At 38.8% G+C, this 236,361-nt stretch overlaps 5 protein-coding genes across 8 annotated transcripts; all 5 read left to right on the top strand.

Annotated features, from left to right (window-relative positions):
• Nucleotides 1–14,835: 14,835 nt before the first annotated feature.
• stxbp5l (syntaxin binding protein 5L) lies at nucleotides 14,836–175,809 on the top strand. Of its 3 annotated transcripts, XM_067603187.1 has the most exons (29): nucleotides 14,836–15,789; nucleotides 36,454–36,551; nucleotides 92,949–93,030; nucleotides 103,520–103,620; nucleotides 109,220–109,354; nucleotides 114,964–115,027; nucleotides 117,835–117,918; nucleotides 121,987–122,110; nucleotides 126,995–127,070; nucleotides 127,592–127,746; nucleotides 128,927–128,999; nucleotides 129,822–129,969; nucleotides 130,482–130,549; nucleotides 131,604–131,644; nucleotides 132,805–133,019; nucleotides 133,429–133,604; nucleotides 134,589–134,714; nucleotides 137,488–137,639; nucleotides 142,000–142,065; nucleotides 148,952–149,056; nucleotides 152,900–152,953; nucleotides 156,001–156,180; nucleotides 166,191–166,292; nucleotides 167,536–167,775; nucleotides 169,826–170,189; nucleotides 171,005–171,170; nucleotides 171,872–171,983; nucleotides 172,194–172,414; nucleotides 172,885–175,809. In XM_067603187.1, exons 1-29 carry the CDS (start codon nucleotides 15,622–15,624, stop codon nucleotides 172,924–172,926), a joined length of 3,738 nt encoding a protein of 1,245 aa, XP_067459288.1. In that variant the 5' UTR covers nucleotides 14,836–15,621; the 3' UTR covers nucleotides 172,927–175,809. The 3 variants fall into 3 exon arrangements, with proteins under 3 accessions (XP_067459288.1, XP_067459286.1, XP_067459287.1); XM_067603185.1 differs by lacking the exons at nucleotides 148,952–149,056; nucleotides 166,191–166,292; XM_067603186.1 differs by lacking the exons at nucleotides 148,952–149,056; nucleotides 152,900–152,953; nucleotides 166,191–166,292.
• Nucleotides 175,810–176,904: 1,095 nt separating this feature from the next.
• poglut2 (protein O-glucosyltransferase 2) lies at nucleotides 176,905–187,870 on the top strand. Of its 2 annotated transcripts, none has more exons than XM_067603182.1 (10): nucleotides 176,905–176,962; nucleotides 180,411–180,616; nucleotides 180,828–181,033; nucleotides 182,088–182,165; nucleotides 182,337–182,509; nucleotides 183,647–183,884; nucleotides 184,641–184,850; nucleotides 185,107–185,196; nucleotides 185,472–185,576; nucleotides 187,460–187,870. In XM_067603182.1, the coding sequence occupies exons 2-10, from the start codon at nucleotides 180,535–180,537 to the stop codon at nucleotides 187,475–187,477; spliced, it is 1,200 nt and encodes a 399-aa protein (XP_067459283.1). In that variant the 5' UTR covers nucleotides 176,905–176,962; nucleotides 180,411–180,534; the 3' UTR covers nucleotides 187,478–187,870. The 2 variants fall into 2 exon arrangements, with proteins under 2 accessions (XP_067459283.1, XP_067459282.1); XM_067603181.1 differs by having other exon boundaries at nucleotides 176,909–177,428.
• A 614-nt stretch (nucleotides 187,871–188,484) lies between these two features.
• On the top strand, nucleotides 188,485–190,843 carry tex30 (testis expressed 30). The gene is made up of 5 exons (XM_067603184.1): nucleotides 188,485–188,607; nucleotides 189,444–189,680; nucleotides 189,805–189,856; nucleotides 190,098–190,312; nucleotides 190,606–190,843. Exons 1-5 carry the CDS (start codon nucleotides 188,590–188,592, stop codon nucleotides 190,765–190,767), a joined length of 684 nt encoding a protein of 227 aa, XP_067459285.1. The 5' UTR covers nucleotides 188,485–188,589; the 3' UTR covers nucleotides 190,768–190,843.
• A 760-nt stretch (nucleotides 190,844–191,603) lies between these two features.
• Nucleotides 191,604–194,781, top strand: nepro (nucleolus and neural progenitor protein). The gene is made up of 9 exons (XM_067603180.1): nucleotides 191,604–191,731; nucleotides 191,935–192,089; nucleotides 192,264–192,352; nucleotides 192,510–192,638; nucleotides 192,825–192,902; nucleotides 193,108–193,409; nucleotides 193,493–193,551; nucleotides 193,654–193,850; nucleotides 193,947–194,781. Exons 1-9 carry the CDS (start codon nucleotides 191,647–191,649, stop codon nucleotides 194,284–194,286), a joined length of 1,434 nt encoding a protein of 477 aa, XP_067459281.1. The 5' UTR covers nucleotides 191,604–191,646; the 3' UTR covers nucleotides 194,287–194,781.
• Nucleotides 194,782–201,066: 6,285 nt separating this feature from the next.
• ralba (v-ral simian leukemia viral oncogene homolog Ba (ras related)) lies at nucleotides 201,067–217,400 on the top strand. Its single transcript, XM_067603179.1, has 5 exons — nucleotides 201,067–201,210; nucleotides 214,865–215,056; nucleotides 215,543–215,751; nucleotides 216,167–216,344; nucleotides 216,547–217,400. Exons 2-5 carry the CDS (start codon nucleotides 214,943–214,945, stop codon nucleotides 216,667–216,669), a joined length of 624 nt encoding a protein of 207 aa, XP_067459280.1. The 5' UTR covers nucleotides 201,067–201,210; nucleotides 214,865–214,942; the 3' UTR covers nucleotides 216,670–217,400.
• Nucleotides 217,401–236,361: the final 18,961 nt, after the last annotated feature.

Below are 236,361 nucleotides of genomic sequence, written 5' to 3'. Positions count from 1 at the left end.
CTTCTGTTTTACTCAAAAAGGGACCAAAATGTACTAAATGAACATCATGCTGTATTGAAGATTTGAAACTAGCGATTGAGACCATAAACTCATTAGGAAACAGTTTACTGAGGTCATAAATCAAGTGAGAAGTAGGGTCATTTTCTCATAGACTTCCATACAAACGGACTTCTTTTTGGAGCTAGTGGAGTCTCCCCCTGATGGCCGTTAGAGAGAATACAGGTTTAAGGCACTTCTGCATTGGCTTCACTCTTCAGGCTGGGAGCTACTTTTCAAATTAAGTCAGACAAGGGTGTTGTCTCTCCCATTTCTCTCGCACATCAAAGAAATTGTAATTGAATTATATATTGTATAGTGTATATTATGTATATGTGGCACCTCCATGTTGTCCTCATTGTTTTCCCTTATCATCTGCTCACTTCAGTGTAGCCTGCTGTAAGTAATGGATTATTTAACAATGTTCAGTTCCACTTTTTATCCACCAGCTCTTATGTCATCTTTGGTGTTGCGGGTTGAAGCCAGCCTCCTACAGTTCATAGTATGTGTCAAGTCTCTCCTCCATCGAAGCTGGTTGGCAACGTTCAAATAGAAGAAGAAGCAATGCTTTTCATTAAACAGTAATAATTCAATGAATATGAAATGGTATTTTTTCGTGCAAGGAAGCTTGCTGTAATTCAGATGGGACACAAAATTAATGCATGCCCAATCAGCTGATTGTCGGTTTTATCCAACCAAACACCAGCCAGTGCTACACTTTGCAAGAGCAAATACCGTAATGCACACAGTTGCAACCAGAGGTGTTGCAATGTCTGCGTTTATTGACTTGGATGTGTTGGTAAACTGGCTATAAGCCATCACAGCAGGAAGCTGGCCTGAGCAGTATTTTTCCAGTAGAAGGCTACATACCTATTATATCTTTTTCAATTGACAGAACTGCAAGTCTGCAACATGTCACTATGTTGTTTTTGCACTACTTCAGCTTTTGCTGAATGAATGTTTTTTTTGGGGGGGAGAGCAGGGTAGGGGCTCTCTGTTTTTGTTACTCCAGCCTTCCCTTGTAAGATTTGGTATACAAAAAGGTGATCAAAAAGTTACATCAAAAAGACGGCTTACATATGCACCATGGGTCATAGCCTACAGGTGTCTTTTACTGTATGCAGAGAGCAACAATCCACTCTCTGTATCACAGCTTTATTTTTGTAAAACAAGTGACTAATGTCTGTTTTGAAAAACACGTCTTACCAGCTATTGCTAATTGAACGTCTCTAATAAAGAGCACATATATACTGTATATGTATGTTCATTAGCCTGCAGTCGCTCCTTTATTCTGCATCATAAAAGCAAATGTGTCAAATAAGAGTATAATATGATGCATGTTCAACATCACACACTGCCAGTTGTTCTTCTGATCACTGAAATGAAATATGTTGACTGAGGCTGTTGACAGTTTGGAACCAATATAATCAGTTCTGCATGTGTGTTTGCTTGAGTCCACAAACTGATCTGGGTTCACACTTTATCATCCGCTCTCACATGTGATGCCGGTCAGCTGATTAGACATTAATTGGATGATTGGGCAACTGCTGATTCTTAATTATATCCTGTTAGGACTTTAATATATATGTCGCTAGCAATACATATCTCTCATGTGACTTTTTTTGTTTCCTTTTCCATGTGTGGTGCCACACTGGCTTCACACCTCCTCCTCCGCCCACCCTCAAGCCCTACGGGAAAAGTCCCATGAGCCTGTGGTGTTGACGTCACTTACTCATCAAGCCAACGGTTGTCCAACAGAGGGACTTGTTTCTATGCCACCAAATAAAAGCCTTGTCTCTGTCTCCTGGCAAAATGAAAGTTTCAGGCCCCTCAGGAAACCAACTATTCATTAAAGTGTGACTCATTCTCATCTCTATAGTGCGTTCACATGAACCCGTTGCTGCTGAATGTTTGTCTCACTCCATTAAAAATTGTACCAGAGCATGATTTGATACTGTCTTTACTCGACTTAATGGAAAGATGATTCACCAATCAAGTCAAAACACCCAGTCGTTCATCTGTGTTCACAAAAAGGATGAGTAATAATATGAGAATATCAGGAATGGTTTTGCTCTCAGTAATTTAAATGTCTTATCTTGACTTCAATTTGCTGCTTTTCTCTGAATAAAATCATTCTATTCTAATTACAGGTAAATGTAGGGTCTCTTCCTTTTATCAAACTGATTTAATGCAGACAAGCTGAAATGACTTTTATAAAGTTTAGCACTTCCTGGGAACATTACAATAATCTTGCCAGGCTTATCTCCATAAATGAGGACATACGTCAAATATCTCAGTGATCATAAGCTTTTGATCAACCTCTCTATATGACGACCAACAGCAGATTATTATTTTTAGATCATATTTTTAGATTACATTTAAAGGGGTCACTTGACATTTACAAATGATGATGCACATGATGATGCACAAGCACAGGCCTGTAGACTCTGCAGGCAAAATTTCTCGCACCATTTATACTTTTTTTTTTGTTTGACTTCATCCTCCTCTCAGACACAACTCATGCACTGTCATAGAAAATCATTGACAGGTCTTTTAATAGAATGGCATTAGACAAAAATGAAATAAAATGTATTCAACTTTTATGGGGCTTTTTAAGGTTTCTTTACATCAATTAGAATGTAAATACAATCAAGAAAATCAAAGTTTTCAGTCTTAATTCTACTGTATCTCATGTTGTAAATTGTCACATCACATCCCAAATGTGACACAACAGTGTTAACAACCTCATGCATTTCAAGAATAAAACATAAACTGCTAAGGAGGTCAGGATGCACAGACATAATGAACTCCTGTAATCCGGCATCTCTTATCGAGTTATAACGGACTAGTCTGGAGTGTGTGAAAGGTGTGTGTGGTTATTCGTAGCAGCCCAGTGACATCTGCACACACTAATGAAGGTAAACACAGTTAATGACCGTGCGTAATGGCACTGCGCTCTGGCGCAGCACTTCTCAAATCAGAAGCTGCAGATTTCTCAACGTATCTGTCCTGCTGCCTTCAGATGCTGCAGGGATTTCATGAATCGAAGGAGAAATATGCAGCTGTGGACAACATATAGGGTAAGAATAACTGAACCAGTTTCAACCTCACAGGGTCTTCATCATTTCAGCGTTTCCATCCTGATGAAGACCCTGTGAGGTCAAAACAGCTCTGTGTTTTAACCACCATACCTGACTAATTAAAGGCTTTTAATATATGTATCTCCTCTCTTTGCTCTGTGTAAGAGTAGCTGATGATAGTTTTTTTTTTTTTTCTATTATCAGAAATATAAAGTAGTTCAAGTACCTTTTTCTATAAATTAACCAGGCTTGTCATGTTGTATAATGACAAAGGGAAAGCCATGAAACAAGTACCTCAAAATGGTAAACTGTACTACTACAAGTAACGGCCTGTACAGCATGTGTATGCAGCCTTTATTAGGAATTATATTATAAGTCTGTCTGACTTGTTCAAATGAATGAAAAACAGGTGAGGTTATATTTATACTAGCTGATCATTTTCAGGCACTTTTATTATTTGACATAATAATGTTTTAGTTTTTGTCAGTGGAATTTCAGACATCAAGCCCAAAGAACACTTCCACTACAATCTGTTAATATGTAAAGTTAAAAGGTGATTCTTACGGAGGGAAACAGCCAGATATGCTGTCTCAGAAGATTACATTTTTCAGCAGTGTCCCTTCCTTTGCCCTGAAAATGTGTCATGAACTTGACTCTGTGTCACATAACAGATTCCTTAACTGATTTATACAGGTATGTTTGAGAAGTGACACGGTAATATGTTGTCTTGGTGACAAAGGATCAAGATCACAGCTGGTTACTGCCTCCTCACTGTGTCCGCTACCAGCTCTTGCAGGTCATAGTCTACTTCTGGAGCTGTAGTCAAGGTCACAAATGATGTAAAGATCTGATCTTTAATCCATACACCAACATAAAAACAGGCCTCTGTGAAAAGAAAATGTGATAAATTGAAGAAGATAAATAGTTTGACAATAAAAGTGAGAAATAAATACAATACCAGACATCCTGTACATATATTTTTCTATAAATAAACCAGGGTTTTTGTGTTATACAACTGAAGAATGAGGAGACACTTTCTGCCACAGAGAGAAGTAAAAACACCTGATATAAAAGATTTAATACAATTTAGAAATCCAATATAAATCAACTACTGCTTTAACTTATACTAGATGGCTAAATAAGAACTTGGGGTTGTGGTGGTGCTTTGTTGTGTGGATGCAGCCGATAAATAATTAAGGTCTAAGAATGTCTTAAAATGCATCAGTTTTCTACTTCTCTGACCTAAAAAGCATTTAAAAGTAAAGGATTAGAGGAATACAACGGGGATGCTAAAAACTACTCAGCTCTGTAGCCACTGACTCTAAATTTCATCTCATGGTCTTCTCATGAATGTAAATAATCTTGCTTTTAATTTGACAAGCTTACATTAGTGATTTCTAGTTGACATTGTGAGTGTATGTGATGTGCTATTGTGTGTAGATTTGTATTTTGTATTGTGTGTCTTGTGTGTGTTTTTGCTTGTACTGTTTGTTATTGTGCTGTTATATGTTTTAATTGTGACCTGCCTGAGGGACTGCAGATGAAAATTTTCTATAAGCAAACTCTGGTACAGTACGTCAAATGGTAACATTTATGTTTAACACTGTGCATGAACCCAATAAGTACATAAATAATAATATTCCTCAGCAGACAAAGCAGGAACTGATGACTGGCAGATCAATGGATCATGTGAACTATTATGGCAACATCCCTGCATACAGCATAATCAGATTTACCAATAACACTTTCAAAACATCATCTAGTAAAAAAAAAAAAAAAAAAAAGAACCATTATTAGATTTTTGTCACCAAACTAGCAGCTGAAAATGAACCAATGGCCAGAATGGTCCTCTAATTTGATGTCATGACTTCCAAAATGATCCCATAATTATTCCCCTTAGGTATATCTGAGACCACTCTAACACAGATAAATGATGTTTACCACCACAGAATATGCAGCTTTTTGAGAGACACTTTCCAGAGTGGATACATGTGAAAATAGTGGGCTCACATTGTCCTTAGGATTGGAAAAAATGTGCAATTCATGCATAAAATTAATTTTGTTTGATCATCTTATGCACGGACTGTCCTTTCACAACCTTTCCGAGACACCGTCAAGTGCTTCAACAGTGAGAATCCAACATCCTCTTTTCTCCAAATTGCCCTTGATAACACAATAGTCTGCAGATATTTTACTTGACACAGTTTTATGTTTATGGTGTCAGATAAATGCACAAAAACAAAACAAAGATTTGCTCAAAGGACTCAATGCTGCAGCCTGAAATTACAGTTAGCAGGTGGCATCGCAGACGTGCAGTCAATTTAGAATTTGCAGTCCTTTTAACAACAAAAAGAGAGAAACATCAATGAGATCTCTGGTGGTGTTTTATTGGCTACACTCAAACACAAAATAAGACATCACACAAGCAACTGAAAGCAACAGAACAAGGGACCTTTACTATGACAACCAAATGAAGTAACCTAAGTAAACAAAGTTAAAAAAAAAATATGTATGTATGTATCTAGTTCTCTGTACTAATTACCAGATAAGAGAACAACGCTGACATATAAACAGGGTTTTCAGTATTAGCTGGCCTAGTTCAAAATATGGCCTTGAAACCTTGAAGCGGTGAAATTATCTTTCCTGTAGTGTTGCTATGGAGCTTCCTGAGTTAATGATGTGCAAAAACATGCAGAGGCCCAAATTATTAAAAAAAAAATATGGATACATGAAATTACCGATTTTTTTTTATCAGCATCATTAATCTCCTAATATATGTAAAACTACATATGTGATAACAAGTAATCATTGCCACAAAATAATAAAATTTTGGTGGTGAAATAAAGATCTGTTGCTTTGATAGCTGTGATGATGTTTTGTTGTCTTCGTAAACATGCCATACATGTGCTTTATTGATCCATCCAGTAAAGGGTGAATGGATCAATACCAATAAATACCAGTACCACTACAACATAGCACAATATCCATAAATCATTCTCTGTGATTGCATCTGTAGTTGTGCTTTGTGCAGTTTTCCTCCCAATAAAATATTTGATTATTGAATAGTCTATAGATTCATATTTATAATATTGATGCTGTAACCCACACAGTTATTGTTTGTTTGACCAAACTGTTTGTTTACTGTTCGCAAGGTAAATGCCCTGATTTTCACTCATTTCAGTGGATAGTTATCACAAGGAAGCGCCGTTGGGCGTTTGGACTCATCGTCCTTGGACTCATCGTGACTCTCACTATCTCTTCCACTAAAGGTTTATGTTTGCTTGGGGGTGATGAGTATAACTGCTCCTTACTAGACACATACCGTCTTCACTCTGCACCCTCTCTAAGAGCAATATCAAGTAAGGTTTTATCAGCTTTGAAATACGAAATAAATCTCTACTCCAAAGTAAAAAAGCAAAGTGGTCATTTCTTGTCTTCGTCTTTTGGACAGTAATGAATCCCGAAGATCAGGCAGGCATTTACCAGCTCATTTATATGGAAATGAACAGTCCCTGAAGGATCAGCCCCGCCTCTCATGCCCTCACTTCCTCTACCTTGACTCAATTACCAGTGTTCCTATGGACAGGAATGAATTCTTAATTGGAAATTGATTAAAAAACAACTTTTTGTGGCCTCAATTTGTGTCTCTGTGCCTGTGCACTTTTAGAAAATCACCCAGCAGGTATTAATTGGGCCAAAGTGACTTAACAGAATAGTGGGTGGTCTGAGTCACTGTAAATCAGCTCATTTGGACGGAGATGGGGGGGAGTGGGGAGGGGGTTGCACTGAGGGTGTCCATGTGGTGTGGAAGTAATTATGAAAGTTAAAGCTGGAATGTAACTGAATGAGAATATAGGTTTATATTTGTGTGTTTCAAAACTAGTCAAAATCTTTTTTTTTTTTCTAAAAGAAAGGTACACAGTACATGATACATGCTGGATATTTTTCATTTTCTATTCATAACTTCTGTATCATATAGGCTTCCCCTTCTACTGGGCTCTATGGGTTTGCCCACTCAGAGCAGTGTACTAAAATTGTATGCAGCTTGTAGTACGATGCAGCAGTCAGCCCTAATTCTGTCTCCACCACTGACACCTTGAACACCGATGATTGAATAAAATCAGATATGAATGAATGAATCTAAAAATATGCGTAAACAAAATGCACAAAGAAATTCAAATAAAATTAGAAAATGAACAAAGGAAATGAAAATTTTCATTTGGGATTTCATTTCTCAAAAAACTTAACATACAATATTCAGGACTGTCCTTGAATCAGAGTTCTTTCTTTCCTTCCTATCACAGTTTGTTTTTTGTTGGTGTCCATTTTCCTTGAACTGCATTCAGATTGTGAAAACATCAGTGCCACAAACCTTATTATTTTTACCACTAAGTCTCAAACACAGAACAGAGAGCAGACACCAGCTTGCTTTTTCTACCTAGGTATGCACTGTTCTCTATATCTGTTCAATTTATTAATTGCTTGTTGGTAAAACTCTCCGCAAGCAATGTGAATAACTGTTGGCTGCCTTCCATTGAGCCAGTCTAATAAAAGAGAAGTTACTGTTTTTAATCCTTAAATTCAGATATAGAAAAACAAAGACAATATTATAGGTGTACATATCCCCATGTAGCCCCAAGAGGTGAGATGAGATCAAATATCTTCACATCAAAGATGACACTATAAACCGTCATAACATCCTAACATTTGGGAATTTTTGAGATTTAGTCAATAAGGAGACAACATCAAAACATCCTGGTAGAAGTGGATGAAGTTTGATGAAGTGGACTGTTTGGTTTCTTTATCTTGGGATTAGACTATTGTCTATAGTGTTTTGGAGTTACCAGAGCATCTGATACTGAGCTATGTGCATTTTTGAGACCAGCATGTTTACTCAAGTTCTGCTTTTACCATTTTGAGGCCACATTGCCTTACATGATTATTTTATGCTGCTTTATTCTTCCACTCCAGCACATTAGTGTGAAAAATTATCTGAACTTTGTAGTTACTAGTTTTTCTATAGATTAAGATTTTACATGCAAAACATATTATGAGCTTATAAATATGATAAACTACAAAACAGTATATGAAGTCGTTTGACTTTAGCATGACCCGAAAAACATTAAAATGCTGCACACAGGTTAAGACATAAATAATTTAAAGCCCCAGTCTGTGATCCAAATGTAAACCAAAGGTCAGCCCTGCCCACCATCAAAAATTCAAAACACAGGACTGGAATCTGCTATCAGTCCCTAACTGATTGGCAGGTCTTTTAACGCAGAGATGAACAACAATTTTTTTTGCATGAGTATTGTCAGGAAAACAGGACTTTTCTCATGAAGCCAAATTAGAGGCAGTAGTCTGTGTGATTAAAAAGGTCGCGAGTAGTTGATGATATTTATGCTACCTGAAATCTTCCCTTCATCTTCACATTAGATCCTCCCCTTTCTGACTGAGCATGTATATGGAACACAGAGATGTCGGTTTTGACCTCTATTTCACCCTCCAGATGGGGATTTTTCACCACCTTACATGGCATGGCGGGCTACCTGTTATGCCTTGCAAACAGCTAAATAAAAAAGACAGTAGAGGTTAAAGTGGTTGGGGACCAGACTAACAGCCTACAGTCACAATAGCGGCTCTGTGAGGCTGTACTTGAACACAGCGTTGAGCGTTTTGAGGAATATGCTAATGTCAACATGCTAAAATGCTCACTATGATAATGCTAGCATGGTGATGTTTAACAGGTGTGATTTTTACCATGTTCATCATCTTAGTTTAGCATATTAGCATGCTAACATTTGCTAACCATCACTAAACGCAAAATATAGCTGAGGCTGATGAGAATGATTTTACAGGCATTTGGTCATGAAGCAAAGTTTTGTACACAATTTGACCTGATGATTGCATTAGATGAAAAGTCATTGGATCACCAATGTTATTACAATTAATCCTAAATCATGAGGTATCTATTTGTATGTGGTGTCATTTGTGAGTTTCTGGTGATATGTACAGAGAAAGTGATGTGGTGTCCCACTTATTGGTAAAATTATTTCACCACTACCCCTCACCACTCTCTTTTTGCAGCTAGGGCTCCTCCGCTGAGGAATTTTTGTCTCTCTAGGATGCTGAGCCTTCTGGGTTTTTCTTTTTTGGATTACAAATACTGGCTAGTACGGAAGAGGATTAGGGCCATGTGAAAAATTTATTTAAGTTAAAGTCATAATTATTAGTTATTCCTCTCACACATGCAATGTATGCGCATGCTGACGGTCAGCTGGCTGTCAGCTATGAGTTTTCTGCGTTCAAATTTTAACAGAACATGTGAGGCAATGGTAGGCTAAGTGTTTATTGATGCTAACTCTTTGAGTTTACCTTGATGCGTCAGGGGCCCAAAGGGTTTTAGGCAACATCATCTATAATCAACTGACAACTTTAATCAATAGTCATTTCACCACAGTATATATGTGTATGTGTGTATGTGTGCACAAATTCCTAACAAACTAAAATAATTTGGAAAGACTTCTAGTGGCATCTATTCTTAAAAATGAATCAACTTTGATCAGCAAATCATCTCTGAGATGAAGCTGACTGAACAAAGGGGGATGTATTTCCCACTATGACAAAGGTCAAGCATGGAACCATTGTTCAAACTTGCCAGTAAATGCTGTTAATTATCGTAATGGCTTTTAAAATGTCAAGATTGTTCTTGATTGCAGCACCACATCTTTTTGCAAAAGAAAAGAACAGGGAACAGTATAGGAGACATTTCATAACTGAAAAGTGGCGATTAAACTATGACAATTGAAGTAATTGCACAGTGACTACATTAGTGGCCTTGAGTAATACCCATCATCTCCTTTACTAAATATACCTGTTTTTATTTGTTATGTTTTTTCTCTTACATAAAAGCTACAGATTATATCTGGCCAAAATTTAGCTAGCAGCCTATTTACCATGTACCCTCCAAAGTAAAGCTAATTTTGCATATGTGTGTGTTGAACACCATTGTCTTTGAACACAATATCAAGCTCACTGTCTGCCCTTTTGTCTATTCACTGTGGCTTGAGGTGTTGTCAACAGTACACAGAGACAAACACAAACACTACCTCCACCTCTTTGTATCTCTTCAACGCAAAATATTAAGTGGTAATGATGGGATTGCTTTTGAGGGTAGCTTAGTGTTGCGTTAAATGGACAGCTCTGAACATGTTATGTGAAAAGACCCCCAAGGCTGAGTCCTTGTGTATCGAAGAATGAGTCAGAAACATATCTAATGGGCTGGTTCCCTTGTCATTTCAACAGTTCCCCTGCACCTGCAGAGAATACTGCACACAAGTCGGACATATCAGAAACCAAATATTCAGAAAATTTTGTTTTTTAAGTAAGTGTTTTTTGTGCACTCTCTCAGCTCTATTTAACTTCTGTAAACCTTGCATGTTGTGCAGTAGTCACAGAATTGTGCAAGGACACTCTTTGATGATGCGAGCATTGAAGCTTTTCTAGCATTAAAATCAATTCTTTTTCTTATAAAATGTAACTCAATCAGGATTTAAGTGACTGCAAGATGTTTAAATTCTACATTAAATTATCATTTCAACCTGATGCACCAGCATGTCCACAGCTACACAGAACCAGTGAGAACTGATGCTGCCACTGCTGTCAGTTTGGGTTTTTGGTAGCTCATTATACAAGATTTCGTCCAAGAATTCTTTGGAAGTTTGGTGCACTGAGCTGGCAAAGAACTCAGGTCAAAAAAAAAAGAAATTGTCTGTCATTGATTACTGTATGTCTATTGCATCTATGCAGTTAATGTAATACAACTTAGGATGTTAAAAGGACCACACTAATGATTTTGCATGTTTTAGTCCATTTTCACCTCTTCATCAAGGTGAAACAGTGTTATCATCTCTGTCTTACTTCACAACTAGACCACTTTTTAGGGTTGTTAAGAAGGCTGGCAACTGACATGGAGATCACATACAGCACCCCCCTCAAGTACCCTCTGACAGCATGCATACAAGCATGACAGGAGCCAATAAGCTCCTTCAAGTGGTTAATTGTTACAGTACATTGGCTCATTTACTTTGTCTGCTAATTCACTCCAGAGAGTTTGATGTATATGTTTGGGTGTATTCCTGGCTGTACAAGAGGTTATGTGTGTAAGTGAATATGTAAGTGTGCTTTGTATATTTTGTGTCTTCATTTTAAATATAAGAGGTGTAAGTGTTTAGTGTTTTAATATGTGTAACTTGACTTGCTAGACTAGATGGCAATATACGACTTAGCAGATTGCCATGTGGTCAGTTAACTGTATTTAGAACATATTAGTTTTAATTTTAACTATGCATTAACATATATTGTTGTCTTATTGTTTATTTCCTAGTGTGAGAATCTCCTATGGTGGTGGAATTAATAAGTTAATACTTTTCCTACAAGCTATCCGTTGGCTGTCCACTTAAAGGACCAGTGTGTAGGATTTAGTGGCGTCTAGCAGTGAGGGTGCAGATAGCACCAAACTAAACACCCTTCCCCTCCAAGTGTTTAGGAGAACCTACAGTGGCTGCGAAACTCACAAAAACATGAAAAGCCCTCTCTAGAGACAGTGTTTGGTTTGTCTGTTCTGGGCTACTGTAGAAACATGGCGATGCAACATGGCCGGGCTCCATGGAAGGGGACATGTTCCCTGTGTAGATATAAAGGGCTCATTCTAAGGTGACAAAAATGCAGTGATTCTTAATTCAGGTGATTATACACTAATTAAAACATACGAATATTATATTCCATTTCTGCCAAGTCAGTTCTGCTAAATCACTAAATTCTACACACTGTACCTTTAACTTCCTTTTGAGACTAATTATATTAGTATGTTGTACTGATGCCCTGTAGACAAAGTTTAATGGGACATTCAGTTTAACTGACCGTGAATTCTGTTTTATATTATAGTTCATTATTGTGAGATTTCTGTCATTCTCTGTTCTTCTAGAAAGAAAAACATTTACCAAGTGTAAACCTGTACAGCCTTCAAGAACAAGAAACCTTTGGAGGCGTTTGCTAGTGTGTACTGACAGATACACCACAGTGATTACAAACTCCACAACCGGTGATACTTATTAAGAGATCGCAAGTACCATCACAAGGCTTAAACAGGGACTTTTTCTACACAATCTCTAACCATCACATTTTTAAAGATCCATATTCACACATGTGACTTGGTGTCTTTTTTATCTATACTTTGCTTCTATTTGCCCAGCATGGACGTATCCATTAGCGCACTAACATGACCGCACTCTCTGGGCGAGCAAAGAGAACCTCTGTAGAGTTTCATAATTATGTTTGAAAATTGCACTATTTAGTCTAAATGGAGCTATGACATGCTATGAATGTGAAAGTAATTTAATTTGCTTTGTTTTAGCAGAAAATTAAAGTACCCCCCACCATGCCTTGCACTTGCAGTGCCTTTGCCATTTTATGTGTGTGAACTGGATCTCATGTTGATCTTTACTGACACTTCTTAGAGAATCTTGTAGGAAATATTTTAAATGCATTGTATATATGAATATCTCTGGCTTTTTTAAAAAAATAAAATGATAGCTTTATTACTGTTAATTTTTCTGTTAATGTAATTTTTCTACTTCCTCACAGCAACCAATGTCGAGAGGAAGACCCACGTAACACTTGAGAGGATCTTGAAGCCAGTACATTTCGTGGGTTGTGTGTGTATGTTTGTCAGCACTCTGGATAGCACTCATGACACAAACCACAAAGTGTTGTCCGTATATCATTTTATCTTAGATTGGAGAATAGGACAGACCGACCACGTGTGCTGTGCTCTGACTCCATAACACCAAGTATTGCCAGGGGGCAGATGCTGGTGACGTAAGTGCTTATGCAATATCACTGGTCCTGAACATTAAAATTAGGTAATTATCGTTTCTTTTTATTGTAAATGCTTAGAATTTTTGTTCTGCACAGTCTGCTTTATTTATTTATGTATTTATTTATTTAATTGAACATTATATTATTTTCATCTGTATGGCAGTTGCCTGCTGGCACTGCTCTGGTAAGTCTTCTTATTGGTGCATTCAGGGATACTCTGACATTTGAGACTCGAGTCAGTTGCAATCAAAAATGTTGTACACAGTTTTCCTATTTGTATTTTCTGACAATATGGCTCATTATTGCTTTTTCAACAATAAATACAATAATAAATTAGGGGTGACAAAGCGCTCATTCTGAAGGACTGCTATTCTCAATCCAAGTCTCAGCTAAGTGATCTGCATAATGTTTTTAAGTGAAGAGAAACAAATGGCTGCCTAGAAGGTAGAAAAACAATCTTATCACTTATCACATACTTTGTCAAATGGTCTGTGGTAACGTAAAGCATGTTCAATTTGTAGTTAATGGACTCAGACATGCAAAACCACTGCTATGGGTTTTTTTTAATGCATTGTGTGAATATCAATCAAAATGTCTGAAATGTTTTAAACCAGCAGTATTAGACTGCACTGGCTTCAGTCTCCTGATTGTCTGTCATTGTAATCATATACAGAAGCACTACCCCAGACTATTCCACTCAAAAGGCAAATTCAGTTAGTGGTTATTCACACCCATCAGTCAATAGTTGCAGTTAAAGCTGTCAGTTGCTTCCCAATATTCTACTCCATGATTTCTTTTTACTACTCCAAACAAGCAGGAAATCTACATCAACTTTTTTGAAACATAAGTGTTTTGGTACCTCAATGATTGGTCCAATAGTCAAATATCATCTGTGGATACCCGTGAGACCTAAATGAACTTACACATCTCAGTGGATTTGTGACTGACAAGTAGATTGTAGCACCTTTAAACACAGTAGTTATAAGGTGCTTTACAAATGAGAGGAAAGATGAAAAGTGCATATCCGTGGATACAACACAGAAGCATATGTGTATAATATGAAAATATTAAGTTGGGATTTTAGTAAGATTCTGCCGATATCACATGCAAGTGGTCTTCTGGATGCTTTTACAGTAGGGAAGCGTTTTTCAAGGCTGTTCTTTAGTCAAGGAGGCTTTAAAACTAGACCTTGGAACAGTCAAGCATCCCTGCTGTTACAGCCTGAAGGTCCTGACAGCAATGTGAGGCGTCGATAGCTGTGTTAAATTCAAAGGGTCTGACCATGTGATGCCTTGTCAGTTCACAATAAAATATTAAAATCCAGTGAAGAAAGGCTGTACAGCATGGTGTGGGATCAGCAGCTTGCATTTAAAGGAATAGTTCAGATTTTCTCTGGTAGTGATATTGATGCATTTGTCTCATATGGATCCTGTTGATGGAGACTTCAAACTAGCAGCAAATGGAGCCAGTTGACAAAAACCACAAGACAGCACTCAGAAAAAAGCTTTAACCATGTAGCTTATTTTTTCAGTGTTTCATTCTCCTCTCAGACCTGTCTTTACCAAGACTCTGTTTTGTTTGATGGGAGGATGAATGATGAATGAATTTTTGGGTCAAAATTTTGAGGTGAAATGTTCTTTTATTGCCGTTTCCCAGGTTATTTTTCCTCATCACTATCTATCTTTGATTTAGCGCTTTCACCCAATCATGGATGAGGGAGGGCGGGGAGGAGAGAGAGAGAGAGAGAGAAAAAGAGAGAGAGAGAGAGAGGGCTGGTGGAGGGGGGCGGGGCTGGCTTGCTGTGGTTTTTCAGCACCGCGGACAGCTCCCGTCTCCTGTCTCCGGACTGCAGGGAACAGACGCTGAAACAAAGCTGGAAGATATAAAAAGCGACTCACATCCATCCGTAGATTAACCTCCAGTTCACACCGTCAAGCCAACAGCATCTGTTTTTTCCCGCCTTCATCTCCTCGATGTTTGAGTTGTCTCGTTTTCCGGCCTCAAACCGCGTTTAACTGCATTGCCTCTGCGTCTCCAGTCTATTTCCCCCTCCTTCTCTTCCTGTTACTGGTAATCACAGTGCTGTGAAAGTGCTTTTTTGGGGGGGAAGTGGATTGACCTGCTCGAAGTTCTTTTGATATTTTTTTTTTACCCCACTTCTGTGTGTTTTAACAGCGCTGCTCGGCCCCCTGATTATGTTTAGGTTTGTTTTTTTTCTCCAAGCCCGGGACTGGATGTTACTTTAGGATGCAAAAGCAAGATGAAGTTGAGTAGTTTCTGTAGCCGTCGGTGCTCTGATATGAGATAGGCGACCTGCATCTGCAACATTGACTGTAATCCTCAGGTCAGAGTGGCTTAGACGCATTCATTTTTGTGGACAACAGTCAGAGTGCAAGATGAGGTGCCTCTGTGACTTTTTAAATTGCACTTAAGAGAGAGAAAGAGAGAGTGGGTTGTATAGCCTGCTTCTGCTGCAGGAACAGACGATTTATTTCTTTAGCTGCCTAAACGAGTTGGGTTCTTGTATCTGAGAGGAGACTGGGAACTCTGGGAAAAGAAGAGCGCAGAGTGGTCCTCTCTTCCTCTCTATCCCTAACCTTAAAATATACAAACGCACGATACAAAAATGAAGAAGTTTCGGAAGGTGTTGGACGGTTTGACCACCTCCTCTCCGGGAGGGACTATCGGATCTCCATCGTGCGGGAGCGCGGCCGGGACTCCCACCGCGGCGCCAACTCCCAAAGAAATCGACGTCCAAGAGACGCTAGTGTCGGAAAACTTTCAGCTGTGTAAGGTGAGTAGATAGCGAGGTTTATTCTGTTGTAGGCCGCCAACATCAAACAAAGGACCGAGGTCCAATCTGTCAGTGTAGCACCTTGGATTTTGGCTTCCTCACATCTTTATCCACATAAGTGATGAACTGAAAACAAAGCGGTGTCTACAGGCGCTGATATATGGGCATCAATGAAGTGGGGAGGAATCGTAAAAGTTGCATCTGGAGTGAGTTCAGCTGCTGCGCTAGATTCGGTGGCCTGCTTTTCTCTGTTTGTGTTGAAAGTTCAGCCCCACGGGAAGCTCCTCGTTTCTAATTCTCCTGAGAATTAAGGCAAATTTTGACAAAACAGGAGAGAGAGACACTGACAGACAACCGCTTCTGGTTCTTATCAGCCGTAGTAGCTTTTTGTTTTAGGGCCTTAACGCCAAATAGCTGCGGTTATGTCCATTAGTCACCCATTGTTCATCTGCATAAAGCACAGCCCCCGCGGACATGTGTGCACAGCTGGCATGTGTGTGAGTGTGTGTGTGTGTGCGCAGTTTTGGGTACACTCCAGCTCCCACCAGTATGTGCAGTATAGCCACAGTATATGCGCCCCGTCATCAGCATGCTGTAGCCTACAGGCTGCAGTATCCTACACATGTGATATAAACAACCCAGAGGAAGTCAATGAATAGCAGCCTCCACGTTGCATCAGCAAGCAGGCACGAATGGTGTAGGAGCGATGACATAACTGGTGTCCCTCCCTTGCATGAAAAGTGCACAGCAAGCCAGCGAAGGGACCCTGCAGTAGGCTACTGTCCTGGCTGATGTGCTTTTCACTGGGAAGGAGTGAGAATGAGGGAGGGATGTGGATGGGTGGTGGGGGTGGAGGGGTGAGGGGGGTTTGGGGAGGGGGGGTGAGGGGTGTATTTATAGCAAGAGTCTCTTCCGCCCATTGCAGCCCTTTTTCTGGATGCATTTTGGAGCTGACTGCAGCGATTATTCCTCACCCTTAAAGAAACGGGGTGCATTTTGGATATGGCTGTGAATAATTCATTGAGAACCCAAGAGAAACTGGGTTGTTTGCGGAGCTATATTATTGAGTGACACTGGTGGAGGGAGGGAGTTTGTCTTTTTTATTTCTATAGAGGAAACAAGGGGGAAGAAGGAGAAGGGGGGAGGAGGAGGAAGATGAGGGAGGTTGATTCACAAGCTGAAAAGGATGCTGCAGAGCACCCTCGGCAGACAGACAGGGAGGAGAAAGTGCTGGAAAAGAACAGCATGATTGCCTGGTCCCATGCAGGAAGCTGCTCCTCCTCCGCGTGTGGCTTAATCTATGGTTGTTATTAAAGACACTGAATTGATTGAACCTCTCCTGAAAAAGACACCACCACCACATTTCTTAATTGTTTTTATTGAGTCTGTGCAGGTGTAGGTTGCATGTCTGTATCTGTGTGTGGAAGAGAGTGAGACAGTCACAGAGGAAGCAATCATATGTGTTCATCCCTTTTCTTAGCCCAGACAGAGTTTAAAGTGGGATGAAGAGGTTGTTTGTGTGACTCATCAACTATGTTGTCAGACTTTGTCCATTGTCTCCATCAGATATCTATTGTCCTCTGCTGAGAGTTTGATTTGGACTATGATCTCCCTGACAACCCTATGCTTAACAACAATACTGACTATATGTAGCTTTAAAAACATGCTAAAAACTATGAAACCCCATCTGACAGTAAAAGTTGAATGAATTCAATTTTTTATCGATGAGAAAGTGAGCGAGCAGAAGAAGCCTCCTGTGTTATTGTCTCTCTCGTCATCTAACGAGGATGCAGCTTTCTCATTTTAATCTGTGCAGAGAGTTGGATGTGGACGTGCGCACACACACAGACCTTGAGAACCATGTAATGAATAAAAATGTGTCTCCCATGACCTTTTTGCTAATTCATTGAGCTACGAAAAATGAGCAAGCCGCACATAGCAGAAAGTTGTTTTGTTTTACTGTTTGTTCCCATCCAGGTTGAAAGGATATTTTTGTAAATGATTAGAGGTGTTGGATGAATGGTAAACAAAGAAAATTACATGTGTTTCATCAGCTGGATTCATGCGATTAAGTGTGTTTCCTGAATGTACTGTCAATGAAAACAAACGGAAAAAACAGCAGACAGAGATACATGGCAGTCATATAAACATTTCCATTCACTGCCCCAAATATTTTTAAATAGGATCTTCTCTTTCTAATGGGGATATAAATCTGTTTGCTGGTGCAGTATGTGTGGGAGGGCCTTGGCTAACATCTCAAACTTAGTCATGACTTCTGTCCTCACTGTGCAGTGTGGGAAGATATTATAACTCATTTTGTTTGAATTAGATTTTATGTGTTTATAGTGCATAGGAAGGTGCTGTTTCCACTGGCTGGTGGGGTGAAAGAAGGTTTTAGTGAAATGTGCCTCAGACTGAAGGAGTAAAAGAGGGAAATGTGAGGGACCCAGGTGGCTGAGAGTCTCATTGAATCTATAGACTCATTTCTGTTTACAGCAAAGGGAGAGACAGATGGTGGGGAAGGGAAGATGAGGGTGGAAGCATTACATGAATGCAGTGTCTGAGGCTTTTCTTACGGATATTTGACAAACTTGGGGGTCAAACTTGCCTGTTCACTTAATTTTGTTTTACACCTGATGATGGTCATGATTAAAGACTAATTTCTTGCATCTTTATTTGTTTAATCGCATCACGTTGTTATATTTATTTTATATGTCTGGAAGAGGTAGAACTGCACTGCAGTGAACTTAATTGAACTGAGGTGAACTGTATTGAGTTGAATAAAATAAATTGAACTGAATTATACAATAACGAGGTATTGATGAGAATGATAAATCATCATGATTTGTAACCTCACCTCACCAACCCTATTATAGCTGTTATCGTATAGTATATGTAGATATGTATTCATCTGTAGGAAACAAAGAATAGTTATTGCTGCACATTGGTGCAATTCTCTTCCTCAGTCAGTTTTTTCTCCTGACTATCACAATGCTGCATTGGTGTTACGGAAGTAAAGAGAAGCACAGAAGGAGGGCAGAAGGCTAAATTATGGCTGAGACTTGCCCTTTTCCCAAAGTACACAGAGAGCATTCAGGGTTATGGACTAGAAACAGCAACCTCCTTTTGGCTATCACCCAACAGATTCCTCAAATTGACCTACTAATATGTTACCATGTGTTGAGTAAGTTTAAAGGGGCCATATTATGCACATTTCCATGTCTATATTTTAAATCTGGGGCTCTACTGGAATATCTTTGCATGATTTACAGTTTAAAAACGTCTTATTTATCTTATACTGGCCCTTTTTGCAGCCCCTCAGTTCAGCCTCAGTCTGAAACAGGCTGTTTTAGCTCCTGTTTCTTTAAGGCCCCCCTCCCGATGAGCCTACTCTGTTCTGTTGGCCAGATCTTGGAAGCTGGCCTTCAGCAGAGCTCCGGATGTTATGTAAACAAACAGTAGTAGTAGTAGGAGCATTTTGCTTATTTTTTCCGTTCTTTACTTGTAATATAAACTTCTCAAATACATCTGTACATGTTTGAGCCCGAATCGGATCCAAAAATGTGAGTAGACAATGAAAACAGCATTGTGGAACAACCTTAGCAACAAAGGCTACGTAACGGATGGCCTTAGTTTGATGGAGATGTAGAAGTAACATTGTATTGGGCTTTTGACTTGAGGGCAGCACCTTCACATAGGTTCATGTCAAATTTCAGATACAGTGTACCCACAGTATCTGGAGATAACAGAAAAACACAAAAACTTGTGGCAATTATGTAGGTGAAAACATTTTGACAGTGAGAGGTCAGAAGGAATGACTAGACTTGTCCAAGCTGATAAGAAGGCCCTGATATGCAAATCATAGCTCAGAACAAAAATTATCTCTGAATTAAAAACTTGTCAAACCTTGAAGAGGGTAGGCTAATTCAGCACATGACCATTTGGGGTTTTCTTCCTGCTAGCTAAGAACGACTAACATGATCACCAATACTGGATAACTGAACAGTGAACAAACATCTCACAATTCAACAAAACATGATTTCTGTTGCCACATGCTAATGGATCAGGATCTGAATTTGGCATAAACAGCTTGAATCATGGATCCGTTCTGTCACGCGTGAGTATTACCAGCTGCTGCTGCTGGTGTAATATGTTTTCTTGGTGCACTTCATACCAGAGGTGATTCATTTCAGTGCCACACATACAGTATGTAAACATTTTTGCTAACAAGGCGCATCCCATCATGCCCTATCTTGAATGGATACTCCCAGCACTCATTTCAGCATTTCAGTGTGAAGGAACATGACAGTAACATTACCTAGTTGGCCCACACAAACTCAGATGTCAACCTAGAAGAAGAGAGGTGAAACAGGAAGTGCGTAGCATGATTTCCCTTCAAACAATCCATACCCATCATTAATTCAGGGTTTTCTGAAGGTAAAATCGAGTCCTATAAAGGAAAGACAAAATAACATTCAAGAATTTCCTTCGGGATTAATGAAGTTCTGTCTTATCTTATCTTATCTTATCTTATCTTATCTTATCTTATCTTATCTTATCTTATCTTATCTTATCTTATTCAATTGTTTTGGTTGTTTTGTCCTTTCTTTTCACAACAAGGTGGTCCTAAGGACAGGTTTGAAAATTCTTAACAAAATAGAAATAAAAGAAGAAACATGGGGAGTAAATTCAAAAGAGTCAGTGAATATGAATGTGGGCCAGCCATTGTCCTCAAAATAAAAAAGCAAAAAAAAAAAATAAAAGCTGCTCAGTGGCCAGCTGATCAGACTGTGGTTGTACTGGGCAGCTTTCAAGTATGAATGTTTGTAACTGTGTGAATGTGATCAGGGTGTTCCTGCAAAAGAGAGGCTTCCAAGCAGTGAAACGTCTCTGAATAAATACGTTTAAAATACTGATGTGTTACTGTTTTTTTTTAATTAAAAAACAAAAATAGCGTCCTCTACAAGCTTCACAATTATAAAGTAATAGGGCTACTGCATTAAATCATAAAATGCTGTACACAGCCTATATATCTTAAAATAGAAGCTCTTCACAGTTGGTAAAAATCACTAACAGATACTAACCTTTGCCAGTTTCTCTCATAATGACTGTCATCTGTATTCTGTGAAGTCTTTACCTCAACTGACTTCATTCATATTGCATGTGACACTTCTTTTTTTTACCGCGTCACCTTTCTCAAGTGGATCACCGACAATAGAATTTCAATCAATGAAAAGTGATTTTTTCCATTTTCATTAAGTCCCAGTTATGGCTGTGAAGAACAAGGCTCCAACTTAATTCATTTGAATTTCTGAATGCTTTCAGCCACAGATAAATGTAAGCTGTAAGCTGAAAAAATATAAAATGTGTTTCATCAGTCTGTCAGATGAGCACATACTTAAATGTGTTTAAATGTGTTTAATTGATTCAGAAGTAAATCTAATCATTGTCATTTAGGTGTGTATGATCTATGACTACATCTCATCGTTCTAGCACTGTAATCTGTTGAACAAGATCACTTCCAGAGGTGATCTGGCCTCCATGGCTACAAGTAAACTACAGTAAGTAACCTAGTCTTCAAGTCAAAGGCAGCTGCACTTAAAGTACATCAAACATCCACCCCAAACCTATCCCTAAAAGGTTTTCCAGTGCTATAACAACATCAAGCTACTTCCACCTTTGCCTCTGGAAAAAAAAAAGAACAGTCATTATTTGCTCGACCAAAATAGGTCACTCATTAGGAAAACATAAACAGACTGTATCGTTTTTCTGGTGAGGTCATTCTCAGATCTCTGCCAACTACAAAAATCATATCTGAACTCAATTAGATTTCAAGAGTTTTAATATTTGTGGATCTGGAGCTTGTTAATAGGTGCACTACTGGGACATCTTGACCCCATTAACATTTCTAATCTTCTTAAATAAATGATTCATCTCAAAAACCTCAAATTTTGCTGATTAAGCACCACCAAAATCATATTTCAAATTAGATTTTATGTTTTAGAAGAATGTAGTTTATTTGTGCCACATTTAAACATGAATGATGAATTTTCCTGAAAATATTTTAGATTCTGTTGAGCTGATGTTGATCCTTTTCAGTATGTTTAACAGGTCATAACAATCTAATGTAGACTTGTTACTGATGATTTTCAGTCATGTTATTGATATAGCTCTAAGGATGGCAATGCCAGTCCACTTTGGTCCTGACTGCTTAGATGGGTTGCCATGAAATTTGGTATAGACATTTTTAGTGCCAAGAAGAAGAAATCTACTCACTTTTTACTCCTGACTTTCCCTGTTGCTCCACCAGCAAGTAAAACTTTTCCTTTATCCTGTGAAATATTTCAACATCTCCTTGGACTGGCAAAAATGATGTGGATCCTTTTTACTCCGGTGATGCCCTGAGTTTTCATCTAGTGCTACTATGAGATTGACATTTGTGGTAGTGAGTTGAAATATCTCAGCAAATACTAAATGGATTGCCCTGAGATTTCATACACACCTTCATACCTAATAATAATTTTTGTGATCCCTTAACTTTTCATTTAGCACCATCATATGGTCAAAATTTAAATTTGTCCAGTGCATTAGTTCATGACAAAATACTTGCAAAACTAATGACATTGCCATCAGCCTCAGAAGTACTTTGTTAGCATGCTAACAAGCTTAGCTAAGATGGTAAACATGCATTATACCCGCTAAACATCAACATGCTAGCATTGTTATTGTGAGCATGTTAGCATGCTAATCTTATCCTCATTTAGTACAGCCTCAGAGTTGCTAGCATGGCTGTACTCTTAGTCTTTTTATAGTTAATGAGACCCAGTAGGCCCGAATAACATGGTAATTTTTGAACTGAATAATTTAACCTAAGTAAGATCATGCGCATCCACAAAGAACTACACACTCATAATGTTAGTTAGTTAGTTTGTCTTGTCATAAATGCGTCTATTTTGTACACAAGTGAATGTATCTCATTGAGGGAGGTGCTAATTAGTTATTTATATGACGTAATATTTTAACCAATGCTAGTCTACCCAGCACTTTCTATACTGTACACAGTACAGTATATTGATTCCTGTAGACTTGTTACCATGATGAACGTCAGCATATATATTGCTGTGCTGTTAATTCAAGTTTGCTCCTCAGTGTCAGACACTGGGGGGGAGTAAATACTGAAATTGTCAGCAGCATACTATTAATCATTACTAAAATGGTTTTTATGTAGTACAACAATTCAGAAGATTAGGTGCAAAGAAAATTGTTAGATACATGGCTGAAGTTCAAAGGTTAGAAGTTTCCGCCCTTCTGCCCCCCGTGTCTTTCCTCTGACAGCATGATCTGTGGGCTTGTAAAGATGACATCACCTCATTCCCTCAGCAGCGACCCCACAAGCTCGCCATGGGTGTGATGACTCAGTGGGTTGACTTCCAGCTAGTCTCACATTACCATGTGTCGGCTGCTTGTCAGAAGCCTCAGTGTGGGATCAATTAAGGAGGAGTTGATGTCAGACTGAGAAGAGAAGATGGGGAAAATAGGAGAGGAGAGACGTTCAGCAAAGTGTATATAAGTGACACAGAGGAGGGCGGATTTTCAAGAAGCAGTGTGTGTTTAGAGTGCAGCATTCATCCTAACAGAAAAAATAATCAATATAATATAATTAATATAATAATATAATAAATGTAAACTTAAAATGTATCTTTTTATACTTATGGACAAGCATCAGTAAAAAGCATTATTGGGAACAACAGCAAGGTCACTGAGGTAAAATCTGTATGATATGAAGATCCTGTAGAAACATTAATTATTGTATTGTATTCTACATTATTGTGTGTACATGTGTGTTTGAGAGAGAGAGAGAGAGAGAGAGGAAGAGAAATAGCCTCCGCTTGATTTTGTGTGGGTTTTTTAAAATGCTTTGTGCATTCAGTCTGTAGGTGATGGCAGACTGCCTGCCTCACCTCATGCTGTGCAAATACGTATAATCGAGTGAGCTTTTCAAACAGCCCTTCATTTCGCTTCAATTCACTCTCATGAAGTCTGTTTTCATTTTGCAGTGCTTGATCTACCACTGCAGTAATTCCTCTTTTGTGTGATGTGTGGCTACTAGTGAGTACAAAATTCTGGTTTAATTTAGTTGTATTTCTATAAAAGAAAACCGTTAAACCTTGATTTCTTATGGTGACGACTTTACCATTCAAGTTGTTACTAGGGATGATATGAAGGAAAACCACTCTAGACAACTATCGTGGCGCCACTTTGTCCTGAAAGGCCCCATCCACAATGCTTTCTTTGTTTGCTTTTAATATCATCATTGCATGTGTTTCCGGGCTACATCAATCCTCAATTATCTTAAATCCACAGTTAATCTACAGATCAATTTTGTAATGACTGCTCATAAAAGGCAATAAATGCTTAAAAATGTCAGAGATGTGCTGCAAATTGTCCTCATAAGTAAAACACACAGCTGAGAAAAAATTCTGTGGTTGATCCATCCTTTATCCAACATGTGGCCACTTGTAGAGAAACATCAATTACAGACATTTATTGGCCTTTCTTTATACTTTTTTATTTACAAGTGTGTGAGAAAGTATGAGCAAAAATAACACAAACATAATGATTTAGTGCATTAGAGAGCAGCTGACACTGCTGAGCTGAAACTTTATAATGGAAAACAATCCACTTTGTTCGCTTTAAACTGACATTTGGTGTCTGCCCTGCCTCCCTGAGTGGTTAGTGGATCCTCCTGTTCTTAAGTGCTACTCTCAAGCACTTGAAAAACCTCATCTACTTGATGTCTCCCTAAAAGTGAGAGATATTTATCGAGGCAACAGAGAAAACATTTTGGTTATTACACTCCATTAATGTGAAGCATCTTCGTTAAGCGTACGCCCATATGAAGATAGGAGATAGGACAGGGTTCCCCCAGAGTCGTCCGGGGGAACGCAGGCAGAGAGATCATTGATCAGGTGTAGTGACGTCGGAATAGTGAATGTAGGGATTTTGACAGCGTGAGAAAGTAGAAGTGATGGGGAAAAATAGAGCAGGAGGAAATAGTGACATTCTTTCAAAGAGGAATAAAGGTGGAACCTGAGGGAAGAGATCTTCCTTACTGAACTTTTGCCAAAAAATCATAATAAAAACATTGCTTGTTTGGAGATTCAAGGTTGCATTTTCTCTTCATCATTAAGTCACAAAGTACCTAAAAAATGTATTCAATAAGTAAAAGACAGTATACTCCAGAAGGAATTTATTTCTTCTGTTTCAGTATAACATTTCATTATAATAATACAAAAATAACCTTAAAATGTTTATCTGTATAGGTAGAATAAGTACAGATGATGGGCAGTAGCTGCTATTATGTGGGCAGTAACCATAATTGTGTTTTATTTTGCATAAATTCAGCTTGCCTGTAGTGATATGAGGCAACATATTAAAGGGTTTAATTTTAACATAGGAATGTTTTCTGCATGGAACTCACTCATTTTTCCCCATTGTTTTAAAAAATAAAATTCAGGTGAAACAATATTTTCTTAAATTGAAGCTCTAGATGTATTTTCTAGTAGGAGTAAAATCTATGATGCAATACTGTACATATTTGGTGTAATTGATATCTTAAGTGAAGAGTAAATGAAAAGTAGCTAACTCTGGTGCAATATATAAAATATCAAATGATAACATTTAGATTTAATGTTGTGGTTATTATATCATGGTTATTTACAAATTAAATAAATAAATATTACAATATTACAAGAGATTCAAATGTGGAGGCACCTTGTGTTAACATTCTTTCCCCGTGATGAAGTTTTCCTCGACTGGAAAAGAAAATGTATCTTTTACTCATGAATCACATGCTAATCACGCAAGCTAACCACATTAGCTCGCAGCCTAAAACTGTGTTCAGACAGAACACAAAGCACATTTTCACATCGCATTACTGGCTCGAGTTTGACTGCAAAATACATTATTATACATTAGCTGTAAGCTAGCTAGCAACTGAATGCACCGACTGTGTTTGTGGTAAGTTTTTCGCTCGCGACGCACAAAAATTCGTTTTGTGTTCTGTCTGAACACAGCATAATAATGATCACATCTAAAACACTGTTACAAAAACTCAGGTATCTATTCAAACCATTCAAGTAAAACACACAGCTGAGAAAAGAACTTCTCACCATCTTCTGTTGTTGCTCCATCCTTTAGTCTTTGTCCATCATGTGGTAACATGAAACATCCATTTAAGACATTTATTGCCCTTTCTTTGTACTTTCTATGTATTACTGTGTGATTATATGAGCAAAAATAACACAAACACAATTATTTTAGTGCATGAGAAAAAAAGAAATTGAAATATTAAGATACATACCTAAAAACTGTTTTAAAAATCAACCATGTGTGAATGTGGGTTCCTCTCTAGCAGGGCATGTAACTGGTCATAAAGGGACTGACTGAGTAACATGTTAGATTTCAGTGTCGTGGGTAATAACACGTGACTAGTTTGTCTACTCCTACTTTTCCCATCAAGCCTAAGGCACGATGCTGATGCCATGACTGATTCACTGACATGCCTGCTGCTGTGGTTAAAAGGTTAAACCACATATATATAGTATATACACACATGGCTGGTTTCTGACCCCAGTGCTGCATGAAAGCAACATGAAGCCCCAGCGTACAATCACAACTATCACCTCCTCCACACAGACACGCACACAAACAGAGAAGATTGCATGGCACTAAGAGAAATTATGCTTAAATAGCTGTTAAGCCCACGCTTTCATCTGAAGAAACACATGCTTAACATTTTTATCACATTTGGCCCTTAAGGGGTTTGTATTAAATGCTGCCAGATAAAAAGCAACTGTATGCTGCTCTTATCTGTGCAGTGTTTTGAAGGGTCGAAGTGTGTCTGTGTGGTTATGTGTGCATAATCATCCCAAAACACTTCAGACTAACATAAATCATAAATGCATAAATGCAGACAGACAAAGGAAAACATAAGTACATACATAGATACATACAAGTGTCTCTCATCAACTTCCTCTGGCCACACACACACACACACACAACCCTGGGTAGTCTGCAGCTCTCATACAAATTAGCCCACTACAGTCGGCAGGGAGGGAAGCTTATCCAGGCTCATTCATTCGCTTTCATACTTCTCAGCTCTCACACTGTATTCTCACCCTGTGCACATTTGTTTACTGTTCTGTGTGTGTGTGTGTGTGTGTGTGTGTGTGTGTGTGTGTGTGTGTGTATGTGTGTGTATAGCGCTTATTAGATCAGCCTCAGCCTCAGTGATGAATGAAAGTTCCCTCATCCTTTGGCTTCCAGCATGATAAAGAATCACGCTCGGGAAACCTTGAATCACTTTATTCATGGCACAAGACATTGGAAAAAAGACTCTTGGGGATAGTTTTTAATATCAAAAGGTGATCGCTTGCCCGCTACAACGTACCTCAGTGGAAAATGTACTGCCAATTATAGCCTGCGTTTGGCATAAAGTGTTTTTGTTTTCATTTTTGGTGCCAAGCAATCCCTCCTGTGGTGGTTTTGCGCTAGACTTTGCAAAGATCGCCTGTCAATTACGCTGCGGGTGTTTTTTCTGTCGATTAAGTGAGTTCCTTGAGCTGGCATGCATTATTGTATCATAGTGGTTCTCACTGCTCTTTAAACTACTCAGTATAGGCAAACAGCAAATGTATATCCCATTACTTCCTGTCTGCCTTAGTATTTCATATTAACAATAACAACAAACACAACAGTAAGTGTTTAGAACAGAAAAAAAGCTGTCTAGGTAGAGTCTTTAGCTTCTGAATTTGATCTGTCTGGAGAACTAGATGGTTGGGGTCATTCATGTGTGATTGAAATTATAGTTATATGTTATGTTATAACATAGATGTTGAAAGGTGCAACCAAAAGGATTGTCCTAGCAGGCTGACAACACATTGCTTTTATTGATTTTTTTCTGCAGTTGTGGAATTATACGCCTATTGGATTTAGTTGAATGCTGATTTTTTTTTTTTTTTTTGCTTCTGCTTTCAAGGACCAAAGAAAAAAAAAAGACTTTAGAGGTTTATCTGATGGGTGTCCAAACAATAAACAATAAACCTTTGGTGAGGAAATAAAGGCAAGAGTGTGAAGGGAAATGAATGGGATCATGCTGTGTTGTATAACCAATGTGTGTTTCAACTTTTATTCCACACACACAGAAACCGCTGATCTCCTCTTGCACTCCTCCCTCCTAGCGTCTCCTACCAACATTCAGATATGGGTTTTTTTTTTTTTTTATTTTGGGCTGCTCCCGACTAGATCAAAGGAATTTTAGAGCAACCTCAAAATATCTCCCTTCAAACACTGGTGGGTGAAGTCATGTGTATCTCCGTTTGTTTGATGGGTGCTCTGACTCTGTAAAGTCTTTGTAAATTATAATGGATGATTGTGACAGGAATCCTCTACTTTTTTCTGCACTGCTGTGTCTCATCCTGACATGTAGCCTGAAGGGACAGGTGGTAAAACACCTGGGTAATACAGGTGCACACAAATATACAAACACACTGACAAACGACAGTATATGTACAATATATTCATAAAGTGATGCAAGGAGACAAGAGCTTTGCATGACTGTACAAACAATCGTAAATTCATTGTAGTTCAAAGATCTTTACTAGGTCCCTTTTGGGACTACATGTGCCTTTAAAAGGTCTTACAAAAAGACAAAAAAATCCATTTATGTTAAAATGTCCAATACAGTTAAAAACCTGTATCTACCCACAAGGTTTTACTATTCAAATTCAAGTCAACTTGGTCAACTTAACTTTTTTGTTCCCTTTTATGTGAGTCTAATTGTTGTCCAGGCAAACAGTGGCCAGCTAGAATTTAGCCAACATTATGACATTATGAAGCATTGCCTTTAACAGCTGACAGATAAGAATTATTACATGACTGAAACTGTATACACTTTCAGTGAGCAAAGCAAAAGATCAGCATTTGCTATGGCACTTATACCATCCTATAATAACATATTGTACAAGTATACAGTATTCATATTTTTGCTCTGAACATTAATTGTTTCACAAATGTAGTTTTTTGTCTTTTAAATCTCAAAAGTGGCACTTGTTCTGTGTTCTAATAATTTATTTTAGATATATATGGTGTGAATATTTAACTCTAAAATATTACTAACCCTATAAAAAACAGTTTGATCTTTTTTTTGTTATATCTAACAATATAACATCAACATAAACTTACCAAAGAGAGAGGGTTCTCTTGTTTGTGCCTCCTGTCTAATTAAACATTAATGAGATGCTTTAATGATCATGTTTGTTACTTGAGACCTTTTGACTTATAAACAAACATGAAAGTACAGAAAACAAATATTATTTAGATTTGCGGGAAAGCTGCACAACATATGACTAAATAAAAACCTGCTCTAATCGTGACCTGCTCTAACATCACTGACTGCTTCAACCAACAGACAACAGTTTTCTACTCTATGTGATTGAGGGTTGATTTGTTTTAAATGATGTAGTATTACAGTTTTATTATTAATAATATTCTGGATTAAAAGAAAAAGGCTTTTAAAAACAGCTGTAATAGTTTTCTAACTATTAGAGTTGAATCAGATTTTTTATATCTTCAATAAAGATATCTGATCATGGACCAAGAATCAAAAAGTGAGAACACTGTACTTAGGAAGGCCAGAGAGTCTATAGTGTAGTATTATATGTATATAATATATATAAACACATATATTATATAAGTTTTGATATCTTGTGTACCCTGTGATCACAGGATAATTATTTACCAAACTATCTTCTTGTGATCAACAAATAAAGAATAATAATAATAAAAAAAGACGTTGACACTGTATCAATATATCTGCCAGTCACATCACTGAGTGTATTTTCATGTGTATCCTTATCCTATGATCAGGTTTTTGGAGTATCTCAGTTATGTGTTACACATTTAAACACCATATTCTGGTTTAAGAAACCTGGATAAGACCTTATCCCAGTTTTGAGAAACCTGTGTATGCTAGCTGGCGTACCCTGATAGAAACCACCACTGTGGCAAGGAAACACCTTATTCAGGTTATTGATCATTATGCGGTAGTCAGTTATACAATAAAACTATGATGGTCAGTGCAGAAATAAGACGCTGAGATGTTCAGAAAGACACACCTGCAGGCAGACAATTAGACACCTGGATACTGTGATGATCGTGTAAATGGGGATATGATAATCAGGTTTCTATTCAATGTGAACACCATATAACACCATATGGTCAAACCAAGATGTCAGGTCAGATCAGGTATGAGTGTCCGGAAATTTGCAACAGCAGATGTAATATTACTGGCTCCAGCTTTTGTGAGAAAATAAATAATTTTGTTGATGGATAAAATGTTTCTATCACCCTCCTCAACACAGAAAAGGACTTGATAGTTAGCTGAGTTAGCTTAGTGTTTGTTAACAGCTAAGAGCTAATTTAGTGTTAGGCTAAAGTTAGCTTCAAACCCAACTGCCAAGCATTTAAGGGACTGATAGCCTGAACTCAACAAAGTGTTGTAAAGGTTAGTTATCACTCCCTTTTCAACATCACTAAGACATTTAACTATATGCTCTAGTAAAGCTTGCTTTGGGTGTGTGTTGTCTTGGTTTTAGCCATTTTAGAAAGCTAACCTTACCTGAAGATACCATTAAACATCAAAAGCCTCAACATTTCAACAGTCTAACACACCTGTTATTAATTAAGAAATGTAACAGTTACCGTTTTGACAATTACCTTGTGGCAATTTTTCACCCCTTCTGTGAAAATAAGTGATGTTATTTTTAATAAATTTCAAAGTATCAAAGCTGTCTACCTGACTACCTGTATAGCTACACTGTCAATAGGCCTACTATTATCAATATAACACTGACCAAATCAAACATTAGGCATTAGGTCAGGTGTGCTATGGGCTTGTTTTAGTAAAGAGTTAGTTTATAATGTGATGATTTCAATAGTTAAAGCAACCTCTGCTTTATGTCTGTTGATTAAAGATGGTTAAATTAGAGACTGGCACAATGTGTTTAACTCAGGATATGTTGATATCACAAAATAGATAATAAGATAACATAAATTTGCCTTTGGCCCTCAACAGTATACAGTACATCTCTCTCCATCATTTCCATTTTCTTCTGCTATCCTCTGCTGTCCACACGCATACTCTCACTATGAATTATTCACTACTTGTCAGTGCTCTTGCTTTAAACCTCACCTTGCAAGTGGCCTCTTCATCCATTCCTCCTTTTATTCTTGCCCCATGTGTAAAGTGCTTCCCTTGTGATTTTGTTGTTGTGTAGATAAATGTATCCAAGCACCATCTAGGCCAGGTAATGTTTTACAGCTCACATGGAAGGTCCTGCAGTTAAGTCGTTATGTAGTACCACACGCCATATTGAAGGCTTGAAACAAATAATTAGTTATTAAGTTGGACCGGTTTTCACTCTTTGACCACCTCTTTTAACATAGTTCTGAGCTAGAGATACAGTAGTAAAACAAGGAAATTACATGTACTGTATGTAGCACCTATACCCCACTCAGCCTAAAAATTGTAGCAGGTATCAGGCAATCCTATCTACCATGGTAATAAAAAAAAACTACTGATGTAAGTAAGAAAACTTTATTTAAATTATTTAATTTTCAAAACCAGAGTTACAAGGTGCTGTACAATGCAGACAATGTATTCACACCTCTCAACCAGATCAATATGAGTTCAGGTTCATCCCACCCAAGGGTCACAAATGCTCCTGGCTACTCAGGATCAGTGATGATAGAGGCCTTCATGTGTGCAACACACCTTCATTGTTTGTTTTTAATAGTAACTTGTCATTTCCTGACTGATTGTACTATACCTTCTATAATGAAATCATTATAAAAATATAAGTATTCCCAACTTTAAACACATTTAACCAAAACAGTAGACCCTTCTTCTGTAGCTTTCTGTACCACCAAGGCCAAATCTTGGTTATGATTGGTGAAAATAATGTTATGAAGTTTAATTCTTAATTTTGGTACTTGTTCTATTTGTGCTTTTTTTTTTTTTTAACAATGTGTGTCTGGCATAGTGAAAATTTTCTTTGACAAGGCTTTTAAAAAGGATATATAACATGAAACTAGTTGCCTCAGTAGTCTGTATTAATGAATCTATATTGTTAGCAGGATGGAGGAGCAGCATATTTTCTGTGGTGGTGGTTAGAGGCTGTGATGTCAATGGCTGAAATACCGCCTGAATCTGATACTAATAGCACTTTGTTTTTATGTCTTTATAATGCATTTCCCGGATATCATTGGTGTATTTGAATATGACTTTCCTGTTGTATTTTCTGTTGTGAAATCTGAGTCTCTGTACCCACTATCTGTTCAGTAAAGATGACTTTCTTTAGAAATTACTGTTGCTGTCACCAAATACATACTGTTGTCATAATTTTCTCAGGGCCAGAAGATTTCTCCCAGAAAAATGCGTACTGTGTTTATCAACTAGTAAGTTGATAAGCTTGAATAAGTATTACTGGTAAAATACTGTTGCTAAAACATGCAGTCCACTCTTGATTGTAGAATGGTGTTTTTTTCTCCAACAAACACAGTTTGGCCAAGTACAGACACGGCTTGCAGACAGCATATTAATTAGACTACAGCCAAATAATATTTTTGCTTTTCATCAAGTCACTCATGAAATCAGTGTAAATTAGCCTCAGTTGATATAATCTTTTGCTGATGACGTTTGTAATTTTAACTGGCAAAACAATGGTAAGTGCTGTCTAAAAATGTGAAGCCTGCTACCTGAACATTTTGTACATAGTCATTGCTAATGAGAATATAAGCATTAATGTTGCCAACATTTACTGTAATCACCTAACGATAAGGGGAATTTGAATGGAGTTGATCTGTGTTTGGAGATATAGCTGCTCAATGCACAATTTGCTGGCAGTGGTAGACATGGGTGCTGCTTGCTATTTATAGAACTAGGGGTCTAGACCAGCTCTGCAGCTGAATGCTGTGTGGAGAGAGAGAGAACGGTGGGTGGCTTAAGGTGGTATCAGTCTTTGGGGCGCGGGGATGTCTGTCTTGTTATCTGAATGAACGTCAAGCTTGCACGCATAAAAGTTTGTATATTTGGACAAAAGAGAGCAACATAACAGAGAAAGAGGAAAAAGGGGAGGAGGTGGATGGAGAGCGGAGTTGATGTAATGCAGCCTCTGGCCGCCATAACGCAGGTCCTTTGCAGCAGGTCAACAGTTGCTGCACAGCTGAGTGGCTTTCTAAATGTACATCTCGGCTGCCTCATGATTCCTTTGAATTTATTTTCCCTTGTCAATTTTTCAGCTGTTACCTGGGGACTGCTCACAGTATGGGTTTGTAACCTTAGTTTGAAAACAGCTACCTCATCAGACTATCGATTTTAAATGTTGCTGACTGAATAAAATAATCTATATCAGGCACCTGCTTTTTAAGGCAATGGAAAACCACCACGACATAGAATTGACAGAAGATGGAAGTATGGGTGAACCTGGACACACACACATGAACACATGCCCTGAAAGAGGGAGAAAAATTGCTTTATGGCTTTGGCCTTAAAATATGTATGAGCTGCTCTGAGATTCACCAGAGTAAATGTGTTCTCTCTCATCCACTTCTTGGCTCTCTTGTATGTATATGTGGGGGGGGGGGGGGGGGGGGGGGGGTGGCTCTCCTGTATCCCAGCAACACTGCTTCTGAGGTGGGTCAGAGGACCTAAAAGGTCCTGGGTGGCAAGACCTGGAGGATAAATATGTGTTTGTGTGTGTCTGGCTAGATTCTTCTATGTATATGTCTATGTTTCTCTGTTATAGATGTGCATGATGATTAACTATAAGTGACTTGGTGTATGAATGTCTGTGTGTGACATTTAAGTGTCAGAATTTATTTACTGATGCATTCTATATTTGGTTGGGTTAACAAAAAAAAAATCTCATTTTGATCCGTCACAGTCAGAGATGTGTTTTTGGGTGTCGGCGTGAAACAGTATTGCCGGTATCATCTGCAGCTCTCTCCACTGCCAAAGGTTTATTGCAAAAACATTTATTCCCCGACATTAACATCTGACCTTCCTCTTTTGTCTCCTCCATGAGTGGGGGCATAGGGATGGCAAGTGATTCTTAATGACAGGGTGAAGGCGTGTGTCAGTGCCTATTCTGCAAACTAGGTCCCACCTACCTTTGAACTCTCAAATGTAGTCACTTCTGGCACCAAGTCCCACACCAACATCCTGTTTCATGCGCGAAACCCATTAAATGATGAAAGAGGATTACGATCACAAGCCCATTTAATTTTAAAATAGCTCAACTCTATAAAATATATGTGGATGTGTGTTGAAGTGTAGGTGTTGGGGTTCATGGTGCATATCTTAATGTTACAGCCCAATGCCTTCCAGATGCATTAACTGCATTATTGTGATACATATGTAGTCAGTTATAAATTTGTTCAGTGTTATTAAATTTGGATAGTTTGCATTGCAAAAAAGAGCCCTTGTGTGCAACATTGTGCCCTCTGATTGGATTTAGTTTAGTTCTGAAGCTTTTTCTTCTACTACCACTTCTCTAGAGGAAAACAGGTGACAAAATTATTGAAAATTAGAATTGACAGGAGAATGCCTGCATTTGTTGTGTTTACTCCTGAATGGTGGTGATGGAGATGGTGATGCCCCTCTTAAACTGAGGAACTGGGTATATTATGGCTTCCAGGAGAGACTGTGCTGTTATTCCCATATTAATTGTGTCTCCCCCTCTCAAAGACGGTTAGCTTTACACCCCACCTTTGAGTGTGCCTGTTCACTATAAACACTTTGCATAACCCGACATGACCCCATAACCCTTACTGTTCTTATCTCTTGCATAAAAGTTAGCAATATTATTAATTAGTGTCCATTTGTATGGAACTGTGCTGTGTATGTATTAGTCGAGTAAGAGATATATGTGCGTCTGCAGGCCAGGTACTCTTAATACTTTACAGTCTCACACACAGACACACACACACACAGAGACACACCTTTTTAGCCTAAATATAACAAATATAACATGTCATGCACTTGGATAATTTACTTACAACTGTGTAAAATGTGTAAATTAACATTTAGACCATCAAACACAGAAGAACCTGCGTACATGCACACACAGACACACACACAGACTCACATTCTGTCCTCTGGTAGCAGTGTGATTCAGTGTCCCTCCGTGTCGTTTCTCATTTTCCTCTGTCAAGTCTGATCACTGCTGACTGATTTCATTCTGTTTGTGTTTTATAACCATTTCATTTATCCACAGACTCTCATATTATCTTTCCAAATTCATGTCTGGGTATTATTAATGAAATCACAAAAGCAATGTAACAACAATTCCTGCAGCCAAAAAAGGTGTTTGTGCTGGAGATGAGGTGGGGGGTAGGGGGGGGTCTGACAACAATGGGTGTTATGAACAAACAAACCACTTATGACTTCCTGGTGCGTTCAAAACCAGAGGTTTATTGAGTTATATTAAGAATTTTACAGATGAAATCTGTTGTATTCGTCTCTGTAGCATTGTCATTTGGCTTGAAACCGAAATTTCTCATACTGCAGTTTGCTGGTAAAACAGTAATATCATTGTTGTAACATTTCCATTCAACACTGGTGATGTCCATGTCTGTACATCCCCCCTGAGCAGATTACAGAAAGTGAGGCACTGCTGGCAAATTTAACATGACTAATGGTAGACAGCTGCATTGCATGCAGGGCATCTCGGAGTGGGAGTGTGAGAGACAGTGTTGTTTTGTCTAGTCAGGCCTCGACATATGAATGTTGAGGACAGTTCATTTCAGTTCAATCCGGATGCAACATTGATAGAAGCTAGTTGCTAATTACACAGAGTGAAATCTCATTTTTTTATCAGTATGAATGTTGACCTTGTAAAGGTCTGGTATTTGAATTTCAATCAGCGTTCAGCTCATTGAAATTCTGCAGTGTCTTTAATGTGTTCTGTATTCATAAATGTTAATATGGGGCAAATACAGGTACAGTTGGAGTGTGTGGGTACATTTCTTGTTCGTAATTATCATTTTTTGTAGTAGTACCAGTAGTACTCTAAGTAATATAAGTAAAAATATAAGTGCTTTACCTCAGCTTGGATCTACAGTTTCAAACAGTAAGCATCACAAAAATATCAGACTGTCGCCATAGCAATCACACATGTGACTATGTCACAAGAAAAATGTTCTTTGAGCCTACTGTAATCCACTTTTTTTCCTGCAATGCTACAAATATCTATTAGTTAGAAAGGGTTGATTGCATATTCAAAAATACGACAATTAAGCTATTCTGACAAAATATTTGCTGACAATAAAAAAGAAACACATAATTGAATGCTTTTGAGTCATTAGTTATCTTTTCAAGGGATTTAGTTGTGTATTTTTTATTGAATTAAAGGTCACAGTTTTACAAAAATGAACATTTAGCTTTTCAAAATGTCAAAGCTTCCACCGGATTCACCACCCGGTAGAATGTCATAGGGCCAGGTAAAATCATTAAATGATAAAATCATGTAATTACCTTAATCATGATCCTAAAATGTTTTTACTTGTTGAATAAAAACATTGTTTTGTGTTTTTGTGTTGCAGACTGTTCGTCATGGTTTCCCTTACCAGCCCACTGCTTTGGCCTTTGACCCTGTGCAGAAGCTCCTGGCCGTTGGCTCCAGATCAGGCGGCGTACGGATGTATCCTTTACCCCTCATCTGCTTTCTTCCTCCCTTAGTCTGGAGACACACTAGAAAACTATACAATACATAAAATACAGTATGTATTTATGTATTTGACTGTAAACACACTACCTTGCCTTTGCCACAGTTCATTATCATAAAACAAGAGCTATACAACATAAAACGAGTCATCCAATCCATGTTTTGTTGTAGTATTTGTTTGGCAGGAATGAATTTAGTTTCAAGCTATTTCAATTTTTATAAGCATGAAATACAAAATGATATACACTTGCAATTCACATTGTAATTATATAAAAAATATTTGACATTGGCTGTTGCTGTAAGTCACTGTGTTATTCTTCTAAGTAATCCATAACCTGCGCTAGTATCAGGAGGAATCACAACATTGTTGATAGAGATACTGTATCTATTCCCAGACAAACCTGCGGCAAAACTATAGTGTGTCTTCAGGCAGAGGCCTCCTTTCCTCAGTTCCCCATCCTCCTCATCATCTCCTTATTCTCATCCATCTTTAAGCCCTGTCATTTCATGTTGCTCGGCTGTCATGTCGCAGGCTTAGAACTGTCCATCCAACAGCCCGTCCCCTGGGTCACCTGGTTATAGGGATGGGAGCAGACGTGTCAGTACGTCCCAGGTAGGAGATTACGCCCTCATAAATACCCAGAGTTCCCAGTATTCCCGTAGGTAACTAAGGGCAGAGGAAACAAACAATTATTGATGCTGAAGAAGTCACACTGCTGGGCCTGCTGGGATAGCAGAAGGACAGACACAGTGATTTCTCTGTTGAAAGAAACAGAGAAATCAAAGAAATAGTGACGGGGGAGATGTGACATTGTTTGAATATTTGAAAGAGAGGGAAAGAAATGCGGAGGATGAATGTTGAGGTAAAGGTGCACAGTGGTGTTTTATGTCACAGGGAATACTTAATGAAAAGACACAAATGTGACTTGATTACAGGATAAGCTCAGCCAAATATAGCAATTTGATATCCTTTCTCATCCCTCTCTCATAGTCCATCCCCTCCCTCTATATTTCTTTAATGAATACTGTGACTGTGAAGCAAGGCGGAGATTTCAGCTGGATTGAAGCCCTTGAGTGACTTAGCATTTGTATTGACATGCTGCACACACCTTCCTCTGCTCCCATGTGGCCTGTCACTGACTCTCTCTCTCTCTCTCAATTGCGTGCTCACACACGCACACACACACACTTCTCTACTTTCCTGTTTTTCATTCTGCCTAGCCCTCCATCGCCTTCTGTCTAGTGGACCTTTTTTTTCCCCCCTTATTTCTGCTTTTATTTATTCAATTCATCCTTCCTTTGTCCTTCACAGCCTCTCTGAATGTTCGTCCTTTTCTTCTCAGCGCTTTAAACATCTGCCTGTCATCCTCTGTCATGGTCTCTTTGGGTTTTTTTTTTTTTCTATTGCTTTTTTAATGCATTTCTGCTCACTATGTTCTTTCCTTTGCAGCTGTAATTAGTACTGTATGCAGTAGTAGCCATTGCAGGAATTTCCCATGCTCCATTTCTATTTCTATGAGTGGTGCGGTGTACAGTGGACGTCCTGCCTATTGCCTTTATTCTGCATCTACACTATGTTAGTGCTGCTCACGCAACCTACTAAGGATATTTCACCATTTCACCAGATTTTCATTTTTCTCACCAAGTCTCTACAGGATGGAGCAGCACGCAAATAAACAGCAATTTACAGTAAAGCTAGCACCCTGTCTTTTTCTCTCCTGTTTGCTGTCTGCTGTCACTGACCTGTAGTTGCTGTAGTCGCTGCTTTCTATTGTAGCAACACATCATTATTTGGCAGAAAAATATATGTTTCGCTCCTGTTAAGAAATCTGTATTGATTTCTGGGGGTTCAAAGTTAAGCATTCAGATGATAGTATTGATCGACTGTGTGGGACTGCGGTTATGTGGGCTCCTAGTGGGAGGTGCCTATTTCCAGACTGCCTGCTTGTACAGGCATGTGTCTGGGTGTGTCTGTGTGTGGTGTGTAGACATGCATGTCTACATGTGTGCCTGTGTATGGACAGTAAGGGTGTGTGTATGTGTATCTGAGTCAGTGTAGGCAGAAGAGTGATCAATATATCTGAGTTTCCATGGAGCCTGGTTTCTTTGTCAGAAAACATTTTGTTCCCTTCTGTACATGTGTGTAACTGGAAAGTTAGTTACATTTTTCTCAATTGGTTTTTGTGTATAATAACCTGGATACATCATTGAATAAACATTTTCTGCAGTGATGTATCTAGTGAAGTGAGCTAGATACAACCACTCTGAAATACAATGTCTGAACTGTGTCTACATCTAGAAGGTTGATCTGTTTTCCAAGCAGACATCAGGAGTATAACCTTTAACCTCTCTTTCATGGTAGAATTAACCTGTCAATTTCATTTTTTCTACAAGGCTTTGAAAATGAGTGGATGTGGTGTTAATAAGGCTCAGCGTTTTCTCTGAAGTAAGACTTTAGTTCTCAAAGAATATAATAAGACATAAGCTTATATGATCACATTGTGTGCTGCATAAGTTTAAAGTCCCCCTTCACTCAAAAACGTGTTTTGCTTATTATTACTTCATTTGAATGTTTGACCTACATTGTGCAGAGAATGACTGTGTAGTTGAGTTTGACACGGGAAGGCTGTTTTCACATTCACCTGCTGGAGGGGGGACATTTCAGACGTGTACCTACAAGCATGATTTGTGACATCACAACTAGTTTGGAAGCTAATCATGTTGCAGTGTACAACTTACACACACTGACTGGTCTTTTCAGTGATGTAGGAAACATCTTGCATCCAGCAGTTAAACTTGAACTGAAACAATAAACAATATTTGTATTTTCATAGATTCTGGATTTTTCCATGAGGGTGAAGGACTGATGTGATGGATGAAATTGAGGAAGACTTAAAATCATCACTGATGTGCCTTTCAGGGGCAGAGAAAAATGGGCAGAAAATGAGCGAGTGAAGGAAGCAGGTGGTGAAAAAAATGAGAAGGAATACAAAGTGAGAAAGAGACAAAGGTAGCATTAGGAGATTAAGAATGGAGGAAGGTGATAGGATTGTATTGTTGAGGATGGAGACAGTGATGTGATGGCAATGACAAAGCAGAAAGTAGTTAAATATACTGTAGTGTGGGCAGAAAAGCATCTGGATGAATGCAGCTTTTATTAATTTAGAACTATTATAACTGTTAAGGTGAATGGATTTTATGGTGGCTAGTGAGCAAAATGTCTGAAATGCAGTTACACATCAACTCAAGACATGTTAGCATGATCTCTCTAAACCACAATTACACAATATCAGAAATAACTTTACCTAGTATTTGCTGTACATCAGTGAGTAGTCCAAAATCACATTTTGGGAGGGCAATTTAAAATTGCACAGTACAACACAACAGTGAGTCATCCTAGTAGCAATTTATGTATTTAACAGTTTCAACTTTAAAAATTCTACAATTGAATCTCAAGGGCTCAGTCCACAATAACAATGTGCACAAGAGCGTGCCAGAAACTTTCTGATTTATTTACTGTTATTCTGGCCAAAATAAAAACACTGCAAGACTAATCCTAAGCTTCCTGTAGTAATTGAACATTTAATTGTTGATTCTCTCACCTGAATCTTGTGCTCTGTTTATATCTATGGCCTTTCCCTCCTTCACACTCTATTCTTGTATAAATTAGTAAGCAACCACATAACCCTGTGTGGTAAACTGCAGGAGTTGTCTGTGTAGTAGTTCAATATAGCGCCATTTGCATTTCCCCAATGGCAAATTCTTCTTTTATATCGCCTCCTATCTCCAGTCATAATTTTCCAAACTTAAACCCTCCAAAGTCATCAGTAAAACTAACGGCACATGAGCATACTGAATGTTGCCACAATCTGTTGTATCGTTATGGGTTTAGGAAATGTATTGCCTGTAGTGTGTCTAAATGGCATTTATTAACCATTAGCGGCAGAGGCAGTCACAGTAGGACCGGTCCTGGTCTGGTGAATGGTGCATAGTGATGATGTCATCAGGATTGGCGCAGTGGGTTGGCAATGAGGCTCTCTGCAGTGGGCTCCTAGGACACTCCTCCCTCTGCCTGGGGCAAGATTACCAAGATATGCTGAGATTTAGTTTATTGAGAGCAAATAGAACAGAGAGAGAGCATGACAAGTGTTTGTGTGTGTGTGTGTGTGTGTGTGCATTCAGGTATTTCGTTCTCAATTTCTGCGCCAAACCTGTGTGTGTGCTTGCTGAGTCTGCATCCATGTGTCGGCTACCTGTGTCAATATTGTGTGTCTGTGCACACAAATATATATGTGTGTGTGTGTGTGTGCAGGTGTTTGTCACTTACTGTGTTGGTTTGTCTGTCGGCACAGTGAAAGTGAATGTAGTTTCAATGAACAGTTCAATAAATAGAATTGCTCAGTCTGATAGACAGTCACCTCTCATAACAAACAATCAGATCAGAGAGAGAACAAGAATAAAGAGAGACACAAGGAGAGGAATGGAAGAAGATTGTGGCAGGGAGTAAAAGGAGAGAAACAGGGTTCCTGTTGATATCAACAACTTGTTTATGACAGATTGGACAGTTAACATTGATCCAACACTATAACAGCAATACTGTAAATCATTGTTACATTCTTTTTGGGGCTACACAAGGCCTGGGTGACAGTGACAGTTCTTTATTGAATAGAATAGGATTTTACATCCATTTTCATATGATATACTGTATATTGATATTAGAAAAATATTTTCATTTAATTTCAAAAATCTTGTTGTTTTTACAGGAAAAAAGGCAAACTGTGGTTGCCAGAATAATTCTGTAAACAATACAGTAAAAATGTTAAAAACTTTACAGAACAACCTGTAACTTTTGTAATTTACAAAAAACTTACATTTTAAATGGGTAAATCCAACAGCCCTTTTTTGCTGAATTAGCATGACCATGGAGCTATTAAACTAATTCCTTCCGTAAGATTTACATGCTTATTGTCGCTTATTGTACATTGAATCCCATTCAAATTCACTGACTGTCATTGAATTGAAATTTTCTGCAAATTTTACTCAAAAGTTGTTTATAATTTAGTGAGTGAGGCTTTCTTCCCATAAGCTACCGCAGCTAACCGGAAGAAAGCCCTCTAGAAATCAAAAGACAAGTTAATTAGGGCAGTATACTCGATATTCCACATTTATCATATAGCAACAAGACAATAGAAAGAGGTTGGCCACCTAACAAATTATTGTGAGATATAGCTATCGAAAAACAAAAGCGATTTACTCTTGTTGACGCACTTCCTTTATGCTGTAAATTGAGGCTTCATTTTCCGGGAGATTGTATTCTGTGGCAGACAGCATTGCAGAATGAAAGTGACGCTTATAGGGAACCAGTCTAAAGGCTGATGGTGTCATTATTCTATATCCATTACACTGTGCAATCAACATTTACTTCATAACAACAAGTTAAAGCAAAATGGTTGTCTATTTCCAGTTTAGCAACAAAAACTCACTCATCACTATTTTTTCTAGCTATTATTTTAAAGCCACTTATAATAATAAAAAGGTATAATGACAAGTTTGTTAACTCTCAAGTCACTGCAGAAGCTAATTTAGATTTGTTTCAGTTCAGTAAAATGAAAATGTTGGATAAAGCCACACCTCTGTAGAAACTCCAGGGTTGATGCCAGCTCTGATGAGTAATGGATGTTGAAGCGATAATAGCTCCCAAACATCATGCACAGGGCAGAAACGAAGGAGGCGATGTTATGGTGCACAATGTTTTGATCCACATTCAGCATGAACCGTCTTGGAAGAATAGCAGGATTGTCCTAAAAAGAAAAAAACAGAAAAACATAATTCAAACAAAATTAAAACAAGTGACATGTGTTCCTGAAACATTTCACAAAACAATTTGATGTTTTTAAATTCTCAAGGTCAGTTAAATTGTTCACCATCAATACAGAAATCAGTGTATGTGCAGGTTTAGGGGAGAGAAATGTACGGCCTTTTAAGGCCACTTTGACTGACCTTGAGAGCTTACAGTAACAAAAAAAACATTGTGCAGCATGAATTTGTGTCCAAATGGACAGAAAAGAGAGAAAGAAAAGGAAGAGAGAACAGAGAAATACAAAAGAGAGAATGAAAGAAAGACCAAGAAAGAAAAAAAAAAGTTAGCTTACCACAGTAATGGAAGTCAAGTGAACTTCACTCCCTCCATCTGTACTTCCCCTGCCAGGCATGTGTCCTCCACATAACAGAACATCGCGTCTTCCTTCTCATCAAAGTATGACAGCAGAAGCAGCACCATCTCTTTGACGTCTTCAGAGCAACCGCTCAGCTCTCCCCTCATCACTATAAACGTTGTCACAGCCTGTAGGAACTATTTGTTCTTGTTCACACAAACAGTATTCATGTAGTTCAGGAGCTGTGTGAAAGTTTCTTAAGCCCATTTCCAGTGAGTTCCTTGAAGCAGACTGCCATGCCAAGTTCATCGAACCAAAACGGCCAATCTTCTAGGAGATATTTTATATTTTTCCCCTGGTTGACTTGTTTACACTGTGTGTAGAAAGTCAACTTAATTAAAAGTTTGACCTCCTTTGGATTTGAATCAGTTTGCTGAGACATCATCTTCAGTTTTTTTCTTCTCCTGCTGGCTCTCTGGAGTCTCTCCAAGGGGCAGGAATTTTAAATCCCAGTTAATGCACCCATAAGTGTTCCTATTTTTGGGGTCGTAGATTGCTTCACATTCTCTATCTTATTTTGCAATTGCTTGACTAGAGAGTGATACCCTGGCCCAGTCACGTCTCCCTCTATTATGTCTTGCAGAGATTTTGGATATGTTGCCACCATCTTTTTTGGCAACTTCAGTAGAGTTCCTTTTACTTATGCAAGAACTTTTCCTCATTATCTCACAAACCACAATCCAGACCATCTCTCTTCTCATTCGTGGACTCTCTCCAATGACTGCATTAGTTCCTCTGGGAACTTATGCCTTCAAGGATGCTGGAGGTCCTGGCGAGGGACCAACAGATGACCTGCTGGTTTCAGGAGTCTGGCCTGCAAAAACAGACACATACATGCAAAAGAGTTATCAGGAACTCGATGTGAATGTTTCTGTTTCCGATCTTTTATGCAGTTTACTTTGGGCACTAGTTGCATCATGTACTGCAATACTTGACTTACATCTCAGCTTCCAAGCAGCAAGGACTTTTCAGGCTTGAATTGGCCTCAATGCTGACATCAAATTGGCTTCCTCAATAAACTTAGAATCATAATATGTCTCTACCCCAAGGGATTGTAAGGTCTCTTCTAGAATATCTTTGGTCACTTCTGGGAAGATCAGGCATAACCTCAGTGATGGCGGTGCGTAGAAATGTTTGCTCCAAGTCAGTCATTTCTGGAATCAAGAAAGAATGAAAACAGTTTTCAAGATTACAAATGAAAGAAGACAAAAGTAATAAGACATTCAGTCAAGTAACACTGCATATATTTACAGATGAGAGGAACCTCCACTTTGAGTATATAACGTGAGTGAGGATTTACAATGATTTCTGTACATCTAAAAGGAAAAACTGCTGTCACTCTGATGTTTTCAAATAGTATTTTATCATTTTCACTAAGCGTACATATGCATTTTTAGTATGGTTTCTCCACCACAGTTACCAAGATCATGTTTATTTCAACAATAAATAGATATGCCTAAAACATCTGATGTCTTTCAAATAAAATTAGGCAGATGTTTTTAAAGGTTTTCAAATGCCTGGCACATCTCTTGAAGTAGCTGTTTACTTTCAGAACGCATAATCCATAATCTGATCAAGGGGCCAAATTTCAAATTGGCTAGGAGCCGATGAGCCATTGCTGGATGTTTACATTTTTCAAAATGAAAGCCCAAAATGTTATTTTCTTTTTTTTCCCCTGCTGTACCAAAATCGTACCGAACCGTGAACTTGGTGCACCGTTACACCCCTAGTACCTAATAAACTGCCAATTGAGTGTAAATAAAACTGAAAAATAATACTGTGCACTGCATTAGACACTGTATCTGTGATCCTCACTCTTAATGTCTCTGGGTGTGATATCAACACTGAGTAAATCAATAGACTCAACTAAAGATATTGCATGTTCTCCTCTATCAGCTCAAGACACTGCCAAGACTTTTGCCCTCCCAGAAATTTGACAGTGCTGAGTAATTGTGATAAGTTAGCCAATATAGACAACAGTCCTCTGCTTGTTGCTAGGTAAGAAGGCAACTGCAGTGTTACTTTTGAGGACAAATCCTCTCATCAGTAGCCACATGTTGTTCAATGACCAGCAGTAAGCAATTAGTAAACCTAATTTGGCCAATGGAGCGTGAGCGGGCAATAGGAGGAGGTCACTTTGTAAACACACAGCTACCGTTACAGTCCATAATTAATCACACAGTCTTACAGTGTGTGTGACGGAACAGCTTCACAGGGCCAGTTGGATGAACAATACCATTATATAGTCATCAAAAGCATTCATCGTTGTCACACTGTGTCATTGGCTTTGCTGACTGTGCGAGCAGGCTTGCATATATAATGAGCATTTTGCTCTCAGTTGCTCAGCTACTACAGAAGGTGGCCAGTGCCATAATCAGATGCTACCCAGATCAAGTGTAGCATGTGCTAAAGTGTATTTGCGCTCACCATGCTCTATTTACATTATCTCATTATCAACACACCTGTTGCCATGGATATGAGCACACACACTTTTATCGCAGCTAGACATGTACAGTCCTGCATTGTGACTCATTTGGTCTTGATTGAATTAGGCCTACTCGTAATAGGATTTGCAGCCTTCTACTTGTAGACTAGAGTAATGGCAGTTTTTAGTGCCTCCAAAGGTGAGCAAGCAAAAGTGCTGCTCTGGTAGTGGGACAGAAAAGCGATGAAGCAGCAATATTGAGCTATCCATAAAACATACTGCACTCATTTCTCCATGTATCTGTGTAGGGTGCATGATAATAGAAGTAATGGCTCAATACTGCAATTTACCCCTGGAATAAAGGAAAAGTACTATGAAGACGGCAGTTTGTTTTGAATCAGCATTAAGTATAGCAAAGTATATTATTGTTTGATGATATACTGCAAGTATATTATTTAATAAGATTATGGGATTAGAGGTGCAACTGATTACTATCATTATCAGTTAATCTATTGATCATTTTTTTAGCCACGCTTATTTGCTAATTGGCCGAATCCGCAAGCTGGCAACCCTGGTGTTTTAGTGGTCTTTTGGTTCCTCCTTCTTTTAATTAGTTGCCATCCTTCCTCTGGGTTCCATTAACACTGGTCTTTCTGGTTTGGTTGTATGACCACTCATTTCCTTCCTGCTGCATAATGAAACCACCTACTGTATCATTCAGAGGGGAAACCACCCAATGCCCTTATGATGATCGGCAGTTGGCCTCTGTCATTATGACAGCCTTTTATCACTTTGTGTCTTATTGCTTGTAAATTCCTAGCTGTAAAAAAAAAGAAAAAAGAAAAAGAAGCAAGCATATAGAGGGTTTCTGGTGGCTTTTATCCTGTTCTCCCTCTTTACTTCCACAGTAGCCTAGTCGGCTACTTTGCATATGCATTTTAATAAACCAATTTTTTTGTCACTCCATATTTAATCATTAGTAAGGAATATCCTGAAATATGAATATGTTCTGTTTACAATGGGCGATGCGCTGGCTTCCCATTACATTGTTAAATGCCACTCTTACAAATCATTAATGATTGTGCATATTCCCAGGGTAAGGAGGATCCTAAAGTGTGCAATTTCATTTCACGAATGGATAGTTACGTGGCTGGATTATCTGGAAGAGAGAATGCCAAATTGGTAAGTAAAGGAACAGTTGCATGGTTTCTTTTCCTCCCTGTCTTCTATTGTGGACAAGGAGCTGATAGTGTTGCGTTATATATTCGAGAGATAACTTTTGTAGGGAGAAATAAACTGAAAAAGTATTAGATATGACACGAATGCCACTTGTCAGCCTTACTGTAAAGTCAGCTGTTCCAACGTTTACTCCGGGACCCTACAGTTTCTAACCCTATCGCTAGAATAATGCATTGAAGGAGCGCACTGAGTGCCAGTGGTTCCCCAGCTCTCCTGGTCTCATAAAATCAAGGAAGTAAGAGTACCATAGCATGAGGTGTTTAACAGTTGTTTAGATTATTATTATATTATTATTATTATACTTAATCACATGCACACAGATATTTTCAGCAAAAGTGGCCCTCAAATGATCAGATATGGCCATTGGCCCATAGTTGTGCTAGGCTTGCACATACGGCTAGCCAAATTCTAACGATCATGCTTGCTATTAAGACAGCGTGCTTTCAGCAGAGCGGCAGTTATCTTCAGTCTAATGCGTTAATAATGCCACACTTTGACCTACAACCTTATCATGCTCATAATTTACAAATAAAGCTGTTTTATATAAAGTTAACTTCCACTTAAATATAAATTATCTCAGGTACACAATGACTTTACCTTGAGTTTGTGTATGGAGCATCAATGCAAAGCGATGATGTCTGTCCTGCGTGACTGGTGGAGGCTGTGTATCGGTTGACCTCTATTTTATCGTCTTCATCCTCATAGTCCTCTGTTTCCTCCTTATCCCCCTTGTTGTCATCTCTGATAGAGATGGCGAGGTAGTTGAGGAATGAAAGGTCAGCTGACTATTAATAGCATCACTGAGAATATTCTAGGAAATGCCACTGGTATATGTTTAGTCTACCTACTGCTAAATACAATGCAAAATGTAGATAATATGACGGGAGAGATTTTCAGTTAAACTACAACAGTTTAAATACCTAAAAATCAGTCAGTTGTTAAACAATAAAGTCACGTTTTTCTGTTAGTCCCTTAGAATTATAGATCAAAAGCTTTTTAGACCATTTGTGGACAATAATGAACTGAACAACGATCAACAAAGTCAACAGTCAGTGGAAGAATTATATTTTCTCCAATAATGTATAAGTGCCATCACCTAGGCTAGAGCAGGCTGTCTGACCTTTGCCTTCATCTGATGTGTAAAGACTGCTTGCTAACCTTTACAGCGCAAAGGTCACTGAAAGCTTCTATGATTACTGTACCGTGTGATTAGTGACAGTGAAAAGTCAGAGGAGGGAGTGGGAATTGGAGAGTGACAGATATGTACAGGAGTAACTGTTGGAGAATCACTGACCTGCACTGAAAGATAATCATTTATCTTGTAGTAACAGTTTATTTTAACCATTACCACCTAACCTTTATTTGCCAAAATAAAACCAGACCCTAACCGTAGAGATGGCAGTAAATGCTCTCATGACTCGTTTTTGAAACATGGGTAGATTTGCAAGACACTGACAAGCAACATACTTTGAGAAATAGGGTTGAGGAATTGTTAATAAATTGTAAATAACATAGTATTTTGTGTCTGGGAAAGGTAACAGTATTGCTGAGATGTGTTACTCATCAGCACTCTGGCTCATGAGGTTGTGCATACACACATGCACCCACACACACACACACAAACAAACAAACAAAAAAGAGTGCAGGTCTGCTTTGAACTATGCTGAGGTTTTGTGCAGAAATATCACACTAGGTCCTCCAACAGTAACGTCATACCAACTGCACTGTACCCTCCAGCGGAGAAGAGCTTGAAATGGAGGGAAATGTAAAAAGAGGCCTGTATTCATACGCTTGTGTGTGCACGTGGCCATACATATATTTCAGCCTTCAATATCCTACTATAACACGTGGATGCCTTTAGTGAGTAGCAAGTGCTAGGTGCAGAGAGAGATAGGGAGAATAAAATTATGGTATCACAGAAGCTGTCAAAGATGTATGGCTCTGTTTTCATACTGACATGGAGTGCAAAGCACTGTGCAAGGTGCAACACAAAGCACAGGTTACATTTTTTAAAACAGCTGCCATTCTCTATGTAGGCATTTGTCTTTCAGCAGGTTAACAGCAGGTCTGGGATCCATCTGCAATCTCCATATGGAATAAGGCACATTGTCAAACCACAATTATGCTATACTAGCTAAATTATAGCCAAATTTGTGTGACCAGCTCATTGTAAAAATTGTAAAAATAAAAAACAAATCGACATTATCATTAAAAATTCTAAGACAATGAAAAATTCTCTTTTCACTAACTGCCTTTGGACTGTCCATTCCCATGAATCCTTTCCTGGTGTCTACAAAAGCACTGGATTATTGTGGACAACAATGCTTAAAGGAGATGACAGTAGCGAATGTGATTGGCCATGATTGTCACCGACAGTAACACCCCCCCCCCATATAATGTATGATAATATATTCTTTCTTGTTCCTACCCATATCCAAGTGAGCTACTGGTGTGCCACGTGCCTCTGCCAACAAAAATACCAAAAGTCCACCTGCATGACCTCAGCACAATGTACAGTGTGGTTGACTGCTTATTATCCTGCAGCTTGATTTACCAAAATGGAGCTCTAAGTCACAAGATGACAACAAATGTCATTTGATTTCTCTGCCATCTCCTATGGAGTTTCTGTTATCTGTTAAATGTTTAAACAGCCTTAGTTTCAATTACAAAGTGTAGACTAGTTTCAATGTGGGTTGTATTTGTATTGTTATTTTGCAACTATGCCTTTTAATCATCGTCATTAGTATTATTTTATGTTCATGCATTTTGATTTGTTGTTTTGTCTCCACACAATCACAGTTCACACACTTATATTTTAGTGGGAAATATGCAAATGAAGCCAGGGTCTGACTGGAAGGCGGTCATGCCGTTATCATCACAAACCGCAAAGAAATTCTGTGAATGCAATTAGCTGCGCTGCCAATGCAATGGTTTATGTAATCTTTAAGTCTTTAATTAGATCAGATTACATGTCCCTTTGAATTATATGATTTGGCATGTTGAGACGTATGTTTACTCCACGTGATGGTGAGGTGGTGTGTGTATGTATTCATACTCTGCATGGTTTTGCCACTGTCTCGCCACGTGTAAACACATTATATAATGCGTAGCTCACTTCATCAGAGGCAGGGGAAAGCATAAGGAGTGGATGACTGAAAAATGAGAGGATGTTGGTGTTGGTGTGACAGATAAGAGACAAAGAGCTGCTCTGCATTCTTATCTCAGTGCCCTGTGATGTCACGTGGAAAACTGTGTGCATTGCTACACACAATGGAAGATGGGATTGTTAGATCATTGCAGTGGAATTGAAAAGTCAAGAGGTATTAAGAACGATAATGGGGTATAGCTTTTAAACTCTTCCTAGATCAGCCAGCATATTTTTAGGAGATTACTCGTTGCTTTAAGTGATGCAAATCTAGATATCACAATCATCTACACGTCTCCAGATCTCTAGCTGTGGTGCACTTTGTCCTAAAAAAGCCATTGTCTTTATTTTAGTTGTTTACTAACTCTCTATACACCTATTTCTTACTTACACAAAATGCACAATTTTGACATTTCAAGGCCAAGCCAAACCATACAGGCAAATGTTATGTTTTCTCTCAGTTTGTTGAATCAAATTTCTCCAAAACCTTTAGTTCACATATGACTGGCACCAGCATTACAATAAACTGTCCTGCTGTACTGTTAAACTGGAGTTTGCCATTTCACATATTGTACACAGTGACAAGTGCACCTCATGTCGTCTTGTTTATTTCTTCAGAAATTTTATACATTTTTCTTTAGTGAGAAAAGAATCATGATCCTCCTTTTCAACTATGCCAGGCTCTAGGGATGGCAATGTCAGTCTGTCGCTCAGTTGGTCGGTCGACCACTTTGGTCCAGACTTAAATATTTCACTGTTATGGCAGTCCCTACAGTTACTGTTACAGGGACTGCCATAAATTTTTGTACAGACATTTATGGTCCCAGAGGGTGAAGCCTGCTGCCTTTAGTGATCCTCTGACTTTATATCTAGTGCCAACAGGACGTTGACATACTTTGTTTTTTAGTGAAATAACTATTGAATGGATTGCTATGAAATTTGGTACAAGATGAATTGTAATAACTTTGGTGATCCCCTAATTCTCATCCAGCACCGCCATCAGGTCACAATTTTGATTTGTCCAATAGTATCTTTTTTTAGTACTAAATACTTGCAAAACTAATTGCATTGTCATCAGCCCTAGCTGTACTTTATGTTTATTGCTAATTAGCAAAGATTACCATGCTAATACGCTAACTTAGATGTGCTGACATTAGCATTTATCCTAAAGGAATTCTGTGTCCGTCTACAGCCTTGGCACGCTGGCAAGGCCATGTAGACTGTAGACTTATTTTCCAACAAACATGTGTCGTTGTGCCTTTCTGCTGTTTATGTGTGTGTGAGGTAGTGACAGATAATGTTAGAGAAGGATTTATTGTTCTGTGCTTTAACAATGGATTTTTTCAAAGTCTGGTTTGTCTGAATTATAGTTGGATTTGAAAAAGTCTTTTTAAAGCCATTCAGTCAACGCTTGAAATATAAATGCATTACTTTTTGGCCATAGCGCTCAATTCTACAAATTTGCTTTACTGAGCTGGAAAAGTGCCCTGGACAAAAATGTCCATAGAATATCCTTACTTTCATACATGTTCAGCAACAGTCTGTGATTAAAAACATATATACTATTTGGGTACAGTTTGATGAATGAAATGAAATTCCTCCAAACTTACATAAAAGAGGGTTGCATTTCTCAGCTACCTTTGGAGGAGCCATTAAATAGGTTAGGGCTTGTTGGCTTGTCATACGTATTGTGCAGTAACTTATACATAATGCAGACTCTGAAGAAGGGTTGGGTATCGTTTGGATTTAATAATTCTGATTCCAATTCTGCCTATCGATTCCGGTTCTTAACGATTCTCAATACAGATTCTTTGAGGGGCGGGGTCAAACGGGTTACATGCTTATTTCACAGAAAAAACTTTTATTTTCAAAAAACTTTACACAAGTAATTGTCATATTCACAATTGACTTCATACAGTTTATGGAACCTGTAAATTAATTTCATACAGTTTACTGTATTTACAGTTTGGTGTTCTTAAAAGACATATGATTCAATAATAATATTTTCTTTCTTTTTTCATTCACTGTAGTGTAACTGTAACACTGAAAACAGACAAAATGACAACTTGGCAAGTTGGCAACAGTCTAAAAACCAATTACTTTACAGTTTAGGGAGCTGCAGCCCATGTGGGTGTTGATGAGAGAGAAGTAGCACAACGTTATGTGTGGTCCACTTTACTTACAATCAAACCAAAATAACAAATTGCAACTAAACCAAATAACAAATATAAAAAAAGTCAAACCCTGGTATGGATTAGCAGGTGTAAAAACTTCCAAAATTAAAAACAGTTCTTGTTCAGAAAAATAAGCATATCTGCCTTCTCAAGGCAGTATGCACCAGCGCTCGGCACAGATTGTGTCTCCCGCAGTGACGAAAACCCGTTCACTGGGTGTGGAGGAGGCCTGGACACACAAAGGCCATGTCTGACAGTAAAGGATCATCATTCACAGGTTCCACCACCAGGCAGCAGGGTCATCAGATGTAATAATTGATACAATACCTCTGCCTGGTCTTGCATGAACATGGACCTCTGCTGTGACATCATCTTTTGTGCATCCTCATCAGCAAAAAGCTCCTCCAGTGGAGACATTTAAGGACTTTTGCAGGGAGGTGGTTGCTAAATAAATAAAGAACAGGCTTATGACTAAAAAATTGAAAACATCCATGATTAAGATTAAGAACATATCAAACGTAATTCCAGCTACCATATACTTATATTCTCCTCTTCCTCACTCGCCACACCTTCCTCATTCTTACATCTTTTCTCAGACCGCATTGTGACATCACCATCTTCTTCATGATTATGCTCTGTTGACTACAGAGAACACAATTGGAATTTAGATCAAACATTTTAATGGCTGAAGGGGAGACAGTATATATTTGTGAATGAATGACATTTCACCTGCTCAGAGTCAGTCAGCTTTCCAGCCAGTAACTTCCCCTTGATCCGGTCCCAGACAGTAGCGCAGTTGTCCATCTTTTGTTTGAAGCATGGGTCTAATGCAGTGGCCACTTCAAGGAAGTTCTTGATGTATTCCTCATTCATTTCATTATAGCCTCAGTCATTTACCTGGTACTGCTTGGACAGATTTGCCCACACTTGCTTATTAAGGTTGGATACAAATACTGTGTCTCCCTCTTTGACAGCAAAATGCATCTCAAGCTTTAGGAGAATTGGCAGGATCTGACCGCATGTGGGGTTCTTTTCAGTAGAAATGCAGAGCGTGGACTTGTACAAAACTCTCATCAGATTGATGAAGTCCTCTGCCTTCCTGAAATCTTCCTCAGTCAGCCGAGCAAGTTTGTGTGAGAGAAATGCGTTTTCTGAGTTCAAAATATTGACTAATAATGTTTTCTTTTTTTGCTATTTGAAAAGGGAGTTTACCTGTTCATCTTTAAATTCCCTACATAATATTATAACAATTCACTGTTCTCTCTTAGCTTATGCACAATTTGCATTTGTTTATATATTTATCTTCAATTTGAATTTTATATTATCCACAGTTATCATTATTCTTGCACTATTTTTACTTTTTGATCACCTTACATTTGCAACACCTGTACTGTTAATCACCTAACATTTGCATTACCTCCATTAGTACATATACTATTATAGTGATAGTTCTCTGTAATTGTTCTGGTGGCTAGACTATCACTTTACTGCTCTGTTTTTTTTATTCTTATACTCTTGTCTTTATTCTTATATTCTTGTGTGTGTTGTATAAGCTACTGGATCTTAAATTTCCCTCAGGATCAACAAAGTACCTATCTATCTATCTCTTCCCATCCCTCTCCAGATGCTTTCTCAGCCGTTGAGCCAAGCTGGCTGATTGAATTGCAGGGTATTGTTCTAGGAATCTCTTCAGCATTATGTAGAGAGAATTCCATCAAGTTCTCACGTCAAAGAATGAGTGAGTGTTGAGGCAGCTATAACACAAACAAGAAAATCACAAATACATGGAGAAATGTGATTATAATGATATGACATGCAATTTTTATATGGTAGTTACATAGTAAGACATGAGATTTATATTATATTGTGTTGTTTTACAAATGTGAATACCTGCAAAATGTGCATAGTGCAGTGCACTACTAATAAAAGAGGCATTACTTTAATTAGACACCATGCACCAGGGTCAAATGAAGGGAACTCAGCGATTCTTACTTAGGAGATCCTGCTTCTCCCGCAGAACGATCTTGGTCATGAACGACCACTTTATCCATACGATGATGCCACGGATCTTCGCCATCCACTGAGTCACTGCAGTCAATGAGTAGAGACTTTGTGCAGCTAGATTGAGTGTATGAGCAAAGCAGCCTATCTTCACACATTGCAGCTTTTTTATGGCTAAGTCCATATTGGCTGCATTATCAACTGTGGCAGCCACCACTTTGTCAAAAATCCCAAACTCTGTCAGGACGTCACTGATTTCCTCTGCCACGACAAGTCCTGTCTGGGTTGTGTAGACAGTACTTTTTGCCTCATTTTGCCCTCCACTAAATAATGTGACAGTAAGGTAGTGGTCTTGAGCAATGCTAGTCCAGCTGTCACAAGTGAGGTCAATGTAGTGGACTTCACTAAGCTTGGAGATTGTATTTGACTTTTCTATCTGGCACAAAGATGGGAGTAACCGATTTGCCAAATAGTCCCTGGTAGGTGAGGTGTACTTGAGGTTTATAGAAATGATCATATCCTTGCAAACACAACAACAAACATAACATATAATGTTACTGTTACTATAGGTCGGGAGGGTAGCTAGCTCACTTAGCTATCTTAAATCTATTCTTATCTTTGCTTACCTAAATGTTGGTGGATCAACTTCTGAGAAGGGATGCAGCCTTTTCACCACATAAGCTGTGACTTTTCTGTGGCACTCTTCAGCTTTCTCCGCTGACATCTTTCCCTTCGCTGCTAAGGTGAATGGAGTTTCACGTCGCAGGATCGGTGGCTTGTTAGCTAGAGCAGTAACTTTAGGTGGCCTACTGCTAGCAATCTGCGACTGCGTATGTACATCTATGAAATAATATATTACAGTATTTGCACAAATTTGTCACATTTTTTTGGAATTTGATCAAGTATAGCTAGTTTGTTAGTTAGTTTTCCGTCTCACTGTTAAGAATAATACAAACATTATTTAATTTTCACTTGATTGCAGAATCAAAATTAAAATTTTTTAATGATTCCTTTGGAATCAGAATTTTGGAACCAGTTCTAATTTGGAGATGGTTCTCGATGCCCAACCATACTCTGGAGGATCAAGACCTTTGATTAGGAGATATGTACTGACAGGTGTTGTCTGTCACACTTTCAGGTACATCCATATGCATACAGCAATCTCAAGTTTGGCCTTTTTACATTAGTTCTCATTAGGGATGGGTACTGTTAGGATTTTATCAATACCGATATAGATACTGATACTGTATATAAATCCTGACTTATTAATACTCTTATTGATACTTATCTCTGTAATTTGTTGCAAATAATAAATATATGACATGAATAGAAGTGAAAAGATTCAACAGTTATTTATTCAAGAACATAACAGTTAAAGGTTGCAGTATGTAAGATTTAGTGGCACCTAGCGGTGAGGTTGCAGAATACAGCCAACTGAATACCCCTTCACCTTCCAAGCGTGTAGGAGAACATACGGTGGCAGTGAAACTCGAGAAAAATGCAAAAAGCCCTCTCTAGAGCCAGTGTTTGGTTTGTCCATTCTGGGCTACTGTAGAAACATGGCGGTGCAACATGGCAGGCTCCGTGGAAGAGGACCCGCTCTCTATGTAGATATAAAGGGCTCATTCTAAGGTAACACAAACATGAGTCTTATTTTCAGGTGATTACACATTAATCAAAACATAATTAAGAATACTATATTCCATTTCTGCCAAGTCCGTTCCACTAGATGCCATTAAACTCTACACACTGCACCTTTAAATTAGAAGCGATTAAACCTGATGCTAACTGTGTCCTATGTGAGTAACTACAGACTTATTAACGATTAGGGCTACCTACTCTTCAACCAATCAGTTGGTCGATGGGGAAAAAATGCGACATTCACATAATATAGTAAACAAGACTAGTTAGCCCTCTGAGCTATTGCGTGCTAACTACAAGTGAACGGGTGATATCTTGTGTCAGCAACATTTTTGCTGACAATAGAAACAAAAAAGCCACAGTGAAACAAAAACCAGAGACTATATTGTATTAAGTTACTGTGAGCTGTAAATTCACCAATTCTAAGCAGAAGGCAGAAGATCACATCTCAGACCCTGACAAGCCCGAGCAAGATCTCTCCTCCTCTGGGCAGCTCTCCTGCTCCTGCCTCCGTCTCAGACTCACCCTGGTCAGCGGTTGTCTAATCTGCCGCCATCCTCTTCTTTTTTCCATTTTATGGCGACCAGTGTTAAGGCGCATTACAGCCCCCTATGCTAGCCATGTTAGAATTAATTAACATTACATAAATACCAATAACAGTACTGTTTGTCTAGGAACCTATCAATATTTTGGCACTGACCAGTCAGGAACAGATACCAATTTAGTACCAGTTCTCGATAGCCATCCCTAGTTCTCATGTGCAATGTTCATTATTATATAGCAATTTGCTGAGTTTAATAATTAATGTTGTGCCAGTAGCAAATTAGGGTTCAAATGTTAATGGACAAAACTTTTAGCTTTTTTAGTGCTACCATCTAGCTGATATGTGTCATTTTTGTTCCCTCAGTAATTGAACACTTTGAAATAAATACCTAAAACTATAGATGATGTTTGTCTGGCTGATCAAATTTAAGAAAAATTATTATGGTATATAATGATTTATAAGATAAGGCAATTTGGAGGGCAGTCGTATTGCATGTAATGAACACTGTTATTTTCTGAATAATGTTACATTTTTGATGGTGTGCTTCCTTAAATTGTTATAATGCTGCCACTGAATTTGATCTTTAATACATTTTTCCAATTCAATATACAGTGATTAAATACAATTTTTATAGTACCTATGGGACAAGGTCTAATGATACCTCTTTTCCTGCTGTCTTTTGCTCTCATACTGGAGCGAGTTGCCAGGATGTGGACCTGTGTGAGTCATAAATCATGTCAAATAGCAAGATCAAATGAGAGGTCAAATAGCAGTAAATGCTATTTGGCAACGTCCTGTGTTATATATGAGACAGGACATTGATGACATGATAGTGACAAGTGCACGCGTGCGCGCACACACACACACACACACACACACACACGATTTGTCTACCAGTAGAGATTTTGCCATACTGTTTGTGGCCAATACTACATATCAATAAGCAGGGATGCTATATGGAAATATTGACTTTGCAGGATTATTTCATTAATGTGATGTAGTGCTGTAGGTTTTCAGGTATTTAATTCAGTTAATTAGCCATAAAAGACATTCCCACCTGGTTATTTAAGCTATAAATAGTTTTACAATTGAATTTCCAGAAAATTTAGCTTATACATCACAATATACTGTATATTGATAATGCCATATCACATGTGTAATAACAGATAAAAATAATAATAATGATTTTATTTATATACTTTAGCACCTTTCTTACACAAAATGTAGCTCAGAGTGCTTAATAAATTAAAGACGTCTGGCCGTAGATCACTGTCTGTGTCAGTTGCTTCAGAAACTGACGTACCTGGAGCAGCATCATTGTCAAATGGAGCGTCTGACGAGACACCTGTCAGTGCCACCTCTCCAATTATTTCTTGAATTCTTAGGTCTACTTGCGAGACTGTCACGTCCTCCTGTCCTCTCCAGTAGTCATCATGGAGCGCATGGCTTAGGCAATGTGTTGTATTTGCTTCCATTTTCATGTCAAACCATTTTTGTTTAATTTCAGTTACTGTGTGTCCCTCTGCTGACACAGCATCACAAATGTTTTGCCATTGCTGGGTTGGTTTTTGTTTTTCCAGTAACACCAGTACTGACACTGGAAAATCACGTTTACTTTGTTTAAGTTTATTTAACAGTATGTTGATTTCACTACTGATGAAGTTCTTCCTTTTCTTACAGCCTTTTTTTGGTGGAATCTCTCCAATTCTTGGGCATGTGCAAAAGTATTGTAGAGAGCGTTTACCTATGCTCATAACAAACAATCAGCCACGCGCCTCCAATTTATGAGCAAGTGGGATTCATCATCCAGCACACCTGGGTAAGAGCAGATTTGGATGGTTAAGAACGTTTGGCGCATCTGGAGTTGACTTTTATTTTTTCTCTCAACAGAAAATTAAGAGAAAATAGAAGAGAATGTTGCTGAATGAGGCCAATTGTCCACCACAAAAGAACTGGAGACTCTCTGAAAGTGCACGACCTATTGTTGTGGTCACAGGCATACTTAGCATTGTGTGAGAGGAGAGTTGTTTAGAGGAGAATTGAGTCTGGCTTTGTGATGTTACTATGGAAACGTTAACACAAATATCTCATGTGGACAGCCCAGATGTACATGATCATTGTTTCATTTATCCCCTAATGCTACACTATAAAAACAAAAACAAAAAAAATACCAAATAAATATGGACTATTGGGCCCAAACAGCAGAGGTTTATTTTTCATGCACTTCAACCATTCAGTACTGTTGTCTGTCAGTACTCTTATCAAGATAATACAAAAGATTTCACAATATGTGGTCCAGAGTGTCCTTGGTGAGCACAGAAAACTGCTGTGACCAATGATCACAGCGTCACAAGGTGAGACAGTGCAGCGTAGCACATCATATCTCATTAATTCATCCTGTCTATCACCAAAACAACAGACCCTAGCCAAAGGGCTTTACCGATGCCAGCTGCCTCCCTTGTTAATTTGATTCCTCACCTCATCACGCGGGCCAGTGTGTGTGTGTGTCACCGCTGAGCTGAGCCGTTTTTTTTTCTAGACATCTGCTTGTGAAGACAAAAGGACTTTCATTGTCATTTTTCTGGTTTTCCCTCTCCATCACAAGTGTGTGTTTGTTCGTGGGATCTGGCCAAATAGACTGTAGCTGCTAGAGAAAAATATTGTTTTCTCTTCATCACGTTTCAAGGGGGAGGACTGATGAGAGGAGATAGAGATGGGAAATTATGCAGGAGTGAGGGTAGTGAGAGACTCATCGTCGGAGGAGGTAGTGGAGGCAAAAGCTGACAAACATGTAATATTAGAATAAAACACTGATTCATTTGATAGAGTTTGTCAGAGACAGTTAGTCAAAAACTGAATAACTTTCTGTTATAATTCTGTCTTTCTGACTTCTTGTAAGATGGTTAATTATATTGTTTTACTATAAGTTCCACAGGCTACTGTGGATTAGAGTTTTCTGAAACTACCCATATATTAGCATTTTTGCAGTCTGTTTCAAATCACATGGTCTGTGCGCACAATTACAGTAAAATGACAAACACATTTTAATTCCTCTCAGTCAGTGTAATGGCGATTGGACCATCTTTAGCTTCTGTAATGTGATTGTTTCCGAGTGAATACTGGTGGGGTGTAAGTTTGAGAGGGATTTGATCAAGTCACTCAGGGATTTGATTGCTTAAAAGTTCCTGTGAGCCATTGGAGAACTGCGGGGATTTTGCAGAAAACCACCTACAATACAGTTCTACACGACTATTGGCCTCCACCCACACCTCCCCCCTACCTTCGTTGTTAGATCAGGAGGAGGAGGATGATGTGGGAGACTTGAATAAATTAGACTAGAACCACGCTGTTATGGAAATGTAAGCAAAACTTTTGCCAACTGACATCCAAACACGCACACCTCCAACTCATGATATTGTTCTGCCAGCTAACATGTCCCACAAACTAATAAAAAGTTTTAAATTATGGGACATGTTAGCTGGCTGCCCCAAACCACATTTGATTGGATACGTATGACTGACACCGCTAAGGTCAGCGAATGTGGCAAAACACTTCATTTCTGAATAAAACTGTTTACAGAGTATAGTGGTCAGTGGTCAGTTACCATTTCTCCTTTTTGAAAAAAAAAAAAAAAAAGATTAGCGAGGAGCTTGCAGCTTGCAGCTTGAAGCTTGCAGATTACTAGTACAATATGACACTGATTGGTTCCTTTATCGCTCCCCAACTGTCAGTCTGCATAAAAGTGGGTCTGGTATAAGGTCGCAGAACGCCTCTGGCCAGTACATCCAATTTTAAAAATATTTGGGGCTGTGCTCTAAAGCAGATCTTAAAATAAAAGTGACACTGATAGATAACTGTCTTTCCTTTAAGCTCTTTTATATTACAGACTATATGCACTGTCCCTGTACTAATTTAATATAAGGGCTGTTTTCTGGTTGAAGAATACATGTGTGTATGTGCTGACTTATGAAGAAGTGATTTGGTGATTTAACATCAGATTCATTTTATTCCGGTGATACCTTAGAGCAGAGTGTAGATAGGCGAGAAGTTGAACACATGGCAATTGCTGCTATTTCCCTTGGCCTCCTCATCTCATGCTTGGGCCGATAGGTGGCTATTTTATCTGCTTTTCTGGCCCCTGAAAGATGATGAGAAATGATAAAAAAGGTGGATCAGGGAGAAAAAAAATTCCCAGAGACAGATAAGAGGATATTGCAGGGTCAGGCTGCGAAAGAGGGAGATGTAAAAAAGAAGCCTAACAGAGGAGGATATAAAGTGGAGCAAGAGAGCGAAACAGAAGTGTGTTTGATGCAGACAGAGAGGGTTGAAGAGCAGACAAACTGTGTTCAGAGGGAATTTTCTCTAAATGGAAATTTTTGTGGGTTGCTGTGTTGTTGACTGATTTGACTGAGGGTACGCACACACACACACATACGCCAATCAACTTCCTGTTTCTTGAGTAGGGATGGGAATTAAATTGATACTAATGCCATTGTGGATTATGCTTATTGGTCCTATTCTTTATCAATGTAGGGTGTCAGTGTCAAGTCAACTGTTTTATTATTTCCACTGTTTATCAGTGACCTTGCATTCTGATGAATATGTGAAACATAACTGGTAGATAAGATAAATGGTCCACAACCAAAACTTAACTGCATTAATTAATGAATTAATTCATCTGAAAGCATCGTACAGTCTCCTGTCTTTATGAGAATAACAAAAAGAGCGAGAGGAGTGCTCTGCTGTGTTGTTATTAACGTCATGTCTCCAGCAGGGGAGAGCAGCCTCTCTGCTGCACCGTTAGCTCCGGGGAAAGCCATCGCTATCCAAGACGCTGAACTGATGCAGCGTTTTTGAGTTGAAACAGGTTGAGCACTGAGTTATTTTCTTCTTATTTTCTACTCTCTTTTTCTCACCGCAGAGTTGTTTTAAGTTGTTTAATGCTGCAGTGTATGTTGGTCAGCTGGTCTCATTTGTTACTGCTGATCGCTGCTCCGCTCTGCTAAAGTTAATCTTTGAGAGACAGCGTAGAAAGTTCACGGTATACTTCATGTTTGTTTTGCAAATGTAATTATTAACTCATGAATTAAAAAAAAAATGCTTCCAATCGCTGCGTTTTTTGAAGATGAATTACAAGATAGCAGAAGATAACTGTAGTATGCATGCGTTGTGGACAGTCCGGAGGCTGCACTGCCCTCGCAATGGAGAGGACTTGATAAACCGGGAGGCATACAGTTCCAATGGATTAGACATCACTGATAGATTGGCTGATATCTACTGTATTTGCTCTTATGCTCTTGTTTTGCTGTTATTCTTTGCAGCTTAATCCAATGTTTCACTTTTATTTTGTTTTGTAGAATTAATTTTAATGAAAACAAATGTGGTTGAAAAGCTTTAAAAGTTAGTTTTGATTGACATTTCTATTTCACGTGTCTTAACAGCAGTATGTCATCTGTAAGGAATAAGGACGAATGTCTTGACGTCTCCAATGCTGTATCAGCAGGGCCATCTGGATCATAATGAGCTATTAGTACTACTGGACTCACTGTCATTACCATCTTGGCTGATACTCATCACAATTACCATGTAAGATGCTGTCATCCATCATCACCATCACATTGTTATCTTCCATCTTCTCTTTTGAATGTTAAATATGACTGCCTTATTGGTAAGAGGCACAACATGATAGATTTTTCCCGGGTTCTTTTCCATTTTTTTTATATCCCTATTTCTGTAATATTCTCTTTTTTTCTATGGTTTCATCTCACTTCCACTTTTGTCTTTATTCCTTCCAATGTTCCTTTCTACCTTCCTTCCTTCCCTCCCTCCTTCCTGTTCCCTTTCATTTAAATAGGATATTTGGTCTGTGGTTGTTCTAAACATTTGTAGTTTCTGGGGTGAATGAGTCATGCCTCAAAACAGCAGCGCTCTAATCTCTTCGTAATACTGCCTGCAGCTTTATAGAGAATCTATCATGCAGACAATGTTACAAGCTCGCTTGTGTTTACGTGTAGCCCTGCGCACATACAGAACATGTATTATGTGTACACTTAAGCGTGCCTGCAAGTGAGAAAAGAAGTGAGAGAGAGGTTGGCAGAGGTGTTGTAGGCTCTTTTGAAAAGGATGCACGCCTCCAAGTGTAAGCAGGCGATTGGTGTAGGTGTACATGTGAACACAAGGGTGAACGCAGAGACGCATGCAAGGAGATGAGGAGAGAAAGAGGTTGGAAAGAGAGATGGGTTCTTGGCAGCGTTGCCGAGTTGGGCTGATTTATCTTCCCACATTGTGACTCACCATTTGTCAACTATACAGTTTACATTTAAAAGCGGCTACTAAAAGACAGAGAGAGAGATAGAGAGAGATAAAGGGAGAATGGGGAAAAGAGAGCATGACAGGAAAAAAGAGAAAGGAAGCAAGAGATTTTTTTCCTTACTGCACAAATTAGCAAAGCCATTCAAACCATCACGGTAACCACCATAAAAAAATCATTTAAACCTCAGCTGTTATAAAATAATTGGCTCCTAAATACCGTATTGGCCCGAATATAAGGCAACCCTGGTTATAAGACGATCCCACTTTTCCAAAACCAACTTACATCATAGTATAGTTACATACTCACACACTCTCCTACCAGGCAAGGTAGAAGAAGTGGTCAAACCATCTGAAAGTGGTCAAAAAATATTTCCTCTGGCAGTTAGCATTTATAAGACTGCCTGTTTGTCTTTTTGAGTTACCTATCGTCTCTGGCAGGTTGACATATTTGGTTTCTACAGAGACGTCAGAAGACACTTTGGACTTCTTTTCATTCATCATGAATTTTTTTTCCTCCGTGGCAGAAAAACACATTGCTCGAGCTTTCAGAGACTCCTGCAGGTTAAACTAGTCTAACGAAACACTTTTAGTGCTGACTGACTCTAACACGCTCACTATAAACAGACTTTAAGACACTCGCTAACCTAGCAATACTAAGGCTACAAACAACTCACAATGCGACACTCCGTGTAGGAGTCGGTTTTACACCGCTACTTTATCCATTCAAAAAGAATATCTGATGTTGTGAACATGTAATTAGACCGTGAATATAAGATGACCCCACTTTTTCAGATGTATTTCCAGGGAAAAAAAACCCGTTTTGTATTCTGATCAATGTGGAAAACTTTTCGAATACATTTATTCCTGTAGTAGTCTAGTCTTTATAGCCTCAATGGTCTAAATGTGTTTCTTTATTCCAGTGTTGCCATTAAGAAGCTGACTGTGCAGCAGGAATATTGGTCGGCATACGGCAGGCACATTGTTCTTTATGTCAAGCCTGAGGGAATAACTATTGTCCCATCACTTGAGCCGCTCACTCAGTGGTGAAGTGGTGTTCAGCTTGACTCTGCGTTGGGCGTGATGTGATTGCGTTACCATGGTAATGCGGTAACCGCGGCAGCTCTGGTTGTAGCCTGCTGAAAACAAAGCCAAGGACTGCACTGTATAATTTCAGTAGAAAATGATAACTCAGTATTTTTAGTAGCAGATGATATGGTAGTTTGTGTCTAACGCAGAATGTGTTTAATCTCGGAAGCTGTCAGGGCTGGTTGAGGATATCTTGATCCCAGTATGTCTAAATCCATTTTGTGGAGTTGAACTAAATCCAGTAACGTAAAATCTTTTCAAAGAAAGCTTTATTAGGTGGTGCAAATCCCTGATAGGCTCTCGGTGTCATATGGCCTTCTTTTCAATGTGATTTTAAGAGGAAAATGTTCACACAGCTTCCACATCAGACTCTAGATCCAAGAGCAGAGAGTAAGGACTGTAGAGATAGCATAATATAACCTTGTTACACATGGTTGTTTGACGACGTGTGTGGGAAGACTGCAGTGTTTGGGTGACTGCCTCAAGCAATCACCATTATGTGAGCCAAGTAATAATGTGTCACTATTGGAAAATGTGTACAGTAAATACCTGGCAAAGATTACACTTGTATGGTTTGTAAACTTCTGTGGTTTATGATGCTGTATATGTCTAATGTACATTGAAACATGTATGTGTCTATGATTGTCTGTGTATTTATGTGCTTATATGTGAGAGGTCATTTAGGGGCATATTTCAATGTCTGTTTGGCCATGACTTTGAATAGTAATATTATGTTTTTCTATGATTAGCTGCCATGTGTTTGTGTCAGTCACACTAACACAATCATGCACTTGTTTCACATGCGCCAGGTGACTTCTCCGTTCCTCTCCACTCAGTGTCTCACATCTGACTCTTAAAAGCGCTTGATGAGCAGAGTAGAGTACTTAAAGGAAAAAATTCACTGCTGTGAATATGATGATTTCTTAAAAATAGGTCACCTGTGTAGTAGAAATGTGCAATTATTTTGGAAATGTGTGTACTATGACTGCAGAAAAATTTAGAAAAAGGCTGTAGTTTCCTCATACTGCTCTCAAGGGGGGATCCTGCAACAACTAGAATGCATTGCACGCTTCTCATCCAATCAGACTGACTGACGTTACTGACGGTGTGTTCACGGCCAGATTAGAACTAAAGACAAAGTTAGTGCAGTGTTATATGTCTTTACTGAGGCTTAATTTCATTTACAAAATGTTTTTCCTCACTGTATCTGGATATATCAAAACGGTGTGAAAGTAAACACTGCTTCTTTTACCTATATGGACGATTGAATTGTGGTCAAAGCTGAATGCAGCCGCCCGCAAGTTTCAGGTAACATTAACACAAAGTTGTTGTTGTTCTGTTCTGTATTCAGAGTTGGCAAAATCCGATATATAATATTCTATCAGAAAACAAAGTCACGTTTACCAAAGCACCATGAAGTTTGTTGCAGTGTGGAGTTTTCTGTTCTGTTCCCATTCTCTGCCCCTCACTGGGCAGGCACCGGTCGTAGCTTCATTCTATTTCATAGCTCCAGTGGTAGCTCTCTCCATGATACTCAGTTTTGTCTGATTACACAGCACGATATTCAGCCTCATAAATTGTAATACTGTAGTAGTGCCAAATCTCTGCTCCGACATTATATGATAAAGCTAGTCGTTTGTTTGTTTGTGTTTAGTGTTAATGAAACAAGGAAAAACTCAGCAGCTGTAGTTTGTCTGCATTTGGCTGCGACTGTAGCTTAGCTCTGGTGGTTGTTTCCTCTTCCAGATTCTGTTTTGTCTGATTCCATAGCACTATATTTGGCCTTATAAGTTGCAATAATAGTGCCACATCTCTGCTGCGACATATGTTAAAGCTTGTTGTTTGTTTGTGTTGGTGTTATCACGGAGAAACTCAGCAGCTTAAGTCACGCTGCGGGTGTAACATTGCTCTGGTGGTCGCTTCCTCCTCCACAATCTTCTAGATATACTGATATTTATTTAGCAGTATGATGTTTTAGTGTCTGCTTTTTTCTATCGCTAGTGTAGCATGGTAGGTGGGAGTATCTTGGGAGACCCACATTTTACAGTCTTTGAAGGCACCATTAAAGAAAATGTGGAAACGTAGTTTGTAGTCCAATGCAGATCTCTAAAGCCCACTGGACTATGCGTTTAGCGAGCCAGCAAATTTGCCAGCAAATGAGCGGGGAGCTCTGGGTGCAAGCAACATGGAGGGAAGGTAAACATTGCTCATTTGCATGTATTACCCACATTGTAGTGGTACAATGCTGGTGCCAACTGAGGGTCAGGGAGCAATTTGGCCACTATACTGAAATGTGAGAGCAGGTGTTGTGTTACAGACCCAGGTACAGACTTGATCTTCACTCAAAGGTTTATTAATAAACCCTCTCATGGTACGCAAGAAAACAACAAACCCTCCACTAGCTGATCAATTACACCGAAGCAAATACAAGGCCACTGAATTTTAATCACAGAATAAAACAGCAATGAAGAAAGTAAAACTGCACTTATGCTAATAGACATTGCTTATTGTATTGACTAAGCCGTACACAAACAACATTAGACAGGTGTGCACGCAATTCAGGGAAACAAAGACAGCATCATAACAGGGAGGCAACATTCAAGATCCAGTAATGAAAGCAAGGCAAATGCAGTTCGTATACATAATCGCCCAGATGAAAACAACATCTGACTGGACAAGCTCAGTCACTGGCTGAGCTCTTCCACCAGGTGACAAGCATTACTGACAGTGTGAGCTGTGGTGAGAGCCACAGACTGCTTCCTCACTGCTGTCTGTCCCTGGTAGTCCTGACTTGTGCAAGGACAATGCAAGCGAGGAGTTTTGACTCCTGAAGTGATTATCAATATGCACTGACATAGGCTTGGCTCATCAGTGAACCAATCATGAGAAAATTGGATCCCAGAAAGAACAGACTACTCAGAGAGAACGGCAGAATAAGCTTGTGTTTTCAGAAGGCAATGATGGTTATCTAAATTTTCATTTCATCATTCAAGGGTAGAAAACTTGAATGTACAATTTTTGTGATTCTCATGTTTGAACAACTAAGGAGTACTCTTCTGTGGGTGGAAAACAAATCAAGAAAGAAGGAAATCAGAAATTCATCAGAACAGATTAGTTTTGGTGACAAAGTTTTAGTGTTTGCTGTTTGACAGGCACGTAGGAGGCACGGTTATCTGTGAGTGTAGCTGTGCTGTAAGTAAACAGTCTCTCAGCTGGACTCTAGCTAGCCAATCAGGATGTGCCTACCGATTACGTATGTCTCACACGGTATAAAAGGCAGCGTCTCGCTGCAGTTCCCATCTTTCATACTTCAGCAACAGCGAAATCAGCTCACTGATCTTACTTTGGATGGAATCGCCACTCCAAATTCATTTCTGCCTGTCATGCCCCGGTCTCATTGCTTCCGCTGTCGGGCATCTCTTCTGCTTCGAGTTCCTTGGATGGGATCATGCAGAGAGTAGCATGATGCAGCCACCATCCTGCGTCCACTGCCAGGCTCTTCCTTCAACTCAACACTGGCAACAGTGGGTCCATTTTCGGCTGTGTGATGTCTCATTCCGCTGTGATGAGAGCAAACCAGATCTCAAGATTGATCTCTGCGGCAAAGATGAGTCCATGGCTTCATCCACGCCTCAGCTGAGACTCTCCAAGCAGCTTCACAGACGGACGATGACAACAACCTCTTGTCTGTGTCTGCAACATCGCCGACCTTTGGAAATCCACCGCTAACGGCTTCATGAAGGCTTTTACGGTTCATCCGGCTCAACCCACCTTGTTTTACCTCCTCTTCCAGATATTTGACAGTGTGTCAAAGCATCCTAGAAGGAGCCACTGAAAACAAAATCACCATTGGTTGGACTGGTTTCCTTCCTGAGAGTGCAGGGCCACACAGAGACAGGCTGTCCTGGCTTCACAGCTGGCTGCGGCAGCTAACAATCTGGGAGTGATGGGTGTTGCTGTGGTTAATAAGCCACTGGACACCCCCCTCACAGCAGAACAGGCTGATTTTCTGGGCTGCACCATCAGACAGATTAATAACCTGATTCTGGGTGTTGCTACTGCTGCATTGTGGGTGATGTCGCTTGCCACAGTGGGCTCATGTCACATGTGGCTGGGACTTAATGCCCTTCAGAGGAAGGACAGAGAAGACCTCCTGCGAGCTCTCATAGCTCTGGACTGGCTTTTCGGGTCCATTTCTTCTGTTACTTGTTTGCCAGTTGAAACAACACCCACTGCTTGCTCTAGTTCTCTGTGACACCGCAAGACAATACACTCTTGGGGGTGGACGTGTTTACTCATGCGCCATGGCCAACGAGGCTGCTTTACGCCTTTCCTCCTCTTTGTCTCATTCCCCCTCTGCTGGAGAGAGTGAGACAAAAGAGACTGTTGGTCATCCTGATAGCCCTGGACCGCCGTTCAGCACCGTGGTATGCAGAGATGACTCAGATGTTGGCAGCTCAGCCCTGGTCCATTCCCCAAATGTGGGAGGCTCTGTCCCAGGAGGCTGGCTCAATAGGTGCGCTGCCCAACCTCTCCAGGCTTGGTTCCTCAGAGGGACAGGCTGATGCGGGCTGGACTGTCTGCACAGGTGGTGCAGGCCATCCAAGAGGCGAGAGTGGGATCCACCATTGCTTGCTACAAAGCTAAGTGGTTGGGATTCCAACGCTGGTGTGAGGAAAGGAGACTGGACCCCCTGAAATGTATAGTGGGGGAGAGGTCCTCTCCTTTCTACAATATCTGGTGGAAAAGGTGCTGCCTAATGCTACTGGGTTAGGGTTAGGGTTGGTAAGTGTATGCAGCAGCTGTTTCCTCCTGTCATGAGGGTTTTGGCGACAGACCTGTCTTTGCCCACCCCCTCGTGAAACGTTTCTTATTGCAAGGGCAAGGTACTGAACCCCAAAATTGCTCCCAATGGTTGCGTCAGCACCCTGTGTGGTAGTGTGCCACCATCAGTGTGTGTGTGTGTGAATGGGTCGATATGGCTTGTGGTATAAAATGCTTTGAGTGGTCGGAAGATTAGAAAGGTACTATATAAGTGCAGTCCATTTACCATTTACCATTTACAGGGGGTTTACGGACAATGGCTGGTGATGCGTGTCTCCGACCCCAGAGGGAACTGCTGTTGGTACTTCAGGCCCTAGTGAGTGATCCCTGTGAGCTTCTGGAGTGCTCCTCTCTGAAGGCATTGTCATTCAAGACAGCTTTGCTGGTTGTGCTGACCTCAGCTAAGAGAGTGAGTGAATTGTGTGCCCTGTCGGTTAGCTGTTAGCTGCTTCATGGGGACCAACGTGGTGCTACTCTCAGACCGAACCCCTTCTTTGTTCCAAACAAAGGAGATGATATGTTGTGGCAGGGTGAACGATTCATCGGGCTGTGTGAGATAGAAAGAAGGTTACGATATTGTAACCACAGTTCTTTAAGCTCAGTCGGAGCTCTCTACCTCTGGACCCTGCTGCTCCTATGCTGTCCGCTGACATGGTTTCAGGATGGGAATGGTAGTGAGACGCTGCCTTTTATACTGTGTGAGTCACACAGAATCAGTAGGAACGTCCTGATCAGCCGACTACGTACATCCAAATTTAATAGATTTATAGAATTAGGTTGCAGACATTAATAGTCTGCAGAGGATGAATCCTAATGACTTTGTTCATTCCCTGACTTTTCATCAAGTCCCACCAACAAAGTGACACAGAATTTGGTACATTCATAGTTCCAAGATGAGGAAGTGGTGCTAATTAGCAAATTGGCATGTCAACACTAAACTAAGATGGGGACCAGAGTAAACTTGCTGCATGTTGCTAAACAGCAGCATGATAACATTGTCATTGTGAGCATGTTGCCACGCTGATATTGTTTATCTCAAAGCATCTCTATGCCTAAATACAGCCTCACAGAGCCGCTGGCTGTAGACTTGTCCTGTTATTTTCAAGGACATGTGTTCTTCACATACAATATGTTGCATGTCAAAACTGTCACAAATGCACCACAGAAGATTAAAGCACATGTAGTTTTCCTGAGTGTCCTTGATGAGCGCAGGGAATTTATTGTACATATACATTTGGTCATATAGTGTAATCATAGGGTGTAAAAATATAGGCGCACATAGTATATTTACAATGCATGTACATATATCACAGCCAATGGTCCTCAGTAGCAGGGCAGAGAATGGCCCTGACACCACAAGAGGTCAATTCAATTCAAATTAATGTCTTTTATAATTTTATTTGCTTGGCTCTGTCTGTGTCCACCCCGTTTTCTGTCAGAGCTATTTACTACTCACCATGTCAGCAGCTTTTGAACACCTGAGAGAGCTCTTATTGAGTGATTTAAAAACAGGATATACACTATTGAGTGATAAAAACAGGATATACACAGCTGTAGATGAATCCCAGACATCATGCACAGATTAAGCCTAATGCCCAGGACACAGCCCGCATGAGCCATGCGTCTCACACGCAGCTGCAGCAGCGTATCATCTAGAGAGTCAGCGTCTCGCCTATTTTTTTTATTTGACATGTGCGGTTCTCAGCAAAAATAGGCAGTGAATCTGATAATCATGTTGACATCATACCAGCAACATTACACCTTTCACTATAGTTTCAGTGTCTATATCTGTAGAATATGTCACAGACATGAAAAAAATATAGTATTTCCACTGCGGGTCAGCCTGCGTGGTGCACTCCGGTGCAGGGAGCCTCTCTGGCGGGGAACTCCAGCGCGGAGAGTCGGTGACACAGGGAGCTTATTTTCTTGACTCCTGTTCGCTTTCTGTGATATTATTCAAACCGGGACTCCTGCGTGTTGTTTTATCTGCTTCCAGACAGAGATTTGGTGGTGTTGTTTTCCTTATTTGTTGTCAGTTTCCCTCCTGACAGTTAGTTTGGAGGTTTGTTTGTCATGTGTGTTTGGCTCATTTGGGGAACTCGGTGTCATCTGGAGGGATTTTCTTCACATAGAGTGTTGACAGTGGGGGTTTAACTGGAGGAATAATCAATATAATCAATAAAAAAAAACCTGTCCTGTGTTAGGAGTGTATGTAGAAAGATAGGGCTGGCAGTAGCAGCGCCTCAGCGGCAACGCTGTCTGTGTGGACACCGCACATGTGCGAGCCGCAGCCATTCAAGCTACACACACGCACTACTCGGGTAGAGGTAGGCAGCGTGTCCCAGGCGTGAACAGAGTTGGAAGCCTATCACACTGACAGGCACAAATATACACACATACATTCTGGTAGCCTGATAAAAGACTGAATTTCCATTTTGTTGCAACATTATTCAGTCTGACTGTAACTTCTTGTAGGGAACGGACTTGATTTTGTGCACACCACTCATTAGTATCGGGTGCTCTGATGTCTTTTTCAGTCACCAGTGAGGCAGTATTACAGTTAGCAAGTGTATACATAACAGCAATGCTGTCAATACAAAAGTTTTCTGAAGTGATAATTCATGAAAAAGTGTCTTGACATACAAAAGCAAAATAACAGATGAGCTGGAGTCAATATCCACAACACACAATAAAGATTTCTGTTTGTGGGGCTGTAGCGATGCACAAACTACATAAAAAATACACAGCATGGGTCCTTAAATCTTACATACTCGCACATACACAAAATCACAAAAAAATCTTAGTGCAGTAAGAATTATAGTTGTATATTTTAATTTTAAAAGTTGCCCCGTAGACTGTTTTGAAAGGTATTAATGAAATGTACACACTGAGGCAGAAAAGTGATTATGGGTGTGTTACCTAACATTAGGTTTAAAACCTTGCTTAAGCTCTTTGTAATACCCCAGCACATCACAAAAGTGCCTGCCTAAAGTTTATTTAAGCTTATACTCGCAGTTATAAGAAATACATTTTCTGTTGTTCGTTGTTTATCACACCCCTATTCCCTCTCTTTCTCTCACATTTTTTTCTTTGCAGACAGACAGTAATGATTCATGTTTGCAAATTCCAGCTTTATTTTTCTCTATACCCTCCTCGCTCTCTCTCTCTTTCCTTTATTTTCCCCTCATCATTCTCTTACCCTCCATTTTATTGTTTGCCACAACACCTACCATTTCTCTCTCCTTCCAAATCCCCTCCATCCCTCTCCCCGTCTTTTCATTCCCCTTCATTTGATTATGTTTACGATAGCCATCATTATCTTCCCCTATCCTACCCCGACTGTCACCCCCGTTTTCTTTTTCTCCACACATTGTCTCGCCCTTGATGGGGAGGCATTGAGGCAGGCAAAGAGGCAGGCTCGGCTGGGCTATGGGTCGTAATGATGGTGCTGGCTTCTATAAAAAGCCTGCAGGCAGCTGAATCGATATCTCCTGTTGTCAAATTGCACCTTACCCAGAGAGAGTGACAGAGGATCTTGAGGTTCTACTGGCTGCTGCACTGTTTGTGAGCATTGCGTGCGTGCGTGTGTGTGTGTGTGCGTTGAATCTGTGTGATTATGAGTGTGTTTCTCGAGTGGGAATGCATGTACCCTGGCAGGCTTTCGCCACAACAGGACCTTGTATTAACTGCACTTATTCTTTGGAGCAGAAAATCTTTCTGGGCTTGTCATTTTGATCTTTGACAAACAGCTCAATCCTGCTTTTTACAGGCCTGGAACATACATACCCATGTGGCATATAATATTGAAGAGGCCTGTCAAAAGAATATAAATGTTCCTCTGTTTGTGCAATGTTCAAATAATTTAATTAGCAGAAATATCTTTTATGTACACGCTTAGCTGAACTTGTGTCGGCGGGGTAATCAGGATCCACTATTGTGACTTATGGATGCAACAATTATAGAGTTTGATGGTACAATTATAGTCTGAGGAAAAATCAGTTTCATGATTATTAGGCATTAATTTATTTCACAATACTACTGATGGATAAAATCACATAAGCATGTTTTGTTTTGAAGAGGGAGCCTAAGACACATACTTCACCAAGGATTCTGCAACAGTGAGTTGAACTGCAGCAGCACCACAAGTAGTCTTAGGCTAAATATTAATAAGAAAAATGAAAATAAATGTATAGTTGATTTCTAATATTTGAAATATAGCATAGTATTAATTAACTTTATTGATCCCCTGGGAGAAATATTACCAATGTAGGTAATAAACTGAAATGTTTTTATCATCACCTGTCATCCATGCCTATTTTGAATTCATAAATTCATTCAGTGACTTTTCTTTCGCAAGTTTAACAAATTGGAGATCCGTCTTCTTGAACAACCCCCTGGCCATTCTTTATGTATCCAAAATACTCCCACACTGACAATTAAAGGCATTTTGGTGAACACAGTGCGTCAGTGTTGGGTCCTCAGCCATTGTCAGAACACTTCTCGTCTCCTTTAGCTAAAGTCGCCCCTCTTAAGCATGAATAAGGGACTGGTTCCCGTGACAGCATGTCTAACTTTGCGTACCTGAACTTGTTGCAGGATGGCATTTTAAGCTGGTACGCCAGGTTTATTTTGGTTCTGCAGCTGAACCTCCACCTGCAGTCTGCTGGTTGGGCCTATGGACTCTTGAGTGAAAACAGAAACACTTGGTGTGGGTGAGACTTTATCCCCACTGCAGTGCCGTAGTGCTTTCCGTGGTATGAAAAGAAAAAGGTGTTTTCCCCAGGGTCAGCTTTGTTGGGAATTGTGGTCATAGAGAGTTCAGGGGAAGCAAGCCATGTCTGATCATCTGTGCCTGATAGAGCTGATTTGTTGAGGAAGTCTGTGGTGTCTGCAAATGCAAATTCTGAGACCGTGACTTATTTGATAATCAGCAACCATAAAAATAAACTTTCTTTTCCAACCCTTCCTCAGATTCAAATTCAGCTGAAGCTTGTGATTCTCTATTGGGTCAAATGAGGCCTCTTATGAGCCCACATACTGTCAAGTGTGATTTATCTATTTAATCAGTAGTGTTTATGAGGGAAAGGCCCTCACTTTTATTAGAATTTATTAGTCAAACCTTTATCAATGCTGCATTTAGGCAGACTTTACATTTTCAGCATCAGCTTTCTTTTTCCTTACCAGAAACCATTAACGCCTTTAGTTTAGACTAAAATAGATCTACTAATTACTATCTGCTATTAACACAAAACATGAGCATATGCATGCATGTGTGTGTTTGTGTGAACAATACATGTGTTTATCTCTTACCACCATAGCCTGGCATCAAAAATACAGTACAGTTTAATATGGATAGAAAGAGCAGAAAAGTACAGTGTCTTCACAAGCATGCAATGCCTTCAATGTTCAGTGGTGTGTATTCACTTGTCAGATACTGTACATTATCACGGTAATTCTGTTTGCTTATTTGCTGCTACACAGTTATTGATCTGCACTGACGGTATTCAAAGTCAAACTGCACTGACACTGTAAATTTCTCTTTCTGTTTTATTATCTATTGAGTGTGAGCTGCTCAGCAGGTGTGCATCGGATCATTAATTTTACATTAACATGCTGGATCCTCATTGGCCGTTCTATCCTTTCTAGGAAATCTTTGCAGTTGTGCAAATATTCAGCTAATTAGAAGCTTTGACTTTTTAATTATGTTTTCACTTTTGTTTATTTTTGAATGCAAGTTATTGTGTTGCAAAGCATAAGCGATGCTTTCTGAGAGAGTAAACATTGCTTATGGATATTGTGACAATATGGAAGAGGTGATTTGGTTAAACAGTCATTAACTGTTGATTAATGGGGACATTTGGAAATTAGAATCAGATAAACAGCAACCCAACACAACAACACGGCATATATTTTGTTATTGTATTCATGCATAGGAGCTGTGGCCACATGCAGCAACTGCTGTCATCATAGGTTTTGGCAGTACTGGATGGATGGAAGCATGAAAATATACAGTATCTGCGGTATGGAACTGAACTTGTCTTTGTTATCAAAACTTGAACGTGCCTTTGTATAAGAACTTTATTCTTGTGGTTCTTTAACAGATTATGATGAACAATTTACAGACTTAAAACCTGGCTTGTTTAAGTGCAGGAGAACTGGTTGGCTAATATAAAGTAAGTACACACCAACATCATTTCAGCTGTTAAATTTTCCCACCTAGTGATAACTTATTGAAACAGAATTGCAAAAGGCAAAAATAATTGAAATATGTATATATGTAGTAAATTCAAAACAAATGAACAAAATTATGATGTCACTCTTCCTACTATCAATCATACTGGCATGCATTACTGCCTGTCACAGTGTTTCTTCTCATACTATCACTTAGAGTTTGCCTACAGCAGAAATTTAAGCCCCTTTTACACAGCCTGTTCAAGGCGGGAATGCTGCGGCTTTATTCTGCTTTGCTGTTCTGCATAAAAGGTGGAGGAGTTGCTCTGCCAGTAAGCTGGCTACAAAGGTAGTCACAGAGCCCGATTGACTGCTTGTGTATTAGGGACAGCCGGCACGGTGTTACGGGGAGCTGATGCTGTTGTGTTACACGTCACGCGTGTGAATCTGAAACGCCGGCATACTATGTAAAAGCACACACGGGGGCGGCATTATGATGGCTTTGTTTGGTTCAGTGTAAAAAAGTAAAGGCAGCTTAATGACGGATCTTCTTTACTGCTATAACGCGGGATCTCTGTATAAAAGAGCCTTTAAATTCCACACATTGGGTCTGTAATCAGTCACTTGTGCCACTTTTTACACAGTTATTATGAAGACAATTTTTGCCTTAGGCTTATTCAGACTCTCTCGCTCACTGGCTAGAAAGAAACCTCAGACTAGTTCTTTTGCAGTCGTTTTCTTTGACCTGCAAGAATCTCTACACTGCAGACATGTTTCCAGCTTCTGCAGGACCAATTTTATTGCCTCAAAGCAGGTTATCTGCAGGTTAATTACTCACTGAGCTGCTCGTTAGGATGCAGCCAAGAGTGGTCAAATGGTGCAGCCTGGGTGTGTATGTGTGTGTGTGTGATTGCTTATAGCCTTTCTTGACAGTGTTGTAAAGCAGTGGCCCACATCACTGGCATCTGATGGATATTACATTTTCCTTTAATTTTATCATTTTAATGGCAACACCAAAGTCCGTAGGATTCATTTCATGGCAATCCATCTCAATGTTGTTATATTTCAGTCTGGACAAGCCGCTGACCATCCAACTCACCCACACATTGCCCAAAAAGTCAGTTCTTGTCAGTGTAAAAACATAACAACATTAATGACATTATTGTTATTATTGTTATGAAATTGAATCAAACTTAAATGTCAAGGTGTTTGGCTTTGAAAACATTAAAGCCCTCAAGATTATATGTGATATAGAAAACGATGGAAAGGAAAGTTAAACATTGAGGTACGTGCATTTTTGTATAGGTAGCTAACATTAAGTATTTATCGTTAGCTAAATGCTAGCTCACTGTGAGGATTAACATTTAGCTCGCTCAACCTTCAAAATGTAATCTTTTCATTTCTGAATAATCCAAAATTAGTTTCACTTTACAGGTGGTAAACAGTAATTTAACCACCCGTCATTTCCTTATTACATTGCATTATTACATCACATTGCATACATCACAAGTTTATTGGAATATTACATAGATTTTATCGTCATTGCAGTAATAAGTGCATATACTGAAGATACTGATCTTTTGTTTAGAGTGTGCCAGTGGATATCTGGCGTAGGCCACCAAAATAGATCCCACTGCAACCCCCCAAATGAGATTAACAACAATAACGTGTTTGCCAGAGGAACATATTTGTTCCTTTAAAACATCAATTATGGGGCTCAACTAAAATCTGAGAGAAGGGAAGAAGAGAATAGTTATCTTCTCATGAAAGATTAAACCTCCACATGGAAATCACCTAACAAAAAAACCATGCTTTGGAAAAAGTAGAGCTATAATTAGAAAGTATCCCTGGGGCTGTTGTCCTTTCTCTTCAGATGAATATCTTCCCTTTCTCTCCCTTCCTTTTTATTTAGAGATCAGAGGTAAGGGTCAGCCACAGGTCTGAAGCAGTGGACATAATAAGGTGTCTCTGATTTGTTCAAGGACACAAACAAGGACGTCTCCAGCACTGAGTGTTTGAACTCAGCTCCTCCTCCTCTGATAACGATGAAAATAATAATAATCTCTTTCAGCGATGTCGTTTTGCTGCCACAAACTTACTTTTACAAATTGCTTGCATTGACTGTGTGGGTGTTGCCAAGTTCACCTGCTGTTTTTGTTAAGTCTCGGGAAAAATGGACTATAAATCAGTTCTTTTCTCATACCAACAAAGCAGCTCTGTCAATCATGGTGAGCAATCAATGTGGTTGGCGGGGCAGAGAAAGGTTTTCAAAGGAAAAAACAACTTTTCTACATTGTGCACAGTGACAAAACGTTCATACACAGCACCACAAACGCAGAGGTTCTGGTTTAAAGTCCTGTGTGGGTTATATATTCTGAGCTTAATGTTGCCAGACTTACAATGCTTAATGACCCACATAATAACATAATAATGAGAAGCAATAATATTTAATAATAATTCTGCTTTATCACATCATATTGCGATCAAAAATGTATTTCAAGAATTAAAAATATAACATAACTTTTACTGGACAAATTGAAAAGTAGGTCATAAAAGGATTATTGCCCCCCAGGTGTTTTTGGATGAGACAGAGAGTGAGAGAGACAAACAGAGAGAGAGAGAGAACAAGAAGATTGTAATTTGAATTGTCTCTGTTTTGCAGCAGCTTGTACACAAATGTCTATTGGCTTTGTGATGTGGTTCAACAACATTTAAATTTTGGGAGAAATTCTGAATATTAATGATTGGTGGCAAATCAAGACCTCACATGTGACAGAAAATGCATTAAAACACTAGTTAAAAGACAACGAAAAGGAAGATAAAATATAAAGTAGAAAAAATGAAATGTAATAATACTATTATCATTAAACTACTACTAAAATATTAGTCATGGCAAGTAATTAAAGTTATGGTGCAGTTACAGTGCAATTATGAATATCCCCAAGTTTAATAAAGGAAATTAAAGTGCAGTTTGGGAGGTTAATCTATCAAGGGCACAAGAGAACAAGGGGATTTTTAATAATATGATTTCACTCTATAATCTCACAAAACAACTGGCACAGTAATGACTATTCAAACTAAAAAAATGTGTTTTAAAAACCAGCTGATATGTAGAGCTTACCTCTTTTTTTCCTTGCATTGGAAGAGGCTGTTGGCCGAGAGCAGATGTGCTTCAACATTTTAATCACAATGATGTGAAACAGTCAAACAGCCAATTACACGCACACATCTTTAAATTATGAGAGCCTGAGCACAGCAGATGCCTTCTCTCGCTGCTCGCATCAGACGAGACCAGTGTGAAGAGGCATGTGTGTGTGTTTGCTATAAGATGTATTCACATATTCTTTATAACAATCAGATTTTTGGTGTGATAGATTTATTTGTGACACGTGAACTGATTTAATTATGTCCGTTCATATATTCATTATATTATTGGGATATCTGGATTGTTAATTATTTAGACATTCACACATTGTTGAACAGAATCTGTCTTTTAACAATTGAAATGATCCAGCAGCAAAAACAAATAGGAGTTCTACCTGTCAGCTGCCCTCTCTCTGTTTGCTGTGAGTATTAGCTTACATGTAATACAGAGGAAAAGCTTTTCTCATGAGTGAGTACTGCTTGTCACCATGGTAGTCAAAACTAATAAGAGATGCTTCCATGCCATAGTTAATACTCTGTCCCACATGTCACAAAATAAACTTTGGGGTGTTACAGTGTGCCAGTGTGTGCGACTACACTCTGGAAATAACTGGTGGAATGTAAAGTTAGCTGACTGAGAATGGCTAACAACTTGACACCTTGTATTATCTTTGGACAAGCTTGTTATTTTGGCATCAACAATCTTGGCATTGCACACCCACTTTCTCCTTGAACATAGATTGTCTAAACAGATTAGTGACCGTATCAGCAGCTAACGGCAGCAGCTAACGGCAGCAGCTAATGTCAGTATGCCACAGCAGTGTGCATGGTTCGCCTGTAAGACCAATAAGAGAGTTTTTCAGGGAGGTGTCTTTTATTTTTCTTGCAAAACCAAAAACACAAGGGCAAAAATGGATTAAACTGTGTGTTGTGCTATGTTGTAATCTGCCAGTACTCAAACTTGGCTATCTAGCCTACTATCTACAGAAGTAACCTCCTTAGCCAAAGCGTAGCATAACCTTAGCTAAATGCTTACATGCATGCATACGTGTTATGTTACAAATATCTCTGTTTAGTACTGACACAGACTGTAATGCAGAGTGTGTGGGAGCCACTACCCACTGTTTAGCAGAGTTTACTGGCTTTGTCTTTCTCTGTATTGAATTTGGGGAAGTTTACCCAATACATTTAATTTGCTCCATCCTGCAATACATGAACAGGTGTTTATTTAAATTTCAGTTGATGAGGATGCTTACTTGCCTTGGACTTTGTTTTTTGTTATCGTGTACTGCATGCAGCAATCAAATGCATACTGAAGACCCTTTTGCATAGTTCTATTTCAAACAAGTAAGCTTTAAACATTGCATCAGTAGGAAATGCACTATGACCTACAGAGGAAAATAACGCCAATGTCTTGCTAACTGCAGCTCATAACATCTGCCAATCAGTGTTGTCATTTCATTCAGCTAATTTGGCAATTGCGGCTAAATTGAGAAGCCTACTTTTGGCTATTTTTGTCTGAAATCAGGGACTCATTTTTCAGAAATAGGTGAATATTTTCAGTGTCAAATTTTTGGTCATTATCATGTGCTCATCTGCTGTGCTCATCTGATGTGGAATATGTTGTTAGATTTGGAGTGAACTTGTTGATGCTGTCTTTATGAACCTCTGCCATTGTTAAAATTGGTCGAGTATGACCTTTTACAGTAGTCTTGACAACACAGACATGAGTGAGTATGAACAGGAAATAAACACTGGATTATCTGTGCATTTTATTTTATCTGTACAGGTTAGTAAGTTCATCGTAGAGTGCAAATGTAAAGAGTTGTATACAATATGTATTAACACAAACAGCCAGCCAGCCAGCAACCCAAACAAACACACATACGCCATAACACATGCATGCACTCCACATACACACCTTTTTCTGTATCCACTCTGCTGCGAGATGTTTATACTCAAATCTAAATTGCCCAGCTGTATCCCCACTGCTCCTCGAGCACTATGAAACACATACAAAACAATTATACACCTCCCTTTACACACATAAACATACACAGACAAGGAGAGGAAAAGAGATGGAGGCAGGGCGGCAGTAATTGTGACGAAGGATAGATTTTGAACACGGATGAGGAGAGCTAGAGAGAGGATGAGTGGATAGCGGACCAATTAAATTGAGAAACCAGGTCTCATATTGGGATCAATTCAAGAGAAAAGCACTGTGGTGTGATTTTGAAGAATTACATTGCTTTGATCAACATTCAGCCGTCTAATGTCAGCCATTTGAACCACAGCTGAGCCCAGAGTGTTGAAACCACTGCCTGTAGCAACACATGGATGTATCATCTGTAAAGCCATCCATTTTCTGTAAGATTTTTAAACCTGGTAGACACCATCTTGGGGTCAGAAAATCCAAATTTGGGTGAAGAGGAGGGTGCCTTGGTGGAGCTTAGTGTGAAATGTCTGTCAATAAAGCAAACATGAGCCAAAACAATTTTCTTTCAGGCTTGATAATGTATATCCTTAATGGAACAATGATTCTCAAAATTGCCACAGAGAAACATCTGAAAAAGAAATCCAGCCTCTCGCAGCCAGTGTAGAACTGAAACCAGAACAGAAACCGATTCTCGATTGAATGAATAGAAAAGGGGGCACAATTTTCAGTCTCTCGCTCCAGTATACTGTGTGCCAAACCATTCACTGGTGTCCTTAGTCGACTGAAATACAATATGAAACATAACTGCCAATTAAGATAAATCGTCCGTAGCTATTATAAAAAGGTGCTGCGTTAATCAATGAATTAATTAATTTGAAAGCATCTTACAGTCTCCTGCCTGTATGAAAACAGCAAAATGAGGGGAGGCGGAGGGCTCTGCTGTGTTGTTATTAACGTCATGTCTACAGCAGTGGAGAGCGGCCTCTCTGCTGCACCGTTAGCTCCGAGGAAAGCCATTGCTGTCTAAGACGGCAGTTTTTGAGGTGAAACAGACTGAGCACCAAGTTATTTTCTTCACCTCAGAGTTGGTTTAAGTTGTTTGCAACAGTGGGCATCAAGCTGGAAAGCTGACTACTACTACTATTATTATATGACTAATAATAGTAGTAGTTATTCTATTATTATTATTATTGTTATTAGTGGTTTTGCTGTGCTTCTCTGTGTCTCTCTCTCCCCTCTCCCCTCTGACTTTCTCTGTCAACTCAACCGGTCAAGGCAGATGGCCACCCACCTAGAGCCTGGTTCTGCTTGAGGTTTCTTCCTGTTAAAGGGGAGTTTTTCCTTGCTGCTGTCGCCAGGTGCTTGCTCACAGAGGGAATGTTGGTTCTCTGTAAATTAAAGATTATAGTCCAGACCTGCTCTCTGTGAGAAGTGCCCCGAGATAACGTCTGTTGTGATTTGGTGCTGTATAAATAAAACTGACTTGACTTGTTTAATGCTGCAGAAAGTGTTGGTCAGCTGGTCTTGTGTGTTACCGCTAGAGTTTGCTGCTCCTCTGTGCTGATGTCAGTCTCAGTCTGAATGACGGAGTAGAAAGTATTCACCATATACTTCGTGTTCATCTCGCAAAGGTTATTATTTAGTTATTAAATCAAAACATGCTTGCAACTGCTGCCTTTTTTGAAGATGAACTACAAGATAACGCACGCTGTAGACTGTCCGGGTGCTGCACTGCCCTCGCAGTTGAGTTGTGCCTTTTTTCATCAACATCATGTTATTAATTAACATTTAGAAAGTGGATTTTTGACATCTGTGATTTGAGGCAGAATCGTCCACATCTGCATTGCAACGCATCTCAGAATCAACAATCTCTGTACCTCTAAGCTTAATACACTCTAACTTTAACTTCACCACTCAACTGTGATGGTTGCTGGGGATGGCCAAATGGATGTGGATTATATTTGATTAGAGTAGACTCACACACTGCAGTATTTGATTGATAATGTCGCCAAACCTAAATCTCATAAAAACACTGGTTCTACAAAACCAAAACAATTATGAAGGTGGAGCTTTTTGTCCCCACAGTTGAATCCTGAAGCCCCCACTGTGCACACTAGGTACAGGGTCTAAATTTATTGTGTCTGCAGCCTGAAGCAGCAGTTCCTGTTTGTAAATTCATTCATTCATTCATTCATTCATAAACATAATCACATATCATAAACTTTATGTGATTGTGCAGCACTGAAAAATCTCACAGCTCTGCTCAAGTCAACCATACAAAGCATAAGATGTATGATGTAAAATATTGTATACTGAATATTGTAAGTGAATGTAAAACACAACAAAACAAAACCCAACCCCAATCATCTGATTCCTCCTTTTCAGTGTGACATGCTGGTCAGAGAGGACACTTAGAAAGTAGACAGAAATATAAATTAGACAATAGTCAGTAGTAGAGAAACTGTGACTGAAATAAATAGAGGCAGATAACAGAGTTCAAGAAATGTTAATCCAATATTAACACTGAATCCAGGCTCAGGTGACAAACGAAACCCTTGAGGGATTAACAAAACACAACAATTGTGCTGAATTATGCAATTTTCAAAATGTTGGGACTGAGAGCTAATTTCAAAGCCCTGAAAACTATGATTAAAAATATCATCATAACATTTTCTAATCACTGAGTTTATCTCAAACATAATTGTGATTGCCATTGTTTAAACCCCACTCACACCATCACACACACCCCAAATATAACGATATTCAGTGGAAAGATGCATGACTTTTACTTGATTATTTATTGCAGGTACAACAAGATTTCTTCAAAAGTAAAATAAAGGAAAAAGCAGTAATCACAGTGAAACAGAATAATGGGAGTGTGCTCTTACAATCACAATCTCTGAATTATTCAATGAAACAGTTTTGCTTTACAAAAACACATTTTGGACCCTGTTGTTTTGTTCAATCTTTCCACTGATTACAACATACGGCTTATTTTAGTTGCGATATTCTAAGCTTTTACCCTGAACAGTTTCACACTGCTTCTGGATAGTGTACATAACAGACATACTAGTGTCCTTCCTCTGTCAAATCATCATTCAATTTGTTTTTTCAATAAGACATACAGTATAAGTGGTGTGGAGTTGACAGAACGGGGATGAAGGTGCCAGGTGAATGCAGAGAGGTCTGTCACGTTCTGTGATTCAGCTGTCAGGGGCTGAGAGGAAACCAGACATGGCAGATTACACCTGACTGGGTACATGGCTCAGCCCACAAAGACAAGGCATTATAAGTCTTTCATAAAATGTGTCTTTGTTAGTCTGTTCTATGGTTGTGGATTCAATTATTATTATAGAATTATATATTATACACTGCATCAATACCTTCCTGACCTTTATTTTTTTTCTGTATTCTTGAATATCTGTCTCCACTCTCAAGTCCAATGTCACTGGCAAGTCATTGACTCATTTCATCTGATTCAGTGAGTGCCAACTACAGTAATTAAATATTACACAAAGGAGGCGTTCAAGTTTCTTTTTTTTTTTTTTTTTTTTTTATTCACTTAGTCATCATTATCAACGTCAGCAGATATTCTTAGCTCTTATATACTTGACAAGAACTTGAGCAGAGTTGTGGGCTGTAATTTGTTCTCAGTGACGTGCATTCAAGTCATGAAACTTAATGGGTTTATGATTTCAAAAAAAAGGGAAAAGATTCATGTATCCATAGCTGAAAACGATCAGTGCTTCAGGTTGGATACAACAAAATTGTTTAGGTGAAGTCAAAGAGCATTGAATTGCAGTTTATCTAATGGCTACTACTGTATATACCGGCTCTATAAAAACTGTCAAATTCTCTCTGAAAAATTACAAAGTCAACTGTTTTTTCCACTCCATACTTAGACTCTCAACATTTTATATGATGTACAATGTAGACCTTTACAGCGATATTGAAAGTCATTGTTCTATGCTGGGTGAAAACAAATTTAATGGAATTTGTCTGCTAGTTTTAAGTTACAGTCAGCTTTATCCCCATGTGTGGCCAGATATATTTGACCGGAAGTAAAGGACTCAAAGCTCCTCATGTTTTGTTATGGTGTTTGTCTGACAAATATCATACAGATGAGGGTCCTCAAATGTTGATTTGTCATTGAAAACAGCTGATTAGCCTTTCCTCATTGTATGCCGGACTTGAATGTTTACATGGATAATTAAGGCATTTTTAATCAACTTGCATCGATGCAGTTAAAAATTTCACCTCGCTGTCTCTTTAATCTTTGTCTTCGTTTGTTGCCATTGCAGAGCAAACAAAAGCACTTGCCATTGTTTCCTTTGCTCTATTAACGGACTTACTGTATGTGTAGTCCTCCCTACTGAGATAAATACACACTCATGTTTAGAGCCTATTGTGTGCAGCTCTAAATTCAATTGGAATTTGGTTAATTTGGTCGTTTATCCACAGCAAGTTGGTATAATTTATTCAAAATTGCAGGGTTTAAAAAAAAAAAATGTTATTGGCTTTTTTTTTTATCAATGCAACTACGCATGTGTTATTGTCTCAAACCAGCAGGTGCCAAAAATATCCCTCCACCCATATCACACTTTGATAAAGCAGATCAAGTTTGACCCTGTGTTTATTGATTATGTAGCAGCAGTTCTTGAAACAGCACTTACTATGACTAACATTTTGGTGAAGAGCATCTCGAGCGCACTTTCACACTATAGTTTGCTTTTATTGTAGCTGATCAATTGTAACTGTTACATTTAACAAAAATAAAATACACTGAAAAATCAATTATGTGTGATCATATTCCACAGAGAACGGAGCAAGTAGCCTTAAATAAAAAGAGCTGTTTGTTGGTTAAATGTTAATGTATGCCATAACTGATTTAACTGTTGCTCGAACTACAAAGAAGAAAACAACCTCCGATTTTAGAAGTGATCGATTGTGTTTCCTCCACTATGAGGTGAATACAAGGAGGATAAACAGAAGATAAAGACAAACAAAGCTAATCCAGTTGATTCACAGTACTGGACATGACGTTATTTTTCTTTTTTAGCTGATGATTCTCAATACAGAAAGTGAATATGGACCGAGAACACAACAGAACACATACGTTGACACAACAGATACGCCACTAAGTAACATTGTAACACCTCACTAAGACACTACAACATAATACTAAGACTAGTGACTGATACCATGATGTTTTCTACAAAATGTCACCACTGTAGTTGCATCAATGGGCATCTTTGTGTTGTATCTCCTTTTTGTTAGCTTCATTAGCACCCAAACACTTTAACATATCATTTTATGGAGGGATCACTGCTTTAGTTAAGTTAAATTGACAAAGGGTTCGTTGTTTCTCGGCATGCATGTGCAATTCTGTGTGTATGATCAGAGATGCTTTGCAGAAATACCTCAAACTTAAGAAGCTGTATGAATGTTTCAGCCATTGAGATGTTCTGGAGACATGAGGCCCTGTTTGTATGTGTCAAACAGCATGTGTTTTAATTTAAAATCATTACATTTATTGGTTGTCAATTATTAGTTTTCAAATCAGAAATCACCAAAAACACAACTGACAAGTCCAGAAATTTCTCATCAGCATTCTCTGCTGTTATCTGACAGCAATACAGTGTTTGTCTCCCGTATGGATGTAGGCGACTTCACCTTCACATCAGCTTTGTGTTTTGACAGCGTCATACGTGTTTTGATGCCGGTCTCGAGTGTGATGAGAATTTGAATGTGATGTGTACAAAGACTCGCCTGTCAGAGAGAGAATGATGCAGACTGACAGAGAGATGATTTAAGTCTGTCGCCAACCATTCTCTTTCAAGAGTGAATCACGCACACACACACACACACACCAGCTCCTCTTCCTTGACTGGACTCAGCGACAGTTATTGCATATTAATTAATTCCCCCCTTCAGACAGTCGATGTTTATTTTGACCAGGACCACAGTCGTTCCATGACCGTATTGTAACCATGACATTAAAGGTCACCCAGCCTTAACGAAGTTGTAATTTTAATCCAAATCATGATCTTTGCCTGAGCCTAAGCAAATGTTTCTTTGTCATTACAAAGGATTAGGTTTAATTTGGAGGCCTTTGTGGAATTTCCTCCCTGGCGTAAGTTCTCTCACAACACAGCCAAAAGCAGCTCTCAAATTCCCCGCACAGAAACATTCACATAGCAAGCTTTTAAACAAAATAGCAAGAGAGACTACAAAAACACAGCCAGCAACATTTTATATCTTGTAAATAAAAAGAATATCTGACCTCAGAATAGACTTATATAGATTAATAATATTATCCTCTGAATCTTGACTCCTTAGCTTTAGTGAAAACAGACCTCGCAACAATGTGTGTTTCCCCCGAGTCACTGAGATGCTGGCTTCAGTTCCTGCCACATTGGAACAGTTGTTTCTTTAGGCAACCGAAGTCTCTGCCTTAATCTGAAAACATATCTCCCACTCCACAGGTCAGAACATGCTAAATCTCATACGTGTTAAATTTTTATGTGCATCTTTTAAATGATTCTGATGGTACAAGTGCTGTCTATGCAGTAAATTACATCGGTGTAGGCTCGTCTAACATAAATCTCCCGTGAAAGCACCCACTGTGATAAGCCTAACACATATCGTCAAGACTGACACTTTGCAACACACTCACAGGCAGCCACCTCTGACTTGTTTTTATTTATCCTTCAGTACTGGAATTCACATGCTGTGTGGCTTTTAAATTGAACGGCTCCAAGTAAAACACTATTCAAAGCAAAAATACATATAGACTGCTTGACTAAGTGGACAGGCCTGTTCTTTGTGCTCAGTGTATTGCCATGGGTCAAAAAAAAAGATTTTTCTCTCAGTTTGGTGGCTCAGTGTGGGCGCGTGACTACAAAAGGCATTTTTCACCCATATAAGCTTGAAAAATTTTTGTTTGATTTTTCCATTTCTTTTTCTTACCGAGGCGGTTCAATTGATTTGAGTGAGTAAAGTGTGAATGAAAAAGAGATGATGATGGAGTAAAGGGTTGAAATCAATTGTAGAATTCCTATTTGATGGCCTCTTTACAACAACAGTGGAGCTCTGTATGTGTGTGTGTGTGTGTGTGTGTGTGTGTGTGTGTGTGTGTGTCCATGAACTTTCAAAGCCACCACGTAATACTAACACACTTACCTGTTCAGATCCTTTTCATTATCATTGAGTGTTTACTTATAGCCTGCATTCACTTGGCATTTCACACAGAAAACTGTTGGTTTTTCAGCATCCTAAAGGAAAAATATTAATTCATCTCAAAATTAATAGAACCCCCGTTGTCTGGAATATAAATGAGGATAACAATCTGTCATTAAAGCACAGCTGATCCATGTAGGTGATTTACCATGAAGCATCTCAGCAGGTGGACCAGACAAAATATTAATTAATTTATTCATATACGAATGCATGATTTAAATACAAGAAACAGGGACCTGCAACGTGTGTTTGTGTGTGTGTGTGTATCTTGTCACTCAATAACACACAGAGACTCAAACAGACTTCCCCACACACACACTGTCTGTTTGTCTGGGTCATATTCTTTAGACAATGTCCTCTGTATTACCATCATCAAATCATAAATTTGATTTGATTAAAAGTAACTGTGACAATCAAAAGTTCACCTTGGACAAATCTCAGGGTTCTTTCCAGTAAGCATGGAAGACAGTACATCATATCCAAAGATAATGGCTGGCAAATTATCAGAATTAAATCACGCAAATGTATTTAACAGAACCAAACAGATTAGGGAACTATCAAGTTAACTAAGCCATAAATTATAAGCAGTGGACATCATAAAGAGATTTACATGTATTGAATCAGATTCAATGAAACAACAAAAACTTGTAGCAGTAGTTTAATATAGTTTTATTTACTGTTTTACATACTAATAATCTTATTTTATTTCTGCAAATACTTGTTTATTTGGGTGAATAGTTATTTTTTTAATTGACTGAAATTTAACTTTGCTTAGGGTCCTGGGCAACATGTTGAACTGTGAACTGTCTGAGTCTTTCCTCTCCAGTGCACCTGCGATCTGCAGCCTGGTTCAACAATTCAACATATCAGTCCATGGCTGCTGCTGCTGCTGCTGCTGCTGCTATAGATGTGATAAGTCAGTCTAGCAAGACTGTCTAGACGTTTCTGCCCTGTTGGTTTCAGAGTACATTGTGAAATTGAAATGAGATGTGCACACTCTGCTTACTAGCAGTCTGTTGGATTTCTGATTGTGTCATAGGTGGTGTGTATTAGGCAGCAGTGGAAGGATCCAAATGCAGACTATAGAGGCAGACAGGGACAGTTCAGTGAGTTTATTTTCAAAAGGGAAGATACAAAAGCTCACAGGCATGGGTGGCGAGTCCAAACAGCATTAGTATTAAATCCACAGAGTTGCAGGGATGAGATATGGAAAAGTCCAGACAGGCAGGAAAGCAGGTGCAGATACGATACGGGTCCAAGCTCGAAAGCGCTGACAAATAGCGACATGACAACAACGATCTGACAAGGAAACAAAGGATCTGGGCCCGTATAATAAGTAGGTGACAAAGGACTGAGTTGCAGGTGAGGAGTGGGCGGAGTAGGCCAGGTAACTGCAGGAATGATGAGAGGTGGGAACAGGTGCGTCGATGGGGAAAGGAGGGAAAGGCTGAATGGATCTGTTTGATGACTTGAGGGTGGCAGGTCTTGGGAGTTGGAGGAAAGTACATGACCTGAGAGAAGTGAGCAGGGACTGGAGACAGAGACAGAGCAATGCAGAGATGAGAGAGTGTGTGGAAGAGAAGGGATGAGGAGCAGATTGTGACAGATTGAGCCCTTTTGCATATCTGCTATATATAACCTATTACTGAACACACCTAGTGTTGTCTATGTGGAATCCAAAGTTAGGTGGTTTTCTAAAGTTTTCTTATAATATAACCTTTTTTTTTTTTTTTTACAGATTCAAAACAAATTACTGCCTTCCTTATCTAGAAGCACCATGGCAAAGGATTTGTTTGACTATGTCTATATGTGGATTAATCTGATCTGTGTCCACACTGAAATGCAAAAGCAACAAGAAAACAACAAAATCTCTTTTTCTTCTTCGTCTCTCAGCCCGGTTACTTTGCTGAGTCTCAGAAGGTTAAACCTCTGTTTTGTGGCCTCCTACTCTCCGTGGTTACTCATATTGCAGTTCATTACAGCTGTACACATTTTTTTCCTCGCTGACATTTTGTTCTCTATTTCTGCACTGTCAGCCAACTGAACAGATATTTGATTGTGGCTCATAAATGTTACACAATCACCTTACAAGTGGGTAGCTTTTGATGCCAAGTGAGGTGAAGTGAAATCTTAGTTTGGAGAAAGAAGTGAAGGGCAAACCAGCCACTTCAGGAACACAACTACATTTTATGTGCATGTGCAATCATAACAGGGAGAGTTGGGGTTTTTAGGGTGTGGAGAAATAAAGGGACATAGCACATAAAACTGCTCTACACTACATAAAATGATTAGCTAATAAGAAATGGCAGAAAAGTTGTCTTTAATTTTGATGAAAGTAACCAAAAAAAAAATGTAAGGTGTAATGAATAAGTCATTAATAAAATGTACTGAGACACCCATTTATCTGGTTTACAAATTCTGACAACAGCATCGTGACTGAAATGTCTAAATAAAGTGGTTTATGTTTACACAAAAACGTGCAAATGAATTGCAAAGACACAACAGGGACATTTAATTCATTGCAGGACTGGTTGTTTGTGGTTAAGTGATGTACCTCGAGCAGAGTTGGCAACTTTGTGAATTCTGAACAATCTGTAGTGATTAAATAACTGCTCCTGTGCCAGGTCCAGTTGGCTCTGTTTTCATGTTGTGTTATTTCCCCCTCCTTCTGATTTCCACCTGTTTGGAAGGATATATTTGGCTTGTACTTCCTCTGGTAGCTATACCTGTTTCCCCAACCAAGTTGCATGTATTAGATATAACTGCTAAGCATATTGGTGTACACATGAAACACAGTATTCTTCAGCATTCTCCTGTAGTATAAGGATATGTTTAGTAGATGTTAGCAAATTACTAGGAGTGTATAGTAAAATAAAAAAGAAACAGGACATGATAGGATATTAAAATCATTGCCATCTCAGAACTGTGAGAGAGTGCAGTTTGGCTATTATTTATATTGTGCGACAGAGAGATTTCAACCCAGTAGGTCAGTTTTTTATTTTTCACAGTGACGTGAAGTCGGAGGGCTTTCGGGCCATGTTACTTTTCAGAAATGTAAAAATTAGCCGAAGGGTTTGTTTGCTGGATTACGCAACCAAGCTGGTACAGCTACTGGGTGACAACCTTGTACAGACGTGTCTTTGTATTTGTTATATGTATTTGTTTATCTTGTGCTCCATTTTTATTTGTGCTCTAGAAGGGTGATATAAATTTACTTTACTTACTCATTGGAGCTCCTCTGCTCTTAGCAACATGAATTTATAAACTCAAGAATTCAAGAATTTTGAGTTTATTTTTGTGCTAATTTTAATGAGATAGTCATAATTTTTTTTAAATCTGATCAATGTTGTCTTTCATAATGCCAAAATTATGATTGATTTGATGTGATTATTTATTTTGCAACAGTATTAGGCCTTGTATTAAGATCATTTCTGGCCACTGACATTCTGTAAAAGACAGATGTTCTAAATGTATGTTCCAGAGATGCAAACTCCTCACCTTTTGGTGAAATTTGCCATTTTGAAATCAAAATAGGTCACCAACGAGATTCGTGTAGATCCAATGAGGATTTTTTTGGAGAGGGAGGCTGATGGGATTGGATACAGAAGTGGTTAACTGGTGACACAGAGTTCTTTTCTTCACTTCATAGTTGGTTTATGTTGTTTAATGCTGCAGTGGGTGTTGGTTACTGCTGATCGCTGCTCCGCTTCGCAAATGTTAGTCTCTGAGTGACGGCGTAGAAAGTTCACAGTATACTTAACGTTTGTCTTGCAAAGGTAATTATATAGTCATTAAATCAAAACATGCTTGCAACTGCTGCCTTTTTTGAAGATGAACTGCAAATAAGAGTGCGCGCTGTAGACCGTCTGGGTGCTGCACTGCCCTTACAGTTGAGTTCTGCCTTTTTAACATTTAGAAAACTGACTTTTGACATTTATGGCTCAATTCAGAGACAGATGGATGGATGAATGGATGGGTGAGTGGCCTTTTGAAGCATCCACATCTGCCAAAACACATTTGGATTTTTGTATTCTTACAGTTTAAATGCAGATCCTGAGCAGGATACTCTTTTTATACATGAACCAAAGTGACTTAATGCTATGGGCTGGAAAAGTGAGTGCTGCATTGAACTGCAGATCAGTGTATTGATTCCTTTTATGTGTTTTATGTAGGGTTATTTTACCCCATAATGGCTGCTGGAATTAGTTTTCAGGCAGATGCAGACATACTTAAAAGTAACTAGAAATGAACATGTAAACTGAATATCTTTACATGCAGTATTCTCACCTTTTTTACCCTTTACTTGTTTGCATCCCTGATGTTCACTGTTCTGATTCAGGCCTAGCAGTTTATGAACCGTATAAAAAAAAAATACAACAATGCAGTAAGATTGAAGATGACGTCATCATGGGTTATGGCAAAGGTTGGCATCACATGTACCTTGGTAAAAACAAGGTTGCATCCAAGTTAATCACTGATTTAATGCATCACCCATTGAGTCTGCTAAGTAACCTAAATCAAACACACCTGTGTTTTTATGCAACCAACAGGTATATGCTGGGTCTGGCAAAAATGCTCCTTCTACATTAAATTAGAAACTTCTAAATGCTCAAAATGTTTGGAAACTATTTGAGGAGTGCAGTGGGACATTATGAGAGGTTTTGAGTTGACTGGTTATATTATGCATAATCAGTCAACTCAATTATGAGTTACTCAATTATCGTATTATGAGCATGAATGAACAGGAGTTAAACGTAGTGCAGATTGTGGAGGACTTTGCAGTGCAGTGCAGGGCTCACACAATTCCTTTCAGACAGGTGAGTACAACAACAAACTCACTGACGACTGCAACTCACTCTACAGAGGAGAATGTCAACCACTGCATTTCCTAGCAATGAGGCATTAGCGTGTGTTTGTGATCCAGGTATTCCTCATGTGGGGGACAAAAAGCAAGTCCCCTTAATGTGAATCATTCATTTTAGGGGGAAGACTTGGTTTAAAGTTAAGGTTAGTTTAGGGTTATGTTAAGGTTAGGGTAAAGGTTAAGGTTAGGCAAGTAAGGTTATGATAAGTCTCCAGGAAATGAATGTAAGTCAATGTAATGTCCTCTGAAGTGATGGAAACACAGCTGTGTGTGTGCGTGTGTGAAATAAGCTGTGACTAAACTGTGCTAGCCCTCTTGTTACTTTATGTGTTTGTGGGCTGCGGTCAGGTGGAGTGTATATAGTCCGTATGTGTGGTCTGCCTTGGTGATGCTTTATTCTGCTGTTAATAAGAAGTTTGTTTTTTCTATTCAATTAATATAGCTTAATAATGCTTGTTACAACCACAGCTGTGTCCTTAGCCCTTTTATTTATTGTACAATAAAAAATATAATTTTCTGAGTTTCTTTCTTGATAATCAGTTGTTTGCACAGGCTACAAAGTGCCTGTCTATACAAAAGTAATTTATGATTCAACTTAATGGTCATTTTGGAGGCTATAGTTTAAATTGTATTGTGTTACACTGACAGCTGTTTGTGATATTTAATCTACAGTCACTGATATAAATAGAGTAGACAAAATATCAGAAACACCTTTACTTTAAGAGCATGAAATTATAAATGCTGTATGAATGAAAATAGAAGGTTGGACACTTATCATTACAATTCAAGACACAGCTAACTCCGATAATGGCATGAAATTAAACAATATTCATTTCTAAACCCCTCTGAGCCTTTTTGTGACTGTACAGAGAGGATGATTTGTTCTGGTGTACTACAAAGCCATGTGCACACGTGTTTTGCTCCTCACCTGTGTTTGTATGGATGTTCCACTCAACTTGACTGCCCTGAGGTGTGAAAAAAGGCACAGTAGGGGGTGTGTCAGCAATCATCAAGCATCACAATGCAGGTTTTTTCAAATCCAGTCATGCTTTATAAGCGGATTTGACAGTGTACCACCTGCCTGCTTATGTGGTGCCACCAGGCCAGTGGCACTGTTGGCTGTAGCTTTCTGTGCTATTTCAGCATTTGTGCAACTACAGTCGGCACAGGAAGACCTTCAGAGAACCTTCAAAAAAAAAAAAAAAAAAAAATTATATATATATATATATATATATATATATATATATATATATTTTTTTTTTTAGTATCTTTGCATAATCCATCACAGTGATTGAATCTTATCACTGACACCACAACCATGTTGCATAAATATATATACTGTTTTTACATGTATTGTGCTGATGTACCTGTAGTACACTTTTGTATACTTCCTTAACTCTGTGATGTCATCAGACTGGGACGACCCGGGGTGGACTGCTTCTGTCAGCATGAGAGCGGAGCAGCTGTTCTTCAACTGCAGTTCCTCATCAATGAGGTAAGCCAGGCTCCATAACAATACTTTTTTATTTAAAGCTGTGCTTTTTAAAACTGCTCTTGTCAAAATTTGTTTTTTTACCATCCAAAAATGATTATAACCACATGTTACCAGCTACCTATTTACTCCACGGACCCAAATGTCCACTGAATGGGTCCCAATGGCTTCTTCTGTGTCTGGTGGCTTTTTGCTGTTGGTTGTAATGAAGGGTTGATAGTGGAGGTGAATATATGAGTTTTCAGCTACCCAGACAATACTTGTTAGTAGTAGTACTCTAATATCTGACACCTGAAATTAATTTGAATAGGGAAAATACTGTATACAGCATCTCTTAAAAGGCATATAAGACTCATGCAAACTTGCATTGTTACATTTCCTTCCAGTCTCTGGTAGAGATTAATAATGTAAATTAAAATGGATCCCACATTAAAACCTGTATCACTAGTAAATCAGAAAATGTGACTGACATTTTATATTGTCTGTGTTCAGTGGGATACATTGTACACCTTGTGTGGGAATACCATCTGTGTTCCTAGGAAGGGTGGATGGGGATCTGAAATTATAATATTGAAAAGAGAAGGTTATTGAAGTAGCACTTTGGGTACCATGTCAAGTTATTGCATGTATCACCAATTGTTATTGTTACCAGTGTAGCTGATTTTACTTTCCAATTTGATAGTTTTTCCAGGTGATTAAAAAAGTGCCTATGGAGTCACTGTAACGGGTACAGAATGGACCCAATTGCAGCACAAATGACACCAGTATTTAATTTACAGTCTTTATTCCACACAATGTCAAGACAATAGTAACACGGTCACAGACTGGGCTGCTTCAGCAGCAGGTAAACAGGCAGCAGAGCAGATGTAACCAGAGAAGATGGCAGAGCAGGAATCGGAACGTCTCTCAACCACAAGCAGACAAAGACCAGGGAACAGGCAGGCAGAACTCAGAGTCAGGGACAGAAGGCTGGTGGGTTTACCGGGGCAGAGACAAGCAGATTGGGAACCAGGAGGGCAGTCCGGAGATGAAGGCAAGACGATTTAGCATAGTGGCATAGGCAATCTGACGGAGTGGGCCGAGGCAGCTTATATACTGGCTTGATTGAAGATGATGAGCAGGTGGGAGCGCCAGGTGAAAGTGGTTGAACTAATGAGGGGTGTGGCAGAGCAGAGAGTGAGACTGAATGATTGGACAATTCCCACAGCAACAGGTGAGGGGGAGAGCAGACTCTGACAGTCACAGCAAATTTAATTGTCCGTTTTAATTAAAAGAAACATAAAATGATTGTTTCATTTTCCTCTCAAGGGTTATGTTTATGCAATTTGGCATCCATTCCTATGGGACTGTTTTTTAAATATTTTCTTTACTATATTTTTTTCCATGTTGAGCTGCTAATAAACCCTTAAACCTTGTTTATCATAGTGCATTATGCTTTATCACTAATGACAAATTTCGTACTCAACACTGTTCTCTGTTCTCTCATTTAAATCTAGTAACTACAGTACACGATCCAGTCACTACTTAACCTTAGATACAGTATCCCTCGTGTACGCACTAATGTTGGCAGACAAACTGGTTTCAGGTACTATGCACCTTTCAAATGGAATGAACTAAAAACTGCCCTCAAACTAGAGTCTTTTATTCCCCTCTTATTCAAGATTTTAAAGCTTTAATATCTGATATGTTTTATGACTCTTGTGTTTATATTAATTATTTGTTGATTGTGGCTGTCTGGCTGTAGTTTTGATGCTGATTGTGTGCTTGTCTTATGAATGTTTCCTGTCCTCAGGTCTCTCTTGAAAAAGAGATCTCAATCTACCTGATTAAATAAAGATTAAATTATAAAAAAATAAATAATGTTCTTTATTTACCTGTATTCAAACACATTTCTTTTGATAGAGAACAGCAGAAGCCAAAACATTTCCAACACTAAATAATGAACTATTTAAATTAAAGGACACTTTGTCTTCTAGCCTTTTAAAGACATTTTCTCTGACTTATCGCTTTTCTACTAACAGAATAGTACTGTGTGGGCCCACACATAGCAGTGCTCTACATCAAGTAGTTGGATTTAGGACACAGCTTTGACAGTCCTCTACAGTTTGGTGCAATATTGTGTGTACTAACAAAATATTGTAGGTGTATTATAGCCCTATTGTTAGTTTAAGAGTAGAAGACTCACAGTCACACAGGTCTGAAACAGAAAACTGTCTCTCCCTCTCTTTCTTGTTTCTCTTTTATTCCACTCTAATCTGCTCCCTCCTTCTCTTTGCCTTTTTTCTTTGCCCGCTCTGTTTCTTTTAAAGCCCACCAGCTCTTTCAGCCCACTTCTCCATCACTCATTGGCCCATTTGTGATGTGTCTGAAGTAAATAGAGGGGTATAGGCCTGAAAAGGGGTGCTCATGTCATTTTGTATGTGTGTGCATGAGTGTTTGTGTAAGAATATCTTACAAGTGTGTATCTTCTTGTGTGCATACATGCAACAACAATAGTATGTGTTTCCATCTGTGTCTTTGGTGGGTTTGTAAAATGTGTGTGTGTGCCACTGGCAAAGTTTTCTTTCATCATATTTGCTTGTTGTATTCAAAGATTCATTTGTGCACTTTGCATTTTCAATCTTGAACTTTATTCTGTAGGTTTCTACATACAACTCATATGTGTGTGTGTTCACATATTTCTCACAGTGACTACTACAGGTCTTCCCATTGTTTTGCTTAGTGACTAATAGCGATGCAGGATGTCAATGCCCTCTCATGGATTCAGTGTGTGGGCTGTCGGCCGCCCTGCTAATAGCAGACTTGAATATTCCGACCAGCCTCTTGACATTCAGTTTGCTGTAATGACTTACTGCTATTAGCCGTACAAAGCCACAAAAGAGGCCACTTCTTGCAGGTACCTGTGAGTACCTGATTATCTGTCTCCTCTATATCACACAGACATCACACAATTCAACACATCTAGCAGTCAACCATTTCACAACTTAGTCACAATCTCATACCATGTCGTCCTCATAAGCCTCTCTCTGGCTCTTTTACGAGGAGAATAATTTTTTTTCTGTTACTGTGTCAGTGGAGGTTATGAATAGGCTAATTAATGTGTTTGTTTGCCTATTCTGAATTCATTATTTTGCTTTATGAATAAAACATCTAAAGAGGCTGAGGGGCCTGCTGAAGGTTGGTGTCAGATGAGGTTTGGTGGAGGGGGGTGCTGTGAGGGGAAGGAGAGGGTGCTGTGCTGTGCTAAGGACTAGATTGAAGGATAGGTCAGCATGAGGATTTTTCCTAACAAGATGTGTAGTTAAATATTCAGTCTTAAATAGTTTAGTATTTAGTCTTTCCTAAAACAAACCTAAAGAAAGGATGAGATAATTGTTTCTAGTTACAAACAACTTGTTTTGTGGATTATGGTTTTATCAGTCGATGCACTCTACATCAATCACACTACATTGACACACAAACATCAAAAAGAATGTGACATATTATTGCTCTAAAATTATGAAGGGAAGCAGAAATGTTATTTGCTGAGCTCTTCTATACTGTTTACTTCATATTGTCATACCACACATGGTTGCATTTATGAGGTACATAGCCATAGAAACTAGTGGTGGGAATTAATGTAAGGAAATCAAACTTCCTGGCCCTCTAAAGTGATACATCAAGTACTGGTTTCAAACAATAACAGACACATGAGGTGCACGACAAACTTCATACATAAAGTAATATTATTGGTAATAAAGCACTTTTTTCCCCAAAACTAACAAACAAGGCTGCACTGACATCAAGCAGATCATCTCACCTCTCTTATCTGTTTAAAGGGAAACTTAGAACATAGACCTAGAAGTCCCCGTCTTAGAAAGTTTTCAAGTCTCCTAATCATCCAACCATCCATCCATCCATCCATCCATCCATCCATTAATCCATCCATTTTCCACCGCTTATCCAGGACCAGGTCACAGTGGCATCAGACTGAGTAAGGAAACCGAGGCATTCTTCTCCCCAGCAACACCCTCCAGCTCCTCCTGGGGAATCCCAAGGCATTCCCAGGCCACGAGAGATATGTAATCCCTCCAGCATACTCTGGGTCTGCCCTGGGACGTGCACAGAAACCGTCCAGAGGGAGGTGTCTAGGAGGCATCCTAACCAGGTGCCCAACTCACCTCAGCTGGCTCCTTTCGATGCAAAGGAGGAACGGCTCTACTCCAAGCTCCCCCTAACCCTTAACCCTAACCCTGGATGTCTGAGATCCTCACCCAATCTCTAAGGCTGAGCCCAGACACTCTCTGGGGGAAACTCATTTTGGCCGCTTGTATCCGCGATCTCATTCTTTCGGTCACTATCCAAAGCCTGTGACCATAAGTGAGGGTTGGAATGTAGACAGATAGTTTTACCGACGGTAAATTGAAAGCTTTGCCTTCTGGTTCAGCTCTTTGTTCACCACAATGGTTCGGTACAACACCTGCATTACTGCTGATGCTGCACCAATCTGGCTGTCAATCTCATCTTACCCTCACTCTTGAATAAGACCCTGAGATACTTGAACTCCTTCACTTGGGTCAGCTACTCACTCCCAACCCAGAGGGAGCAGTCCACCGTTTTCCGGCAGAATGCCATGGCCTCAGATTTGGAGGTGTTGACTTTCATCCCGGCTGCTTCACATCCGGCTGCAAACCGTCCCAGCGCCAGCTGGAGGTGAAGGAAGGGAGGGTGAAGAGCTGGTGCACTGTTCCATGGCCAGGACAGAATCCACATTGTTCCTCCTGAATCTGAGGTTTGATTTCAGCTTGAGCCTCCTTTCCACCACCCTGGCATAAGCTTTTCCTGTGAGGCTGAGTAGTGTGATCCCCCAATAGTTGGAGCACACCCACCAGTCCCTTTTTTTGAAAATGGGAACTACCTCCCGGGTCTGCCAGTCCACAGGCAGTGTCCCTGATCTCCATGCAACACAGAAGAGGCGTTCCAGCCATGACAGCCCAACAATGCCCAGAGTCTTCAGCATTTCAGGGAGATTCTCCACTACAGAGGGCATGTCGGTCAGTGTTAGGAGATCCTTAAAGTGTTCCTTCAATTACCTGACAATGTCCCTAGTCAAGGTCAGCAATTCTCCACCCCTGCTGAAAACAGCCTGGGCTAAGCCCTGCTTCCCCTTCCTGTGTGGCCTGATGGTTTGCAAGAAATTCTTTGAGGCCAACTGAAAGTCCTTCTCCATGGCCTCCCCGAACTCTTCCCATTCAGTCTTGAATTCCATTTCTTCACAGTGCACAGAGGTAGAGGTAGAAAAGGACAAAGAGGAGGAGCAGGAAGAAGACAGATGGAATAGATGGTAATACATCCCAGCAGCCAGACACAGACCTCATTAACTTTTGACATGACTCAAAATTGCCTGTGTTTGGAGAACTAAATTAGCTCACTGCAGCAGATGAACCAACACAAAGCTTAGTTCTATTAACTCCTCTTTTTTTCTCTTTTTTAAATCATATACAAACCTTTCAGCTTTGTTTTTAAGTGCTATTGGAATTTACAAACACACAGCTTGATATTATATTTACTGTGATGGATGCGTTCAGGCAGATACTGTATCCTCCCTGCACTACTATGTGCCTCATTCCAATGTTGGGAAACATTGAATTTTAGTTTCATGCATGACTTTGTATCCAACCACACAATGGTTGACTTGTTGATTAATTAAGTAATAATAGATCCTCTGATCCTCACAGTGTTTAATGAGAGCAACAGGCTGTAAATCCCATTGATCAAATCAATACAGAAGTACACATTAGTGAAAATGTTCATTCAATTAATTATCTTTATCTTAATTATCTTTGTCATTGTTATCTTTGTTAGCAAAATTAAACACATCTCTTTTTTTCCCTTTTGTAGATAAACATTTTAGAGAAATGTAAAGGAAATTGCCCCTGTGTTATTTTAACATAAATACACACAAGCACACCTTAAGCCATTTCCTTTATGTTTTTTTTTTGTGCAATTTTCTCTCGGCCCGACAATTGTCATTTTACCCGTGCTGCACACTGTACCTGTGCCTGGTCGTCTCGCCTCTGTTGCCATCGAAACATCAAGATAATTATACTATAATGGAATTGTGGACCTGGCTCTCTCCCTGTCTGCCTCTCACGTTCTCTCTTCTCCCTGTCTGGTGTTATTTCTTTATTAGTTGCTACTCCACCTCCTTTCACTCCATTTCACTCTCTCCTCCTCTGCAAAGGTCTTCTTTCTCCTTTTGTGGTGGCCTTCCTTGTCAACTTAGGTGACGGATAGAAAGAGAAATGACGTCCACTAACATCTAAGGAAAAAAATCCTCAAAATTATCCTTTGGTAATTGTGGAGTGATTAATGGTGCTAAAGAGGCAACAGAAATGATTATGATATGTAAGGTTCAGTAATGCCAGCAATTTTAAGTTATATTATCTCCACCAAGTCCTAGCTCTCAGCTAGGTTAGATATATATCTATTCTATAATCCTCTCTGTGTACTGTACAAGCCCCAGCCAAGTACAGCACATGGTTGAATCATTAAATGTTTTAATTACCCTATTTTATATAATCGAGTCTAATGGCATTTTTAATGACCAGGTGTCCATTCCAGAAAGCAGGCTTAACAAAGTCTGAGTCTAACCCTGAACTCTGGGTGGATTAACCCCGAGATGGGAAACTCAGCTGATCAGAGTCAGTTCAATCAACTATGTTCACCCTGAGTTAAGCATGTACATGGTGAATGAACAAAGGCATCATCAATGGAGCTCTGATACTACAATTCACCATGGCAACAGGTAAATAAAAGGCAGAGCCTCAGTTTCAATCCAGTGGACATAGAGATATTAATGCATGTGTATGTGGACCGTGCACATTTATCTTTAAAAAAAGAGCCTGACTCAGAGTGGGTAAAAGTGTAAGTGCTAGACTTATATTTCCTTAATGGATGATAAAGTGGAATCTGACTGTGTATTAGGCTATAGCCCACATTACATGTTAAATATATTTATTTTACACAGCTTTAATCTGATGGGAACAAAACACAGAGGGCAGCGACTGAAGATGAAAAATATAGTTAAAGATTTAAGAAATACATAGATCAAAGACATATAGACATGATTGTAAGCTCACACTCTGATCCAGTAGTAGTGTGTTTGGTGATTTGCACTTGAAAATGTGTGAAGGTTAAAATACAGTAGATTTTAAAATTTTAGACATCTATTTGTATGTTGGTTCGACAGCATTCAGTGATGCTGCTCAGTCCTGCTCACTCAGAAATATTAACATATAATCTCAAATATTATAGGAATTATATTCCATCAGTGTGACCAATCACATCATGAGTGATTGAGATAATTATTCATTGATCCTACATGTCTAAAGCTCCATACCGATTTTTGAAATTTAAACTTCATTTTACATACTGTGTAACACATTACATATTGTGTGCAATAAACATTTCAGTGCAGGAACTGCCCTAACAAACTGACAACTGTCTTGTGTGCACGGAGTCAAAGTGTTGTAAAGAAAAAGAACTTCCACTCACAAAAACAAGGACATACAGAGGTTTTATTCTGGGCTGAGGGTGAATTTACACAGGGATGAATTGGCATGAACAGTTTCTATTACGTCCTCAGGGGGCATTTACAGCAGAGCCCCGAGCACAACAAGCACACAAAGAGAAGCGGCTGATCCATTTTACCAGCCTGCTCGGTGGCTAGCAGCTAGTTAGCATGACAGGCATCTTTAGCATAGTCATGCCGTGCTGTGGTTAGCCTATAGACTGTATAAAAATAAGGTTTAGCCGTGGTGTTTCTGGTTTTACAGCACTGTGCTGGGCAGGTGACAGGTGTGTTTACGGTCTTTGTCTGCTCTGAAAGACGTCACAGCACGGATATAAAGTCACACAGCTGATGGACTGTTAGCCTAGCATGCTAATTCTATGTAAACATATGGATGAGACCATATATGCTTACAGACCTCTGCAAACAGAAGCAGATGAAAGAGAAGGGGGAGTTAATAGATAATTAGAATAGTTATAATTAAAATTAAGATCAAATCAAACAGAGTTATGAGTGGAAAGTAATGTTCTTGCAACTGCATTTCTACTCAAATGTTGCTCAACCATGTCTTGTGATAGGCAACCTCAGTACACTTTAACAACAAATATTACTGAGACCACTACAGAAAATTGCAGATGAACATTTAATATCCAGGAATTAACATTATGGACACTACCACTGACTATCCCAGTAACAAATTGGCCACAATTTTGCACATTGACCATACACGGTCCAGCCGTATACTAGGTTTTGACCTATTCTTGTTAAGTGAGATGTAAGAGTCAGGGGTGGCACTGAAGAGCTAAGGTCATCCATTTATATCTAGAACTTGGAGTAACAGGATTTGCAATACTTTTATTGTGTGACTGTAATCTTTTTTTTCCCTCAAAAATAATCATATTATGGCTACTATAGTAACAACTGCATAAAATACTAACATATATAACACATCTACATGGAAAACAAATAGGTATTTCTGCAAATGCTTCCACTGATGCACATACTAATGATTCAAAAAATGCCCCCCTCTAATGTGTGGATGAACATTGAACAGTAAGTACAATGTTCGTCCAGTCTCATAATTATATATGTATATATGTAGAGGAAGAGACTCAGTGAATGAGGGGAAAACATTCACCCAATATGGAAATCCATGGGAAGCGACATCCATCCTTCTTTGCACTGCACAGTTTTTAATCCTGTGATTAAGTTTGTAATCTAAAGCTAATTCTCCCCTGGGCTCCAGTCTTTACAGTGACGCCCTCATAGCAAAGCCACACTGGGAATTTTACTGTAATTACAATCCGCCATCCTCAGTACTAGGGTCAAAACCAGCTGACATTATTTGAAAAGGATTTGTCATTTTCATCTCACAGTTTTCATCAAGTTTCATATGATGTCCATTTGTTTTTGCAGCCATAAGATAGATAGATGTTGACAGACAGATGTTGACAAAAGCTGGCAGGAGCCACAGAGATGAAGGGTAAACCTCAATAATGTCATAAAAAAGCACTCCTTATGATCAGCAGCAAACATTTTGTTGGCTTTAACTAAACTGTGCATGTTGTTGTTTATAAACCCTGGTGATTAACAATTAAACAGAGAGCTGTTTATCTCCTGCAGAGGCTGCTGCTGTCAAAGTCACAAAGAAGACATGCACGTAATTATGAGGATACTAACTGGCTAGCTAGTTAGCCGGCAAACTGTACAAATCATACCACAGTCGCTGTTTTCCACCCAGGAGTATTGTTGCTTCCACAAAAGTACAAAGCCCCTCTTTCATTTCATAGCCTCATAAGTTTCTTTCACTGACATTTCTTTCAAGTACCAGTGATACACTGTATTTAGTGACTTGTCAGATTCACAGGTAAGAGGCTAGCTGGCTGAGAGCGCAGCCTTCCCCACGTGTATTTCAGCAAATCTCGATGCATTTTATTAGTCACTTGTCATGAAAAACACGCTCACGTCGCAGACTCTGATCTAATCAACTTGCCCTGCATAAATTACTGGTTCCAGGTCATCAGGCCATGGGTTGTGTCAAACCCTTTGTTTGTTTAAATGTCAAAATGATGTCATTTTATTGCACATGAAACCCATACTTTTGTTAATTTGGGTGAACTAACCCTTTAAAGGCTTGAATGGCAGGTTTTACAACATTGTATGCATTGTGCTGGTGCTTAGACTTTACAGTAAATTTGGCATTAGTGTATTCATTATATATTCTTTGTGTATCCATCCCCAAATAAATACCCATTAGTAAATAACCTCATTAGCTCTGGTATTAACATTGAGTTGTGCTGTAGGCAGCTGCACAGTGATGCTACTGTATGCATTCACTTGTGTTGACAAGTCTGCTCATTTGTGTTGTATTGTAGACCAAATTTGTAAACTTTTTGAGATTCTATTAAACTATTATTATTATTATTATTATTATTATTGTTATACAAATAAAGGTGAAGTGGGCAGTAAGACTTTTACTGGATTGGTCAGAAGATCAATAAGGTGGACAAATGTGCATGAGTATTACAAATATTAGTCATATTTACATCACAGATAGAGCTGTGTTTAATTGCTTTAAACCTTCCAGGACATTCATGTGTTTTCTTTTTCTGCCACCTAAGAGGCTGAAAAAACAAATGCACCACTTCTGCCGCCTGAAACAGTGCAGTCACAAGAAAGCACTTTGTTTAGTCGAGTCAGAAGGGCAATTCTCAATTCACCTCAACGGTTAACTTTCTTCTTCTCTTACTGTTCTGTTATTGTTCTGTCATCGCTGGTCTCTGCACTTGTATTTTACTGAATGCAAAAACGGAACATTCTCTATTAGCAAGGTATGAACAAGGTTATATTCTGAGCCTATTTGTTTGGGAGTGTACATTCTCCTCCTTCTCTTTGTCCTCATAACGATGGAGTACTGATATTTCTTTTTATGGCTTATAGGGGGCGTTGGTCACAGCCTGCGCGGATGACACGCTACACTTGTGGAATCTCCGTCAGAGGCGGCCAGCTATCCTGCATTCACTCAAATTCAACAGAGAGAGGTAAGCATAAACTCCACTGAATAAAACACACACATCTGCACATACAGGTACTCACACCACACACCTTGCTCCAGTGATAGATGTGATTGTCCTAGGTCAGTATATTTTGTTCTACACAGGCAGTCAGGATTGAGCTCTCCAAAACAACACCAGCTAGTCCTGTATACATTTTGCAAATCTATTCTTCAGAGAGCTCTTTCAGAGATCACTGCGCAGTGTCCTCTGCACCAAAATACTGGCACCAGAAGACATCTACTCACAGTATGTACAAGACCGTCGGGTATATTCTGACCATTGGACCATCTCTCAGCTGCAGCATCAGCAGCGGTGAGAGTTCTCCCCCCATGAAGACGTATTTAATCAGTTCAATCTGGAAGACAGTGAAGCAGAGTGTTGACAGGATGAGACCTGCTCCTCTGTCCTGCCTCTTCCCTCTGCTCCTGACCCTCTCTCACCCTGTCTGATAAACTTGAGAGAGAGGCTTTCTCTTCCATCTCAATTGGCAATCCCCTCTGCCTTGTGGGACGCCACCCACTTGCACCACCACAGGCTGTGAGTGCTGACTTCCCAGTAGTTATTCGGCAGCTGAATCCATCTCCTCTGAAATGTTGCCACCTAAACTCTTGTGCCACATAAGCTAGTTTTCATGCGGCTGCTACAAACTGGCATCTGCAGAGAGAGCTGGTGAAATATTTTTAAAGATATACTTTACGGCATGCCAGTCGGCGTGTGCATGATTGAAGATGAGTTGAATCTAATTTTTCTGTTAGTATGGGTCCAATGTGTTAGTAATGCCAGGAGCTATGTCATGGGTCACGCTATTGTTGGGTTTGGCAGATGTGGCTGAGTGTCATTGTCCTCTGGCAATGACAGACCCCCCTTCTCCATGACAGTCCATATCTGACACCACCTGGGGGTCCCAGAGGTCAGAGGAGAGGTTGTTGCTTTGATGTTACTGCTTCCTAACAACTAAGGCCCTACCTGTGACACTATTGGACCATTGCAGAATCCTGGCTGATTAGTTGTAGGAGGGCCAGACCCAGTGAGTGTGACTGATGTAGTGGTAAGCGAGGACTCTTTGCTGTTTCCAAGCAAAGACAGCTCAATCTCTGCTCTCCACCATTAAAATTTAATGGCAAACAATAGCCTCTACATGCTGATGCTTGTTTTTGAAAACTATTTGTCTTCGTTCTTCCTTCACAAAGTAGGGAACCCCTTGGGCTTCTGCTGGTACACAGAAGTAAGTCAGTTGATGAAGACATCGCCTTAGCTAGTTTCAGTTGCTGTAATATTCTCAATGCCTTGCTTTAGGATTCTCAATCTCAATCCCTCCAGTAGTGGTGTGTGGTCCAAGGGTTAGAGACCCACTTCTATGTGATCAGCATTTAGTTTGTGAAGTCTGTGTAAAATAGAATAAACCTATACCCATATAGGTTATACCTATAGTTTTAGGTAGAGATATCTTACATCCTTCGTTTCCATACCACTAGATGCTCAACTTAAGTGGATGCAGTATACAGTGTTTTGGCTGGGTGTTCAAAGAGTTCATCTTGATTGGTGTATAGTGTTCCTGCAAGTTTGATTGCATAACAGTGCAATATTGTCTAGCCTATAGATCCCTGCAGCAATATATTCTCTGCATTCAAGAAATAAGCCTCACAGTATATAACATTCATTTGACTCTATGTCTTATGTATTAAAATTCACCCAAGGCAAAGTGAGATATTGCTCGCCTCAATATTTTTGATTTTTTTCCCCCCTCTCCTATACATTTCCTAACAGCGGAAGGTAGTTTTTTGTTGAGGAGTCATGGCACATGAAGCAAACCAGTAGTGGAGATATTGGTTTTAATTATTAGCATCAAGTTTCAAAACTTTGTTGAGTACCACACTGAACAAGTGATTTTTTTTTTTTGACCTTAGAGTTATAGCCATTTCCTTTTCAAAGAAAGGCCGTCCCGACACTCTCTTACCCATTTATGCCTCTAAGAAAGCTCAGACATGCTGGTGGAAATTGACTGAAGAAACCTTCAAACACAATGTAAGTGTCTTTGGAAGGAGGCATTCACAGTCTGGTCTTTCTTTTTTTTTCTCTGTTCATTCCATCTAAAAGCTTATTTTCACTGTATGGCACCTATGCCATGGGCAAGGTCATTAATCAATAAGACTACATTTCTTATGAATGTGATGGAATGTAATGTGCATTCAAAAAGCACATGAAGCACAATATCGTATTTTTCCACAAACTGTTCATAAAACTGCAGGGTCACAAGTGCTAATACATGTTTACTTTTGATGAGCACTAGTAATAGCAAGCTAAACCTTCTTGCTTTTGCAAGTCAAGAACTTCAGCTGAGTCAAAGGGCATGTTTTCTCTCTACTGAAACTTTCCATCACAAGAGAACAATAAGCTTTCTCCCTGAGACAGAAGAATGTCATGCCTGTTATAAAAAAAAAGCACATTATAACTCAACCAGGGGCTCTTTCAAAATGCAACACAGCCTTAAAGGATAATGAGCTGGAAGAGTTTGTGAAATCCATGTACTGTCTGCAAGTTGTTAAGGAAAGAACCTTGAGTCTCTGAAATGCAGTGACAGGGTTCAAGTCATTAGCAGCATGTGTTAGAACTACAGACATTGTTTTAGGATTTTTTTTTATCAAACTTTGTTCAAATCACACTGACTTCTAGAGAAAACGGAGGGATCCTGTACTCAAAAAACAAGAGGATGGCCGCTGCTGTCGTTAACATGCAGGGGTATTGATGTATGGATCGGATTTTGTTGCACTTATTGATAACACGCATTGTCGGCCTTGAGTAAAGATTAACCTTAAGTCTGTTCACTTCTCTGCTGTGGCTTTTCAGCTCTGCTGTCCGCTGTGTGTTTAAGTGTGTGTGTATGGAGCTCATCTCTGTCCTCATACAAACAGAACCCGACACAGAGAGCAGAGGAGAGGAAAGGAAGGCAGCGAAGTAAAAATCCCCATTCAGAGCGGGGTTTTGAGTCTTTAGTCCACTGTCAAGCCGGTGCATTATAGAACATAATTATTAGCTGAAATCCCATTATTGGAACAACAATAATTACATTTTCTTACACATAATAATAAAAATAATATAAATATATGTTATAAATGATACACAGTGCATCCTAATACCAATACCAAACCTGTCCATTTTTATATTTTAGATTCATAGCCCATCTCTTTGTGATGCACATGCCCACACAAATGGGCAGAGGTGAAGGACAGGAATAACGTTTTGCTTCTGAAGTGTTGAAAAACCTTTTCAGTCGTTTCTACCTGTCTTGTGGCGCGATGAGGTAGGAGGCAGAACCACTCGCTCTTAGCGGCAGAGCGGTGAATCATGTTTAAAGTTAAAAGGAGAAAAAGGGCATCATGAATCATCCGTCAGAGGCAGGGTAGTGACTTGCCATTTAGCTCTGTGTCTCTAGGCTGAACCTCGGACAATTAGCGCCTTAACACCCCCTCAGAATCCGCCCAAAAACAAATGTATGAATCATTGGGAGAGATGGAAAGAATTGTTTTGTGATAACTGTCAATCAGCAACTCATGCCTGCCACCCCTCCTCGTCTGTCATGCCGTTGTCAAAAAAATATAGAAACTTTCCCTGCGAAACAAAATGTGCATTACGATACACAAAACACTGGACACTCAGTTTTGTGTGCATTTAAGACCCATTTGAGCTAATGCAGTCATCTGATTTTGATTTATACAACATGACATTTCTTTGCTGATATATAGAGTCTTCATAGAATTCCTTAAGCGGTTGTGCCACATCTCATGCAGAACAGATGGCAAGGTCGCCAGTTCCCTAGATGATGTCGCCAATTCAATTAATCTCTACATCTGTTTACTTCATTAAGGGTATTTGCTCCTCAGCTGGTCTTGCAGTGGCCGGTCAACTGCCGGCTAGACCCATGTCTCATCCTGTCCTCTTTGATTGATAATTATAAGACCAGATGATGGTGCCTGGTCTGACTGTCTGGAGTCAAAACCACGCCTCTGACTTTCCCCAAATTGCCCTCTGGATCTATATTCATCACTACTTACCTCCTTCTCCTTGCAGTCATCTTCTCAGCCTTTCTTTCATTGATTTTGGTCTCCCTAAAACCTTGTCCTTTATTTCTTCTTTTTGTGACATTTTAGTTTATTGGTAAACTCATAATGGAGGTAATAGACTCCAAAGAGATTTTTCTGAAGACTCACAAAGTTAAAGGATCACTTTACTTACTACACGCAAGTTTGTGAGAAGGTTTAGATTGCTTTTTATGTTAAAAAATTAGTCCTAATGATCCAGAAAGGTCAATTAGAAAGCTTCCTCAAACAAAGACATAGTAGAGTGTATAATCCTCTGTTGCTCGCATAGGACTTCTGCCCACCCTGCCAGTTTGAATATTGTCATCTCCCCAAGCCCCTAAAATCCTTATTGAATTGTCTGCCATCTCATTTGTCTTCTATCTAATAATCCTGCCTCTTGCTGGGCGGGTAGATATAAGGCTGGAGCCCACTGATCCCCCGGTCTTTACAAGGTAATCAGCATGGGCGGGAGGGACTTCGTGTGTGCTGATTTTATTCTGTTGTTAAGGTGCTTACAAAGGTGATGGATACTAATGCCTGTGTATTGATAGTTCAAGCACCCTTGCATCACATCATTATTTTTACATCTCATATAATTACCTTTCTTGGCTTTATGGTTATTAATTGATTTGCGAATAACAAAAATAATTGAATCTTATATTATTCAAGGCTTTTAACAGAGGAGTAGTGAGTTTATGTGAAATGGTGAACCAGTTTGGTCTGTAGTGCCTACAGTACAGTATGTCTGCAGACTACTGTGTAATGTAACTACACATACAGAAAAACTTCAGGCTTCTACTTCTGACAATTGTTGTGAAGAGCTCTTTGAATAACTATTTATACCAGCTCAGAGTGAGCTTATAGGCTGAGTGCAAAAGTTGCCTTAAAAGAGAAAAGCATGAGTAGCACCATAAAGGTCAGGAGGAGCGGGTGTAGGCGATAATACCCATATGTTAGACACTACTTGGTGGAGGAAAAATGATTTTCGCATTCCTGTCGAGCACTAAATTAAACCATAATTCAGAATGAGTCAGTCCATGACTTTCATGAATGAGTCATGGCATGACTGCTGTGGAAAAAGGCAGTTATTACCATTGAACGTTAATTTAAGATTATTTTTATGACAGTGACATGCTAGGTACAGTCTGCCATGTACCATGTACAATACAGATTGAAAATTGCAGGATACACTGTCCAATAATTGGTCCATTGAATAAAAGCTTCCTGCGTCCGGTTTCTTAGATTGAGTAATTGTCCCCATAATTGATTCTACAAAAAGACATATCTCAGATCCGTACAATTTTACAATAGTGAAAATAAGAACATGTCACTCCAACTGAAACAGATAAAGGTCAATGGCTCTATATACAATAGTCCAAGAATACACTATTTATCCACACTGTATAGAAACACTCACACTCACATACATATCATGCAGTGACTTCTTTGTGACTGTTCAGATTCTAATTCCCAGTCTCTTTCCTCCTTTGTCTCTTGTTTTTCAGGATCACGTTTTGCCACCTTCCCTTTCAGAGTAAATGGCTGTACGTGGGGACGGAGCGCGGAAACACACACATCGTCAACATCGAGTCCTTCATATTGTCGGGATATGTCATCATGTGGAATAAGGCCATTGAACTGTGAGTTGCTAGTGCTTCAAACAATGACATACATGACTCACATGAAAAAAAAAATCATTAATACATGTTAATTGGTAACTTTAATTTGATCATCCCTATTTCCTGGTTCAAATAAGTAAAGAATGTTTCACTGATAATTTGCTTTTACTACTGAAGCGCCTTTGATGCGTAATTCACAGGATCATTATCTGATTAGCTAGTTAGAACAGGTTATTGACATGTTGTTGTGCAGCACATAACCTGTAACCTGTAAACAAAAACTACCAAATCAAGTGTCCTTAAACTCTAAGAAAAAAAAGATTTTTAATATGAGTTTTAACATTAATATATTTCACAGTGTGTCACAGACAGACTGTGTGCATTGCATCAACAAAATGTATCCTTCTTTTGTGGTAATATTGTCATTTGGCAGTAAGCATTTACAGTGTATTATAACATCTCACATTTGGGTGGAATATTACAGAAGCCTTTATTAATTTGTTGGCCTGCACTTTTTTTTGTTGTAAGTGTTGGCTGTTTAGCTGACATACACTGCAGATTGACAACTTAAAGCACTGACAAGTACACAAATGGTGTTCAGTTGCTTTGTATGCCCTTTGTTTCTCTTCAGTTCACCCACCTACGCCGTTACTCTGGTGATACCCTGACAAATCCCCTGCTGCAGTGTCAGTCACAAGTCACTTACATACCAAGCCATCTTGTTGCCTTGTGACAGCCCAAACTATAGTGAGCAGTCATAACATTGATGTGTGTGTGTGTGGGAGGGCTGTCTGCCAATCACTGAAAAAGTCTCAGAGGATAAGAGGCTGAGTGTTTGTGAGTCAACAGTGAGGACCTCCCATTTTCCTCCACATCACATCTGAACTGAACTTCTGAAGGTTCTTGTTTTGAATAGTAAATGGGTCTAAGTGCTTTTACGCTACGAGCCATATTCACCCATTCACATGCTGATGGAAGGCTGCCATGCAAAGTGCCAATCTGCGCATCAGAAGGATCTAATCATTCATACACCAATGGCAAAGCCATGTGGAGCAATTTGGGGTTCAGTGTCTTGCCCAAGGACACTTCAACACATGGACTGCAGGAGCCGGGAATCGAACCGCCGATCTTCTGATTAGCGGATGACCCGCTCTACCTCCTGAGCCATGGCTGCTTTGATATTTCTTGTTTGTTCATCATGTAATGACTTTTTAAACAAGCATGTAACACATAATTTATGATACATTTAAAGGGGTTTGTGTGGTGCCGGCCCCTAACATCATTAGGATATTATTACACATTTATGAAATATAACATTAAATTTCAGTTAAAAAGAGCAGAGGCTCTAATTTTAGGCCGGATGTGACATCATGACTCTCTATGCTGTAGTTCTTTAGACTGGTTTTTCCCTAATAGTTAAGCCTGTTCATATAGTTTTTACACAGGCAGAGAATAAATCCAGTTAGTCTTTTCTTTGCTTTTTTTTTAGCACCTCTGCTGACCAGTTTCCTGGGGGAAACTCTGAGGTTAGCACATTGTTGCACGTCTTGTTCCTGCCTGCTTCGGCATAGCAGGAATCAAGCCCCTAGTAACAGTTAATTCTCTGTTATTAGAGCTGCAATGAGACTTATATAACACGTTATTCTTAATATAAAGTCAGAGACCCACAATCAACAGATCATGGTATAATTTATTTGTAGTGTGTTTTGACTTTTTCTTATTCACTGTGTTCAGTCAGAAATATAGTTATCTGAGCAGTCTTTACAGTATTCTGATTAATGCATTGACTTTAAATTCAATTCCAGACTCAAATTTGAAAGCCTGGCGAACGCCCTAAAAACAAAAGGGGGGAGTTTAACATTACTGTTTTAACTTGATATGATATGTCCAGTTTACTTGCATATTTAGTGCTTTAAGAAGTCGGATAACATTGTCATCTGACCTGTGAAAGGACAGTTCACTAAGCTACTAGAATGTGGGTTGTAACTATGCTGACTAAAGTCAGTAGAATACACCACCAGCTCAACAATAAGCCTCTGTATAATATTCTGTTTCAGCATTATACAGTATTTTCTAACCGTCAGCACTCTGTACCTTTCTGAAGTTGAGTTCACAAAGAGTTGAACTAGCAGAGAAGGAATCTTCTCTCATCAACATAGCGACTGGGGAGTTTCATAGTTTGGCTGAGGAGGTTTTCCACTCGACATGAATAGGGATTGAGGGTACTTTCTGTTTTTCCTGCGGTGGAACATTGAGTGAGCAAGGGAGAACTAATCCACTCTTTCCACTGTGTACAAACAGCAGAGTGTGAGTCACAGTTGGCGTGTGTATGTGTTTACACTTCTATTTGCATTTGTGTCCTCACAGTATTTGTTTATGTGACAGCCGTTCACAGATGCATTAATTTAATACAAACCAAAATATGCTCTCTTGAAAAGAATCTGTTATAGTAACAATTCAACTGGGGCCACTGGTCCCAAACAGGAGGGCCGGGCTTTCATTGAAATTCAAATGGGTTTGCAACATATTTAATTCACAATTTCATCTTCAAGAGATTTATTCCAAAATGAGATATAAAAATGACTCAAGGAGCAATGGGAAAACACAGAGGCCCGGTACACACACTGCTGCAGTTCTTGGATCCCTGTGATGAACAAAATTGTGTTTACGCCTGGCATCATGTCAGCCGAAATCAACATTGACATGTTTGGCTATTTCTGCTATTAAGATTAGAAAATAAACAGAGAGGTCTCAACATCAGCCAAGACAAGGTTAAAAATGTAAATACATTGATATAGCAGCAGCAGAGACTTGACAAAGATAGATGCTTACCATCCAGATGGCTCGAATATCTTCTCTAAATGTTTCTGTCATCGAAACCCACGGGACAGGAAGAAATACTTGATATAATGTAACTTGATATAGGTTTGGGCTCTCACATGACTTTTGAAAAACCAGCTTTTTTGCCTGAAGGCTAAAAAATGCTTCCCCAGGCAAATAAGAAAGGGTTGGAGACATTTGGATAGCAGTTTATTTTATACTTACACATAAAACTTCTTTTCTCTTTCTAATATTCTTACTGAAAGGTATTAGATCAACCAGTCAGTCTGTTTGACCTGCAAGTCCACAGGATGGATTGAGATTTGTGAGGTGTGTGCATCAGCTCCTCTGCAAGCCTCCTGCGACCTGTGTACCCAGAGGACCCTTCTCTGTGGGGCTTGGCAGAGATGTTAACGAGTAATTTCACTGAGACTTAGTTTCAGTAGAACACCGGTTTCAGTCCGAGCTCTGGTACAATTACTGTAGTAGACTGAGCATGCACAAGTTCTGACCAATGTAGCAGACTAAGTGAAGGTCACCTACTGCTGTAAAGCTTATAAACCGCAGTAACTTGTCTCTTTCTATGGTATTTTGAGGTCACATAGCTGGTGAGCACCATTTCTCTGCACTGCTAAAGCTGGCAAGCACAAAACTAATCGTTATGGATTTCTCTTGAAGCAAGGTGAATAACCATATTAGTGGCATATTATTGGTCTGGCTCCTAAAAATCTGTTTGGAATTTATTAAATAATCTGTTTCCATAGAGAGGAGTGCGAGAGAAAACTGTCATCCCACTGATGCTAGACTCCTCTGGTTCACACAACCCAGCAATGTCATTTGCTCCAGTTTCATACTTGATGGATACCAGACCAAATAGACTCATGTTAACTGGTGTGGACTATGTGGTTTGAGGAACCTGACTGAGCCAAGAAAGAGTCTTCTATGCATCCAATGTACTTTCAGCTCTGTACAAAGGTAACAAAATCTGCCTCACAGCACCTCTAAAGCTCAATAATTAACTTGTTATATCTTATAATGATACTTTTACTTTTATCACCCAAATCTGCAGCTCCCCTCAGATTTACGGAGCTTTATAGCGAGTTTCAGCTCATTGTTTAGCTGTCCAGCCTGCAAATTGTCTTGGTTCACTGTCACTATGGAACATTTAGTAGTTAAAGAGCCATACATTTTCCTTAGAAGTTAGAAGAGACAAAAACAGAGAGTGAATATTGGACTCACATTCACAAAGTGGCCAGAAACATAACTCCAAATAAAAGATGTTGCCGCTCCATAAATGCTGGATAAGTTTGCCATATCAATTTAAAAGGTGATGACATGTCAGTGTCATATTCATAACTTGTTTCCTCTTCCCCCAAGTGAACAAAAAACAGTTACTGCAGGGTTAATCTGTATAATAACTGAAGTGTAAAAAAAACAAAAACAATGTTTGCTTGTTTGTGACCTTGTCAGTTGAAAGGAAAACCTCATCAGGAGTCAGTGAGTCAGTAACTCTCCTCAATCCATATATTGGTCTCCTCAGTAGCAAGCCTTTGCCCTCAGTTACAGCCCTCTCTGTCTCAGATTCAATAACTGCTATGAACTTTTCTTCTCCAACAACTTAATAACTCAATAAACTCAAAAAGAACTTAGTGTCATTCATGGCACACTGTGTCCACATGCGTATGGGTTTACTGATGCACAACAAAAGGTCTGAGGTCAAAAGTTTATATACATGTTACGTCAGAAAGTGTATTTCAGCTAGCTCAGTGTATTATTTGTTCTGGATGGCTGGTGTAGCAAGATTAGCGCTTGGCATTCACCCATTCTGGCACTGCAGTGATTGGACAGGTGTTGTGTATTGCGGATGGCTTGTTGATACCTTTAGCTTTTTACTACTTAAGCTGCTAAATAGAAAGGTTTTGAGAGCTTACTGTGGTTTGCTGTTTTTATCGCCCACCAGCAGCAGGCATAACTAAACGGGCCCATATTGAACGTGTCAGTCACACTTTACCTCAGTTTTCCAGATCAGCTCACATTTCAGCCACTATGTTAAAAGCATCCTGATTGTTGCCGGTAGGTTTGGTTCCTTGCCGGTGATCAAGTGGTCAATGTCAGGTTGGGCACAGAGATGCAGTGAGCAATGGGAATATAGTGAGTTAGCTGCAAGTTTTGGTTTCATTAACTGTACTAATGTATGACATTCCCGGCCTCTGTGCATTTGTGTCATTTGTCAAAATCCAAATATTGATAGATGATGGGCTTCTCTGAGTTCAGGATCGCAACACATTTTGCAGGTAAAAAATAAACATGCTATATTTTTCTTTTGATAATGTTGCAGTAGAGGGTACAAAAGGTGGTGACTGTGACATTGTGGTTATCTTTTTGTACTTAATTATCTCTCTGGATAACCTATTTCTACCTACCTTCTTAATGCACCAAACAGATATGTAAAAGAAACACACAATGAAAAGTACACTGTAATTTTTGCATCACTATAGAGACATACTTTACTGTAGATGTAACGGTCAATTTGCCAAAGTCTTTTTTTGTTGTTTCTGAATCCATGTGCATTCATGTTTTCAGTTTTCAATTTTCAACAGTTATTCTGAGATCACTTATATCTCTTTGAATGAATAGTTGAATTTAGCAGGGTGTTTGTATATGTGTGACTTGAACGGGTACAGTAAATCATATACTCAGCCCTTCCGTGTCCTTTCTGAACAGGGTGTAAAGGTTTTCTTACCGTCTAGTTACACGGCATTACTGTTTTACCCATCTCTCCTGACTCTTATCTTTCCTTCTTGTCCTAGATCAACTAAAACTCATCCAGGACCTGTGGTTCATTTGAGCGACAGCCCGAAGGATGAAGGCAAGGTGAGTAGGCAGATAAAAGAAACACCAGCGACACCTCCTAGTTTTCCTCAAGCACCAGCCCTAATGTTACCACAGTCTACAAAATTGAGGCTCTCTCATTTTTCCCACTTTTCTGCTCCTTTTTCTCTGTCATGTAGGCCTATTTATCCTCCATCCTCCCTCTGTGTTTCCTGTATCTTAACCCTTTATTTCTATGTTTTTTGTCTTTCTATCTTGCTTTCTTTCCTTTATATTGCTCACATTTGCTCTCTGAAAAGACAGAAATCTTTCTTCATGTATTCCTCCTGTTGCTGCTCTTGTGTCCGTTCTCTCTGTCCCTCAGCTTTTCACATATATAAACAAAAAAAAAGAGGTGTGAGGAACCAGATAATATCCTTTGAGAAAAGTTGAGGTTTTTTTTCAGGGTCAGTGTGCAGTCAAATTGGTAGCAAAAGAGGAAGGTGGAGGTTGCTGTAAAAGAGAGGTCACTCAAAAGTATATTGATTTTCCCAATGGATTTCACTGCCTCCGGGTGAAACCAGACTTGACAAGCTGTGAAGACATAAAAACGAGACACAGACTTACAGCTGCCATCACACTGCAAGATGGTGTTATGTGTAGCATTTTAGAAAAAAATAACTTTGTGGGAAATGGTGTAACTACCCTTAAAGAATTGAATCTTCACTTTTAGGATGCAATGGCCAAGACACATGAGAATATGTTTTTATTTTCCAAAGCTTTTCCATTTTGATTCTGATTTTTACTTCATGTTGTGATAAGTAAATAGCCTGCAATACCAACTTCCCTTGTATTACTAAGAAAGTGTTGAGGAAATGATTATACCTGGCAATGGGGGAAATAGACATCAGTGCTAGAAAAATAATTTCTAATCACCAACGCTCCACAAGAAACTACATTCAGGTAATGATGAACGTTGTTTTAAATGATACAGGAACTTTTTCTGGACATCATTCGAAAATTAATTTCAGGGTACTGTATAAAATGGTTAAATTTCAGGCATCAGCGATCACTTGCACACTGTTTGAGAAATAACCAAAATGCGAAAAGCCAAATATGATGACACTCAAATGTTCTTTTTCATTAAAGCAAAGACAAAGAGCATATTTGTCAAGAGATAGAAACAGTTGACACTAACAAGTGATTTCCAGTGACAGATTTTATAGACTCCCCAGCCTAAAGTATTAAAGGATGAGTTTAATTTTGTTTTGTTTTTTTATACTGCTCCCTTCTACTCAAAATGGTTTAATAGGGTTTTGTCTAGCGGACTGACTGAGACATGATTTGTCACAGCAGGAAAAGCACAGGTGTAACTGATAATATTATGTGACTCAGCATGCACCATAACAGGCCCCAGGAAACATCTCATCTAAAATGAACATAGCCATTATTAATGTTAGTATTAACTATGCTTTTGCTTTTCCTGCAGTGACATTTAAATCCATTAAACAACAGCTTTTTGAAAAATTATCTTAACCACAAGCGCATGTCATAATAATATATTTTTCAGTTAATTTACTGTTTAAATTTGAAGACATTGTAGATTTATTCCTTGCATCCCACAAGTTCTTCAGTGCCCATTAGGGAAACACTGACATGTGGGTTAAAATTACAAATTCCTTAAGCTTAGGGGACCTTCGTCATCATGGCTACAATAATAACCACATGACTAAGTTTATGGGAGAACAGTGCTGGAAACGAGAAACGAATAGCAAACCCATCCATCCACCCCGACCTCCTCTGTGCACGGACTTTGTGGCTGTATAATAATGTCACATGATTTCCTCCTTCGTTTCCGTCATAATTACTATGGGCGCTGTAGGGCTTCTGTCACTTGCACGACTGTTCCTGTTGTTTTTCCTTGGAGGACACTCTCTTTGCATGTCAAAGTAGATCTGCATCCACATAACACATGCCTTTGAGGATGTATAGTGTGTGTGTTCATGCAGCTGTTCATCTTACCTGTTGGGTACTGTTGGTAAAGCTTCAGGGTTGCAGAATTTGATGCAGGCTTTTTTCCACCTGACCTGCCCTCTACTTCCCCATCTTCTGATTTGAGATGTCACACAGTTCCTCTCGGCAGGAGAGCTGTTTCCTCCTTTCTGTCTTAAAGCTGTGCTCCTCCAGCATCACTCCCCGTCTCCTCTGATCTGATTTTGTCGACTCTGCCCTCCACTCTTATCCTGCATTGCGTTGTCTGTGTGCATGTATGGTTGTGTGTGGCTGTGTTTGTGTTTTCTATTGTATGTGCATGTGTATTAAGTTTGCCACTGATGTGGATGAGAAGACATGTACAGGGGATTGTGTGTGTTTTTTTGAGTGTTTTTTTGCATTCTTTATGTACTTGTGTGCATGTTTAATCATTAAACCTATATGTTTGTGGTTAACTGTCAATATACAGTATACTGTACGTAGATGAAAACAACCAATTTTAGCGAATATCTGAGACAGCCAATATTGTCACCATAAGATCCATGCAGTGCTGAAGTAAATTGCCTACATGCTGAGGCTGTGCACTCACAGTGGAAATCCTCCCTCCCAGTCCACACTTACCACAGAAGTCTTTGTCATTAGAAACAACATCTGAAGAAAGGAACTGAAGGCTTAATAGAGGGATAGAGAGACAGACTAGGAGGAATAGGAAAAGCCTTTTGGGTAGAAACAGGAAAAATGGCTCGCTTACATTACAGCAAAGCGTGCAATTAAACGACGCTGGTACTGTATGTGCTTGCTTTATCGTATTTCAGGCTATTGAAAATATCTTCTTTCAACACATCATTATTTTAAATCCTTTTTACCTCCCTCTGTAGCTGCTTATCGGGTTTGAGAGTGGGACGATTGTACAGTGGGACCTCAGGGTCAAGAAAGCCGACTTCAGAATCTACTACGATGAGGTGAGTTCCGCTATGCAGAAAATAACATTTTCTAAAAATGTCTGTGAAATTAGAGGGGGCATTTTGTGTGGCTTTTAGAGGTCATAGAGTTCATACAGATTTGATATGATTCAATTTTATTTTGGCTATCTCTGTGCTCTCAACAAAAATTAGTCGTGTTTGCACAGCGGGGCTGCATGATTGAACAAAGTGAACATTTAAATGTCACACCACTTCTGCTCAGAGTGATAACTCAGGGTTTACTGTGACATTTTCCTCTGTATCGAAAGTAATTCAGGTGATTTTTGTGTATACAATAGAAACAGGAACTACTAGTAGCCAAAGCAGCATGACATTTCATGATAGAGAGGTGCCAAAACTTCAACAAATCAGCTAAAAACATGGAGCTGTAGATTGTTAAATATTCAGACATTTAACAAGGTTCATCCTCAATAACTTTTCATTAGTTTTCACCTTGTGCTGCTCAATGCAGGATAGGCTTGACTGATGTTCCACAGGTGTTATTTTTACGTCATGATCTGACATTGAATCCTGCACGGCGCCTTGTGTGACATGACAGAAAACAGAAAGTGAAGAGATGAAAACTCAAAAGTGGAGGGGATTTTTCAGACTTTTGTCAATAGCTCTTTCCATTTTCTTTCTTTCTTTCATGGACAATTGAAACCTCATCCCAGTGCATGTACAACCTCCTTTAAAAAAAAACCCAATATAGTCCAATTTTGGATTCTTATCGTAGACACTTCAAACCAATTTTATTTTCATCAGGGCCTCTTCCCATTAAATACACAACCACTTCCATTTTTTAAAGTGAATCATGCAGTTTGGCCCAAAGCAACAGAGTCATATTTTTTCACTAACCTCCGGTTCTATTTCCACTATTCATTTTCACTCAGCTTTTATTTAGACTCACTTTAGACTTTTTTTCTGTTTTTGAAGGTGGGGTTCAAATGCAAATAATGTTTTATTATTTGATCAATTCAGGTTCATGGTTAAAATGATTATGTTAATATATACAGTATATTGTTCTCATCATACCTACAAAATATAATATATGGCAGTAGAAAGCAATTAACTGCAAAACATAAAGCTGACTAGACAATGTCTAACAACTTGCGGTATAAGGTATGCCCACATACAATAAAATGTAAAATATTTTTGTGACATGACCAGACACAGATAGTGCTTTGCATTTAACTCCTAAGTATCCAGTATAAAAAATAAGAAGCATAGATCAGTTTAAATAGCAAAGAAAAAAGCTCCTCCCTATGTAAATTCATATTGGGGCCTCTGTCTGAGCCTTCAAATTTTGTCCAATATTTGGACTCTCAATGAAACGGAGAGCAACTTTCATCTTTAAGCAGCATCAATATTTTTTTATTATTATTATTATGAACTAGCATCTTGCTATCAAGATGTATATTTCACTGCCTGTTTCTCTGCCAACCAATTACTGCTTTTTGAACAAGAAGCTGCAATTAAAGGACCCAGGCAGGCTCATACAAGTCCAAGCTGCCCCTCACAGCTCACACAGCACTATCAGCTGAAACAGGTGAAAACTACAGTGTTATGTGTGTTATTATTTCATTCCCCCCAAAAATAGTGTTCTCACTGTGAGGGGGATCGTTTTATATAATGTGTATGCAGCATGGTGCCTGCAGTGCTATTAGTTACCATGTAAAACTGTAATGAATAGGAGATATTATTTTAAATATATTTAAAGAGAGAGCACCATAAATAGCTGATCCACTGTATAATAATAGTATAATGCAATTTATGGTTTCATGTAGTTGCAAAAGTGATTACAGTGATTATAAAATTAAAATTGTACCATCTGTTTGAGAATTTTCCTTACAGACACACACAGACACACATCTGTCTATTTTAATCTGTTTTTTAACCCCTGTGGTTTCAAACCCAATTTGCCCCTCAGACATTTTCACTTCATGGCACTGATCCTCCTTATCCGCTGCAGCCGAGCTCTCATCTCCTGTCCCATCTCTTGTGAAGAGTCACATCCTGCTCACATTCATTAATGTGGTTTTCATGTGCATCACATCCAGCATAGCATGGCAGCTCTGTCTCACACCTCTTCAGACGAGTACGAAAAACCAACACCGGTTATAATTCACAAACGCACAAGGGTGGAAGTACTGAATTACAGCTACTCTTACTGGTGTAAATGAAAAGCTGTATAATTGTACTGATGATGTCGAGTAACAAGTTACATTTGGCTGTAGTGTTGTATTTTATTTGGCTGTGTTATATATTTTGCATCCATTATGTTGTACACCTTTTTTTTCTTTTTTTCTTCAAAAGCACCGTACCAAATCAATCATATGTACAGTGTGTGAAGAAAACTGTAATTTGCAACTGTAGTAGTCTAGTTATGGAAGCTTCAAGCAACCTATAACCTTTGTAATCTTATGGGATGTTCCATGTACTCCAATTAATACAATTATAGTCACATTTGTCCAAGAAGAATGATTAAACTACTGCAGCTAATGAGAGCAAAGTTCCAACAGAGGTCTCTACGGACCTTTAACCTTGGACTGGCATACTAAAGTGGGGTAAATAGAGTTTAAACTGATTACGCTATTAAACTAATTTCCACTCTGCCTTCAAAAGTCCTCTGCTTTCTGTGAAAACCTTTGACCTTGGCGGTATCCCAGTTGTAAGCTGACTCATGTCGGATATGCCAAAAGTAAAACTATCAAGCATTCGTATGGGTGGTTTATATGGTTGACTGGGTGCATAATGCAGAGCCACGGACACAAAGACATGCAGAAATATGACACTGTTTGAATTCCATCTCCAATTGCTCAAGTGTGCACATGTGGTCTGTTCTCCTGTGGTGTGCTGCAGGCAAGGTGAAAATAATCTCAGTTGTTTCTAGCTTTCTTTCACATTACTCCCAGTGACCTCTCCTACTCTGGCTTGAGTCATCCCTCTGAGTTTGGGAACATTGCTATGTCAGTGGTGGGTGATGGTGTGAAAAAGGCACTAAAACTGCATCGAAATGACAGAAAGAGAGGGGGGGGTTATCATTTAGGCATGTGTAAATGGGTAGACACCGGGTTGTTTGACAGATCATGTGGGAGGTGGACAATGGGCTTAGCAGACAATAGCAGATATGAAGTGAATTCAAGGTAACAGAAGGAAAGAAAGGTTCATGAACGTCGTTACAGTTTTGTAATTTGCTATTTTGGCTTGAAAATGACCTTTTTTATCTTCATAGCTAAAGTAGTTCCACTTGTGCATCACTGAGCAGTACAGGACAGAAAGTCCTATACTGCTTTCAAATCTAGAAAGCTACCATTGAGTCATAAATATTAATTTACAATCTATCAAAGACCCAGATGTGTTGCTATTTTATGCTATAGTACATTGAGTAAAAATGTTGCTTGTGGTCCCTTATGGTTTCTCCCTTTCCATATAGAAAGCACACAGATCTGTCAGATGAAAGGCATCTGAATATACTTGCTAAAGTCCAACAGACTGTGGGGCAAATGACAATATTTAAAACATAAAATAAATCTTATATACAAACCTTGATTATTCCTGGAACTCTTTTATAAAACAGTTGTGACAAATATACAGAGTGGCTGAAGGGTATTTTGACAAACTATGTAATGATGGCACTGTTTAATGAGTTTTTTTTTCTGCCATATGTATCATGTATTTTATCAGCCATACAATATACTGTATGCTGATACCAATACATTGGTGATAAGCCAACATCGTAAACATCAAAGAGCTATAATATCTGCTTTCTTTCATATTTTACTAAAGTCAGCTGTGTAACTGTGTGCATAAGGATATTGCCAATTGTCATTTTTGCTGTCATATTTGGATGAAAGCATGAATTGCAAACCATCCTTTGAAAAAAAAAACTGTAAATTCATCCTTTGCTCAAACATTTTTTTGAAGGATTTATTTCCATTTCTGTTCCGATGTGTTTTTGACATCTGCACAACAACTGAAATGAATATTAAACATTTGAAACTCATCTCAAACATTTTGAAATAGACATGAAATGTTTGTAAATATATCCACTCCCTCTTGATGCAGGCCATCCATTCAGTCGGCTGGCATCATGAAGGGAAGCAGTTCATGTGCAGTCACTCAGACGGCAGCCTGACCCTTTGGAACCTCAGAAACACCACCAAGCCATTCCAGGTCACCTTTCCTCACGGTGAGAAATAAAACTCAAGAGTACGGTTTTAAAAAATTTTTTAAAAAGAATGAAACTTTGATGATCCCGAGCTTGGAAAACCAGATCCTTGTACTGTTGAGTAATACAGCTGATGAAAGTAGAACACACTGTAAACAAGGATAAAGTTGATATAATGGATTTATTGTAGAATTGAATAATGCTATACAGGATGTCAGTGGGATTCAAGTCTAAATTCAGACTGAAAACAGCCCATTCGAGTTGAGTTCAAGGACAGTTACAGGACAAGCTTTATGTTTATTTTAGTTCTGAGCTGTAAAATTTAAACTGTTGGTATTTTATGTGAGAATAAAACATTAGACAGATGGAGGCTGTTTTCTGCAAATTAAAACATTACATAGCAGTGTGAGCACTACAATATGCAAAATATTTTAGGGATGTCATTTTTTAGACATGAAACAGACAGACACAGTCGATAAACTCAGTGATGTGTGACTGTGTTGCCCAAATGCAAGCTGTGTAGAGTGTTTTTTTTCCTAAATGTAACCAGCCATAAAATGTTCAAACCACACTCATTGTCAGATGTCTGCACATTGAGAATGTATGACCAAGTAAATTCAATAATCAAAGTGATTGTAATGTGTCAGCCGGTGAAATATTTGGTTTTCAGGTAAGACTACTTGAACACTGGTTTGGTTAAATGACTTTCACACCTTGTGTATCTATATACTCTTCTTCTGTCTAGTCCTCCTTCTTTTTCTTTCCCACTCTGTACTCGCAGAGCATCTAGACCTTGCAGTCCGTCCTCACAAGAAAAATGACAGTATAGGTCGAAAATTCAGCTGGCAAAACAATCTATAGTTACATTTGCACCATCGAGTGATATAGTAATAGCCATAGTAATTCAGCATAGCAGTTCAGATGACGTCGATATAAGGTGAAAAATTTTCATATCCAGAGGTGGCGGATTGGGTGGATGGTTAGATAGATAGATGGCAAAAAGTGGACTTAGCTGCAGGAGACCGCTGTTTGCTTCCCGTTTCAAACCAGAAGTAATCATTTTAACCCAAACCGTGATATTTCTCGAACCCTAACAAGTGTTTTTTGTCCCTAAACCTAACCAGACCTGAACCACAGTATTGTCACACCATAAAATATCATTATTTTATTTATTACTAGCAATAGAGGCAGCATATTAAAATACTGTCTTATAGGTTCTGGAAATGCTCCTATGAGTCATTCCGGAGGGCAGTTACAATCGACTTATGTGGTCATTTCATTATGAGGATGTCTTGAACCTTGTCAGATCACTGGCAATGAATAGTCTCTTGCTGTGTGTTGTAATCTCAGGCAAAATCCCAAAACAGGAATGCAAGAGTGAAGGACGTGGGCGATAAATTTTAGGGACAGAGCAAGAGGCCCGATGATGTCATGAAATGCCAGGAAATTGTTTATGTGCTAGATATTTGTCAGATATTTGGTATTACTCACAGGGTGAAAGTGACAGGAAGTGGAAGGGAGAGGACAGAGGGAGCTGAAAACGAGTGCAGGTGAACTAAGAATATGAAAAAGAAGAGAAATGAAGAGTAAACATGGCGTCTCCTGGGAATGAAACAGTCTTTCTAAATCAATTAACTAATTTTGGCAAGACACTGCAGGTCAAGCGTCACACCGACACACCCATCGACATCTATGTTGATTTGTCATCTTATTAAAATACCTTCACATTCGCTCACATTCGTGTGGTTCTGTGCGCTCTGCTTCCTGCTGTGCTTGCTGGACGCTGCTGTCACTGGTTGTGCTGTTTGTTGTGCTCAGATGTCATGCTGTGATCTAGAGGTAGACCAGAGGCCCAGCTGTCCACCTCAGCCTAAACCTGCTGTCTGCTGACACCATGAAATAACCGTATAACCAATGCATACCCCACTAACAACACTGACAATGACACAGCCATACCATTAATCCAGCCTCACATTATTTTTTGTATTGTGTGCTTTTAGACACACTAATTTGTTCTTTATCATGTCAATTAATCAGCATCATATCATTTGATTTAGTTAATCAGCATAGAGTGTACAGAAGAGTAATGTTTGTTAAACCTGTCTGTGTTTTTGAGCATTACGAAGGAAGTAATAGCTTAACCAAGAATGGTGAGTCTGTACCATTTAAAGGTTGATATTTACAGTAAAAAAAAAAAAAAACAGACACAAGGGATATTTTTGCTCCATGTGAAAATGAAAAACATTATTCCAAAGCACCTACTGAGAAAACAGTTTAAAATTGAGTTTATCTAAAGCCACCAGCTCCCCTCTAATGTTGACTCATGCTTGCTGCTCCTGTGTAATGAATTGAAGCATGGTGCCACTCTGTGTTGGGGTACACACCATCAGCCAAGTCAAATTGTATTACTCTCTCTATGCTAGGTGTCATCAGCGTACCTGATGAGAATAATAAGTCATTCACCAGAAAGTAAATCTAAATTGGTTAAATATCCAATATAGCAGTAATGTTGTTATTAAAACACAAGAACAGCTGGAAATGTATTCAAGGTTTCACGTCAATCTAACTTGCGGCATGGGAGATACTATATATATATATATGTCACTTTAGTTTTAGCACGCTCTTTGTTTCTCAGTCATTGTTTTGTGTCTTTGAGAGACAAATAAACCAAACAGTTATCATCACACTAATGGAAGTGAAATGTTCCATAACCTGAAGGGAAAAGGAGAAGACTGATGGCTGCAAGGTGACAGAACAAGACAGACTGAGAGATTCAGACGAGAACAAAGACATTTATCTAAAAGAAGGGCTATAACTCATCAGACAGACACATGTGCAGAATTTTAAAATCAACAGGGTAAAAAAAAATAACATGAGGTGAGATGGGAATTAACAATAAACACCCTGTTTGTCATTCTGTTGTACCCCAGATGATGATGATGACTCTTCTTTCATATGTGGCCTCGTTTACAGATTACATAGTAAATAACAGACTGTGTACACAATAACTGATATGTAACAATAAAAATGGACTATGTTACGTTTAAATCTTATTAGAACTGTGAGTTTGTCTGATATCAAAGCATTATTAGCGGGATTTGCCATTTACTCTTTTTTTTTCTGCTGTTCCTTCTTCTTCTCTCTGCTCTCACCTGATTTGACATTTCAGTGTGTGTTGTAATCCTGTACCTTTGAGCCTGATCAGTGATGATAAGGTACTGTTACCCAGAGCTTTGGCTGCAAAACAACTTGAAAACAGCTTAAAACCACCTGAACAAAAAGTGGCAAGCTACGTACGTACTATATGTGTAGGAAAGATAATTTTGCCCAGATTGCATTTCATATTGATACAGTTTCTATACCAAATATTTGCAAACTTTTCACTGCTCAACTCAAAATATCTATTCTTAATATGTCTGAAAAACATTCACTGTCAATATATTTAATGTGTTTCCTATAATATCCATCCCTGGCACCTAAAGCATGATTACTGTGTCTACAAAGCTGACTTAAAACACAGGACCGAGGCTCTTGACTTAACCAAACTGTGATCTTTTCCCAACTTCAACCAAGTGTCGAGCTGCCTACGCCTTACAACATGTGGGATGCAGAACGGCCTCTGCTTTTCACACCCACCATCCACTCTAAGCACTTTAGTGCAACCTCAGTGCAACGATTATTTTTCCTTGCATTCGAGTTTTTCCTGTTTTTTTGGATGAATGGTTGGTTTTATTTGCACTAATCACAGAGCCAAAATATCTGCTTTTAGAGAAAAAGTAGTGTGTTAAGAAATATTCCTCTCCATTCCACTGTGTTGAGACATAAAATACAGGTTGAAACTGCCGCTGCAATACTAATAGATGCAGCACAGATGTGTTATGGACTAGCAGTTGGCTTATTGAAAACTTTTTATTTGTTCATTTGTTGTTAGAGGATCTAGCAAAAGGGCTATTATTGAAATTGCTGTATTCCGTTTTATGAAAGCAGGAACAATCAAAGTCTCACAGTTTAGAAATTTTATTCCTTCCATGCTCTCTTCATTTGTTCAGAAATTGCTGGGCTTTTGTTCAGAGCGATATCCCCTTGAGGTAAACCCAAGGCCCCACTGCCTTCCAGTTCAGAAACTTCCTCTTTCGTATATCAAAGGCAACATCATTTCATTATGTAAATCAGGAGAAAAATAACTTTCTTTAATGTGTTAACTCTGATAATGGTCTCGGAAAGGAGGAATAGGAAGCACAGTACACAGGAATCAGAAAGTGAAGTGGAAAGTGGGAACAAAAACACTTTTTAGTGTTTGCCAAGTAGAGTTCATGAAACTATGTCATGGTCAGTTTTATAAAGACACCTATTAGTGTCCGTTAAGGCTTACATTACATTGTGTTTATAGCTGTACAGGAAAAGGATGTGAGCTTGGAGTCATGCACTGGTTCAGTGAATACGGTATGGAGATTGTTATCCTGAATAAAGTAAATAGCTTGAAATGGGAAAAGGAGATTAACAAGATGCACAATGACAGTTGTATACAAATACAGTTTCCGCTTTGTTGGTTCATATTATGAAATGTTGTTGGCTTTGCTCCTCAAGGCCACTCTCCATAATTCATGTAACTCAAGTTGCAGCAGTTGTGCTTTGCATTTTCTCCTCTTGTAAATATTTGTACTTACAGTGTGCTTATGATCTAGTAAATTGAATTGTCACACCAAAGAGGAACTGATATCAGTCTAATGTTACACAACTGCTGACATGCCAAAAAGTGTGTATTAGTGTGAATAGAGCTAAGATGATAGAAAAGACCTCAAGATGTTTACAGTAAACTGTGATATTTTCTTGAAATATTGTTTTTTGTTGATAATAATTATAATAAATATAATAATAATAATATTGCCCTTTCTTCTAATTCAGGAAAGATACAAAAGGATGGGAGGAAGGAGTCGTGTAAACCGATACTCAAAGTTGAGTACAAGACCTCAAGGAGCAGGCGAGTGCATTTTAAACAAATATCAGATCCAGATTTCCTGATTTCAAGTCTTAAGTTTCCTGATTATGCGAAATTATGATTTGAATACAATCATGGCAAGTCTTGGATTTATTCTGTGGTGATATATTAATGTAGTGTATTAAAAAGGTTGCTTATGACAACTTGACCCCACCTGTTGATTATCAAAAAACACCAACAGAAGTAAATTAAAGAATCCCCAAACAAATATATTTAATTTAATATAATATTCAGTTAATATTTGATATATTTAGTGTATGAATATAAGCATAGGTAGAAACTCATTGAGCCATTCCACAGTATGTCAGATGAAAACAGCAAATTGGCTTCCAGCTGGTTGATTATAACTCTTGGTGTACTTTCTGGAGGACAAGCACTAATAATAATAATAATTAAACACATGCATTTTATTTGACTGGATAGATTAACTGACTGACTTTGGCTGGTCAGTTTCAACTATTAGCATTGAGACAGACTAACTGACTGTTCTCCTTCCACAACAGCGAGCCTTTTGTCATCTTCTCTGGGGGTCTTTCTTACGACAAGGCAGGACGGCGGCCAACATTAACCATTATGCACGGCAAGGCCATCACTGTGCTGGAGATGGACTATCCTATAGTAGAGTTCATGGCCCTCTGTGAGACTCCTTACAACAACGGTGAGTGCATAAAAACAAATAACGGCAAACATGTTACATGTGTTCAAAATTCACCTCAATGTGGTTTTTATTTGGTTTGAAAGGGCAGGTTAATGTAAAAACATTTTCTCACTATATACACACTTTGTACACTACCACTACATTATATGTGTGGTAGCAGCATCTAGCCATGCAGGAAAAAATAGATAAAAATCAACACACAAACCAAAAAGAGAAAAAAAACAAATACACAAACAACAGTCATCTAATAAGAAGGAAGATAACTTTTAACCCAGAGAATATCTTAATGTTGTGAGGTCAAGGTATAACAGTAGGAAGCACTCATCTCAAGAAATCATAATGATTTTTAACTAACGATGCTGCTGGCAAGGACCTAGAGTATCTTTTTGTACAATAATAAATAGCAGGCAAGAGATTAAAGCAAATATCTGCACTCAGATACATTGTCCATGGTCTATTTTGTTTAATGCATTATCTCTGTGGTGCATTCTGTGGATTGATAAAAACAGAATTATAAGCAAAACAGTAGTAGTAGTAATAGTCTCATTATTTTCAACACACATTGCAAATATCATAAGTAACATGTAACATGCTGGTTTAGGGTAGCCCTCATTTGTGTGTCTGTATAATCATATTTTCTACATGTTAGATGTTTGGTTACATCCAGGTCAAGTTAAACAGAGGCCTAACTTTGAAAACCTAGCATATCTTATGACAACATTTATTTCTTTTTTTAAAGATATGCCTCAAACCCTCAAAGACTCTTCCGTCCCTCTGCTAGATGACAAATGTCACCCACAGCAAAGAAAGTAGATTTTTAAAGATTTTCTTTGCTGTTTATCAAGTAGAATGTTTTTTTTTAACTCCTGCAGGACTGACAATTCTGGAAATGTCTTCAAAGCAGCAATATGTGCAATGAAACCATTGACTGGATTATTCAAAGCTTACTTTGTGTTTTTCTTCAATCGGTAGTTTATATCTGTGCTTTGAATATAATCAACAAATGAGAAATGATTATCATAGTAGTTTGGGTTACATTTTTCAGTGGATGTCGTAAGAAGTTCTGTGGATAAATGAAATATTACCACTTTAAAACACTTTAAAAAGTCTGTTTGGGATTATAGTTGCTGTAAATATGGATTAAGCATTATCCTCTTCAGTTTGGCTTTGTATCTTACAGAGGTCCAGGAGCCGTATGCTGTGGTGGTACTTTTGGAGAAGGACTTAATTGTGGTGGATCTGACACAGAGCAAGTATGTGTTTCACAGATATAAAAACACCTTCCAGCTGCTAAGTTGCATGTGACAGATGTCAGATCGTCACGTCACCTTTTGAAATGAGAAGATAACACCTGGCATCACCTCAAGGGAAAACACTTCACATACTATTTATCCATTAGCCAAACACTGTCACAGTCAACAGCAAAAGGAAAAGGGTAACTACACACTAAATCTCTTTTTTAGACATAATCACATAGGCGTGTCAAACACTATATAGATGAGGCCACATTTCCTACAGTCGTTGCTCTCCAGTCCTCCAGCACAGAATTTGAGTGTATAGTTACCTATTAAAGAAATAACCAGTGTCACACAAATCTATATTTCAGGGAGAACGAGAGGTCAGATGTTTGCCTTTGAAGTAAGATTTTTGAAATTGCTTTCAGGGTGGAAATGCTGCAACTCCAGTTAAATTAAATTATTATCCATATTGGACAGAATGAAGGTGAAGGGGAAATGTGCTGACGTGGTGACGGTGGTGCAGTTTTGAATGATTAACACCTAAGGCCAGGGAATCCATTTAAATAACAGCAAAAACACTTAGGTAGAAATTAGGTTACTCAGTTAATTAGGTTAACTTATTAAAGCTATTAGATATAAATACCTCCTGAAAAAGAACATAACAGGGCCATTTAGGCTTAATGCAGTTTTAACATGTCCAGAAAAAGTATAAACAGGCATTAATTTCTTTCCTTTTTATTTCATAATAACTTTTCTTCCCTGTCTTTCCCTTCTCTGTTTTCTTCCCAATTTGTGCATACAGCATATTATAGCACATCATAATTATGTATCTTACAGCTTCCCTGTCTTTGAGAATCCTTACCCCATGGACATCCACGAGTCCCCAGTTACCTGCACAGCCTATTTTGCAGAATGTCCTCCCGACATTATCCCCATCCTGTACTCCATAGGAGCTAAACACAAGAAGACCGGCTACAGCCAAAAGGTAGGAGAACAGAATTATGAGGGAGGAAAACCCTTTTTCATGATGTATTTGTCTTGTTTTTCAACCTCATCCTTAAGATATTTGAGCAAGGGACTTCTTTACACTGACAGATTCTATTAAAAAGGTATAAAGATGATTGTGTAACGGTGTGTCTTTGCCGTTATGTTTTGGCACTTTGATAAGAAACTACACATATTTGTTGTCTCTCAAGGCTTCCAACATTAAACTGTAATGTGAATGATATTCAGAATTTTACTTATTCAGCCTTATAAAATGATTGCTGCTATTACCTTGAAGCAAATAAAGGATTCACATTAACATATGAGTCATTTTAATCAGTACATTTTTGTGTTTGAGGATGAAAGTATGTTTTGTTTAAAAGTAAAGCACAAATCCAAAACGATAATTTTGTGTTACTGGAAAGTCTTATCAATATGGCCCATTGGAAGAAAAGCAAAAGATGATGTGATTAGATTAAATATTCAAATAAACACTGTGTGTAACTGTGTCAGGAGTGGCCCATTGGTGGAGGAACGTGGACGTTAGGCTCCCACACCTACCCAGAGATCATCATCACAGGGTAAGAAATGCGGATTATTATATTTTGAAGGTGCAGAAAGACCCACTACTGTAAACAATCAGAGCACGTCTCCCAGTGATTATCTCAAAAAAATTAAAATCAACTTATGTAGTCCAATTTTTTTTTGTTTGAGCTCTTCTTTGTGCACATGGTTTGCACATACTATGCCTCTCCTAATTATAATTATGTGTTTAAACAGGGTTGTCAGGTCCTGTTCTAGCCAGACTGACCAGGAACAACTGTTTGGTCTCTTATTTCTTTGCAACCATTAACCCAAACTGTTCAGGAAGTGCAGTATCACACATAACAATTAGAAGAGCATCTTCATGCGTGTCCTCACTTACACCATGACAGGACCAAGTGATATTGATTTACATTTTGTGTTTATCATGCCTTATAAGTTTGATAAGGCTGTGTACCAACCCCAGCACAGTCAGCACAGCACAGCCTGGGGCCATTCTGCACTGTAAGGGGTTGGCAGAGACGTTAACCTGTTCTGAAGCAAGCACACAAGGTGGTGTCTGCTTCAAGGCAGCACTCACTGATATCAGCAGCAGTCCAGCCATATAAAAGGAGATATTTTCTCTGTAGTACTCAGTTTTTATTGAATAACCCTAAAAATCCTTAAATTCTTGGCTCATTTTTTTGTCCCAGAGTAGACCAAAAATTCAACTCCACTTTTCTGTTACCGGAAACTACACCAGGAACTGCCCTCTGAAGATTCCTGCACAGTCTAACGTTTGTAATCAATAATTATTACAGATATCTAAAATAGGTGCAAGAAACATTTTTGCTAATGATTATTACAGTTGGAAATTTATTGTGTTAAAGCAAAGAGCACAGTTAAGGGCGTCCTGAGAACCGAGTGGTTAAGACACCTTCGTTGTATCTTGTTGGGTATAATAGACCCTTGTTTCCTGTCTGCTTCTATACTGTTTACTATCTAATAACAAAAATCTCCTATATATTCCCTTCATTTCTTGATCAATGTTTAGTTTAATAAAGTATGCTAATTCTGCCTAATATTAAAAAAAAAATCTTTGTCTTTGTTCAGACATGCTGACGGATCAATTAAGTTTTGGGATGCATCTGCAAGTAAGTCCACTCTAAGCTTTTCTTTCTTTCTAGCTGTCTAAGCTACACAGCTACACAGAAATTGTGGTAACCTAAAGAAGAATAAAGATCAAATGAGGAAGTACATTTTTATATTTTGTCCAACTCAGGCTTTTGTTACATAGCATGCAAAGTAAACAATATTTTTCAATCAGTTACTTCAGTTAATTAACAAATTAGGCACATAGTCCACTGTCACATTCACAGATGGGTACACACTAAAAAAAATCTAACCTTGTATTGTTGTGGATGTCTGAAAACCTTTTGAAATATATATTTTTTTATTTTATTAAAAAGGTTTTTTTATTGGAGGACCTCCTAGAGAACTTAATTTAGCTCAGTCAAAGAGTTCAAACCTATTTATACCAATCTCCAACAATATGTATGCTAGTTAGCTAGCATGCTGGCTTGATTTGGTAATGATACTATATAATAGACCACAGAAGAAGAAGACAGAAACAAGTTAACTCATTTTATTTTTATTTTTCCTCTTGTCAAAAAAACACACTCAAGTTCCTGAAGCACGAAGGCTGTCAGAATATTTTTATTGTTTATTTTCTTATTTATTTCTTTTTTATCACAGACAATGAAGGCATTTCCAGGCACCTGTGCTAGTTTCATTCATGAAAGCACACTGCTGCTTTGTGTCAAAGGTTTGGGTGCAGTGGTCTATAAATCAGAGGGCTGCAGTGCTAATTACTTCTCAGCCGGTCACATTACTTCGCTAATACCTTTTAAACATGTGCCAAACACTGGTGCCTGATGAAAATGACTCACCAAAGGAGACTGCATATCAAAGTAATATTATCTGGATGGTGCAGAATGGAACAACAGAAGCCAATCAAAGGTAGATTGTGTGGTTTTTAAAGGATAAAGCTGCTAGTATTTTATCTTTTTTATTATTTTTATCATCAAAGAATCAAATAAAGACCAGGACCAACAAAGTACCTACCAACAAGTTAGCTATAACACAATTTTAATACAGTATATCATTGCACTGGACCATATAATTCCTTCAATGCATCGGTGTATCCACCCCTTGAAATTTCAGTCGTTCCCTTCCCTCAATATATGCATGTAGCCACTTAAAATATGTTTGCATTTACAGTATTTTCACCAAAATTAATAATTTCTCTTACCAGTCACACTACAGATGTTGTACAAGTTGAAGACCTCCAAGGTGTTTGAAAAGCCAAAGCCAGGTGAGGGCCGGGCTGCTGAATTGGTGGAGGAAGACCCCTTCGCTGTTCAGATGGTCAGCTGGTGCCCCCAGAGTCGCATCTTTTGTGTAGTTGGCATCTCAGCCCACATCATCCTGTATCGCTTCAGCAAATGCGACGCCAACACTCAGATAGTGGTGAGTGAAATGAAAATTAATGTAAAGGGGTGACGTACTAGTCATTTGGAGGGCAAGTAAAGTATTTTTTACAAACTCCTGCTTTGACATTTTAAATGAGTATTCTTTGAAAATATGTTTATGAAAGTATGTATTTAGCCTTGTGTGGGTTTTGTAGGGGAAGATTTATTGTAAAAGCTGCTCATACTTATACCAGTTCATTAAAAAATGTCAGGAACCTGCATCAACATAGCTAACACTAATTTAGTGGATGTAATTTACTGAAAGCCCACACTTTTTGTGCATGTAGTGACATTGTTACAGGTTTGAAATGATTATTGAATGTTAAATGTGCTGTACATGAATCCAATTTTTTTTTTAGAGTAATCTAATATGATGGCCAATGCCAATATCTATGTGTCATCCTCAGTCACTAGAGGTGCGTCTGCAGTGTGAGTCAGAGGACGTCATCTCTCCATCAGAGAATGAAAATAATCCCTGCTTCTCAGAGCCCGGCTCTCACTCACCCCAACCCCACCACCAACACCCAGCAAGCCCTGGCAGCGGGACATTGGAGGGTATCAAAGACAGTATCCCCTGCCTCAAGTAAGACCTCTTCACATAGATCATAGGTCCACTGTAAAATACTAACAAATATTTATATTAACAAATCATTCGGTCTTGTAGTGTGCCAGGATTTATTAGATTAGAACATGACAGTTATGGATTATTATAAGCATATTGTAGAACCAAGTAGCCATTGATGTAACCAGTACTTCTGAATATTTACTGTAACAGGCAAACATGGAACATTATAATTTAACAGTAAAATGAGTTATTTATTTATTTTCTTTGCTTCAGAAAGGGTGTAGTTGTACATAAATTATGATTCACATGGAGGTGTAAGGCTATTGGAAATCAACATGTGAAAAACATAATGGCTGCACACTGACTCCAAGCTGCAAAGTTATTTATTTGAGTAGATAGTCATCAGTTTTTAAAATAAACGAAGATCAAAATGTTGTGGTTTTGAATCAGTGACATTACACTTTTCATCTTTTTTTTCCTTTCCTTTTCTTAAATTGTGAGTCTCTTTATCTGAAAGATTTTTAAGAATCAGAATTGGCAATACCTCAGTTTTTGCACTACAGTGTCCTTTCCTAATGTAGCAGGGAATATGGGGATATAAAAACAGGTTACCTTCTATGCTGCCATCAGGTGGATTCACAATACAGGTAAGTGCTGTTATTGGCTTGTTAAAGCCCATAAACCTGGTGAGATCCATCATTTTGCATCCTAACCAGACGGCAGACACACCAGCATGGTTAAATTGTCTAATACCTTTGACATATTCACTACCCTATGCTATTTTAGATTGTTTTAGATATATATATATATGATTGCACAGGCACATTCTTGACACTCACTTTTCCATTGAATTTTTATAATCGAGCCAAACATGTTTGATAGGAGATGGTTACACAAATGCAAAGCCTTTATGCCCGAATGACACGTTTAAGTTTCTCACTGTGCACTGTATGTACGGTGTTTCTATGGAGGACTTTAACCTCTTCTCTGTGTCTGTTTCAGGGTGAAGGACCGGGTGGTTCGGGTCCCCCCTGGCTACCAGGCGGAGCTGGTGATCCAGTTGCTGTGGACAGATGGAGAACCTCCACAACAGATCACCAGCTTGGACATCAACTCTGCTTATGGCCTGTAAGTCACCTTCTATATTAGTCTGTCTTTATTTCTGTCATTCCAGATGCATTGCAGTCTGTTTGTTAGCAGAGCCACATTTGGCCATAATGTGTATGTTTATATTAGGGATATGGATAAGCCATGGTACTGATTGATTCTGTATCTATGCTAGTCTACACTCAGGACTGCAATTCCTGTCATATAGTGGTCTTCGATGATTGTCATATTGCAGTGGTACCTTGCATTCAGAAACATTTTTCAGCTTTATGTTGCTTTTATAACTTTATGCTTTTATAGCAGCATAATTGGTAGTGAAGCAGCTGGTGAAAACACTACCAAATTACACCTGGGAGACTGTGGAGGTTTTTTAATTGACAGCAGAAGCACTGCAAATGGCTAGATGTGTAAGCCAGTGCTGCATAGTTCTGTCTGTAAAGTTGTAATACAGAAATTGGTGTGTTCTCATAAGCAGGTTTATGACCCCCAAGAAATCATTACAGTGTGTATTCAGAATTTGATGGAACTTGTACACAGTCTTGTTTATACTAAATTTAATTTAAAGTCGGACTGAAACGGAAATTAGAGTCTTTAGCTTCTGCACTGTCACGTGTTTCCAAGTGAAACAGAATATGTGAGCAGTGTACAATTACAAGAGGGATTTAAATCAAATCCTTCAGATCCTTCAGGACTGATGGCCTCCACGCACCCCTCCCTCACCCGAGTTATTAGATCAGGAGGAGGAAGACGAGGGAGAAATGAATGAATTAGACATTCTCATTCAAGTTTTTACCCACTGATATAACACACACTTCCCCCTATGATGCTGCTCTGCTAGACCCACACAAGCAGTTAAGTGCAGTTTTTTTTATGATGGGTGTGGTTAGCCAATAAGTCATCAAACATTTGGAAACATTACAGGAAAAGAAAAGACAGGGATTTTGATGTAAAAATACTAAAAAGGGATTTTCTTGACATATTTGACATTTAACAAGAGATAACTGAACCATTAGCCCAGGGACACAGGATCAGGACTGGGGAAATGTATGTTTTATTTCATTGTGTCTTTAACGACGGTACAACGCACCCCGGCGTCTGTACCACACCGCCAGTGAAAATGGGAAATGGGCTTACATGTCACAATTTGTGTCTGTCTACTGTCTCCTTTCTTTCCTTTTCTTTCTTTCTTTCTTTTTGCTATTGTGTTATTACAAAACTCGATGCTGACTTTAGTAATGGTTGACATTTTTTAATACATTTCAGTCCTTTGAAAAAAAATTGAGGATTACACAGATATGTTGGTTTTGAAGAGAAGTTGAATGACATTAGGAGCATGTGTATGGTTTTGCTGTGAATAGTAGCTCTGTTGTTTTTTTAAAAAGGTCTATGTAGGTCAAGGCAGTGGCATTATTGGCCTCTAACAAACACACACACATGCCTGTACATACACACGCACATTCTCATTTAGACTCACACAAAAGAAAAAGAAAATATTTCTGTTTCTTTTTACCTCACTTAAGTATATGATGTTCTTGAATGACCATTATTGATTATTAGTCCAAGCAGAACAGTGTATTTGTACGTCACTGACCTCTGTAAAAGTGGTGGCAGTGCACATCATATAACAACAACACAGTAATGAATAGCATAGCAACATAAAAACACATTTCACAAAGGCTGAAAGTGTAGATTATTAAAACTATAAATCACTGCCACATTAATGTTGTTAAACATTAAAAAAATCTCAACAAAGGCCACATATGGCCATCTCTTTTGGTCATCTTCATAGCATGAATGTCTACAAAAGATGTGTTCACTGTTATTTAATCCAAGTCTTACTCAAATTTTTTATACCATTTATACCTACATAGTAGTGTAATATATTAAAGTATGGTTGCATAGCTGATAGCTGGAGTTTAAGGGATGTAACATCCAAATTAGCACAACAGTAACATTATTGATACTGTTTGCAGTTGGCTGGTTGAGTTTGTTTTGGGCATTCTGAAATTGTAAGTAACAAAATAGGAGACTGTTTAAAGCTGCTAGTATGGCCTTTATGATCACTATATCACAGATGACAGGCTCTAAAAGGAGTCCTTTATTTACCACCACTTTTTTAAGGCTGTTGAGCCTCTGGCGTAGAACTATGAATGTCATAGTTTCCATGTAATGTATTTTTGCTGTTTATGTTGAAAGACTGAAGCTGTGTTTAAGTGTTGCTTGTAGCTCCTACTGAAAGGCTTAATAAGGGTACTTATTGTGTATTTTTGTTTTTGACTGCTGAATTAAAAGACCACTGATTGAGTCACTTGTTGTCTAATTCTGTTCAGTGCGTGATCAACTGGAGCGCCCTTCAGAGACAAATAGAAAAATTACTGCAAACAAGTTTCTCTTGATGACTCAAGCCAAAGGCTCTAGAGCAGAGAGGGGTAGCAGGTGGCAATGGGGGTCATGATAAATCTGGTATTATTAAAATAATACCAGATATATCAAGCCTGAGCCTAATATTAAAAAACAACAGCACGAGCAGTCAGAGATAAAGACAGGTTTTTGTTGACAGTAATTATACCAAATTGTCACAGTTAATTTGATAGTGCTACATTCACCACCTTTTGTCACTGAGAATAAGCTGGTGAAATAAATCTGTACAACACTGTAAATGTCTCAGCTGAATAACACCCTTTCTCCTCCGTGTAAATGCAAATGCCTGTGTGTGTGTGTGTGTATGTGGGTGTGTGTGTGTGTTTCTGTGCATGTGCTCTTGCCTCCTTGCTGTGTTTGTGTGTCCATCCAGTTTGGCATTTGGGAACTGTAATGGCCTAGCGGTGGTGGACTACTTGCAGAAAACCATCCTGTTGTGTATGTCGACCCTGGATCTATACGGAACCGCCGATCCCTACCAGCGCCTTACCCGCTCCCCCCGCAGGAACAGACAGTCCACCTCAGGTAGCACGCACACACAATTCTGGGATCCGGCCACACACATCCACATCCACACAATAAGGTGTCACTGATGTAGTCATTACATTCAGATGATCTCGCTGTCTCATCTACAGTATTTTCTACTCTCCTGTCCTCTTTCTTTCTATCTCTACTCTCTCTTCTTCTGTCTTCTTCCTCTGTATCTTTTCTAAGGTTAGACTGATATATCAGGCAAATCTGATCTGTCATCAATAATCTGAAATCAATAATGCAGGTGTTTTGATTATATTTCCTGTATAATGATAAATACCATGCCCTTAACCTGATCAACACCAATTGGTCACATTAAGGGCTTTTGACCAGAGTTCACACAAGGATGAAAGGATATATTATTGTTATTATCATCATCATTATTAACCTAAACTCAGTAGTGCAAAGTAACTAAGCTCATTTACTCAAGTACGATTTTGAGGTACTGGTACTCCACTAGATTTATCTGACAGCTATAGTCACTAGATTTTACCTACAAAACATATGATCAGCCATAATGATATATTGTTAAAGATTAAACAACCGAACTTATTACGAACTAACCATTTCCACTTTGACTAATTACAACATTAAAAGTGCTGCTTAAACCTCAACACATCAGTAATACACAGCAGTGGAAAGTAATAAAATACATTTACTCAAGCACTGTATTTAAGTACAGGTTTGAGGTATTTGTACTTGATTGATTGTACTTGATAGTATTTCTATTCTCTGATAAATTATACTGATACTCCACTTTATTTACCACTTATACTTCACATTTATCTGACAACTATAGTTCACTTCAGTTTGACATACAAAACATATGATGAGCTTAGAAAATGTGATGCATTGCTACAAATGAAACTACTCAACAGTTTATAAGATAGTTACATTTCCAACACCTAAAATATTAAAATGCATATTATGCATGAATGCATCAGTAAAAAAATTCAATCAACCAATAATGTGTAATGATATAACTCTGGGGCCACTTTCACTTACATAAAGGCTCTGAATACTTCTTCCACTGCTAATATAATATTAAGGATATAACACCCTTAAAAGGGAAATTTTGCATTACAAGTAGATTAACTAAATTACATTTTTTTTTACTTGTAACAAAGTATTTTTAAATTGTCGTATTTCTATGTTTTCTTAAGCAAACACACAACAGTGCCTGAGTACCTGATAGAAAAAACAAGTAAATGGCCTAAATTGACATTCAGACTCCAGTTTAGAGACATTGGCTATTGGCTCAAAACATAGTCCAACAATAAATTTGATTCTAAAAATTAAATTAAATTTAAATCAGCATTCAAAAACCTGTATAAGTCCAACCAATTTCTCTTCCCTCTCTTTCTTCTTTTTCTGTCACACAATGACATACAAAGACAAAAACAACCGCCCATCTCAGTATGCCTGTCACAGATCTGCACTATGATATGAAGTGCATGTTAACAGGCTGTGTGTCATTCCACGTTGGCATTATTATGCATGTTGTCGTTGATTTCTCTGTCCTTTCTGTTTCTAGCCTTGCTTGAGCATAGATCTGTAGTCAAAAGCCACAGAAGTCTTGTTGTACTTCCTGACTCCTGCCCCCCTTTTCTCTGCTACTGATCTTGGCTGATGATGGCCTCTTATTTACATTCACATATTGGAAAGATATTCAGCCCCATCACACAGAAATTACTGTGTAAAATACAAGCTACACCCTTTTTATTTGATCCTAAACTAACCTCTGCTCCAGTAGTTTAATGTTTTAGATGTCCAAGGTCCTTAAAGCATTTTTAAGCACTGGGCTTTTTATTACATAATTCCCATAAGTTTAGCTGAAAATTCTGCACAGGTATTCAGAATTTGTGTGAAGGGGAATATCAATGTAGATGGAAGGATGACCTTGGGCTTTATAGCCAACACTTTTCATTGTTGCATAAGTGCTTTTACTGACTACCGCAGCACTTATTGTTCCAAACTTTCTCTTTTTTAAGAGTCTTTCTGTGTTGAGTATTTAAAATCAATTTGGAGATTAAATGCAAAATAAAAAAAACGGGCAACTGTGCCCTTTTCCTGTACCCAAGGTGGCAGTGTTATGATCTTGAACACTGGGATTTAATGTAACACTGAAGACAAAATTTTAAAAAAGGCCAGACAAAATATATGGCTCTTGCTAAACTGTCTTTATGCTGCTGGCCTATTCTCTTTTTGTAATAGTCCAACTTGCTTTTAAAACATAGTTTTCTGTCCTCTCCACAACATTTTTAGCTGTTGTTGCCACACATATGTATATGTGTATACTATACATATATGTCAAACAAATTTAATGTATTCATGTCATAAAATAATGCTTAATTATTTATCGTTTTAGGTGTGATTCCCCATTTACAGTGTAATACATTATTAATAACAGGATGAATACGTGAGGACAGTAGACTTATGGCAGAGAGCACATAATTAAAATGGAATGTTTTTCACATAAAGTACTTATATGATTTTGATGCTGCTTTGTAAGTAATGGTATGTTCCCTGCTAAGTCAGTAGTTCATGTCTTGTGCAACTGACCAGTCACATCAACGTTTGTGGGGTTTGCTACGGTAGCGGGTATATCATGTCTGTCCTTCCCTGACACTAACTCGGTTGCTGCTTGCTCTCACTTTCTTTTCCACTCTAAGCCTGTGTGTTCTTCTCTCTCTCCCTTCCCTCCTTTTTTCCTTCCTTACCTCCTTCCCTTGCTTGCCTCGCTTAATTCTCCATCCATCCTTCCTCTCTTAATTTTCCTTCGCTTTCTTTTTCTCCTTCCTTCTGTCCTTTATTTTATCTCCTCTCACCATCCTTTTATTCTACCCTACCTCACTTCTGTCACCATACCTCTTACCATCATCTTCCCTCTTTCCTTCCTTTCTTTTCACCTATATTACCTGCCTTCCACTGATGCCACCTTTCCCTCTTTCCCACCTTACCTGTCCTCCCTAATATCTCCTTTGTACCTACACTCTTTGTCCTCCATCCTTTCCACTCATTCCATCCTTTCCCCTTCCTCACTTCCATCACTCCCTCCCTCCCTTCCTCCCTCCCGTCCTCCTCCTCCCTCCTCCTCCCATCTATTGGTGACTCTGTGGCTGCTGGTGTGGGCATGCGGGCCTGCCTGACAGAGTTTTGCATGCGTGGCCTGTCTAACTTTTATTCAGATTCAAAGAAAAGGATTCGTACATCCTATCAGAGTAAGTCAGGCCTTCCTAAAGGCTGTGGGACTCTGTGTGTGGGGGGAGGGCAGTGGGGGGGGTTGGGGCAGTGTTTTGGTAGAAATGGTTGCCATAGAGATCGGAGATGATTGATGTGGAGTGAAAGCAAAGGGGACAAACCAAAGAGATGATTGGAATGAAACTTGTTGTTTCTAGTCTCACAGCAAAATATATATATATGTATTTCACCATATAAAACTGATTCCAGTCATGTCCAACGGTATGTCCTTTGCAGAAAGAGAGCCACTCCTTTGAGTCTGTTAAGTAAGGGCAGTTATAAATATTATATGATCCATTTGATGTATATTTGAACTGAAGCATAGTTAGTGGGGTGAATAAAGCCTAGTTCAGTTTGGCTAAAAACTGAAGAGAATTAATTAAATTAATCCAAATTTTTTGAACTGTGACGATTCAGTGAAGCTATTAATGAAGCCATAATTAACACAGCTAAAACACCCCACATTTGAAGTCAGACTAAAAGGAACAAGAATTTGAAATTTAAGCACTTGTGGTGGTATTAAAAAAGAAGTAGGTAGGTAAAAGTAGGTATGACTTCTCATTATGGCCTGTGCTTGTTGCATGTGATCAGATATGATCAGATCTTGATCATATTTGTGTTTGTTCTGTTTTGTATTTTGATTGTATATGCCACTTCATCATGAGATTTGCACTACATACTGTATATGCCCAGTTATGGCCATGTAGACATTTCAATGCAATATGGTTGAAAATCCAAAATATAGGTCTATAAATAGATTGAAGTGATTGTAGTGCAGGTCACATCAGGAATCAGCCACTCTGCTCCTGGAATGGATCCCAAGAAATCTATAAAAGACAAACAAAACCAAATGTCAAATATCAGCAAAGACTTTAATCCCCATAATATGATGCCTTTACAAATAAATGCTGGGATTTGATAAATTTGATAATGCAATTTACCAAAAAATGATAACCGGATTGAACTAGGCTAAGCTTCTTTCTTGGGGCTGTGCGTGGCTGATACCAACCGAGCTGACTTCTGCTAAATTTGTACAACGGATGATATTAAAATGACTTGACAAACTGTGTGTATTCTACTTTTTCCTCCTCTCGGCTGCCATTGGCTGCGGCAGGCCTTACTGAACTCTCTGACAACCAGCAGTCCATTGACATGGAGAGAAGCAAGTCACCCACCTCAGGTAACGTGATCACACACACACACACCCATACACACCAGTCACTATCAAGTCCACCTTTCCCGTATGGAAATGTCTCCTGTGATTGGCAGTGTGATGCTTTGCTGGGATGCCATTGTCTTTAAACTTGAACAACACCTTCAGTATGCAGCCTGTGGACACCTCAACCATCCCCAGAGCATCCTCACTTGATGTGAATGACAGCTGTTTATAATGGCAACTCATGTTCAGTGGTGTAATAGCATAGTAGAAACAGTGAGAAAGTGCTGGAAGTAGTAGATATCCAATTGTTTGGTTTATCTGATACATTTGGCATTTCCATATGGGTTTTCCTTTATTTCTGTGTTGTGTAATAATGCATGATTTCACAAAGGTAAGCAACAGAAAAGACTACACCTCTAATCTGCTTTCCCTCTTTCTTTATGCCTCTTTGACTAAGTTTGTTCAACTCTCCTCTTGGATTCTAATTACATATTCTGCCACTGTGGTGAAGGAGCTGGGATAACACAAACGTAGCCAGAAGGCCTGTTCCTGGAGAGGGAGAAAATGAAAGATAAATAAAGCAAAATATAGTGATAAGGATGACTAAAGTAATCAGCCCCAATTGAATGTTTGCCTTAAGCAGGTGTTGATACAGCTGGCGGCAGTGTTGTTAACCGGCAGCTAACATATGGCAGTAACCTGCATCATTTTATAAAATCACGGCTTAAATATTTGTCAGATCAGAACAGTTCTTAGTGTTAAATATTTATTTTTACCATCCATAATATATTATAAAAACCTCATGTACACTGCTGTCAGTTAAATATTTGCTGGCATGTCAGAGTAAAGCAGTGCTTGACTTGCATTAGATGCTACAGGATGTGTAATGTTATGAAATAGACTTCCATCTATAGAGGGGAATGGTGTGATGAAACATATAATGTAAATGTATTTCATGTTGCAGTCGATGTTATATTTATTATAACAGGATCACACATTGGAAATGTGATGGTAGATGGGGAAGTTAAGTGTAAAAGATTTGCTTGAGATGGGAGGACAGTGTCCCATGATGAATGTCATAGATCATAAGACAGTATAAGAGATCACAAGTAAGTGACTGAGTAAAGGTTGGATGCAAATGATGAGAGTTTAAATTATGAGTTTGTTCATGTTGTGGTCTGTGTGGTTGCAAAGAGAGCAGATGAACAGAGATTATGTTGTGGTGGTTGCAGAGGAAGAAACATAAATGCATAATGGGGAGAGAAAGAGATAAGAGCAGTTCCCATCAGGCACTTTGTATCTGTCATGGGAAAACACTTCATCTCAGCAAATTCTGAACTTAAAGGTCAAATGGAGAGTAAGTAAGTAAGTGTGTTTAAATCTGTGCTTAAGACACTGCCAAGGTGGTCTGCCGAAACCTCAAGGCTCTGTCTGCAATAAAGCTTTAATTTCCGAACAATTTATTGTAAACCGGATAGGTTTACCACTAATGTGAATAAGCTGATGTGTCAGTTTAGTTCAGAATTTTTTTTTTCACACGTAACAGACAATAGATAAAGCAAGTCATAGATAATAGACATACTAAGTAGGCTATTTATAGGGAAACTTCTGTAGTATTTACAATATAATGAAACTGACATACAGTTAGAGGTTTTCCCCACAGTTTTAGATGACATAAAAGCAGATGTGTGTGAGAAGAGTCGACTATTTCTGTCATAGTGTGTGATTCTTTCTAATATTTGCCTTGATGGCCAATTTGTGCTTTTGAGAAGGTTTTCAGGGAAAATAACACACATTTGAACAGTATCTTCCTGAATCTTCAGAAATAAAACTCACTATGTCAAGCCTTCCAACAGAAAAATATAATTAGGAACTTTGAAACTCTTTGCGATTAAGTAATAGGAGTTCTGTGAAAATGTGATCCTGAAGGGGGAGGTGGATGATGTTTAAGAACTCAAAATATGATTTTGTTAAACTAGACAGAGGCACAGTGAAACAGTTTTTTTCTTACCAACAAGGATTTCGGTGTAATAAGACATCATTAGCCGGTGATAAATTCATACATTTATCCTGAGGCGTTTGTGAATGCTGGAGCATGAGGATGGTGCCATTCTGTGCAAATATTCAATTAGTCTGATGCTGTTTTCATGTGCTTCTGTAAAAATAATTTGATAGGGTGCCTCCACCAAGGTTGCTGCTGTTGCCCGCTGCCTAACTGAAAGAAAACGCAAGCTCTACAGCTGTCCTTACAGGTTGTGAGCCCACGCTGCCCCATTTTGGGCCTCATGGGTCAAAACCCAGCATGTCTTTGAATGACTCTTATTGTGGTCCATCACTGGAGAATAGTTGCCATGGGAGATCTACATTGTAGCTCCCAGTCACAGGGACACACAAATGCTTCCTTCCTAATAACCTGGCAATTCCTCTCTCGAAGGCTGGGTTTGTACAAACTGACGAATAAAACCTTTCATAATATTCCAACCGATGCTCACTTGCAGATATAACACATAAGGAAGCATATTGTTGCCCAGTAGCGTAGAAAAACCAATGTACTGTATCCGCAGGAGGCTGAAAAGTGTGACTCAACAATGACTCAGTGACTCAGAGATTACTCCTTCAGGTCCTGTGATTTTTGGCTTTCAAAACATGCTGCTGCTCCGTGATGGAGGACAACGCAAGTGAGCAGTGCTGTTATATTTCGGCTGTGCAGGCAAAAAGCCTCATTTTCAAGCCAAATAAGAAAATGACAAAATGAATGGCACCGAACAGATATTTTACCCTTTTACCTCCCCTTCCCTTTTTTTTTGGAGGTTTTCCATGCACACATAAAAGAAATATCCATATTTTTTTATATTAGCAAGTGAATCTCTTTTAGGGACAGTAAAAAGATTGTAAGGGTGGCCAAGGTAGGATTGTTATATTTCATTTTGACCCTACCCCAAATATGGCAAAATAATATATTTATAGTTGAAATACAATAAAATATATTTATGGCAGACAAAATTAAATGTTTAAAAAATATCCAGCTGCTCAGATCAGTCTGACTGTCTGTCATAACATAACCAGTTACATAATGCATTAGTCGCATGGACAAGTGTTGCAGATGTGGCACATGCTGGAATTTAGGGTACCACATAACTCTGGATCTGCACTCAACTGATGTGGTTTTAGGCACAAAGTGAGGTATGTAATCCAAGCTCTAAGTGTCTTGGTAACAGTGTGGAGAACAGATTGAAGTGTGTGTGTTCAGATAATTTGTGGACCGAAGTAAACATGTGTTCATGAATTAATTCATCACATTAACATTCCAAACTGAAAACAACAAAAGTCAACATGTTTCATTTAAATTCATTCACTACAGAGCAAGATGGCGATGTGTGATGCTAAACTAAAGAATTATGTCATAGGCTAACTTTGTATGCCACACTGTAGTACTGTTTTCTATTATGATGTGGAATAAAATAAAGGTAGAAACTGCTATCGACGGGTGAAAAATGACATGCTCTGTGGAGAAATAATGTTATTTCACTAACAACCACAACAATCTATGTTTATTCTGTTAGTGCCGAACCTGAAACAGTGGCCCTGCAATCTGATTTTGATGGGGAATATAAATCACTGATACAGAGATATCTTTTTGACTTAGCTTAACTATTTGAATTGAAATGAAAATATAATGAAATTAAATAAAACATAAATCCAGGATGAGAAAAAGGTAAAAAGCCTTGATCTTCCACTACTCTTCCAAAAAAGTCACACTACTTTCCCTCCAGCTAAAAGAAAAAATAATGTAACATAAACCATCCTCCCCCCTTTGATAATATTCGTAACGTTCCTCAGACAGTTTTTATATTCAGTGATTACGAGTTATAAAAATAATATATGACATGTTATGTTCCTGCTGAAGCTATTCCAGAGACCTGTCCATGTTGGAAGTCCTTGGTAGAAGTCACTTAATACTCTAAATTGAGCCACTTTTACAGCAGTATGAATACAAATTCACTTCAAATTAATGTGTTTGATGTCCAAGACTTTTATCCAGCTAATCCACTTCCATGGTTTCCTCTATCCATATTGTCCAGGATGATACAGATATTGGTTGTCACACCCTTGAACTTTGTCTTTTTAAAAGCTGTCCTTGTCTGTACTTACATTAGTACTCTCCAGTCTTGCCTTTCAGCCTCTTAAGGAGAGTATAAGAACAGAATAACAAAACCAGGACAAGATGTTCTTTGCTGTCTTGGCAGAGAGTCTTTCAGCATTGTGATGTGGACTAGGTCATGGTCATTCTGTCGCATTACAGGCTTGTCATTTGCTAATTACAGAGATGGGAGAAAGGAAGAATAATGGAGACTAAGAGATGGATGAAAAGCATTGGGACAGTTACAAAACAGCACAGTGTGATCAAATGTCTGGTTCACTTTAACGTTCAGCCAATGGGGGCAAAAGGCAGAAGCTTTAATTCATCAGAGTACAGTTTCAGACTTACAATCTGCAATCAGGATTGAAAGAAGTGAGATCTAATTTAAAATGTCTGTTTAACAATTCAATTTTCAACAGGTTTTCTAGATGTTTTTGTCAGCTTAAAGCATTCTTCAGTATTGATGCAGGAGTGATATAACATTTAAGTCGAAGTGCATTCAAACTAGTTATGGCTGTGGAACCACAGCTGTGCTCTGCTTGACAGGCGAAGAGTTCATGGTTTGTTTCCTTCTGCTGAATATCAAATTCCACCCTTCTCTGTGGCCATTAGAGGCTGTCTGGTTGTCCCGGCACACCAGGTGTGCTATGTCTGTTCAAGGCCGTATACAGACTGTGGACAGCTTATTAAAGAAGCCAGCCATCTTCCGTATTCACCCTGTGTGTCAATAACTGCAGGTGTCTCTCCCACCTCTCCTTCACACATCTTTCCCTCTCTTTTTCCTGACCTTTTTTTCCTATCTTCCTTTTATCATTAGGCCCAGTAATTTGCCCTTCTCCTGCTTTAAAGCTGTCTCCCTTCACATCTTTCCCGTTGTCTTTCTGTTTTTATTTCCTGAGGTCTATTGTTTTGGTTTGGGGTTATGCATTACATTTCCTCAGGGGGCTTTATGCCATGTGTGGCTGTACTGTAGCAGGGCCAGTTCCAGTCATGAGATGGACTAACAAGCTGAGATGCCAGTGAGTGGTGCCTGACCTGGCAGGATATATTTAGCAGTGTGCACATCAAGGTAGAAAGGGAGGAGGTGATCGCTGAAAGTATGCAGTGTGCTGATGCCACCTGCTCAGCTCCATGTGGCACAATGTGGTTTAATACAACTTAAAATAAGCCTACCAACAGTTTTTCAACAAAGCCTGCCTCATGATGCTCAGGTATACTTACCCATACATTATATGAGCACTCATAAACCATTATATGGTATTATATGTATAATGTTGATAATTAAATGTTCAAATATTGTGTTTGTTTATATCAAGCTGTCTATTAGAGGTCTTACAACCCTTAAAATGCTAAAATGTTTTGAAGTTACTTATAGTTTATTGTAGATGCATAACTAAGCATGTAATTTACATTGGTAATGTATTAGGTCCTATTTTTGTTAACCAAAATTTAAAAAATGTATATAAATTTACTGTAATATCTTGAAACATGATGATCCACACAATAAGTTGTGATGTGCAGATACAACTCAAATCGTGGTACAACTGGTATTTTGAAAGTTCTCAACCAAAAGATTTTTCTCCAAGTGAATAATAGTGAATTCATTTTGCTGCCAAAGCTGGGAATATAGGAAGACACAGTTCAAGCTTTTTTGTGGTTGCATAAACTCTTTTTAGATATCTCCCTTTTAGAGAATTGCATATTTTACCCAGTCCTGCCGCACCAAATTTCATATTTAACCAAAACAGTTGCAGTCATTATTCTGCCCTGCCATATAATGTTGTCTGTCACAGCCACAGGTCTATTCCTAGTGCAGTTTAAATCTCAGTGCTTCAGGTGCTACTCTTCACAGACCAGTTGGATAGGCAGCATTGATGCACACAGCTGTTTTCACCTCAGTGACTGTGTTTTTGATAGAAACGGAGGATTGATGGGAACAAGTGGTTGTAGAATTCCATGATCTGTGTGTTCGGATGATGTCTGATCTCTGCCTGTTGAGGCCCTAAGACCAAAAATGAAAGAAGTCACAAAAACGCTGTTTTATCTTTTGTCGTACTCTTATCTGATACTGATCCCACTGGTTCCATTCACTCACATTTCTGCAGTCAAATGTTTTTTTTTAATCCCTGTCTCAGGTGCTGGGTAACCAACATGAGCACTGGAAAAAAATATATATATATTGACACACTGCCTTTGGGTTTAGCTTCTCTTTGATTTTCTATTATGAAAAAAGTATTTGATGATGACCATTAAATAATACATGTATAAAAATGGTTTAAAAGCCCAGTCAGAGCTTGGAATGTCACTTCAGGTCACAGTGACAAATGAATAATAAAGCTGGAGGACGTAGTGACTGTATGGAGCTGGTGGAGACAGTAGATGTAGTTAAACTGAAAATTTTTCTATTCCAAGAGATGGACGACTGATTTGTGTCTGGTAAGGTTAGAAAACAATACTAACTGGTAGTTAGTATTGTTGGTAGTGGTAGTTGGTAGTGGTAGTTGGTAGAGTAGTAGTGATAGCAGTTGTAGTAGTACTGTTGTTTGTGATAGTAATAGTTGTGCTTGTTAATGTTTAAGTATCGTATTGCTGGTTGAATAGTGTTGCCCTTAACTTTCCTATTAACCCTTTTGTTTTCATAACCTCTCAACTGTTTTCCTTCCTGTTACCGGCAAGTCTCTCTTTTTCCCAGTTCACCCATTGTGTTTGTCTCTCCCTTGTTGCCCTGAAAAGTCTGTGTCTGTTCTGTTGGATCTCCTATTCCAGTTCATTACCCAACCTCCCTTCACAATGACCCACGCGTCCTGCCAGAGCCTGTGGCCAGTCTGAGGGCCAGCCACTACAGTCCAGTCTTTTACTTACTGGACAATGGTAAGATGAGGGATGTCTCACAGATCTCGGCCCCTTCATAGACATCTGCTTGTGGTTTTGTACTGTATGGCAATAATGCAACAAGGGAGGGAGAGGGGATTATTGGGTTGTTTTTGGACAGGTGTTTGGTTCGATGTTGCACCTTGCATGCTAATTCTGCTTCCACACTGTGAGCAATACTATCAGCAAAACACCAGAAACACATTCATACCTTACAGAGCCACCGTAATGTGGAACTTTGGGTAATGTATTTGATTATCATTGTTGGCCTTGAAAAAGCTGGCCATTGCGGAATGTCATGGTTATAATCATCAAGAGCAAAAGTAGACTTTCTCACTTCCTTGTTTCGCCAAGTTTCATACAGAACAGATCTTCCCCTCATGATCAAAATGTTGCAGTTCATCATACGGATGCAATCAGGCCCTCTCGCACCACAATCGGTCATAATAGAGTGACCCATCAACCAAGTTGCTTGCAGTGTAAACAAGCTGACAGGGACTGTGTTTCTAGTAGTAGGCCGTCTGTCGCAGCTTTGTCATTGTGTCATTGTGCTCGCTACTCCAGCTGCAGTTGGGTAGACATTGTGATCTTTGTTGTATGTGCCAGATCTGGGCTTTGACCTTGGATCCTTCATCATTCAGCAATGCTGCAAGGCAGGCGGGCTTGAAAAGAGGAAGGGGTTGTATTCCAGCCGGGTACTTCTCCTCCTCACTCATCAGTGCCTCTAGTGCTTCATTTTCTGTGGTGTTAATCATCGTGCCTCCACTGGAACCACACATCTTTGTCATTGAAATGGAAACATGTTACTTTACTAGACTGTTGCGCTCAGAATCTCTCTCATTGTGTCTTTCTGACTGTGTGTCAATAAACCCACAATCTCATCTTGTTGTCCTCTGGGCTAACATTCATCACTGTCTCGTCTCTAACTGCATGGTGCCCTCTATGTGGCCGGCTGTGTTGCTGATAAATACGACTTTAGCTTGCTTTGTTTATCAGTGTTGTGGCCTGATCAAGTCCAACATTAACCTTATTTGTGACCTCAGCACTCCATATGTTAGTATGATTAAGTCATATAGTGTTCCCTATGCAAACCTTAGGGGAAAAACCAAAACATTCATTTTAACCGCTTAATCCAGCAGCGTGTTTGTCTTTTTAGCCGTGGCTCTGTGGACGCAGTCAGTTAGTCAGACTAAAATATCTCAACAACTCTTGGATGGATTGCCATGAAATTTTGTACAGACATTAATGGTACCCAGAGAATTAAGCCCAGCATGCCACCATGAGGTTGTAATTAGTCATTCAGAGTGAAATATCTTGACAACAATTTGATGAAACGTGCTACAAATATTCAAAGTCTCTAAATTATATATTATAATGACTTTGATAATCCCCTGACTTTTCATCTAGTGCCATCACCATTTGTCCATCATTTTGGTTTATGATTTATTTAATTATTTATAAAATACCTCACTGTCATCTTTTGATGATGATGTTTTCCCATGGGGAAACCAACATGCAAATCCAGTAGTTTCACAGACTGCGTCTGCCACTGTCCCGGCATGCTATCAGTTAGAGCTGCAGAGAAGAAGAACAGAGAAGAGAAGCACAGACTGTGGAAATGATGGATTTGAATGTTGGTTTTGCCCTGACACAAACATTTTAGTCATTCCAGGCCAATATTAGACATTCGTGAGATCACAGAAACACCTGTTAAGATGCAACCTGCTGCTGGAAAAGGGCGCTATTATACTTAATAAGAGGGCATTCATTCGACCACGTCCAAAAGCAAAAGCATTTATAGCTCTTCCAAACAGCTACACTTTAAGGTGAGGTGAAAAGCCAGCCGTCATATGAGCAAAGCATGATATTTGTTTAAATATGGGGATAGTGGCATACATTTTCTTACAGTCTCTCCTGTAAGGCTTTAATGGTGTTACTTATTTGTACACATGAAAAGTGATTGAATTCGTTGAGTAAAGAATTGCATATGCAGGTTTGCATAGGAAACACTGTGTGACCAAATCACAGAGTAGCTGCTGAGGTCATAGATTGGGCCAGTCCAACATAAACTGTTGTCATACAATTGTTTTAATATTGTCATGTAATGAAAAAACATAGAAAAGAAAGCACATAAATTAGTACATATTAATAATATTATTAATCAACACAGATCTTGTAAAAATGTCATTTTGAAACAAAGTGAAAAAATGGGACAGTAATTACAAAAAACATGATAATGAATGTTAATACATGCAGTGTTTGGTTGGTTATTGTTCATATTCACAATGAACAACCCTTTGGCTCCTCTTATCAATCCCACCTATTTATTTTGTTTTAAATACATTTTATGAAGCATTAATGCAGCCAATGAGCTATTGAATAGAAGAACCATCTGTGTGTAACAGGTTTATTATGAGAGTATCTTCTCTTGTCATTGTATCTCTAACACTGCATATTTTATATGGTTGCAGCAGCATCTGGCCACTATGGTTTATTATGAAACACACACACACACACATACACACACACACACACACACAGCTCATCTATTATCTCATTAGCAACACTAATCTGAAAGGCTTTACTTGTTCCTGGGAAAAAAAATGCAAACAGAAATTCACTGATTGAGTAATCCAATTAGAGAACCACAACACCCTTATTTCCTTCGCAACACAGGAAATACAGTATATTTTCCCTCAAAACGACCGTTGGTACTGAGCTGCCCACAAGGCCCTTCATAGCAAATAAACTGTACATGTGGAATTCATTACACTAGATTAAGAAATTCTACCATTACCTCAGCCACTAGTCATGTCCTTTACTGTAATCTTTTGTTTTTTGGTACTCCACGGCAGAGGGATTGAAACCTGAGTCAACATTTTTTTCAAAGGAATCATTTTATGTTTCCTTTGGTTTTTTTCCAACTCTTCAGTGATTTTTAAATGGTTGGAATTATAAATACTACAAATTCATGGTCATGCTGTTTTCCCCACGGTCATGAAATTTATCAAGCGTCATGTAAACACCATCTTGTGTCTTCCACATGTCAAGTTAATCATTCAACACAAAGAAACAATGAAATATTGACTTCTTTTTGAGGGGGAAACTGACTCATGACATCTCAAGTTCGACCTTTGCAGTTCTCTACTTACTGCGAAATGCTTGCAAAATGTTGTAAAAAAGTTATTTTGTTGCCTCCAGTGTCTGACTGTGATTTTTGTATTGACACCCTGTGGTGTCACCCTGTTTATTTGTGCTTCCATGTCACACATCCCAGGCCGTAGCAATCTGATTTTACTGGAGCATTAAAGCCAAACAAAGATTCATATAAAACTGACATATTTCAGCGAAGACCTTTGTTAAATGTCAGACAATTTGAGTTAATGAAAGTATGTTCTTCTTGGCTCGTTGCAGCCCAACAAGACAATAACCATTAGTCGTATGCTCAGTACTTAATATAAATAACAGACAAAAGATAAAACCTGCTCCAAGAGCTTGATTATTTAGTCCAGTACAAGTTCTTTACATTAACCCAGTATGGGTATCATTGATCTTGTAGAGATTGCTGGGAGCACTGGCCTGGGACAGCAATGGGGCATGCATTTTGAAATATGCCTGCTGTGTGCAACTGCACCGATTTGCATGTTCTGGTTCTTTGTTATTTGAGTGATTTCCATTATTTATTTATTTATTTATTTATTTTCACTTGAGTTTGTCATTGTTTGACACCTACTTAATATTTTTTTTGTTTGTTTGTTTTGTTTTGTTTTGTTTTTAATTCTTTTTATTCTTTTTTATTTGAAGAGATTAACTGGTGCTTTGTTTCCTATTCTTTTGTTTCAGTAAAGGGACCCGGCAGAAAGTTAAGTCTGCCAACAGATCTTAAGACTGATCTTGGTACGGTAGGCGAAAGCCAACAGTTTTCCTTTGAGTCATTTAGTTTCTGCTTTTGTCATGTTTTCTCGGCTTTTATGTTACTTTAGTATTTCTTATTCTCACTCCAAATTTCTTCTTTCAGTTTCCTTGTCACTCTCTTTACTCCTGTTCAACCAGACGGCCTGAAGTGTTCGTCCATTTTGCCCCTTTAATGTCTTTTTATTTGTTTTAAATCTTCTGTATTCCTTTCTTCTACATTTTGCAAGTGTTTATAAAGGTGATTTGTAACTCATGCCCATATTTAAATTTGAGGCTTTCTCTCGCTTTATCATGATTGGACCATCCTCTGATTTTACTCAACCTTTCCTCCATTGACAGCCTTGCTCTACAGTGATTGGATCACTCGCTACTTCTCTCATTGTAACTGGATCATTTCTTTCTTAAACAGTCTTTTCCCCATTTTGACTGGATCATCTGCATTACAGCAACTGAGCGTTCTCCCCATGCATCTCTAACTGCATACACATCACAATCACAGGTTTCCCTTTGCTCTGCTTCTGCAGTGTCCCATGTGCTGTCCCCTCCAAACAACGTCTGCTTCTTTAACACAACATGTACCAGTGCCTACTTATTCCTGTGACTTCCCTCATTTAATAATAACCTTTCTTTATCTGACAGGTATGAAAAAAGTGTTTTTATTTTTGCAGCAATAGTGAGAGTGAGAACATTAACACAGATTTTAAAATGAGAGTTTGAAAAAAACAACCTTAATTACATATTTAGTTTTATCAACAAGGGAACATTTTAGTTAAGCTCATTAAATTGACTGAGGTTCAAACATGCCCCTGAAGTGGCAATAGGATGCTTATTGTCAGTAAAGGGGCAAAAATGCTAATCTTCTACCTTATTAATAGCAACAATATGAACCTCTTAACAGCCGGGGGTAATAACAACAAAATATTTTGACAGAAAAGAACACTTGTGTGTTTGTGTGTGTGTGTGTGTGTGTGTGTGTGTGTGTGTGTGCGTGCGTGTGCGTACTCTTAAATTAATAAGTGAAGTAATCTGTGTGTTGGGAGCGTATGTGTGTGAAGGTACAGTTACATTCTTTCTGCTATGTACCAGTTTCCTGCAGAACATTCCAGGCCAAATTACTGATATGTTGCATCTCTGTTTGAAATCCACAATAACAAAACATTATACCAGACACACAATGGTGTCATTGTGTGGCTCTCGGATTGGTTGACCCAGTATTACCTCCAGCATTCGATCTTTGCATTGCCTTGGTCCATCCTGCTGAGAAACTGGCCGGGTGTTGCACACGGACTGGGTGGCACCCTGGAGTTTTTCATCTTCACTTTGAAATCGAATCATTTGTGCATCAACCGGCTGAACAGGGGACTTGGATTTGATATGACAGACATATGATCAGTGCCAAATACTAAGAGGGCAGTGACAAGGGAACACTGCCTGAACTAATTAGCACAATGCTAATTATCTCTGTGCTTCATGAGGCTCCACAGAGGACAATTTCATAGAGAAAAGGCTGAAAAGGGGGAAAGCTTTGATCAGACCCTGCTGTCAACCCCAAATAGTTTTAACTTGGAGTTGGGGCTGGTTTTCCTGCCACAGGGATTGAGGAAAAGGGCACCGTTTTATTTACTCATCTCTCAAGATAAGTGAGAATGAGAGCACTCAGGCGTAGATATCATGAAGCTGTTAATTACAACTGTCTTGGCAGCTTTTTTTGTCTTGCTGGCTGACCTGTGACCAACCAGGAATCAGAGTGCACCCGATCCACACAATCCTGCTCTGCTTTTCTTTGTCTCATTAACGAGGTTTGGCTCTAAACAAATTATTTTGCACACACACACACACACACTCTACATTAAGTAAGGACAAAGCTTCCAACAAACTCAGTCCCTGAGGCAAGGCCATGTAAAGCTACAATTCCAGAAAGTAACAAGTGTTTCCTGTCAACACCATTTGTAGCTGATTGTGTGGCCAACCAACTTATTTGGACTGATTACATTAGATTACATTACAATGGTTAGCACTATATCTTCCGGCCTTAAAAAGGAATAAACAGTTTCTTCTAAAAAGGTTTTCTGCCAGTTCACAAGGGAAAAAAAGAAACAAAGTGGAGATGAAACTAGCATGTTCTGTGTTATTTTTTATTTTTTACTTTTGATTTTCATTAATGTTCCCTGGCACAGACTGGATGAGACTGCACTCACAATTTGCCTCCACATTTTCCTCTCTTTTCTGTTGCCCTAGCATCTCTTTCTCCTCCCTGCTCATACTTACTACAAGCCACTCTACAGCCTTTTGTCACTCACTTTGGCTTTCCCTTTTTCCCTCACTACCATCTCTCTTGTTGACAAACTGATTTATCAACATCGGCTTGCTTTTCTTACGTTACAAAAATATCCATCTTCATAGGTCATGTAGTATAATACTGAGTTGTACTATTAAAGGACCAGTGTGTAAGATTCAGTGGCATCTAGCAGTGAGGTTGCAGATTGCGACCAAATTAAAACCTTACTGTAGGAGAACCTATGGTGGCTGCAAAACTCGCAAAAAATGCAAAAGGCCCTCTCTAGAGCCAGTGTTTGGTTTGTCTGCTTCTGGGCTACTGTAGAAACATGGCGGTGCAACATGGCGGGCTCCTTGGAAAGGGACCTGCTCCCTGTGTAGATATAAAGATCTCATTTTCATGGGAATATACACTAATTAAAACATACTTATAAATATTATATTTAATTTCTGCCAAGTCCGTTCTGCTAGATGCCACTAAATCTTACACACTGGTCCTTTAAGTCTTTATTTTTTTATTGCAAAATCTCCCTATAAGATGAGAAAACTGCAGCTATTTCCTTAAAAACATGGCATTAAAAATAAGTGAAATTCTATACCCTCTTTAGGCAGATTTCTGTGCAGATGTCACTGCTCATTACTATACTAAATTACTTATGCAGATGGATATTGTGACAGTGGGATAGAATATGATAGAAAGTTTCATTATTTTCCTCTTTGTATTGTTTGCTAATGCTTTGCCGTTGTTACAGATCATGTCAATGGACATTGCACTAGCCCCACCTCCCAGCCCTGCTCGGCGGGGAAGCCTCGCATCCCGATGGGTCCGGAGGGGTCACGGCTTACCCGCAGAGGCCCTGGCCGACCGCCCTTCCGCAAGGCCCAGTCTGCTGCTTGCATGGAGATCTCTTTGCCTGTGTCCCACACTGAAGGTGTGTGCTTGTCTTCCCAACTCCCATCCCTAAACCTCTATAACATACCCTCCCTCGTAACAAGTGCATGCGATCCTCTCACCCTGGGGTAAGTGGATTAAAGCCTGATACATAAATCTTATGCTAATGCAAGTTTGCAGCGTAAAAACCTAAATTATCATTTCGTTGCATATGCTATTCATGAATCAATTAATAGGTTTGTATATGAAGTCTATGTTAACTTCTTTGTAAGTACTATCTCATTTCAAAGTAATGATTCACCAACTTACGAAATGTCTTAGCTAACAAAGACTTTTGTAATGTGTTAATCTGTTGCCAGGAAATATTTGTACCAACTTCCAATCAAAAGCAATCAGCTATGTCAACAGGAAGTCATTGTAGCATCACAAGTTGTAGAAACTGCCAAAAATAACAGTTTAAGGGAGATATTATATTAAACGTACCTGCCAATCCTTTGTAAATATAGTTATACTTTGGCTTGATTTACATACTGTATATGCATATATGGACAGTTAGTAGTATGTATGCTAACCTAAAATTTTCCAATTATTAAACAGCATTTTAGTCAAGTGTTTGGTCAGATATGTAGACCATAATCCATATTATCTCTTCTACTCATCAATCTAAATGGTTCATGTATTAGCAAGTTAATCTTAGCGTTATTCTGTCAGTTAGCTAGTTAAGATAGCTATATAACACTTGCACCTGGCTGTTACTAGGTATAAATGTTAAGTTATAATTAACGTACTAGGTTGTCTGCTGCAACCTATTTTAATTTAGTTGTACAGAAATCTCTATTTTATAAACACTTACACAGGGCTGCCAAGTCTCACGCATTGACTGTGAGACTCACGCAATTGACACTTTTCACACGTTCTCACACCACACATCCATTTTGTCACAGAGTGAAAAACAAATTCATAACTGATAACATTGCAGCGCGAAAAGAGGACACTGACAGTGCACAGACAGACACGCTCTGTGTCACTGTTGCTCTGAAACTAATATGCTGTTCTTGATGCATTCTTGGTTTTCGTAGCACCCTCAGTCTAATTAATCTACAGTACAGATGGCTGTTTCTTGACTTTATAGGTGGTGTAGAAATGCAGGAATTTTGTTTTAACTTTTTTTTTTGTCTGGGGGAAGACCCCTCCGCCAATTATGTATCTCTCCAAGTTTGCTTGGGATGTCTGGAGTGTATATCAAAAATGCTACCCAACAAACACAAAAGAAAAGAAAAAGTCTTGACTTGAAAAGTCAAGGTGTTGCTAAAGACCAGAGAAAGATCAAGTTGGTCAATTTACCACGAACAATAATGCTCAACAAAAATAAGAACTACAAAAATCCCCCTGCCCCCCACACTAAACTGAAATCAAAACTTGGCAGCCCTGCTTTTTTTTAACTAGGCTAAGTTTGAACTTACAAACAGCTGGTACCACCGGCTCCAGCAGCAGATAATGTAAGGTAATTAATCAAAGATATTGACAGTTTGCAGACCCTTTGATAAATACACATTTCATCATTTTGTTGATTTCCTCTAAAACGTTAAAAGCTACTATAAATTAGTTGTATATGGACGTAATTTCAGCAGACATGATTACATACTGAGGTAACTGCTTATCAGCCAACAGGGGTCAGTTACTTACCAGATGAACATGATCAATATCATTAGTGTTCATTACAGCAACTGCTACTACTTCCTCATGTGTTATTACTTTGCACTCTGCTACCTTAAACATATATTTCTGCAGCTTGCATTAGCATCACCTTACAACATTTGGACTACAGGTTATGCTTTACCAGAATGCAAGAGAAGGCCCTTGCATTGTGTCCCTTAATACTGTTGCTTGTGTTGACCATGTCACGAGCCTGAAGGTTGGTAGAATATTGATTGTTTTAACCAATTCATTTGTACTTCTCCAGTGCCTTTCTTTCTTGTTCTTTTTCTTCCTTGAGTCAAAGAATGATGTGATAGTAATGAGTCTGACAGTATTTTTTCCCAACCAGTCATAGTATTGTTAAGATTTTATGCCTTTTCTTCTCTCATATTTTTTTTCTTTTCTTATAAATGGATTCTGTATTTTTTGCTCTTAAAAGACTGGGTAACTGAAGCAAAGAGCACACAATTTATGTAGTGTGGCCACACTTCCAGACTTTCAGACAACTTAGAGCCAAGTGAAGCATTCATTTCATTTTTATGATTCTGAAACACACAGTGTGATCAACTTGAAAAGATATAGGATGTTTTTTGAATGAACTCAAGGATTTATAAATATTTACTACTTAAAATGATTACTTAAACATTAGGGAAGCACAGCCACATCCTGTGCAGTGTTCATTATGTGTTTTAATTTAGTTTATGTTTTTGAGTATACATTTTATTTTGCAATGACCGGAACACGCACATTTTTCAAACAACCTTTTACAGTACGCACACAAATAAAGTAAATAGAAGAGAAGTACAAGATATAGATATCCATTCAAGCTTGATTTGCACTCTGGCATTTTGACATTTTCATCGACAAAGATCAGTGTTTTAGTGGGAGAGAGTCAGCAGCCAGATATTTCTCCGTTCTCTGTTTCTCTCTGGTCTCTAGGAGCGGCTGATATTGTCACTATAATTAGAATACCTTAAAGGTCAGTCCACTTTAAGTGAGCCTGGTCAGGTTAGGCTAACCCATTGTTGCTAACTTTGGGGCTAACCCCCCCTTCACTTTAATCAGCAGGTGGAAAGCAAGACAAACAACAAATAGCCTGAACTGTACACACACTGCACTGCTATGTTCACAGCTATACTGCTCTGGTCACCAGCCTCACTGTCACATACACACAAACACTCTCTCTCTCTCTCTCTCTGTCTCTCTCTCTCTCTCTGTCTCTCTCTCTCTCTCTCTCTCTCTCTCTCTCTCTCTCTCTCTCTCTCTCTCTCTCTCTCTCTCTACACCTGTCTCTCTCTCTCTGTCTGTCTCTCTGTCTCTCTCAACTGCACACTTGCTACTTTCCGCCTTAATGGAAGACTAATACTCGCTGTTTTGGCCTGAATTTCAGACATTTGGGGTCGTCATCTGTCCATCTTTTGCGCAGATTACATTAATAAATTACTCCTGTTGACTTTTTACTGGCAAAGCTTTTATTGCACTTACAGGGTCCTGTTGGGGGGGCAGGCCACCTCTCCAAGGCAATGATAGGGGAAACGCTGAGGATGACATTTATTTTCTTCCATTTGAACTCACACCCTGACTTTGACCTGTACCATCTAAAAATGGATTGACCCAGCAGGCTTCATATCCCCATATTCAGTTTGGAAATGTGTGTGTGTGTGAACGGCTTTGTGTGTGAACAGAAAGTGAAAGTGTGTGTTTGTCAGTGTGTAAATATGTTTCCATGTCTGTGTGTGCAATGCAGGTATTTCAGTGCTTTCATTCATTTCTATATTATCGCTACACTAATTCAAAGCAGAAATAGTTCATGTTTTAGGCTTGCTGCTTGGCATATTTTGCCTCTGCTCTTTGACAGCAAAAACCCAAGTGCAGATAAAATTATGTGCTCTCAAGTGAGGACTTAAAACAACACTCCAAGCAGTGTAATTTTGAGACGATGACTTCTGAACTCACAAAGAAAAAAGGCTTTCGTCAAGATTGTGCATCAGTATTGCGTTGCAGGGTTTGTATGAACTCTTGCACTTAGTCTCCCACTACCCTGCCCAAAGACGCTAAGAACAACACCAATGGAGGGTATCCAATGGTTTAGAATAAACTAGATCCTCCAGCTCTCATCATAACAGGACTGGCATTCTCTTGTCATGTTGGATATTTTAATTGTCTTCTGTGCACTTGCATTGTGAACAGGATTATGCTGCACTTTCAGTCTTTACAATGATTCACAGCTGGATGATTTTCTGAGAGTGGTGGAAATGAAGGTGAGTACAGATGCTGGCCCAAGTGTAGGTTTAGGAAGTGGGTGATCCATAAAAACTGACAGACATGATGATTGGCCCTGGAGGCAGAAAAGCTGTTAAGCTCTGCAGTGCTCTAATTTTAAGTGTAAAATAGTTAACAGTTAGTTAACACAGTATCTTCAGCAGCAGATTGCCATATAGAGCAGCTACGCATAGTCTGTGGGCAAATTTCCATGCACTTCAAAGACTTCATGATCGTCTTATTATAACACCACTGTTGACAACATAATTTTGCTGATTTACAGAACTGATGCACCTCCAGCATTGCATTGCTTTCATATTGTGCTGAAGCATCATCTATAAAGTCATGACCACTGAGGTGGAAAGCTCTGGCTGTGCACACCACTCACTCATGGTCCAGTCTGTACGTGCTTTTAGTCAGGGCTCTGTCAGATTAACACAAAGCCTCGGTCAGGTCACAACAGGCTAATCTCTCCATAGGAGACTCAACACTGTGACAGTTCCCAAAATGTCACAGTTAGCCACCCTGTAACAATATCTGACAAAAAGTAACAAACAAGTTTCAGATGTTGGCAGTATAAAGAGCATGTTCTTAAATCAAATTCTCTTAACATCTGCATCAAAGATATATAAACCCTACATAGGTATTAAGATTTTTGAGGTCACCACACATTTTGTTGTATTTTGTGAGCAAACATACAATACACAATATAGGTTGATATCACCATACTTAATGCAGATGTATATGATACACAATTAAGAAATGCATGGCTAAATACAGTATATATTTATTAAAACTTATTTCCAGTAGGACACCAAATTGAATATACTATAGTTACTTAAATGTTGGTATTGCTGCATAATGTCCGGCAGAACATGTTAGAAGGTTTTAACATACATGCAGATGCAAAATAACTGATAAGACAAGTGCAGTGCTGTTCGTTGTGTCACAGTCGGCACCAATTCTGCAATTAGATTCACGTTGCCGTCTTCATCGACCTCATTATACAACAGTGACCTGGAGCTGAGAAGGAAGCAGTTTTTCATAACATAACAGCATAAGCTGAATGTTTTATTAAAGCCATTGCCTGGGCTACAGCTGCATTATCAACCAAACTGATACAGACAAAAAGAGAAATCGTTCCTCTCCACAGTTGATTTAATGCAAATAGCCATAAAAACTGATGACAGACCACTTGAGTGATTTAACATGAAACCTTTTTAGGTTAACTAACATTGAAAAAAATGATTTTTGGCATTTTTGAATCGATTCAGAATCACAGAAGAATCACAATTCTTATATGAATCATCCACCCCTATTCTGGGGTAGCTAAAAGAATAACTATTAGTTGTTTCTCTGTCAATACACAATCAAATGCAGATTTTCCATGATATTTTATTTGTCCTAAAAACGTCCCCCTGTGTTTCAAAGACATCTTTTGCTGTTCATATTTTTGATGCCTGTCTCTGCTTATTCATTTGGATGTCAATGGATAAATCTTTTCCAGTCTGGGCACACCACCAGTTTCCCTCCTGGGCCACACTCGGACCAAAATGTCATTTTGCCACACATGATGTTGTATAATCTAATAGGCAGCTTGCAGTGAAGTTTTCTGGGCAAATTCATGCTTCCAACACTACCACACTGCGGGGTTTACTGAATATTCTACCCTCCATGCACCACTTGCCGGGCTTTTAAATAATATGAAAGATATTGTATGATACTGATGGATTTACTTGTGAACAGACAAACAGATTGACTGCAGATTATTCTGTGTGTGCATTGATCAAAAATAAGACCATTCTGTCCTTTATGACACATATTGTAGTAACATATGCTTAGAAACCATAGCTGTGCATGATAGCCTATATGTAGGTAACCAGTGTATTTCATTTTGTTGCTGTAATGTCATTTGACAACTCAACAGCTTTTTAACCTGGGTTAGAAGTATTCTATTATAGTTCAATATTTTCACATTGCAACTCCCCTTTCTCTTTGTTGATCCCTCAATTTAGATTCAAACCACTGCTGTAGTCAAGTTTTTGTGTATTTTTTAACCAGAAAGTCACATGTACATCTGACAAAGTGCATACATCTGCAAGCAGCATTGAATGGGCTCTTGCATCTCGCATGCATTGGTGGGAGCGGCAGCCGTGGTAACGCTACTATCGTTGGGTTGACACGGCCCTGAATTATCAGGATTATCAGACACTGTGTGAATGGGTAAATTATTATTTCCTATGTGCAGTATGTTGCACTAGAGATGACATATTGGAAATTGTGTATACATTTGATTAACTATGTGTCATTTAGGCTTCACTTCCTGTTGCCCGTAGGCCGTACTACATATATAGTGAAATATGAATGCAGATATACATTAACTAGAGGGCAACTGATATGGATATACATTTTCATGAATATTGGACATTGCTTATAGGAGATAACTATCACTTCCTCTATCCACTATGTGGCACCGACTAATTATACATCATATTGCTGTATGTAGGTATGGTAAATGGACTGCACTTATATAGCACCTCTCCGGTCTTCCAACCACTCAAACTGCTTTACATTGCATGCCCACATTCACCCATTCACACACACATTCATATGCTGATGGCTATCTTACATTGGAGCCATCAGTGCCATCAGCATATGAATGTGTGGGAAATCTAATGCATTCTCACACACCAATGTGAGTGCTTGTATAGTCATTGGGAGCAATTTGCGGTTCAGTATCTTGCTCAAGGACACTTTGACATGCTGACGGGAGGAGCCAGGAATCGAACCGCATATCTTCCAATTAGTGGACAACCTGCTCTACCTCCTGAGCCACAGCCGTCCCATATACGTTTCATGTAAATTCATGTAAATCAGATGATGTGTGTCAGATAAGGCCGACTTCCTATTTTCAATAGACGACACTAAGACTATGACACAATGTTGACATGTAGATGTGTTCAAGCCTGGACTCTTATCAATCATGAGAAATTTGGGGCAGATTGGACAATGTAAGGTTGAGTTACAACAACTTCTTGTTTCATGTTTTTGGCAAAAATAGATCAGCATGCCACATCAAGGGCGTTCCACAAAAACTCAAATGCTTTGCAATTTAACATTGCAAAGGTCTTAAGATGTCACCTACCAAATTAGAAGTTGCTCAGGTTAATTCTCTGGGAAAAGTTAGTTAAAGTACAATTCCTGTAAATGGCTTCACTTTGTGAAAAAATTGTACAGTAAATTCAAAATGGCTGACTTCCTGTTGGACTTAGGAGATGTTATATCTGACTACCAAATTTCGTACATCTACGTCAAATTTAAAGGTGGGTGCTTTGGCTTGGAAATTTTCTAGGGGGTGCCCTCAAGCCATTGCCACACCCAAGCCCATATCAGATATCAGGTTTCACCACTTCTGATGCATGTGTAAAGTTTCATGAGTTTTCAAGCACCCTTAGCACCTCAAAAATGCTAAAAGTAATTAAGGGGTGCTATAGAGCTGACATGCCACACCTGAGCCCAATTGCGATATCAAATCAAAATACTTACTAGTTCAAACAGGGGTGCAAAGTTTTGTGAGCTTTTTCCACATCCTAAAGGCCTCAAATGTGCGTTTGTAAAACGAAAATTGACACACGAAATCCAAAATGGCTGACTTCCTGTTTGAAAATTTAAAAAAATATATATTATGTCCAGAACGATGAGAGCAATGATCCCACCAAATTTCATGAACATCAAAGCAACTTTATCCCAACATGGCCATGCATTTGGGGGTGCTATGGAGCCCACTGGCCACGCCCGAGCCCAATCATTATAGAACTTTTCGCCAGATCTGACGTGTGTAAATTTTCGTAAGTTTTCGAGCATCCTAAGCCCCTCAAAAATGCAATGGCATAGGGGAATAATCTATATATCTAATATATATATATCTAATAATAATCTTTACAAAAAGAAAAATGCCAGGTCCTGGCACTTCTGTGCTCACACCCTATAAATCAAGAATATCCAAAGTCTGCAGTGGTTGTAATGAATGTTTATTACGTGTAAATAGTTGCTTTTCTTTGCAGACTGTTGCGTATTCTCTACCTGTTGCCTACCTTTTGCACTGTTGTTTATCAGTCACACTGGCTTACCACAGTGAAGAGCCAGCAGGATCACTGGAATAATTAAAGGTCAACAAGCGGTGCTGGAGATAAGGCTGATGTTAATGAGGCCTGTATGCCAGGCAAGGAGACAGAGGAGGGAAATGGCAGGGGACGCTAGGCTCAATGTACAGTTTTTTCTATACCTCCCATCTTGGATAGGCAGCACACCTATTAAATATTCAAGATACAATTCCACTTGAATTGATATGATTAGATTTGCATGTGGATGGGGTCAAAAAATTGGCAGTGGTTGTTTCAGGATAGAGAGTATGTAGCATGTGTATCTCATCATATACACATTTCACTAGTAAAAAAGGCAGTACTAAAATATATTTCACTGCATTATAGCACAGAGATGAGGTGACTCAGTGACTACCTGTCTAGATGCTGAACAGGCTTTCAAAAGACAGTCGAGTCCACACCCACACACACCTACATCCATGGTTGACTGCAAGATTAAAAACCAAATGGTGCAGCAGTAGGTCTGCTATTATTTTGCTCTGTGTTATGAGACATTCCTGTTGGATCTCTACAATAATTAACTAACTTATCTGCACTGGGAAAGACTGGTTACTGGTACTATGCACCTTACTACTTGAATAGACTGCAATACAGCTGGAGAGACTTTAAAGTTTTACTGACTGATATTTTCATAATGTTTGTGATGTCTAGTGTGTATGATGATTGGATTGTGATGTGAATGAACTGTCTTATTGTGATCCTGTGTGTATGTAATCTGTTCTCAGGTCTCTCTTGCACAAGTGATCTTGATCTCAATGAATAAATGAAGCTTACCTAATTGTTAAGGTGTCATATTTTGAGGTGAAATAAGTATTAGTTTCCGATAAAAAGCACACAATCAAATCCCTGAAAACATATCTGATACATCTATCTATACGTGTTAATTGGTATTAAATCGAAACTGATAAATAGAAATGAAAGCAAGGACTAAAGCGTAGTCTCAAGGTGTCTGTTCTTGTCTCTCTGCTGTGTGTCTGAGGGTGTATATGTATAAATCTGCTAATTTGTCTGTCTTACCACTTCAGATTGTCTGCCTTCCTTATCACCTTCCTGACACTGCCTCGCCTGCCTCTAGCTCCCTGTAAGGGCCCCCCAGGGGTCCCTGTGTCCTGTCAGAGTACCACTGTGCCTGACTTTCATTAGCCAGCACCCCACAGGCTCTGTCACACAGCGTAAGCACACCCCAGCGACACATGGCAAAACCGAGCTGCTGCTACCCAGACTCACAGCAAAAGGCTATTTTGTCTTTGTGGCTGCCAGTAGCAGAATTTTGACCAAGAATATCTAAATAGCTTGATGCTGGTTCAATAGTGTGGTAAACAAGAAACAAAACAAGCAGCTTATTAGCACCTTTTGTGCAGATTTCATGTCAGATTTGTATTTAATTGGTTCTGTATTTACTCTTGGCATCAGTTTTGCGGAAAAAGTTTGCAAAATGAGATCTAGTCGAAAACTCTTTGTACAAAATTTTTGTTGTCATGCAACAGTCTTGTACAGAAGCTTTGAGTCGACCACACAAGTCTATACCAGAGTTATTGATAACATTAAAAGCGTGGAAACATAGTGCTCTTGCCAACAGTGTTTAATCGAGCAGATGGTGCTGAAAAGAGGTTTTGAGAGAGGTCAGATATGCTGGTAGAGGTTGTGTGGCCACTAGAAACATAGACAGGCTTCCTAATTTTCAGTCGCACTCTCTATTTCTGTCTCTATATATATTTGAAGCAATCTCTCCACACTCAGTTGCATCTTTCTTTCTTCCCCTTTTTGTCGTTCTCCGGTACTGCTGTTCATCTGTCCGTCTTGTCTGTTTTTTTTGGCTGGATGGCTACACTCATTTTTGTGTGTGTGAATGTGTGTATGGTCTTTGGGGCACTGGGTGGGGGCATGTGGTTTGTCCTATGGGGTTCATGTTGTGGGGGATGAGTAGGTTATGCATCCAGGAGGGCAATGCTTCAGCAGTTACACGGAGTCACTATGTACTCCCACGACGAGCACCACACCACCACACCCTACTGCTGGAGCGAGAGAGGTAAGGGGGCTTCGGCCACAAACCCATCAATTGCTGTCCTGCTGATTAATATACGTCCGTCTGTCACTCAGTATGTCAGTCCGTCATGTAGCCCTGTTTCATCTAAAACGTGCCTAGAAGTGCTTGTCCTGAGGAGTAGGAGTGGGGTGATGCCGTCTTTCTAGCAGTGCATAGTGTATGTTTTGCAGGCAGCATACATTTTAACATACAGCACACAGTACAGTATATCCCCCAAGTCCCCATCAGTAGCAGAATGTCTCATGTGGCCTGTTTATTTTCTCTTAATGCCTAGAAATATTCCTGTGAATTGCAAAATCAAACATCTGTGGAAGTATAATTCAATTTTAGCCTGATATGTGCCCAAAAGGCTTTGCGCCCATCTGTAGCTGTTGTTACATAAAGTCTGCACTTTGTGTAACATTAGGCTGGGAATGCAGTGCTGCACATTGCCTAGCTCTAAATAATTCAGAAATGCAGCAATACAGAAATACTTTTATGATGGACGCTTTAAGTACACAATGGAGGACCTGAATGGGTAGCACTCAAAACCAGTTCAAGTGGTTTCTAGATTTGGTGCAACTGTCAGTGTGCGTGCATTGTTGTGTGTGTGTGTGCGTGCGCGTGTGTGTGTGTGTGTGTGAGAGAGAGAGATATGCATTATCTGAGTATGTCACCAGGTTGCTGAATAGAACTCGTAAGTGAATAAAAATCAGTCTTTTCTCTATAAACAAAGACAGAAGAAAGAGTGAGTGTGTGTGAGTGTGTGTGCGTGTGTGTGCGTGTGCATGTGTGTGTACACATGGGGTTTGGTGTTGAAATATGTGTCTGTCCAGCTGTCCCTTTACAATGACTGATCACTTTGCTTCTCAGTGTATCACTTCTTTTCAATGGCATTTTCCTATTTGTTTCAGTCTTATATATTACATACAATCTACTGAAAAAAACATGTTTGACCTTTTAGAATATTTGTCTTCTGCGCTCCTTCACTCTCTCCTTACTGTATACTTTTTTTCTGTTGAACTTCTCGTCCTCCCATACCACCCTTCTTTCTTCTTTGTCCACCACTTTGCTGCTCACTTCTTCCACTCTTTCGTTGTTGCCAAAAATTTCCTCCCTCCGACTCTACCTTCCTCTTTCTGTTTTTCTCTCTTGCCCTCCCTTCTTAATTGCTTCACGTCTCTCTCCTGTCGCATTGTTTCTGTATGTGCCATGCTTCTGTTGGTGGTGGCGGCTGCTGCTGCAGAGAGTCGTGAAAACTCCTTCAGCCGCTCGCGCAGTTCCAGTGTGTCCAGCATCGATCGGGACACCAAAGAGGCAATCACCACACTGCAGTTCGGAGAGTCCTATGGGCGAAAGAGTGACGCCCTGCCCACCCCGTGTCTGTGGGTAGGCACCAGTCTAGGCGTGGTCCTACTCATCCCAATGTCCATTCCCACCGACCAGGAGGAGAGGATGGAGGAATCTGTCACCATTGGCCCCAGTGGTAAGTCCCAGTGAGACAGGGTTTCATTACAGTTCTTCTGGTTTGCTTATTACCAACATTTCTGGTGTGCTCACTTTTGGTTTCAATTCAAAATAAAGTGGTTTAGATACATTTACAACCTGCCTGACAGCTTGATACGTAGTTGTAGTTGTGTCGCTGTGTTCCCAGATCTTGGTAATTACTTTGGTATCAAAACAGAAAACTAAAAATAAGATGTAGTGAACTAGAAGTGAAGTTCTAATGGAAAATCAACTCTACATCCTAAAACCCCATTTAAATCTATTCTAGGGCTTTAAACTTCTTTCAGCTTTGTAAACACCAGAATCAATACAAAGACTTGTACCAAATAAAAAGTCATTAAGAACCACTGAATGAAATCTTAATATCATATGATAAGTTTCTCTTATTTTAATCTTACTGGCATTTTGAAACTATTCACTCAGTACTACAAGAGAGACAAAACCTATTCAACTGTAGTGCAGTCTCGCTTCAGAGTACATCCTTTTTACTGAAAATGCTCTGCTCACCTGTAGCTGTGAAGCTGTGATAAATAGGTTTTATGCCCCACATGACAGAGAAAAGGCCTAATGTGGGTTTTCAGTGTTTGAATGTTCTTCATGACAAATGGACCTGACACACACAAAAATAGTACTCTATGTTTCCCATTTCTCTTTTTAAACAATTGTCATGAAACTTGCACACTGGGATTTGGAGTATACTGTAATGGAGCCTCTTTAAATGGCTAGCCTAACTCAAAATGGTGATCTGTTTCACCAGCAGAAAATATCCAAACTACTACCAAACTACTACCCATATTTAAGTTTTTCACATATGACAAAAGTTCTTACTACATTTGATACATTAATAGGTTCAAGAGTTACCCACTGAAACAAACCTAACATTACCAAACCTGCATTAATTGAATTTTGGCAACCTGGAAGGCAGCAGACACAGAGCAACATTATCATTCATTTACAGTCAAAGTGAGTCCAATATTCACTCTTCTTCTAGTCCATGTGGAAAATAGCTGCTCAGTGCTTCACTTTGTTCACCAGCTAGTCACCTACTTTGTCTGTCTGCCATTTGGCACTAGGCGGGTAGTATACAGTGGGTTTATCAGAGCTTTCTATCTGGGAATGACATTCTGAGAGTGGTGAAACTGAACCAGAACAGTAAAGTTGCAATCTGGAAAACCAAAGCGAATGAGCTGAATACTAAAACACTCCGTTGAACTGAGGGCAACTGCATTTGGAAGCCCAACTCTCCCCTGGTCCCACTCATACTTTGGGGCTTCCATAACCTCATTTGTTTCAATAACACAGACATTTATTGTCATGGAGAACTTTGATTGGCATTGTCATGCACAAATCTGCATTGGCTTCCTTATTTACTCAAGTACAAGCATAGATTTTGCAACCCAATTGTGTTGACTTAACAAAACGGAGCCATTCAGACTTGCATTACCAGTTCAGAAACCCTGCTGTGTGAGAAAAAAAGGTTTCCTACTCAGAGTAAAAACATCAATAGACTCAAAAATCCAGGATCTTTGAAGCTGCTGTTTTTCTCTTGAGACTGAATGTACAAGAAGCAAGCTTATTACTGAAAGGTCACAGATTTAGTGCCAAGGAAAAAACAGGCAAACATAAAGCAAGTATTGTTGTTGCTGTGTTCTCAAAGTTCTCTTGTGAGTTTCCTGTAGATAATGGCTCACATCTTACAGAGTAAATGTTGTCTCTGGGCAAAATGTCAGCAAACTTCAGTGTATATGTAAGTAATGATCACTTAGTACCCAACAGTAGATAATAGGTTATACAAGGCTCTGTCATGTGAATATGTGAACCATTCAAACAGTTCGGTTAATCTCATATGCATTACGCTCTGACGAAGGTCTATTTGACCAAAAGCCAAACTTCTGTTAGATGCTTTGACTTCTTTTAATTAGCACTAATTTTGACATCTCTTTGCTCATGGTAAGGTGTCGTGCTGCTTGAAAGTTTTAGACTTCATGTCTTTCCCTCTTCCCTCTCTTGACTTTACCAAACAACCCCAGGAATGGTCTTGATGCTGAAAGGCTCCGTGTTGCGCTTTGGCTTCTTGGACTGCATGGGAGCACACATTCAAAGCCCCTATGAGGTTTGGAGAGACCTCAACGCCCCCGAGGACCCTGATCGACCACGGAGGCGCAAGCTGGTAAATTTTTCACCATCATCCTCCCAGGATGCCTGCGGAGAGGGACATCTGGCTGTAGTGTGCTCTGAGAGACAGGCCAAAGTATTCTTGATGCCCTCGCAGTCTTGCCTCTTTGTCCACAACATCACCGAATCATCCTTTGTACTGCGAGCCGACGTGGTATCTGTTTGTAACAGCGTGTGCCTGGCCTGCTTCTGTGCTAACGGACACGTCATGACGCTCAGGTATGACCTCAGGCACTCATCACATCGAATGATGTGTTTTCAAATCTTATGATAAACTACTACTTGTACATCTGTCTGACATTGATCTGTCTTATCAGATGTCTGTTTAAGCTTAAGATTTTTACCTAAAGTGACATATGTGTGTTTGAATGAATGTCTTTCTGTGGTAATGAATATTTTTCTGCTTCATGAGTTTTTAAAAAAAAGACCAGGCAGCACAATCAATTGTATAATAATAGAGATTATTATTATTCACAATTAATCGGATTTGGTTCAGTGCAATATTGATGCTTTGCGTCTAGAGTGCCTGTCTGATGTATCTCATAAAGTGCTTCCTATTCACAGGCAAACTGTGATACATTATAGATATTTAATTTGAGGACACTGTGACTAACTGGTTTCTGTTCTTTAAATATACCTTTTCACAGCAGAGCAAATCTTCAAGTGTAATGTAACTGCATTTTCTATGTAGAGATAATTGATGGCACAGTTTCGTCCTGTTTTATTTATACATCTTAACTCCAAGAATACCATTTGATTTCATGTGATTTATTCATTTGAAGAAAGTTTTATTTATAGCTGTTTCATGCACATTGTGAGACTAAAGGCAGTCTTCTGTGTATCAAATGTTCACTATTAAACTACTTTGTTACCAAGAAAATGTGATAAATAATTCTTAGATTAACACTGATTAGATAATCATGTTTTTCACTTTTCTCTTGCTGTGTAGCCTAAATTTGACTGTGATTTGTGGTGCTGTTTGCTGTTTGCTTTGCAGAGTACATGTTTTTTTATGGTTCTCACTCTGCCCACAGTTTGCCCAGTCTAAGACCGCTGATGGATGTCAATTACCTGCCTCTGACAGACATGCGCATTGCAAGAACCTTTTGCTTCACCAACGGGGGGCAGGCGCTGTATCTCAGCTCCCCGACAGAGATCCAGAGAATTACATACAGCCAGGAGATGTGTGACAACCTGCAGGTCAGCACTGCAGTCTGCATGTGTGTGTGTGCGCGCTATCTATCTAGCTATCTATCTAAGGCATCCATGCATGTATTGATGTACGCATGAATGCTGTTCTAATTCGTGTCGCCTCACATTTTGGCTCTGAGTTCAGAAAAGTATTGGTGCAGTAAATAAGCAGGTGCTATTGTTCCCACCCCGGATGAAGCCCGGTGCTGACGGAGGCCACTGAGGTGAAATGTCACACTTGTCACGATGGTTTGAACTCCACTGGGTTGATTGCATGGATATGATTTTACAGTGTGTGCATGTGTGTGTACACATAGGTACATTTATATTCCTAGATGTGTTTATTCTTACTAAGAGTCATCACTGCACTCTCTATAATGAGAACAGTCACCGGTGGAGCTGGTAACATGATGCTGCCATACTGCCACCTACAGGCAAACAGTAGTTGCTCAGATTATAGTCTGGTTCTCCTCTGTTAGGACTTACATTATCATATAGTTATATATGTGTCAGAATTATAGCAGTTTTCACAGAGGTGATAAAAGGAAGAAACCCACCTTATCTCAGTGACGACCAATGTATGATCAGCAAATTTCACACCTCAATTTTACACCTCTGGTTCCAGATCAGAAAGAATTGTTCTATAACTGTATTGTTTGTTAAGCTTTTCTTGTTTTTTTTAAATTTAACTTTCATTTCATTTGTTGTAGGAAATGTTGGGAGAGCTGTTTACACCAATAGAAACGCCAGAAGCCCAGAACAGAGGCTTTCTAAAGGGCTTCTTTGGAGGAAATGCCCATACATTCGACAGAGAGGAGCTCTGTGCGTTTTTTTGGTCTTTTTTTTTATCTTTTTCTCCATATAAAGTGTTTCATTCATTCAATAAATGGTTCAAACCTAAGGTTAACTGTACTAACAATTTGCTAAAATGCCTCATAGCCATAATATTAAACCAGGATGTGCTTCATTTATATGTCTCCTGTTCTTTAATGCTCTTGTCTCTCGCTCTTGTTTATCTGATGTGGTCCACAGTTGGTGAGGCAGCAGCTGGAAAGGCTTCTCGGAGTCTGGCCCAGCACATTCCTGGGCAGGCGGGGTTGGAGGGCATGAAGGTTGCAGCTAGCGGAGCCGTGGGTGATCTGGCTCGGGCTCGCATTGCTCTGGATGAGAGAGGCCAGAGACTGGGAGAGCTGGAAGAACGCACCGCCCTAATGATGACCAGTGCAGAAACCTTCTCCAAACATGCTCATGAGGTAAAAACAAGACTATTGATATTTTATATACAATATGTTTAGTAGGGAGAAAAATTACAATACAAATTGTCAATATTCTAATTTGATCTAATTTGATATTTAAAAATATGCCTTTACAAATACTGTTGTAAACTGAAATAAAATTCAAATGAGGATATGGTAAAGAAGAAATAAATTAAACTGATCACTCATTTTCATGATGACACAAATACACAATAATAGAATGATGTACAGTAACCGTAGTTATCGCTGACATTCTTCATCCCTAAAAAGACCTCATGGTGGCGACAATTCTCCATTATGTTCTCATCTGTTTACTCTTAGAATGACATGCCGATGTTTAAAAATGCATTTTTTAATTTTTAAATTTTTTTTATGTGGTCTTATTCCAACGAAATCCGCTCTATACAGCTATAGAGCTATAATAACTTTATTCCTCACCACTGACATTTTGTGACGTCTCTTTACAGCTGATGTTAAAGTGCAAGGACAAGAAGTGGTACCAGTTCTAAAAGCAGGACAGACGGTTGAGACTGCCCTTGGACCGCTGGGAGCTTTATGCCAGGATGGGGACTTTCACTCTGCAGATGAGACAGAAAGAAAGACTCAAGAGTGACTTTGTCTTTGCTGCTTCTGAACTGGCTATACGTACGGCACTGTCACACTGTTGATGGACAAGGACAGGTTCCTTGTCTAGATATGTGATGAGAAGGACAGAGAGAGGATGGCAGCACCTGACGAGCTGAAGATGGAACCGGAGATAACCGACAAGTCTGTCTGTGTGTGGGTGGGTGTGTGTGCGTGCGTGCGTGCGGGTGTGTGTGCGAGTACGTGTGTGTGGTTGGGTTTTATGGACCTCACTGTGTAGATACTCAAAAGTTAAGAAACCAACATGAAATGCATGAAACTAAAATGGATGACTATTAAAAATATCCAACTGCCATATTAAAAAGCAGCATGCTACTTTAACAGGAGATACAAAAATAAAAAGTTTTATTTAATGATATAAGCCAACAACAGAAACTATGAAAAACTTTATATTTTTTGAAATATTGACAAAAAACTATATATAAAAAGGGAAATGTATACCTGCATTGCTATTAAGCCAAAACTTGTGTTCCTTTCCCTTTTTTATTTTCTTTTTTTTTGGTTTGTTAAAATGTTTTTCTTAGTCTCAGCAAATATTACTTGACACAGTATAAATGCACATAGTTAGCTTTCTCTACACACACTAAAAATAATGCTACTGTAAAACTATGTTCTTACCATTTACTCTGGGCTGCACAGTGCAAACACAGATCAGTAGTATTTACACTTAATTCTGCACAGTCTAATCACTATGATTTAATTTCACTTTTCGGCTGCTGCTACTTACAAAAGTGTTAAATGATGATGTGGAATATTTCACTCCCCAACCAGAATTGTGTAAAAAACAGAGAACAGATAAGTGTGAGACGTATGCAAAGGCTTAAAAGAGTTAAAAATGTATTCTGGACACAGTGTGTTTATAAACCTATGTACTATTCACGTGCCATAAAAAACAAGATGAGTGAATCCACTCACTGTAAACTAACTAACAAAGAGCTAATATGTGGTAGTCAGATGAGACATAGACCTTGGAGTTGGCCACAGAGGGCATTTTTCAAAAGTCAAATAAGTCTGTTTTCTTTTAAAGATAAAAAAAAAAAATACATGAGGGTGTTTTTTATTTATTTTTTTTGTTCTTGCTGGTTCACCATTTCAGTCTTTAGCTGCCTTTGTCAAATGTACAAGTTCAGTGAGCCATTAGGTTGTGTGTATGTGTGTGTGTGTGTGTGTGTGTAAGAGAGCAAGAGTGCCATACATGTTTAAAACAACACACTCTTTCTCTGCCAAAGCAATCAGAAATGAATGACACGCTCCAATCTCTCTCCACCTCCGTCTTTTAAAAGTTGTGATTTGCGCGTTTTCAGCGTTTTCGATAAAAAAAACCCGGACGGCCCTCTTTTCATAATCACAAACACTTTGTTTGTTTTAGTGATCGTCGCTGTCTGTGTGATGGCAGTACAAAGAGGAGTTGGCATCACGTCCATTTAATCGCTACCAACTCCCTCGTGAGTCGTTTATCAGTCAATGGTTCAGGAGAAGTTTTTTTTTTTTTTTTTTCCCAGTAATGTTCAGATGTGAGTCAGTGAAGAAACTATGTACATGTGTAAAACATTTGCAACAATTTCAACTGAAGGCAAATATGTTACTTTTTTGGTTCAATATTGTTCTTGATGACTATGATATCCTCTTGTCGCAGTCCTATATTTGATGGTGATGGCCTCTCAAAGGAAGGCTCTTGTATGTTAAAAACAACAAATGTTTCATGATACATGGTTGTGTATCATATCGTGATTGTGTTGTACATGTCAATGGGTAGCCACATGACGCGGGCAAACAGCATTAACTGAGGAGGATATCTTGTACTTGTGTATTTGTCTGTAGTTTGAATTGATCTGAAAAACCAAACAGAGGATTATTGATATCAATCTCTCACACATCAGGCCTTTATGCACACAGGCGTCGACACATATTAAGCATTCTAGCCTTGATCGTGTTGTCGTCATTCTCACGTAAAAATATGCACAGCGACATATACACTCAAAGCCTAAAAAAATAAGAAACACAGACACAAGTGAGTCTCTCGACATTGCTAGTCATTTCTGCCTGCTTCCTGCCAGGCTGCTGAGACATTCCTTAGGCTTAAATGGCCTTCAAAACCATTTGTTTGTCACCAAACCTAAGTCACCTGAAATCCAAAAGCTGAGCCACATGGATTTTAGGAATTACACGTTATTTGACTCAATGAGGTGTCTTAAACATGACAATAAAAAAAAAAAATCAATTTCTCTCCTATCTCTGTACCGTCAATGAGATTTGTGTTCAGTGCAGTTCTTTCAGTTGCAGAGAAAACTAACAAAAACAGAAAATTGAAAAAAAAAAAAATCAGACTTCTAATGACAGGGTGTTTTGTTAGTATGTTTTTGGTTTGTATGTTTTTGGTTTTTATATTAACTGTACAGTTCAATCTTGGGAGAAAGGTGAAACAAAAAAAAAAAAAACGATAAAAGATAAAGACATTCTTGGGATATTTTTCTCTGTATATGTTGTACCTGTTACTGCTGGTACTGTATCTGGTATTCTGGCTCTGTCTAAATCACTGGAACTCTGTAGTTCTTCGCACTGTAGTATCCTGAAAAATCATTTCTCTGGTTTTCTCAATGATGGCAGCAAAGTTTGTCTTATTTAAATGGATTCTACCACTTTTTGTTCCTATTGATATTATACTAGTGTAATAGAAATTACTTGACAAAAAAGAAATGAAAATATGTTGATGCAAAAGCAAACTGAAATAAACATTGATTGATGTACACAGTTGAGAGCTCTGTTTCACTGGTCCCTAACCAGAATCAGCTGCTGTCATTTTGCTTGTATGTAGGTGCAACATAGTGTTTCCTGCTGGAGCTTTTTACCTTCTTATTTCAGGACCTTAACATCAGCGACCATTTTAGCCTGCAGACAGGAGATGTTTCCTCACATCAAGCAGGCTTGAAAGTGCAGCATGTCTTTTTTAATTACTGTGTTACCTGATTTAACACAATGAGAAGCCTCAGCAAATTATCATCTCACAAGAAAAATGCATTTCTCAGAAATATGACCATGATAATGATAATATACCATTATTTTTCTTCCCCTCAGCTGGTTGAGCCAGCTGCTGGATGAACCAGCTGCTGGGTGAACCTGTCCTCTTTCAACTCAAGAAAGATCACTGTTGGTCTTTATTTATTTATTTTTTTGCCTAGAAAGGAGGGCCAATTTTAGAGAGTTTAAATCCATTAGTTATAATTTCCTTCACTTACAGCCAAATTATGATACTGCACTTGGGTGCAAAATTTAGCTATTTGAGTATTTCAATTTCATATATTAAAAATAATATAAATATTGTCTAGTAGGGAGGAGAATGTGTGGGTCTGGTGGGGGATGAGTAAGTATGTAGGAGAGGAAGAAAGAGAATTTTATCAATAAAAAATTGCCATCAAATAAGCTAAAATTAAAATCCATACAGCCATGCTAAAATTCACTCTACCCACAGCTTTTACTTCCAAAAAGAAAGAAAAAGGTCACCTGAAATCCAAAAGCTGAGCCACATGGACTTTAGGAATCATGTTATTTGACTCAATGAGGTGTCTAATTGAACATGACAAAAAAAATCAATTTCTCTCCTCTGTAATGTCAATGAGATTTATGTTAAGTGCAGTTCTTTCAATGGCAGAGAAAACTAGGATTTTACTTCAAAAAAAATACTCCCAAAAAGGAAAAATAAGGCTTTTTCTTCAAGAAAAAGACAGAACAGAAAAAAGCTTTTACTTCCGGATGAACGTCCAATCAGATTCTGTTCATTCAGCCAATCACTTCGGTGGAGCGGCGACCAATCGGAAAAGCCGCATCGCCCTTACTGATCCCGCCCCTTGGTCATTTACCAGATAGTTATAGAAGAAACAAGATTTTTGGGAGTAGCTAACGGTAGGTGGTTTACCACTGAACACACAAAAACCACAAAATTATGTGTATATGTTAGCCACATACAAGCCACTGGCAATGCCACTGTTGAAATTTGTTTCACCAAATGGAAACTGAACTGACTAACGCCAAAACGTCACCTAAAGACTTGTATTCATCCTCTTGTGGTATGGACATTTTTAAACCAACAACAATGGCAAGTTTAGGTAGTGAAGCTCTGTAGGAAGACGAGTAACGGCTGACGTTAACGGGAAGTCGACACTGACCGGACAATCATGTTGCTTCGACTATTTTCGTGGTTGCTGCCGCTGGTCTGTCTGGATCTGCTCAGACATGAACTCCCGGGGGCTCTGGCAGACTCGGTACCCAGCGCTGCCAAAACTTTAGTGTGGGGACCCGGACTGGAGACAAATATCGTCCTGCCTGCTCGATTTTTCTACATACAGGCTGTGGACAGCTCGGGAAGAAAGTGAGTAGGCCTGATATGGCGCCGTTAATTTTTTCTTTCTCTTTTTTTCTTCTTTTTTATGGCCGGTCTTCCAGCTGCAACCTGTGAAATTTAATTGGCAAGCAATGCTGCTTTCAAGTTCTCCACGTAGCATCCTGCTATGGAGCTATAATGTGATTATATTGGTCAGTTTGAGCAAAATAAGTCACATTTTTTTCATATATTAATGAAAATACTGTGTAATAATGTTACTTGTTTTATTAGGTGATGTGCGAGAGCTAAATGACTTGATTTGTGTCTATAACTGTAATTTAATAAACACATCAGTCTGTGACAAAGATCTACAATTGCTCATCAACACTCCAATAAGCAGAGATGCAGCCCCTGTTATGGTTATTTTTGTCTGAACACTGTCTTCAGTGTTTGTTTTGCTAAACAAAATGTGTTGTATAATATTCTGTAGAACTTAAAAGCCCTGATGTCTAGCTTTCCCATAAAAAATGAATGTACTCAAATGTGACACAAGTCACACTTTTTCAAATGTAAGGTCCAGGAAACTGTTTCCTATTCAGGCCTGTATGATTCTTTCTGAGATGTCCTACTTGCAAAATGACAGACAAGTGGAAAATATAACCTCCTTCCAATTTTGTTGACAATGGACAAAGGTTGAGTGTTTCTATTGGCGCCTTATATTGCATAGGTAGGTAGGTACTTTATTAATCCCTGTTACAGCAGCAATAGCAAAAGAATAGAATAACACAACAAGAATAAAAATTAAAATAAGGGTAGTGATAAGAATAACGATAAAATAAACAATAGCCTACATTCTACAGGATTGAAATGTACAAATGTGGAAATATACAAAAGCTATTTAAGAGCAATGTGTGCAAAAGAGCAAATGTCCAAATGTATGTAGAGTCTGAACGTGCTCCTCTCTGCCTGGCCAGAGGGTCATAAAGTGGATGAGAGGTGTTGTCCATGCTGGAAAGCAGTTTGACCAGCATTCTTCTCTCAGCCACCACATCTGCTGGGTCCAAGCTGGTACCCCAGGAGAGACCCCGCCTTCCTCAGCAGTCTGTCTATCCTGTTGGTGTCTGCAGCTTTTATGCGGATGCCTCAGTGTATAACCACAAATAAAGGACAACGTAGTAAATCTTTCAACCACATGTGGTGTAGTATGAAAGTTGAAACTTTAAACTAGTCTAATGGTGAGAGAGCAGACATGAAAGTTTGTGCCCCAGGGAGAAACATGTGAGCCGACCTCCAATGACCCCCTTCATCAAAAAGCTCCCATGGGCCCAATGAAGGTGTCAGTGGGTGTCACTTTCACACATGCTCTGCGTCTCAAGATAGCTATCAGTTTCTCGGTTCTATTCATGTCTCGCCTGCTACAAAACACGACATTATTGTTGTCTGCGGGTACAGACGTGACACAGTAACATCATTTCAAAACCAAGAGGCCATGAAATGATATCTGTAAAACCCTGTCTGCAAAGCACAACTTGTTACATTTAATTACAGTGTAGTTACAAGTTATGACAATAATTATGTTTTGGCACATTTAGTCTGAAATTAAACAGTGAGTTTGAGGTTAAAGCATGGATTTTGAGGGTGTTTTACATCCATATTAGGTGAAGAGCAAGTGAAGATCCTAAACATATAGATAAGGAAATGAAGGATTTTTTTTATAGCCAAACAGTGGAATGTTCCTAACTGGCCGAGTTGGTCGTCTGACCTTATTCCAACTGAGAAAGTGTTTCACTTGCTGCAGACTAGACTGGAAGTAAAATCCCCCAAAACAAACAAGAAGTGGAGATGTCTGCAGCACAGGTCTGGGACAAAGAAAGACTATGTATTGAAACCAAAACATATTATCTAACTACTTTCTGTCCTCAAAAAATTGGGGGACTGTGTGCAAGGGCTACAGATACTATAGATTTCAACTGAGGTGGATGTAAACACTCAAAAAGACCCTACTACCTACTTACTGTGAGTGATGGACCATTACATGAACACACAGTTTTCTGTTTAAGTTCGGACAGTTGTGTTATTTTCACACGAGAGATTTCTGTATTTGTGTTTTATGCCCTTGCTTTTCTCACTGGTTCGAAGTGGATGGGGCTCAGCTGGAAAAAGATGATGTTACTTATTTCGGTGCACCAATCAGAGCTGAAGATCATTTCAATAAAGTCTGCAAATCAAGCAAAAGCCACAGAGTCATGATGAAGCAGATTAGAAGAGTTTTTGAATGTTTGACTCTTAGTTGAACTTAACTTTGATTGATTCTTATGCAAATGTGAATATGTTAAGGAGAAATACTTTCAGGCTTTAAAGCTAAAAGTCAGCAGTCAAGCATCTAAGTCACTGTTTCATTTGGTCTTTGAGTTTTAAATGCATAATTAACTTAAGATAGCCATGTCTGATAAGTGTAACTCTGATTACAAATGTCAGACTCTTACAAAATTACATGTCATTATTGGTGTATTAGGGGAAAAAAAATTCAATTAAAACTCTGCCGACGTTTCAATCAAACCACAGTTTCAGCTACATTTTTAAATTGTCTTTTGAAAAAAATAGATACAAATATCTAACAAAATGTACATTTGGGAAGGGGAAAACTTATTAGATGAGCCAACCAAATGGTATGCATGGAAAACACTGGGTTATATTTCATATATTTTTAGTTTAAGTTTAATATTTTATCACTATTTCACTCAGTGTGATGTTCAGCTACATAATACGGGACGGATGGTAAAGATTCCCAACATGTTAACAATCAAGACAGTTGTATGATTACAGAGTTAGTCTCGAAGGATTTCAATACTGTGTCTTGACAATTTAACACTCAATGTATCAATCAATAGGCTATAATTTGTGTTTAATTCCATTGGACAGTCTTTAAGCTGAAATGAAAAACTTCTCACCAATCTTCTCATCATCGCTAATATTTCCCTGGAATCATTGTTTCTGAACATTTAGCTGTACATGTTCTCTCTCCCACAGTTTAACAACATCACCCGGTGAGAAAACCTTTGAAGTGAAGATTACTTCTCCATCGGAGCAGTTCACCAGGATCTGGATCCAGGTTCTGGATCGTCACGATGGGTCCTTCTTGGTTCGCTACAGAATGTACGCCAGCTACACGGACCTTCACATCCAAATTCTGTTTCAGGACAAACACGTTGCCAAGTCACCATTCATCCTGAAAGGTAGAATACAATCCAGACTTCCTGCAAAATGTGTTTTTGGGATGAGATGACATCCAAAGACATCAAAAGAACTTATATATAGCCATATATGTTACTAACATTAAGACAAGTGACATGTACTACTCCCTACTTATCCTGTAAACCTGCATGTTCACCAGCTGTGTTTTTCTAGTTACTGACAAAGATGTTACATGTATTTTTCCCACTACAGGCCCAGTTTACCATGAGGGCTGTGACTGTCCCCAGCCCAGTAGCTCCCTATGGGAGGACCACATGCACTGTCCTCAGTCCTTCCCACAGATAGACAGAGATCTGTCCCTTTACACCAGTGTCGACCCAGATCGCAACTCTGAAGAGATCCCGCAGCGCTTCGGACAGCGACAAAGCCTCTGCCACTACACTGTCAAAGACAACAAGGTAGCTCAGAGTGGGATAAGTATCACACCAGAAACACCGGATATAATAAGATAGCAGAGCGGAGTATGGCAGCGCGGGTGATTTCTACAAATATGAGTTATGTTGGATCATTGCTGATCATCAGATCAAAGCTGTCAGTATCAGATAGCGTGCGAAGACGTCCCGTATTTGATGTTTTATTTTTCATTCTTGTCAACACGGAGACTTTTCTGAAACAGCCTTTATACTTCACCAAAAGAGAGACTAATGAAATGATTTTTACCAGGGTTGGCAGCTCTTAATGGCAGCGTGAGATATGTTTTATTGTAGATTTTTCACTCTTTGAGACATTACTGAAGCTGTTGAATAATCCTCCCTGGAGCAAATGGTCAGTATCAGCCTGATCTACCATCAAACTGATATATTGGTCTAACTGTAACTAAAACAGTGACAAAATAAAAGATTCTCTCAGATTCTCTTTCAAATGCAATCATAACTAAAGGGCTGTATAGTAATAAAGTGTAGTATTTCTTCAGCTTCAGTTAAGGCTGTGTGATAACATAGTAAGCCAGGAGAGCCTGGAGCTATGTGATCCACCTGTAAGAACAGTGTATCAACCAGGTGTTCAAGGGTACAGTCATCTCAAAATACCACTGTGGAAATGAATCTAGGTTGCTGTAACAGTGATATGTGTAAAGCACTATTCGCACAGTGCTAGCATTACCTGGGAACATCCAGTAATTTGTCAGTTGTCAATGATTTACAGTCCCATTGTAATTTATACATTGTGTTTTCAGACAGGATGAGTGTCTTCTTACAAATTTGGTTATTTAGATTCATGCAAAATCCTGTTTTTAAACATGGAGTCTGGTTCTACGGACAGATAAACTGCACAGGCTATGTTTTATTAAAAGTAAATTATTATTAATCCACTGCTAAATTATAACTCTCCATAGACTGACATTCATAATAATTCACTATGCTGCAACAGGACTTTGTGTTTATAGTATATACAGATATTTTATAATAACGCATGATATGTTTTTATGTTCATGTAGCTTTTCATTCCCTTTAGGTCTACGTTAAAACATTTGGTGAGCATGTAGGTTTCAGAATCTTTATGGATGCCATCCTCCTGTCACTCAGCAGAAAGGTAAGCTGTTTTGAAAGTTTTGTGAATTTGTAGTACTGAAACATGTCGGTTCTTTTAACAGCACGCCTGATAAGATTTTTTTTTTTATCACTCGCTCTTGGATGACTAGACATTTTAGAGGTGCATACACCGTTTCCCTCTCCATGGTGTGTTGCTGTGTTGTGTGTCCAGGTGCAGCTCCCTGATATGGAGTTTTTTGTTAACCTCGGTGACTGGCCGTTGGAAAAGAGGAAACCCGCACAGAATATTCATCCTATCTTCTCTTGGTGTGGGTCTAACAATACCAGAGATATTGTTATGCCCACTTATGACCTGACAGAGTCTGTCCTCGAGACCATGGGAAGGTAAGGCTATGCATCCATAAACACCAAATGTTTAGCAAATTTTGTATTAAGCTAAAAGATTTGTCAGCTCTTGTGCAGAATAAATGTTACTTAGTTTGCATGAGAGTTTTCACAATTGGCAATATCATTCATTTTGAGTGAGTGTGCTGCCAGTGCGTAACTATTCATTCCTGGACAACCTTAAAGGGTTACCCCATTGAAAATCACTTTGGAGTATCAAATACTCACTGCCTGTACATATGAAAGTTGGCTCTGAAAGGCTTGTTTCTTTGTGGAGAATGGGAACCAGCCAACCAGAGACCCAGCTAATAAACTTACAAGTGAAAGTGAGGAAGTGAATTATGCTGCAGGACTAGGAGTAGGTGTGAAAAAAAAGGTTTTTTTGGCTTATTGCATTCCTTCAAAGCACACTGGTGTGAATATTAATTTAGTCTAATGTGTCGACCGGATTGAATTTGAAATGTGAGGTGATCCTCGTCATGACGATTCCTAACACGCCCCGCTTCCCTTGGCAGATGACAGTGGGGACAAGTGGGCTTGTGTAAACAGACAGCGCCATGACACTGTCACATTGCAGCCTGAATAATTCAACAGAAATAAAACTGTCAGGAAGCTTATTATTTCCTCATCTCACCTCTCAGCTTGTAGAAAGTGATGCTTCATGCATTTTTATGTAGTGCAAAACAGCTTATATGGATGTGACAGCAAAATATTTTTGCTTTTTACATCTAAATTGAGTTCACAAAACATCTCTCCATAACAAGCGTGCATTAACTTTATGCCCTGCAGAAACTCGCTGTATAATGAGCGATACTCGCTCACCAGATGTATCCAGTGTGCTTTTGTGTCTGTAGTTGTTGATCTCTGTATGACAAAACTTTGTTTAAATTACAACAGTGAACTTGTGAAACAGTTTTTCATAAAGGAAAAAAGCAATACGTGTGCTCCAGGGTACAAATAAAATGTAATTTATAGGCAATGAGGCCAAAAGATACAGTATGAGGTCAGCCATATATGTTGGCAAAATAATAAGATGACATTCGTAATTAATACATACATGCACGTCATTATGTCTTGCATGTTATTATCTATGTATATGAGATTTGACATGCAACATATTGTCCATCTAATGAACAGAGTAAGCCTGGACATGATGTCAGTGCAGGCCAATACAGGGCCACCATGGCCGGAGAAGAATGCTACAGCCTTCTGGAGAGGGCGGGACAGTCGTCAGGAGCGCCTGGAGCTGGTCAAAATGTCGAGGGCTCACCCCGACTTGATAGACGCTGCTTTTACCAACTTCTTCTTCTTCAAACATGACGAGAGTCTCTACGGGCCGCTGGTCAAACACGTCTCTTTCTTTGACTTCTTCAAGGTGAGAGTGCACCCGTGTGGCTGGTGTCTGATGTAAGTCATACATAAAATGCCTCCAGATAAAAAAAAAAAAGTGGTTAATTATATTATGCAAATGCGGGGTCTGATATTTTTGATGATAACCTTGAAACAAGTGTGTAATAATGAAGAGTCGGTAGAACTACTATACCCCATAAGAATTAACAGGAACATCTGCAGCTCTTTGCAGCTTTCAGTTAATTGTTTTACAACCAAAAGAAGGCATTTCCAGCAAACAAGCTCAGACAAGTTGAGTATGCACATTATACATAGAATGAAAGAGTAGAGAGCTGAAGTAAGCTAGTGTCTGGAGAGAGAAGAAAAGCATCTAACAAGCATCAGACCCAGGTATTTTTCTCAGGAGATGATGGACCAAGCAAGTGTTCAAAAGGCCAGTGACTACTAAATGTATGTACGCTAGCTTGGTGGCCAGAAACACCAATGGAATGTGTAAATGGAAAATAACTTTCCAACAGGTTGGACATAACTTTATAAGCCATAATATGACAATTGAAAATAACTGAATAACAACGAGGCCTTCAATAATGAGCCAATTTACCTCCATATAAGAAAAAACATTCAGACGTGTATTCTGATAAATGTATAGTTATTTTATTTTTCTTTTCACACATATTTAATTCATAAAACCAGTCTCTTTTTTATCCTAACTGGTAATATTAAGCAGTTTTTACTACATTTTAATCTAATTTTTATTTTTTTGTTCCATGTCCACCACCAGTACAAGTATCAAATAAACATCGACGGCACTGTCGCAGCGTATCGTCTGCCGTACCTACTGGCAGGAGACAGCGTCGTGTTAAAGCAAGATTCTGGCTACTACGAGCATTTCTACAATGAGCTCCGGCCATGGGAGCACTATATCCCAATCAAGGCGGACCTTGGAGACCTGCTGGAAAAGATCCAGTGGGCTCGTGACCACGATGAAGAGGTGATGATGACTAGATAATTATGGAGTGGTATTTAAAAAGAGTATCATTCACTGCTTACCATTTTTTTGGCTGTTATCCAATTTGACTTAATCATATTCAGATTAATGTGTTGATACTTTGTGTTTATGTGTTTACCCCTATAAATAGTAACATAGTAAATAACTGTACTATTGTGTCAGAATGGAGGAGATTTTCTCTGTGTGGCTGTGATTGGAAAAAATAACCCAAGTTGCCGTGATTGTTGGTGTCTTTCAGGTGAAGAAAATTGCACTGGCGGGTCAGCAATTTTCCCGCAATCATCTCATGGGAGACAAGATATTTTGTTATTACTACAAACTTTTCCAGGTAACATTTCTACAGTTGCAGAGTTAAAGGAATTGAGCTATTGAAAAGCTATAGGTGATCACCATTGCCTGACACAACAGCCATAATTACACTAACAAACAGTAATACCAACAGCATTATGAGACAACAACACTACTTAATATAAAAAATATATTGCATTTGCACTGTATTACATTAAATATGTCATTCTGAATACAATGTTTTCACATCATTCAGAAATGTGTTGTAATGGCCTAGTGATGTTCCTTTCTATAATACAGATTTTCTTCTCGTAGGAATACGCCAAACTCCAGGTTACAGAGCCAAAGGTTCGTGAGGGCATGGAGCTTGTAGCACAGCCCGGCGACGACCTGTTTCCATGTTTCTGCCACAGGACGCAGGTAAGGGCACCGTTAAGATTCCCTTTCATCAGTGACTTTGGTGGTGTTTTACCTCACCTCAGCTTACAACATAACAACAGTAACACCAGAGTCTAGACCCAGTTAGACTGTTTTAATACACATGTAGTAAAACTTGTTCCAAATACACACTGCACAAGAGAAATGGCAACATGCTGAAACAGTAGCGAGACCTGTCTACTATGAGGTTTAACACTTTCATGCTTTGATGCTTAGTTTATCTTTCCCACATATAATGTAATAATGTCTGTTCTGTTCTGTATTAGGTCTCGTTCACACTAAACACTTAGACTTTCTATCTTAGGAAAAACACAGGTGTTACTGATAACAATAACAATGGCTCCCTCTACATATAAGTGTAGGGAGCCATTGTTTATGTAAGACATGACAGTATGATTGTGAGCCAGCGTGCACTACACCAGGATCCTGACACTGATAGTGGGACTCAGCCAATGTTAATTTTATTATTCACGCCTGTGCTTTTCCTACTGTGACATGCCAGAATATCTTTTGTGAAAGAAGCTTACACTAATTTGTATTATGTCAAGTGATGGACCTCTATGTAGAGAGAGTTTTTCAGTTGTCTGCTCTCTGATAGATATGCCTGCTAATTTGTACATGATTGAGGAGGTAGTGGGCAAAGACCTCATTAAAAACATCATGTTACATCACTAGACGTCAGGACTTGGGTGTGACAAACCTGTAGTAGAATAAACTAGAATAGCTATTATCTGTGGCAAACACATTGTTGGGTTTAAGCTTTTCATTGGCAATAGTTCTAATAAGGAAAAATATATATACTCGGCCTCAAGACACACCTTTCTACTCTTGAGTGTGTGGCTCCCTCTGGTGTGTGTAAAGATGCCACTGCATCTTCCTAAATTGAACATAAAAATTACTCAAAACAGCAAAGGCCCTGCACACCCACACAGATGTTTTCAACAGCTGCGCTCCATTTGTCCCTGCTGGCTTTTTCTATGTTACATAACAGGGGCAGGGACAATACAATCCTTTTTTTCCATTTGGATTCAGCCATTTCCGGCCGAGCACAACGTCTCTATTAGTCTTTCTTGCTTACAATGGCATGTTCTGTTTTTATGTTGAGTTGAAATGGAGTGGAAATCACGGCCAACAGGCTCAAACTGTGCCGGTAGAGTTTTAGCATGTACCTAATGATGATGGTGTAAGTTGTCCCGCACAGGAGTGTGAGGGAGATGCCAGTCAGGAGTAGTTTGTACATGCCCACACAGTCTTAAGCTGCAGTCAGACCAAAGTCCGCCTGGCGTATGGGGACTGTGTGGGTTGGGTTGTAAACATAAACTGTCATCTTCTGTCACTGTCCTTGGACTCACTACAGCCACGCAGCATCTCCTCCTCTCTGCTGTTGTATTATTTTATTTATAACACAAGAATATAAATAATCAGTATTTCAAATCAGCTGGATATTGGACAGCCTGCGCTATTAGAGGTCTACTCAGGCAACATGGGTGTGTGTAGATTTAAATATTATTAAAGCAAACTGTAAACTGCAAAGTTTAACATATTTTTCCTTTTTTTTCATTTATTTACACAATGAGATTTGAATATGATAACTAGTGCACATATTCAAGTTTGAATGAGTGACAGTTTAGACTAAACTGTTGCACAAATGTATATTACTCTTAAGGAATTTTACACATTATATGTTTTCATTTAAATTTGTGTTGTAAACTCTGTACAAGACAAGTCCAAGTTCAGTACCTGGTGGCACACATTTCTTCTCACACACTAAAGCCAGTTCATGATGTGTTTTGAAAGCTGGCACATTTTCTAGAGTCACTTTTGTCCTTCTGATCCTAACATGAATGTTTTTGTTTGTTTTTCAGGCAAAGGATGAACTTTGATTCACCTGTCATCCAGTTACAGAGCAATCCTTCATATCTCATATGTTGCCAAATAATAAAGTGTGAATAAGTTGTATGAATGTTTTGACAATATTTTGAATTTTACATGTTATCTGATTTTTAAAATAAATACTTTCTTTTTATATGTTTAAAGTGAATGTAATTTTCTTTTGTATTATAAACTTTCTCTTACCCCCTCAGACACTGTTTTACATACATATGCAGAGTCCAAATTTACTTTTTAAAGTGCTATTAAATAGAGTTGTATTGTCTTTCATGCAGGATGTATTCAGGCGTAAGGATCTTTATCTGTATATGTCCAAGTTGCAATGTCACCATCAGCTGACCTGCTGAAGTGTCCTTCTGCTGAACAAATAAATCATGTCAGCTCCATGTTTGCTGCTCTGTAGCTGATAAGTAAAAAGACAATGATCTGTAGCCAAAGGCCAATGTTGTTTATATTGCTGATAGTAGTAGACAGAGGTGGAAGAAGTATTCAGATCCTTTTCTTAAGTAAAAGTAGAAATATGGTTGGCTAAAAATACTCCTACAAGTAAAAGTCCTGAATTCCAAAAGTTAATGTTAGTGAAGTACTCATTATGCAGACTGGCTTCTTTTAAAGAGTGTTTATTATGATAGTATATTGTTTGTTTTTGTCACTAACAAATACACGTAACTTATTAACATTGTAGTTTATCAATGTAGAGACAATTTTAGATACTTTGGGTAGATTAATAGTAATAGTAAGCTACTGCATTATATTATATAAGTATTTACAATAATAATAATACACTTTGTATAGTTTAACCACAGTTAGAACGTGAATATATATTAGTTTATATAAAATCTTAATCTGAGAAGTATTTACTATAAGTAGCTCACAAATGTAGGGGAGTAGAAAGTACAATGTTTCCCTCTGAAATGTAGTGGATAAGAGGTGCAAAGTACCATAAAATCGAAATACTTAAGTAAAGTACAAGTACCTCAAACTTGTATTCGTAGCGAACATTTAAAATATTTAATTAAGCTGCAATGAGCACCCCGAAACACTAGAAGTCAGTCATTTGTTGTTGTGTTCTGCTGTTCGGAGGTCAAAGAAGAAACATCTCAAGATGGACAAGTTTTACGAGGTAAATACCTGCTAGCAACTGTAAAATTAGAGCCTTTAAGATATGGTAAGAGCTGAAACCATACATAGATAGCGGTCTAACATTAGAGTGATTTATACAGCTTTAAGTCGTAAAAGGTAAAAAGCACAGACTTCATGGAAACATCACCTAACGCCTGGGACACACTGGATGTATGAGCAGCGCGTGTGCGTGTGTGTCGCTGAACTACTGCGTCTCTCACGCTTGTAGCGTCCACACTGGAAGCGTGTCTGCTGCGGCGCTTCTGCCACTGGCAACCCTATCTTTCTCGTTTTGCCGCTCTATCCTGTTAACGTGGGCGCCGAAATCAAAAGCAAGAGGTTCCGCGACGCACGCGCGCTGCTCCCGCATCCAGAGTGTCCCAGAGATTAGACAGCTAACCATCGTTAACTGAGTAATGTGGCATTCATGTGGTGTCGGAATAATCGGAAAAATGACTTCCCGACTGGGAAAATTCACAAAATGAGATTCACGCTTAGCTTTTGAATGCTTTATGGGAAGGTCTTACTTGGAATAAAAACTGCAATTTGTACTGAAGAAAAGTATGTACTTTCGTTTTACACAATATGCAAAATTAACTGGAACTTTCCTAATATAATAATAATAATGATAATAACAATAAACTGTTTGTTTTCAGATTACATTAATTAAATAACTAGCAATGTTTTGAGAGGAAATGTTAACATTTTGCTATGATGGTTTATCCCAGTTGGTAGTCCTTGTACACTATGTTAAATGGGTTAAATGGCCAGCAGTATGTCAACAAACACAGAACCTAAGTTAGAACTTGTGCTTACTAAATGCTCACTGACTTTCAGGAAAAAGTGAAAGTGCCATTTGGGAAGAAGCATCTGGATGCTGCCCTGTGTGCTCCTACCTCAGTGAAACATGCTCTCACAGCCGTCATACTCACTCATGGTGCTGGAGGAGACATGAACTTCAGACATCTGGTCTCTCTGGCACATGCACTGGCTTCAAATGGCTTCCTCTGTCTCCGTTTTACATGCAAAGGTTTAAACCTGGCTTACAGAGTGAAGGCTTACCATGCTGTGTGGGTAAGCATATTCATTCATTCATTCATTCAAGAAAGCACAGTCACATGATACATTGTAATATCAATCTAAACTGTATAGCTTGAATACATTTTGTTGTTCAGTAATGTTTTTTTTCTTCTCCTAGCACTACTTAAAATCACTACAGACGTTTACCATAAAGCACATATTTGTTGGCGGTAAGCAGCAATAGCAGGTTTACTATATTTCACATGAATTAGATACATGTGCCATGTACACTGTGTATTTACAAAGAAGTTAAAGAATAATTACTGTGTGTGTGTGACTTTTCTTTGCAACAGAATAACTACATCCTTAACTAGTTTCATCCACATCAGTAATATATTGAGCCAATTTTGGAAACTAGATGCACATTTAATAGCAATGACATTAAAAGTGAACACTGTGACCTCTCCTCAGGCAGGTCAATGGGATGTCGTGCCGCTGCGGCTGTAGCCAGGCAACTCAGCGATGAATCAGAGGACGCTGTTCAGGGTGTGATCTGCCTGTCTTTTCCCCTGCACCCCCCAGGACAGACAGATGCACATCGACAACGGAGTGAAGATCTCAAGGGGCTGCCCGAACACATGGCAGTGCTGTTTGTATCTGGCACAGAGGACAACATGTGTGACAGAGTGAGAACTGTTGGGGGCTTTTTCATTAATGCATTTCTGTGTTCAGTCACACGCTGTTTATAAAATGCTGAAATCATAAGTTGCATATATTCTTCTGTATTTACATTCTGACTTCCTTTAATGAAACTTGTATTGCTGTGATTGTAAAGTCCAATCCTCTATTATTTTGTATAATATGATCAATATCCTGCCATGTGAGTCGTGCTTTTATTCCCAGTGTGTGAAATGTATGCCTTTTTGTTTTATTGTTAATATTTGCCATACCAATTATTTTGCTTTCTGTCTTTGCTTAGGTCCTTTTTGATGGAATGATAAAGGAAATGAAAGCTCAAGTTGAGGTTTTCTGGCTAAACGGAGGCAACCATGGACTGACAGTGAAGGGAAGGTCGGAGGAGTCTGTGATGGATGAAGTGAATTTACAAGTCATCACCTGGATGAGTAAATTGAGAGAATAGATTAATTTATGACTTCAGATCATTTTGATTTTCTTTGTTTTGTTTTGTTCTACTTGTTAAATAAAGTGCATTTTTTACACAATGTGGTGAGGTTGTTTTGTCTTTGTGTCATCAGAAAGTACAGACCAAATGGGAAAAAAATATATTCAAAGCTACCAAAAACATTTTAATGTCTAAGGAAATAAATCTTTAACCCTTTTTAACTGTCAGCCCCTTTTAATGGTCATCCACAGCTCTTGATCTGTCCACAAAATCGGACATAAATTACTGCAGTACTGTGCGTTGACTTAGAATTGTATCATACTGGAACCAGTTAACAGCAGTGAGAAGACCGTTGTACTGTAAAAGTTACTAAAACTAAGCACAGCATTGCGTTATTGCTGAAAATACTGTACACTTTTTATTTACATGCTGGTATAAATTCATTGAGTCAACACATTCACTATCCACAAAGTAATAAAAAAAAGATTTATTACTGCCACTACTTCAATCTATTAACTGTTACAGATGTCATGTTTTAGAAGTAGACTTGGAAACTGACAACTGCTATATTTCTAGTAACGTTATATCTAAGGACGTCACTCTGGTCTGTTGTGCTTGCAAGTGTTTTGTTCATACTGTGGTCCTTAAGGAGCGTTAGTTACCGTGGCAACTGAACTCCTTATGAATAAAAAGTGTAAGTTTTATCACTATGTTGTGAGACCAGAAATCCTGGTTTAACCCATAGACTGTATGAAAATAACTAAATTAATAATAATAATAATAATTAATATAATTACCCATGAACCCACTAAACTCGCTGCTGTCCCTTTAAGACACAGACGTTTACATTTATTCGAAGACGATTGGCTGGCGGACTTCCGTGTTTTGCGGAGCACCATGGCAGAAGAACCGTGGAATAGAGTAAACATTCCCTTTCCGAGTGCCGTTTCTAGCGTCCGTATACATTTTAGCCCCAAAACAGGTACGATACACTGCTCGTATACTACTTAGCTACTTATCTTGACTTTGTTTCGTGATGTCTGAGCGCTAAAAACGCTGTATAATATGTGTCGCTTGCAACCCACGTGTGAGTGAGCGTGGATCCACCCCCAGTACTGTGGATGTAACTTTTTGTCAGTATCTTAAAATAAGTGGTAATGTTCGAGTGTTGTCGCTGTTTTCCAGATGTAAATGTGGAAACCCTTTTGGTGGAAAACGGGAAGGTCCTCAAGCTTATTCGCAGTGAGATTCTTCAAACGGAGATAAGACTTCTCTACGAGCTGATCTACGTCCTTAATAACAGCTACAGAGGCAATAAGACGTTCAAAGGCTTAAAGCAGGTGAGGAGTGTTGCAGAAGCTAATACATCTGACCCCTGGAGAACGTGTGATAGTGGATCTGTTGCAGTCCTGGTGATGGTGAACGTGTCAGTCATTCAGGATTCATAAGTCAGACAAGTAGCAAAATCAGAAGAGCTAATTCACTTTATGTGTCCTCATTTGTATGTCTTACAGGTTGAACAATGCATAAACAGGCTGAAGAATATGAAGCTCGATGTTGCTCTTCAGGAACTGACAGATCTGTGTCCCAATAGGATTCAAAGGTAGGTAGAAAGGTTTGTTCTGTGTGCACAAATCTTGCCATTTAAGTTTATAACACTCAGCTATGTGACAGCTGGAATACACAGTATGCAACAGGTTAAAATTTGCAGTAATGTGGTTTGTGTGTGTGTGTGTGTGTGTGTGTGTGTGTGTGTTTAGAGAACTGAGCGTCAAGTCTGGTGAGTGTGATGTTCCGAGTCAACCCATGCTGGAGTGGCTCTGTCTCAAAGTGCTGGGAGCTGCACACCTGATGAGCTGCACCTTGAATCGCTGCAGCAGAGCTTTTGTGTATCCTTTCCAGAGATTGCACTGATTGATGATCCCCCTCTGATAAAAATCATCGAAGATCTAATTTTTTTTTTTTTTTTTTTTTTTTTTTTTTTTTGCACGTTGGTTTCTTTGTCTGAATTAAGCTTAATAGTTTTGACCTTCTTGATGCTACATAACAGGTTTGTCCTTTAACATTCGCATCAGACTCTCAAAGCAGCAGATGAAATGGGAGGAGTTTGTGATCTTGAATGTGGTGATAACCAGCTTGCTCAGTCGGCTCTGGTGAGTGCTCATTGCCATTTTCATCTAAAGCCGCTTATACTGTAAATGCAAGCAGAGGCTGAATTATGATTTATCCTGCACAAGGCAACTTTAAATGTTGGCTTCAAACTGCAGTAAGATTTTTAACGATCTGTGTTTAAATAGTTTGTGTTGGTTAAGAAGCAGCTTCCACAGTCTAAATCCACCTGCCTTTGTGCTCCATCAGGGTGATTTTCCGTGGGGTCCTGGCCAGTCTGTCCACTCTGTATCAGCAGCTCCTGGAGTTCCTTAGAGAAGTAGCTCACCTTCAGCCCATGCCCTTCCTCAAAAGCTTCTCCCTGCCAGGAGATATGGCAGAGTTCCTGGGTCCCTCTCATGCATTGTTACTGACCAAATGGCGAACACGTGGTCTCCATGCCAAAGACCACAAGGAAAAGCAGCAGAGTAGGAAGAAATCTTCTGTTAAAGTCAAGAACCAGGGACAGAAAAGGAAGGTGAAAGAAGATCTGGGTGTTGCTATCGAAAGAGGTGTGGAGCGTTTGTTTTTACGGTTTAATGATGATCATGTTACATCTGTTAAGCATTTACATTACAGATTTTTTTTTTCCCAGATCTGGCTCTCAATGCTGACATGAAGCCTTTTCTGAAGAGTTTCAGGAATTTAACAGAGGTACGTGAATGAACCATATGAATCTGTATATTTATTATTAAGTGCTGCCACCCATCTAATGATGACATCATTTTGGTAACCAAGGGCACGTCTCTCCTGCAGGAACCACACAAAGCTGAGAAGAAACAAATGTTCAAGAAACGAGTAAGAGAAGCTGCTACTTTCACAAACATGGTGACCCATCTCGAAGAAATGATCCTATGGTGCAAATCCCAAAAGATGGAAAAGGAAAAACATCTTTTAACCTTCCTGCGTTTAAAGTGCCAAAGGATGAAATGCCTCGAGACAGCAGGTTACAAGTAAGAACAACACTACAGAATATAGAGTTGTTGGGGTAAAACAACACGGTTGAAATACTGATTGTGCCTGATTTTATAATTTGTCCTCATTCTCAGCGTCCAGCGGAAGTTGCGGAGCTTCAGACAGGAAGTTTGCTGGGCTTTCTCTCCTCAAGGGGTAATGCCAAACGCCTGTCGGTCTTCTGCTGCCGTGAGGAAAAATGTTCACCTGAGAACTCGTTTTCAGTCACTCAGGAGGCGATTGAAGTCTCCTACAGTCAGCATTGGTGTCAAAAAGAAACAGGTGAAGAGACGAAGGAAGAGGACTGAGTTATCAGTGTCTGGACCTTCAGAGGACAACAAGAGAAGCAGGATTATACATGAAGCAACAGCTCAGACCACTGATTGCAATAGCCATGATGACATAGATGATATATTTGCCTCTGCAGGTTTGTGACACTTCTGAATTAAACACATGTATGCAGCAAAGCTGAGTTCAGTGTATGACACATTCCTCTGTTTTAAAAGGAAATATGGATGAAATTTAATGAATTACTGTATGAGAACTGATGAGTGTATGTCATTTCTATGAGATTTAAAACATGTTTTGGAAAAATGGAACAAGCTGCCTGTGTCGCTCAAGCTAAACCCAGTTGAGAGGAGTTTTAAATCAGATCTCAAGAAATGATTGTTAAATAATTTGTAGATGTACAAATGATTGAGGTTTTACTGTCTGAGTTTTTTAAGTCTAATGTTATTCTTGCTTTACACTGTCTTATTCAGTCTGCCATCTTATACTGCAATAGAAGACCACAATAAGCTCTAGGGGTTTTCTTTGTGTATTTTAATCCTCTACAGTTTTAAAAATTGTATGTGGAGCCTGTCTTTGTGATCAGGCTGTCATGTATGTTTTAAATTTTGTCAAATAAATCTACCTATCTGTATGAGTGAAGATTACACAAGTATTAAACACATGCAGCTGCAGATACACAGTATGCTACTATGCTTGCCACAAAGACGAAAAACCTTGTTTTACTGACCTCTTCTGGTTTAAAGTTGAATCATTTACACCTCTGATAACACAAAGCATCACAATGGGAATGTTGAGACATACCAACTTAAGAACTCAATCAGTAGAGGTCAGCAAAAAAGCTAAAGAGATTTTAACTGGTGTGAAGTTACTTTTAAAGCAGAAGTCAATATATGGATTCTGAGTTTTCAGGGCATTTTGCTTTTATTGGATAGGACAATAGAGTCAGAGAGGAGTATGATGTGCACCTAAAATCCCTGGCTTGAACTGAACCGGGGATGAGTATACGCCTTAACCATTCACCTCTCAGGACTCCCAAGATGATGAAATAAAACCGTGGGGTGATGTAGCAGTTTATATGGAGAAACTTCAGAGTAAGGCAAACTATGAACATGTCCTGCTCCTGGTGATTGCCCCTTGTGCTGAGAATGAGAAAAGCATTGAATGCTTTTGGTACAGATAAATCTTTATAGCCCTTTCACACAAAGTCATTAATGCCTTACATAGTGACAGCAGAGAAAGATGGGGAACAGCATGCAGTAAAGTACCATTGCCAGAGTGTAATTGTGGATGTTTCAGTTATGTGGCATGTTTCTTCACCAGTGCGCTACAGGCGCACACCAAACATGTACTTTTCTGCCAACTACAGCACCCACAAGATGGAATGTGCTTACTAGGGATATTCATTTCACATCCTGTTCCTCCTTCTTAAGACAGCAGTAACATACCAATTCTCATGCACACTGAAATAAAACCATGATATACTGCAGATTAGCTCATATTAAGTTGTAAAGGAGAGAGATAAAGCCATAAATGTTACAGTCTTGGTTTTCAAGATGTCTTGACACCAAATTGAGAAAATGAAGCAGCTTGTTTTATGTCTCTGGTGGCAGTTATGGCTCCACCTGGTGGAGTTGATACATTAATGCACTCAATGACCATTTGCACTCTGAGAAAATATAGAACGAATGTCTCAACCCCGTAAATTATAATGCCATAGATGGCATCAGTGTGAGTAATTGTAGGCTTTTCATCATCTCTATTGAATTGAATTTGTGGCTACAGAGATAGCAAGTGCTCATATTAACAGAAAACTTACTGGCAGTGGCATCTGTTAGTTGGCAAGATGGTCTCCAGACCTTGAAGTAATGTTAAAGAACTATGCAGGTACAAGTGCCAGCACATGGAAACCATGCAAGTGTCTGGTGGTCCACAGTGACCCTCATTGAGTGGAGGCTGTGCACCAAATTAGAAACTAGGGGATAAGTTTTGTTGCAGTTCACAGTTTTGCTGCCCACCAGCTTCTCATCCTCTGCCAAAGACTCAGTCATCCCATCTACACAAATACAACACTGACATTTCCTTCCCCCTCACGAAGTCTGGCTTAAGTTATGGTCTAACATTAGCCTGTCAGCTCTATATGTGCATATCGGTCTGCAGATTCCTGATTCCTGTGCTTTCTGGGGATTTATCTAAACCAGACAAGGTGAACTTTTGTACTCCCCTGCAGTGAAGGAGATGGAGTGATGGTGCCAAATGCTATCAGTATCATGATTTTCACACTTGATGGGATTTACAGTATAATATATAGGTGATATACATATCAGAAAAACATTCTGGACACTTATCTGAGCTCGTCCAGTGATATTTTTACTCATGTCAAGTGTGTGTATTTCTCTCAACATGTGCTACACTGAACCATAAACATTTTGTAGTGATCATCTCCAACAAAACACATTATGTTACAGTTGGTATTTTTAATGCAGTAAAAAAAAAATACTTTGACCTTACTAATTTAATGTATAAATACAAAATAAAGGGCACACACACAATAAAGCATGAATTAACAACAATTTAGAGATGTGTTAGTGGTTTGTTCTGTGCAGACTGTACATTATATGTCTAGAGTTTGGGTATGTATAGCTCACTCTGCTCAGCTGAATAGTGTGTTTACATCACTGACCTTGTCCTCTCTACCCTGTAGCCACTTATTGATGCTTCAGAAGAGTCTACAGTTTGTTGCCTGTAAGCAGTGATAAGATGTAAAATGTTGAAATGTGGCTGTCATTAATTACAGCAAACTTACCGACTAAAGAAACACTTCCCACCTACAGGATTGGTTGGCCAATTTCTGCAATAACTCCACTTTGATTTAGGTGTATCATTATCTGGTGGGGACAGCAAGTCTTAAGCACCATCTGCTGCCTCAGTTTAGGGTAGTGACACCATAGACTGTGGGACACACTGTCTGTCTATTCCTGTCAGCCAATGGGTATTTATTAGCACATCATTCTAAATAGATGAATCCACATGGCTGAGTTCAGTGCAGAAATTGTACACATTTTTGTTGGTTGTCAAGGGATTCTGTGAATGCATCAGTTTTTGCCCGCGGGCATAAATATGACCTAAAACAAGAAAAGGAATACAAAGGTTTGCACTCTCAACATCCAGCTCCTCAGTCTATTTTCCTCCTATCTTAATAGCAGCAAGGGAATAGAGCACGCAACTGTTTCAGGCTTGAACTTTTTGCATGGCATGGAACTAGGATTTCTCTCTCTCTCTCTCCCACTAATGCTCTCGTTTTTCTTGGGGGGACTTTTTGGACAGTCTTTATTCTCAATACTCTACCACAGGTGTAAGAAATCCATCACACCATTAGATGTACAGAGGCAAAAAAAAGCAAAGTGGTGCCATAGAGGCTAATCACAGTGCATCAAGCACATAGTGCCATTCATTACTCAGCCTGGTGTCCCATAATTCAGTGACCTAAAACATAAAATTGGACCTAAGCTGTGGAGGAAGTGGGAGAACAACTAGAGGAAAAAACGCAAGGTCAAAATCTTCATAATGGTTCGAGGGAGACACTGAATATGAAATGATTAATTGAATACCTCGTCAAAATTTCAATGCATTTATGTTACTCAATAATATATATGTCAAGCAGTAGATGATGCAGTATCTTGCCTTTTTTTAAATACTGTAGTTAAGAGATACTGGTATAGTTTGCCCTCTTGTTCTTCTTTGAATAACATCTTCAAACCCCCCATTCACAGAGGGGAAATATATTTAGTCCTTTAACAATGTGTTTCAACAAGAATGTGTTTAATGCTGTTTTAATGTCCTTGTCCAAGAACATATGTGGGGGAAAAACCTCTAGAGCTTTTAAAAATCCAGAGCATAATGTGCCCTTCATCAGTGCCGTACACAAGAGGGGCTGTGACCAGAAACAAACTTATGTGCGCTGTTCCTAAGCTGTGATTAAAGCGGTAAGAAAATAAAGTGAACAAAAGCATGTTGGGACCTTTGTGTACTTTTTCATGTTTGATGCCATTGGTGTTGCAGAACTGTGTTAACAAAATCTGTTGGGAGAATGCGATGATAAGTTTCTGCTCAAATGCATTAGTATGACCTAAAAAAAGCCCCCTGTTGTACCATTACCATCCATCCATTTATTTTCTATACTTATTCTTATCCAGGGTCATGGGGAACACTATTACTGCACTGGATAAAAAAAAATCCACTGACTCTACTGTTGTACATTGAAGAAGACATGAAGAGGAAGCTCCATTTTAAAGGGGCTTCATCTAAGCTCAAATACTCATAACAGTGTCTATGTCTTACTAGTTTTCTTAACTGAAAACCAAACTGTCTCGTTGTGATCTTTACAGAAATTATTTTAAGGTGGAATAAAATCAGAGTTAGATATAATGTTTTGCCAAAATAATGTCAGTGTTGTCAGGCAAAAACAGTTGGCAGGTTTTTGTCTATTCAAGCTGTCATCCAGACAGTATTTGTTGAAAGATGTGGTGTTCTCCTCTGTCATACTGTATTAATATATATTTTTTACTGATATATTTGAGAAACATACACAAGCATTTCTAAGATTCTCCCTGGCTACTGGAGAATTTTGAGTATTTGTACAGATGCAGTTTTACTGGCATTTGTGAAATTGGACCTAGAGGAGTCTTATGTGTTATTAAAGTTAATGTTTAGCCAAAGATGAAAGGTCACCTGTTTAGCTGTCATTTTGTTGCTGTTGAAAGGCTGTACTTTTCAGCAATTAGCCACTTTATCACAAATTACCTGTACTCCCAGGCATCCACTGATTTACATTAATTCCCATTATAACATGCAAAGTATATTCATGAAAATCCCCTCTGTTAGGAAATCCAGCACAATAAACAGCAAGTTTGCATAATTTATGCCAAAGTTGCACTGGTCAGGCTGCCTGAAACTGTAAACTGTTAGAGATAGGGGGTATAGATTCAATCAGTGAATCAATCAAACTTTATTTGTATAGCACCTTTTGTACAGGTTAGTGCAATTCAAAGTGCTTCACAGACAGAACAAATGTAGACAGTAAACAGTAAAACAATTTTAGATTAATGTACAGGAGAAATAAAAGTTATGAAAATGTAATAAGACAGATTTAAAAACTATATTAGTAAAAAAATAGATTTAAATGCAAGCTAGATAAAAAAAGAAATAAAATTGATAAGAGGGGGAGAAAAAAATAAAATAAAAAAATAAATTAAATTAAATTTTAAAACATGAATACAATAAAATAAGTGAATAAAATAAAGTAAATAATGTCTATAAATCAATCAATTAATCAAAAGCCAGGCTATGTTTAAAGATATCAACACTTCCAGCTGCCTTCATACTGTAAAGTCCCTTGGGGCAAATTTGTGACTTGTGATATTTGGCTATATTAATAAAATTGACTTGACATGACATTCAAATGTGGAAGACACAAATGTTAAAATGTTGTACTTAATTTGTTGTTAAGACCTTAAACACACTGTCATGTTTTCACACAGATGTGTGTATGGATAGTAGCCTATTTTATGATCCTGCATCAAGTCAGTTTCTATGATCTTGCTGACGCTAACACACAAGATTGTTATTTATCTATTATACATTGTGTATATATTTTTGCATGAGTCAGTTTCATTAATTCTGGTCTATTATGAGTGGATATGGTATATTATCAATGGAAGTGCTCCTAAATACTTGTGTTCTCAGATAACAATGGTCTATATTCACCATAACTATAATACCAGGGCCAGTGTTCATTCATGTTAAGTGCCTCAAGTGAATAATGTAGCTAGAAGTTCCTGTTTTTACACTGGTGCTTTGATGTGGAACAGATTTCCGCTACACACCCAGTTTTTAGAAATGAAAGGTAGTCAGGGAAGTCAGGTTAGGACTTATAATGGAACAGGGTCACAAATTTACAATATATAACAAAACTAAGGACACCCCTGGTCAGTATCACTAAAATGTTAAGTAACTACAAAGCCTGTATATTTAATACAATTTAAGCCAATTAGTTAAAAAAACAGAATATTTAACTAATTAAACTAATTAAATTAAACTAATTATTATTTTTTTTCAATATTTTGAATGCCTGTCTTTATTTCTGATGACAGATTGGATCCTCCTGGACATGGATGATACCAGTCTTTCACAAATTTGTGGAGAGATGTTCTGCCATTCTTCACAGATGATTATTTTCAGCTGCTCTTTGCTGGAGGGGTTTCGTTGCTCTACCTTCTGATTCAGGACTTATTATTTTTTATTTCTTAAATTGCGGTGATGTGTTTTTGGATTTCAGGATTGTACCGTTAAGTTTTTATGTTGAATGTCTAGTGCTTGTTTATGTTTATTTGTCTTTTTACATCTTGGGACCATGCTGGAAATTGACACATTATCCCTTGGATTGTGTGTGTGTGTGTGTGTGTGTGTGTGTGTGTGTGTGTGTGTGTGGTATGACTAATATCACTTTCAAGGACACAAATCCAGGCTTAAGACCAGATGACTGGAAACAGCTCGTGCAAGTGGGGACAAAAGCCGTGTCCCCAATTGGTAAAACGCTGATTTTCAGGTCAGTGGTTAAGGTTAGGGTTAAATTAAGATTAGGGTTAGGTTAAGGTTAGGGTTAGGTTTAAGCAAATAGTGGTTATGATCAAGCTTAGAGTAAGTCTCCAGGAAATGAATGTAAGTCTATGTATAATACCCCAAATCTATGCGTAGTACCCCAAAAGTGACTTAAGTAAACCTGTGTGTGTGGGTGTGTCTGTTAATCCATGAATAAAAACAATTAATAAATCTATCATTATGACAACAGCTGCTCTGTAAGGCTCCAGTGGAAATCTAAACAGACGACGTCAGACTCCGTGAGCGGCGGTAATGACGTTACATCCTGTCATCTGTAGTTTTCACATCCGGAAGGTGGGGCTTTTGTTGCAGGAGCGGTTTGCGTTTGGAGAACCAATCCGCCCGATATGCTCTATGAATGCAGTCATCAAGATAGCATCAACCGAGGGCAGAAACACAAATCCTGCTTAGGTAAGGCTTCAGACATTTCTTACGGGAACTGAATAGCTGGTTGTTTGTTCACACGGTTGTTTATTTAGAGAGAAACAAACTACCACACCTGTTTTAAGGAAGGACGAGCGACCAATAGACCCAGAGGGGTGACCGTTTATGACCAGATGGGTGCCAAATAAACTCTTAATTCGTTTCGGAGTTAACTAAGTAAATGGTATGAATGTCTGTTCGCGTTAGTGTAGAAGCTTACGTGTCATTTATGCCTGTGTTAAACGGGTATAATAACATAACGCTAACATTAGACGTCACGTTAATAGCTAATAACTTATCGTTAGGTTAGCAACCGGTCACTGTTTAGCGTTACTGATGTGGACGTTTTGCATTAATTTGTGGGCACCCCGTCAATTTCCCTCAGTTTTACTGGATTATATGAACGATGTGTCTCTATTAATGTGAATAATGGTTTAGCAGTAAGTTAGTCGTATAACCAAAGTCTATATTTATGAGCTTTCGTGTTGGTCAGCTGCCGTTTAGACACAGGCAGCTAGCTAGCGTTATTGTTGTAACGTTAGTGCTACTCTACGTGTTTGGCACATGTAACGTAGGCGTTTAGTAGGGGGTTAACTGGTTAATGTCACGCTCATAGTTTCACAGTTGTATTTTAAAATTCCCGTCGAGAGTAACTCGTATAGCTCTGTTTGGTGAAAAGTTTCCCCCCTCCCTGAGGAGATGACACACCCAAGCTGGCTCATGGTTTCTTCAGCTAAAGTGGGTGTAATCCTAACTGTCAGCAAAACGGCCAGTTAACCTACCATAATAACAATGTAGGTAAACACCAAATTGGGATGTATTAGTTAATTCTGTGAGGTCTAATACAGTTATCAGTGTCAAATCTACTTAATGAAATCATAGAGTTAAAGGGGACCTATATGCTTTTCCTTATTTGCAGTGATATATATAATGTTACAATGTTGGATGTTCATATTAAATGTGGCCAAATAATGAGGTAAATGTATGTAGAAGTAAACCTTGTGAGTAAAAAGCACTGACTTCAGACTGCTCTGAAGACTCGGTTTCCCATGTTTTTTCTACTTTCAATCTGAGCTGACGTTGGCTTGTAACAGATTCCTTTATATGGTCATCTGCTAGAGACTAGAGTTGAGCCGGCATGCTGTGAGTGTTTTTCCATTACACAGCTCAGCAAAGTAAAATAAGTTGTTTACCTGTTGGAGGTGTGCTGGTTGTCTGCAGCTCTTCATCAAACATTATCATTGCTGTGGCTGTTTCTGCTGGTACTAGCCCTCCCTGCATAATTTCTAACTGATCCACTGAACAAACAGCTACAAATATGTCCATATCTTGTTGTGTCAACCGGTTTCTAGTGCTGCTAATGAAGCTCTGCTAATTTGGTGAGGAACACATTACATTTCCTGGAAATTCTTCACAATATTTAGTCATTATTATTTAGCCATTATTTAGTCATTTAAAAGCTTTTAATATGAAGCAGTAAAGCAGGAAATGTTGGGTTTTCATCAGCAGTAACTTAACACAACTCTGATACAGCTGCCCCTCAGCAGGCTTTCGGGAAAGCTGGCCAATCAGAACAGTAGGCCCATTAAGAGTAGGGCCTTAAAGAGACAGGAGCTAAGATCGCCTGTTAAGAGACAGAGGCTGCACTGAGGGGCTGCATAAAGGGCCAGTATAAAATAAATATGTTTTTTGAACTGTGAATCTTGTAAAGCTACTCTAGTGGAGTCCCAGAATAAAAATATAGAGCTGGAAATGAGCATAATAGGTCTCCTTTAAATCTCTAAATCTTTTTTCTTTGGAACCCTACTTCAACTAAAACCCAGTTAGGGAGAACATCTGTTGATTGAACTGTGCTTCGCCACCTATTGACTTTTCTAAAGGCCTTGCAGAAATATGGGCAAAAATAAAGGGTGGAAAGTTTCTCAAGTACTGTACTTTAGTATAATTTTTAGGTGCCTGTACTTGGGTGAAATATTGTACTTTCAACTCTACTACATTTTTTGACAGCTTTATTTACTTATCAGATGAAGATTTGACACAATGGATAATATAACAAGCTTTTAAAATACAACACATGGTTAAAGATTAAACCAGTGGTTTCCAACCTTCTTGGTTTTTGATGTCTTACAAAAACAGTGTGTAGTCGGGGTCACATTTCAGATGTCTATAAGTTGTTAACACCTCCACTAAGTGATTTTTCCCTCTAAACTTCTCACATGGTTTCATCTCAATAGGCTAAATGTTCAAACGATCAAATATTTCACCAAATATCAAAGATTACAGAAAAATTCTAAAAACTGAAAACAGATTCGTGTATCATATAGGGGTGTGACGATACACAAAATTCATGGTTCAGTATGTACCTCGGCTTTGGGGTCACGGTTTGGTACGATTTCAGTACAGCAGAAAAAAGAAAGGAAGAAAATAACATTTTGGTCTTTTATATGGAAAAATGTAAACATCCATCAATAGCTCATTGGCCAAAACTATTACTGAAACAGTTTAGCTGTGCTGCAGTGGAAAAAGAAAACAACTGTTCTACTGGTTCTCCAAACCACTACTTTTACTTCAATACTTAAACTACACTTTGCTGCTGATACTTATGTACTTTTGCTGTAATAGGATTTTGCCATGCAGGGCTTTTACTTGTAATGTAGTATTTTCACATTGCTTGATTGCTGCTTTTACTTAAGTAAAGGATGTGGTACTTTTTCCACCACTGGCCAAAATATAAAAGGTCAAAGTAGTACAGAAATTTTAAAGCATGTCAGGGCAGAGGCAATTTAGTCAAATGCCAGTGGAGAATGTTTATGGGTGCTGGGTAACAAATGTGTTTTGTGATGAGCACTGAGTGTTTTTTCTGGTTGTCTATTTTGCAGATAGGTGTAATGTTTACTCTTATAAGGCTTTTTTGTTTGCAGACAGGTGGAGGAAAGGATACTGTAGGCAAAACTATGCTTACTTTTTTTGTGGTGTCAGGGGAAAGAGACAAATATATTTCATTATCCAGATTCATGTAGCCTATCTCAGGAGTAAATAAGGCCTAGTTTAAAAGAAAAAAAACAAATTTTTACTTGCTACTGTTGTTTTTTTTTTTTATGTTTTTGCCTTACTGAATACATACAGGCTTTTGTAGTTTAGATATGCATTAGGGGTATGTGCCACTCTTGATTCATGCAGTTATTTATTCGTTAAGTGCAGTTAAAGAATAATTGATTGCATACTCAGTGCTTGTTGACCTTCATCTTAAGGCCATACATTACATGCTTTAAGCAATATTATCCATAACTATTTTATTTTATTGAATTTATTGTTTATTGAATACTGATTTAATTTGTATTTACAAATGTGGCAAAACACAATCACTTGCCTAACAGAAAAAAATGTACAGTGAAAATCACAAAGGTTTGAAAGAAAGTTAGAAAAAATATTTTTAAGAGGTGCAACTTACAGTTCTTTTAATTACCAATTAATCTGCCTATTATATACTCTAATTTCTGAAAATAGTGAAAGATGTCCAGCACAATTTCCAAATTGGTTGTGGTTTTGTTTTGTTGTTTCACCAACAGTCCAAAAACTAAAGATATTCAGTTTACTATCACATAAGAAACCCCAAAAATCCTCACAATCCTGATGCTGGAACTAGGAAATATTTCACAGTTTTGCTTGAAAAAATGTCTTAAATGATTAATAGATTATTAAAATAGTTGTTATTTGTTTTTCTGTCAATTGACTAATTGATTAATTGACCAATTGTTGCAGCCCTACTTTTTAAAAAAAATAATTCAGCTTTCAACATACACATTGTAGCTATTTCACCTAAGGCTAGAAACTCACTAAAAGAAAATCATGGCCGATCTAGCTTCTCCAACATTCGGAGGGGCTTTCTCAATAACAAACGATAACTTATTTATATTATTGTACATTGATGATTAGGGATGTCCCGATTTAGTTTTTGGCCCCAATCCAGATCCAAGTCCTTTAACAAGTGTCTGATCCAATACCTGTTTACTTTAATGAAATAACAAGTGAAGCCTACCAAGTTTGACACACACGTTTTCATGAGCTACATGATCCAAATACTGACGGTCCTGGTTCAAAACTGTTAATTTTATTAGCTTAAAGTCTTGATATAGCTAAATCAAAGAAATCATGGAGTAGTTGAAACTACGAAAACACTCAAGTCATGCTCAGCACCTTTTCACAGCCACGGCTTCATCTTTTTTTTAATTAGTATCACCTAAACAGCAGTTTGAGTGAAATCTCATATTCTGAAGTTGATGATTATTGTCTAGTGTGTGTGTGCTTGATGCCAAAACGACTGGATTCATGAAAATAGCTGTTGTTCATGAGGTCTCCGACGATTCCACAATCTCATTTTGTGTGTCCCAAGCTGAAGTTTGTCATTGGGGTTAACTTGCCAGTTAACACTAACTCAGCCAGTCAGCAAGTGTCACTGAATATCACAGTTAACGCGTCTGGAATGACATGCAGTCAGCCCTTGTAAACAACTCGTGAGAACATTGCTGAGTGCAGCACAATCACAACTTGTTCAGGGAAATCAACTCAAGAATGGGTTGGCAGTCTTGTTGGGCAACAACAGTGTATCCTGGATTCTTGAAAGCAAATGTGGATATTTTTGATTGGCAGCTATTGATGTTTGATATTTTTTGTGGCTGTACTGACCAAGTGTGCAGTGTTTTTGCCCAGAACTGAATAACTTTTTTTTTAAAATATGCTTTTCACGAAAAAGCCTGAAACAGTTAGACCGTCAAAGAAAGTGAAAACTCTCCAGTGAATGTCTTTGATTGGCATTGACCTTGTAGTTGCTTAATGCAAAACAAAAGGAAACAACGCGGCAGAATTCTGGCAAAGATGTCAGTTTTCTGAGAAGTTGTAGACCTATAGCAAGCAATGAATCTCCTATGAATGATGCTTAACAGACCCTGCATTCCTCCTCTCCCTCTGTCAAGACTGTCAGGATGTTTTTTATCCCTGTAGCTCCAACCATGCATTTTCCACAAGGCTGCATTTCCCTCATTTTGGACCTAACCTGGTTGGCTCAAATCAAAAAGCTCTCTCTGCTTTTTTGATCAGCTTTTCATTTTCTGATGAGGTTCCCAAATGACCTAGGTTGTCAGATTCAGAAAACCATCTGCTATTGATGTTGGCAGTGGAGGGGCGAGGGCAGAATGACCAGTGTTGCTGCTGATACATATACTGGGCTTGGAAAGTGAGTGAATATGTGCAGGAGATGGTGATGTAGATAAGTGCATACCAAGCTGTCATCAATTGTCTGCTTTCTGTCAGCAGGGAGGAAAGGATGTTTATATATTTTGTGACTTTTACTGATTATGTTTAGCCTACTATATGATCCATGCTTGAGGAACTAGAAATGTGTAGCTCATGTTTGAGGATATGCAGGGAACTGCCTTAAACTGAGGCCTATACTGTAAAATCATCACACACTCTTAAAATCCCTTCTCTACCCATTTGTGCCTTGGTTCATCCAGCATAAAGAGATGGCCTCGCTGCACCCCTTGTATTTGCAGGTCCTTGATAAAATGTATGGTCTAATGCACACAATGTAGCACACATTTTTGTCCTGCTTCTTACTTGAATAAAGTAGAAAAAAAATATATATATATGAAAATGGGTAGAATGAAATCCTATTGTCTTTTGGTAGTGCGCAGTGCAAACTGTACAAATTAATCTCCATTCCAACATCTGTGAATTGGACAGTTATAATTTTTTCCACATAATAGGAAAGGATATACTCATACAGATTTAGCATTGCACTTGTATAACATTGTTGGACAGTTTAAAAAAAAATATCGATGCAGCAGAACAATGTTCTTCTTCACATTACCCACAATGCAACTTGACCACACACAGTTCAGTCAGAAATTCAGGTGTGTTGTGCTAGTTGCGGCTAATGTAGCCTCAACCTGCTAGCCTCAAGCAGAGATGAGGAAGGGGCTACAGAGGTCTAGTAACCTTGCTTCTTTTTAATTCCACTCTCCAGATTTTTTTCATTTTCAAACTTGCATTCTTCAGCCTCAGCCAACACTGCTTCAAGTGAAATCACTTGAGGCATTTTATCAGAGTTCACACAGCTCCCTCTGGAGCCACAAAAGGCTTTATACAATTTTTTTCACATACAGTACTCCCCAAAACCTGTAAACTGACTTTGATGTGTGAAATTGGTGGAGTTCCTCTTAAAAGATCCTCTCCAGGCCTGATTTAAGACATTAAAATACTCTGCTTGGAATAATAATTTTGTTTCCACAAAAAAGTTACCCAGTTACCTTGTTACGTATTCTTAAAATTACAACTACTCGTTTTTCCTAATTGAATATTGTTCTTTCTGCAAATAATCTTCCTTTTAAAAGTTTGACTGCTGGACACAAGCTGTTTCCTACTTCACTAAAAAGTCCATTCTCCGTGTGTGTGTGCACTGGAGGTTTCAAGTTTCCACATCACTCTTGTGTAAGTTGTATACTGGACCACAATTGGGTTCCAAACTAGTTGTGATATTACAAACTAATTCTTGTAGGTACACTTCTTTAACTCAAAGTGAGCACAGAGAAACTTTCCCCTCAGACTTCACATACGTCATTCTGGACAGTGAATGTCAAACACGCAAGTAACAAAAAGCAAAACACATCTTTGAGTGAGCGTAGAGTAACATTTTTCCCTCAAAGGCAGCCAGTTTCACATACTGGGATACCAAGATGCAGTTTTTATGTAGGTGCAGTTATGACGACAAGGAAGAGGAATTGTGATGACAAGCAAGAGGAAGAAGTTATGCAAATGGTTGTTTTCAGAACACCGTGAAACTTTTTTTGATGCATCAATTCCCCTTAACCCACTGCTGGCATCCAGTGTCCAGGAGTCTGCTAATTTTAACCAGTTTGTTGCAGAGGCCACAAGAGCACATAAACTGGTTAGTATGGTCAGGCTGCTTGTCTTTTTATCCCACATATTCTAACGCCACTAGAGATTGTCGACAGGGAATAAAACATCTGGAGCAAGTTGAGGAAAGGCTCCATAATCTTATTATTTACATTATGTCCATGTAATGTACAATACATTTACATAATGTTGAGGTAATGCTGACAATCAAAAAGTGAAACTCTACACTTAAACTCAAGGATCCAGCTGTAGCAAGTCCAGCAGGTTTTTTTTTTTTTTTTGCTCTTCCCTCCATTTTCAACTTGCATTATGCTGTATCAGCAACATGTGCGCTGCGTGGTAGTCAGATGATGACACAAGTTTTGGAGCACATAATTTGAGTTCCACTTTCAAGTGTGGTTTGTGGTTATTTCTGTAGTGAAATTAAGTGAAAATAATAACTGCTTGAAATGTAAGAAATCTGTCTTAAAATGGTTCGGAAAATTGTGTTAGGTTAATCAACTTGTCTGTAATGCAGCAATGTCAGTAGGATGGTAACATGATATTTAGCTTGCAAGAATGCAGAGCCTTACAAACTTTGACACAGTAGCATATATTCCAGGCAATATGTGCTGCACGATTTGGGTGGTGATATGAGGATTTGTGGAGAGTTGAGAGACTTGAGATAATTTCTTAGATCTCATCAGTTTTGCCTCCACTCCGCTCAGCCTCTCTCTGCTGCTCCACTCATCTACCCACTGACACAAACTTGCGCTCTGAATTCATTCTGTGCTCTGCCAGATAAGGCCATCATTTCATTGGCATGGGGTATTGAGAGGAGTTGTCCCAGCTCATAAATGTATCGTGCACCAAATTTGCATATAAGTTTGTGACTAAGGTGGAGCGATTCCACAAAACAATTTACTCCCCCTGCTGTCTTATTAATCCAATCCAAGCTATACAGTATACTCTGTGGTTCCGGCAGAATGACGTTTGCTGTCCAGGCTTTTCATAATGAAACAGAAACTGCATGGAGCAAGGTTTACAAGCACACAAAAGTATGAACTCATGGCCTCTGACGCATGACCTCAAATACATCTGAGCTGTGAGTGAAAGAGATAGTGGGGGATTTTAGGTAGTTGTTTTTTTTTTCTGTGGTGCTGTCATGGTTTACAACTCCCCCACTTATAAACCATGATAGAACCAAATACCCCTAGCATGGCGTAGATAGTATGTAACTGGGCCTGTTATGTCTCCTGTTAGGCAAATGAAAAAAGTCATAGCAAGACGGGAGATAACAAGCGGGGAGATGTGGGATGTTCAGCAAGAACGAATAGATTTGTCAGTGAATGCATGCAGGGATCTGAAGTCCTCTCTCTTTGCACCCTGAATCAGTCCTGTGGAATGCTTAGATAATGGGGAAAGACATGAGTGTTTGGATAAGATCATCTGAGTCAGCTGAAGGGTGGTTAGAAAGGATATTGTGAGTTATAGGCTAAACCCCAAAAAGCTTATGAATCACAATGCCATTGCATAATAATGTATTTGCTCCATACACTACCACAACGTGGTGTGATGCTTTGCCTGAGTCATTGCTCTGTCAGCTAATGGGATCAGTGAAGATTGCGCTACATTTGCACCTTGGTGATGATCTCCATATGAATAAAATAAATATTCAGGATGGGGATGCATTTGAATAAGCAGCCCACTCAGTGTTGCTGAAGTAGTAAGGATTGTAACACAGAGAGGATTTAGTTCCCTGCTGCCCTGTTTTGTCAAAGGCTCCTCTGTGCACTTCCCCTGGCCAAGGGTTGTTAGTATGCATTGTGAGGTGCTTTTTGAAAATTTCTTCCTCGCTGCTGTATACCATCTTTATAAGTAGGCCAAATCATTTGCTGATCTCCACTGGCAGTGGCCATTATAACCGCTATATCTTGACTAAACACATTTTTACCATACCTCTCCTGTGGGTTGCTGTTAAATTATGCATTGTTGGTTACTCCGTGATAAGGAAACCTTAGGATCTTGAATTCAAATTGCTGTGTCTTACAGGAGAGGAGAGCTGCTCTTACACATACCTCATGACTAAGGTGACTAATCCAGGTTATATTGTTTTGGCCACAGCAAGTTGTAATTATGACTAGTTAGATAGTTGTGTAGAATCCAAGGGCTCAGTTCCTCCTCCAGATTTGCTGAAGTAGTAATGAAGAACATTTTCAGTCTAGGAGTGGCAGAAATTGGATGAGACACAGTAAGAGTTTTGGTTTGCAGCTGGTGCATTAGTAAGGGAGTTGTGTGGTAGCAGAATTACCAAGAGAGTATCTGTTTGGATATATCTAAGAAGAATTAAGAAGAGTGATGTTAGTAGGATGAATATCACACAATTTCCTTCCCTGAAATGACATCACATCCTGTGGATATTTACATAAAGTCAGTACAACACTCACCAATGTTTCTAGTAAACCACACCTACACAATTCCACCTCAGAGTTTTTGGGTTGACTCACTTGACCAGTACAGAATGATGATGAGAGAAACAGCCACACTGAGCTAATCTCCCTCCTTTGGAATTTGGAGGGTTGTTAATTGGGTCAGAAAAGCCCCTGTTTTTTCCATCAGGGGAGAAGAGGAAATCCCCTCGCCCTTGTGACCTTGGGAATGCAGAGAGGGAGGTAGAGTCACCAGGCTCTCTGCAACTATGGCACAGATATCTGGAAATTATGCACATTAATTCACTCACTCTGCGTCCCTCAGAGAAAGAGGGTTCAGTGACAGATCGTGGCTAAAGAAAAAGAGCTACACTTTTCTGAAGATGACGAGATAAAAGTAGGGATAGGCTCTTAAGGACAAATACGAGTCACCATTTTAATGTCATCATAATCAGTCGGTTGAATGGTTAAATAATTTGTAATGGACATCAGCCAATTTTAACTGGTGCATAACAGCTGACATACACCAGGCACGGACGCGACTTGTCACGTCAGATAGTCACTGCATACTGTTGACTTTTGTCAAGTGATAATGCAGTTGGTGATGCAGGGTTTGGAAGCGTTGACTATGGTACTGAATGAATTAACTAGATTGTTTTAACCACAGGATGATGGATACACATTGATTTGATTGATTAATTTTAACGTTTAAAGTTTTTTACACAGTTCTGTGTAGTTTTTACCTGTAGTAGAGCCATGTAGCCATGCATAGAGAAAAAAAAAATAGACCAGCTGAACAAAAATAGAGATGAACCGCATGACGTGCACGCGGCATTCAGTTGATTATAATGGACGTGCTCTGCTGCGGCCATGCTATAATAGACGTGTCATGCAGCATCTGTGCCCGATGTATTTTGGCCATAATCAACCAAAGCATTCCTAGATAAGAGCATTGGGGGTCATGTGCTACTTTAGGGAAATGGCCTATTAACTATATATTTTATATAAGGCCTGGTAGCACCAACATGGGTTGTGTCGCTCTAATCTTTTATTAGTAGCTATCTGTGTGAGTCCTGGCAAACCTTGGTACATCCCTGCCAAAGTGTTACGAGGAGCGCGGAGGGAACACTGGTCCATTCTCCAAAGGGAATCTTGATGAAGTCCTGCAGCACACACTGCACTGGTGTCATTTATATTTCAGGAGCTTAGCAACCAGAGTGGTCTGTTAACTATACTCCTCCTCCATAACCCCACATCCCCTAAAAAGGACCAGCACCAAGCAGACTCCAGTTCCATATCTGGGTCAGGCCTAAATATTAATTCCTCTTTTGACATTGCCCTCCATTATAACCCTACACGCAACTTGTGGTGAGCTGCAGCTGGTGGAAATATGTTAGGACCCCACACCTAATTTTTTAAACTTCCTTTGGAAAATCTGCACTAAGCACTTAGTTGTGCTGAGTATTCTTTTTTTGTTGTTTTGCCATCAATTTATTTACTGTGATTACTTTATTTATAGCATTGGAACTCTGTGTATGTTCATGCGCACAGGGAAGTGGGTTACATTTGAATAATTGAAATAGTGACCCCTATGCATAAGTGCTGAGTTTGGCATAGGTTCTTTCAGAAGGTGTGTGTGTGTATCCTTCCTATGAGCCCTTTCACTGGACTGGTTACTGATAACAAAGGCAGGAAGAACACAGGTCAGACAATACTTCCTGGTCAGGGAGAGTGGAACCGTGATGCCACATCCTCAGCATCCACAGTTGTCATACTATAGATGGCATACTGAAGTGAAGGTTAATGTGATACAACCCGTGTGTATTTCCCCATGCTTTTAAACAATGCCACATCTTGTTGCAGCAAATGCACATTCATTTATACATTTTCTGTTCTGTTTTCTCGCCTGGAATTGGTCGGGCAGTCTGAAACGACACGTACGCATATTTACGAAAGTTGATTCTCAGTTAAAGCTGCTATTTTCACTTCCTCTGGTGTCAACATACTGAGCTCTCCCTACTGCCTTCACATTCTGTGACTTCACCCTGAAGCCGTGTGAGATTTAGAGATATGAAATGTGACGCTAAATGGTCATTGTCACTGAAATGTGATTATCTGATCTGTTCAAAAAGATTGGATGGGAAAGATGTGAAAACACAACATATTGTTTCTTCTTATTAGTGTGGCCACAGTGAGCAACCATTCGGATGCTGAACATCTTATTTGATTTTGTCTGTCAGATACACTCCTTGTGAAGTGTGTGATCAGTTAGCAGGCAAACCAGATCAGCCGTCATTGTGCCTTCTATTTTACAGTGTAGTTTTCAGACAAAGACTTTGAATGCTGTGTTTTATTGAAGCATCATTTCACACATGTTGCTGTGATCCGATGCAAGAGGATAATTGAGGTTTGGTTAAAAATATTCTCATGAGATAGTTTTGTTAACAGCCATGATTAGTGTAGTCAGTAAATAATGCTGGAACATGAAAATATACAGTATTTGACATCAGATTTGTGGATTCAGGAGTAATTTTATAGAGTCAGCTAGCTCCTCAGGAAGTTAAAAACACTAACGTTTTCACATGTACTATGGAAATCTCTTTTTGTAGGTTCCAGTGGTGTGTTGATGTTTTCTCTACGTTCATAATGATAAATGTAATGTAAAACATGAAAATCACTGTGTTTTTTCTGCCATCAGCAGAAATGTTTACTCTCTTTGGCCTTGTCTAGTTAAATGTCAGTGCACGCTTGTCTCACTGTATATGCTGAAGTGAAATGTTTACTCTTAGGGAGGAGTAGGTGATAATAAAGCTGTGAATAAGCTCAATGTTTCCATTAGTGTGACATCTTAAGAGGAGAGAAGAACTCTTTCTTTCTGTTGTTGGAGATAGAGTGATGGGGGGGTGGGGAGGTCAAGGCAAAGAGGAGGTTGGTTACCATGATGTGATAACAATTGTATTGAGTCCTCTGACAAAAGCACTTTCACAGCTCTTAGCTTGTTGCTTCTAACATGAGTTTTTATTGTCAAACATCAATTGACAGATGCTTGATTGTGTTTTTGACTGTGTATAGTTGTAGTGAGGTGAGAACATGGATGGATGTTGCCACATAGGGTGAATGCTAACACCTAATATTATGAGTTCAGGATTTGCCAAAGGGTAAATTGATTAGACCTGAATGCTATTAGTATTAATTAGACAGAAGGCAGTAGAACTGTGTCAGTGAGGTAGTCCACAGGAAAGGATTTGAATGGACTTCTGCTGCATTATAAAAACACAGGACACTGGCTGGTGGGTCTTCCAGAGACAGTCTCAGTGGGCTAAGTTGCATCGTATATTACTGAAGTAAAAAAATTCATTCTGGATCAGGGCTTTTGTCACATGATACCTTGCATATTTTCTATCATTCACTTAAAACTGTAGTTGTAACCAGGTTACTAGAGTGCATGTCAATGTGTTCCCACGAGACCCCCCTTTGTGTGTGAGTACAGACTCACAGAGTTGCTAGTCTGGCTGCAGAATCTTATTCTTGTTAAACAGTCAATACCCAGTTGATAAACTGATGAGCACTGCGTACACCGTGAATTTAAGTCAATTAAGTGATTAGTTGCCCTCTCTGGTCAAAGATATAATAAAGCAAATGGCTGTTGTAGTCTTCGTTGAAATATATCTTGGCGATAAATGGCTGCTAATGGCAGATTAATGACTTGTTTTGATTTGTCTTCTGATGAACCTTGTGCACATCCAACACTCTCGATACAATCATTTTCTGTCCGTCCAGAGGTTGTTGAAGACATGCCAGGCGGGCATTTACAATATAGTCTCTTTGCTCTTTGTTGGAACTTGTGTCTGACAGAGATAGAAGATCTGGAAGTCAGGCAAAAGCAATTGAGTCTGAACTTTCACCCTCTCAGGGTATGGCCTGTATAGTGCAAATAGATGGCCAATGACGTCTCCCTTCCTTTTAACGAGGTTAGCACATGATGCCCTATTTTAATGCATTCCTAAATGCCTCTTGGATTGGAGAATGATAGCTTCATTACCTCTGATCAGCTGCAATGACCTTTTGATGGCGAACTTTATAAAGTTCTAGGATTCATGAGTTGGCAATTTGGCACTTTAATGGGAAGGGTGGGGGTTAGGATTCAAGATTTGTTGGAGCAAAGCCTAGTGCCTTGGCACAGTAAGTTACTGTCATAGTGAAAGCTGTTAAGTAACAACTGCCATCTGTCCTTGCACTTGTCCACAGACTTTTTTTTCTCTATTTATGGATGTTATTTACTGTATTCACTGATATGTTTCCACTTCTGTCATTCACAGGTTGTGTCTGAGTGTGTTTGGGTGCAGAGAAGTGTACAAGTGTGTGTGTGTGTGAAAGTAAAAAAGAAGAATCCAGCGATGGCTACCAGTAAAAGTAAAAACCAGAGCTCTCTGGCACTGCACAAGGTGATAATGGTGGGCAGTGGAGGTGTGGGGAAGTCAGCCCTCACCCTGCAGTTCATGTATGATGAGGTGAGTCAACACACCCCTACAAGCAATGTCAAAACTCGTATGGGTTCAAGGTGAGCAGATTGCAGATAGAGAAGAAGGGGTTTTAACGATAAGCAGTAGTCACCTGCATCTCTTTGTCTAGCCAGTTCACTTTTCTATTGCATCTCCAATATCCTAATCTAGATATCAGTTGGTTGCTAAACTCATTGACTGAATCAGCGCTTCCTCTAAGTGATTTCAAATGTAAAGACTGCCTTCTAGTTGTTCAACAATAACAAGCTTTTAATGGGAAGCAGTTGCAAGACGTGGTTCAGAATACAGAGAGGCTGCTGTCTGTTACTTGAAAGTAAGAACATGATCATAGGAAACAACTGTAGCTCCTACATCACAGAGGTGCTCAATTTAGGATTTTATTACTGCTCATGCTTAAGTGGTGCTTTATGCATGTGAATGTAAGCATCTTTCATTCTTCAAAATCTCCAAAGAAATGACTCTTTTCATTCCCAGTTTGTGGAGGACTACGAGCCCACCAAGGCGGACAGCTACAGGAAGAAGGTGGTTCTTGATGGGGAGGAGGTCCAGATCGACATCCTGGACACAGCTGGCCAGGAGGACTACGCTGCCATCAGGGACAACTATTTTCGCAGCGGGGAGGGCTTCCTGCTAGTCTTCTCCATCACAGAGCATGAGTCGTTCACTGCCACCGCTGAGTTCAGGTACTGTATCCTGTCTACATCTGTCATCATCTTGATATTGGCCTTAATTCCATATCAGGTAGCGAGTGTTGACCATTGCTGATATGATTACAATTGTCTGATTTCATTCTTGTTTCAGTAGCCCTGTAGAGTCATCTATACTTGCAAAATGTTGCAAAATATATAGGAACACAGTGTGGTATTTTTGAAAACAGGCATACCCGAAAACAATAGGTTACAACAAACAAAGGATCAGAAATCATTCACAAAATACCTTAAACTGCATCAGTTCTGATCCTGCTAATTTGCTCCTTAAAATGATTTATTCAGTTTATCAGGAAGTCTGTAATTTCTAACTGTAACTGTTGGTCATGTCAAAAGACACTTGCTTAAAATACAAAATACCAAAAATACACTTTCTCGGCTGTGCCTGCAGGGAGCAGATCTTGCGAGTGAAGGCAGAAGAGGATAAGATCCCTCTCCTGCTGGTTGGAAACAAGTCAGACCTGGAGGAGCGCCGGCAAGTGTCTGTGGACGAGGCTCGAGGGAAGGCTGACGAGTGGGGCGTCCAGTATGTAGAGACATCAGCCAAAACCAGAGCCAACGTTGACAAGGTGCATCATTCTTCTGTGACTCACATATTATACATGAAAAAGCTTCTTTAATTCAAAGGATAGACTTGATGGGAATAGTTTCCGTGTTTCTTTCTGCCTCCACTTAAAACTGGTCCATTGTTCAATGTAGGCATTTCATTTTTATCATTACAATATTAGGTTTGCATGCTACAGCTCCTCATTTCTTCTTTTTCCTCTTCAGGTATTCTTTGACCTGATGCGTGATGTACGAGGCAAGAAAATGTCAGAAAACAAAGACAAAAACGGAAAAGGAAAGAACAAGAAGAACAAGAAGAGCTTCAGAGAGAGATGCTGTTTACTTTGAACTCCTCATGGACCTTAACAACCCACAATACAACTGCAAAGATGGGGAACAAAGCAGAGTGTCCCTGCCATTGTCATTCAAATGAAATTTGACCTTTTTAAATAGCTCATCATAGTTTAGTGTCTAGAACAATTTCAGCCACTTTTTTGCCATTTTTAATCGATGAAATCTGACTTGCTGTTTCATTGGAAGATAACCACTGTTCTGACTGTGACTTGGACTGCAGTGCTTGATGGCTCAAAGTAAGCCAATGACCAAACTGCCACTGACACTAACTCTGCTGCTCAAGACATTCTCCACTGTTTAACTCAGCGATTATACTGCCTTTGACTTTGGTTCAGTGTGTTTTACACCAGAATTGTTGAGTCTTTGTCAAGTTAACAGTGCTCTTACTTTCTTTACCTTCTCTTATTCTTAACCTGCATAATTATTATTAGTCTATCGTAATATAGACCATTGCGCTTATGTTAATCAATTTACAAGGAACTCTAATGCTGCTGTCTGTCACATTTGTAATCATTTATGATGACACTTAACGTCGTGTCCATTGAAGATGTTGGCCTCATTCATTTATCTGTCCAAACTCATATCTTCATGACTGCAAAGCATGTTTGAATGGCTGTTGAAACTGAGTTTAAATGTTTTCATTTCTCAGCCCTTGAGGCTGCTTTTATCCAAGAATTTCTGATTTTTTTTTTTATTTTATTTTTTTTTTTTTACCATAGAAGAAACAGACAGTGCAATCAAAGGACTTGTTGCCAAACAGGGTTATTTTCTTCCATTGTTATCTGGCCTTACATGATTAAATCAATCATAAGATGTTTCACAGTTTTTCAGGAGGACTGCTGCACATTAAATTCCTTGGTGACAATAATCAGAAAACCCCCCAATTTCTGGTGATGGCTTCTTGTGAATATTTTAACATTTGTTAGATATTTTGAAGATGTGAAAAGAAGACTGTTATGCAGTTACTGTTATTGTGTTTCTCTACTTTAGTCGACTAAGCAGTGACTGAAGGGAGAGAGGAGACTTGTTCTTTTTTTTTCCTCTCTCTGCCATATTGATGTAATCTGGCCCTTCCCACCATTCTCACAGTGCTGTTTACTTTCTGAAGTTTGGAGTCTTTACTGGTTCTGCACTGTGAGATAGGTGTTGACAATCCAGGAGGCCATCATGTTTCTGATCAGTAATTATTAATCTTAATACTTCTGTTATTTTTGTTTTGTGGTCTTTTGGAGAACATGCACTACATTGCCAGTACCTAAGAAGTGTAGATTTTTAAACAGTTTGTGCCAACAAAATTACAAAAAATCAAACTATGTTTGTGGATGTATAGTATGTATGTTAATCAGTGTGTGTGCATTTAACAGAAAATTTGACTACCTTTCTGTGTCTGTGTGAGTGAAGCTTTGACAAACTTCTTAACTGTTGTTTCATCAAGTGCTACGGTAAACAAGATGTTTCCAACATTGTGTAAACCATCCTTTTTAACATGTCCTCCCTCTTTCTTTTACTTCCTACTACTGTGAGTATGATTTTATCTCTCTGCAGTGAGAGTGTTGCTGAATAAATGCTTTTTTTCTTTGTAAATACTTGACATTATTCGTTCTCTCAAAACATAAAGTGTACATACGTAAAATGCCACAAGTTCACACTGAGAAACCCCAATTCTAACTGTATATCAGAACCAGAGAAACTAATGGTTTATATTTGGTCTAATTGACTTAGTGCTGCACATTGCCCTCCACTGGCTGGTGGAAGTAATAAAACTGCTCTCACTACTCACTGTATTGATACTATACCATTGTAATTGCATTAGCCTCTGTAGTGAAATGTTATGGTTGTCATTGCACATTCCCTTTGGGGCATTCTGTGGCCCAATTTAGTCAAATAACTCAACAGTTACTCAGTTTGTACTGATTGTTCTTCTGCCATCTAGAAAACAGTGCCAACAGCCTGTTTTTCTTGAATTTGACAGTGATATACTACCACCATTTTTATTAATCTTACAGGCTTATCTTACATGGCAGGATGAGTGTAGCATCAACCAGTCACTGGTTCGCATTGCTGAAACCCTTAGGGTGGCCAGGTCAGTGAAACTCATTTCACAACATGAAAACAGGGTTGACTATATCACGAGGAAAATACTGACCATATATCACTTTGAAAATACTTTTTTCTGTCAAGGATGGGAGAAAGTGTCTTGCCCTTGTGTTCTGTAAAAGAAAGGAAATACCATAGACTTCAAGTATGACTGCATCTCCTCTATAGCCAAACATGGGAAAGCAGTTTGTGAGCCACTGTGATATGAAGATGCCTTAGAGATCCTAACATAAAAAAAAGCCTTTGTATTCCTGTATTGTTCCTATAGGGACTTGTTTGTGTCTGCGTAAATCAAAAGTGAGTTTATAGTGACCTTATTCTGCTTTATGGTAGTTTTAAAATCTCCTGTAGGTATTGTTGATTTTTCTGTGGCATTTCTATAATTTTCAAGGGACGCAAAGTTACATTTTTTCCAGCACTATTTTAGCATTAATCTCTCTTTGGTGTCAACAGTCAAATATCCCTCATGTCCTTACATCGATCGCCTATTTGTTGGCCATGCAGCATCTCCAGGCTGTTCATCTTAACAACATCAGAGATAAGACTGTTACATCTCTGGTCTTTTGCAGAGGATTGTATATTTAAACGTATTGATCAGACAGGCCGACACCAGGTGAATACTTAAAGTCAGTGTTCGTCCCTAAAAGGGAGAGTGCAGAGAGAATTATTATGTGGATTTAAACCTGTAACATTAATGAAAACCACTTTTTCACATTTACTGCACATCTCATATAAACACACTAATCCTCCCAATTTATATCATCAGTGACAACTACCAGGGTACCAAAGCCTGTGGCAGCTTTTCCACCAGAGAAGCTAAACATGTCACAGCTCTGATAAGCACATTTACCTGCCTGACACTCACCTCTGGATTTCCACCCTTCCCCTGCACCCTTAAGTAGGCAGATTAGGTGGTCCGTTAAACCCGCAGGAAAGCACTTATTTAGAAATATATGAAAGGGCAAAGTGAGCCAGTCTAATGACCGATGCAGTGTCACCAGCGCACTCTCGGGTCTTTTATCATTCTGTAGAGAGGGCCCCCGTCCTCTGAGTAACCCTCATTATATCTGAGCTAATGTTGGGGATGAGGATGTTCAAGTGATAAAGCACCGTCACAACCCTTCATTATACAGAAAGAGAAACAGACTCGGTGGAATTGTGCTCGACCTATAAGATAAATGCAATGGACAAAGAATAACTCCTATTTTAGCGACTGTGCCATATCCTGCTGTCTGCACGGTGTGTCTCAAAGGGGAGACGTGTTCACACTTCGACCATGGGATGGCAGTCTTGGTATTCTGCAGGCCCAGTCCTTTGTTTGCTGCATTCTCCCTTCATAAATGCTCTCACTATGTTTTCCACTGCTAGGCTTTGTTCAGCGGTGACTATTGACTGACTGAATGAGACTGAATCAATATTTATCAACCCTTGTTAAACACAATTAGTTCATGAAGAATTAATATTTTATGTCTATGTTAATCTATAAATTACAACAGTGTCACATCATCAGTAATAATATTAGTTAAATCTTTGTATTTTATTTGCATAAATCAGAAATAGCTTTTCTTTCTTACAATATTAAGTTATCTGCTGTACAGGTAATTAAAAGACATCCATGACTTCATGAAGAAGAGCGAATGTCAATCATATAATTAATTCCTGAAACAATTAACATTTAGTACACGTTCACATATGTTAAGTAAAACCTCTACTGATGTAAATGAGACAGAAGATTCAAAAGCAGTTCAAGTCCACTTTAAGCATCAGCTGCAACACTGATCTTCAACAGTGAATGATAACAAGAATATCAAGTTCAACCATATTGGCATTCTTGAGATTATGTCAGTCACTTTAGAACTATGCAGTGTATTTCTACTGTTACCACTGTCAGAAGAACAGAGCAAACCTACCTTGACGGCCGTGAAACAACAGCCCGTACTTTTTGTACTTGCACAGCGAGGCAGCAAAACTATCAACAGCTTCACACCGCAGCACAAATGACTGTCAGTGGAAGAAAGAAAGCCTTTTCCAACTGTCTTGTATTTTCTTGCCATTTAAGAAGAGAGTGGTGCTTCCTCAGCCAATCCTCAGGGCAGACGGGCATCATATGTTCTCCAGACCCTGTGTTTGTGTGTGCGTGTGTGTGTTAACAGTGTAATGATAGAGTCCAATGCAAGGCTCCATTAATAATGTTGGAGGCCCTTCATACAAGAATTTTTCAATAAACAATTAGATATAAAGTGTTTATAAACAAATCAAGTTATTATTTGATTTGTATGAAACGATACATGTCATTCACACTTTTGTAGTTTTTCTTCTGATTTTGTAGATTACTTTCCTTGTTTTTGTGACTATAACTTGTGGCTGTGTTCATGTCAGTATTTCCTATTTGTATAACTTTTTTGTATAATTTTATATATATATATATATATATATATACAGTATTTTGAACTTTCTCTGTTAAAGCATCTTTTAGAGCACTGGTTCCCAACCCGGTTGTCCCAACCCCCACTAGGGGTCGCCAAAGCTTCACAGGGGGTCCCTAAGCCCTCTTTGTAAGAAAAAAAGTCTCAGCATTTAATTCATTTCTGTGCCAAAAAAGTTTATAAAAGATATATGAGGGAGGATCCAAAAATTTTCAGAATTGTTATAAAAACTCATTATAAAACTTTCAGTAGTACCTTTCTAATCTCATTCAAAGTACTCTCCTTGAGATGCACTTGATACACTTGTCTCTAGTCCGTCTTCCATTCCTGGAAACATTTCCAATAGTTATCTTTTGTCACAGTGTCCAGAGCCGCCGATTCTTCCTGGATTTTTTCCATGGTGGCAAATTTTCTCCCTTTCAGTCCCAATTTTAGTATCACCAAGCTGTAGGCATATGCTACCCAGTGACAAATCCCATAACTATTGATAGTTTCAGTGAATTTTTGGGTCTTCCCTCATAATGTCTGATGAAGATGAAGAGCCTTCACTCTCTGCTAAGGTAGAGTAGCAAGCCAGCTAAATAGACTAGTCCTGCATTACAAAAGTACGTAGTTAAAACAACCAGAGAGCTAATGGAAAAATGTCCACTGGTCAGGGATTGAGTGTGTCCTTGGCAGTGAGATAATGGCAAAATGAGATATGTAAGTATGGAGGAAGTATGAAACCAGCTAAAGCAAGGAGTGTGGGGGGTCAGGTTGGGAACCACTGTTTTAGAGCCTGTCCATCTATTTGTCAAGACCTCATATAGGATAACTGACAAGGACTCTTTCTGTAAAACACAGTGCAGAGTCTCCTGGTACATCAGTTAATGTTGCTGTGTCATTTTACATTTGGTTTATCTTCATGGACACCTTGAACTGTGTTCCAAAACAGGTCATGTTTTACAATTTAATTCTTGACTCGTGAGTTCAAAGATGCTAAAGACGTATCAGTTTGTCATTATTTATTAGGATATAACTGATGAAGGATCCTGAATGACTTAGTCCACAGAATGTGATGAGATAACCAAGGTTGTCAGCTGCTTTCTTTCACTGGATAGAAATTTAAAAGTTAATAATATTAGAATCCGCACTTGTGATCTAATTATACTTCATCAATATTTGTGAATATTGACAGTCATTAAAGCCAGAACTAGAAAACCAAACAGTGTTATAAAGACATAAAATATGGAGCTGCTTCATAAACAAACAATGATTAGTGTGGACATGCATATCTTACTCCTACATAACACCCTGGAATTTTCTGGATGGTAGAAGAGCAGAGAAAGAGACAAGCAGGATACACAAATTAGCACTGTCCTTCTGTAATCAGTAACACAGAGGACACAAACTCATTAGCAGGATCTGATGTAATGTCTTCATTGTGGCTAAAATAAATGAAACAACCCACATAGCTATTAGCAGCACAATTTGATCTGAAAGTAAACAGTATGAATTAGAGTGCGTCACGCAATTCATCACATGAGCTCATCCGGTTGCAGCTGACATGTCGAGCGAAGCTCATCACATCTCCCGCAGACCTGATCAGACCTACACCTAGACGAGCAATAACAACACAACAAATGAAAGATTGTCACTTTCTCAAACAAAGAGTTAACAGGAAAACTGAAACATTCCGGAAAGTAACATCCATTTAGCCTGCCAGGAAAAAGAAAATCAAATAAGAAATGGCAAAAATATTACAGATACAAAAATGACTGATTAACACAATAATTGTGGTTCACTCTGCTCTGTAATTTACAAAATTGAACTATGATGTTTCCTCAGTGTGGTGATAGTGGAAAATGTTGGCTGTAGCGCACGAGTAATAATCCTAAGAATTTTCACATGATTGTGTCTGTCTATAACACAGATATAATTCAAGCTATATGCAATTTATGAAGACCCTCATTTGCTGTCTTGAACAGTAAGTGTTGTGTAGCTCTTTCCTGGTAACAATCTCTGGTTGCAATCATGCAATCTCTGATGCATGTTGCATTTTCACTGAGGAGAACAAGGAAAAGAAAGAAAAAGACATCTCCTAACAGTCACCATGAACCGCATACTGTACATCACACAATACAAAATACAAACACAATTCAATTGGTAAAGTATTTTTACATTTATCGTTATAACTACATCTGAAATATACTTACCATGAAAACTAACTTGAAAAAAAAAGCCTTCCATTTTTTTTTGTCACGCTGGCCAGTGTATTCTCTCGCATTTCATGTCGTATTCTGATTGGGGGTTTTTGTAGACGTAGGTCATAGAAGCATCCACATTGGGAGAATTTGGTTTTAAATTTCTGATACTGTCAGAATTTTGCCTCAGGCTGTGTTTGGCCGCCAAAGCTCCACATCAGTCAATGGTGCAGCTGTGGTGGGGAATGCTCCCCTAGTGCAAGTGAATACAGTATCATGTGTAGTATTAGTGAACGCAGCCCCAGGCTTGACTCCTCCTCTATCCAATCCCCTAATCAGGGTCAGATTATATAAAACACCTGCTGGCTTTATTCTCTCTCTTGCTACTGCCATGTGCCCTGGTCAGAGGTATGTTGGCTGATATTTGATTGCTAGAAAGAAGCTGTATTGTTTTTAGACTATTTATTGTCATTTTTTTCAGTGTAGTTCGGTGTTAACGTTACTTACTCCTCTGCTGAAGAGTCCTTTGCGGCTTCATTCTGGCCACCACCCTTGGAGCAAAAGCCTCTCACGTCGTACTTTTTTGCTGCCCAGCAAATGCTCTCCCTCTGCCTGGAGGCCTCCTATCCATTGCATCTCTTTCGGCTGCTGCTGTAACGTAGCTCCCTTTGGTGGTCACTTCCTCCTCCACACTCTGTTTGTCTGATTCCACAGGAATATATTCAGCCTCGTAAATTGTAATAGTTGTGCCACATCTCTGCTCTGACATAATATTGTAAATCTAGTTGTTTTTTGTGATAGATTCAGCTCTTATGTATCTCGGAGAAACTCAGCAGCTTAGCTTAGATAGTTTTGCTGCAGCTGTAACATCGCTCCGGTCCTCCTCCACAGTTCAAGCTCTGTAACTGTTAGTGTATGATTTAGCCTCCTATCATGAAACTAGTTTTCTTCTAAAATACTGATATTTGAAAGTATTTCATAGTATGATATTCTAGTGTCTGCTTTTCCCTATCACCAGTGTAACATGGTAGGCTGGAGTAACTTGGGAGACCCACATTTTACCGTCCTTGGCAAATCTCCAACATCCACTGGATGACACGTTTTGCGTCACCCGGGGGACTTTTGAGCGGGAAGCTCTGGGTGCAGGCAACATGGAGGGAAGTTAAACATCAGTTTGTGTGTTTGTGCACTATATCAATTGTATAAATTATTGGTACAGGTAATAAAGTACAAACTTGTGGGGTTGAATATATTTTAATGAAATCGTTAAGTGCATTAATGATGTGTGTCTTGATAGTCATGGTAGTTGTCCTGTGAAGGAAAAGATACACACTCAGTTTTGCTTGTATTACCTCAACATGGAATGATGTTTTCATTGTTGTATAACCTAGGATTAATGATTGAATTTAATGTATGTTTGTTTGTGCAATAATATAATAGTGCATTGTGTGAGTTCAGGTCACTTAGAGTCCACAGGATGTCTGATCACCGGTTTAAAGGTTCCGAGAGATACCATGTTGTAATTAGTGCAGGGGTGTTAGTGTACTTAATCTGATGTTCAGGTTCTCTATGGTTCAATGTTTTGTGTAACATGACATAATATAATGCAGAATAATTGACATTAGTGTAGTATGAATGTATTATGTATTGTTTTTGTGTACTTTTGATGTCAGGTGAGGGGCAGATTTCCTTGTACTGTGGTAGGTGTCGAGGTTGTTGCCAGTGGCAGGCTATATGAGGCTGCCAATTTCCATCGAGCACTGCTGCTGTCAGGACCACATGCTGCCTGTGGTCCACAGTATTTTATGTTGAGAAATAAACACCCGGTTGGTCTGCAGCTAACCTCCGCCTCAAGCCTCCTGCTTTCAAAGTCTAACCGCTACATCATCATCCTAACACATACACAATAGCAGACAAGAGTGCCGTTTCAGATACAGTACATCAAATGTGAATATAACACCCAGGCAGGTGCACTTATCACAATGTAACTTGTGAAGAAACTGGTGTGCATTTGCTGATGAGGGCCCAAGGACAGGCAGTGGCTCAAACCACTTCGGTCTAGTTGGAGCAGCACAGCCTAGAGCCACTAACGGGGCTTTTAGATTCCTCACCTTGCTAATCTGTAACCCTCATTTTTTAGCAATAGCTATTCACTGAAAATACAAATGGAATTGCAAATTACTTTGCTGATTCAAATTGTTTCTTTCAGTTAAGATCAAAGATTTCTACTCACTGACTGTAGTTGTTAAATTTTTTTCATGTGATTGCATCACTGTTCATAACACCGCAACATCGGAGCCGATTCTGATGATCTTCAATTCAGTAGTGCGCTCACTTACTAGGTCAAACTGTTACGTTCAGTTCAGTACAAACTAGGCCTATACAAGCACTGTTTATATGGTTTGCAACAGAGTTTTTATATGGCTTTCGTAGTTTTTAAATAAGCTTCTAACCACAAAGTCATCATGACTGAACTGACAATGGTGCTCTTTGTCATCTGTGAGGCGTTCCACTGTTAAAAGCTTTTGATTAATTACTATCCTACGTATTTCCGAAGCAAATAAGTTTTGGGAGATAACATGAAAAAGATTTTTATCATCATAATGAGGAAATGTTTTTAATGAACATACAGTATCTGCCAAGTCAGAAAATGTTGTTACTGAACGTATCTGCAAAATGCTTTAATTTGTTTTACAATGTTGGAATGATTACCTTTTGAGGTTATGTTTAGGCAACTCAAAGCACTTGGTTAAGGTTAGGGAAAGATCATGGTCTTGGTTAGATATAAAAAAAGACATGTGCTTTTTCAATATCCAGCCAAAACCACTCATGCTAGCAGTGTGTCTGAGCATGAATGGGGTGCATACTCAGAGACACTGTACAACACTCAAAGATGACAAAGAGAGTAAGTGCATGAAATAAAAAACAGCAAAGCACAGGATCTTATCAGGGTTTGTTAGCACTTGGAAGTTGACAAGCCGAGAGGAAACTGAACCAGATTCCCTCCGCAGTGCCTCGAATAGAAAACAAAGTGAGAGGCAATGGAAAGAAAAGACTTGTCCAACTCTCAAAACCCCCCTATGCAATCTTAGTGCAACATGTAAGGCCGTGGCCAAGCCATATCAAACTGAAAGAGGCAATAATTACCCCAGCTGATGACTCCTGGCAGTGCGCTGTCATAACCATGATAACACATCACTCATGTCAAAGGTGGACGGGTAGGTTTGAAAGTAACGATTCATTAGAGCCTATTTATAATAGTGAGCAGCGGGATACTGGAGTACTGTTCACATTAATCTGCATGGGGTGTATGGGCAATAATTGCATCAGGAATTTAAGTTCTTGTGTGTGTGCCATTAAAAGAATGAATTCAGTTTGAGCACATATGGCTGTAGGGGTGTGTTGTTAGAAACCTCAACACAGCAGGCTTCCTCGTGCCGTGGGCGTAATGCTGCTGCATTTGTCTGACAGATTTGATGAGATATGAGCAATGTGGCAAAATAGATGTTGTACAAAGTCCTGCACCAACTTCAAAAACCAGTGTAAGTCAAAGTTGAAATGTTGTCCATTTTAGTTGAGTTGCTACATGAATTGTTTTGTGAAATTGTGGCTTAAATTCATTTCAATAGCAGTTAAAAACAGTTTGCATTCTTGTTTTTACATGAGTATTTGGTGTGTTAATATTATATATTAACACAGAACTAAAAAAGATTGGCTTCCCGCACAATTACATCTGCCATACAACGATTTGTTTTTACTTGAATATATATATTAATATTTTATGCTAAGGGTAAAAACATATACGTAAGTAATGCCTAACTAATACATGTCTCATGATTTTATGTAGAATGCATCTTGTTGCTTAACATTAACAAATGATAAAGCTACTATGACTTTATGTGATTACTTAACTCTTAATAGTAATTAATTATTAAGTTTTATTCTTCATACATGAATTGATTAGAAAGAATGTAAACACAGTTACTGTAGGTATGGAATTAAAGCATGATACAGCCTGATCATGTAAAATACATCAATCTAGTGCTGCAAACTCAAATAATATATTATTTATATAAAACATCTATATTCTGTGAGAATCTGTAATGTTCTGCTTTCAGAGAAACTGAAACGCCCTTTACTGTGTAACTGGAATCCAGCTTATTTGGTGGTACATATATTGATATATGAAGAAACTGTAAATTAACATTCATCTATTGATGATCCACTGAACGCACAACATGTAATTTCAGCCACTAGAGGTCTCTCAATCAAAACAATAACAAAAGACGGAGTGTGATGAGGGTGTGAAGTAGCAAGGGATCATGGGAGTTGTTGTCTTCATTGTTAAACAACCAGCTTCTCCGGGATGGGATTACTCCAGTGTTCACCGTTAAGGATGTTTTTACTGGAAGCCGAATTACCCGCAGAGGTCTCCTCCTTTCCAAAACAAACGGGCCCGGTGATTACAGGTAAAAACACTGAATAAAGCAGTTTCACCTGAAAAAAATCAGTGTTTCTCCTACGATGTTCGGCGAGCACCGGATGTCCGCTACGGGCTGTTAGCTTAGCTGCTACCAACATTTGTTCGGTTTATTGCTCATATAACTTAAGATCCAGACGTTCGGCAGGTTTCTACCGGGAGCCGAATCATCCACAGAAGTCTCCCCCTCTCCAAAAACAAACGTACACACAGATTAAAACCATTAAAATCTAATTAAAGCAGTTTCACCTAAAAAATCAGTGTTTTCCGGCGATGTTCGGCAAGCAACAGACGTCCGGTAGGGGCTGTTAGCCGAGCTGCTGCTAACGTTTGCGCTGTTTATTTCTCTTACAATTTAAGATCCAGGCGTCCGGCAGGTTTCTGCCAGGAGCCGAATTATCCACAGAGGTCTCCTCCTCTCCAAAAACAAACGTACACACAGATTAAAGTAATTAAAAATACTGAACCTAAAAAATCAATGTTTCTCTGACAATGTTCGGTGAACACCGGACTTCCTGGAGGGGCTGTTAGCCGAGCTGCTGCTAATGCTGCCAACATTTGCTCAGTTTATTTCTCCGATAACTTAAGATCAAGACCTCCGACGACTAAAATCAGTCATTCGGCTAAAAGATATAGTTAAAAACGACCAAAATTTATAATAAAAATATGACTTCAAACTGAATAAAAGTCAACTGTTGAACAACCACAACACCAATGTATTATCTTGTATGTGTGCAAGTTACTCTTTGGTAGACGCCATTGTGGCAAACAACCTCAACAGCGATGTATTATCTTGTATGTATGTAAGTTATCTCTTTGGTAGACGTAATTGTAGCAGACAAACACAACGCCGAGGCATGCATCTTGTACACTATACTCTTTGGTAGAGGGGTCTGATGCCATTGACAGGCGACCAAATGAAACGGTCCGTTACCTCGATTAAAATTACAGATTTCTGTGGGTTTGAATAGGATATTCAAAGTACACATCTCAACAAAATATATAACATAGGTCTAGTAGTTTTTAGACATTTTAATGCGGAATAATTATATATTATAGCTTTAAGTGTTAGGGGGATATGGCTGGTGATTTTCTGTATTTTTCTTATTGTCAACAAATGTTCATGAACTCGTGTGCAGAGCCAAACCAACAATGATTTGGTTGTGTGTGTATCTAAACCCTGACATATTGTCCTCTGGGCCATAGACCTCTGTGGTTATCCAAAAACTATTAAAAACACATCAGCGATCCACACCATTGCACTGGGTGACATGTTCCTTCACCATTATGGTGACATTTGTTTAGAAACTGCTCCACAGACTAATGACAGTGATTACGTTTTGAGTCTCTGGAGAGTAGTTCTGTGTAAGGCAGAACTACTCTCTGCTGTGCATGCTTGGGACCATGGTTCCATTTATAGTGCTTCACTAGCTTGTTGTGCTACATATCACAACCTCTTGACTTTGTGCTAAATTGTAAATTTCTTGAAGAACTTCAGTACAAAGTCAAGTTGTAACATGTAGCACAACAAGCTAGTGAAGCACTGTAAACGGAAGTGTTCCCGCACATGCACAGTGATGTCTGCCTTACAAAGAACTACTCTCCAGAGACTGAAAATGTGATCACTGTTATTTCTTTTTGGAGCCGTTTCTAAACAAACTACTGCAATCACTCTTTTTGGGGTGAAGGAACATGTCAGCCAGTGCATTGGTGTGGTTCATTGATGTGTTTTTAATAATTTTTGGACAACAACAGAGGTCTATGGCTCAGAAGATGATATATCAGCCTTTAGATACATGCACAATATTTGTAGGTAGATCAATTATTCGTTGGTTTTGCTCTGCATGATATTTGCTGACAAAAAGAAAAATATAGAAAACTGCCAGCCATATCCTTTAACTAATCAAATGAAGTTATAATGACAGGAATTCATGCATTAGTTAAGTTTTACATAAGTTTTGCACCCTTATAAAGTGGTGCAGAATATTTGATATCAGATTGTGAATATTTTTGACTTGCTCCTTGTCAACTCTGGCATGCCGCCCTTTGACACATACTTGGCACAAATGGTTGATTACATGTTCATCTGATGTGTTAGTGTATTTTCACAGGTAGAAAACTACACCACATCCATCATCTGCAGTTTACAGCAGTTTAATTATTGTGGAGGAAACATGTTAGGTATTTCATCCATTTTTTATATGTGGACGGACCTTGTTCTGATTCTTGCTATGTGACCATTCACTGTTTGTTTGGGAGATGCTGTCCCAACCAGCCGCAGTGGGATTAGTTGAAGTTTGGCTCCACAGCAGCACTTTTGATCCCCATGCTAATGAGCAGGCTTTCTGTTTCTCAATTGCTTTGCTGCTGGATGGCCTTTTGTACACCTACATAGTAATCTCCCTCAGGTATTAGAGTGGACTGAAAGGAGCATAACATTTACATACCATGTGCACTGAGGCTGGAAAATTAGGTGGCAATTATGTAACATTGGGCCATTTATAACTAAGATATCAAACCGTTATTCAGATAAGATATTGTTCCTTCCCAGATAAAGTGCTATCCATCCAGGTCTCATAGGACTTTGATCAAAGAATAGGCAACCTTCTGCTCCAGTTTGTATTGTAATGTCCAAAGTAATTTATCTTTTCTGTTGTAAAGTGCATGAGTTGCACTGTGTTGTGGCGTATGGGAAGTTCAAGTATTCAGATGAAGTCAAAAATGTAGCAGTGATGGCAGCCTGCTGAGGGAAGTTTGATGCTCAGCCTCACCAGCATCCTGGTCAGTGCCAATCAAATGATGACCAAATGAAAAAAACAATGCACATGTGTTCTCAAATGTTTATCACTATGGGTGGCTCTTCTGCATGATAATTAGGTAATGAGGACATTTGTAATATCATATTTGTCTATGTTCTGTAAACACACCCAAACTCAGTCCACTGAATGAGATGAAATAACCAAAGTTGTCAGGTGCTTTCTATCCATGGGTGGAAATTAAATGGAAAAATGTAATAATGTCATCTAATTACACTTAATCAATGTTTGTGAATATGGACAGTCATTAAAGCCAGAACATGAAAACCAAACGGTGTTATCAAGACATAAAATATGGAGCTGCTACATAAACAAATAACGATTAGTGTGGACATGCAAATCTGATTCCTACATAACACCCTGGAATTTATGGGATGGTAGAAGAGCAGAGAAAGAGACAAGCAGTATACACAAATTAGCACTGTCCTTCTGTAATCAGTAACACAGAGGACAAAAACTCATTAGCAGGATCTGATGTAATGTCTTCATTGTGGCTTAAATGAATGAAACAACCCACATAGCTATTAGCGGCACAATTTGATCTGAAAGTAAACAGTATGAATTAGAGTGTGTCATGCAATTCATCACATGAGCTCATCCGGTTGCAGCCGACACGTTGAGTGAAGCTCATCACATCTCCCGCAGACCTGATCAGACCTACACCTAGACGAGCAATAACAACACAACAAATGAAAGATTGTCACTTTCTCAAACAAAGAGTTAACAGGAAAACTGAAACAATCTGGAAAGTAACATCCATTTAGCCTGCCAGGAAAAAGAAAATCAAATAAGAAATGGCAAAAATATTACAGATACAAAAATGACTGATTAACACAATAATTGTGACTCAGCCTATCTGCTCTGTAATTTACAAAACTGAACTATGATGTTTCCTCAGTGTGGTGATTGTAGAAAATGACGACTGTAGAGTACGAGTAATAATCCTAATGTGTCTGTTTTGCTGTTTTCTATCTATAACACAGAGATGATTCAAGCTATATGCCATTTACGAAGACCCCCATCTGCTATCTTGAACACTCAGTGTTGTGTAGCTCTTTCCTGGTAACAATCTCTGGATAAACCTTATGTGTTGCATTTTCACTGAGGAGAACAAGGAAAACAAAGAAAAAGATCTTCTGACAGTCACCATGAACCATATACTGTACATCACACAATACAAAAAATCAAACACATTGTTAAATGAATGCCCAAAAAATTAAATTGGTGAAGTATTTTTACATTTATCATTATAACAACATCTTATATATATACTTTCCAAATGTATGCTACATACAGTGAAATCTAACTGAACTGAAGAAAAAATAATGATTGACACCATATGGGTGCAAAAAATACCCTCATTTAGGAATTTTGCACTTTCGTCCAAATTTAGGGCCTTATAAAAAATAAAATGGCATGCAGTACAGGCTTTTAATGGTTCAGTCATACTGATAACATGCATGTCTTCCATCCTACAAAGTTTGGTGAGGCTAGGAATAATACTTCTCAAGATATTAATGCCCAAACATGGCTTTCTAGATAAGGTGTTTTTGAGTGTGTAAAAAATTAAAAAATATCATGGGCCAAAAAAAAAAAAAAAAAATATTGGAATTGAACAAAATATTTTACAGCCCTTAGTTTTGGTACCCAAACATTATATAGACAAACTTTGAACAAAATCTGAGACGGTGCTGCAACCACTTTGCTGGAATGACCCAACTTGCAAGAAAAAAAGCCGAAAAAGTTTAAAAAAAAAACAACAAAAAAAAAACCTTTTTGCATAAGTGCATTTTAAGTAGATTGACATTTGCTTACATATGATAACATTCATATTTCTAGCACCATAGTTTGTTTTCGTTTCGCCTCCATCATTTTGGTTTTTGTGTGCCATGAAGTTATTAAGGACAGTGAGTGCATTTTATCCCTAAATTTTATTTAAAAAAAGTACACCTACAAAATGTCACACTGGCCATTGTATTCTATGTCAATTCTGATTGGTTTGTTTGTAGACATGGGTCAGAGCAGCAGCCACATTGTGAAAATTTGGTCTTAAATTTCTGACACTGTCAGAATTTTGTCTTAGGCTTTCTTTGGGTGCCAACGCTCCACATCAGTCATTGGTGCACGTGTCTCATGTGTGATCTAGGACTACCGTTTTGTATTGACAACCAAAGATTTTACCACGTTTCCCTCACAATGGTCAGCTTTTGTCTCAGACAGCCCAAATTTGCACAGTGTAAAGGGGCCTCTACTTAATTTATCAGCATGCCAAGTGCATGAAGTTCAATTGAAAAGATTAAAATCTTTTTTATTACAGCTCTCATCGAGTTGAGGTTGATAAGTCTTGCTTCCCCTCAATCAAAGCCAAACATCCACACCACTGGTCACAACTTATCGTGATCAGCGTACACCAGTTGAAGATGCCAACACACACGCTCTCTTATGTTCAACATAGACCTATTAACATTGTCAACCTACAGGGCTCTGTGTAAGTCTGGTTGCAGGGTGTGAAGTGCACTTGTTTTTAGTTATTTTACTTATGTGGTGGTGCAAGAAAGGCAGAGTATTAATGTCTGATTCTTGCCAGCATATGTCACCCACAACAACATCCTGATATTAAGGCCTTCCCTTTCAACTGATTAACTCCTACAGCCATCAGGTATCTGCAGTCTCTAATTTGACTGTCAGTGTTGAAGTGTTATCACGCACATCAGATCCACTGTGGTTAGCTTGATTAAATCTTACACAACTAGCATCAGACTGTTGCAGAGTAACAAAACAAATGTATGTGGTCTGGTGCACATGGAACTGGCTGGTTATGACTTTGTATTCTACACAGTTTGAGTGTTGGAGACACTCAGAATGCACTGGACATACGTGGTTCCCTTAAAAAATATGATGTAATAAATATAAATAAAATACGATATATTTAAACTAGGCTATATTCTGACAGTTGAAGTAGGGTGTGGTGGTCTTTACTCCAAGGAAAGCTTTAAAAACAGCCATGAGTTTCTTAAAAGGAAACAGTATTTTTCAATCTGGACAGCATTGTCCCATCTTTTTGTTTCTAAGTGACTAATGGGGTTAGCAGTTTTTGAAATTGGTCCAGAATGAGAGGGCTGCAGCCAGCGGCTTTGGGGCAATAGTGCCCTGTCAATGTATGTCCACTAAAAGTGCTTGTTTTTGCCACTGACAGGCTCAAATTGTTATTAGAAGTGTTTGACAACATTATGGAAAGGATCATACAGAGATATTTTTTCATTACCTTTCGCTTGATGTGGCCTGTTTGTTATTGTGTCTAACCAAGTCTCACTCAGGGAGAAGTCTTGCTGAAATCTCACAAGTTGGGAGAGTTGTTGTCGTAATCAGCTAAATATTCAGCCATGACTTTGAAAATCTTTTAGATAACACTAAGCTACACTTTCTGTATTCCAACAGAACAAACTCCTCTCTCCAACTCTGTCATGGCACATTTTTAGGTGATGGCATCACCGTTCAAATGCTCTTCAGAAAGGGAGCGCATCACTGTTCATGATGTCAGAGTTGATTCTGATGGTCTTCAATTCAGTAGTGCGCTCACTTACTAGGTCAAATTGTTACATTGAGTTCAGTACAAACTAGGCCTATACAAGCACTGTTTATATGGTTTGCAACAGAGTTATCACAACATTATTGTTTCTATGGCTTTCACAGTCTAAATAAGCTTTTAACCACAAAGTCAAAGTCATGACTGAACTGACAACGGTACTTTTTGTCATCTGTGAGGAGTTCCACTGCTAAAAGCTATTGATTCGCTGATATCCTACTTATTTGCAAAAGCAAATATGTTTTGAGAGATAACATGAACAATATTTTTTATCATCATAACGAGGAAATGTTTTTAATGAACATACAGTATCTGCCAAATCACAAAATGTTGTTACTGAACGTATCTGCAAAGTGCTTTAATTTGTTTCCCTACAATGTTGGTATGATTACCTTTTGAGGTTATATTTAGGCAACTCCAAGCACTTGGTTAAGGTTAGGGAAAGATCATGGTCTTGGTTAGATATAAAAAAGGACATGTGCTTTTTCAATTTCCAACCAAAACCAGTCATGTTAGCTGTTTGTCTGAGCATGAATGGGGTGCATGCTCAGAGACACTGTACAACACTCAAAGATGACAAAGAGAGTAAGTGCATGAAATAAAAAACAGCAAAGCACAGGATCTTATCAGGGTTTGTTAGCACTTGGAAGTTGACAAGCTGAGAGGAAACTGAACCAGATTCTCTCAACAGTGCCTCAAATAGAAAACAGAGAGAGGCAATGGGAAAAAAGACTTGTCCAACTCTCAAAACCCCCCTATGCAATCTTAGTGCAACATGTAAGGCCGTGGCCAAGCCGGATCAAACTGAAAGAGGCAATAATTACCCCAGCTGATGACTCCTGGCAGTGTGCTCTCATAACCATGATTTATTTGTTTAATTGGATCCCCATTAGTTGTTACCAGGGTAGCAACTATTCCTGGGGTCCACACATAAAAATACAACATCAACATACAACATAATGTGGATACAATGACCAGATGGGTAAGGCAAATAATAAAAAATAATTAAATAATAGAAGGCAAATAATAGAACAGCTAGGGCAGTCTGGTAAGCTCAGAAAATTACATCAGTCTACTGTAATGCAGCCTGTAAAACCAGGAAAAGACAGCATCCATGCTCAATCAAAATATTTTACAAGATCCAAGATTTAATCCAAGGTTTGATTTAATATTGATATATTGCCCTGCCCAATTCAAAATTATATATTCAAATGATATATTGCCTAGCTATATTCAAAAGAAAAACATACAGACAACAATGATAATGATATTAACTCTAACAATAAACAGAGAAAACAAAATTTAAAAAAAATAGAACGAAACAAAACTCTGTTTCTACCAGGAAAGAAAGCACTCACAGTCGCAAAATAAAACAGACAGAACAGAACAGACTAAAAAAAACCAAACAAGATCTCTGGGAAGGTCCATCAAGACAACAATAAGACCAAGAGACATACAATCATACACCAGACTACAGTTGACAAGTCATTCTCAAACCAACAAACAATGTTCTTTACTTATTTAGAAAGAATCAATTTTTTTTTAGTTGTTTTTTAAAACACGTTTTGCTGGTTGATTTTTTTTTTTTTTTAGGGAACACAGTAGCATATTCCATTGAGTGGTAGCTCTGTACAAAAATGTTCTCTGCATTGTACAAATTCTAGGTGCAGGAACTACTACATGATCTTGTGTTACCTGTCTACCTGTCTGGTAGTATGACTGTGTCTGTCATTGTTATATGAAATCTTTGAGTGTAAGCTTTTAGGCTTGGCCATAGTACAAATGTAACAAAAGAAAACTAGAAGACTGCTTAAAGATCTGTCAGATGTGCAGCTTTATTCTGCACAAGTTGAAGCTTTTGCAAATCTTATTTAGTCGCACTTAACCAAACTACCAAACAGCAGTCAAAATTAGACAAAACCAGTGATTGTATAACCTGTCTAACTGAATGATCAGTCAGGAAATAGGCACACCTCCTGATGACAGACATTGCTCTACCCATTTTGGCTACAATCCTATCAATATGACAAGACCAGGTAAGTTGTTCATCCAGAGTGACATCTGAAAGCTTTGCTTCAGTCACCTGCTCCAAAGCTAT

The sequence above is a fragment of the Thunnus thynnus genome, chromosome 11, assembly GCF_963924715.1.
Source record: "Thunnus thynnus chromosome 11, fThuThy2.1, whole genome shotgun sequence".
NCBI classification, from domain to species: domain Eukaryota; kingdom Metazoa; phylum Chordata; class Actinopteri; order Scombriformes; family Scombridae; genus Thunnus; species Thunnus thynnus.
The sequence above is the reverse complement of the archived record's forward strand: the minus strand, read 5'-3'. Positions and strand labels throughout refer to the sequence as shown.

What these genes read in the sequence shown, in the direction of transcription:
- stxbp5l (XM_067603187.1), top strand. Translation starts at nt 15,622, where the DNA reads ATGAAGAAGTTTCGGAAGGTGTTGGACGGTTTGACCACCTCCTCTCCG. An exon ending in GTGGATCTGACACAGAGCAA is followed by an intron (nt 129,000 to 129,821) that starts GTATGTGTTTCA and finishes TGTATCTTACAG; the next exon opens with CTTCCCTGTCTTTGAGAATC. An exon ending in CCAGAGATCATCATCACAGG is followed by an intron (nt 130,550 to 131,603) that starts GTAAGAAATGCG and finishes GTCTTTGTTCAG; the next exon opens with ACATGCTGACGGATCAATTA.
- poglut2 (XM_067603181.1), top strand. Translation starts at nt 177,235, where the DNA reads ATGTTGCTTCGACTATTTTCGTGGTTGCTGCCGCTGGTCTGTCTGGAT. An exon ending in ACACTGTCAAAGACAACAAG is followed by an intron (nt 181,034 to 182,087) that starts GTAGCTCAGAGT and finishes CATTCCCTTTAG; the next exon opens with GTCTACGTTAAAACATTTGG. An exon ending in CTTTCTTTGACTTCTTCAAG is followed by an intron (nt 183,885 to 184,640) that starts GTGAGAGTGCAC and finishes GTCCACCACCAG; the next exon opens with TACAAGTATCAAATAAACAT.
- tex30 (XM_067603184.1), top strand. An exon ending in AGGCTTACCATGCTGTGTGG is followed by an intron (nt 189,681 to 189,804) that starts GTAAGCATATTC and finishes TTCTTCTCCTAG; the next exon opens with CACTACTTAAAATCACTACA. An exon ending in AGGACAACATGTGTGACAGA is followed by an intron (nt 190,313 to 190,605) that starts GTGAGAACTGTT and finishes GTCTTTGCTTAG; the next exon opens with GTCCTTTTTGATGGAATGAT.
- nepro (XM_067603180.1), top strand. Translation starts at nt 191,647, where the DNA reads ATGGCAGAAGAACCGTGGAATAGAGTAAACATTCCCTTTCCGAGTGCC. An exon ending in CGTTCAAAGGCTTAAAGCAG is followed by an intron (nt 192,090 to 192,263) that starts GTGAGGAGTGTT and finishes TATGTCTTACAG; the next exon opens with GTTGAACAATGCATAAACAG. An exon ending in GGGTGTTGCTATCGAAAGAG is followed by an intron (nt 193,410 to 193,492) that starts GTGTGGAGCGTT and finishes TTTTTTTCCCAG; the next exon opens with ATCTGGCTCTCAATGCTGAC.
- ralba (XM_067603179.1), top strand. Translation starts at nt 214,943, where the DNA reads ATGGCTACCAGTAAAAGTAAAAACCAGAGCTCTCTGGCACTGCACAAG. An exon ending in ACTGCCACCGCTGAGTTCAG is followed by an intron (nt 215,752 to 216,166) that starts GTACTGTATCCT and finishes CTGTGCCTGCAG; the next exon opens with GGAGCAGATCTTGCGAGTGA. An exon ending in CCAGAGCCAACGTTGACAAG is followed by an intron (nt 216,345 to 216,546) that starts GTGCATCATTCT and finishes TTTCCTCTTCAG; the next exon opens with GTATTCTTTGACCTGATGCG.